Below are 250,025 nucleotides of genomic sequence, written 5' to 3'. Positions count from 1 at the left end.
GGTTTTCACATGTGTTAGTGTGACTGCTGAGTTGAGAGTGCTCAGCCACCCCAAAAGTTCCCATTAGGTTCTGTGGTCAGAAACTGGCTGTCGATTAAACATTTAAGGACAACTAACTGCAAGGCAACAGATGTGTTGTAGACTATGTATTCCTACAAGATGTGTAATCAATGTAACTATTCTGGTCATGTTGAGTACAGACATTTCAAGAGAAAGGGAAATATTCCCCCCTCCCCAAAAAGGGTTTGTTTTTTGGGCAAAAACTCCTGGAACAACACTACAAATCCTTTGCAAAAATCTAGTGAGCCTACAAGTGTGCGCATGGTCTCATTCCCTGTTCGCCCTGTTTATTACCTAAATATAATCCAAAGTAATATTCAGAACAAATAAACTATATGTGGGGGATCCTCTCCTAATCTGTAATTCTCTGGCTAATGCCGGATATTTGCTGAGTATAATACATTTAACATACAAACTTGCTTGTGATTCAAACAGGCCTACATTTTAGAGGCACATTGTGAACATATCTGTTCATGCTGTTCCAGTCTTTCTTAATAATCTGTCACCTTTCACATGGGTGAAGTTCCTGAACTTACATTTTAGAAGCAAGGCCATTCACTGAAAGGGAAGTCTGGGTTCCTCCAAATACATGCATATAATCTGACAATGGCAGACACCAACTAACAAAAATGTGCAGGAGCAGCAGCTTTTGGGGGTAGTGGGGTCAGCACAGCCTTCCATTCTGGTTCTCTTGCTCCTGTTGTTGGAAACAAAGATATTCTCCCTGTTCTCTGCTGAACGTTGTGCTTGCTGTTGCAAAAACATTTCTGACTTAATGCCCTTAATTTACTGCATGTGGCTTGGATGCAGGACAAGACAGGTTTTGTCAGAGAAAGCGAGCATTACTCTTGGACCTTTTCAATAAAAAGATGTGCATTTAGAGAACAGAGCCAAGCATCTTAAGAAAGCAAGCCAAGGGGAAGCATCACAGTTCTCCACTACCACAAAGCTCTCAAAAGGGAGAACAGTAAATCAGAGCGAACAGAATGAGACACAGCAAAGCAATGTGAAGGTGCCAAGACAGCTGCTGGGGAACAAAACAAAAAAACAAAAACATGGCAGCAAAAGGAGATGAAGTCTGATCAATAAACATATGGCTGCGCTTCTCATGGTCAGGATCCCTGGAATACTTGTTTAGGTATCTCAGAAAACTCCAGGTGAACTTACAAGAGGGGCTAAAGAGAAACTGAGTTCTTGAGATGGGAGAAGCAATACTGTTCCAGAATTTTATGTTTTGTATGAATTGTTTTGCTCATTCAGTATTATCCAAATTCAATTGTATACTGCCAGTTACTGGCTTTTTATTAGATAATGCCTCATAGCAGTGAGGATTGTCTTTTCTTGTCAATGGTCCATACAACCATTGCACAGTGGATTCCAGCATTATATCCATTTGTTGGACTTTATTAAAAGCAATACATATGTTCTGAAATTTGGAGGATTATTGAAAAATGTAAAAAAATAAAAAGTGTTCATGTGAATGATTTAGTAAATTTATTCTGACATTCATTAATTCATGTTTCTCAACCCAGTGTCACATCTTTATTTTTTCCTTGCTCTATCACACCCAGTTAAGGTCATCATACTTAGCCAAATCCTAACGTGTAGAATTACAAAAACACTGCAAAAACACTTTATTGCTTTTACCTGCACTGCGGAGCTGTGGCTGTGACATTTGATTCTTCACATGCGAACAATGCCCATCACTACATAGGAATGCAACTTTTTATATTGAAAAAGGCAGTTCACAAATGCCACGATTACAGTAAAGATGAACTAGGAGCATGATAGACCAAAGGCCAAGGAACAAAAGAAAAGGTCATTTGTGTTTTAGTACAGAAAGTGACATGTTTCAGACCACACATGAGTAAGGGAGGAAATGCAGTTGGTATGTTCCTGGCTTCATGAGGGTTACACTGTAATAATTCCATAGTTTAAGCTGTAGTGATAAATCATCATTGAAGAGAAAAGAGGAACCAGTAAGATAAGTGTCATAGACAGTAATTGTTCACTAATTTCAGAATCACATATTTTAACTTATTAATACTCCCATCACTAGCATATACAAGAATTTAAGTTTGATATATAGCATTGGGAAATTTATTATGAATGTTAAAATACTTTGAAAGCTATAAAGCAAAGTGGGTGCAGAGGGGATCACGCAGCAGGGCATAACCATGGGGAGTTTAGCAGAAGTGTGTCAGAAGAAGAATTCTAGTATCACATAACATTTTCCCATCAGTCAGATGACCTTGCATTACTATTGCATTGCTATTGTATTCTAAACATAAGGTTGAGCAGAATTTTTGCTTGCATATGAATATATTAGCTGAAAGTGAACAATAAAAAAATGTAATAATTCAAAAGTATTGTTTATGCATTGGACCTAAAAGAACTAGAAGTTCTAAACACAATGCATTGTACAATATATTTCCATTCTCCCACTAGCTGACACATGGGGTCTCAGTGTTTAGTTTTCAGAAGGGACCTCAGCCACAGAATTGATGAATAATGTCTTGGAGTATACAGAATTATTTTTCTAAATAACTTTTCACATGCATTTTTAATATTATTGAATATACTGTCAGCAATATTTTAAAAGTGTGATATATGCCCTATGACCAAAAAAATGTAGACACGTGATTATCACACCTATATGTGTTGGTTGAATATCCCATTCCAGAAAACATCCCATTCCTAAAATGTCTCAGTACCCTTGACTGGAACTAAGATGGCGTAGTCCAAACCCTGAAAAATGGCACCTGAGCATTATCTCTCCTGCACTAAACTTCACTGTTAGCACTTTGTATTCTGGTAGGTACAACATTCGACACATCTTCCAAACATTGTCTATCAAATTGCCAGATAGTGTCGTGTGAGTCATCATTGCAGAGAACATTTCCACTGCTCCAGAGTCTATAGGCAGTGTGCATTACACCACACCTGCTGATGCTTGCCAATGTGCATACTGATCTCAGCCTTTAGTGCAGCTGCCTGCCATGGAGAGCAGCTCTGTAGAGACAGATGCAATAGAGGACAGGAGGTTCTTATGCGCTGCACACTTCAGCAGGTTGTTCATTTGCATGGTCTGGCACTTCATAGTTAAGATTTTGGTACTCCTAGATGCACCCATTTCACAGGAATAGCATATACAGATGACTGGGGCAGACCTAGCCAGGCAGAAATTTCACAAACTGACAAGTGGCAAAAGTCCTATGACCGAGCTATGCTTAATGTCACTGAGCCCTTCAGTACAACCCATGTTACAACCAATGTTTGTCTGTACAGATTGCGTGACTATGTGCTTGATTTTAGATATCTTTTCACACTGAGTGTGGCTGCAACACCTGAATTAAATAATTAAAAGGGAAGTCAACATATTTTTGGTGACATATTGTGTGTGTATAAGTGTCAGATGACCAGACTACCCCTGTCCATATTAGGAAGTTTGGGAGGGGAGATGGAAAGAGGAATTAACAAGGCCTAGAAGAGGTGAAGCAGACGTAAACATTTCCACTGGAAACATGTCCATCCTGACTCAACTCCTGCTCCTGTGCAACGTAATGTTCTTGTGTTGGGCAAACAGTAAGTTACTCTCGCCTCATCTTTTGTTATTCTAGTTCTGCGATGTCCAGGGAGCCGCCATCAGGTATGCTCATGTTTGAGAATATATAACCCTACCATTTCACTACTCTGTTCTTCAGGCAGTCTGGCCAAGCGGGAATACATGGCGCCCCTCGAGGTGAAATTCCATTCACTGGACTTTAGAAATGTCCTACACTGGAAATGCCAACCCAGAGCACCAAACAACTTGCAGTATTTTGTAGAGTATAAAGTGTAAGCTGAGTTTTTCTTATCAGGTCTTATGGCATCCTGTTAAAATGTGTTCATCTGAAATCCAAACAGCTAAAATAGAAAACAGGGAAAAAGCTCTGCTGAGTATTTTAAGGATTAAACTAAATGAGGACATCTACTGAACTTTGAAAAGGTTAATGCTAATCTGTTTATTTGTCTGTGGTGCAGATATGGGAACAAACATTGGACAGCATGTAAACGATGCCAGGGTATCCTTAAGCACCAGTGTGACTTGAGCCAGGAAACGTCAGATCCCAGGCAATGGTATTACGCCAGGGTGCAGGCCGTGTCCTCCAAGAATCCGTCATCATGGGTCATAAGCTCCAGATTTCACCCCCAATGGGAGAGTAAGTATCAGATATCCTCTGTTTCAATATTTTATTTTATTTTTAGTATGGCCTGTGTAGATATTTAGCAATGTTGTAGTTACTATGAATAAATATTTTTATTAACTTTTTACTGTGTATATGTTGATAGCATATTTTTTGAAAAACAGAAAACAAAATATTATTAATAGTAGTAAAACAGACTGAATGTTTGTGCTTGCTGAACTGCAAAGCCTTGGTAACACAATTATTGTCCATGAGAAGTCATTACCATCTGAACCAGTAGGTATAGTAGGTATATTTAAATATCAAGTAAAATGTGAACTGAAATGACTCCTTCTGTATCTCAGCCACTTTCAGCCCACCACAAATCAGGCTGAATGTGACGGAAGAAGGAATCGTGGTCCAGATCAGACCTCCAAGGTCTCCTTTGCGGGGACAGAAGAATACCAGAATCTCAGTTACAGAACTTCAACAACTGAGATTCAAGATATACCTCATGCAAAATGGAGTGGAGGAGGTACAGTAGGAAACCCTCTTCAGCTTTTGGACTTTGAATTAGATGTTTAAAACATAAATTAATTCCTTGGACTTGTAAAGTTATGAGAGTGTAGATCAGTTCTTTTTCTTTGAGTTTCCTAAGTTCAAACAGACATGTCATGAATGAAATGTCTGTTAGTATTAAAATGCCTTGCCACTGGAAATGACAAATCCTTAATTCTGATGGGCCAAATTTGTCCAACAAAACTATCAGCAAGCCTTCTCTTAGTTTCTACAATGCAAAGCTTATTAAAATCTCTTGCAAATAATAGAGTAGATAACTCCTGCAGTAATGCGTGAGAAAGAATGAATGATAATTGCTCCTTTTGTGCCAGTTCTTTTAGTGACTGTAAATAAATATACACATAGCACATCTAGTGTGGTTGCAGACTACAGTACCACAGTTACTATCTGAATGGACATTTACCTCACTCTTTATTGTTTTTGTCTCATCTGTAGAAAATTAGTGGTAGATCCTTAAAAAGGGATGTGGTCATCTGCAATTTCCTGGAGGATTCTGAAATTTAAGTTATTAGCAACTGTTTTATTTGTAGGACAAGTCAGCACCAAAGGAATTCTTGTTATCTTAACAGTAGGTTGTTTATAGGTCAGTGCCCCCACTTTCTGAACACGTAAAGCTCAAACAAAGGCATCATCTACGATTTCCTTAGGAAACCCGCAGACATGAAGTTTTTGCAGGGCTTGGAATGTGAAGAGTTGTATTGCATGTATTGTATTACATCATCCCTTTTTCTGTGTGCCATTCATGGCAAACTGTGCATAGTACAAAAGAAATGTTTGAGTACACTGATCGTTTATAGGTACATCTACAGTATAGGTGTACCTAACGAAGTGTTCATGAAATGCAGTTGGCGTTTCCTGTGGACTATTTTTCATGCTTACTAATTTTGACAAGCAGATACATGAAATGGAATGTCAATCCCAGAAGGTAGTGATCCAGGTTTTTGAGCCCACAACCACCTACTGCTTTCAAGCCATTACCATAATGCCCCTCTCGGGCCGTCTGAGTCGAAAGAGCCCCAGCACCTGCATCACCACGCCATGACACCTGAACTTCCATCAACACAAGAACAAAGGTGATAAAACACAGAGCTCATTGTTATCTGATAACTAGGAATGGCTCTCTTGAGATAGGCTCATCTTAAAGGCAGATCACCCTAGGCTTAGAGCTGTGATGGCCTACTGTGGGACTAAAATTAGTCTCATATTTCACTGACCTTTGGATACTTGTTTGCTACTTTGTTTTACTTTTAGAGATGTGCTGATTTTCTTCTTTATCTACATACAGGGAGAAGCTCGTCAGTGAAGGACATGTAGCATCTTGTTTTCACATTTGAAATCATAACATTATCATGTATAATGTAAACTTTTCCAGGAGTTCTAAGGTTTATTATGTGTAAAATTATCAATATATGAAAATAAATTCTTGCATATCATTCAATCGAAATTATTCATTTTAAGCAACTGTTAATTTAAAAGCAGAACATTGCTGTTAAAAGAAAAATAACTAAACAGAAATATAAAGCAATGTATTAATAGTGACAATATTAAATAACCCTGTTGAAGTTAATAAAACAAAACAAAAAACCCCCCCAAAACCTTGATGTACCATAAGATCAAAATGAGGAATAAAGCATTTATTGGTCACTCATTTACAGTATAACAGTAATGTATTAATGATAATGATTCTGGGGTAGATAGCACCAGCAAACCACCACAGAATTTCCCACTGACTCTTCATATGGGTCAAAGGGACACCGAAAAATACTTTCCCAAAAATTAAAAATACAGTATGTGTGTACTACATAATTTTATATTTTCTTTTTTCAAATATGCTTCCTAAATTTGAAAGGGCATCTTAAACTTTGGTGAAAATTTAAGGCAAAAAAAAAAAAAAAAAAAAGTCTTACATTTGGTCACTAATACCAGTGAATTTAATTTATGTATTTCAGTGTCTTTTCAAATAGTGTGTACCCAGATGAAACAGGTGTAGATGTAGATCTAGAAAGTAAATCACTGTGCTCAGAGAATAGAATCTACCACTCTTTCCACACGGACTTCTGTATGGTTACTTCATTTTAGTAATATAAAATAAAAACAAAAATCACAACAAATCACTGTATGCCACGACACATAGCTTCCAATTTCCAGTCTTTTGTTCTCTTGTAATTAAATGTGCAACTGCAGTTCCAGGCTTAATGAGCTCAAGGCCGGTCCTGTCTAAACACCACCTTCAAATAATCAAAACATTGATTTCACATAAAACATACATTTGTAAAGTCATTAAATGATTAAAAACAAAATCACATCATTACATCAAAAACAGTGCTACATAAGAGATCACCACATTAAATGTGCAGTTATGCAGGGGTGTTAACATGATCAACCTTTCCCGAACAATAATCCTCTGTAAGCAGGAGGGAATGTCAGATTTAAATAATTTTCTGCGTCTTATTAAAGTGTCAGTATAGATTTTTCTTTAGCCTGACGTTCTATTGGAATTTGACTGAGGTGAACATTCTCTTGTTCCTAGTCAATGTGCATCAGGCTCTGGGAGTGAACAGCACTCCTAAGCAGATCGAGTCTCACCAAGTCTGTTCAACAAACTAGTGTTAATGGCTGAATGTCCAAAGCTCTGAACATTTTCTAAAGTAACAGTTTGTGTGTGGGACTTCATGGATTTATAACAACCTACCTCCTCTCAGTTCCTTTTTTGATCCAACTACTTGATGTCCACCCACAGGCATAAAGGAAGTAATAAATAATAAACTCCATTTGAATCGGAAGGCTGTGGAAGCACTTTAGCATTATAGGAAATGCAAGGGAGAAAACTGCAATATTACGGAAATGATTTCCAGGCCACAGACAATTCCTAGGCAGTAAACTTCCATTGAAGTACTGATCCCACAGAGATTTGAGCCGAATCCTTGTTAAAAGCATCAGCAATTCTATGCACCAGTCATGCAGTTTTATGACCTTTCGTCAGCTTCAGAGAAGCTAAGGAAGCAACTTAATGCAATTTTCAAGCTAACAACAGAACAGTCTGCAAGCAAACCGTAATTATGGAATGAGTGTCAAGAAGAAGGAAAAAAAGAAAAGGGGAAGAAAAAAAAAATCATTCTGATGTTGAGTTAGTTTAGCACCAGACTGAAAGACACCTGAATCCTTTTTCAAGATTAATGCTTAGCAACAACAGGCAAATCTTGTGTCAACTGGTTGAAGGCATTAGCTCGTTAAAGTCAGATCAGGCCATTCAATAAAATACTATGGTCCAGTATTCAAAATAAATTGGCACAAAACATTGGTTATTATTCTATGTTGGATTACATTATTCGCAGTTGACAATTAAAACCCAAGGACTATTGGCATAGGATGTCCTGTTACCACAGATACTCCCATAAATACATTACACCCCTTTTAGGCAAAATGCCCTAGAATCATATGTTGGAGATTTCAATTATATTTTAGTGGATCAGAACAAAAATGCCTTTCTTAACAGAACATGTAATATCTTTTTCTAGATTCAGTTATTTAGGCATATCGAATGACATCAGCTATGACACATCTGCAGTCTAATATCAGCAAATGTTTAAGTAAAGGGGAGTGATTTCATTAGCTGACTATCCGCACTGTGGGTAACATTTAACAAACAACTGTTCCTTTGCTATGATTTCTACTACGTAAGCCATTAAGACAGAATATTGAGAAAGCTAGATATCACAAAACGTGTTTGGAAATAACTATCAGTTTACGTGGAGATGTAAACTATCATTTTAAACAGGCACATCTGAAGTGCACCAAAATATATCTGTGCGTGAGTGTGTGTGTGAGAGAGAGAGAGCGCGTGTATGGGGCACAAACACTGCCCAAATACCTGACAATTCTACCATTTTCTGAGACACAATGAAGAAAAATTCACATGGAATCAATAGCAAAGCATTATTATAGGGCAAACTCGGAAATGGCAGTAACACCATGTCCAGCAAACATCTAAAAGAGTAGTGTTGATTAATGTAATACTGACCGTAGTGATTATGCTAATTTCATCAGATCAGGGTTGCACAGAGAACACTAAAAGAGCTTTCATTAATTGCAGATTACCTGTTGGTAGTACAACTGCCACAAGCAGCCAACTGCTGGCAGTTTCATTAAAGACAACCAGAAAAATGACCAGTCAGAACAGGGGAAGTCATTGACACTTTGGTCACATGACCTATACAACTTCCTCTGGGAACTAATGTATTTTCCATTGCCATTTATGATTTGCTATGCATTGGTCCTCTGGAGTGAACGTGGAGCCCTGCCTGCACCTACAGCACACATCAAATGTCCCTCTACGTCCAGTGCACAGACGAGCATCGGTGAAAGAGGAATAAAGTCAGTGGAGTTGATTCGAGTAGAAGAGGTAGGGGCAAACTGCGAACAGCAGGATAAAACACTTCTCTTTATGTCTAAAATGAACACCGATCTCCAGCACTCTCCAGATAAAGAACACGGGACTCGATTAGGCATCTAATACAACAACGACCAAAAATTAATAGTAATACCTATTAAATCTTTAAAAGCAGTAGTTTCCATCATCCGTAGAGATCTTGCTCCTTGATACGGACTGTGCACAAATCAAGTGGTAGGGTATAAACAAACAGGCTACACACTGGCAACTTTTCAGTAAAATGGAATGTTACTCATTCTGTTTGTGTCCTTTCATTTTAAATTACTTATCAAAATACACTGAATATAAATAAAATGGTACAACATGATAACTCCAGCAGCAATATCTTAACATTAGGCATAAGAGCCACAGTGTGAAGTAAATCCTGAAACAAGGATTTATTGTTTCTGATAGATCACTGGATTCAAGTGGAAAGATGGGTCTTGCTCCAGAAGGAGAGGCAGCTTATTTCAGGACAAAAACTCCTTTTCCAGTTCGAATACAGAGGGGCGACTTGGAGTGCTCTGAATTCGGCAGAGGGGCACGGTGCAGTCCCGCTTCTGTCCCTCTGTGTCCACATCCAGCAGGGAGCAGCCCACTTTGACCTCTGGAGGGAGCACAATCCCCAGGTCCTGGGCGCTCTTCTCGCCCGAGTGGTGCCCAAGGGAGTAGCTCTTGTTCCGGCCCCTCAGAAGGCCCCAGGAGTGAGGTTTGCCTCGGAGGGACAGGGGTCTGGGCCTGGACACTGATTCCAGCGGGGTCTGCTTGTCCTGGTTGGTCCCTCTCTCAGGCTTCTTCCTCTGCGAGGATGAGATGGTGGGGGTTTCAGCAACACAGCTGGTGCTAGCTGCTAAGACAAAAGAAGGTATCAGGTCATTTAAGTTAACACTAATTAAAGATATTTAATATCATTTAATTAAGTATGCAACAGACAGCTAGCTCTCACAGCTCTGACAGGCGGCAGGGCTGGATTTCTTCCTCTGGAGGCGAAAGCCAGATGCAGTGCCATGGTCTGATGCCAGGGACAGCCACGGAGCTTCTGCCCGGCCCGGGGTCCTGCCCCTCGTGCCCGGAACTGCTGCTTGGCCGACGTGATAGAACCCCGAGGTGTCAGATGGCGACTCCTGCACAGGACTGTGCTTGGGGCCCTCCGAGTCCGACTGGATGAGGCACTTGGTGGAGTTGCACTCCAAGATGGAGGACATGGCCAGCAGGTTGACAGGCCCGGGCGAGGCGTCGTCTTTCCGAGAGCGGCTGCCTGGGGGGCTGGTACTGCGGCGGAAGCGGGCCGCCCTCTGGAAGAGCCCCTCGCGCCTCTTCTTCTCCTCCCGTGGCTCAGGCTCATCGCAGGGCGCTGGCCGGTGGAACTCGCGCAGGTCCGCGCCCAGCGCCACCGCCGCCAGCATGGACGCACAGGCGCACAGCATGGAGTCCACGCGGCAGTGCCTGCCCGCCCGCTTCAGACTGTTGGTTGGCGTGTGCTGCGGTGTGGTGCTCGTAGAGCTGGTGGAGGTGGTGGGGTCCTCCTGGCTCTCGGCCCCTCCCACTCCGCCCCCCGCAACTCCCCCCAGCTCCTCTGTCTGCTCATCCTTCCAGAGAGGTAGATCAATATAAACCTGATTAGGGAACTTGAGCTGCTTTGGTTTATTGTCTGATCCGTCGGTAGAGCTCGTGTCATCTTTACCCATCCCTGGACAAGGACAGACAGGAAGCATTAAGCATGCTTTAGTCACAGTACGTAAACGGAGGGCTCGGCAGGAGGTGGGCCTAACTTACCCTGCTCTGTAAACAACGCAGCAAGTGGAACCGGCTTCTGGGGCTTCATCAGACTAGTAGACCATGGATTGCTTCCATCAGAGAGTGGTCGAACTCTGCAAGCCAAACGATTGTGTCGGGCATTAAAGGACCCGATGCTACAGTAAAGATGACTCAGTTTTCACTAATTAATAGCTCACTTGACAAATGATCGTCTTTCCTTTTTAAAGATCAATCAAAATATGTTTGCATTCTCCCAATAAAACGAACACATACACACTTTCCAGTTCAGCATAAATATATAAAAAAAAATAAGAGGTGCAAATTCAGGAGAGACACCTAATGGAACTGCCTGTTCCTTTTGATGCTTTATGGGTATATTTCCTGTGCTGTGCAATTGCCAAATCTGGGAAACCTAATTAAACAGGTCTGAAACAAGGCTTTCAAACAAGAGTCATACTAAATGAAATATTTAACAAATTACATGTTTATCATTCTTAGCCTGCTGAGCAAAGTCATGTGCTTCTGTTGAGGTGCCGTCACTTTTTAAAATTCAATGCTCGACTATGTACAAATTGGCTGGGTCACCAGGTCACCCAGCACTGATCAAAAAGCATGCGAGCAGAGGAGGACCTTTCAGTGCCGTTTCCTCTCTCCTTCGTCTGAATGGAGCTGGGCCCCCACGTGCGAACCTTCTTCTTTATGCCCTTCTTCGCATCCTCGAACTCCTCCGGTTTGTAATTGGTGCTCCTGCCCCACGTCCTGTTGCTCTCATCCAGAGTGACTGTGGTGGAGAAGAGGGTGTGTGGTCAGAGCATACACTCGCAGTGGCAAATGGCTGCTAAGCAGACTCATATTAAACAGGCCTTCACTCCAGGAGAAGTGTTTTAGCCAGTGGACAATTAAGCACGACCATCACCGTCCAAAGCAATGTGTACACAGAGATTCAGACTAAAAACAGGAAAGCACACCAAAAGAGGATGTTTTTGCTCTCATTGATTTGACCTCGACCAAAGTCCACCATAAGTATTTGGGCTAAGTTTTGCAGAGATGATAATTTTTTTTTTTTATTTAGCATTTAAACCGCTTGCTCTTTCCAGGTCATGCTGGTTTATGAAGACATAAGCGGAACATACAAGCAATGACTTCACCGTCCCAATACTTGTGGAAGATGCCCTATGGAAAGTTAGTAATGCTCTGTGAAAGTAATTACTTTAGAAACAGATGGTGAAACTGATTAGAAAAAGCAAGTCGTTTCAATGTCCACCCAAAACCGTTCATCACACCCCTGGTTGGTGAAGCATGAGCTGGGACAGTGCACGCTGTAAATGAGATAAAGCATTTAGTTTTGAACCTCTGTTAGCTAGAATTGTTCATCCGAATGAACAGCTTAAGAGGAATCCCCAGGTAGGCAATCAGAGGCCTGGTTACAGGGGCGTGGGAGCCCAGGAGCCACAGAGGCCCACTGCCTTGCCTTTCCTCCCCAGCCAAGGTCTACACTCGCTTGTGATATCCACGTCTTGGTGCAAACATGCTGCCCGTCTGTCACTGGGACAGCTCACTGAAGAGAAAGAACAATACTGCAAAACTGTGAAAGCACAATAGCCATGGACACACAAATTACAAAACAGCTGGTTTGAAAATCTTCTGCACAAGCTAAATTTGATGCATTAGGATTGCAGGAAAAGACTTGACACCAAGAAATTTGCTCTTAATGACCCATTCAAAATGATCCTGACCAAATATATTTCATATTCATACATCTTGACGGAATCTGAATATCTGGCAGTAAAAAAAAAGGTCTTAAGGTTTCCAAAGGTCTTAAAAATAAAGTAACTGAAAGTGAGGTGCAGGGTTCGTGAGGAGAGCTATGCGTACGCTGGATAGCGCGGAGCCGGGGGATGAGGGTGGGGCTACTCGGGGGGCTGGAACTGCTGCTGTTCAGACTCCTCCTCTTCTCCAGGGAAGGTGAGGCCTGCACTGTGATTTTATGCTGAAAATCTAATGCACATACAAACAAACAAACACACGATCACGTAGTTTATGAATACTAATGACTAGCCAGAAAATCGAAGGCGACAGCACAGTGTGGCGCGGCCGGTGGGGAGGGGTTCGCACCGGAGGGCAGACTGATGCGGTTGCCATCCTTCAGCTTGAGGCGGCTGCGCTTGAACTTGCCCTTGCGCTTCTTCACATTGGGCTTGTCCTTGTTGAGCTGGAGGATGAGGATGTTGAGCTCCCGCTCCAGCACGTTGATCTCCCTCTCGGCTAGCTGCTGCTCCCTGCGCTTCAGGAGCTCCTCGTGGGACTTCTGCTGGAGCGCAGCACGCGTCAGTTCCTCCTCACGTGAGCATAGCTCCTGCACGAGATGAGGCCAGGGTTGAGGACCTGATGCCGCTGCTCTGCAGCCAATTCCGGGGCGCTACAAGAGCAATTCCACTGCCACACAGCAAGCCTTAACAATGGGAACTACGCAGCTCCGCTTTTGTCTAACCATTTGCAGGGGCTTCCCTTTTTCTTTCCTCAGCTGTTCTTTGCTGACAAAAAACAAAACACCCCATAAATTTAAAAAAAAGTATTAATTAGAATACATTAGAATGTATTAACACTGCAGGTACTGGAGGAGGTCTTTTCTTCTGGCGAGTCTAAAATGTCAAACGTGTATAGTGGACAGCCGGGTGTAAGCAGAGCGATGGGAGTGGTACATGTTTGCCACAACTATTTGTTGAACTCCCCACAGTTATGCTTCTGCATAATCCACTCTCTAATTGCTACAGCCACAGAGTATTTGCATTTTTGCTTTGAACGTGTCATGTTTACCACATAATATATATATTTTTGCAAAAGAGTAAGAAATAAAAACCTAATCCTAATCAAAATGTAAACAAAATATCAAATCTCGGACATGCTTCTGATAAACATCTCTCAGACAGATTTTAGCTATTGTCTACAATGCTCTGAATTACTTTGATCTACTTACAAAAAACGCAGGTTAGAGAAAGCAATAGTATTATTTTCAAATAATGCAGAATATGACAAATTTCATAAAATAAAATAAAATAAAATATGTCCAGGGACTAAAGTACTCTTACTGGGGCAATACTTGGTGCTTAATGGAACAGGAAACAGTTTTGGCAATAACGAAATCTGGACAACAGCCTGGCACATGGGCCTTTTCCCACTCCATCCCCCTTTACAATACTAAATTAGCAGATCAGATACTAAACAGATGACCAAATCTGATTTTTTTTCTTGGTAACAATCAAGGAGCAGAGAGGCCTGACCTTCTCTTTAGTTCGCAGTTCATCAAACATCTCCTGTATCTCCAGCCTCCAGTCCTCCTGCATTGAGTGGAAGGAGTCCTGAGGCATGGTGGCCATCACTGCCTCCTCGATGGCCGTCAGCTGCTCCAGGATGGTGGCGAACGTTGGCCGGATGTGGGGATCCTGCTCCCAGCACTCTGTAGGTGAAGATATCACACATACTTTATGCAAGGTTTACATTAATTGCATGAGCAAATTTTAATTCCCAGACAAGTTTTCATCATTTTTATATTTTGAAGCATTTTGCCATATGTGATGGAAGGCAGAAACCACTGCATGCCTGCTAATTACTTAACTTTTTAGCAACAACACTGCTGAGAATCCAACCACTTGGCAAGTACTAGCTGAACAACATACATGAAGTTTACACATTACTGCAACTCTCTGGATTTGGTAGAAACACCGATGATACATCAGTGCCTAATTGATGCATCAGACCTACCCTCCATGAGCTTGGCAAAAGGCTCAGGGCAGGTGGAAGGGACAGGAAGGGTTAACTTGTTGACAGCCACTCCATAGGCCACAGCCAGCCCATCGATGCCTCTGTACGGAACCTCTCCTGTCAGCAGCTCCCAGAGAAGGACCCCATAACTAGAAAGAAGTTGAAACAGACAATTTATTTTGTGTTTAACATTCACATAATGTTAACATACTCTGTCAGAGATGACAGCATGAGTGTTAAATACATGTGCCTAAATCTGGACCCAAAGGGCCAAAGTGCAGAACAGAACATCCAATTACCCGACCGCTAGACTGAGCTCTACTGGAGTGGCCTGGGTTCTAGTCTCAGTTGTGCTATTAACTGTAATATTGTAATATGCCTGAGAGTGCAACTGAAGTACCAAAATTAAATGAGGAGAACACCATCAAAATGGAAATAATCTTTAGTTTCCGGTTTGTTTTTGGAACCAACAACGTATATGCACTGAAAGTGTCTGTAGCGTCTGTGGTGCACGTTTGCAAAGGAACTCATCTTAGTGTCTGGAGAAAAAAAAAAAGCAGCTTGCCTTAAGCATCATCATTACTACTACTATTACTCATTGTTATTTTCTTCTCTCTGAAAATGGAGTGTGGCTTTACCTCCAAACATCACTGCCTTTTGAGAACAGGGAGGACTTGATGACCTCAGGAGCCATCCAGGAGTACGTGCCAGCAGCACTCATTTTGGTGGTCTTGTGCCACTCCCTGGCCAGGCCAAAGTCAGTGATCTTCAGTGTCTTCCTACCGATGTCATTGTTTTCAATTTTTTCAAGTATCAAAACTGTAGAAAGTCAGATGCACTTCGGAGGTTAAGTTCATTCAAAATGTTTACCAAAGAAAAACTCAAGATCCATATCAATTACATTCTGTTTCAAAACTAAAATAAGTTTATTTAGTACATTTAAGCAGATCTATAGCTTACCACTACCTATGAGCTTATCCATCTAGCCTCTGAGTTGAATTTCGGATAGATTGTACAATGTAATAAAACGGAATAGCTAGTTATATAATAAACACAAGAAACGTACCGTATATGTTAAGCATTATTCGTGATACAGAAGCTCAATCTGCTTGATCAGGTAAAATGTTTTCAGGAAGTGAGTCATGAACGATCTCACATAAGCCTACATAAGCAAGCTGCAGGAACTGCCCCACTGATGACACACCAACGTTGCTGGTCAACCCCAGCGGAGCAAGGTCAAACTGGATAACGAGCAAGCAACGGAATATCCTGACAATATATAGATGTTTTCTGAACTTTCTGATCATTTTCGAAGACCTCATGTCATCTTTTTAAAAAAAGTTTTTTTGGCCTATTTTGTGTGTTTTACCATGATTTCTTTTAAAAAAACAATTTTATAATACGGATTTACTGAGTTAGAAATACGCAAAAACCATTAAAAAATGTTAAATCAAAAGTAAGCCTAATAGCCAAGCAGCACACCCTATAATTTCCAATTAAATGGAAGGAAGAATATCACAGACACTGAGCAGTAGATGCCCATCCTTATCTGCACACAAGCATTAAGACAGGAAGCCCACAGTTAAAAGCAGACAAAGATCCATTTCTACTCAACCTGACCTTGCTGCTCTGAGCATAGAGACATGTGACAGAAACTCAGCAATAGAGATTATGGACACAGATTTCAAAAGAGGGCGTTTTGACTTTCCCTTGCTTTTTTGGTTGACAATAAAACATCACACAATCCAGAAGATAAAAAAAATACGTAGAAAACTAGAGGAAATACCATGTCTCTACTGTAAGCTAACGTGTGATCTATGAGGCGAGCAAACGTATGGTACAGGGTTATTAGAGAGTATGGTAGATACTGCTCAGTACCATAGAGGTATGGAAGAAGACAAAATCCAAGTTGCTAAAAATAAACAAACAAATTACAGTTTACAAAAACAGATTAATGTGTTGATTTACTTAATTAATAGATCGATATGTCAACTCCTTAAGAACTGTTGAGAAATACACTTTGCATGTTTTTGTGTGATGTGATCTTTGGGGCAGCTGTCAGCACAACCAGAGGAACTTTCCTGTTCAAATGGGTTCCGATAAATACAAGATACCCGGACACTCCCCAAAATAAACAGTTACTATATTCAAAACTGTACCTTTTTATCTTGAGAGTCTCTGGAGACAAAACAAACTGAAATGGGTAAAAATTCACATATTTGACAAGCTCTGCCCTCTGCAGCCAAAATGTTCCAATAGAAAGAAACAACCTGAAACAGCAGAGCGTCTATTTCAGGATTTGACCTCTCTCAACATCTTTTCAGAATAAGTTGAAGATTAACCAGTTGCCTTCAAAATTACATGGCATGTTGATTTACTGCCAGCTCAACGATACTCAAAGGATATCAAAAACGTTCACCAATCACCTGTGTTGGAAAACAAGCTTATCTGAAAGCAAATAGTCCCAAAAGAACCAAGGTTCTGTGGCAAATTTGGAGTGGGCCCAATCAGGGCACTAGTTTCATGCAGGCAATCCTGGAAATACTTGCACAAAAGAATAAATAAAAATATTATAGTAGAGCTTTATATTATATATGGTGTCTTTATATACAGTTTCTCAATTTTAAACTAACAACAAATACCTGAGACTATTCTAAGATTAAGAGAAACAAGCAACATCATTTCAGATTCTGTGCAATAGGAATTCATTTTAAGAGCTTATCTACAAGCACATGTGTTCCAGTTTCAAACTGCCTGTGTGATATTGTACTACATGCAATATACTCTACAGTTACCACTCAATGTATTAAAACATATACACTCACTAGATACTGTCTCATCTGTTTCCATACACAATTCAAGGAAGCCCAGTATCTCAGTCCAGTGTACAGGGCACAACAAATGGTCCACATTTTTCAATAACCAACTCCCAGCACACCTGCACCAGGTATTCAGGACCTTAACGCCTTGGTTTAGGTCTATTGGGAGGTGGGACAGAGGAAACATGTGGACTGTTTTGTGACCACAGAGCATTGGGAAACAATGTTCTAGACTTCCATCAGTGGTCTGCCTGGGTGGGGGACCTGCGACAATGTTTCCCAGTAATGACACTGACAGTTCGTTTTTTTTAAAACACAGAGCAATACTGCTATGCCCAATATACTTGTACCATCTCAACACCCCCTACACATACTTTCAAACAGGTTTGGGCAGTTTGTTGGTGAATCTCAGACTGCTTCAGGTCACTATGAGCAATGCACCTACTTAAAAGATGGTATGCACAAACATTTAGTTTCTCTGAGGCAGAAACTAAAGATTCTAAAATTTTTATATTCCATAATGTATGCTAAAATGTAAGCTTATGCATTTAGAAAAGTGTTGAAATTAAAATCAAAGATTTTTTTAAAGTAATTTTTAAAACTTTAAAAACTTTGATAACCTTTGACTCAATGAACTGAATAAACAAAATGAATCAAATATTTGCAGATGACAAAAGGTCTCCATTAAGAAAACTGAAAACAAAGAATACTGTGAAAGACAGTATAATTACTGATAGAAGCTAAACAGCACTAAAATGACCACTTTAAAGATGCAATTACAGGCATTTTTCATTTGTTTAAAGAGATCATTGTATATTAAAAATTAAATGTCAACTGTACTTGTAGCACAATAAACCGGAAAAAGTTACAGCTGCTTCAGTCTTTTTGGTTCATGTAATAATACAGATAATTTTCCAAGGCTAGAAATCACATTTGAATTTAGGAACAATTATTGTTCTATTAGTGCATTTACTCTTTAAAAACAAGAAAGCTATGTGCCTTCTTGAAAGTACACATTCCTAAAATTCTTGAATACCTGAAACTAAATATTAGTGTGTGCCCTCAGATTCTGGCAATAGGCCAAGTTTCACTAGAGCTGCTGGCTACAATTCTGCATTACATATGCTTCCAATCAGAGGACGCTCCCTGCCTCAGAGAGAAAGCAGCTTCCATTGAGGAGATTAAATATAATGGAAAATAAGCCTTTCAGACTGAAGAGTTGGGGCATTCTTGTGATGCAGTCACCTAGCAACCAGTGCTTGACCACTCCATTGTACAAACTTGTGTTAAGCTTTTGCCCCCTCGTTAGTGACATTCCTCCGAGTGAGGAATTAAAAGATTAGGGTGCACAAATACTTTTATGCTGACTTTCTGCTATGCTTTGAGAGTAATCATTGAAGAAGTTTGGCCACCAAGACAACTGCAGGTTTTATATTGTTTCCATTTTTCCTTACTGGCAAATGTTGAGAGTAGCCATATTTCACCAATGCTATTTATTCCTGTCTAACAAAGTATCTTTCACCTTCAACCTGATCAACAGTTCCACAGCTGAATGACCTGTGGGCTGCCTCATTCGCTGGAGCTCTCTTTACGAGCCGGGTTGAAAGCGTGGTCTGACAGGAAGGCTCGGGTGCACAGTGGGTAATGTCCTGAGTGCAATGCTGAGCAAACACACATCTTTTCAATTAAGGTCAACAAGCTTCCAGTGTTGTTTGTCACAATGCCGCAGAGGGACAAACAAACTGACTTACTGTGTTCACATCAGAGGCTGCAGGGGCCCATGGGCCAGGCTGCCGCATGCTGTAGGGGTTTGTTTGGTTTTTCTGAGGACTGAATGAAGTAAAACAAAACAAACAAAAAAAAAATAGTTGCACGACTTACAATAGTATTTAATGCTTCAAACATTTTGTTAGAGGTGAGAATTTTCCACCTACAGCAAAAAAAACCCAAAACAAACCCTAGTATTATCAAACAGTTAATTTAGAAGGTTTTTTCCCCAGTATAAGGCTTAATAGGCTAGGAAAAAAAAAAAATCATTTTCTCATGCACATTTTACACAAGTCTCATCCAAAATTGTTTGTTATTAAATACTGATTTAGACAGTTGACATTTGCCACCCCTTTAGATGAAGGATTAGCAGCATTTTAAACTGTAACACTAAGGTAGCTTGAGTACTGACAGTCACAGAACATTGATTACTTAGATATTAGCTAAGAAAAAAGATGACGTTGATAACTATCGTTTATCCAACTACATACTATTCAAACTTCTCAGGACTATAGCATCAAACGTCAGCTGTAGTCAAGTTAATCAAGTCCTTTGGGTTTCAGATTTATCTTTTTAATATGACAGGGTCTATACGACAGTGAGAAATTATATTTCTTTTCCTGTGGTTTACTTTAACCATATTTATTTACAGAGACCACAATGATCTTTTTACAGAATATATATATGCACACCTATTGTGTGTGTGCATGTCCTGCAGAAAAATGTTAACCTACTGAAGATCTGTCCCACTTCACAAAATCACACAGACATTCAGATAACATCATGGTAGCTGCATTACTGGTACATCTCCATTACTAAACGCTGGAATATTCTTCAATGACTGAGATCACAGGGACCTTAATTAGCCACAGTCTAAGCTAGCAGTGTGTAAACACACTATTTTCTCACAGCATGAACCCAGCAATTTACTTTCCCTAATATCTGTTTCATAACTCAGTGTTCACGGTTTTCTGGCAGACGCATCACTTTAGCCACAACCAACTAACTGATTATTACTGTGACACTTTAGGGAAACAAATCCAAAAAATAATACAAAATAATTATTTCAAATTTACTGTTGTACATATATCCTATGTATCCTTTTTACTGTCAAATATTATGAATCATACTCTCCACCCTCTCAGGACCTGAGCCTTTGTTCTATGACAAATTCACTATCTCTGATTACAAAGTCAAGGATTGTATTTTGAATTCGAGGTCCACGGTTAAGGTTCTAAACAGTCTGTCACAAAGGTCACTACAACACTAGCAGCTGAGTAATGGTCAAACACTAAAAGAAGGCTTAGTGGACAGAGAAACATTTGCAAAGCTCTAATTCTCATACACCCACAGCCCACTTTGATGGCTCAAGTGGAAAAACTTGGCCAAGGATGATGCCCGTTTTTATAAACCGAGTTAATTACATGGCATGAACAATGAAATGCATCAACCAACAACAGCAATGTTAAGATAGCAATAAGCAGAGAAAGGATGAAACCAGGATGACACTAATGACATTAATGCTGACCATTCTTCGTATTAAAGTACTTTTAAAAACCAGAATGCGTATTGGAGTGAGAAGGTCACATATTTCTGTTAAAAGTACACCCCTCCCCAAGTTTTGATTATTTCATTTTTTAATTCTGTGTACCCAAAAAGGAGTCTGGCTTGAGGTGTGTTTAGTCCTACATTTTGTATGGCCAACCTATTTCACTGTAATCATCTACAAGAAAGCAGGCCACATTTGATTTAGTTAAAAGTGAAAAGGCAGATGGACTTTTATTTATGCCTGCGGCACCAAGCATCAGATTTTCCCTCTCAATTTAATGTGACATTTACCACATTAAACCAAGTTTGTTCCAGAAATAAAATAAAACCCACTTTGAAGCAGTTTTCTCAGTCACCTTAAAATGACCAGTTGAAAAAACAGACTGCAAGTTCTGCAGCACAGTGCTTTGGGTATGTAGTACTACAGGCGAATTCTGCTCAACTTAGAAGTTAGTAGTACAGTTTCAGTCAGGAGGGATCATCTCGGAAGTGGCCAGCTGTTTAAACTCTTACCTCATTTCACATACACTTTAGACCAAAACTAATCAACAAGAAATTCTAAGCAAACCTCCCCCATAGCCACCCCCTGCCTTCTGTACTTGGGGACCGGACCAAAGAGACCATCAAAATGACCAGAGAAGAGACAGGGTAAATGAATATCTACACAGGCTTAGATCTCACCAATAAAACATCCATTCATTTAGCATCAAGTCTTGTGAGGTACCATTTCACTACATCATTAAAGTACTTTAAAATAACACCACGAATTAATGATTAACGTGATAATTGCACAGGAAACACCGGTGTGTAAATTTTCCTGAAGCAGGAAAACAAGAGCCAATGTAATATTTTACTTACTGTTACTGGACTTCAGATCTCTGTGAATAATGGGCACAACCGCCTCTTCGTGGAGATACAGCATGCCTCTGGCAATTTGGACAGCCCAATTCACAAGAATATGAGGAGGTATCCTCCTGCCTGTCAAGGCACGATTAAGGGTCCCTCCTTGCGCATATTCCATAACCAAGCACAGGTTCGGCTCCTCTAAACATACACCCTCCAGTTTTATTATGTTAGGGTGCTGCAGCATGGAAAAAAGTTTGGCTTCTTGCTTAACACTTTCCGCAGTAGCAGTGATGTCTTCATCGGGGTCCTGGCGAGCAGCCTTCACTGCAACCTCCTGTTCTTTCCAAGTTCCCCGGTAAACTTTGCCAAAACCACCGACACCGATAATTTCTTCCAAAAAAAGTTCACTAAAGGCTATTTGCACAGGAGAAGAAGGAACTGTCTCCCGTACCCCCACTGTGCCACCACCAGGAAGTCTATAAATAGTTGGTTGGTAAGTGACATAGTTTGAGGGAAAGATGCCGACTCGATGGTTAATTTTGCCTGTCCACCAACCTTCATCTCCCGAAATCGCTGCATCTTTAGACAGCACCTCCACAACATCTCCACGACGGAGGCTGAGCTCGTCCTCCCCGGTTGCCTCATAGTCATATGCTGCAGTCCAGAGTGAACGTGAGCACACAGGGGCAGAATGAGCCCAAGCCTTTGCAGGGGAAGTTTCCGTCCACGAATAGTCTCCTAGGCGCCCCTCACCGTTTGGGAAAACGGCCTGGGGAACATCCATGTCTCAGTGCCTGCAGCAGCACCATAAGGTGCGCTGAGGTCAGAGCAGATATAAAACAAGAACAGGGATTGTATTACCTTGATGCATGCAATAGCTATTGCGAGAACTAGTAGGTTCTTCATAGGTTAGGTGCCTGGATAAGTTTACTTCTTAACCCTAAGAGAAAGAAAAGGCCCTAAGTTCGATTTGTTTGAGGTTACGCACTGTTTTCTTTTCACGTAAAACAGCTAACCACTCTTTCGATGTGTCTGCAATCTCAAGAAACATTGGCATTAGTAGGATAACGTTATCTCACAAATTGCCACTCTTTAAAGCCTGATTAAGTACCATTTGTTCAGTTACATAAAGATAACGTATCCAGCGACCACGAGCAGCTATAGTTAACTTTTTCAGCTGAAGACAGACTGGCCCGTTTGAACAGGCCACTGCTGGGCAGGGACGAACCAACTCGAGCCAAGTTAGCTACCCTAGCTTCCAGCAACGAGGTTACAGGTGTACTGTCGCCTACCTCCGCTCGAACTACTTCAACAAACCAAGTAAACAACAAAGTCTTTAGGTCATGTAAAACGTGTACTTCAAGGAAACGCCTTAGTTTCTAGTTTAGGACTTCATAGCTAGGGTTTGTTCAATAGAGTAAGCTAGCACGTAGCGCTAGAAGTAGCATTGGCTAGCTCACTCTACAAAGTTTACAACTACTAGTTAGTTCATGGGCTCCAAAACGTACCGACACATCCGATAACAGAGCAGAAAGTCTTCCTAGGTCCAACTCATGATAATAAGCACACCAACCCCGGCATCCCAAAGTTTCCAAAGACTTCATGGAAGTAAACGCACTTTAAACAAAGTCTCAAAAGTCCCATAAGTTGGCAGAAGAGACTCGCCTGCACAGCGCCATCGCATAGCCCCGTCTCCACGACGCACCCCGCCGGACGGAAACCGAGCGAGCAGATTGGCTACTTTTAGTCACATGATTCCCGTTCCTCTTAGTCAAAACAAGACTGGGAGCCTGGAAACTTATTGTAGCCCCACTTGATTGATTAATTTTCTCTGTTCTGTTTTGAACGTATTAATTTTCATCTATTTGTAGCTATGGATCAAATGCATTGTTTCTACGAGATGTGAAGGTGTAGACACCCGTGTGCAGCACGAAGGGTGTGGAAGAGCAGGACAGGACAGGCAGGGCTAGCGTAGTCTATTACAGAACAGATTTTAAAACGCTGGATTTATGTGGTCAGATTAAATGAATGAATTAAACGAAATTCTACAGACACAAATTATTTAGACCTACTTTTATTAGACCTAAATTATTTTGTGTCCTTAAAGTCTGATACGATAAAATAGGTTTTTGCCAAGAATATTAATTTAATGACTGAGAACCTAAAGCGACAACGAAAAAGTATTTTCCCGGTTTGCAATTTATTTTTAATGCTGACTGAGCGCCTCCTAAGAAAGAGCAATTAATTTCACTGTTTCAGTTATTTTTCTAAATTAAATTGAAAACAGCAATGACTGCAAGTACACAATTCCAGTTACTGTTGCATTCTTAGGATGAAATTGTGCCTCATGTAAGCGGAATACATCACTTTAACAAATATTACAAGCAAACAAATGTAATTACTCTTACACTCTTAGAGTGACATTTTGTCTCCTCTCTGCAGAATTTTAACCCCTTGCGGTTTGTAGGATATTGGCATTACACCGCTCATTGAAGTGTACAACTGTTTTCTGATGGTATCATTTGCTTTCTACATTTAAACAGGCCGGACCATTAACCAGACCAGGACAGCTTTAACCAGACCTTTTAAAAACTTTTGCAATTCTCAGACAACATCAGATTCTCATGGGATCTTTAAAGACTAATTAGAGCTAATTAATTCTTACGTTCTTACATTCAATTATACAGTTATTTGATCTTTAGAACAGAGCAATATTCATGCTTCCTCCAAGTTCCTGATAAAACAAATCAACATCGTTTCATAACTCGAATAATTCATGTGGTTTTTAACAGTGCTTCAGCTTTGAGAGGGACAGATTTATCACCGACACAAAGTGGAATAGTGACAATGATGTCTGTCTCCTATACGCTCTCGGAGCAATCACCAGCAGGTTTTCTGTCTCTTTTGTGCAAGCGTTCACTATTGGATGCACGTTTATGATATTCATCTTACCAAATGACCTTCGTGTTAATTTCAAGCGCTGTCATAATGCCGGCTATCACCCGGGCAGGCAGGGAGGAGGCGGGGCGCATGATTCACAGAGCACCGCTATGAACGGGTCCATGCACCTCCCCGAACACTGGCATGGCTGGGGTGCTGTGGAAGATGCTTTTAGTGAGCAGCGCACACCGCAAGCCGTCATTCGGTGTACAATGGACACTGGGACAGTGAGAAAATGAAGGAGACCCTCTAACGCATTTCGAGGCCCTCCGTCGTACTAGCAATCCGCAAGATGTAATCTACCTGGAATCAACCGAGTGGGCGGTGGGGTGACTTTATACAGCGTGATGCGGTTTTAGCCTATTTGCTGCTGCAAGAATGGGTTCACAGGTTGTGCAAACGCTACGCCAAGGGGTCTGGGCTTCATTGACCGGTGGATGGTATCATGACCCAGACCAGAATAAATTCAACAACTCATGCCATCTTTATTTATGGATGTTTTTGCTAATGTTACCGCTTTCTCTACATTTGGTAAGTAGCCCCGTGTGTCGCAGGCCGACTGTGCTGTATTTTTCACCAGTGAGATGCATCATGAAAATGAGTCAGCTGTTAAACAGTAATTCATATTAAGCGAAATAAGTCTGAATAAGAATACGTAGTGGAACACAGTGGGTTTGTGCTCCACACGTTATTCGCGGAGACTACCACCAAGCCGGCGTTGTCGCATTTTTCTCCGCATGCTGTACAGGTGAAGGAGGAATTTAATAACCTGGGTACCGCTGCGGTTAGCGGATCATGCTCTGACAATAAAAATCATACGCTTTTGAAGAGTTAACCCGAAAGCAATTACCAATACATTTGAAAACACACACGTATAGATTTTAGTTGACGAACATTCGCTTTCACAGCCCTTCAGTGCACGCTGACGGCACCATCCAGTGCTTTTTTTTTGCTCAGTGGCTGACAGTTTTAAAGGGCCCAATTAAACTAGCTCAGTAAATCATGTGAAGCGTCATCCTTTGTAGTCTACTGCACTTTTAACAGGACTAACATTTTAATATTCTTCTCACCATTCATAGAACAAATCCTTAATGAACTTAAAATTATAATTCAAAAATTTAATCATTTATTACTTTTACACATATTCTTAAAACAACTGTATACCCAGACTGCAACAGTTTATTGAGTATAACCCAGTATTTTGATTTTTCTTCTTCTACATATTGTTTATAAACTAAAATTACATTTTCTTTATAGAGTGTTTACTTATTTAACATAACGTATTTTAATCTCTGGCTTACTTTGGAGAAAGGCTTGGACCATTGTTTGTGATGGCATCATTGAGACTTCCTGTGTGTGTGTGTGTGTGTGTGTGTGTGTGTGTGTGTGTGTGTGTGTGTGTGGCTTCTCCACTACTGTTGCTCAGGCACTTCCACCCACTACCCTGGTCCTCAGTATATACTGCACATCAGTGACAGTTCTCTTCATCCTCATAAAGATGGTCAACTATCGGCTTCATTTGATGTTTGATGAAGGTGACATTGTAGCTCAGAATAGTATGTCTGACATCAGCAAAGATGTAGACAAAAAAAGTGATGCGTCTGACTCCTGTCTTCCAGCCACCTTGAGGTAACACATGAGTGTCATAATAGTCTTTCTTTCTTTCTTTCTTTCTTTCTTTCTTTCTTTCTTTCTTTCTTTCTTTCTTTCTTTCTTTCTTTCTCTGAATTATGGAATATCGTTAGTACCCACTGTATAGTAACTGCACAAGTCAAGTACCACTGAGATGTTTTAAACAAAAACTACGAGAAGCTCTCTTTGGCCTTTGCACGACTACATTTCGTTTGTCTTTCGTCTTGGTCTGTCAGACTATTATAAAAGTTTTAAAGCTCTTCAATAACATTTCTTTTATCCTCAGGAAGAGCAGCACAGCCCCTGATAGTGTTGCCATGGCAGTGCTGACTAGAAACAGGCCAAGTCCAATTATCCAAGTCACTGTAAAACAGACTGAAACAGACCCTGGACTGATTGGGGTTAGTAATCTACTGATTCTTTAAGAGAGTCATTATTCTTTAAAAGAGTGACTATTGAATATATTGTTTACCAAGTAGGATGCAGTTGGAAATCCAACTGGAGCTCAGTGTTATTTTTTTTTATCTTGATAACTGTTCAGGAGTGCCCAAAGGAGGATTCAAAGAACACAGAGGGTACGTAATATTCATAAAACTACATTATACCATGATACTTGAGCTCCTCACAATTTTCAATGGTTCATTTACATTTTCTGCTTAATGTAATGTCACACTGCTTTTATCTTTGAGACCTTCTAGTGTGTGACAACTCTCTGGCATTTTTTTCTAGATCTGTTGGACTGGGTTAGAGTTGATATGCATGACTAAAGTGTTCTTTTGAAATGGTAATTTATGGGTAACTATCCAATCCTAGATGAGTTCATGTTTATAACACCCCTCATTTTTTATCGCAGTGCAAATGGCTTTCTGTAAGAAACGTTTAATGCAATAGAGAAGAAGAAAAATCCTGGTAACCAGTGCCAGGATTGATTGTTAACTTAATTCAAGCTTATAAACGTGTGGCATGCATGTTATGTGAGCTATAGCTAGTGCAACATCCAGTAAGGTCTACTCAGATAGAGAGGATCAGGACTGGAGTGTTCTGCAAATGTGAGAACTAAGGGCTGGTGATTGGTTGTGGGCAAAAATAACCTCTGACCCTCCCAATCAGCTTATGCTCCAGTGAGACAAAGTATTCTGTAAAGTCAATTCTTTCTCCTTTTTTATAGTTATGTCATTAAATTAGGTGACAAAATTCGCACTGGATGTCTGTGTAACTTTTGTAGGACAAGATGACACATCCTCTCAAAAGAAGCCTAAGGAAAAAGCAGAGCCTGAGGAGAGACTGACCCCTGAAGACGGATTCAGCCCCAGTAGTGACCAGTCAGCCCCACTCTTACAGGGGGAGCAAAGAGAGCCAACCCATGGGGACATGGCTCATGATGGCCTGCCCCTATCGGCTGGCAGTGAGGAGGAAAGTGAAGAAGAACCAGAGGAAGAGAAACCACTGCATCCAGATCCCAACAACAACAATAATAACAGCCCAACTCCAGAACTCACACAAGAAGGGCAGGGGGAAAGGAACTCAGAGCAGGTGTACTGCTCGGATGAGATTTCTGTGGTGCAGGTTGACAACTCAGGTTCGTCCGCACACCTGGACGAGAGTGACACAGTGAAGATCATCATTACAGTGAGCTGTGACCCACAGACAGCAGCTGAGCTGGAGGAGTCGGCCCACCTGGCTCAGCAGGAGACGGCAGCGGCAGGAGATGGCCCCGTCAAAGTCCCTGTCGTCGCATTTGATTTGCCCCACGAGGACAGAGAAATGTGTGACCAAGACCAAAAACAAGAAACGCCCATCTGTAGGGAGAAGTCTGCTCAGCAACAGTCTACGGATCACGAGATACATGTCGAGGACGAGACAGTTAACTCTGCCTCCACCCAGGGCTGCCAGGCAGCGCAGTCAAATGAAGATGAGGAGGAGAAGCCTACTCCACATCTGACTAATAACAGTTCTTCTGGCATCGATGTTAACTCCCATCCTGAAGAAAATGAGCCTTCCGAGCTGAAGTCAAACACTGATGGATTCTTGCAGATCCCTTCAGGTTTCAGGAGGGTTGGTGCAGGTGGAAGGACACACATAAGAGGGCTCAGCATCGACAGTGGGAGAGATGCTGTCCTGATCGACCATTGGACCAAAGACAAGTTCCAGACCATGACCTCCTCCAAGTCAGATTTAGAAGCCAAAGAGGGCCAACTGCCCGATGAGTCCAACTTTGTTGAATTTGTATCACTCTTGGAGTCTCTCAGCAGTACCAGAGGCGGAGGAGCTACGCAGACTGAGGATGCATTGAAGGAGGAGAAAACAGACAGAGAGGGTGAGTCTGGAATCTTCTCTTGAGCATTGGCACTAGTGGAATGTCATATGCCTGAGAGGTTTTAGGATGAAACAGTAGCATATTGTTTTGTGTAAAACGTAATTCTAGAATTAGAGAGAAAACAGCTTGTTTCCTAAACATGAAACCAAATCCTTACTTGGGCCACACAATTAATTAATAACAGAATCAACAGGTCTATATCCAAGTGCAAAGAATTTGTATAGAATAGCTCATGTTGTAAATTGTTTCAAAGACTTATATGTGTGTGATAACAGCTGAAAATTAGAATGATGTAAATAGAAAAAATGCTGTTTGTCAGCACAGTATGTTGGGCTGGTTTGGCATGATGCAAAGAGAAAGAAGGCATAGCGTGTAGAGAGCTGAAGTCTGTGTGTAAAGAGAGGAATGTGTGTGATCAGAGCACTCTGTGTGTGATCAGAGGGCTGGAATCACACATCAGTGCTCTCAAGGCAGTGTTTACTGTCCCTTACTGGCAGTAGCAGTCACTAGGGCAGGTCACAGTGCTCCAGTGGTGAACAGTGTACAAGAGGGTTTCTGCAACCCTCTCTTCAAATCATCTTTTTGATCCTGTGTAGAACTAAACCATAGGGTCTGAAAATATCAGCATATAACTACATTCTTTGACATTGGCTGTGGAATTATGTTAATAGATAATACTATCAAAAGCCTGCACACAATAGTTTCAAATAATAATAATTTCAAATATTCTGCAGCAGTGGGTTGTAGTTAATAGTTTGTAATAGATAGGAGTGTAACAATCAGTCTGCCATCTAGACTTAATTTGACTATCAAATACAAATATGCACACTGCCTAATAATTTTACAGATATATTCTCTCTTCCAAAGGTTTTGGTAATGTGTTTTTTTGATGTTTATATGACTTTTTCAGGCAGATGATTTGTAGCTCTGCCCTTAGTGGATTTAGGGTTCGTATAGAAAGGCTTTTACAAAGCTCCTGTTTTCTTTAGGTGTTACAAAAGCTTACTGTAAACCCAAAGTTGTTTCTTTGTTTACATTGCAAAACGTGTCTTTTATGTGAGCGTATTACTATTTTTGATGCTCCTGTTGTTTCCAAAAGAGACCACGGTGGCCATGAAGAATTTAGAAAACACAGAAATGACTGGACAGCAAGGACGCCCAAACCCTCCAAACACTCTGACTACAGACACTCTGCACACCTTTCCAGAGAAACGGATTCCTATCGTGTCTCCTGATAGGTAGCAACTACTTTGCTTAGTAAAGTCAGTCTGATGGATTTTTAACTACTAATGAGTTTTGAAATTATCATCTGAATGGCAAATTAGCAAGATACCTTTTTTTATGTTCTACGTGTCAATGGGGTTTTTATTCTTGCTTACTCATGCACTACAAAAGCTATCCTGAGTCGACATAAAGGCTTTTAAAGTTTTTCTCATTTCTTCTAATTTAGTTATAGTCAGTTCCAGGAATTTCCAGGGCTGTAATGCTGATTATCATAATACTGCTATTTGCAGTATAATAATGCAGTGGCCACAATATGATGCATTTAGGAGTCAGGCATTTTTATTTACTTTCCATATATAAGCTCATATTTTTATTTAAATGCTTTTTTTATATTGAGCAGCTCAGGCTGTGATTCCACACAGGAATGTGGTGAAAACATGCCTCCTCCAATAAGTAGTCAGTGTTCCCTCACCCACGCTGGGCACGCTGCTCCTGCAGTAATGCCGTGTAATACGCTGTCAGGACACTGCAGAGGTCTCCCCTCTGCCTCCCCACAGCGCAGACATGCGACCCAGTTAGGAGGCGAGGAGCACAATGGCTTCCTTCCCTCAGTACCAGCATGGAGCCAGCTGGGATCCCAGTGCTCCTCGATGCTCTTCCCACCTGAATCCAAGCTGCTAGGCTGCGCTTGTACCACTCTCTGGATCGCAGTGTTTATAATGGAGGATTACACTGTAATTCCCATTAAGCTGCAGTGGAACTCTGAGAATGTGCTGTGTACCTTTGCAGCCCCCAGACAGATAAGGAAAGGGATCCAGACTACGACTCTCTGCCCTCTCAAACCTCCCAGTCAGAGAGCTCCATGCTACAGGTCATCTGTAGACCAGAGGCAACATCCAAAGAGCAAGCATACACCTTTCACACAGTGCACAGTAAGTGAAAAATGAGGACAAAAATGCCAATGACAAAATTAAAACATGACACAGATAGTCAATGCTCTTTTTATTTCACTTCTAAATGAGGAACTGGCCTAAAAGAAAATGGGACGATGTTTTTCAGGAGACAGGCCTCGAAGGCTGTATAATGAAAGAGCATTAAATTTACCTCTTGGAGCTGAACTCATCACGGGCAACATATGGTATGATGAAAAGCCTGGGAAGAGTTGCCAACTTCCGTCAAATCCGTACTAAAATGTTATGTTAGTTGTCATCGTTTAACAAAAACACCAGTGTTTCAACGTCAATAGTGAAATGTGAACCAAAAAAAACAAACCTACTTGTTTAAATTCCATTTTTGCCTTTGGTGTCAGTGATCTCCTTTCCACGTCCTCAAACTCTGAGTGCCAGGATGGTTTAGTGGGCGGTCACTCGGAGTGCCCGTTTCAGCACTGCATTACTCCAGCCCACCGGCTCAGACCCCGGAGGACCCACCCGGAGGTCTTTCAGGCAAGAAAGACCCTTCAGCGGATCATGCATTATAGCAAATAGATCTTTGAAGAGTTCACATTGTTTTGTACAATGAAATGCAGTCCAGCTCTAATGCTAAATTTTTACAACACAAGTTTTGCAAAGTAACGTATGAACTACAGACTTCAATGTGGCTTCATGGTTTCACTGTAGGAGGAGGATTCTCTTAATGAATCCTCTGACACATCTACTCAGGAAAAGCCCTCCCAGAAGCTGTACTACAAGCTCAAAATTTTTCCCGGGAAATGGGTCAATGTCTTGTACGATCGGCTGACCTTGACGGCGCTGCTAGACAGGTCAGAAAATCGCTGTTGCATATTCATTTGAACATACAGCCTTTGAAAGGGAAATAAGCTTGTATGATTTTTGCAGGAATCAGGACATGACTGAAAACATGGTGGCAGTCTTCCTAGCTTTCCTGGTCGCTTTTCTGGGCTTTGTTCTCCTTAACCAGGGCTGTTTCAAAGACTTTTGGGTTTTCCAGTTTTGCTGTGTCATCGCAAGCTGTCAATACTCCTTACTAAAGGTAGTGTAGCAATCAGAATATATATGACCCCTTTATGTAAATGGAAACCCAGTACACTGCTGTGAACTAAACCTGTTCATGTTTTGCAGAGTGTTCAGCCAGACGCAGCGTCGCCTACGCACGTGAGTTCCATAGCAATGACCAGAAAAGTGCCGAGTGTGGTGTTTAGTGGGGTTCACTGCGTACTCATGACGATTGGATGGCTGTTCTTTGCAGGGACATAATCAAATCATTGCCTACAGTCGAGCTGCCTACTTCTGCGTGTTCTGTGGCCTTATTTGGATTCTGGAATTATTGCTGAAAAGATCAGACCTTCCTGTGTCTACTATGTATGGCATTACAATTGTAATGTCAGACAGCCTTCAGTTTGTGCAGGATGTTTTAATTGGTAAGTATTGTGCTTAATGGAGCAAAGGTTGATGCACTTTATGGTAGTAAATCTGGGAGCTAATGAGAGTAAAAGACAAAGTGCAGTAAATAATACCACCCTGCTAAGCAAAGTGATACTTGTTCCATTAGGAGAGGATGAAGAGGATATTGTAAATTAAGAGGCATGTGTGTGTGTAGCGGTTTTTGTTGCTCCTGATGTCTATATCTGATTTATCCTTTTTTTCTTTTAAGGGTTTACATACTGCTTCCCGATAAGCTTTCTCCTTGGCCTTCTCCCACAAATCAACACCTTTATTATTTATGTTTTAGAGCAAATCGACATGCACTTGTTTGGTGGGACAGGTCTGTATCAGTTTCCCACAAGATGGTGAATTTTTTGTGCTGTATAAGGAAAGTAACAGTAGCTTGTAATTGATTGTCCTTCTTCTGCTTAGCTGCAACCGGACTCTGTTCAGCCTTCTTCTGTATAGCGAGGAGTCTGATGGCATTGATTTTACTTTATGGATTCTGTTTCGGTGCCCTGAAGGTATGGCTAAATCAGAAGCATACACCATTATTATCATAAAAGATATGTAACTGTACAAAGTATGTACCTTCACTCCAGTAATTCACTCCTCACTGGTTGGTGACTTCACAGGAATAAAGAAGTTTTAAAAAATGACCATTGATCAAAGAGGCCCCACAGAGATTTATTGATCTCGGAGTGAAATTTTAAGATGAATTTGGATGCATGTGTATTTCAGTGAAGAGCATTCATTCAGTATGAGTAGTACTGCCAATGTTGGTATTCGTGACACCTGGCTCAGCAGCTTGAGCTAATGGAAATATTCACACCTGAGTGAAGAGCCAGCACACTCTTCAAACATACATACGGCTCTGTAGGCAGCACTCCTGACCCAGCAAGTTTAGTTCCAGCCCTAATCAAACACACAAGGAGCAGTTTTGGTCATTTCAGGATTTGTCATGGTTCATTCATCCAAGGTCTCGTGTTGTTTGAACTGCAGGAACCGTGGGACGAGCAGCACATACCAGCCCTGTTCTCGGGGTTCTGTGCCCTGCTGGTGGTCCTGTCCTACCATCTCAGTCGACAAAGCAGTGATCCCTCCGTGCTCTTGTACGAATTCACTATCGCTTTGGCTAAAATGTTACATCATCATATGCAGCAAGTGCAAGAATTTAGCATCGTGCAACTTTGATGAATATATATGGCTTTGTTCTCGTTACTCAGCTCTTTGATTAAGTCCAAACTAGTGCCAGCACTAGGGGATGGTGAGGCAGAGGAGGAGTGTAGCGAGAGCGCAGATCCACTTCCAGACAAGCTCAGCCGCTCAGTGGTGAGGGCTGCTATTGTTCATACACATACAGGAGGGCTGGAAAAATGATGACATAAACCTTCATTGCAATTAAAATTAAATGAAAAATAGTGTGTTTCCTCATGGAAAACAACCACTTCTCTCATGTCTTTTCTTACAGAGAGAAAGATTGATCTCAGATCTGGTTGTCTGTTCCATTGCTTCAGTTTTAACTTTCGCAGTTACTGCCAGTACAGTCTTCTTGTCCTTAAGGGTGAGTTTCACTGAGTAAAAAAAAACAAAAAAACCCAACAAAAGTTAAAAAACATAATGCATTCAAAAACATGTCAAGGGCCATGCAATAGCTGGTACCAAAGAGGATACTGTATCTTCATAGTCATAGTACTATGTGATGGATGCTACCAAACTTTCACACATTTCCCTGTGTTTCAAACACAGCCCTTTGTCAACATAGTGCTGTATACCCTGGCAGCGACCGTGGGGTTTGTCACCCACTACCTCCTCCCTCAGCTGCGGAAGCACCACCCCTGGCTCTGGATCTCCCACCCTGTGCTAAAGAGTAAGGAGTACTCCCAGTTTGAACCCAGCGGTGAGTGCTGCCCTCTCCTGGATCCCCCTTTTGGAAACTTTGTCTTCTGTGCCCATGACACAATTTAGCTGCACTGTATGAGTAATGCTTTAGCAGTAGATTAAGATGAAATATGCTAATCGTGCTTAACCATTTCTCTGAATAGACCAGAGGCAGCGTCTGAAGAGGATGCACTATTAATTTTAGTTTTACAGGCTTTGCTCTGTTGAGTTTTTCATATATAGTCATGTACAAATATAGGTATGCATGTTGTAATTAGCACTATTGCTTTGGCAAAGCAGTGTTTAACTGTGCACATCCGCTCTTCAGAGGATGCTCAGTTGATGTGGTTCGAGCGGCTCTACGTAGGGCTAGTGAGCTTTGAGAAGTACATCGTCTACCCTGCCATTGTCCTCAGTGCTCTGACCACTGATGGCTTTGCGCTCAGTCACAGGACAAAGCTGGGTACACAGTAAGTATCTGAACAGTGATGGGACTAGAAACACACTGTAGATTACACTGATGTTTTATGAAGTTTTAACACAGTAAAGACTTGCAAAATGGAGCTAATTATGCCATTGAAAAGGATGAGTCCCGTTAAGCTAAGGAAAAGCAGATTTTTTGTTCATTAGATATTTCAAAGGCTCAAAATGATTGTCTTGCGCCTGTATTTTGATGTTAGCACTGCTAGCAGTCGCTGGTGCATCCACTCTCGTGTCTAAGGCTCCCTCGCCTTACTGATGCCTCTTTGCTTTGCTTGGCTGTGTCTCGCGCCCCTATACCTGAGTGGCTCAGGCGTCTGTGTCTCGCTCCAGCTGTGATGTCTTGTTGATGACAGTTGCTGGGATGAAGCTCCTGCGCTCCTCTTTCTGCAATCCCAGTTATCTCTTCCTCACCCTCATCTTTACCATCATCTTCTTCGAGTTTGACTACAGCAGGGCATCCGAGACCTTTCTACTCAACTTCTTCTTAATGTCCATAGTCTTCCACAAGGTACATCGTGCCACACCACATGGGATACATAAAATGTATAATGACATTGTGGACTGTGTGTGGGAGAGCCAGAGAGAGCCAGAGAGTGAGAGCGAGAGGGAGTGTGTGTGTGTGTGTGTGTATACACACACACACACACACATACACACACACACACACACACACACACACACACACACACACACACACAAATGCAGAATGCCATACAGTTTATCCCATTAGTCACAAGGTGCAATAATATTCAATGCTTTTCTTTTAGGAAAGTGGCCATTAGGCCTCTTAATCAACAGGTGAAACCTATTTTTAAAAACCGTTCCATGCATAGCGTCCTGCTACTGCAGAATTCAGACAAGCTACACCATTTCTTTGCCAAGTGCTGAAGTGCTGAAGTGCTTAATAACCTCAAGAATAACAGCCTCCGTTGTACTGGCATGAGTCCCAACATGCCTTTGTTTTGTTTCCAGCTCTGGGAACTTCTCAATAAACTACATTTCATTCTGGTGTACATTGCACCGTGGCAGATAGCATGGGGCAGTGCCTTTCACGCCTTTGCTCAGCCCTTCGCCGTCCCACGTATCCTTACATTCTGCCCTTTTAAATATGTACAGCAGGAAAATGCAATGTTTTTACCATTAAGTTGATGTCGGTGGATTTTTGGTTTAAGTGCCTGGCGACGGTAGCGCTGCTCCCGGTCGGCCTTTCTTCACTTTAGCGGTGTCCTTAACGGAGGAGCTCAGATTCAGCCATGCTGCTGCTGCAGACCCTGGTCACCACACTCTTCTACACGCCGCTGAGCCCGTTCCTGGGCAGCGCTATCTTCGTCACCTCCTACCCGCGGCCCGTCAAATTCTGGGAGAGGAACTACAAGTAAGAGCCTCCTGCTTTCTCTCAGGGTCATCGGGCATGCATGCATGGCTATGATTTCAAATGTGACACACAGCTTTTCAAGGCCTCCTCTAAGATTGGGTTTGATTTATATACTTTGTAAATGGTGGTTTAAGATAGACACAAGCTTAATAAATGGTTAAATTGGGGATTTTATTTTTAAGTATTATTTGCACCCCTGATGTCACACACTAGGCAGAGGGCTGTGGCCAGAGCTAGACATGGTTTAGTGATGCTGGTTTAGCATATCTCATGAGCCAAAATGTTGCTGTGGCCTAGCTTGAATCTGAACGTTGATTAGGATGAATGGTTCATATGCCATCGTGTCTTTGCACTTACTTTTCTGCTTCATTTTCAGCACGAAGCGCATTGATAACTCCAACAGCAGACTGGTGTCTCAGGTCAACAAGGAGACTGGTGATTAACGTCTTATTGTTTGATGAATGACATGCTTAATGCTTGATCAGATACATGCAATGTGTTGATAAATATAAGGTTCCTATCTGATAATCAGCACAAATTCTCCTTCTTAAGGAATGTTGTTTCAGGGTTAACTAATTCATACTCAATCCATTACAGTCGAATAACGCATTCAAAAAAAGAAACACAGTTGTGCCCCCTCCAGGCTGTGATGACAACAACCTGAACTCCATCTTCTACGAGTACCTGACACGTTCGCTGCAGCACAGCCTGTGTGGAGACCTGCTGCTGGGCCGCTGGGGAAACTACAGTGTGGGTGACTGCTTCATCCTGGCCTCGGACTACCTCAACGCCCTGGTGCACCTCGTCGAGGTTGGCAATGGCCTCGTCACCTTCCAGTTGAGAGGCCTTGAGTTCAGGGGTAAGACTCCCATGTACTAGACAACACCGCAAAGCCGTAAGACTCTGAATCCGGCATTTCAGACCCCCATTTTTTTTTACATGCCAAACTATAATGTACATCACATTTTCTACTATGGCATCTGGATTTCTATTGTTCACTTTAAGGATTTCACTCCTAATTTCTAATATTTAGCATTGTAAGGTCACTTTGAAGATTTTTTCCTTAATCAGGGCCATTTTGACCCAATTTGGCCGTTCAGCTGGAATGGTTCGGCAAAGTCATCGCACGTTTTCCGTCTCGCCCGCACGTGTCAGGCACGTACTGCCAGCAGCGAGAGGTGGAGGCCATCACGGAGGGCGTGGAGGAGGACGAGGGTTGCTGCTGCTGCGAGCCCGGCCACCTGCCCCACGTGCTGTCCTGCAACGCCGCCTTCGGCCTGCGCTGGCTGGCCTGGGAGCTCACCACAACCAAGTACCTGCTGGAGGGCTACAGCATCAGCGAGAACAATGCCGCCACCATGCTGCAGGTGTATGACCTGCGCAAGCTCCTCGTCACCTACTACCTGAAGGTACCATGCCTCGTCACCATGGGTTACCGCGATGCTGCTACATCAACTGCTGTTACTGGCTTTACGTAATTTGTTTGTGTTCTGTGCTTTTATCTTTTTTTTTACTTTGCGTGTGTTGTATTATAATGCGCCGACTAGACTCTCTGTCACGTTGTTCCTGCCTTCAGAGTATCATCTACTACCTGGTGATCAACCCGAAGCTGCAGGTGTGGCTTAGGGAACAGGCCGCGCACGAGACCCTGCAGCCTTACAGCAAATGGCATCACATCGAGAGGGACCCGGCCGTGTTCAGCGTTAAGATCGACGAGGACTATGTTCACTGCCTGCAAGGCGTCACCAGGGCCAGCTACTGCAACGTCTACCTGGAGTGGATCCAGCACTGTGCCAGCAAAATGGACGAAGTGAGGGGATGTGGCTTTTTTTCCCCACTCACTAATTTTAGTGACTGATACCATTTTACCAGATGAATTTACCAGATATATTTATTATTAGTATCTCCTCTTCTGGAATGTTGTAATTTCAAGCTATTATTAGAGTGTGGATGACTAACATTGGCCCTAGCAAGTTACTGCAATGGATGTCTGTTTTATGCTTCAAGATCAGAATGTGATTTCTCATAAATGTAACTTGTATGAGTATTTATCTGTGCAGAAAATGGCAGGGAAATACAAAACCTGATTTTTTTTGACAGCATAATTTACAGATGTAGCTCAAGAAAATAAGGCTTAGCGATGAAACTTTGGCTCGCAATCATTCTGATTACACGTTTTGAGGCCTAAATAAATTTTCGCATTCATCTGTGGCGTTAAGGTTGTTGTCTTTCCCCAGCCAGTGGAGTGTGATGAGGACTCCGCCCTGGTCACGCTGTGTTTTGCTCTGTCTGTGCTGGGCAGGAGGGCACTAGGAACAGCCTCACATAACATGTCCAACAGGTACTCTTCCAGCTCTAGTGCGCCTTCTTTGGTAGCCACTATATTGTACATTCCCTAGTTTCTCTGACGGCGTATTAAACGAGCAAACTCATATCTCATAATGACTGCATGAATATACAGGAGTGGTTTTACACTGAAAACATTATATATCTTTTGACCCATCTTAAAATGGTTTCCTTTTTAGTTTGGAGTCCTTCTTGTACGGATTTAACACCTTGTTTAAGGGAGATTTCCGCATTGCGATCAAGGATGAGTGGGTCTTCTCTGACATGGATCTGCTACAGAAGGTGGTGGCACCTGCTGTGAGGATGAGCCTGAAGCTTCACCAGGTAGGAAAGAGAATGCTGGAACGTGGTACATATTTCTGGGAAGGCAGGCGAGGGGAAAATGAAGGCAGAAATAACTTTTGATTGGGCACCGCTGACTGTTGGCACTGCAAGTGCATATTTACTTCATGTTAATATCTGTAAATCTGACTACTACGACTACCACACATCTGTACAAAATAGACCCGTTGAAGGGAAACAGAAAAGAACGGAGGGTTTTGGAAGCAGCATAGAACAGAGGCCGTGCTTCCCATAACTTACCGCGCAGATTTCTACGATCTCTATGTGCGCTTGCAGGACCACTTCACGAGCCTGGAGGAGACGGAGGAGCCGGCTGTGCTCTACGAGGCCATCACCACGTATAGGAGCAGTCTGGTGATATGTGACGAGAGCGACCCCGCCTGGCGCAGAGCGGTACTGTCCAGCCAGGACACCCTTCTCACCCTGCGCCACATGGTGGACGATGGCACTGACGAATACAAGATCATCATGCTATACAAACGCTACCTCAGCTTCAAAGTCATCAAGGCAAGACCACGAGCTCCATCTGTCTAACCTTCCTTTAGTTAGGATGCAAGCAGCCTTCATACATCAAAAGGAGTTTATATGTTTGCTGACAGGAGTCCCAAAGAGAAATACTTGCTGCGCTCATTAGGTTGAAAATGAAAGTTTCTTTTGATGTCCCTTGCTAGCAACCCTTCTTTGAGAGATCCTGGGGGATGGTCCCACTCTCCTCTGTTTACCTTGTTGATTTGGAGCTTAGCAAGTAGAGATCTCTAGGAGGAGGGTTGGTGAGCCTTGCTAAAATCCAGGAACCAATCAAACAGGTGTCTGCTGTGTTAAGAAGTTAAGAGAGATGTTTGGAGAAGCTGACTCATTGAAAGCTGAGCGCTGGTTTACCGCGTCCCTGGCATTAACCTGTCCCCCCCATTGCACACGCAGATCAATAAGGAGTGTGTGCGAGGGCTGTGGGCTGGCCAGCAGCAGGAGCTGATCTTCCTGCGGAACCGCAACCCCGAACGCGGCAGTATCCAGAACTCCAAGCAGGCCCTACGCAACATGATCAACTCGTCATGCGACCAGCCGCTGGGCTACCCCATGTTCGTGTCTCCCCTCACCACTTCCTACATGGGCACGCACAAACAGATGAGGAGCATCTGGGGAGGCGCACTCAGTTTAGAGAACATCCGCTCCTGGATCTTCTCCAGGTGGCTCCGGTATGTGTGGCCCAGGGCTAGGTTACGCAATTGGAACAAATGCACCGTCCTGCTTCTCTCGAACCTCCTTTTGCCGAACCTGTATTTGTGTCATCTCCTCCTCCTCTGCTCAGGGTGAGGAAGGACAACCTGACGAGCTGCAACAGTGGCATGAATATGGAAGACGTGGACTGTGCTGGATCTTCCGTGAGCCAGACACAGAACTCCATGACCTCCCAGAGCCTGAGCCTGCACCCGGCCAGACAGCGGACCTCTCACTCCAGACACTACAGCACAGGTCTGACCGCCCACCCCAGTCAAAACAGCAGCAGTCAGACATTACTAAATATACGCACACAACCTTTTAAAGACGTTTTAGAACAAGAAAATGTTTGGACAGCACACAAAAACGTTGCTTCAGGTGAAGTCTTTTGTGCTCCCCTGCAGGGCGACGGGAGTACCGCAGTCGATCAGTGCAGCCGCAGGGCCAGCGGCCTCCCGTCACTAGCCGCTCGGGGCCAATCCTGGACAGCCAGCAGGGCTCGCGTGGGCGGGGCCTAGCGCAGCGCCTATCCAACAGCCAGCTGTCCTTCAACACGTCCTCCATCGCCTCCGTCTTCTCACAGGCACCCCAGTTGTCGGGGGCAGGCCCCACGGCTGCCGGCCAGCAACGCTCAGGCCACGCCTCCTCATCCAGCTCCACGCTCAGCCTGCTGTTCGGAAAGCGCAGCTTCTCCAGTGGCCTCGTCATCTCCGGCCTGTCTGCAGCTGACGGGGGCAACACCAGCGACACGCAGTCGTCCAGCTCCGTCAACATCGCCCTGGGGCCATCAGTACGCTCTGCCACCCATGCCACGCAGGTACGCCACTAGAGCAGAGAAGGGCTGGGAATCAGTCAACCATGAGAACTGCATGATGACTTACTATTCGCCTTGGGCATGCAAAGAAATCCTTAATTTCTGCCCTATTCATTTTTAATGTTCTATATATTTTATATTATTAAAATTTGGAACAAGACAAATGACTTGTAAGGGCACAGTATTAGAGTAGCCAGCCTTTATAAACATAAAATCTTTGTTCTTACCAGTGGACGACGGAAGCCTATGAGAGTATAGATGCCACCTTCACAGTAGCCACGGGGCCCAAGGAGACCGTGGTGTCAGGTAGCGCTGTCTGCGGCCAGAGCACAGACAAGATCCAGGAGTACTCGTCCTCAGCCTTCCACGAGGTGCTGGAGCAGAAGGCCCCCTGAGCCGTGCCTCGCCTCCTGCCTCACAACCGCATGCCCTCACCCCTTGCAAGACATTTTTTCAACCAAAACACAGATTTCCCATTCAAGGGGAAAGAAGTCATGGGATGGTGAAGACTGAAGTTGTGGCCGAAAGCTCTTACTGCCATATACATACAACTGTTTTATTTTTGCCATACACATTTTCTGCTTATTGGTTAGAAACTTGAAATGTTTAATGCTCAATGTTTTCAAAAAAGCTATTAACATGAAGTAATAGTTTGAGGAAAATATCAATTGTACACAAATTGTAGTTTACTACCGGTCATAAGCTTCCACGGCTTGTTAGCCAGGTTAGCCTCAGTGCAACAACTAAAAATACAAATTTTGAGCACCATATTCTTAGCTAATGAACTACATTTGTATACATTTTGACTTTCCACAAGCCATTCTTTTTAGTCCCAGAATGGATTGCCCATATGACCCCTTTAATGTTTAAGAGCACGTGCCGTCCTAGGAGCATACACGAGTGTAGTGCGCTACACGTCCAACATTCAGATCAGAATCTCATGTTGGTTTTACATAACAGAACGTATTTGTTTCTCAGAAAGTGTTCAGTGTGGCTGGTGCTCAGTATCATACTGTAGGTAGGTGGCAAACAGCAAAAGCTTTTGTCTGTGTGCTCTGAATCAAAAGCTCCATAACACTGAAATGCAGACAGGCATTAGTACACTGCTAAAGCATGTCGACTCCCTCTGCAAAGTGAAAATAATAAACTGACTGAATGAGAGGGGCTAAGCACCCAGGTTTGGCAGAATGGCGTAGGTGTTTGAATACAGAATAAGGCTGTCAGGGTCTAGGCACAGTAAAAGTCCCAGGTTTGGCAGAACGGCGTAGGTGTTTGAATACAGAATAAGGCTGTCAGGGTCTAGGCACAGTAAAAGTCCCAGGTTTGGCAGAACGGCGTAGGTGTTTGAATACAGAAGGGGGATGTCAGGGTCTAGGCACAATAAAAGTCCTTTTCATTAAAGGCGTCCTATGGATGCACAGCACAGGACAACCATTGCAAAAAATAATAGTTTATTGCCAAGAACCATCTTTTTTTTTTTTTTTTTAAATGAAGTGATGGTTAAAGGTCATAATTGTTCTTTATCACTAGGATACACGAGGCCTGAACATTGTGTTACCGTTTTGTGTTTGTGTCAGCAGTGTTTGAATGGCTCCTGAGTTGACAGAATGTATTGTGCATACTCTTGGGCATGTTACTGGGCATATAAAATGTCTGTCAAAAAAAGTATCAGCTGTCACGATCTTAACCACAACATCTTATTTTAAGGTATTTCAGAAATGATGGATGGACTCAGTTTATTACAAAGCTATTGACTGGATTATATTTCTTGGATTATAACCGTTTATAATCCAATTATATGGATTATTATCATTTTTGATGTCAAAAGGCACATTATTAAATTATCCAAATTCTTACCAATCACTACACTACCCTGTTTCCCTGTTCTAAAAGTGTTCTATTTTTTACTTCCTCCTTTTTTGTTAACATAGAATTTTTAGTGACACTGTAGATTTAATAGTAACTCATAAACAAAGGACCTCATATTAATAAATGATCAGATGGAATGTCTGGTGTGTTCTGGAGAATGTGGAGTTTAGTCAAATTTGTAAGTAATTTGACTAACCAGTTAGTCAAACTGCCAAACCAGTTTCAGAGGATACTTGGTCATGGAAAATGACCAGCACAGAACAATTAGATTTCTGTTATATACAGTATTTCTTCCTGATGATGAATGATAGCCAAACAATGGCTTTCCAGATAAGGATAATTTATGACGGATATGTGATCTGTTTTTACAGTTATGGTTTAATGTTATAACAACAATCCTACATCCTAGCAAGCACATTAATTGCGGGCAGTGGAAGCTCAGTGGTTAAGGTACTTGCTTTATAAGCGGAAGATCGTGGGTTCAAGCACCAAGCTGCGCAAGGCCCTTAACCCTCAATTGCTCAAATTGTACTTGGTCATTATTGTAAGTCGCTTTGGATAAAAGCGGCAGGTAAATATGGGAATTAGTCTCTTAAACGTAAGTATCCATTTTAAATTAAAAAACAAACAAAAATCGTTGGTCTTTTCTTAAAGCCTCACTTTGGACACTTCAAACACAGTATAGGCTAGTAATCTAATAATATAGATCAGCAGCAATGCTCATACACTTTCAGTGGCATAGCACATACTGAAGGTAACAAACAAGCATGGGCCTCTTTTTCTAAACATATTTAACAGCCATGAACAACTATAGAATTTTCATTTGTGTGTGAGTCATAAACAGAAAGGACTATTGTGAAGGTTTTTCTAATAATCTAATCTATTTTTAGCAGACGAAGGTTGTCTCTGGAGGATGAGTGTCCAGGTCTTTTCTTTCTCAGACATGCTGCTTTTCGATTTTTGAAATGTCACCAGATGACAAGGGTTTACCAGGAAATGTGTCAAATGGGTTGATTTTAATTTCACCGCATTTATTGTTGCCCAGGGGACCTAACAAAGTGGCTGTTAAGTCACAAAAGGTTAACAGTAGTGGACCATCGAGAGACATGTCAAGTCTTTTAGGGAAGGCTCTTCTACAAACCTCTCTACAAACTTCTGTTGAGTGGCACTGCAATAAAGCTCTACTCTTCCTCCTCATGAGACTTGTGTGGATATGGTGTAGGGAGAGAACCAAGATCAATCGGAGAGAGTTAACAGTAATTAATGATACCAGGCAGCACTCCTTTAAAATGATTCACTCAGTATAAGTGAAAACGTTTATTATGTTAAGATATCAGATGCAGCGATAAGTCCTGGGTTCCTCCCCTAGCAGCATTAATGGTGACACAAAGATACTGGAGGGTAGTTATAGAGGAACAGATCCAGTCCACTGAAAGACATTAAAAGGTTGTTTTTTTTCTGCGTGGGTAATCCTAAATGGTGTTTAGTAGTGCTACAAATACAGTAACTAAGCATTAAACAATGAAAGAAAAGTTACAACAGACAAAAGTGACGAATTTGACTAGTAATATTGTCAAAACTGAGCCTTGAAGGTGAGTTCAAATAAGTGTTTTCTCTGAATGCTAAGGATTGTTTAATATTTAAGATGAATATGTAGGTTCTAATGTTGCAGACACAATATGAATAAATAATTGGCCTGTCTCAGTTAGAATCTTCCAACATTTATCTACAATTTGGCACAAACAGTTAAATTGCTGCAAATGAGACACCTGAACATGCATTCCAGAGTATCAAAAATCACTGTGACCTCGACACAGTGCAGTAGATAAAGGATGGATGAGCTCATGGGCCTGATGCAGATTTCTTCAAATAAAGAAACATCAGCACCCGCGAGAATCCTCCATGGAGAATTTGCAAATACTAGGCCACATTTGTCATGCCTTATGAGGTCAAAGAAACAAACAAAAAATACCATTATGAACCTGCACCTTCCAATAACACAACCATTATATACAGCACATGCTACAATTCAAGGAGACAATCCCCCGTCATCAATATATAAAACAGCTACTGAAAAAAAAAGGGTTTACAATTATTTCTTGAGTTAGTGGTTTATACAGTTAAACAAAAAGCGTAATTATCCATTTAACTTTAGTACAGTGTTTCTTGAGGACCACAAATCTAATACATAGCAAAAGCACCATTATTTCTTTCACTTGACTACAAGTTTTGTGTAACAGGATACAACTTTTCAAGAGTTTCAGTTCATGTCTACATCTTTCATGCTTAGCATATAAATTCTTCTATTCTTTTAACTGATTTTCAACTAAAGCTGTACTATCCATTAAGCACAGCAAGATAAAGATAAAACCTTTCTAACATTTTCCTCCACCTCCTAAAACATTTTCAGGTAAAATATGGTCAGGTGCATCAAAGAAAAATCCTGCAAACTGCAGTACTGTAATATATACTCATACAGTGTAATGAGTAACTCAACTATTTGTAATTAGCAAATGCATGCTAAGTATAATAAATTAATGACAATACACACAAATGTATAATTTATAAAATACACAAAATAATTAAACAAATCATGTAACTTGCAAGCATATTCAAAATAGGAGATCATATATTAAACATTTTGATTAAAGCACAAAAAATGTCTATAAATCTCTCTCTGATCTCCTGCAAAAAATTCACAAGTGGTTTCCTATACTACAAGATGTTGCATACTTAATGTTAAAGCCACAATCAGAGACTGGTATAATATCTTTTGATTTAATTATGCTTATAGCTCATTTAATTATTTAATTATGTTTATAGCTCATTATACCTTAGAAATACTATTCTGCCCCTACAAGGTTTTAATTGCATTTGACTGCTATTGCAAATATGTATATATATCTGGCTTTGTGAGGTTGTGATTGCATTTTTGACAGGCAATGCAACTAAAAATAACTTTAAAAAAAATGCACTTGCAGAAAGGATTTTGTAGGATTATAGTCAGGTGTATGATCAACCAATTATACCAAACAGGTGCTAATGATCATCAATTTCACATGTCGGTTGAAACACAGTGATTAACTGAAATATAAACAGCTGTGTAGGAGGCTTAAAACTGGGTGAGAAACAGCTAAACTCTGCTACCAAGGTGAAGTTGTGAAAGACAGTTTCATGTCACAGGTCCGACACCTGTAAGAGCAAGCCCGAGCACGGCAACAAGACACAAGGTAGTTATACTGCATCAGCAAGGGCTCTCCCAGACAAAGATTTCAAAGCAGACTGGAGTTTCAAGATGTGCTGTTCAAGCTCTTTTGAAGAAGCACAAAGAAACGGGCGAGGTTGAGGATGGTAGACGCAGCGGTTGGCCAAGGAAACTTAATGCAGCAGATGAAAAACACATCAAGCTTATTTCCCTTCGAAATTGGAAGAAGTCCAGCAATACCATCAGCTCAGAACTGGCAGAAACCAGTGGGATCCAGGTACACCCATCTACTGTCTGGAGAAGTCTGGCCAGAAGTGGTCTTCATGGAAGAGTTTTAGTCAAAAAGCCATACTTCCGACATGGAAACAAGGTCGAGCAACTAAACTATGCATGAAAACATAGGATCTGGGGTGCATAAAAACGGCAGCAGGTGCTCTGGACTGGGTCAAAATTTGAAATATTTGGCTGTAGCAGAAGGCAGTTTGTTTGCCGAAGGGTTGGACAGTGGTACAAGAACGAGTGTCTTTAGGCAACAGTGAAGCATCGTGGAGGTTCCTTGCAAATTTGGGGCTGCATTTCTGCAAATGGAGTTGGAGATTTGGTCAGGATTAATGGTGTCCTTAACGCTGAGAAATACAGACAGATACTAATCCATCATGCAATACCATCAGGGAGGGGCATCATTGGCCCCAAATTTATTCTGCAGCAGGACAATGACCCCAAACATACAGCCAATGTCATTAAAAACTATCTTCAGGGTAAAAAAGAACAAGAAGCCCTTGAAGTGATGTTATGGCCTCCACAGAGCCCTGATGTAAACATCATCGTGTCTGTCTGGGATTACATGAAGAGACAAAGATTTGAGGAAACCTACATCCACAGAAGATCTGTGGTTAGTTCTCCAAGATGTCTGGAACAACCTACCAGCTGAGTTCCTTCAAAAAACTGTGCGCAAGTGTACCTAGAAGAACCGATGCTGTTTTGAATGCAAAGGGTGGTCACACCAAATATTGATTTAATTTAGATTTCTCTCCTGTTTGTTCATTGCATTTTGTTAATTGATGAGAATAAACTATTAACACTTCCATTTATGAAAGGATTCTTGGTTTACAGCATTTTTTCATACCTGCCTAAAACTTTTACAACTCTCTCTCTCATATAATTTTCCCGTCAAAAATGCAATCAGAACCTTACAAAGCCAGAACTGTGTGTGTGTGTGTATGTATGTATGTATGTATGTATGTATGTATGTATGTATGTATATGTGTATATATAATATATATATTTCACAGCTAGTTACAACTTTTACATGTGGTTCTTTTCCATTTAGAGTTCCATCCGTTTTGAGAAATTTTCCTTGTTCTACAACTCCTGATTGTGGCTTTAAAAGTGATAATGTACTTTTTCAGCCCAAACCTGTACCTTAGTTTAAATGAACATATGTTCCTTTGTGTACCTGGGTGGTTATTTTTATATTTTAGACAAGAACAATTTTGCAAAATTTACAGAACAGATCTATAGAGCCAATCTCTTGTTAAGTTTTGTTTAAGCATACATTATCAAATATCATATCCTTGTCAACTTGTTTACAACTGGCCCACAAAGCCAGCTAAACTGAATAATAAGTGACAAATATTTCTCAGCTACGTAACAAACATACTAAAGATCTCACTGTTCATGGTGCTTTGTAGTAAATTTATTACAATAAATACAATGGGAAGAAATAGTATAAAAAAATACCAGAAATTACCAGACATGACAGTGCAAAGCAGTGTGTTCACACCAGGGTGTTTTGGGCTGAACTGCATAACAGTACTACTTTCACTGACATTATGGTGAATGACACGTCTTACATAGAGGCCTGATGGCTGGTCTGCTGAAAAAAAAACATTCCCTCCCTTTTGACCATAGTACCTCATCTTAGTCCATGAAAAACCCAACATTAATGTCTACATGTAAAGGCACTTCAGGATGGCTATAATGAAAAGCATTATTAAAAATGAATATGTCCTGGCGCTCTGATGTTTACAGATAGCACAGTCATTTCCTTATCTCTCTAGAGCGCACTTCTGATAAGCTCTTTGGATGACCACCTCAAGCCTGCGTATTTTAGGTTTGTGGGGGGGAAAAAACCCAGTAACAACAGACTCCCTACAGGAAATAGTTTCTGTTGAAATGGCATATCTAACATGTGTCTCCAAAATTGTCCCCTAAAACAAAAAAATATATATAAACAAACAAAAAACCCAACAATGAACAAAAGTGTTTCCTAAATTAGAGCTTTCAATGAAGCTTCAGTATAGTATTCCTGGCATCATCCAAGCAAAGGGGCTATCTTAGAATATGTACATGCAAACATTTTGCTTCTCATATAACCTTAAATAGGCAAATTCAAAATGGAAAGAGCCAATCCTAGTTCTTTTGTACAAATGACCATTTTACCCAACAAATTCAAAAAGCATTCTTGTTATAATCAGTACTGACTTCTAAAGGTGTTGGTCACAGACCACACCTGCCATGAGTTTATACTATTTGAAATTTGTCCCTTAAAGTTGGAAGAAATAACAAAACGATCACAGTCATTAATAAACAGCAGTCCAAGGTGAGCAGCTGAACTGTGTGCTTTTGTTTTTGGTTGTGCACTTCCGTACGTTCCTGCACATAACACAAATGAAAACGACGCACCTTCATGGCTTCTTTATGGACAGTATAAAACAGTTCTCATTTAATGGCCTGGCTTGTAGACAAAGACTTCACCAATGACTCAGGGAAAATGGTTAATCTGTGGCACTGGCCCAGTTATCATCATATGTGGACAGAGTCAGCAAAATACAGGTCAATATTTCTGTAAACCATTGAACATTTTTCACAATTCTTTAAATTCTCCAAAAATTTCAAAGGAACAAATTGTTTGGCATGCATGAGGCAGCTGAAAAATATCTAAGTAAAAAAACCTTTCCGGGAATGTCTTTTGGGAAAAATACATAAGGGTCTACATTAACAGCTTGAACATTTAAAAAATATATTCCTATATACCTTCTCATAAATTATTATTAGTAAATACCAAAAACTGAATGCTATCAAGTGACAATGCACAAAGCAAGCCCAGTCCAGAAAAGATCTTGGATCTTGGCATCAGTGCTTATGAATGCTGACCAAAAGATAGCACAAAAGCTATAAAGGAAGTGGTAAACAGTACCATGCATGTCTGTCTAATAAGTGCTCTAGAAAGTGCTTCTGAAGAACACTCCCTGACTAACCCTAACCCTCCCTACCATAACTACAGCAATTTGTGAGGCACAAAACATGTCAAGTTGTGCACATAAAACGTGCCAGGTTGGGTCAATATTTTCTCTGGAGGTGTGGTCTGATGGAGATATGGGTCCTTGCGACAGGAAGTACCCCATAAAGTAACTTTCTCTTGAACAAATAAAGATCACCTTCTGGTTCTACATATGAAGAGGGTACAGATTAAACAAAAGAATGACCACAACCAGCTCTCAGAACTTCTACAGCAAAGACAGGCCTTAAAAGAGGGGTACAGTAACAAACAAACAAATGCTTGGCAATTTAAAATCTAAAACCTTGTTTCAGTGAAAATTAACACATGGGATACTTTTAGGTACTTTAAGCTATTTTAAATATTTTAGACATGAGGTGTAAAGGGCAAGAAATCTTTTTATTTGGCACTGTTTCTCAAAGTAGGTATCACCTGCCAGTACAACAGAACCTTAAAAATGTTGTTTTAGGTCTCATCAGTGGCTCTAATCAAATGTTATTAGAACTCAAAAAGAACAGGATGTGTCCTACCATGAATCCTCCCTCTTTAAACAAGATGGAATTAATGAAAAAAAAACAGAGGTAGATATTTTTGTTCTTGAAAAGCATGTACAAAGTGCCCAAAATAGCCCTTCAACCTATGTCAAAAAGATTGAAGCACCTTTAAAAACAAAAACACTATACTCTCATCATTTATTCTACCGAACTATTTTATGATATTCATGACTCCCTTTAGTCCCAAGGCCCAGCATATTTGTCCAATAATGATTTATACATTCACTGTGTGCATTTTATACAAATAAAATATCAACCTAACAAGATGGCAAAAGCAACAGTTAACACAATTTTATTTCAGTGTTAATGATCTTTTTTAATCAAGAAGGCATATTATTTATATTATATTATTTATCATATTATATATATATATATATATAAAAATAAAAAAAAAAACAATTTCTGACCTAGACTGAAGAATATTAGGGTAATGTAAACCATGTTCCATCCAACATCAAAAAAACATCCCAAAACCATCAATTATCCCAATCTGACCATTAACATGTTTGCATAGGCAAATGAGATTAGCCCTTAAACAGTGTGTTTCCTGAATCTTTATCTAAATTATGCTGAGTAAAATTCAACAAATAAGAGCTACTATTTGTCAAAACCTCAGTATACCTGTGCACATCTCACTTACAGTGTTAGGCTTCAAGTAGATCAAAATAAACAAACATTGACAACTTAGATGTGAAAAACAACTAACATGAGAGGTAGAGGAAAATCAGTGAAGTTCTTCAGAGATGTCAGTGAGGACAACGTTCCTCTGACCGCAGATGAGCTGATGCTTCATTTCCCATTCTCTTTGTTTTTTCTTTTTCTTTTTTCTTTTTTTTTTTTTTTTTTAACCAAGGAGCCTTTCAGTAGGAAGCAAAACAAACAAACAAAAATGCCCCGAAACAAACAAAAAATAATTCCAAACAATACCACATTGTGCAACTTTCAGGTGATAGCTGGCAAATATTCTTCATCCCGTCATACAATTATGCCAACATATTTAAATCAAACTGGTGAATTAATCCATGACGTCACAAAACAACGACTGGGGTCCATAGGTGATGGGTCATTATGTTACTGTTACCAGGCCTTTAGATTTTGAAGTGACAGTCTCTGCATATTCTTAAAATCTGATTAAGAATAATCATGGAAGTTAGCAAAGGTAACAGGTAAAACAGGTTAAAACCTACATTACCAATTTCCTGATATCTTTGCCTAACCAAAGAGAAAAAAATCTGTCATGGATTAATTTGTCACTTATGTCATCAATGAAATGTCAAACATGTCAGCTCTAGCCTTGTACTCGTCCCATTCACCACATTCTCCAGAGATTAGTGAGCTATCTGAATGTAAACCTAGTTCACCCACTCCATGCTTTCCCTACAGTTCAGCATTCATAAAAACACTGAAAACATGACAGGAAAGACATGAAAACAAAATGAAGTAAGAAGAACCTTTACAGGGTGAACATGCACACTGCCAGGTGTTCATGTGAGACATATGTCTTTACTGATATGTCGTAAAAACCAGGCTGATGGCACAGACTGGTCTTGAGGGAAGGATGGTGCTGGTAAATACATGATGAATGTGAAACTCTACTTTTCACTGGTATCTAGGAAGCCAAATCCAGGGACACACCACTTGTGCTAACCTAAGGCAGGTCAGCATAGTTGTTGCATGCCCATTTCAACCAAAGCGGCGTTTTTAGGTTTTTTGGGTTTTTGGTTTTTTTTAAGAAATTAAATACTAGATATATTTATCTGCAAGATTTTTAAGTGAATACTTCCCTTATGAGTCCTGTCTGTTGAGATTTAGCCTACTTTCCATTGTTCATCTTTTAAGACAAAAGAAGGCCAAACAAAACCTACTGTATTCAAATACAGGAAATACGTGCAAGTTGCATTTCACTTAGTGTTTCCGTAAGACATGTAAAGGAATGCTAGGTAATATAGCTCTGTCTTTGTATTGGCTGATGATGATGTGTAAACCTACTAAATCAGTATTTTTTTTACAAAGGCATCTGTGCAATGCCACTGGAGTGAGAACGGGCATAATTGTAGGAAATACAACATCATACATTTAGTGAATGGCACTTGAAGCAGTTTTTCCAAGCACCAGAACGAGAACCTAGCAGAGAAAGAATCTGACCACCACTGGAAATAGGCTCACTCATTATCAAAACACTTCAAAACTCTTACTGAAGACTAGTGACCAGACAGTGAAAAATCAATGTCAATTACATAAGACTTATGGAACAAAGAGACGAGTATATGGGTATACCAAGCAGTCATTTACATAATGGGTTATCATGCACTGGCTATTGTAACAGCAAAACAATCCACAGCAAAAGATTCAAGTTTGCATCTAAGAAAAGCAAGCAGAAAAATTGTCCTTTTCAGACACAAGTCTAAACATATTTAAATCACTTTAAGACATTTTTCACCCATTGTGGTTCATGTCTTATTCAGAGTGTGTATTGTATTGTGTTCAGTACACGAACACATAAATGCATGCTAGCAGGATTTGAGCTGCATTGTACCTGGCGCCCTCTTTAAAACACCTCCAACACAAAGCAGACTGTGATCATCTTTTAACCTTTCATCAGGAAATTTTAAGCTCAAACAGCTTCATTTGAAAAATTGCTGTGAAACCTACATAGAGCATCAGCAAACCAACAACAAACCACCAACACATGAGTTCACGAAAATGTTTTACACCAAAATCAGAGTCACGTCTCATGACGTCACGTCTGGGAAAAATGTGTCATTGTGCAGTGCCTGAACAAAACATCATCGTAGGCCAGAATTTCAAAGAAATTGTTGCCTCCAAAAACTAGGCAGTGTCCACAACCTTTTCTTAAAAAAAAGGCATTTCAATGTAAATGTAAATGTAATTCTCTCAAGTACCTCTGAGATGTTGATTTATTTTGAAGGAAAACTCTGAATCCAGAAATACAAGCAATGCCATCCAGTACCTGGCATCTCTCACTGTGGGGTGGACCAGTGTGGCATGGGACAGACACTTGCACAGGTGACTCTGGTTGTTGGTAAACGTCAGCAGCTACTGTGGCCTTACTCAGAATCGAGGCATAGGGATTTATGCAGAGCAAAGGACTGTTCACAATTCATTTAGCTGCCCAAGCACAACACTAGCCCTTACCTTTGCCAGTGAGAGAGCTGTGAAGATTGACGAAGGACTGGATGAATGACAGCTTAATACTTAGAAAAAGAAACTGAAATGACAATTGGCAAAAGTAAAGTTCCCTTAACTTATAAAAGCTTTGAAGGCCCTCTGCCTACGACAGCATCAAATACATTTCTTATGTAGAAAACATTGTAATTCTGCTCAGGTTTTTAAATGGCAAGCTAGGATAAACCTTGAATGATGCAAAGTCTGATGTCATCTCATGTATTGGCAATCTCTTATCCAATCATCAAAAAATCCAAAACATTTTTCATCTCTGTTTAGTAGTCCTCAACCATGAGGCAAAAAGGAGAAGCAGCACGAGCAGCAAATGAGACAGAGAGAGAGAGGGTGTAAAAGAGAGGGAGAAAGTGAGACAAAGAGACAGTATGGAGACAAAGTGGAGCAGACAGCAGAAAAGAACAAGAAGCAGGGTTCTGATAGTCTTCCTCACACAATTTGTCACAGTTGCCTGAGCAGCTCATGTTGGCACTTAAACAGGAAGTGAACTTCAGGGTCACTACTGAATGATCAAAATTGCTTAACTACTCGCTCTATGGAAAAAGAAAAAAAGAAAACACCACACCTCTCAACAATGGCACCCTACTGGAGCTGTTTTGTCTCCGGCTTCTTGGCTGGAACCCCTAGGTATCCAAGCAGGCTCTTTTTTTCTCCAGGAGGTCCCTATAAACAGATGAGTTGAGGAAGCGGGGGAAGGAGTCTCTGTGCATGAGGGTGTAGATCTGAAGCTGAGCCTCCTCATACATCAGGTGGTGTGGCTCTGCCAGGCTCCGGTTGATGCCCTCCCTCACCCGTGAATCTAAACTGACCTGCAAGAAGCAACGTGGGATGAACAGCAGCCAGGCAAACTACTGTTTCGTGCGACTGATGTAAATGTTGAAACGCTAAACCTTAATTCAGCACTAGAACGCTGATGTACAGTGCAGTCAGTAATTTAATAGGGAGAATTATTGTTTTTATTTAGGGATCTGTGGTCTACCATACTGGATGTGAACTAAAACAATTAATATAAAATTAAAATGCAGACCATCATCTTTAAATTGATGGGTCCATATAGGATGAACTATGTAGGTATTAAAGGTCTCGTCATACATCATCCTCCTATTTCAGTGAGACAGCTGTATTTGGGCAGTGGACTACTCAGAGGATTCTTGTTTTTAACATCAGTTCATGCAAAACAGAACTAATAAAAGTCTAGCGCTTGTAGATGGTATTTTTGCATCTAGAGTATGCAACGGATCTATTTCAGCATGAGAATTAAAAAAAAAAAAAAAAGTGTCAATGCCAGTCAAACAACAAAAGTACATCAAAGAAAAACTTCAGACATATCAAAATAATTTTTAAAAAGTTACTGAAGACTAAATAAAGGGGGAAAAAAGTTCTTGAAACCACCAGGCCCAGAAGACGGATGCATTTCAAATTTAAGGTGCCGGAGTACAAAGCTAAAATAACGACATCTGGCCATGTGGTACCCTCATCTGTCACAGACATGTCCACCATCACAAGCTGAGGCATAGAAGGAATGACAAAATATGAAGACTGAATGTTCTGGCTTCTCACCTCTTTTGGTGACAGGATAGAGACATAATCCTCATAAATTATCCGGGCTTTCTCTTCTATAGCGAACTGGCTGGTTTCCTTCTTCAGCTCCTCGCAGGCAATCCAGAACATCAGGTTCTCCTCACTGTACTCCGACCGCAAGAACTCCCTGAAAATGTCCCTGCCTTCCGTGGAGCGCATCATCAGCTCGAAGCTTCGTGCCCAGGCTACAACTTCATCCAGTGATGGAAGCCTTCCTCCCGTGAGGGAAGCACACAAAAGAGTGGGAATGAAAACTTTCATTCAGTCTTCACTGACTTGCATAGCAAATGTGGCCTGAACAAAATTTTGGGAATGTCATTACAAACACATTTCTTGGATCTGACCTTGCTAGCCACTTTATTAGGTACGAGAACCTTATAATTACATTTTTTAAGTGTAAAAATTGCAGACCCTTTACCATTGGTTGGATATTGACCACAGACCCACTGCTGACAAGATATTAGTTGGGTGTGGTATAGGTTTATGATGCTTAGCATAAATGTGCTGTTGTTATAACACATCACTACACAGGTTGGGAGTAGAGCTAGACCAACATATAATTTTGCCATTAAAAGCAGCCGATATTAAGGGTCAGCAAAAAATTCACCAATAAAACCTTGAATGTTCTAAAAGGAAAACACGTTTTAAAAGGAAATTGCCTTTTGCACAACATACCCAACAGCTAATTATTTTGTTGGGCTTTAAGGTGCAATAACTAGTTTTTTTGAGTACAAGGTATTATCTGACTATCGTGAAAAGAGGGGATCCACATGTCATTCATAACAGCAGCTCAGTCACCTGTTTTAAGGTTAGGTTTAATGGTTAATTATATGTGGCCTATTCTGTATTATTGAAGATGTTGTTAAGAGTTTGCTCTTTATTCAAGTTTGAAAATTTGATAATGGACAATCATTTCCAACAAATGATTGGAGTCTCTTTCATTTTTGGACATATGAAAATTTATTGATAAAATATTATCTGTCTGGTATCAGTTGGGTATTGGTAATAAACTTTCATATCAGTAGCTTTATGTGCTATGCCACCCCAAAATATCCAGCCAACAGCAGTCTGGTGCTCAGAAACTGACCATTCATAAAAGGCTAGCAGGTGACTAACAAATTGTGCATGGCATATAAGGTAGGTGTCTCCAAGTTGATGATGAGTGTATTTGTATTCACGAACGGAGTCCTCTGTGGAAAGGATGCTATATAAAATGTGCTTACTTTTATAATTCTAAAACATGTATGTAACTGAACTAAAAATATGGTCAGATATGCTATGTAAGAGTTTCTAAAAGCCTGTTTTAAAAGCATGCTAGACGTGCTAGCATATGGGCTATAGTGCTAGAAGGCTAAAGGATGAATGAAAAGAACTGATGCATTTAAAAGCCCCAACGGGAAATGCAGGGAGAGAGCGAAGCTTAAATGGAGGAGCTGCAGCAAAGCCGCCGATTACTCACTGTTCCTCTGTCGCTTCTATGCTGTCCATTTTTGTACACGACTGCTGGTCTGGGCGCTCCCTCCTCTCGTCATTCCTAAAAGAGGCCGGGGGGATTCAGAGGTGGTGAGAGGTCGGGAAATAATGGAAGAGGAGGACACCACGCTAGCATGGCCCAGTGAGGACAAAAGAAAGGCTTTAAGGATAAAGAACTATTCCATAAATAAATACAAAAAATTAAATAGGGATGTTTTTATCCATGGTGAAACACGACAACAACCAGGACATCCCAGGGCTACTAACCACTAAGCAGACATCAGACCACCGATATTTATTTACTTTTTATTACAAAAGATGACTGGTATTAAAAACATAAAGCTGTCACACAAAACTGGTTGTGGTACAACATATCTGAGCAAATCTATATTCTATTCTTTCTGCCATGAATATAATATTATCAAGCAAAAAACCATACATGTTGCATGTAATCTTTAACCACTCACAGGTCATTATCCAGTTGCATGCATGCACCACCAAACTGGAACGAATGCTACTTTCATAACCATTCCTGCTCTTCGAATACTACCCCCAGAACTCCTAGAGTGATTCCAAAGAGCAGCCTTTTAAAAAATAATTCATTTCCACTTCTCTCAGAAAATATAGGCTACTTGTGTCCAGATGTTCATTCAGCTTAGTTACTTAGAATGAAGCATAGGCAAATTGGCCAACAGTCTTTGTTCTTATTATAAAGGTAAGCCATTGGCTACACAAAGATGCATACGATCATTAATCTTACAAGGTGGTAGTTGAAAGAGTAAATCATTGTGATGGAGGAATGAGGAAACTCACGGGTTTACTAATGGCCAAAGAGCAGCTCTGAGGAAACATCAGCAGAGACAAAACGCTCATAGTAGCTGCTCTTGAACCTTCTGAAGGTTGTTTTTGCCATCTTACTACTTTTCATTAGGAATAACAAAGCAAAACAAAACTAAGGAAAACAACCCCCCCCCCCAACTAAACCAAAATATGATAAGATTTATCTGCATCTATTAATCTTGCATTCTTTTATGGTGAAAACCCCCCATGCACTGTATTATGAGACCCAACACACTGGTTTGCTAATTCATAGAGCTCTTCATGACATTTCCAATGCTATGATTCTATTCTGGGTACATTTACAACTGTAGGTCCCTTCTGAATCTCAAAGTCTCTATTGTGCAAGTATAATTGTGCTTGCTAGCCACAGGGTTCACACATGCTGAGACAACTCTAAATATATAAAGGGGTCCATGCAGCTGTTTCGCATGTGACAGGGGGACATAAATACCAGGTTGCAGAGCAGAAAAGCACCAACTAATGACTATAGAAACGCGCCTTTACAAACACGGGTTTGTCCCCACTTATCAATGTTGCCTTTATTTCATGTCATTTGGGAGTTATTAATAGTTGTCCCTGGCAGCTCAACTTTGACCACTTCAATTTTGATATGATTTGCCTCTGCTTCGAAATGTAGGTTGGGTTTTTACAGCTTCAACATATATAGGACAAGAAATGTTCTCAATCATTTACGTGAAGGAGGAACAGTGAGAGCCCTTTAAAGCCATGAGGTATGACTGTGACCTTTTCATAAGGACATTTCAGTTAAGCTGATGTGAAGACCGACAGGCAGCTTCGTTTATAGATGTGACAAATCTATGAAGCTGTGTACAGTGGTTGAGCATGAGCTCGGCAGGCAATGAAGCATGGCTTGCTCATATAGAGCAACGGGCCAACACATTAGAGTGATTACATTTGTCTTTACACAAAATCTAGAAGTGTTGATGCATGGGGCATCGTCTCAGGTTTCAGAAGGTGTGAACAGGATTCTTCTCTTTTAACATTCAAGGTGCAGATGTGAAGCAAAAGGGTACAGGCCAAAACGGGAAATATGCTACTGTTCTGAACAATGCCAGACTTTTTTTTTTCTTTTGATGTATATAAGATATTAGTTTGAAAGTGTAAAGCATCCGGCAGTAAAAGTCTCTCTCTATGGGTTCAGTCATTCATTTGTATAAGGAAGTCCTTTGCCTCAGATGGGAGGAGGATGACATTTCCAAATTTAATAATAAACATCACATTTAGCATAAGAGGAGACATAAAATGGAAAAAAGGTCTTTTTCCATTCTTAACAATCCAGAAAAGGCCCCAAAGTCCTTTCACTGCTAGTTAATCATAAGGCCATAAATGTTAGCTATTCAGTTTAAAAGTAAGATTTTTTTTTTCTATTGTCAAAAGATTATTTAAGAAATAAATGTTTTAAAAATCACTTGCAATACACAGGAAAGCTTTTCAATTTGCTAACACAAGAAAGCTTTTCTTATCTAAACATTCAATTTTGTCTCAATAGTATAAGTGCAGCCTAAAGACTAACGTTTTAAGTTGGTGTATGGCCACCCTTACCCCCTGGCTCATAAAATATTGCTTTTCTCCCTTGTAAAGTACACTGTCCTTTGATGGCATAGGATAAATCAAACTAGGTCAGCAACTGTAGCCTTTCCAGAAATCACATTCATAGCAAAGGTGCAGATGTTTTTTTAATATTCCTAGCATATGCAAAATAATCTTAATTTGTTTAAAAACAATGTCAAAACACAGAATGAAATGTCAATATCAGTGAACATCATGATGTCCTGCACCAACCCCCCCCACCCCCACAGCTCTGTAGGAGGAGGTGACGTACCAGAGGCATTTGCAACAGCCGCACCAACACAGGCAGCAGGTGTTGAGCCTCGGTGGACCCAGGGCCTGCGGGGAGCCTTCTATGTGAGCCTGCTGCCGCTTCCTCATTTCGGCTCCACTCAAACTCTGAGGCTGCACAAAAACCAGGGGAATCAGGGAAAGTTAGAACAGCTGAGCTGAACTCCGGTTTGAAACGTTCCCATGCGTTGTGAAAGACCATGCTGTAAAATACAATGCAAAACAGAAGTCAGAATGAGGGACTTTGAGCAATGGAACTTATTTATGAAATATTGCATTAGTGATGCTGTAGACTAATAAAAATATGAAACTGCTGGAATGTCTAAGCAGGGTTCAACATTAACTTTTTTCCAACTTGCCCGAGCAAGTGACCGGACCGTTCACCATCCCGAAGCAAATTTCTTGTCCTTAACAATTCTTTTTAAAGCGTTTTTAAAATATAAATTACACAAGCTAATTTACTTATTTATTCTTAAAATAATTGATTTGTGTTTTAAGTAACTTTTTAATTCATTTGAAGGTCTCTCTCATGTGGATAGTCAGTGAAACTTCTTTTTAACTCCATGATATGCTGTTTTGACTAATTTGGTCACGTTGGAATCGGCTTCACTGTTCATCCATCTTATGCAAAGGTATGTACAATGTGACAGGGAGATGTGTCTTGATGTGTCTTGTATATATATATATATATATATGTAATGGATAAAGCTGTCTTTGCATGACGAGGGGTTAAATATTTCAGTGAGCTGCGTTTGATTGGCCTCAGTTGTTCTGTTAACACATTGCCCCCCCCCCCCTACCCTAAGACAAACCGGCCCAACCAGGCAAGCCATTTTTTTCGTGCTATTGTTCAGTCGATGTGTTTTATTTGCCCCGGGCATTCGGGCGATCTTTATCGCTGAACCTTGCTAAGGGCGTATTCACACTATAGTTTTTTTTTCCAGACCCAAGACCGCTTGATCTGCGAGTTCAGTACACTGATATCTGATCCTCCTGAAATCAGTGGTCTGGAGTTTGCTTCAAGCACATTTTCACGGTATATGGTGAAGTGCCACTTATCCAAAAAGTACTGTTCTTTGCCGCTTGAGTCTTTGTACCCAAGTTTAAATAAATTAATAAAAAAGCACTGCCCAGATGAAACTAGTGCCTAACATTTTGCAAATCTGTGGACAGGAAAGTTAGATGTGCAATTGTGCATTCAATCGACAGTACAGATGTAAAAAGTAAAACCAATGAGCCCCTCCCCCAAATGAAGCCAGAATCGGTCTTGGGTGCAAGACTCAGGGTGCAAGACTCAAGACTCAGGACAATTAAAAAGAAAGCAAGAGAGAGACAGAGAGAGTGTCAAACAGTTAAACACACAGTCATTTCTCTGGCACAATAGCAAATGAATGCATGTTACAGCTGTTTTGTGACTTTCCTGTATAAACAACTTGGTAGCAAACTTTAATGAGTTGGGCAAAGTGAATTCGTGTTCTGTGGTATAATTAAACTTTTAGAGCCAGTACCGTGGTATAAGTGAACTTAACTTCTAGAGCCAGTTCAGTGGTAAACTATATCCCACATTGTTACTTTTTTCTCTTCATATTGGTCATGTGTGTTGCTGTGTACCCTGTGTTTATTTGATAGCAACTGATTTAGTCATATGAACATGAAAATATTGGTTAATATCTGGTTGTAAAGATTTTTTTTTTATTTAGGACAAATTGGCTTCTATTTTGCTATGCCTCTAGGTTGCTGGTTGACTGTGTTACATGTAGAAATATTACTTATTATGCTCTTAACTGCTACAGTAACAGTTAGAGACCGTAGAAGATATGTTGAAGATCATATTTTACAATCCTGTAATCTGTATTTTCAAATGGTGTAATTATAAAAATATTGACCCATAATGTGCTCGCGCACACACACACACACACACACACACACACAAAAACACAGCCTCTTTATTAGATACACCAGTTGATTAGAAACACCTTGCAGGTGTACTGTTCAGGATCTCTAGCACTGCAGTATCTAACTGTACTCCCAACTGTTGCAGCTGTTTCCGATAGCCATCGTTTATCCCTTCATTGGTAGTTAGCCATGGGACGCCAATAAGCTGCATATTTTCCATACAGCGGATCGCTCTCAACCCAGCAGTGAAAATGGCAGGTAAACATGTCCCAGCAACACTGCTGTTCCTGATCACACTGGACTAGCGGAACCAACGAAACCATGCCACTACAATGTCAGTCTGAATGCTGTACTGAGAATAGTTGGTCACTCAAATATCCAGACAGTAGTGTTCATATGCTCACAAACTGGCTGGTGAGGAAGGGGTTAGACTGGCTGGCTGATTGACTGAAATAAATTCTCTCCATCTAGTATGCATGCCAACATACAATCTTACACTTATTAAATGAACCTATAACGTAGCACCTAATAAAGTGGCCAGTGAGTTGTCTTTGCATCAAAGCAGTTATTCAGAGTTAAATTGACACTGCATTTATGCTAATAACACAAGATGTGTATAATCTTGAAACAGTATGCCAGATAACCTCCCTTTGTATATAAAAGTGTAAAACTGGTTTCAAACAGAATGACTTAAGCAGAAAGTATATGCCCCAAGTTAAATTTCGTATCTGTTAAAGGACTAATTTAGCTGGATATGTAAATTAGGCAAGTAGCTTTGTTGTTAAAGGAACGTGGGGGAAAATAAATTGTGCATACAACTGTGGGAGGGTCTCCAAGTTCTTGTGGCAAGCTTTTTTTTTTGTCTGGACTAAAAACATATTTCATTAATGTATTATAAATAATAAAGGATGTTACTGAATTCTTAAGCTAAGACTGGCCTCAGAGCTTTCCAAAGGCCCACTTAGAAAAGGACCCTTAATGTCCAGGAGTTTCTCACTTAGATATTCACAAGTCCTTAATGTCAGCAAAGCTGAAATGTATACACTGGACCAAACAGTAGTATACATTATATGGAAATTATTTCTTAAATAAATAGCGATAAGTGAAGTGTTTTCTGCATAGGTAAGAATGGCTGGTCCATAAAGCACCAAGCACAAGAGAACAAAACCCCCTTCACTTAGTTAAATAAATGAGAGCATACTAAAATCTCATCTTACCTGCAAATTCATCATTCAGCCTTCTGGCTGTTAGTCATCACAAGATAAAAAACCTTCCCACAGTGATTCAAGAAGAGCCACCTGAGGTGGCAAGGTGTAACCACCTTTAGGAGTATACCAACATCACAAGCAAGACATGCAAAGCCCAGCCAGCTCCAGTTAGGTAGTGGAACACATGCATATTGATGCAAAACATGGTCAGGAACTCCTTTGTTCATGTTTGGTCCACTCACCGACTACTCTAGGTAACATGCAAAAGAGGAAGCCTTCAGTGTGTTTAGGAAAACATTAATAAACTAGGGGAGCTTTTTGGTAAAGATATTTAAGGTGATTTCTCTAGTACTAAGGCAGGCAAACATAAGTACCTTTACCTTGTAGTAGTGGCCATCCATCAAGTGTAGAAATTCATCACCTGTCTAGAATATCTTTGTAGTAAGGATGTGTAGTAAGGATGGCATGTGTCTCATGGACAGAATGCCCAGGTGTGTGTTTTTTAGCCACAGTTCAATACATTTGGGCATGGTTAATTGATCGGTCCATGGCACCATCTGTGTAGGGTTAGCCTAGAGCTTCACAATTTAGAAAAAGGGGTGGGGGGTGGGGGCTGGTTTCAAACATAAAGTGGTCACTTTTTTCTTAGCAAGTTACATAATGGTAGGATGTACTGCCATGTGCCAGTAACAACGCAGGTTTGACTCTACCCCGTAGTAAAACTGCCCCAAACCATAAACCCTAATGTGGAACATTTGTCCCTAGGAAACACCAAGAGTTTTCAGTGTTTGCACTTGTGCATTTATATTTTGCTGTACATTTGTGATGCGAGTAGCCAGAGGTGTTTGGCTGTTATCTAAAATGACACTCTAGGTGAGAACTACGACACAAAAACAGTTCTGCATAGCACATGGTTGTTGCTTGTTTTGTTGGTGCACCTTTTAAAAACCTTTCACAATTCTGTGCACCTATAGAGTACACAACTGTTTAGACAAGCCCACTTGATTAAGCCATAGATTTTACACTGTAACTGAAAAAGCAGCTAACACCAATAAACAAGACTATTATTTAGGTGAAGCCAGTTTAGTGGAAAAAAACTTAAAAAATAAAGCAATTATTTACAATCCATTAAAGAGTTCATGCTAATCATCAAGTTAATTACTTCCTTATTCAGTATATATTCTAAGAATAATGAAAAATGTGAGTATCCAAGAAAACAATAGCTCCTTGTGTGTTTTGCTGTGTATACGCCCCCTGGCAATACTTGTCCTCCATCTAACCGCTTCTGCCTAGCTCTCCCAGCGGAGCCCTTGTGTGCTCCTTCTGTGCACTTTACTGTACACATTCCAGGACAGCCAGTGATGAACAGCCCAGCCTCGGCTTACTACACAGCACATGCACACTTCACACACGTCGCGCTGCACATGAACCCTTCTACATGTCGCACTGCACACACACCTGTCTCACACATCACATGCACCTTTCCCACATGTCGCACTGCAGACGCACCCTTTTCGCAAATCTAACTATATGCTGAATATTAAGTAGAAAAAGCTCAAGCACTTTTTAACGATACATACCTACAGAAGTGGTTTTTCAAAGTGCCAAAATAACACTCAGCTTAACTGGCATGGTCAATTTCTGCTAGTACACCTAAACCTCTCTAAAGAGAGACAAAGCCTTATTTCAAACACCTCAAAAGAGGGATCAGTACTGCCTGGAGGAAGAGTCACATCACATTTAACATAAATATTTACTTTTTGTGAATGATATAAAAAAGCCTTGCTGTCTTTGTAGTAGGCATTTCCCTGACAAAAATCACAAATATTCAACATCAACTTATAGCAGGACAGTCCTATATTTCTTTGGGTTTCCTAAGCCAAATTCGAGCGGCAAGCATGTAATACTCATTACAAATTAGATGCTTGTGCAGTAGATTTCAGCAACATCCAACAGAGCTACATGACTCAGTAAACATTTACTGTACATGCATGCTATGTATTCAAAACAACTGGTCACCACTGCAACATGACCTTTCTTGCAAACATGCTGAAGCTCTATATTCCTGCTTCATATTCTTTGTATTCTGTTCGCAGTTTTACATTGTGTGACACAAAAAATAAATAGAAAATAGCCACTTTCGCTATTTTGTGTTATAGTGCTGCTATTTTCAACTTTGCTTTCCTCATTTTAAAACAATTGACACATTTTTTCCAATGTCTAAGCCAGTTTAGCTTACTTACTGCATGTTTCCAAACAGCACGTATATTTTATGTGTAAATGAGAGCTGAATATTCTAAATGGAAACATGATACACATTTACATGGGCCTACATTAACATAATATTCCCCTACAGAACAGTTAATCATAGGTATGTATTTAATCATTTCTGTTCAGATTAGATTTTTGCAGAATGTGCTTGACCACTTTACTCTGTTGTGACAAATATGCTCATAAAGTATTTCAATTCTGAATATTTTATTACTGAGATTAACAAGAGAGCAGAATTAATAAATAGGCTATGAAACATTACTTTTTCTGCAGTCTACTCTAAGGGACAACATGAACCCTTCATATACATGTCCTATATAAAACCAGTATATAAATGCACCTGTATAGTGAAAGTACACATTATAGATTATGCTGAAGTCCAATCAGGATAATGAGCATAATTTTAGGTTTAAGTAATTGAAGCTGCAGTACAAGTGACATTTTTCACATTTCTTATTGAGGACTCTGAGTGGTAACAGGACAGGAGGAAGTTCTAAATGAGGTTTTAAAAAAGTTTAGTCTATCAACAATTCCTGATACATTCAAATTAGAAGCCATTTTACACCTTGTGTTTTGAGTGAATAGATATTCAGTAGGACCCTTGTTCAAAAGAGCTGCCATTATTCAATTTATTGCAGTTTAGGATTTCAGCTAATTGAAGTTATCACTGGTCAGCTTTGAATTAAGTTTCAAAACTGCATTATTGTTCCACATCTGAAAGGGCCCCTTTGACTTAGTGTGTGAATGTTCAATTAGATCAACACATGAGGGCACCACCAAGCCTAAATACTACACAATGCAAATGCAAATTAGGGGTTGTGAGACAAATATTGTGGCAAGGTGAAAAACATTTTTTATTTTTTACAACACTTCCAAATCCATCCCACAGAATTTAAGCAGTTAACTAAATGTGTTCTACATATTCACATATACTGAAGACTACATGTAATAAAGCAATAAAGTTAGCTTCTTTTAGCATGTCAAAATATTACCTACCTTGGATAACAAAACAACTATGGGCTATCATTAACCAATTTCACAGTGGCAGTGAAATTTCCAGAGTTATTCCATTTAATATCACATCAACGACTGCTTCCCAGTGTTCCAATGGTAATAGCACAGCCTACCACACAGAGGTGCAATGCCAGTCTAGGTTATATCACTTCCACAGTGCACTTTGAATTAAGAATTATATTTTTCATTGTGCTGTAAAAAAGCACTGCAGATCACACCCTAGAAATTTAGTACAAATACATGCCTGCATGGTTGGAAGATGTTACACTGGGCACAGGTCACAGAAACTGGCCTAACTCTCCTGTATTTCTGTAAGCCACACTTACCATGCAAATCAATGGCTCTCCATCCACAAATCAGGCAGAAATCTCATGGCGATAATGTCAAATGCTGAGTGAGGAGGATGCAGGAATATTAAAGGAGGTCTCAGTTTTCTTTTCTTACCATCCCTGACTGAGGATGCTTGAGGAGAAGATCTGGTAGGTAGAGGTAGGTTTGCTACACCTGGTATTGACAGGAAAATCCTTTTCTTGAATCAAGGTGGGCAAGTTGAAGGTGAACCAGGATAAAACATCTAAAAAGAAGTTCAATAAAAAAGCAAACTGTTAACACAATCTAATAACATAGCCATAGTTTTAAGTTGGTTACATGTTTTATCAAGTGCAAATCAACCTGTGCCTTCTACACAATGTGCACCCAGATTAATGTCAGACATTATCAGTTTCAATTTAAATTTTCTTTCAAAACGACTGAGATGTCAGTGTATGCCGTTTCCCTTGCAAATCGCTTGGGCCTCACATGCGGGGTTAGAGAAAGTCTAATGAAATTCTTAATGTACTGGTAGTTAAACCTTTGACCAATAATCCGTCCTTTTGTAGGAGGTTTGATCTATTTGTTGCAAGCACAGTGTATGTCAATTCTTCAATAAACGGATTTTTGGACAGCAGATGGTAAAACAAAAGGAAAGTATGCGTATAGCCTATACGTTCGGACGCGTGGGAAAATGGTTGTCTACCAAGAGAAAGACGAAGAGTTTTACACATTCCACAAAATACTGCTCAATTATTATACTGGACAATAAAAGTAATTTAAGATGCAATGGTATTATGTTACGAAAAACACAATAATAACTCGAACGATGTTTTTTTTATCCTAGTATTTCGTTGGCGTTGTCTTCGCTGTCTGAAGTGCTTCGCGTTTCTCTTCTTGCCTTGCAGCTGTGAGATTTGTGCATCTGAACTAAGTCACTGCAGGTAAGTGCAAATCGATCCCGTCGACAGACATCACGACGTGATTCGAGACGACAATGAAACCGTCACTTTGTTTTATCGTTTCGAACAAACGACAACCCTGAACGCGATTTGGAAGGCTAACTTGTGTTAGCTAGCCAATTAATTTCCTATGCGGCGAGAAGGCAACAGCTAGCGAGCTAGCTGGTGAGCTAGCGGGACATTTGAAACCATTAAAGAACATTCTTCATCTTACCCTGTTATTCTAGATGTCAGTCTTCTAAAAGGGTGACTTTACACTTGTTTTATGCTCATACTTGTAGTACCACACAGTGCATGTGCTTGCTGCCGGTTTTTTCTCCATCAGCGCTGTATTTTCTGCCATCCGCCCAACTTCAGCACCGAGCCAGTGGAAACGCACTGCGCATGTGCAATGTAGCTACAGCTGTCAGCTCACGGAGCGCAAACTGCAGGCAGGCTGAGCAGAAGAGGGTTCAAGGAGTTAACGCCGTGCCCACGGTGAACAGGCAGAGGGTTAAGGAATTATGCCCACGGTGAATAGGCAGAGGATTAAGGAATTATGCCCACGGGAACAAGCAGAGGGTTAAGGAATTATGCCCACGGTGAACAGGTAGAGGGTTAAGGAATTATGCCCACGGGGAACAGGCAGAGGGTTAAGGAATTATGCCCACGGTGAACAGGCAGAGGGTTAAGAAATGTTATATATAATTTTATTTTATGACACACACACACACACACACACACACACACACTATATATATATATATATATATATATATATATATATATATATATATATATAGTGTGTGTGTGTGTGTGTGTGTGTGTGTGTGTCATAAAATAAAACTATGTTTTTCTTGGAACACATTATTACATGCCTGTGCCTGCTTTTTGTATGTGAATTTGGAATACCAGTTAAGTTTTTAGGTTTTGCTTTACAATACAGGCTTTATATCCACTAGGAGGCGCTGCGACTACAGTTGCTTAATTTTACATCCTTATACCCATTAAATGCAGAACGTGACTTAATGATGTTCTGCATTAATATGCTATTTATCATATTTAAAAGTTATTTCTCAATGTACGTGAAAATTTGATCGGTTTCTTTGCACTTTCATTTCTGAGCATAAAATGATGGAGATGAGGAGAGAAAATTCCTGCTTGTTTCTTTGGTTTTATAATTTTAGGAACCAAATGAAAATTCTGTCCATTCTTAGGCAGCTTTCCTGTTCCTTGGAATAAGACATGCCTTTCAGAACCCTTTTTAATTAAGTATACTGACTTCTAAAAAAAAAAAACACCAAGCATTTACTGTATTTACACTGCTTGGATTTGTATTGAGAAATATACAGCAAAACTTTGAAGATCCTGTTCCAACATCATTCCAATGTTTTCCATCTTGCATTTCTTTATGAGATGTGGTCAATGCCATGCCTACACCGTTTCATAGAGTGGACTACTGTGTTGTGAGTAAAACTGTAATCAATATCATGACATCTTGCAATCACTCCATTGTTGGGTTTTATGCTTGAAGGGGAGTTTACACGAAGGCTATTCCTTTAAATGTCTTTATTTTGTTTCTTCTGTTTCTTCTCATATCTTTTCATACTCATTCTTATTATAAGGCTTCTAATAAATTATTATTATGTCTTATACAATGTTTTATAAATAATATTTTATATATGCATTATCTGTATTTGCTAAACTCCAAGCTCTAAAGTTTTGTATCGGGCTTTGGCAGTTTCAGAGGTGTTCTGTGCGACCAAGGTTAAATCCATTGTGATCAAATAAATTGAAAAAGGACTTACAATAGCTCTCAGCAACTTTTTTTTTCACCCATACAACTAGTCAGAGTCTGGGGTGGAACAGCACACCTTGGACTTGACAAATTACTCAATATGTCCTGTAGACTGCAAACTCATAGCAAATGTTTTTTAGGGTTACCTGTATTTAATTCAAGATGTGCATTCATGTTGCTGAAGATTTTGTGGATTTTGCACTATTCAAATATCATTTTTTAGCTTTTTTTGCTCCATTAATTCAATGTAAACCTGTAAAAAGTAGTATTTATTGCTATAATTGAACCTCAAAATCAAGAAATTTCTTTTACACTTAATATAAAATATCCTACATTTTGATATGTTAGATGTACATTATCACTACCCTTTTAAGTAATATCATGACACACCATAATTTCCTTTCTGTTTCATTCACAAACAAATAATGGTGTTGAAATCAGGTCTAGGCAGCAAAGCAGTATCAACACACACACAGAAGTAACTGACAACAGTCTTTATATGTGCAACTATGTACAAATGTACAAGCATAAGCACAATGACAGTACAACACAGTTACACAAGTCATGAAGTCAGCACGGTGACACATGCCACAGGTGCTAACCCGAACAGAGAACTGGGATGGAAGGAAAACAAAAAGGCACTACCCTAGCCTGAATTATTTAATCTAACCTAACCTAGATGCAAAGAAAGAAAACTATCTATGCTAGTCTACACTATACCCAAAATACAGGGGGTGGCAATCGCCCTCTCACCTAATGTGCCTAACCAGTGTGCATAAACCTACATGGTGCTAGGTGTGAGTATGCATACATACTAACCTGGTAAAAGCAAAAATAGGTTGTCTGGTAAGAGACCCTATATTGAAATCTGCCTTACTATTTACACGGCTAACAAGGCAGAATTGCTAACCAAAAAACAATAACCTATATTGGAAACAAAGTCAAGCCAGAAATCACGCATAATAAACATTAATACATGGGAACAGTGAGTATGAACAAAGAAAGTAACGGGTCAGTACATGGAAAACCATGAATGGGGTTCAACAGCGTTACGAAGCCTGAGTTCAAATCTAAGCCCCCGCTTCCGGGTTGACGCAATCCCCCTTATTAACAGGAAGGTCCTGCCCTAAGGTAATCAGAAGATGTACACTGAGTGGTCAAATTCTAACGATGATTGGCAGGTCATCAGTGTATTCTGCCTGTGACAAGGGAAACAAAAACAAACCACACAGCAAGGAACAGGAACACGAAACAGGACCCAACTCAGGATGCAAGTAGTCTGCTATCCTTTCTCTCTTTCTCTCATTGAAAATGTATTAGACTGGGGAAGCTTGACTGGGCATTCCAAGGCATGGAATTCATAGTTATTCTCTTATCCTTAAGTCCAGTGGCCAGACACCTTATTGCTTGTTGTGTTGCCAGGTGCAGTTGCCTTGTGTAAGATCAATAGGTGCTTGATGTTGCAGGAACTGAACAGAGGGCACAGACAGCATCATCTCCCAGCCAAAGGTTTAAGTTTGTGGAAGATGGAAGGATGTTATATATGGCACAGATGTGGAACATCAACCTGTTTTCCTCCTCATCTGACAGACCTTGACTAGTTATTCTCCACTTCTCAAAACCCTCCCATCTCATCTAGCGGCCTTGCTTGTCTTGAGATATGACTGGCAAATCTGGAAGCGTCTTCTTGATGGCACACCTCAAATCATTGTCATTTTTAATACAAATCACAGTCCTCAGTGTTCAGGTCCTACAGATTTTTCATTCTCTCCTTATCAAGGAGTCAGCTGTGATGACAAAGTGACCAACTAGTCACATGAATCATTTAATCAACTCCAAAGGATTACAAAATCCAGGACCGGCTTTTGATTTGCATTTATGTAAGTCACATTTAATGGTAACAACATTACCTGCATATATATATCCCTATCCTTATACTTAATGTTACTGAGTGGCAGTGTTAGCTACTAATAAAGTAGGCCTAGGTAGACAATTTTCAATTTACAATTTTCCAGGTAAGTTGTAATAAAACCCAAATATTTTTACAAATCTATCCACATGCAATGGAATGTCCATTGGATTTATTGTCATTTTTAATTTTACCAACAAAACCCTGACCCAAGCATGACCCAAGCATCAGCATGCCTTCAGGCTTTGCTTAGTGTATTTCCACGGCATTGAAATCAGGCAGGCTACAAATAAATCCCTGGCCACAAGTCGATGTCCACGGACCATTGGTTCTTTCGTAATTTGGATGGATTGCTGTCAAGCCCAAATGCCTTTAATTTAAGCAGATAATCATTCATTTTATTCCTGGTTTGGCTATTTCCCCTACCAAACGCAGCTCTTTTGCAATGTTTTGTTTAAATGATGCGTGTTCAAAATTCTAGGGGTAATTACTAGGGGTGTAATGGTGCATCGTGGCATGATTCATCACAATGCAGGAATGTCACGATGTGCATTGTGACGATGAACATATTGTGTTCTGTTTATTATGCCATTTAATGCAGTTGCAGTGTTTGCGGCACCAGAGCTTGCACTTAACCTATGTGGCGAAGCTGCTGCAATAGTGCATTACACAGTAGCCAATACGGTGGAACTATGTTTTGTTTACAACTGTAAACATCTGCTCCTAATTTATTTTATTTGCTGGGGACTAGGGATTCTTTTTTGTTTAAAAATTTATAAAAGTGAAATGTACATTTTTTTGTTGCATTGTTTCTACAATTAAAACATTTCAAAAGTTTTGTTTCAAATATCATGAGAAAACTGAATCATGAATCCAGTATTGTGAAATGAACCGAATCCTTACACCCCTAGTAATTACTGTGCCCCTTCACTCACCTTACTACCACCTAGTTCCCCTTAGGCTTATAGTACTGTCCTCGTGCCTCATGTCTCGTGTCAGTATGGTTCATTTAGATGAACACCTGTCTGCAGGGCTCTCATCCATCAAAGGAGACTGGAGTAGTTACTGCTTTAATATTGCCCAGTTGTAATCCTTCCTGAGAAGTTCAGCTTTGATCTGCTACTGTGAAGGGCAATAATAACTAAACATCGTCTTGCATTGAGACTGGGTAGTGAACCTCTCGATACACTTCCAGTGATTTTCAATCAATCTACATCGGATGGTAATAGTCACGTTTGAATGTGTGTGTGTGTGTGTGTGTGTGTGTATATATATATATATATATATATATCTGAAAAAGTGAGACAGTGTTTATATATATATATATATATATATATATATATATATATATATATCTGAAAAAGTGAGACAGTGTTTATATATATATATATATATATATATATATATATATATATATATATATCTGAAAAAGTGAGACAGTGTTTATATATATATATATATATATATATATATATATATATATATATATATATATATATATATATATGGAAGTGTACAGTAGAGCGTAGTGTCCATGTAGAGAGAGTAGTGCTAGGAAAGTAAAAGGTCATTTTCAGGGTAATGGTTTGAAATTGACCAAGGCTTTTCGGCTGAGAGCAGTGGTTAGGCACATCTACTGTAGCCTTTTGCATGCCTCTGTTTTTGTGTGGCACAAGACAGCATCTCTTATTATTATGCTAGATTACCTTCCTGAAAGGATCTGCTGTGTTTTTGCTACGTTTGGGTCAGTTGTTATTTTTGGGGGGATGACATGGTTAATTGTGCTATGTCAAGGTGTCCACACACCTGCTCTCTGGAAATTTTAGCACTGGCTTTGATATTGTCTTTCACTCTCAGGATTTGCCTACACTTCAGCCAATATTTATATTATATTAATACAGGACATTGGCTGATAACCTTAGCCTCATTAGATTAATAAGTAAAAACCTGTATGTGCCCAGATCATAATTTTCCTGAGCTGTCAGCCAGTGCGTCAGTCTTCTACCATGTAATTTAATAAAAATCTTAGTGTTAGTAAAACAGACACATGTATTTTGTGGGTTTCACTTTGTGCACTGGGCTTTCTCATGCGCCAGTCTGTGCTGTTACTGTAGAGCTGATCGTGTGCCTCCATCTGAGATGTCAGCAGCTTGGCACGTGCCTTGCACATGCTTCCTGCTCATCTCTTTCTGCTAAATCCACCTGCTTCTTATCACTATGAAATATCTCTATAGTCATGTAAAGCTGTTATGACTTATGCATTATTTATAGTTTTTTATATTGTGCATTTCTAAAGCTTCAGTGAGAGTCATATGTTTCAAGTATATAAGACAGATTTTTCACTATCTTCTCTTTCACATCTGCTATATGAAAAGATTAAATAAAGATTCTTAAAATTTTATAGGTGGGAAGCATTCTGTTCACATATGTACTATACAAACACGATAAAACTGTGACAAAAATGTAATTGACAATTAATACTTGTCTAAAATCATCTACATAGCCACATATGTCTCTTATATGATACAGAAGTCATACGAAACAGAGGTACATAATAATTATTTTTCCTATCGAATGCACTCACATTTTGATTAGGTAATATATACAGAAGAGTTGAGTGATTATCTTTTACTCAGTGAATGTTCAAAATAAAAAAAGTCTCCATTTTTCCAGAGCTACACACACTTGTCCAAGACCACTGATGACTCACTCTTCTATTAGTTACTTTCCCCTGTGCAAGAGTATAACACAAATATGAGGCTCTAATTATTGCTCCTGATGTCTCTAAAGGAAAAGATAAATTGAAAATGTAAATAAAGTTTCATAAGAAATATAATCAGATCAGTAAGAAGGCCAAGGCGTGAAAACATTTGTTGAAAGTGCTGTCAAACTGAAGCTCAAATTTAGATTCAGAGGCCGTATATTATTTAGAGAAATTGTCACGGTACGGCCCCTCCCCCCGAACGTCTCCTCGTGTGCGTGTCTGTGTGTTCTTCAATGTGGCCACGCCCTCCCTGTGTCTCACACCTGCTCCTCATTGTGTCGTTATATGTATCAAAGTCTGTCGTTTAGGCGTTTGTGTTGTCGGTGTTTGAATGTTACGTGGTTCATGCTAAATAAACGTAAGCTTATGTTTCACGCGACTCGTCCCCGTATCCTGCTTAAAACCTCCATCGTTACAGAAATAAAGCTACCATGAATGACACAGTTATGTACCATGTAGATATTAGATATTGTTCAAGTGAAAGCGATTAATTTTGTGTCTAACAGTTGTGGTGTTCTCATTTCAATCAATCAATCAATCAGTCAGTCAACCAATTAATAACTCCGTTCTAAAGGCCAAAATGAAATGTCTTGAAACATAATGTGCATGTCTATTGAGTGATATGAGCTAAAAATATTATTTGGTTTTCTCAACAGATTTTATTGACTGAATTTGTGTGTGTAGTGTGTTGTTCAGCAATTACGTTGATTAACATATTGACATTCACACAGTGCCAGGACTGTAGAACAAAATGGATTTTGGTATGAGTTGTAATTGTAATTTGTATTGGTTTTAAACTGCATTTCTTACATTAATCTAAAAGCTGACATTTTTGTTCATTTTTTGTCTACTGCAAACTCAGAGGTAATGTTACAAATATATGAGGAGATGGAGTGTTTTACATGTTTCACGGCACGGACCCTCCTCATGTTCTTCGGACGTCGTGTGTGTGTGTGCCACGCCCCTTCCTTGTTAGTCGGTTACGTGTTACACCTGTCCCTCGTTAGAGTCATCGTTAACATATAGATTTAAGTCCATGTGTAATAGTTAATCCTTGGAGCTGTGTGACCTTTGTAGACTGTTTCAGCTACTCTGTTTTTTTCCGCCCGTTACGTTCTTGTGTTCTCCGTGTTTTGGTTTCGGTTTACGCAATAAAACTTATGTATTCGTCAAAACGACGGTTTGCCTCTGTATCCTGCCTCACCTCCCATCGTCACGTGTCTGTCCAATGACGTTTTTCCATGAAGGCTCCTGTTGTCCCTTAGACACTTCAGAAAGTTTAATTGCAGAAATAACAAAGTGAGAAAAAGTAAAATTTGACATCATAGTCTCAAAGTCCATGCTTGTCTTCTTGATCTTTACTCTCAAACTCAGGGGACAGACAAGAAGAAAGCAAAGACTCTTTAAAATGTAGGGGGAAATTGCTCTCTGAGGGGAAAAAGCGTTTATTCTACAACGTTCCTTGGGGCTGGGGAGCAGCTTTGTTTGTGTTTAAAGTCCCTTATCTCCATTCACCTGTTACCAAGAGTGGCATCCCATGAAGAACAGTGCACTGTAATTAGAAAATATCTCATTAAAACACAGAAAACACCAGTCCACTGGGAAAGAAGTGCAGCCATGCCCATACATACTCATAGATGAGCAGTCAAGAGAAGCTAGAAGCTGTCCAAATACTGACAGAGGACATTTACCACAGAGTTCTGTCTTGTGTTTGTTTTAAACAGCGGAATATAACTCAATGTCACCTAACTGCTGAGCAACACTGCCTATAAAGGAAGTACCACTAGTTACTAAATATATAAGTATATTTGCACATTTTCCAACAATTATTTGTTTATATAAGTAGATATATAACGATATGCAAAAATGTTATTGGGGGCATTTGTAAATAAGAGTTTTATGTGTCTTCTTTTATCATTATCCACAAAACAAGCTCTTTATGTAGGTTATTTCCTAGATATTAGAAGCATATTGTGACCTACTGGTAATGGCATTTTATTTTATAACTATCTGAATGCCCCCATTTTGAGCCTTTTGCAACAGTGGAGCTATTTTTTAAAAGGTTGTCATGTGCAGAAAGGACACAAAGGTTCTGATGGTGGAAGCAGTAAAATTTAAGGGTTTACATTGGGGTCATATTAGAAGGACCTGAGCCCTTGGGGACTTTGGCCAGGACAGTGCTAGAGCTGAACAGACTCTAAATTAAATGCCCTGCTACTGAAAAGCAGCAGATGAAGTGACAGGAACCAACACAACACACAATATACAGGTAGAGAACCCAGTTCACAGCCTAAACAATAAAGAGCATGTGTATTAGGTATAATATAATGTAAGTGTTTAGTGCTGGTAAGTAAACTACATTAATCCTCGGTTATAACTAGTTTTTTTTCAGTTGGGTCATACCCGCTTTTCCCTGTTGTGAGCCGAGTGAGCTAGCTGAAATGACACAAAGACCTAAAACAATACAAAGACTGTGACCACTGTAGGTTTCAGAATAGAATGATCTATAACTAATAAGGTGTAAATTGGAGGATGGGTGTGGTGCTAACAGAGAACGTACCATTAGTATATACTTCGTGTATAGAAGGTGAAACGCAAGCTTAACTGGCTCCCCCTGCAGGTGGTGCCCAATGCTGGAAGGTCAGCGATGAGCCATATTTCAGATCAGGATTCAGCCTTTACTTTATGACACTAAACAGAGGCATCAAGCCGGCACACCATGTTTCGCCAGTATCTGGAGTAGAGTAGATGAGCACACCCCACAGCCTCCTCACCCACTCAGATGTTTGATTTATTTATTTAAAATCAGCGTGCACTGTTTTTTCATCAGTAGCCTAAAAGTCCACCTTTCCTCTTTTTAATTGTACACTTTTAATTTGAACATTCACATAAAAAGGTTTGACATCCTACATGTCTGTGACTGACATCCTCTTTTTGTTGCGGGTCATGTCAAACCAGAAACAATGCCAGAGCTTTGAAAAGTAGCAGCAGAAGAAATACTGACCACAGTAACCACATTATCGTTGACTTTCTATGATACTGTTTCCTCTATGTAAGAACCTTCTCTAAGTTATAATGTACCTAACATAAATGACAGGCTGAGCTTGGTCTTAAACATATAATTTGAAGTCAAATTGGTGAACATATGGCCACTGCTCTGTTATCTCTTTATTGGACAAGTAGCTCGATATCATTTAGTTTTGTCTGTGTTGACTTCCGATTCTCTGAGGCGACAAGAGTCTCCAACTTGTGGCTCTGGTGAGTCATTAGATAAAATGGATGGTTTGTTTTATAATCAATAATGAACCAGATCAGATACTTTGGTCAAATACTTGGCCTGTAAATGCAAACTGCAATTGCTCCAGTTGGCACATCCCCTTTCTTTACACTGTCTGCACACACACAGTCTCTCTTTCTCTCGATCTGTATAGAGAGAGGGGGAGTAAAGTTTTCCAAAGAAAAAGAACATTTCTGATATTATATATGCAACACGCATGTGTGTGTGCGTACTGAGTCATTGTCTTTGGCTTTATTACAGCTAAGTAAAGCAATCTTCACATTCACTGACTCATACAAGATGGCAACTCATACCATTATAGACTTATGAACACATTTACCAGTTGGAAACAGTCATTCTCGGTGGAAGGTACCATATGGCCTGCTATAAATGTAAACAAGTATAAATTTGGAAAAATGATGACGGCGATTCATAATAACACATGACTTTGTGAAGTCTTTCAGATTTTGTACTCCTTATCTCAGGTTATGGGTCTTTGTGCTGTGGCCATGGATACAAGCAGTCTTCCAATGGTAGCCTCACTATCATGCAAACATAATCAGCTTTGCTTTGTCATTTTCTTTTCCCTCTTCTTTTAGCTGACAGTCCATCATGGTTGGTATCAGAAGAATAGGATATTTATGAGCGATAATTTAGCACTTCAGAAGCAAGGATATGACAGGCAGAAGAACAGAACTCTTTTCTAAACGTACTTCATTTAGTTATTGAAATTATGTTCTTTATAACTTAATATTTTCATTAATAACTCCCTGCTTTTAAAAACAATACACCAATAGCTTGTCTAACACCTGTAAAGAGATTCATCAATCTCTAACTGCAGGGATGTGTTTGGGGAGGGGGGGATATGTATGTATGCATGTATGTATGTGTATATATGTGTGTGTGTGTGTTGGTGGGTATGCGTGTGCATGCATGCTTTTGTGTGTGTGCGTGCGTGCATGCGTGTGTTTGTGTGTGTGTGTGGGGGGGGGGCGTGTTGGTGTATGAGTGCATTTGAGAATTTACTAATGTTCTCGTCCACAGGTTTTACTTTCTATCGTTTTGCTCATTTTGAAATTCCTAGTTGGTAAAAATACATGAAAGTAGCTTGCGCTCTGTTACATGTGCTGAGTCTTCTGTGTCATAATTCATTTACACTGTAAACATGCAGTATTATATTCCACAAATTCCCCTAGTTGTCTGAGTATTCCATTCTTCAGCACATACCAAATAGCTCTAATCTACTCAGAAAAACAAACAAAAGTCACACCGTGCCCTGAGTGCACTCCACTCAGTATTTTGTACTCACATGCTGCTGCTAGATGTCTTGTGTCTGTTTACAGATTTAGAGGTATCTTCACAGGATAAAATACTATAACATAAAATATTGAACAAGGCTCTTATTGTCCAGTGAATATTATAGCTACAGAGTCTTACCTTACCAACAGAGAATCTGGAACTGTATAATGAAGATGTACTCTCTCTCTCTCTCTCTCTCTCTCTCTCTCTCTATCTATCTATATATATATACATATATCCAATATGTTACTCACATCAGCTTTTTAAAAAATATATATTTCTTTCTTCAGGAAGTGTTTTACTTGATCTTTTAAATTTGTGCACTTATTTGGATCATGTATTATTGTAACCTCAAGAATATTACATCAATATTATCCAACTCGAACAGATTCTTAGTTTTGTTTTATTCCTGTACCTGCAAGTATTAGAGTGCATACTGTTTACGGTGCTTTTCAGAGCAATTAGGAAGCCCAGCTTCTAAGAATTCTAATTTAGTCTTTTAGGAAAACACGGTTTCTATTGGCTCTACGTGAATGCTTTGAAATCATACACATACAAGGTGTGACAAAATATGCATATCTGATACAGCCTGGTGCCAGACATGCTGAGATGGAAAATATGAGTAGCTCATTTGCATATCACATCTGAAGAAGAGAGCAGAGCTGAAACCACCGAAGGCTAATCACACATTTTTCCTTTTTTACTCCAATTACAGCATCTATCTAATGACATTTCATATGGGGTTAATAGCTAATGATTACTACTGCGGTTCCTCTAATGTATATATTAAACAAAGCTGCTGAGTAAAATCAAAGTGGTTTATTTATATTTTTCTGAAAAAAAAATAAAGAGTCCTTAGAGACAACCAAAGTTTTACAGCTCCTACTGCATTTTCGCTTCCTTCTCTGTCAGCCGACAGACATCAGGAGCTGGTGCTGTGATCCTGCCTGCTGATCAGAATTTAAATTGAAAGACCTAAACTTTACTGGCTCATCCATGGATGCCACACAAGTTGGTTTTACTGTTACACGTGACATGAGGTGTATGATGTTTCAAAACCGAGAAACTAAAACCAAGGAGCTGATAAATAGATGTGTTTAGAGTTCTTTACACATGTTTCAAATCTGCATTGCAAAGCTTTCTTCTCATCTGTAACAAATCAAGGTGCTCTCGGTGTTGTGGAAAAGCCCCACTTGCCCCCGGGATCTTGTGACGGGAAGTATATCACAGCCCAGACCAGATGGAGCCAATGGCAGTTTATCTTGTAACAAATCACACAGCCTTGTGCACTTTCTTTAATCTCTTCCCAATAGTTTAGGAAGACACTCGACAAATTCCTAGCAACTGTTAAACCAAACATGTCCAAAGTTAGTTATTTTTATGTATGACATAACAAATTATGAATTATGAAGTCATCTGCAGCCAAATGTTTCTTCACTTTCAGAATGCTTTGTTTTGTTTTATGCACTGCAGCAAGAAGAGAAGATGGGAGAAACCGCTTTGCTTCTTATAAAAACTTGCTTCACTGAGGTACTTTTAGCTATCAGTGATTGACTAGAAATTATGGCCGTGCCCCCCCCAAGTATTTGATTTTATATACAGATGACTGGGATTGTTGAGGTTATCCGCTGTACTGAATTGTGGAGGTTACCATAATGGTGTCATCTCCTCTTCTCTCAGGCTACAGTGTCTATCAAGCTGACACGTCATATGTGCTATGCTACTGCTGTTCCTTTAATGCATCCCTATATTTGGTAGTTGTAGTGATGTTGAGGCCCAGGGGAGGGGAGTGAAGGGTCATGTTCACGGTTAGGCACATATAGTGTCAGAATCCTGCACTGAATAGTCATGATTATGAGACTATATTTCTTGATATTTGACAAATAAATACAGCTGTATTCTGCTTTGTAGCAAATAAATGTGTATCAGATTGTCCCGGATAATTAGTATTCTACAATCAAATCCTTTTCAGAAGAGGAAAGGGGCAACTGCAGTACTGATCCAGTGTTGTAATAAAAAATGCTCAATAAAATTCCAATAAACTCTGGATTTAGTCCACCTGAATGGCATGTGCTTGGCATGTGTCAACTGCCACTGCAACCATATGAAAAGTCATGACTGGCAGTGCTAAAGATGAGTCTGTTTCATAATCTAGTCAGTCTGAGGAATGACACACTCATTTGTTCAAAATGCAATTAACATCTGGCAAATGGTCTTTGCATGCAACCATTGGGCTCAGGCTGTAAACAAATAATTTCAACAGTAATTTACAGTGATATTGCCACATTTAACGCTTTCACACCTAAAAACACTCAACACATTTATTCAGTTTATGTTCTCCTGAGATACAGTGTGCTGGTTAAGTAAAAGCAATTTAGAAATGCAAATATAGTTTGAATTTTATAATTAAAACATTCAAATACCAATTACTGAAAACCTTTATGTTGATTATTAGGATTTTAGTGACATTTTCCTATCCACTGTATTTTCCAAAATATGATAACAGAATTCAAAACATTTGGGTATGTATTTCATGAAACCTACATTCCCGACACGCATTCACGCCTAAGCAACAGATATTGGGTTGAGTACAAATAAATAAATAAAACAGAATAATAAGTTTTGTCTTTAATCCTGAACATCACACAAAGAATATTAAAAACTTTTGCAATGGCAAAGGGGACACTATCAATATTCCAAACACCTGTTTTTCACTTCCATGAAGAAATGTAAAAGTGTTTTGGTCTCTCCACAGATGTCTTACAATAGTGATGAAGCTACAGAAAATTATTCAAGTGAACTTTGATCTTGACCTGCATCTGTATTTTTACACAACACATGCCAAACGCAACATGTTCTTCTAAGAGCTTGTTCTCCATGAAGATTGTGATGACAGTGTTGGTATAATAGGCCAAAAAACATTCTAGTACTTCACCTAGTAATCTTCTGACAGTTTCTTTCATAAACCTAGTAATCTTTTGAGTCCCTTACAATATTCTGATCAGTGTTAAAATAGCATGATTTATAAATGATTAGTGTTATGTTTAAGCCATCTTCAGTAATTAAGACAAAGGGGAATTATATTTGACATTTCTTGATGTTTTTCTGTTGGGGAGGTAGATGAGAATGTTGAGAACTGAGATGAGAACTGACAGCAAATCCAAAAGTATTCAAAAATTACAAATAAGTACCTCTGTATGCTCAACAACAATAACCCTGTATTGATTAAGATGAGTTTTAAAATATTTGCTGCTATTATTGTTTTACATGATGAGCATTTTAGGTGAAAATGAACCCAGTCTTTGACTGAAATCCAAAGCAATGTTGATTCAAATAAGCATAAAAAAGTCCATTTTAGTCCACCCAATTTGTTTTGTGTCCAGTAAAAAAGTCCAAAAATGTTCACTTTAAATAATAAGTCATTTAGATAAACATTTGTCTTACAAAAAGAATGGCTGTGTCTCACCAAGAGTATGAGCACTGCTCAAAATCTAAGCAAACCATCTGCCCGTAAATTCTCCTGGCATGCAGGGCTTTTCTATCGGATAGTTACAGGGGGAAATATTTTCCTGTCTTTTATCATGAACACATAATGAGTTCTTGTTTTATGGATGAACAGGGTAGGAAAAGAGTCTCCAGAAATCTCACTATGGAGTAAAATGAACAAAACATCATGTTCTATGATTTTCAATATTTTAGTTCCCAACATTTTAGTGTCCACCAGGGACGTCTTCTCTATAACACTTTACTACTGTGCTATGTCTAGACATGGAACTGCATTTCTTCAGGTTATACTGTCTTGTACTTAGAGTTGAACCTTTTATTTCCTGTTTACTATCCTTCCTTTATAAAGTTAGAAAGGCAAACAAGAACATCAACACCTCGTGTTTTATACACAGCAGTAGCACATTTGCTATTAACAGAGTGTGTGCATGAACTTTAAATTACACAACATTTCTGCAAACTGTCCCCTTTCTGAAACCTGCTATATTGTTCTCAAAATCTTCCTTGGATCTACTTTTGCTCCAACTGCCACACTATCACGTCACACTTGTCCTGGTCATAAAATACACCAAGGACAAGTTTCTGACAAGTAACCAGAAAGGCCAAAGCCGCATCACTCGGAGAATCAGTTTCGGGTTCTGGTTTGCAGAATCAGTGAAACAAATTGTGTGTGTTAGACCACAGTTTGGCTTGCTGAAGATGATTAGCACCCAAACCCCAGTGGCTGGTATGCAGAGAGGGTGAATAAAATGTGGCCTCCATGGCAACAACCCTCCAGATATTGAACAAAGTACTGCAGAACAGCTCTCAAAGCACTGCAAAACAGCTCTCTGAAACTTGGACCTATTCCTCTGAGAGATACTGCAGAAGTGTTTGTTAATACAGAGAGGCTCAACAGAAATTGGAGCAGGGCTCTGAGATTAAGCTTGTATTTGTTTGTGGCCATTTCGCTGTCCATTAGCAGAGAACATTCTGTCCAATTGTATGGTCTTGTTGCCCATCACAAATTTGCTACAGGTAAAACATAATGGCTTCAGTTCGTTCTGACCAAAAGATGCAGGTCCAATTTTGATTAATTTTCCTGTATTTTATCTCACAAAGAAATTGGAAATCAGCATTGTGTTCCCTTCTTATATTCAACTGTTTACAACCTGCCTTTTGAAAATGATGTACTAATACAATTTTTAAAAATATTTTACATATTCAGTTAACAATAGCATTGCTGTAATTGGATTGTCTTCACCATGGTACTTTTTAGGGTCATGGGAAGGTGTGGATTTCAAATATACCATAACTCTTTTATTCTTTAATTAAACATTTGAACAACTGAAAAGGCACATTCCATTAGATATGTAGTCATATCTAAAGTACCTATGAAACTAATCTTCATTGACACATAATATACAATAATGAGATAATAATAATAATAGTACATAAAATGAGAATGAACATAACCCTGCAGTTCACAATGAAAGCATAAGAACTGTCTATTCATTAGCATGTGTTTTGAAATGCACTGCAAAAAAATTGTTTGTTTCATGGGCATTTTAACGAATCATGTCTAATTGACAGGATTATAATGTATGTGCTTTACCAGAGTAGATCTTGCAGGACAGTCTTGTCACCATGGAAACAGCCATACTCTTCTGCTACTAAAGACAGCAGAGCATTGCTGTGCCTGCCCTTGGCCCTATTGGCCATTGTTATGCAATATCACTCTGACTGTTCTAAAAGTGAAAATGGCTTTAGTTACTCCATCTCAATGTAATCTCTTAATAAAGAGTTTAAGGAATATTTTGCATTGTATTGACACCATTGCAATGTAACAGCAATAAAACATGCAGCTTCGAGACTAGATACTATTATTTACAATTACTGTAAATGTATGTGCAGTCAGCTATTTCAATGAAATAAACTCATCTGAAGGCCTGAGTGAAAAGGTTATACAGACATCATAACATTAGGATCACTGCACTGTAGTCTGCAGGGAATCAGAGGGCAGTTTTGTGGTATCACACACTGGGCTCATTGTATTGTTCCTGGTGAGCATCAGCATTTTATCAAAAGTCTACATGATGTAACTGTTTCATAACTTCAAACTATTACAGTGACTACTGTATTAATCCTTTAGTTTACTCTGAAAAATGAAAATCTTGTAATAATAATAGATTTTATGTATATTATAGCACTTTTTAAAACAAGGCTTACAAACCCATTTGTAGAAAAATAGAAATAAAATAAAATAAAATAAAATAAGATAAGATCAAAATAAAATATTTAGTTATGCAGCAGGTATGATTAGCATAGTTTAGCAGTTCTTTATACACATTTCTGCTTTCCAGCATAGCAGAGATCTTATTGCCAGTCCTAAGGCCTTGATGGTTGCTATTGTTTCAGGAGAAATACGCAGGTCATATTCCAATTTACTGTTCCTTGGAGAGTCTGTGAATTCTGTGAGTTGTAGGTGAAAGATTTGTCCTTATTTCAATTTTCTGCTGCTTTAACTGAAAAACCTTGGTGCCAAAATGCATGCTTCAAGATCCCCTCAAATACAATGAAACTGGAAAATCATTATACTTAAGGTATACTTACACTTGTGTTATTTGAGTTTGTTTCACACAAATAATGTGTTATTTTACACTGGAGCAAATATTTTATGACAAACCAGTGTTGATCTTAATGGGTGTAAAACGAGTATCATTCACAGTCAGGTAGAATAATTTAAAAATTCACTTAGAATGGAACAGTGGTTCATTTGCCAGGAAGGCCAATTTTTGTCCCTGTTCATAGCAAGAAGGATGAGAGAGAGAGAAGGAAAGATTCAGTTCCACGACTGATTGCATCTTGGGGTCACCTTGTTGCCTCCAAAATGTCTATTAGATGAGACCACCATGCCAGGACATTATGTAGTAGTCAGAATTCAGAAGAATAACCCTCCATTGACCGAGCTCAGAGTGAAGTGCTTTCAGTTTGCTAGCATTGTTATCATTTTAAGTGAGAGCAGGTGCTGTCATTTGTGAGCAAGTTGGGGTTTTTTTTGGCTCAGTGATTACAAATGTATTTGGTAAATGAAGGGAAAGGCATTTAATAATGCATACTTGATGTAAAATATGGTGAATGACGATTTGGGGCCATTTTGAAGATTGGTAGCATCATTGTTTCTGAGATGTTTTGGTCTGCATTGGCCAAAAATCTGGTTTTCTCTGCCAGGAAGACATCATCTTGGCTGAGGAAGATAGCAGTTATTCAAATGTACTTCAAAATTAATTAAATTGTTGGCTGCAAAGGAAATAATCATTTTACCATGGCCTTCCCAGTGTTCTGACTTCAACCCTATTAAGAGCATTTTCTCAAAGATGAATCAGTTGAAGATATTGAATGCCTCATTTTGTCATTTCATGTAAGGCTTAATGAATGCATTATTTATTTTATCATTTTGTTTCCAAGAAGCATCAATAATTTCAATATTTCTCATACTTGTAAAAAGATCTCAGGCCAGCTTAGGAAAAAAGTGTTAAAAAAAAGAAAAAAAAAAAGGAAACTGTACAGCCAAATGTGTTTTGGTCTGACCAGAAGAGAGGGACGCTTGCTTATCCATATGCTTTTGTGTGATGACTAATTTCATATCCGAAGATACGTTTTAATTTTTAAAAACTAATATATATTTATATTCAGAGTCACGGAGCACTGATGTATATACATCCATGTAGACAAATTAACATATAAATTAAATGTTAATGATCACGCTGATGTTTCGATTTTACGTTCTACATTCGCAGTGAGTTGAGGCGCTCGAGGAACCATAAATGCCTTGGCACGTGAAACGTGAAGCAGCCACAGTTACCATGAGCGCTCGGGGGGGGGGGGGGGGGTATCACCCTCGCGTAAAGCTTATTTCAATTATAAAAAAAGAACACGTAAAAGCGGGAATATTTTTTTTGAAATAAAATAAAGGCCTGCACGAGATGCTCTATCGAGTACTCACCTGCTTTTTAAAAGCGTGAGCCTCGGGTCTAGTGCTGTCATATGTGACGTCATGCTGCTGGGTATAACGAGAGTAAGCGTTTTGGGAGAAGCCCTGTGCATTTGCATGTTGCACGCTGGTGATGGCATTGGCAATATAAGTGACTGACACAATAGCTAAGTGTGCAGCCTGGTATACACGCGCGGCTCTGGGTTATATGAGTAAACAGCAAGGACGCGTGCATTGAAAGCTTTGGAGTCAGACAGGCACCGATAAGAGAAAGTGACCGATAAACTGTAGTGATTGCTTACGGGGCTTTTTGAGTACACGTTCTGCCAGTAACCATGGAAAGCGGTGGCAATATCTCGGATTATCTTTATCAGTTCTCAAGTCTGGCGATGTCAAATAGCAGTGTGTTTTGCCAAAACTTCAGCAGCAACACCACTCTTTTGGACACTAACAACACAAAATGTGACAGGACAGCTGATCTGAACAAAGGCTCAACTCCCGTAATTATTGCCATCATCATTACTGCGCTTTACTCAATTGTCTGTGTGGTAGGACTGGTCGGCAACGTCCTCGTCATGTATGTCATTATAAGGTAAGACATGTTCGACATACATTTAAATCCTTTGCTTTTGGTCCCCTCTCGCCCGTTTATTCCCATAGGATTCTTTTGGGATGGTCGGCTTCCTGAAAAGAAAGAAAGAAAAGAAGAATAAACACGGTTGCCTTAGATTAACACACTTTTCCCAGAGATAGACAGAATACCTGTTGAATAGATAGGACACCTGCTGAAAGAAGTATCGAGATTTAGGCATTGGCAATCGGAAATGTTCCGTGATGGTCTGCAGTTAATTAGCAGTGACCAGAGACATGCGTAAAAATGTCGCATGATGGTTTTTGGAAAGAATTGCATTTTGCACGTCTTAGAGGAAGGGAGCCTTTTAACAGAGTACACTGGAGGCAAAATGTTGCCATAAATGGATCTATTTCGTGACATATGTCGAATAAATATTGCTATGCAAGAGTTCGTGTGTGTTTGTGCGTCTACTGCCGTGCTGTGTGCGTGTGTGCGTGAGAGAGGGAGACAGAGAGAAAGAAAGAGAAAGAGGGAGACCGCGACTCAGCACCGAGAAAGCTTTACGTTAATTTTTTTTTTTCAGATCGCAACATTAAATATTAAGATAAATATCGGTTTTACCACAATATGATTTAGATTTGATGAGTCTGGGTTGAAATACAGTTGCACAGGCGACTAACCGAAGATTGTATTAAAGGAAGAAATTATGACATTTTGGTATTAGTACCAAAGTCATTTTATGAAATTTAATCTAGACTTAAACAAACTAATGGTTAGAGCTGACATAGAATTATGTAAATATTTTTTCAATGTCACATTCAGTATCAGCTTGCTCCAGAAGCCACAAGCCAGGTACACATTCACAAAAGAAAGAATGTGAAACTTATAGACTGGAGCTTAGTCATTTTAAGCATGCAGTTTCACCTCAAAGCTTCTGTGGTCCTGTTTAAGTCCCTAAGATGAAGTGCATAACCACATACTTGACCATAAATGAGCCCAGTGTAAATAAAGTGTCTGTATTGTTTTTTTTTTTTGGTTGGGTTATTTTTTGGTCTAAAAGAAAATGTTAACATATCTGACCGCATAGACTAATCCTAAAAGTGTTAACCAGAGAAAAGCCCAAGTTATTTGAGGCTGTATAAAGTGGAGCTCTACAATCTAGTCCATGCTGACAGAGCCACAGCTGGGTGTGCTGAATCAGCTGACCAGATGGCACTCAAATCTTATCGATGAAAGAGAAAATCCATTTAAATAATATCTTTTCTAGAAAATCAGAGACACTGATGCAAGGCTTTAATTACTCACTTTGGTGCATACATAAACCTTAAGTGAAGGAGAACAAGATGAAAAAGTTGAAAGTTATAACCCTCTTTGGAATTCTGCATTAATTGCAACTAAAATGTGATCTTGTCAACATTTAGGTCATGAAGATAAATAGTTAAAACTTTCTTCACCAAACAACACACACATTTTACAGTGTAATATCATTATTGCACAAATAATTTGAACATTCAAAGTCATTAATGGAAAATATGTGAACCTTTAAATTTAGTAAGTAGTCTTACATACTTTATTGACATTATCTTCAAACAAACTCTTTCTGTAGTTCCTAATTAAACCTCCACAGCAGTTAGGTGATAATTGGGTATATTCCCCTGTACAAATCTCTCCAGTTATGTATAATTGTAAGATGGGTCTTTGAGCAGCCAGCTCAAAGGTTTTGGTGTTTGGTGGCCTCCTGTGTTTTATACACATTATCTCTAAATACAGTGCTGTGTACATTTAGCAAACAGCTCAACGTTTGCTACTGTCCAGAGAACCTATCAAGGGACATCCAAGTTGGTGTTATTCATCCCAGGTTAGAGGGCCCACCCCACAGTGAATTCGGATTCCAATACATCCCGGATGCAACATCTGAACCAGGCCAATAAGAACATGGTATACCTAATAGCTAGATAAGAGCAAAAAAAATGGAATGTCTGCTAAGTCTTGAAGAAAAGCCTGTAAAACACTGATTTAGATGGTCTTTAGTCACCTTGATATGGGCAAATTTAAGTTGTGTTGAAGAGCAGTGATTTTGTCCATTGTAGCCTCTCCCTGAATATCACACTTGTTCACTGTTTCGGTTCTTGGTCATGAACAAAGATTTTAATCAGGAATGCCTATAGATCCTTAGCTGTCACCCTGGGGATCTTTGTCACTTGTTTGTGGTTTCAACAGCATGCTCCTGCATTGATCTTTGTAGGACACTCTCTCCTATGCAGAACAGCAATAGTGCTGAATTTGTTCTAGCTGCCTGACACCAATCTTTAGAAATCCTTTTCTAACACTTTCTAGTCTTAGTAGATTCAACAAGTTTGTCCTCTAAATGTTCTAAGGGTCAGTTAATTCCCCTTTGATCAGGCCTACACTGCACTACACTGAAGGTATTCTCTCAGAATCCTGTTAGAATTCTCAAAAAAAAAAAAAATTTATATACTAGGGCAGATCAAACCCCTTAGCTGAATTGACTTGATCACCATATCCAACATATCTATAATAAAAATACAACAACAGTGTAGAATTGTGTGTCAATTGTTTGTGAAAAAATGCCTTTCTTTATTATTATGGCTTAGAGAAAGATCAGAACTCATTTTAAGAGCCATTTATACAGAAATCCGTTTGATTAAAAGTGGGAACTGCAACCAAATTCTGTGCTTGTAGGAGGCTGAGAGCTGAGGAACTAATTAATCAAGAATGTGCCTCATTACGTACAGTGGCACAATGACCTGTAACTACAACTTGCCTACAGTTCATTATTTTATCGCAGGTTTGTACCGGTTTACTGGGCTGCCTTACTTACCACCTCAGGACCAAGTAAATATGGGCAGATAATGTGTGTCTTTTTAAAGACACCCTTCCATCTTTGTTTTTACTAACATGAGAGTCATGCTGTCTCAAATCCTAAGCACATTCCCCAATTGATGGAAAGAAAAAAATCTAAGAAAACAAACAAATCAAACAAAACACATACTCACCAGCATCTGCTCAGGTCTCCTGCCCACTTGGTTAAATTGGGTAAAAATAAGCAATTAATTAAAGTGGTCTATAAAAATATGTGCAAGGTAATTAGTCTTATCACTGCGAGACTCTTAGGATAAGAGTTTACAGTGCATAACTGCAATATCCAAACAAGGAGTTGGAAATGTTTGGCAAGTGACAGAATAAAGACATTAAAGATTTTGAGGTTAGCGCAAAGAGCCTGGAACAAAAGTCGAAAAAGAATCACATTAATTATGGGAAGTTGTGACCCTTGAAACTATTCCCTAATAAATATATACATGCTTGACTTATAGCCATAATGTTATCTGTTCTTTTCTTTGCCTTTTACCCATCATAATATTTGAGCAGTAATTAAATTCCTCCCAGTTCAGTACTTTGTAAATCAAACATTTCAGCCCATTTCAGCTCAGAAAACTCCAGTAATACTGTAGTGGTGCTCTTAGAAGTAGATAATTGCATTTAGATCCTCACGTTTTTTAACCCCTATGAAACAGCATCTAATGTTCAGGAGCCCTTACAAACCTCAGGGCATGAAAAACAGTGTCCCTGCGCAATCATGTGGAAAATCAATTTTTTAACGTGCAGAGACGGAAAGTGAAGAGAATTCTAATACTGTCTGAGGGTTTTGTTGTCATGGAGAAGCTCCAGAAGAGTTTGCGTCCAGCATCCCTACCAGTTACAGCAAGTGTAGCTAGACACACCCTCCTACAGCGTAAACGTGGAAAACATGGAGAAATTAAGGGTGTTGAACTATGGTACATATCCACATCATTTTAAGAAAAAAGTAGCAGTGAATTGGGTATGCAACTAGATTTTCAATTGCGAAAAAGTCAGAGTACAAAGTACAAAAGAGAAAATTACTGCATAATATGAATGCCTCATATGTCAAACAAAATAAAAAGTTGACCTTTCACATTTATATCCGTATAAAGGTATTACCTAGGATGGTTGTAGCGAAGCTGCCAAGTATCCTGATTGCCTTGCTCCCATAGTCAACTATGCAGAGAAGCCTCCAGAGAGCAGTGTTTGTAAAATGTTTAATAAACCAGTCACACAATTTCTGGTCATTTTATAGTTCTACTTTCGTCGTTAAAAGTCCAAACAGCTGCAAATTTTATGCTTCCATCCATCCGAATAGCCTGCGCCTGACACACTAAACACGTCCGACTGCTGCTTCTTATCACATTAAGCACATTTGTGATTGAATAACAAAATGAAATAAACACTTTAACGTTCAGATGGACTACTCTTTATTTATTATTATTTTATACAAAGCAGCGACATTTTTACTGCGTGATTGTTCAGATGTTTGCTGTATTTTTTTTTTTACTGGGGTTTTGCAGTTTTACAGCCCTATGTATTTGGTAAGGGTGGGCTTCATGCAATTTTTGTCGCCCGAATCAGGGCTTCCTCGCTTGCATCCTGCCTACTGAAAATGCTCCGCCCCTGCTTTCACGCTTCTGGATTTAAAAAGGAAGCTTACAATAAACTCAGTACATCTTTATTCCTTAGTTTGGTTAATATCCAAACGTCACCAAGCTAATCTCTAAATTAGAGTATGTCAAAGATGCTTCAATTTTCGTAACAAAAAATAGGCCTTGTTTACGATAAACGTCCACTCCAATTACAGTTCGAGTTTGGTGTACGAGTTCCAGGTTTATGAGTTAAACAGGCCCCACTGAACTCTTTGCGTCTGGTGCTTCTTTGTCCTTGCAGTAGTGCGCTAAAATTGGTAATAGTGCACGTCATTGAACACTTACATAAACCACTTCAAAGGTGGAGATCTTCACAAAAACACATGCTTCTGCAGAGCAATATATGCTAAATAAAATGTGTTTAGAGCTATATTTGCAAAGAATATACCCATGTCTTACCTTATTTGGGGAGTATCGTGTTTGGAAAGGCTTAGACGTCACCTACATCCTCCTTATATACAACGGGTATTAGTGAAACTAGTTATGAGTCCTTACGTTGAGCAGCACCACAAAGGACACATTTTATTAAGTCGTTTACTGCCACAGAATGTAATAACTGTTTATCAGAGACATTATTTCATCACCCGCTGTACTATATTACTATTTCCTGAGAAATATTTGTTTGACATTAACAGCAAACTGAATTTAATTTGTCGCGTTGAAGGTGGACGTACAGTTCTCAGATGTTTTAATCTGTTAAATATAAAAACAGTAACATCTTTCAATGCGCTACATGAATTATATGGACCATGCGCACTTCCTTAGTCATGATGTTACCAGGACGCACTTTGCACCAATGCGTGATTAGAAGGAAAAAGTACCAGTATGCCACGGAGCCGTGCTTAAGTTGCAGCAGAAGAATTTGAACATCCACGTGCAAGCTGTGCCTGTAATGCAAATGTAACATGTCAGGCTACTGCACTTATTAATATCATTCACTCATTAATATCATCTCATGGAGGTTTAGTAACTACTATGAGTCACAATAAAATATAGGTAATCAATGTTTTGGCCTTATAATAATTTGGAGACGTTTTTTGTACACTGAATAATGTTCAATCAGTGTTTGCATACACTGAGAAAAGGAAGTAAATCTATACAAAAACTAACTAGATGCGAAAAGGAATGGTACCCTATGTGCTAAAAAAATGATCTCTGGTTGACTACATTTCCAGGCATATCAGAGTCGGATGTGTGCCATAAAATGGAGATTGTCAGGTATCTTTCCATGTTCTAGTGGTGCTCTACAGCTGTCCGGAGTGCAGTGGGAGTGTTTCTGCTCCTGACTATCCTCACACTGCAGTCCACACCAGCAGTGATGTAGTGACCATGGAACAGAAGAGGTCAGGTGGTGTTTGGAATGCAAACAGTGGCACACCGGGTCCTGTCTGTTGATGAGCAATGATCAGTCCCATGATAGTACTCTTCCTCTCCCTGGCCAAGTTCAACGGATGATGCCTTTTTTACGACTTGTAGTAAATTGATTTTGGTGACTTTTGATCTTGATGCATAAATCAAGTGTGACATTGGCAATGGAAAACCTTCACACTTAAAGGAGGAACACTCAGCATCAGTGGACCACCCGGAAATGTGAATAAACATCTAACAGATCTAAAGGAATCTATAGGGAGCATTTAATCTAGATATTTAAAGAAGAGCAGAGCTATACTGGATGTACACAACACAGAAGAGGATTTGCAGGCTAATACTGCAGTACCACATAGGAATATGAAAACTATGATCCATCAGTCTTCACAATCTCTCATGGGCATCGACAAATAATAAGGCACTAGATGACAACCCTCTGAATTAGCGCCATGTTCTAGCATTGACAGACAGAGGCGATGGAGTGCTGGAATGAGCTTTAATTTGTGCTGGCTACATGTGCTGGGGCAGAACTCTGGTATGTGATTTAGCTGCATGTAGAGCAGATCCCCATGCTTAATGTTCTGCCCATTATCGTCTGTTACATAAGCGTTAATTTGGCCTTTTATGCTTGACTTTAGCCAGATTTGGTTTTGTCACAATCCATTGTAGCTACATTCCCATTTTCCCATCTGTTGGGGCGAGCGCTGTCATGTATGAGAATAAAAGGCTCTTGACTGCATCGTGATGACTCTTTTTGATTATTTTTCCTTCTTTGTGTAGGGTCCAACAATAGTTTATGATGATGACTTCAGAAAATGTGACACTATTATTCAGAGCTTGTGTTTGTGGAACATGCAGTTGCCTTTTAAAAAGTGCAGCCTTTCTGTCAGTTTAGGCCTTTTAGTTGTTTTTTTTTTATTAGTCATGAACATAGGCCTTTCACATGCTTCCCTCTAAATAAACTTTCGCAGCACTTAGCACTTATTTTGTAGAAATAACGTGTGTCACACACAGCCAGTCATCAATAGTCAACATCTCTGGCTAATGCTCAAACTTTGCAAAGTAACCTTGGGTAGTATATTCACTTAACCATATTTGGAATGTGGGGAACTCAGCTGGAAAAACGCAAAAACAAGGCTGCATCAAAAAGCAGCTTTCACCAAACTAGATGACACAAAGACATGGAACATGTTCTGGTGTTCCCTAGCAACAAGACAGTCCTGGGGTTTTGTAAAGCAATAAAAGCTGGTTCACTAGTGATAGCATTACAACCTGCTCTGTCTGATTACTAGATCTGTATCATAGTGTACTCTTGCAAAAGTGATTTTCAGTTTGATTTTCATTAATCTAATTTTCATTAATCTAATCTGCTCAAACTTAAAAATGAAAAGCAGCCCATTGCCTTTATGTCTGTGATGGTCATCTTGTTTTCATACTTAAGCCTAAAACCTTTGTTATTAATGCATTGCTTTCATTGAGGTTTATATATCCATATACACGTTCAACAGAGACAGAACATAACCCAGTGACAAAGGTTCTTTAAGCATATCATCAGTGCTGTCATAGTGCAGGAATAGAGCAGGTGAAAGGCTTGTGGTCACTGTGTCTAACATTGGCCAGTATGAATTAGTTCTGGCTCTCAGTACTGGTGGGCATCTCTAACGTATGCTGAAGTATCTTCACTTCCACTTCACGCCGGCTGAATCCAAAATGTCAGTGGCTGGTCATCACTCATCTAGTTCAGACCTGGTGTCATCTTTTTATGGCTGTCAGCTCAGATGAAGGATTTCCTTCATTTTCCTTAAAAGTATTGAAGACATGGAGGACTGATCATTACTAATATGTTTCACATCTGAGTCTTCCTCCACTGAAGACAGTACATAGCTCTCTGCAGGCTAATGAGCGATTTAACTTGCAAGATGTATTTCATTCTGAATGTAGCATCAAAGCAAAGCCATGGATAGGAAAAGATCATTTGTCTGTGGAAGCTCTACAGAATGACAGATGTTACTAAGTTCTAAATGAAATCTCCAGACTAATATGTAGAATTCATTTTTAATGTTTTCTCAGCAGGCTTCTAAACCTGAATATCTGCCTTTCCTATTTGTGATTAGAAGCGGAGTTCAGTGTCTCTGAAGACCGATGTGCTGTATGAAGTAATGACCCCCTAGGACATCCACACAATTAGAGACGGATGCTAGTGAGAAAGAATTTGCCTTGTGATCATTTGTCTGGTGTAAAGAGGCTTTCGATGACTCCATAATCGTAAGTGACAGCTTCCAGGAACACTTGTTTAGCTAGACTGCAGTATTGTGAATGGACGAATACTTCAGCACATGAGCTCCAAAGTCCCTGTTATTTGCTGGCTGTTTGAAACATCCTTTGATGCTACAATACCTTTTTGCATATTTATGTATTTTGATTTCATATTTGTGATTAAATTGCAATTAGAAAATGCAATTAGCAAAATGAGCAAATTAGCAATGAAGAACATCCATAAACTGTAAAACTCAAATTAGTTATTTGCTGCAACCTATGAGCTCCACCTATACAGAGGTGCATTATGGTATAAAGAAGCACTAACATTGAAATCTATCTAGCTAAGTTGCTTTTGTGCAGGCATATGTTTGTTCTGACCTTGAGAAAAACACTGAAAACCCTCTTTACGTGTGAAGGCAAAAGCTTGTCCATTGCATCACAGTGCATAGCTTTAAAATACTGTTTTCTTCCTATCAGGTTTCTATTGGTGGAAATGAAAGGTTGACATATTTCAGCAGATATATTGTGACTAAATTCAAAGGAGTTGTAGCTATCTTTCAGAAATCTTAATTTATCAAAGAGTAGCTCATTCCTCTCTGATTCTGAATTGGATGAATAAGCACTCTTGGTGTTATAGTGAATTGATAGGCTTCAAGTGCAGTCGAGGAAGCTTGTGCAGCAGACAACATCTCAGCCAGTCCTCTTCTTCGTCCTGCATCCCACCAGTTGTAGGTCATTGACCCTAAAGCATTTGGTAAATCCTACATGCGCAGCACGTAGCTCCATGTCTTTCTGCACTATTTCTTCAGTGACAGCCAGCTAAACAATACAGCATCATTTATCAGGCATGCAGCATGCTTTTGCAGACATTGTTATAGTGGAAACCCACACCAGGCAGATCTTTGTTTATATCCAGTTGGTGTGACTGGATGGACTAAAAGTTCTATTTCATCTCTGCTTATGTGAATGTCAAATGGTGCTGCTTTAATCATCAAGTGTCTGTTTTATTCAGGGTAGTGGTTAATTCTGTTCAAATGCCTTTTGATCTATGATAATTGTCCACTGCAATTACATTAAATTAGACATGTATGCTTGTGGTGCAAGATCATTCATGAAGATGAACTTTTGTTGACTGCTTCCTAAGGACAAAAAAGGGAGGTAAACACACAATTCCACCATAATCGAGTTTTACATCAGGTTTTAAAAAGCCCTTTTCATCAAGTAAATAATACATTAGGTATTCCTAAGAAATGGTCATGAAAGCACAAATGCTATCTTTCCATCCATTTACTAGCTGAGACTTCTTAGATGAGCCTAACTCAGCAAGCTTGCAGCTAGAATCAAATGCCTTTTATGCAGTTAACAATCTTTTGGGAATTTCTCATTAACATGCATAGATTTCAAGATAATACAGAAAGCCAGCAAATTATTATGTTGCATAGAAATGAGGCATTCTTATCAATTATCCATTATTCTCATTAAGTATCTATTTTGATCGACACTTGAGTTCACTTTAAATTTCATTTTACCCATCCAAACAAAATTGCTCTTTGAAATCAATGTCTGACCTTTTTTGATTAGTGGAAATATCTTTAAGATGGGGAATTTATGCTTGCACGTTTCTTTTAATTTAAAATCCCAACATTTTCTCATTTGAAAGACACCATCCATGACACTCGTCATAAACCATGAAGGCAATAATCTGTGATAACGAAAATGGCTGAGAGACCTTTGCTACATGCCTTAGTGTGAAAATTAGGATATCATTTACTGCAACGAGGAAGGCAGATTTTAGTGACATGCTGAAAGTGACTGAATAAAAGCCAAAGAGACAGTCATTATACGCTTGTCTATGCACAACGGAATACGTCCCATTAAAATCATTGTTCTTCATGCCTCAGGTTTTTTGCTGATCCCTATCAGACTATCAGATTAAAGACTTTACTTTACTGACTATTTAAATATTTGAAGGATAACAAGTGCTCCCACACTTATCTGCGTTTATCTGAGTGGCATGTGGAATGAGGTGATTTATCTCGGCCCAATTCTAAATTATATGATTGGAGGCATGAAAGTGTAAGTGTGCAAATTTAATTTTGGTCAGCCTTGAGAAAATTTCGGGTAATAATATTTGCTGTGCCTTCAGGATAACCACTTTTTCCAGTAATGGTAGCTGCCTGTCACGCCTTCTCATTCCACGTGTGCCTGTCACAACACTCACTCACTTCTCTGGTCACAATCACTGGTTTAGGAGTTATGCTCATCTAGCCCTTGTTGATTTATCCCTGTTTAGCTTCCACAGGTTCCCAAGTCCAGTGCTACACGTTCATGGTCCTGAAAGCCAAGAGCTAAGACAATGTTGCAAAGTTTCCTGAGACTTGGACACTACTAACATCTTTACTTTTGAACTGACTACTTCATAAAGCCTTGGTTTTTTCTCCACTCACATCTTGCTCCTGTCTCGAGAATGTCATGCTGAATTCTCTGAAATGTGACATTTTTGTAAACCTTCTCTTATTATATGTTCAGACTACAGAATGCCTTGATTTACCTGCATTGGGTAAACCATGAAGATTTATGTGAATTTCTACAGAAAAAAACATAGATGGTAGTTTGGTGCCCTGTGATGTGTGCTACCGCTGAGATTATATAGTTTTTCATTACTTTTATTATACTCATAGGGTTGTGTCAGCAACATAAATAAGGGTAGGTGAAGGTTTAACATTTGGGTGAATTGAATTAATTAATCTGATTTCATTATGTATTTATTAAGTTAGAAAGATTTGAACCTTGATGGAGATGTTACACTCTTCTGTGGAACACAACAAATTTTTAAAAATCAGTCAGAATTAGTTATGGTTCAGTGAATAAATGTCTACAGTATAAACATTAAACTTAAATATATTATTTCTTATGAATGAAATAAATAAAGAATAAAATACTAATACTAAATAGTAGCAATACTGAGCAAAAAGACAAGGGCAAACTTCAAAAAATACTAAATGGCTAATCAAAATGGTACAGAATGTTATCTTACGAACATCAGTCTGATTGCACTTTATATACATCATTTATTCCTTAAGAAGTTTGGATTTTTAGCATACCAGCTTAACCAGTGAGGCATCAGAAGTGGGGGGGGGGGGGGCAGCAAAACAAGGATGAACATAATCAAGATACTTGAAACGAATTACAAGAAAACAGAGGCAGAATTTACAGAAAACCCCCTGGAAGAATAACATTAATCTGCTCAGGGAGTGGTAGGTCACTCCTGTGTAACAACAAACTTTATTAAGCATAGCTGATGGCTCTCGTTAAATCAGATAATTATTCTGATAAAATTAGGCTGGAAAACAAGGCCTAACCTGCGGCTGCAGAGCATGCTCTCTCACCTGTGCAAGGCTGCCTCCTCGTCATCCGTCCAGCGCGACCGCCAGCACCCCACAACACACTGGAGCCCGGGCAGTGCAACACCACTGGAGAGGTCCTAAAAGTCACCAGGCAGAATGAATTAACACAAGGGTGCATTTACTAACATAAACCAGAATTAGTCAAAATCAAGAAAAAAATTTGATCTAGAAACATACATAAAACATGACTACATGATGCGAAGAAATATGAGCAGTTTACATGGTACACTTACTATACCAGGGAGTATATTTGCACAAAGACAGTGATGATGTAAGGGACATCTAAAGATATAAAGAAGGGCTGAGGGTGGAGCCAAAGAAGGAAGGGTTAAGATTTTAAACAGCAATGATAAAGATCAATTAAATTCATGTTTGTAATTGATAATGTAGCGTTAGACTGAAACATGCACAAAAGTCCATTGAAGACACAAACAAAACAATTGTATTTTCCTAAGATACTATATAACAAAAGGATTGTGATCTATCCAGATTAGGCCTAAATACAGACTACACAGGATTTCAGTGGTGAATCCTATCCTTCATAAAGCTAAGCATTGTGTATTGTATTCATGGCAACCCTAATGTGTTACAATCATGTAGAACCATTGTCTTATACTGGGCCAGGGGATCCTGTGATGTTCAATTCACTGATCAGTGCTTTAAAAATATTTAGAACTGCACTACTTGAAAGCATTCATGCCGCTCCTCTGTTCTGTCTGATCTCATTCACCACAGATACACCAAAATGAAAACGGCGACAAACATCTACATTTTTAACCTTGCCTTGGCCGATGCCTTGGCCACAAGCACCCTGCCCTTCCAAAGTGTGAACTACCTAATGGGCACCTGGCCTTTTGGGGACGTCCTCTGCAAGATAGTGATGTCCATTGACTATTACAACATGTTTACAAGTATCTTCACACTGACCACTATGAGTGTTGACCGCTATATCGCCGTGTGCCACCCTGTGAAGGCTCTGGACTTCAGGACCCCGCACAATGCTAAGATCGTCAATGTCTGCAACTGGATCCTCTCCTCTGCTATTGCTCTACCCGTTATGATCATGGCCTCCACCGGCCTTACCCCACTTGACTCCCACAGCAGCTGTATGTTAATCCCACATTATTGTCTAAATGTAATAAGATACAGATTTAGCGTAAAATATTTATTTGCATGTTTTCCTAAGGGATTGGTGGGAAAATACATTTATATATGAAAAAATGAAGCGAATGACTGTAAAAAGTAGATTCAGAATTCAGAAGAAAGTTATTACTCCTTGGAATCAATTCATATAGACATAAGAAATGAGTATAAAATAAGGAATGAGTGTGAATTGTTGATTCCTTTTAATGTCAATTTTAAATGAATAAGACAACCTAAACATGGATGACCTGTAAATGTGCTTCTGTTCTGTGTGTGTGTGTGTGTGTGTGTGTGTGTGTGTTTGTGTAATCAAAGAAAGTATACCATTTGATTTATTGTTTCCTGTTCTGCTTTTATAGGTGCATTCTTGGGTGTTTCTAGATTAATGTCTTGTTGAGGCCTCTATGCTGGCATGAATGATAGTTAAAAAGCTCTTTTGGCATAGTCTTTGGCAAATAAAAATACTGGCATTTGGGTGTTTATATAATCCTGACATGAAGCTTTACTATTAACTTAATCTGCTTTGTTTTCGTGTATTGCATTTTTGTTTCTACAGCAGCACGTGTCATTGACTGTATTATGGACTTCCCCCATCCCTCATGGTACTGGGAGAACCTCCTGAAGATCTGCGTCTTCATCTTCGCCTTCATCATACCTGTGCTCATCATCACAGTGTGCTATGGCCTGATGATCTTGCGGCTGAGGAGTGTGCGCATGCTTTCTGGCTCTAAAGAGAAGGACCGCAACCTGCGGCGCATCACACGCATGGTCCTGGTCGTTGTGGCTGTCTTCATCATCTGCTGGACCCCCATCCACATCTTTGTTATCATCAAGGCTCTGGTCACCATTCCCAACTCGCTGCTGCAGACCATCACGTGGCACTTCTGCATCACCCTGGGCTACACCAACAGCTGCCTCAACCCCGTGCTCTATGCCTTCCTGGACGAGAACTTCAAGCGCTGCTTCAGGGAGTTCTGTGTGTCCAGCCCCTCGGTGTTGGACCTGCAGAACTCCATGCGCTCCACACGGACCCGTAACCCCCAGCGCGAGGCCCAGTCCAGTCCTACGGCAGACCGAATGGACCGGCAGGTATGACTAGCACTGGAGATGTCATCACTGGATTCTCGCTGCCAGCCCAGTGTTGACATGAACTCAGAACTCACCCAAGTCACCACTGGTCTCTGACCCATGGCAGTGGAGATTTTGGCCAGCAATTGGCAACATTATGTGCTAGGGCAAGAAGTGCACCAAAAAAGGACATTTTGCATTTTAGTAACACAGAGTGACTATTGAGACTGAATATGTCCCACAAAGCATATCCATCCAACTTCACTCAAATTGAGCTGAGGTCAGCACTTTCGCACAACATGATGATACTTTGCATGACAATTCCTGAAATAAGATGAGCCTCTGTAATTGGTTTTTGACATTGAGTAGCTCTTCATCCAAGAACATTGATATTGCAAACCAAGTGGCCATTAATCTTCAAAAAGCTTTAAACGTCCTCATATGCTATACAGAAAATGTTGTATTTCTACTTTGCTTTGTCACTGGCTGTTTTATTTGACTCTGTACAATTGAAGAAGTACTAAAATAACCTCTTTCATCATATTCATTTGTGTCACGGTGGAGTCTGTGTGAGAGCCTCTGTTCCAGATTTTCCAGACATCACAGCACTGGCACTATCTACACACAACAAGCCATATAACAACCCATTCAACCAAGTCATACAACAACCCATACCTGTTCTGTATTATAGACTGTATTATAGACTTACCAAGCCTAATTAAACCCCCTGTTTGCCGGTTTGCGGTTCTAACACCTTGCCAGTTAGCCCTGTGCGTTGTCTCTGAGCCTTTCATTTCTCATTCTTATTCCTAACTGTATATGTTTCATCTGGTTTTCGGTCCTTTTTGCATATGACAAACTTCTTTCATTTCTGTCTTTTATAACAGTGCTGTATACTGAATTAGCCCTAATAAATAATTCACACATGCTCCCTACTATTTCCCACTATTATACTCAAGCTCCTTTTATTACTATAAATATATATTAAATATGCATTCTGAATAATCTTTATATAAACAACCCATGCTTTATATGTGCCAAAATGTGTTGTCATAAAATTACAGTTGAGTCATATGACAGAGGAAATCTGATGTCTGAAAGGGCATTACGTATGTAATTCTCTTCCAGTTAGCATTGTAGTGTTTTGTTCAGTTTATAAATAGATTTGACATGCTGTCAATTGTACAAATAATATTGCTGTTAGACTCAAATGCGTTTTGTGCTCGTGTTGCTTTGGAGCAGTTGCAAAATAAGAATTCAAATATATATGTATGTGAACAATTCATTGTTTGAAATGACACACATTGTTCCAGTTACAATAAAGGCAAAAATTAGATGTTGCTAATAATGCAGTTATGCTTCAGTGGAGACAAAAATGTATTGTGTGTGCAAATCTTTTATTCTTCTGGACGTTCTAATGTGATTATGTGTAATTAGTGGTCAGACTTTCAGCACTGGGTCATGAAGAGAACGTTTTGTACTCTGAATTGTCTTTGTCAGAATTGAAAATCTGCATGATGACATTGTGATCTGAGTAAACAAGATCAGGTCATTCCTCATTTCTGAGAAGGAAACATTTCAGTTCTTATTGGACTTTTTCTATATTCAGTATCAGAATAAATTTTTTGCTGTGAAACAAATCGTATTTATTTTGGTGGGGCAGGGGAGTGTTATTGGACCGTCACAGAGATTTGTTGAAACATTGCTACCAAGTACTACTGTTTAAACAGATCTCAGAATCATACATTGCTTGGTTTGGTGAATGTTTAGGTCTGTTCATGCACATACATACCAGTATATGCACTTTGACTTCCAAATAGTGACAAATAGCGTAAGCAGTGGAATTTGTTTGAAGCGCAAATCTGGATTTCTTTTCTCTCAGCAGAGATCAGATGAAGGCAGGCTCCATTGCCCTTCACTGTTCTCACATAGTACAGACCCTCTGCTTCACAAAATTAAGTTCACTGTTACATTTTGTTACATAAAAAGCACATAATACATCCCTAATAGTCATACCATCAACCTTTTGTTATATATCAGTAACAATGTTTGTTTCACAAAGCAAACATTCAAGTGCTACATCTGGATATGTCTCCTAAAAATGTATGAATATATTGATTCTGAAACACAGTTAATGACACCCTTCTAACAATTATTCAAACACGTACAATCCATTGCATTTTAGAAGGACTTCATCCAATAAAGCACTGTACCATAGCTGTGTAAGTTTTACTATCATATGACCACAATGAATATCATAGACAAAGATGAGGGGAAAAAAAACATTCTGTCTTCACTACACGAGTGAATGACTGTTTTGAATTTTGTTAAAACACAAATGCTTGAGCAATTGGAAACATTTCAATCTAACAGGTTATAGCAAAACATTTTAAAGTTATAATTTAGGATATTTGGTCTCATAATAAACAATGCCTCATACTGAATATTTCCAGAAGAGTCTGATAAACAGCTGTAGTACTGTTTGGAAGTGTTTTCTCCATGTGCTGTACTGTACTGTCAGGTCAGGTTTGCTCATGTTTTCATTAAGAGGAGTGATCATGCCTCTTAGTCTGAATGCTTCTGTATATTGTGGGATAATGTGATTATCTTTTCCCACTAAATATTCTTTTTCATCCCACATGTGCTTTGTTATACAGCATTTCTTAAATCCTTAGGTCACTATTATTACACACTGACGTGCATTATGTGGTATAACATTTCAATTTTCCCAGCATTTACTTTTGCTTTTTGTAACCCTAATTAGCACATAGTTTTGAATTTATACAAATACAATCTCAACAATCACATCTAAGCAAACAAACGAGAAAATTGTGAACTGATTTATCTATTTATCAAATCATTTTTATTCAAATGATTTTGGGAATTTGATCTTCAAGACCAACTTAATTGTATCTCCTTTATTTCTGCTGGAAGACTAGTAAAAGTCTCACTTTCAATCTGATGTGGCAGGAAGACCGTGGCATCTTTTAAAATGTCCAAGCAGTCAGAAAAAAAGAGAAGTCTGCATAATTGATTTAGAGTTGTAAACTGTATAAACTGAATAGATCCCATTTTAATCCATCTCTTTGAAATATGCAGACATGAAATAAAATAATGATTTACTGTTACTCATATAACCTTCTCTGATTGGGTGATGCCCTGAGTGAGTAGTGAAATTTACAAAAGAAGTGTCAAATATTCATAGCCACTTCTTTCATGCTTGTGTTCTACAGAGACCCAAGACAGCTGTTTGCAGTTATTACCACCCTGTTCACTTCTCGTGTGCCTAGCCTACTGCAGGGCAATGATCTAATTCTTAATACTTTGAAATCAAATAATCATGGCCTTTAGACAGCACAGTAGCTCTCTCTTTTATTGCAGTTTCCCACACACAGTCCTACTTTAATCTTGGGCCAAAGAAACCAACAACAAAATTTTGTACTCACAAAGAAAGCAGCTATAACCCCAGGCCATGGCACAAAGGCAGTGGGTGTTTATATATGCTGGCTAGCACATCTCTGCACTTTGGAGGTGGCAAAAGGTCATTGCAGCAAAGAGATTTTGCATAGTTGCTATATTAGCAAGGTGTAGAGCCATGCTGTAATACAATTATATAACCACAAAAAGCAGTAAAAAACTATATTAGTGAAAATATCACCAACGTCCAACCATACTTTAGTAAATATGATATAAGATGGATGTAAATGAGGAAACCTAAGTCATTTAAAGTGGTTTTCAATGTCAAACAAAATATTATTGATTTTTGTGACAATGGCCTCAGGTTGACAGGCTCAGCTAGATATACCATTAAAGTTGAAGTGTTGGGGTTTTAATGTTAGGTGTTTAATATTACCACAACGCTTTGTTCTTTAGCCTTTTCTCTTTCTGCATTTAGAGATGCACATCCAGAAATGAACAAGGGTGGCTTTTAGGGTGGTCCTAAGCACCGCTTTTCCAACACACAACAAACAACTTGGCAAGCTGAAAATGGACCCTACAGTATTGAAAATTATACCTCATGATGTTGGAAATTATCTCAGGGTGTTGAAAATGACATCTCATGGGGTTGAAAATTATACCTCAGTGCTGAAAATTGTCTCACCTTATTGAAAATTACACCTTATATTGTTGAAAATGATTCCTCATAGTGTCAAAAATTATTCCTCACGGGTTATCAAAAATTATACCTCACAGGGTCGAAAATTATACCTCACGGTCCCAATAATTGTACCTCACAGTGTTGATAATTATACCTCATGGTGTCGATAATTATACCTCAGCTGCAGGACTCAGCAGTGCTGAAGGAATGCGCTCAAGTAGCTGTGACCTAGTTGTTAAAGGAAAATTCCTGTCTTTCCTCTTTCTAAAACTATCCTTGAAAGGCCTTATTTGATAAAGGTTGGTGTGTGTGTGTTGGAATAAAGGATTCTGACTGCTCGAGGGCGACAGTGTCATGTTAATCAGACAACCTCTCCACACTGTGTCTGTTGCAGCAGTATTGCACTGGGTGTCATTCTGGCATAAATACTAACTGTGTGACCAGGGACTAGCTGCATCTATGAAAACAAACCTTTCCAGTGAACATACATCACTTGAAGCTTTCCTGTAAATGTGTCATGACCTTTGTGTGGTAAAAGAAGAAAGTAGAAATTTCCTTTGTGATTAATAAATGCCAGTGAGGAAGGTTACATATCAGTAAAATATTGCTTGGGATAAACACATTATTTTTGACCTTCAGAACTATGGCTTGGACTGTGTGTAGGCTGAGCTACATTGTACATTGAAGAAATATTTTAATTATTGTTAATTAAAAATGTATGTATAAAACAAGCTTATCTACAAAGCATAGGGCAATGTAATTTGGAGAATGGCAAGAAAATGGAATATTCACTGTTTTTCATTAGTTGATATTTTCCACTCAGAACTACTTTCAAAAATATTTTTTACAGGTTTCACTTAATCACTGCAACTGTTTGAAATTAACAAGCAGGCATTATAGAGCCCTGACCTGCCCGACAGAACAGAACACTTTAGCGCAACTGCAGACATTCTCAATTACTATGGATGAATTTCCATTTCATCCACAGAATGTTTTTAATCTCTCTGCTATGTCAAACAGGAGAACATCACTGCTACCCATGAGGTTTAATTAAATGCAGATCATTATTGAGTCCATAGACATTTTACTGGCCCAGTCTTGGGCTCCATATGTACCTTATTATGAATTTAGAATTGTTGCACTCTGTGTGTTTACAGGATTCAGGTTTTAGTGTTACAAATGAATGATAGTACATATATTTTATACGTGGTTTTGAAAGGAAGAGCACACATTGAGCCCGTTGTGTGGTCCTTCATGAATAAAATAACTGGGACATTGCCCTAAGTAAAAATATATTTAGTAAATTAACTGAAATATGTTTTCCCAAATTGAATTCCTATCTGTGCTCTCCCTCATTCCCACAGATGACCTCAACATCCCACAAAACGAAGCAATTAATCAGTGCTGGTTCAATCAATGCATTAAATGCTCACTGCATGTCAACTTTGTCCTTGGGCTCACACATTTGGCTAGTCGGTGACTGGATCGTTAATGGCAGTGGAACAAATGCAGCAAGGCCAAGGCTCCTTAATCTCACTGACAGGAGCATGATGCCACATGGGTCTGCCTGAGGCGGCCAGAGACACAGCCTGTGTGCAGCTCAGACACCCCACTGCTCACAGCTGCTGCAGAAGCTGATGAGATCTCGCCTTCCTCTGGCTGCTGGCCGATCCAGTGCACGATGCCTGTGCACGATGTATGTTTACACTCAGTAGAGCAGCCTCAGAATAAACGGCTCCTTTTTTTGATTCGTATCAACCTTTATATATTTTTGAAACAGCCTTATATCTTAAAAGTGAATGTTTGAAAAGAAATTATGAAATACACACACATTAGAACCGATATTCAGGACATAAACCCTGGTGTTGTACTCCATTACTGGTAAATCTGTATTGAGAATCCTCCATAGTCCTGGTTAATCTATAACCACCTGATGAGTGAATCAAGTATTACAACCCTTCTTGCTCATTAAGGACCTATATACATGTACGTGCTAATTTTAGAGATGGGAACCTGTGGACCACTAAACATAAAGGCATCTCTAATATATATACTTCTTTTGATTTTTTTTTTTTGTAATAAAGGTAAGATTTTCTAATCACAGTCATTATGTTCAGGTTCTCATTTTACCAGTGACTGTGTCTTCTATTGGGACTGTAATTTAGGAGGTTGTTGTACAGAGAAATATCTTTCTGTTGTGGCCGAGGGTTCTTTCATTCCCTCTAAATTACAATAATTAGACAGGAAAGCCACTGAGATTAATGACATGTCCTGAAAACTGCACCTTTTTTAATGTGATTTTCTTACATATTCTTTCCCTTAATGAAGGCTTGTGGGTTCAGATTTTTTTCTAATTACAATGTAAATAAATCACTTTTTTATGATAATCATTTAAATTATGGATTGTGCAAATAAATATTCCTTGTCACTACTGTGAAAAACGGTATAAGACAAGCGTCTCATTAGGATGGAAATTAAATTTGCTTTTAAACAGGATTCCTCAGGAGACTCGATGAGCTGTAACCACTGTACCTAATCAATGAACACACTAGATTCACCACACTCTCCGAGAAGCTTCTGGTGACAGTGGACACGTTAAATGTGTCATTTGATTTGCTTACAGGATTTTGAATTCAGACTTTGTAACTGAATAGGATTTTCAGCATCAATGTTCAATGCAACAAACAGAGATGGATAAAATCTAATAATCAATAAATGATAATAAACAACAAGCACAATGCTGAGCAGAGAGAACTCTGAGCTTTGACTGAGACAAGCTTCCATTTGCATTTATTCATTTCCCATACAATTTTATCTGATGTGACTTACATATCATGCAAAGCAAAATACATGCATACCAGTGACAGGGAGCTGACTTTACTACGAGTGTCATTGGACTATGTTTATAGATCTGATACAAGTGCAAGATGCTTGAAGCATGTAAAAGTGCTGTGAATAAACCACCAGTTATATGTGCTATTAGTGAATAAGGTGCTATGGCAACAGTTTAATCAACATGCAACTTAGCCTATGACAGTAGAGGTACTACACGATTCATACCAACAAGATTCAATGGGTATCAAACAAGTATGTAATGAGTGCAGGGGGATATATACAAGTTTGTTATTTAATGAAGTGGCCAGCGACTCTGAATAGGAATGGGCATCACAGTAATAAAGTGGCTAGTAAGTAGCATTTCACTCTAAACATGCAGGCCCAATGAATGCAGTGAAAACAAGAGAACAGAGAGTTCAAGGAAATGATGCATTGCACGTAATGTATTATGCTAAATTGTAACCTCCCTTTGATCCAAAGGAGTACACGTAATGAAATCTAAGGAGGCTTCCCTTTACCTTTTCATATACAAATATAGAAAAGAAATACAATGTATTCCATGTGTTACCATTATGCAAATGAATTACATAATTGAAATGAACGTAAATATCACTTACTTCTGATTAAGCGTATTTGTGAATTCTACTGAGAATATATTTGTACTCTTGTCACTGTAGAATAAAAATTTGGAATATTATTAAACAATTACAACAGCGGGGAGTTGAACATATGATTTTTCTTAAACAGAGCAGTTCAGTAGTTTCTTTCTTCCCCTAGGAACAATGGAAATCAACGTACCCTTGAGGTTGTTCCCTAACATGGGCTGACTGTGCTTCAGTTTTTGCAAAAAAAAAAAAAGAAAGAAAGAAAGAAAGAAAAGAAAAAGGAAAGAAAATTTGCTATTGCTGCACATGGAGCAACGTCTAAAAAAATATGACAGGTCAAGTTTGTGCATGCCAACTTCGGCCTTTGAGTGAGCTGTGAAAAAATCCAAGGCTAACAAATCGGAACTCTCATTTGTGTTATGTTATCACCCGGACATAACCCCGAAGGACTCTTTCTGTTTTATATTCGCCTCTTTTCCTAGCTAAACTGGCCATTACGTTTTCGGCTGTCTGAACCGCGATTCTGCACAAACCTTTTATACGCTCATCGAAAAGAACAGCGGATTATTTTGGCTCGACAACAAAACAGAAAAAAAACTTGCAAGAAGGTACTCTCGTTACCAAGCACGAATTACGATTTAAAATGCATTAATTTTCAAAATGCCACATAATTAAAAAGTGAGTTAGCTAAGATAGCAATCCAGCGCCTTCGGCCCTTACGGTAAGAAGCTAACGCTAGCTAGGCTAGCTAACCTGGATAACTAGTGGCTAATTAATCAAGGAAACTAAAGTAATCTAAGTTGGCTATGCAGCTTTTCATTGCAGAATGTCCTAGTATAATGTAGAGATTCGTGGTTAATTTTGTAGATAGCTAGCCGGTTTGACTTGTTTGTATTGTAGCCATGGCTGCTGTTTGTTAGCTATCTCGTAATACCGTAATCGTGGTTGATTGATTTAATCTCTTGAAAACATGGATGACTCATGTTTTTAAACGTGTTAGTTGGCTACACTTAAAACACTTTTTAGATTTCATCACCGAACTGATTAAATGTATCTTAGTTATCTTGCCGGTTAGGTTGCTAACGTAGCTAACGGTATGTCTCTTGGTGCTGCTTAGCTAATTATACACGTGAACTCAGTATGCCTCTTGGGTTTTTGGAGTCTTTATTAAACAGTAACATACTTTGTTACATAACGTACTTGGATTACTACCCAGTTTAAAAGCGACGAGATGATCAAGGTTCTTAACATATTACTATGGTGTTAACTATTCTTATTTTTACTGTGACGCACTGCTGGTTTTCAGTGCATTATGCTGAATTGGAAGTGTATGTTCTTACAACATTGTTAGCTCCGTGTAGCCGACTTACATAATCTCACCTTGAGGGAGGAATCAGTTTTACTTATCCCAAAACAAATGAATTGATGATCTTTAATGTAAAAGGTAAGAAAGATAGCTAGCTGAGTTATGTTCAGTAACGAGTGAGGCGTGTTGCATAAGACATTGTAGTTTAATATATGCTTCTTTTAGTTAGCTAGTGTGAAGTCAAGTTGGAGTTATGTTGCACAGAATTATTTTAATAGAATACTGAAATTGAAGCACGTTCTTTAAGAATTTATTTTCCTTTTATTATTGTCATTGTCACCTTGTTAATTCTTTGTGCTTGACTACTCAATGTTTTAATTTTTCCCCTAAAAAATGTTTTCATCTTAAAATGTTCATTTATAGAAAGTGTTTTAATGTCCTTGAAGAAATGTTAAAGCCCTTTAAAGAACACCTTTTAGTCAACATTTTTTACTAGGAGGGGGTAATCAATTCAAAAGCACTTTTTGCAGTTGTGCACTGATTTTGAACATGTTTATTGGATTGCAATGCAGGCCTCCTTTAAATCTTTTAAAGTACACACATCATGCTGCATGCATTCTAAAAACTGCAGAAGAAACGGAGTCTCTCCCATTAGCTTTTACTCATTTCATTATCAAAAGTGTAATAATTTCCCTTAATGATGTAACAGTTTCCTCTTCTCCCCCCCCAGCTGTGAACCTAATCAGTAGCTGAACATGACTGACCGCTATAACATCCACAGCCAGCTGGAACATCTCCAGTCCAAGTACATCGGTACAGGCCATGCAGACACCACCAAATGGGAATGGCTGGTGAACCAGCACAGAGACTCGTACTGCTCCTACATGGGCCATTTCGACCTGCTTAACTACTTCTCCATCGCAGAGAATGAGAGCAAGGCCCGTGTGCGTTTCAACCTCATGGAGAAGATGCTGCAGCCCTGTGGGCCGCCTGCTGACAAACCCGAGGATACCTAGGACTGCACTCGCTAGCAGCATGCTTGCTGAGGAAGGGTTTGGCGTTTCACAATGATTTCGTGGTTCATGTTCTGAGAAATGCAGGGGATTTTAGTTTTGTTTAAGCCTTTTTAAAACTGTTCCATTTTAGGTATGCTTAACCTTTGTACAAAATACATTAAGAAAACAGCCTTGTGATGTGTGGTTTGTCGCCCCCCCCCAAAGTCACTAATATTTCAGAAAGGGGAAAAAATTGTCATTCTTCTGTTGACTAAGCCAATTTAATTCAATGCCTTTTTGAAGAATTAATGCTGTAGAATTGTTTTTAATTAACCATAGCTGACTAACAAACTCAAACAAGAATCCAGCTCCATGGTCTAATGTCTGTGTGCATGCCTACAGATATGGATTTGTGTGCACACAATATAGCAGTGATCCTGACAGGGTAAATCCTCACCAGCTGTCCCCACAGTTTGAGCAGTTTGAGTCATGATGGCCGTAGTGCAATTTATGCTGTGTCAGACGCAGCATGCTGGTGCAAGCTGACCGGCTTGTCTCCACTTTCCACACTCACGCTGTGCAAGATGTTTTGTTTTGTGGGCTGTTCATTGCAGTATTCAGTTTCCAAGGCTCAGTCAGGTTTTTATTTTATTTTTTTTCCCCTTTTTCCAAGGGATAACTACTGCTCTGTTGTGTTCTTGCAAACTGAAATGAGCACACCACCATCATGGATAATGTTATCTAAACCATCGTAACTCAAATAATATTGGATAATATATTTAATACTGCACAGGTGCCTGAGAGACTCCTGGGTACAATGAATGGCATGTTCAGTTGTGTAAGTTAAGTGAGTCATCTCATTTACAAAGACTTTCATTCGATTACTCTGCTCTACATTATTCCTGAGTAAGTCCCTGGCTGACTGCACAAAAACCTTTTGGAGATATTACTGCCACTTTCATGTGCCTTAGCAGCAGTAACCTTGGTCCTGGGCCTTTTTAGGAGGCTGAGAATTCATTTAGTCATAAAAGCCATTACCCTTCACCTCCACAAAGCATCATTTGCCAGTTGCTATTGATAAAAACCTGTAACATTTTCATTTGACAGAGATTGCAGGTTTCCTTATGTGCTAACCTAGCATCTTTCTTCTTCATATTTCTGTATAGTCCATTGGTCATTATGATCCTGTGCAACTTATTGCGCAATCTTACATTTGGTGTAATGAAATTAGTTGAACTTGAAAGTAATTACTTGCAATGTTTCATGGAGTGTGGTGTGCCTATGTCTAAAACCATTTATAAACAAATGTAATTAGATGAACATTTCATAAACAGTTGTGGTTTAATAAGATGAATGCATTATATAAAGTGTTTTCTTTAAATAAGATTAGTTTTGTTCCTTCTCGGAGAAAGTGCACAGGTTGGCACCCATGCAAATGGTCACTTTAAAAGCACATTACATACAGTACTATTATTCATGGACTGCTTACAATTTGGTTGGTCTCTTGTGGACAGCATGCAAGATTAAATTGGTTGTGGGAATATGAAGTTAGAAGCATAATGGCAGAAAGGGTTGTCTAGTTAAAATAATGTGAAGGGCACACGGTCTCTAAAAAATTCTATAAACCAATTTGAGTGGAAGCACTGATTTAATGACCTTTAATGATTGCTACTGGGACACATTGAGTTCTCAAGCAGTTTCATTGAAAATCTCATCTTTAATTTATAAGTTGTCTCTATATAGAAACAACATAGTTAACATGAATACAAGTTGCTTGAATTAATCAGTTAGTTTCTGGTGCTTTATGTTCTAAATTTTGTTCCTGAAAAAGTTGGGTGAATATGATCTGTGTGAGGCATTTGGTGCCCCTTGAAGCATGAGACCCTTCAAACGTCATGCTACTAGGCAGTCAAATCACTACTGAGAACTCGGGCCACTTCCATTGAAGTGGGGACATTGCCGCTGGTAGCTGCGCATAGTAGCAATTTGGCAAGATTTGTCTGAAAAGATAATGGAGCTGCTTGCGTCCTGTGCCCCTTTTACATTTACATCAAGAAATGGAACATCACCGGCTCACTGCATTTCCAGATCTGTTCGTGAAAACGGCTCTGTAACCCAGTGCATGTGCATTTATGTTCAGCTTACTGTTGCACAGGTCCAATAACCCTTATCTGGTAATGGACCATTTAAAGCATGACTATATGCTGTACAAATATGTACTGGACAAACAAATGAGTCTTTTCCCTTTGCATTAGCTCAGCGCTCACTGGCCTGTCTACACCAGCAAATGCTTCATCGCAGGCATTCTAGCTAAATTACTGCAGTGTAAACACAAGCATATTCATACAAATAAAAATGATCCGGATAAATAATTGGACCTACCAGAATAAGAAACTGCTGTAATACATATTCCTCTTCAGGTGTGTGTATTAAGGTGTTCTCATTTTCTCTTTCACACTTGTATAATCACATATTACTGGCTAATGAGTTGGCCACCTGCAATATCAAAACTTCAGAACAAGGCCTTCACATCTTAAGTGGTACATTCTATATCTGCTGTATTGTAATAATCATTTTGTTAATAATACAGAAATCTATCGTAGTGGACATTTATGATCAGTGGGCTGATATGATAGTATCCTGGTCCTGTAACTGCATCAGCAAAATTACAGTGAAACACGAAACATTTCCCTGAAGTGCACCCTATTTTCAAGACAAACATTGAGTTCGACCCACGCCATCCGATACTGGAGGACGAGAGCCAAAATCGAAGCAGCCGCTGCCATTACGGTCCCCCCGCTCGGCTGCTTTTACTGGGCTGTGTGGTGGTTTCACAGGAGACGTCCCCGAGGAGACAAATAGTCACACCTCCTGCCACAGCGTGCTTTCCTGCAGTGCCCAAGCACTTTCCACACATACAGTACATTTACACTGTTTGGATTGCAGGCACTTTATCACCATTAAGCACAGCAGCAGTGGGGAGGGAGGGTGGAGGGGGAAAATGGTGGATAGACACAGAAGCCATCTGGCAATTAGAACACTATGATATCTATAAACAGAGCGTACAAATATAAGCACGAAGTGTTGTAAGAGAAAAGCCCATTTACAAAGTAAAGAATTTAGCTGCCTAATAATTGAAAACAATGAGTTAATCATTCCAAATATTTAAATACATTTTATTCATTAGGAACTCAGTTAAGGTGATTTAAAAAATGTTTTCCTGAGGGGTGAGTCACATCTGCAAAGATGCAGAGGCACAGGGCAATACCGTAATAGCTGTGGGAGATTCTCATTTCCGTATTTAATAAATGCAACAGATATATTGGCTGTCGACAGCACACACGAATGTACTGTAAAGCAGGACTGTCCTACATTGAACAAAATAAAAGCTTTAGTCACTGCTTGTATTTATGTCATGTTTGATCTATTAAACTGCTCTATAATACACATCTTGTACTTTTTTTGTACACAACTAAGCATCTGATCAGAGAGTATATAGTGTATTTAATCCATTAAAAGTATTTGTGTGGTCATCTTTTCATTCGGGACACCAATGAAATCTCGGACAAATCACTGTTGCACTGTCATACCACAACAAAATCACTGTTAATTTCAAATGATCATCCTGATCACTACCACTCAAAACAGTACACTGTGATTGCTTTGGAATACAGTGTAGCTTTGGAATACATGCAAGTGAAGGAAGATAAACTGGATGTTTGTTCATGTAAAACAGCTTCTACTAAGGTTGAAATCTCTTCATTTGTTTTAGGTTATGAACATTGACATAGATTATCTTAAGAAACATTTTTAGATCAAGCTCATGTCAAATCAAAATTGTATGATCTTGTTCTGTACTTTGCTTCTTTGTACATATTCTGAACATAGATAAACTATTCTAAAAATAAATATTCTAAAATGTTCTTATATCTAGTGACCTATATTCAAATCACGAATCCAAATCTACTTCAAGTGATTCCCCTACTCAAATATGATTCAGCTCATTCAATAATTATCAGCTTCAACAGTTCATCAGAGCAGGGAAGTCACTTCACTGTGCTGGACTCGGACCCTCCATGTCTGGAATTGTGTATCCTTGATTTAATACGTCAAACTACAGTCTGGTTGGCAGCATACTAGATATATTCACATGTATAATATGCATATTTTGTACAACAACTGATTAAAAATAATTTATACATTTTCTAGAATACCTGTTTGCAATGACAAAATACTTTCAGCATTTGACACAAGTACATGTGTGGAAACATCATATTAAATCAGCTATAAGTTTGATCCCACAGCACTTTACAATGCAACATAAAACAATTTTTACATTGGCAGTTTATGTTAAAAATATATATTTTTACCGGACTGGTAAAAAGGTGGCCCAGAGCACAGCTAAAAAGATGAAGTTTCATTTCTTCAGACAACATGCAACAAATAAAAACATGAAAAAGAAAATATGACTGCATATGTTTAAACCCAGCATGTAGTATATCTGACAATTTCTGTTCATAAAAAAAAAAAAAAAAACAATACACTGATTGTGTTTATCAATCTCCAGTTTTGTCTTTAAAGCTACTGTCTGGGAGTTCCATCCCGGCACTCTCATTACAGTTATTATTGTCAGTCCAGTCCACCTAACGGTCAAAGCAATGAAGTCTGTAACTATACGACTATAAATAGGTGATAAACATGATCAGAGAAAACAAAAGGGTTAAAACATTGACAGCAACCGGTCCTTTCCAGAAGAATGGCTGGATATTTCACAACGTAACCAGATACTCTATGACTGCTTGTGGGATGTAACAGAAAAAAACTGTCAAAGCACAAAACAAATTCAGTTTAAGGATTCTCTCGAATAAGTCTGGGAACAGAATAATAATGCTGAGAAACTGTGTTCAGGGGTTAAACGTCCAGCACCTCAGTTTTCTGGAGGTCCTCTTCAGCTTCTTTTTAACGTAAAGGTAAGAATCAGGTGAGAATGATTTTTAAAATATCTTTTCACATGCATGGATATTGTGAGATACTATGGGAGTCGACACTGTAATACTGCTTTAAAAACTCAGTCATAGAAAACACACAGCCTCAGCAAATTTAGATACACTACTGTGGAGTGTCAGAAGTCGCTGTACATCCCTTATTGTGTATGCCAAGGACTGCTGTGAAACGTCCTGGACAGCCACGGTAGATTACAACCAGAACAAAACCTTCAGGTTTTATCCTTAGTGTGTGCAAACATGACAAAAACAGGGCAAAAAAACACCAAAGGACAGACCAAGGCACCTGTCTGTATTCACATTTGTTCAAGTCCAGAGGCCTCTCTCTGTGTGTCTCTGCAGTGCGTACTGGCCCTGCAGCAGTGCTCCAGTGTGGACACGGCCGGTGCACCGCACGCGGACCCACCACCGGTCCAACAGCCGCCGACGTAACGGAGTGACAGGAAGAGAGAGGCTAGCGCGAGTGGCGTTCCAGGGATGGAGACGGCCTCAGGGGCGGTGGAACCTGCCAGGGCACAAATGAAACCTGTGTGTGTTTTAGCACTATTCTCAGCGGGCAGTGGCGATAACAGACATAAGCAAAATTTATGGGAAAAACAAGGGAACCCTCTCCAAGGAGGAGGCTAACAAGCTTCTGCCTTTGCATCTTACATACAGCCAAGAGAACTTTAAGATTTCACATTGAAATTGGGCAAAATATTACATTATATATATTTGTGTGTGTGGGTGCGCACATACACAGGAAGAGAGAGAGAATGACTGCTTTATTAGACACACCCATCTAGCAGCACGTTGGACTTCCTTTGGGCATCAGAACTGCAGTAATAGATTCCACTAGGTGTTGATACCGTTCTGCAGGAATCTTGGCCCATGTTTACAGGATAGCTCGCAAATTGGATGGAGATACTGACACACTCTGAACATCCCACTCTACCTTGTCCTAGAGGTGATATAAAAGATTAAGATCTGGGCACTGTGAAAGCCAGGGAAGCAAGGGAAATTTGCTGTTCTGTTCCTGGAACCAATTCAGGACCCTTGTGCCATGGTGCAGTGTCCTTCTGCCACAGGGTAAGCAGCTGTCATGAAGAGATGAACTTGGTCGGCCACAATGCATGCATTCACAGGTATCAGAAGACCCAGTGTGTGCCATGAAAACATTCCCTACACCATTACTCCACCTCCACCAACCTGATCTGCTGACACCTGACAGGAAGACCTCATTGATTTGTGCTTCTTGCACCAAATTCTGACCCTCCCATCAGATTGGTGCAAGAATCTGGATTCCTCTGACCAGGGCAATGTTTTTCCACTGCTCAGTGATCTAATTTTTGTGCTCTCTTGCCAACTGGAGTCTTATTTTTCTGTTTCCCTTTGACAGTAATGGCGCTCAAGATAGTCGTCTGCTATTACGGCTCATCTGTGCTAAGGAACGATGAGTTGTCTGTCCAGACATGTTAGTTGGAGCACCAGTGTTGTATTCAGCTGCAGTTTGCTTGACTGTGTACCACCTGTTCATCAGAACAATTCTTGCCATCCTCCTCTGACTGCTTTTGTCAACGAGTTGTTTACGTTCGTGGGATCCCCTTTCACTGCATGTTTTTCCTCAATCACACTGTTATCGGAATGCCCTCAATACCACTGCACGAGAAAAACCCATGAGGTTGGCCATGTTGAAATACTGGCCCTGGTGGGTCTAGCACCAATGACCATGCCTCGTGCAAAATGACTCAGATTACTCGATTTCCACATTCTAGTGTGGATTCAAAATGGAATTGATCCACAGGAAACTTGCTCACATTATTTTATGCTGCAATCCAGGGTCACGTGTCTAATTTCCCTCCAGGAAAGCTCCAATCGTGAAAGGGCAGGCGATCTAATATAGTGAACGTTGTGTGTGTGTGTGTGTGTGTGTGTGTGTGTAAAAAAATGTGGAAGGTGACTCACCTGGTAAATTGTTTACTTTCTTCATGAACTTCCATCTCTTTGCTTTTGAACTCATTAAGCTCCTTTCGTATAGCAGCCTGTCAGACAGAAGGTTGGCTATGAGCAGCTGCTTTAGAGAGCAGCTCTTTAGAGAGGTGGTCAGATCTGATCGTTTTAAATTGAAAACAGCAATCATATGGTTTTTCATTTCAGTTTGTTCAGATTTAAAACATGGCTTCTTTTCATCAAAAAAAATCTGATCTAAGATTTGTCTTTATGCAACAAATCTGACCACATGATTTGAGCTTATTCACACTAAATATCTCAGGGCAAGCTGCTTGTTTCCTTGTACATTGTCTAACAGGTCTTGGATCCAATACTCTGGTATTTTTAATATTCCGGCTATTATTGAGCAACAACTGTATTCATTTCACACAATTATACCATATTGATTAAAATATAACCAAATCTTTTTTGTATTCAAAAACATTTCATCTTAACACTCAACTTCAATGGCCAACAGGTGGCACTAGAACCTCAAATAATCCCAGTAAATTGTCTATTGAGGAGACAGAGACAACATATCCCTATAGAATATCTCCCTCTGAGAGCTGTTACTTGGTGGGGACCTCAGTATAACCTGGTAGTCGAAAGACTCCAAACTGTCTGTAAACTACCAATTCTAAATTCACATGGATGTAACTTTGATGAAATGTCATGTGTAAGTACAATATCATGTGAAATGCCAAGTTATGAACTCGTCCCCATCTTCTCATAAAACAGGCTGTATCGTTGACCGTAGCTGTTTTTTCTCTCTCTGGCAGGCTGCAGGTTACACTGAGAAGAGCACTCCTTCTCAGAGGAATAGCCTCTGCTTCCTCTGTAACAGGGCGTCACTGCAGCCTGTCTGCATTCCATTTACACTGTGGCTTCCACAACTGTTTGTCAAAGTATCACGGGTGAAACAAGCAAGGGGCCTACTTTGTCAGCAGGGGTGAGTCTGGTCCAGGGTTTGTCGGCCCGACGGTCGTAGTCTTTTGCCTCCGTCACCTCCACGTACTCGTTGAATCGGAGGATCCGTCGTGCCACCAGCTCGGCGACCGTTGGCCGCACGCTCAGCTGCAGACCAAGGGAAAACAAAATAGTAGCTATATCTTTAGGGGACTTGGTTAGGCAAGTTAACATAAATGCCAAATCCTGCCCCCAACCAGCAACCATTGGTAGTGTGACAAGGACATACTTCGAATCCCAGTTCTAATTACAACTCACGCATGACCCCTTGTTTACAGCTTCAGTACAGCCTCTAACTCAGACATGCATTAGCTGGAAAGCTGGGTTGAAACGAGAGCACCTTCTTAACCCTGAGGGCAATTAGCCAGGAATTTGAGATATTCATGCCAAACATTAATAAATTATCTATAAAAACAGGCAGAATTGTAAATTAAAATTAGACCTTTGTGTGTCATTTAAAACTCATCCACAATCTTGTTATTAAAAAAGTACCATATCTAGCTTTAAACACACACCTTGCATCCAGTAGATGGTGCAGTGTACTAAAAATTCTTTATTGGCTCTAGGTGATGTGAGCCAAATTTTCCAAAAGCATAGTAACACATTGACAAGCTTTAAACAGTATACCGTATATTGCACTGAACTCTCCCTCCCTCCCTCCCTCCCTCCCTCCCCCCCCCCCCTCCTTTCAGATGCTCTTAACACTACGATGCTTTAGGGAAATGGTCCCTCATCAGTAAGGGTTCATTACAATGCATTGTGCCAGCCTGCATAGGATGATAATACTGAAAAATACTTAAATCACTCAGCTTAACAAAGATTCTTTTAGTGTGTGTTTTAAGTTTTTAAAGCACAGTCTAAGAATACATGTTAAATTAGATAAAAAAGATGGTGGAAAGTGATACTATACAATTTACCTTTCTAGAAAGCCGCCTTTTAATTTCTTGCTTGGCCTCGTGCTCCTCCTCCTCATTCTTCTCTGCAGTGACATAACAGAAGATGAAGGAATATCTCAGTTATGTTACAGCAGATTTAAAAATGACCCTACATAGCTCAGACTAAACCCACTAAACAAGGAAAGCTTTCCTTTCGAGCTTACCAGCGTACAACCACCTCCTTGCAGTGAGGCTGTAGCAAGTAACCTCTTAATTCTTGAATGTGGGTTATAGCGCTAGAGCAGGTTTGCATAACATAATTCCCAGAAATGCTGAATTGAAGTTCCTAATGTCTGGCCTAAATACACGGACTAAGCGAAGTAGCCAACAGAGTGGTCACCAGCACACCGGACACTGGTTGGTTCCTACTGGTCATGCTGCATTTGCCAATCACCATTTTTGCCCAGTATTTCTTTTCATATTAACTGAGATAAAATTGGGATATTTTGAGCTTAGAAAAAAGTTACTTAAAAATCAGTTAGGACTTCTTTAGATGCTTCTGAATGGTTACTATGCAGCCTGTATGAGGGCCCCAAGTATGAGGTTTAAATCCCAGCTACACTACCCGCTACCCTCACTAATAGCTGGACACTTTCTTGCTCCTCTTGCACCATGCTACGAAACATACCAGATAATTGGGCTTGCAAGTCACAGCCCCAAGCACTCTGAGGCTCGTGACAATGGTGCATGCCTGTAATTGTAAAAGACATGCTGGCAGGCATCATGTGTGTCACTGTGTCAAAGCTTTTGTCTTGTCATGTCAGTGGTGAACAGACCCATAGTTACACTGCAGGCTCCAACCATACTGGAGGAGGAGGAGTCAGAACAGATTAAGAAAAGAAAATATACACCGTGGCACTATGTAGGTTTGACAACAACTGTCCACAATTCATAGGACATTAATAAATACTAATAGTGTAAAGATTTAAATACAGTATCTAAAAACTGAAAAATACTTGAATGATCAGAACTCCCCTTGGACTCATATGGAGTTCTCAAATCTAGGCTTTTGTTTGCTGTAAACTGTATGCAATTAAGATTTTTTTGCACAATGATATGCTACTTTGTAATCTTTTATTTTGAGATCAAATTTGTATTTTCTGGAGACAAACCAATCTGTGTAGTAGGTAACTTGAACTCTATAGAATAAGTATGACTGAACACAAAAATACTGAAAATCAAACTGAATCTGAAAATGTGGATATTGTGGTGGTGGGCCACTGGCCAGAGAGAGCAGAGAGGGCGCAATGAGCCTCCCATGGTTCTGACTTAAATTAGTCTAGATTTAATGTATGAAATGTTTCATGAGTTGTTTCAAACTGCTGATTTGTGTGTATGTATATGGTTTATTTAGTAGTTGTGTCCTGGTTCCTTTTTCTGTCTACATTTTAACCCCCCCCCCCCCCCCCCTTAGTTAGTCCTGTTCTGCTTGTTTACTGTGCGTGTACGCCTTTGCAAATAGAAGAACTGTCCGTGAGCATAATGTCTTCTGTCTCGTCTTCTGTGTCGACGCTGCTACACCTCTATTGAATCTGATCATACTACAGTGGAAACTCGCCAAAATATTCAGAAGTTTGCAGGTGCCTTTAATTAGTTGGCTGCTGAAGCTGGAGGGGAGGTGAAGCAGAAACAAGCCTTAAAGCTTCACTAGTCATAAACAATGCCACAAGTCATGGGGGTCGGGTAAATGTGACCACGCCCTCGTCAGCCCGAGACGAAGGAGGTGCGTTACTCACGTTTCAGAATGTTTCTCTGCTCCAGCTCTTCGGTGGTGGGCCTCTGACTCAGCCGTCTGGGTGGGGGTATACAGCATTAGCGGTGAAACAATCAGGCTATAGGTTTTTCAAGAAACTGTCCCCGTAAACACAGAGGATCAAAGAAAAGTAACTGAGAAAATGTTCTATGACTCTATTACAAAGTCCCAACCAGTCAAAAAGGATCCGCTCAGATCAGAGCATACCGACAGTACAGTAGCTTTACATTATGGTATTAAGGCCAGGCTGTTCCTTCAATGCCACTGCAGTCCAGCATGTTTTATTAAAATACAAAAATAATTAAAACACAAAAATACAGAGATTCCCATCAGAAGTCGGTACGTTTGTAAATATTAATTGTTTGACAAATTGCTATTTAACTGCATTAAAAACAATTCAAGCTTGAAACAGGAAGGAAGGGGAATAAGCGCATGCTAGCGCGACCTCACCTCACCAGCTTGCATCCGATCTGCTGCCGCAGTTCCTGTCGCTCCGTCTCCGACGTCCGAGGAAGAATGTTCTTCTCCTCCAGCTCCTTCTTGCTGGGCCTGTTGCCAAGTTTGATAGCAAGTGTGTCTCTGCGGCGGATTTTATTGGCAAGGGAACCTGTGGAAACAAATATTCACTCAAATCTCTTTAAAGCACTTGCCTTGTGCCACCATTAAAATGACAGAAAATGAAGGTGAGAGAAAATTAAGAGAGGGACAGAGAGAGAGAAAGAAAGAGAGAGAGATAGAGAGAGAGAGAGAGAGAGTGGGATGAGGCAAAGTCAAAGCAACTTGAATATCAGCATGCCAAAACACTGATGTTCCTGACAAACATATAAAATAGATAAATGCTTAAAGTTTAGATCTTGGCACTGTAAGTCTCTGTTTGAATACGTAATTGGAGATGGCAGACAGTTTATGCCAAGAAAATAAAGCTTGCAATAACAGCACCTTATTAGATTTTTTATATAGGTAACAATGCCTTGGCTTCCAAGGTCTTCTACTTATACATTTTATATATACATTTTATATATATATATATATATATATATATATATATATATATATATATATATATATATATAAATATAAAATATATATATATATATATATATATATATATATATATATATATATATATATATATATATATATATATATATATATAAATATAAAATGTTCCATGAGAGCTGAGAGCTCCGAGTATTGCAACCATATTACTGCTCTGTACATTACACAGTCCATTGTTTATTGGTAGTATTATGTTGGGTTCCTCTACCACACAATAGCCTTTATAAGGCACTGGTTGAAAGCTGATCTGTTATTCAAGAGGATTACATCATGTTGATGACTATTTGTTATTTGTTACTTAATGAGCTTATTTCTTGATGCTATGCCACTCAAGAAAACACATACTGGAGGTATACTCATCCTCTTCATCCTCCTCTTCCTCGTCTCTGTAGAGTATAGGCCCATCTGAGTCGGAATCATTGGCCTGTGCATCTTTGATGGCATCGGGAATGATTGTCAGGTCTGTGCTTCCTTCAGCCCTGTAACAGATCAGCCACAGGAGAGCCTTATTATTCAACATGGCCTTATTATTCAACTCCTTACGGCAATGAAATCTGCAACCAGAAACGCTTACACATGTGCTCATAACCCTTTGTTTTCACAGTTTACAATATTCAATTGTAATGCTTTAACACTGCATTATTCTCTTAAACATCATGTGTAGTGTTTTTCATTAAGAAACATCAGGGACTGTTGGCAAAGTAAAAACTGGCCCTGTGCCAGTGTACCAGTCATTGTGGCCTGGGCATGTAAGGATTTTCATTATGAACACTGTTTTGTCCAGCGTTACCCGACAGGAAGTTACATCACACACATGCGATTTTAAGATGAGATATGTAGATGCTGTGGAATTTTTTTTTTAGCAATTTTCATATAATTAGAGCTAAACATGGAGATTTAAATTGTCACCATCAACAGCACAATGAATAATAACAGTGTTCCCAGAATGTTTTCTTGTCATCAGCAGCATTCAGCACATTAACAGCAAGTGTCTGTTAGCAGCTAACCACAGAACAGCTGAAACTGTGCTTGTACTCACCGTCTGTCACGGTTTGCTACACTCTTCTTCTCCTCAGTCTCCTCCTCTGTACTCCGAAGTTCTCCCGGGCTGTCTGAGGAACTTTTGCTGGAGGCTGTCGTGAAGGACGTCTCCTCCATTTCCCCGTTTACAGGGGGCTGACTCCTGTCCAGCTCCTCACAAGACTTGGACTCCTTTCCGGGATCTTTGTGAACCTGAGACGTCTCCTTAGCTGGCTTCTCATCTGCCCTACAGGCTGGAGCCCCATTCCTTTGGTCCTTTGTGGAAGTGCATGCCACCACCGGGCTCTGTGTCTCAGGTGGAACTTTTGCCAAAGGCTGAGGGGACCTCGAGCGGCTGGTCTTCTTTGCAGGCCTGTTGCCATCCGGAGTCAACTCTGACATGTTGTCTTTGGGGTCCTTCATACAGTTTGCTGAGGCCTGTCCAGGGGCATGGGATGAACTCTTTGATGTGCCAGCAGTTTTCTTCGGATTGGAGGATTTGGCTGTGAGGAAATGGCACTGAATGAGAAGAGATCTTTTTTGTTCCTAAAAACCTCACTGAGCAAAGGGGTTACAAGTCATGGTCTTGAAAGTGATTGGTTTGGTAAAAGTCAGCAAAATGAGAGGAAAAAGTTACAGCCATAAATAAATACAGATATGTCACAAAACACATACCATATTCTATTACTGTCTATAAAACAATAATAAAATGTTTATTTGACATTTGAAATGTTTATTTTGACATTTGAGTTTAGAGTTGGCTAAAGAGCCTTCCCAGTTATACGTTAGAGTAGTCTCCAAGAAGGATTAATTTCTGTTGTTATTCAGACTTGGTGTCATGGCTACAGTTAACACAAACATTACCTGTTCATATCCAGGATGATTTCCCCACAAACTAAATATTGCTTGCAACAAATAATACAGAAATATAACTCAGGGGTCACAACAAAGAGATTCTCTCTCAAACCTCAGAGATCAATTTCAGAAAAATTTCAGAAAATCTCTTTTTAGAGTGACTACAAGGAGAATTTCAGAGAACATACCATATGAACAAAAATGTAAATCATACAAACATGGTACTCAAAATTTAAAGTCTGAAGAAAAAAAAATCTCGAAATCAGGTTTGTACAGTTAAGAAATTTTCCTAATATAGTAGAGAAGTCTACAAATGTAGATGTGAAGTTTGTGTCAGACCCCGAGCTTTACACAGCACCAGATATGACAGAGAAGGAAAGGCTAGAACGCACTTGATAGTGCAGACACAGAAGTGCTCCATCCCGCACGACACATGCATGTCTACACAGGTAAGGCAAAAGAACATGCAAAACACAGGCAGCACATGGCCAGCATTCTTTGGCTTCATACTTCAAGTGAGACAGAACAACACAAAACAGTCTGCGGTTTCATCTCTCCACCAGAGAAACACCGGCCTTGTCATGCACTCACGCCGGAATCACCCACATGAGACACCAGATGACAAGGCCTCTGGGAAAGCTGGGCTGTACAGTGCTGTGCTCAAAACGGTCCGAGCATGTAACAAGTGTTAATAGGGAAGTTGTGATAGATGTCATCGGCCAAGAATGCTTCAATATATATTTCATCATTTCCGTTTTTAGCAAAAAAATCCTCAGCCCAGTGAGCGTAACCCACCCAAACGCATCATACAGATCAAATTTTAGCTTTTCGAAAGGTAGTGGCTTTGAAGAACTTACACTGATTAATATGCAGACATGCTCCAGCCATCTAAGATGATACCTGCACATTTAAAAATATTTGTTGGGGTTACCGAATGACACCTGTAGGATGCGACAGGATGACGGAGTGTTGGGGATCACGTCCAGAGATAAGCAGGAGTCCTCCATGCATGGCACATCCACACCAGGCATGCAAACGTCATGCCCCTTTAGGACGTCCACCCCTCATACTTACCAGTCCCACGGGCTGCGTTTCGAGTGTTTTGTTTGGACGGAGGTGCGGAGGCCTGCTTACTGGTGCCCTTTGGCAACTTTTTACCACCTGCCTTGCCTTCCTTCCTGCCCCCGGGGCCCGTGCCTGCAACCCCGCCCGTACCTCCGCTCGGGGACTTGGTGGATGCAGTCAGCTGTTTTTGTGCAGGGGTCCTCTGAGCTCCAGACTCGCCACCCTGTGGGCTGGGAACGTTTTTTCTCTTCTCTACAGGGGCACAGATGGGAGCACAACAATCTAACTCATAAGCCACTGAAAATCGTCAGATCCTCAGACAGACAGAAAGGCAGAGACACGACTCGGGGAGGATGGCTAACGATGTCGATTGCAATTAAGCCTCACAAATTTGAGTGAGTCAGCATAGTTGAAATGTGCTTTATGATTTAAGTCCCTGCTGACTGTAAGTGGATAGAGACAGAAAACTTTCTCGTTTCAAGAGTGAGAGCTTTTACCAGCATGAACGGAACAGAAGGGTCTCCTTCCTCTACCTAAAGTGCAAGATATAAACAATGAAGAAAGCCACAGCTGACTGATAGCAATAACACTCTCTGTACCCGACCCCAAGGAAAGCCTCAGGCCCTGCTGACAAAAGAGAGGTTATTCTGGGCCCAAGAGGATCAGAGGGATGAGAGGGGAAAGCGTATGAGCGGAAGGTTCCACTTCTGCCAAATTGTTTTACCAAATGGTCTTGATGCATCACTCAGTTGTTTCTGTAGCAATAGCAAGTTGTTGTTTTTTTGTGGGCACATATGTTCTCTCTGAACAGATGTTTCTCTTTAGCTGCACACAGAAACTCTGCCTGCAGTCTGAACACACTAAATTAAAAAGCATGAGCAGAAGAATACCAGGAAGATGGATCCTCTCAATCCTTGTAGTATCATTTGTTTCTGATTAATTTTTATCATTAACCGGTGTCTCCAGCTTGGCCATCAAGCAGACAGCTTAAATGCAAGGCAACTTTAAACTGCTCAAACTGCAAATGCACTAAAACACTTACAATTTCTGAAGATGACCGACTGGGAGGACAAACATGCAAAGCCAGAAAAAGACATATGTACACACAAGCAGTCTAAAAATATGTTACCTTCTGCATCACCAGCATCTGTCCGCAGGTTGGCCTTCTCCTCCGTGGGGGTGTCTGCCGTCTCGATGTCAACTCTGACCTCTTCAGTAACTCCGCTGGATACGGCATGTCCATTCAAAGTCTCTGTGCTCACTTGGTCCTCTAAAGAATGGCAGACAACATGATCATTTCACTGTGGAGGACAACAAGGAGATCAGATGCAGCCTTTACTGAGAGGGACGAGAGCAGCATTTTCAAAACATGGTGAGAGATCCTCTGGTTGCAGTATCTAGCATACTTTTGTTTTCATGATAATGACAAGGCTGCAATTTATAGTAAATCTAAACTAAATTGTTCACTCTCATTTGCAGTTTCAGGTTCCCTTTTCTCTGGTCCATATGAAAACAGAGAAACGTGCAGAGGTCACTCTCATCAAAGCATAAGCTGAGTGCACATTAAATGGCAGAACATCAGCAAAAGTCATATACATGGAGAGTGTCACCTTGATCTGGAATAAGAACCCCCTTCTTGATGAGCTCTTCGCGGGTTTGCCTCGTGGAAATTTTCCGCTCTAAGACTAGAAAAGCAGATGGGAGAGAATGGCTGATCATTACCCAAAAGCTGCAGCTGGGAGGCTGTCGCTGTTAGAGGGTCACGTTCATTGTAATTATAGGCAGCAGATGACCACAGCACGGTGTAATACATTTTATGATCAATGTGTGTTGCAAATCACACATGAGATCGTAAAACCCACCTAACTGTCAGACTGGATGATAAAACATGGGCAGTAGAGGTGTGAGATCGCTTAATAAAAAGCTACTGGTTTTGCAGGGCTGAGATTTACAGCACGGCAGGTAAAATTGCTAATAATGTTATATAAATATGGTAATGATAAAGTACTTCTTTCATGAATGGCAGTTATGTAACTCTTACTTTAACTTCCATACCACTGACAACATATTAATTTAAGTAAATGGGGAGCCATATGTTTGCATAAAAGGTCAATAATACCACATCTTTATGCCATATCAGTGAAGAGCAGCAGGCCAGGGTATACCTTTGGAGAGGTCCTGGAACTTATCACTGGTTCTTTTTTTACGCCACTTCCAGGGTTTGAAGATTTTGCCAAGGGAGGATAGCTTCCCCTTCCCTTTCAGCTGGGACGCCTGCGAGCCTCCAACCACTACATCACAGTTGGCTAGAGAAGCTTTCTCCAGTCCCTCCACTGCAAACACACCATATCCACCGGACAGATCAGCAAACATAAACGCATGAAACAGAATGTCTGAGAGTCAGAGAACTGTGCTTTTGTTTGGGGGATGACTCATGGTTTCCACCAACTAACACTGCAATATAAATGACAAAAATAAAATAAAAACTAACAGCAGTATCTGAGCTCTAGCATAATAGTAAAATGTTTGGAAGTTTCATTCTTTCAAATCGTTCTTACCCAACTGATGTTAAAGGACTAATAGCCATGAAGCAATGGAACAACAATCAATCTGATCTCTGGGTAGCATTGAGGTTTGTGCCAAATTTGATTTTTTTACCAGTGGACAATATTTATTATCCTGAATCAATTTGGCCAAATTTGAAAGATAAAAGGATAACTAAGGAAGCAGAAATAGTAAGGCTTTTCCTCATGTCTCATTCAAGGAGATAGAACCTCCATTTAATGCTGCACTCCAGCCAAACACAAGCAGAGTAATGTGTATAACAATTACATTATCAGAGATCTAGCCCAATAAACTGCACAAAATAGTCTTCCCCAAAGTCATTAAAACAACAACAAGATCAAAACATAAGCATAAAAACACAAACATAATGAAAAGTGGGTGATATTTACTCAAGAACTGATCTGTTTCATTCCCCCATCATCTTTGCTTACCATCATTTTCTAGAAACACAGTCTGCTAAGCATTAAGTGACATGTCAAATAAAGCAGGAAGGCAATGATTCACTGGCCATTCTGTAAGCTGGGAAGAGCTGCTACCTTATGTGCGCAACATCCTGACTGTTACAGTGTAGTATTTACTGTTTTTTATTGGGCCTTTTGTTTCCAGCTCTCCTGTTGTAAAAGCGCCCATGAAGCCTTTAAAAGACATAAAGCCCAATGCTTTTTAAATTCTTAGATAGAGATGAGTCAGTAATTACTGTTACCCTTATGGGTAGAAGAAAGTGAGCACATCTTAATCAGATGTACTGTGATTGGCTAACAGGCCCAACAGATTTGACATTTATGGCATTTAGCTGACACTTTTATCCAAAAACACTTACAATTAATGACTGAACACAACTTGAGCAATTGAGGGTGAACGGCCTTGATCAGGGACCCAACAGTGGAAAGCAGTGGTAGCAGGGCTTGAACTGGCAACATACTGAGCACTAGTCAAGTACCTTAACCACTGAGCTTAAGACCCACTTAACCTTTGACCCTCACTTCACCCTTATTTTAGCAGAGCAACAATGCTGAACTGTTCCCATCAGCTCCAGTGAATCCTGTTATTCCTCAGGATCTCAACAGCACTACATGGAGCATATGACTATGGAAATGAATTACACATCTACGGGAAAGGTCCAAATGCGATGCCCATGCCTCACATTGAGGTGAGAGTTCATTAGCGATCACATGCCACAGGAGGTTGACTGGCACCACCATTGTGGTCTTTTCAGCATAGTTACAGTGTTCCTTCCATGACCATCTCTCTCCATAAAGTCACTGACCCTGCGACTCCATTGACCTTTCAACATGAAACTCTCTTAGATGGGATTATTAATAGAATCTGTTAAACTCTCAGAGTGAGTGTCTCTGGAGGCAGCTCTCCCAAGGGCCAACTGAGATATAGGGTGCACACTGGGTCACCAGTGAGCAAATGTCATACATTTCCATGGGCACAGCTGGCCCACTATGGCGGTCACTGAATGAAAAATCACTTAAACATCTGTATCCATGTAATAAGCGCAATGTGATGTCATGACTAAATGTTGATAGTAAGAGTATTACCATTTGTGCGCAAGTTATTTCACACCCATGGCACTCCATAGTTACAGCCCACAAGATATAAACGTAAGGGAATTATCTGGTCAAGCTACAAAACCATTAATTGAATTCTGCAGAAAATGGTAATTTCAGGTAAAATAGGAAATGTTCCTTATAAAAGGCAACAAGTTGTCATAAAAACCCTAATAGTTAAATAATTCAATCAGTAAGAAATTAAGCAGTGAGAGACAGGACTGTTAGTTCTCTGCCGCAAATATTTTTTCAGCCATCTTTTGCATCAGTTTCTTATTAGATTAGTCATTCTACTGGCTTGCATCATCAGCTAAAAATAGAGAAAGAGAATAAAAGAGGGGGGGAAGTAGGACGATGCGAGGGGTGTGGTGTCAAGAGACCCTGAGCTATGCGTCATATCAGTATAACGCCATACTTAAGTTGCATATGTGTTTGCACAGGACATTTACAGCTCATCTGCAAGACAAGGATCTATACATTTGTATAACGTGCTCTTTTTTTTAGATTCTACTACAGTTTAGTGATCGTAATCTTGGCTTCCATGTTTAATGCAAAATACATGGCCAAACATGAAGGAAGTCTTACGTGTGTCCGAGAGTGTGCGTTTGTGTGTGTTTGTGCTGGTTAACTGCACTTCCATCTTTTAATCTCACGGTTTCAATTTCCAAGAAAGACCTTGTGGAAACAATACAGCCATTTCAGTGAACACTTTACTGAATTAATGGCCGGAAAGAAGCAGTAATGTTTTTAATTGTCAGTGATGAGGCCTCGTATAAAACTCTAAGGGTACCCTGACAATAATAAGAACTGACAATAATAGTTCAGATACAAAGACAAATAATTTCTGGACTGCTATTCAATATATTAATAAACTATGTATAGACTTTGCAAACCACTTAGTAGTACTTAGTAGTAAAGTTTACACCCTATAGCCTGATTAAATTATTTTATTTAGTTAGTTTATATGAACTGAACTTAAATGTGACAATCCTACTGCAATGTTCTGTGGAGGGTAAGAGTCAGATCAAGGTGTACCCTCCAGATCGCTAAAGGCCTGGCGAACACCACAGAACAGGAACCAAGAGACGCCCTCGCAGTCGGTAGGAAAGATCCCTCCGCAAACGTATAGCCTCACGTCAGGATGACAGATGAAGGAATAACACGACGGGGAACGTGACATTTACTGACATTTACTCTAATAAAACCCTTGCGTAAGAGCGTACACAAATGTTACGGTTAGCATGAAACAGTCTACTAGTTAATCGATTTGTAAAACTGTTTGCCAGCAGCTGGCGTTTTCAAGAATCTTACGATGGAACAAATAAGTAGACAGCCCTCGGTGTTTACGTGCCACGCCAAAAAAAAAGGGATGCGTCCTCGCTGTTTTCCAGCTATAACAAAGTTGCAGCATAGTCCTCAGTGTATAGACCACCACACTACGAGAGCGAAAGTGGGTCGCCACACTCACCGCTCGCCCTGTGAGACAAGCTGGAGACGGATGTCTGGCCCATCTCTGCCTTCAACGCTAGGCAAAGGCTCTTGCAGTCCCTGAAGAACTTTTGCGACACAGTCCACACGATCGATTTAACACAAGTTTCATTTCACCTGTCTGCGGGCGAATCTGCGATTCAGAAAGGCTTTCCAACACTTCCTAACCCGGTAGGCTTCGTAGCGTTATCCTGACTTGTATATACTGAAATGCTTGTCATTCCTTTATGCAGACTGCATGCAACCCGTCATAGGAGGTCACGGGGAGGAAGTTTCATTGCTCCTCCTTTCCACACTCGCTGAAACCATCCCAGCGTACGTTAGCGTGACTCTCAGGCTGTAGGTTATTGTTCAATGCTAGAACAGCCTTCACAATAGCAAGAGTGTGAAGCAATCTTTGATATAAAAACCTTTATTGAATGATGAGAGGTCAACAAAATCAATACAATCTAACAATAGAAACAAGTTAAAGGTTGTCTGGTTTAAAATCCCAAAAACATAAAGCATCAGGCTTTCAGAATCAAATGTTACCGTTGATTATTTCAAAGTCTTTTATTACAGCACATTGCAGAGTTCCTAAAAATGAAAACATTTAATTTTAGCATATAAGGGCTCAAACCGAATCAAACACTAGTCAAATCTGCTTCCCATGTCCCATTTAAGATCAGTGAAAATTTGTGCCATTTTGTTTAGTCCAGTGTAAACACACAGGTATCACTGCAGTCAAGACCCTTAATGCTGGAGTGGCCACATTCTTTCCTACTGGTAACCAAGCTAATGCTTTTGGTTTCCTGCAGAAGAGTCAAGAATCCCTGCTGCCTTCAGTTCCCCGTTCCCCTGGCGGAGATGGAGTGGGTGGGATTCAGGCAGGAAGGCTTACGGAAACGAGTCGGCTCTGGCTTTGGAAGGCATTGTTCTACTCAACGCTCTGCTCAAAGTTCTCACCAGGCCTCAACTCTCCACCCCGTTCCCTCTTCCTGAGCAGGCTACTCGCTATCACAGTACCCCTCTGACCAAAATGACCATCTCAGTGCACCACCAAGAACTGCTAGCAGGACCGCTGAAACCACAGTCCCCTCGGAGACACTGCTGACAAGCCAAAAGGTTACATTCGCACCACTAGTCTCTTGGCAAAGACTTTAGTGACAACAGACACAAATGAAAAAGGTTTAGGGTGAAAAACTTCCTTTTGGCCCTGGGGACCATACATGGAGAAAGCAGGCTGCATTCCCCTCCATTCCACTCTTCAAAAAATGTTGAACTCAAAGTTTGCTTTTGGCGCTGTAAAATGCATGTGATATTAGTAAACTCAAACCCAGTCACGAGGTGGAGGTAGTGCTGGACTGTAACCCCCCCCATGTCCCCGTCCACCCCCCATGGTCAGCAGCTGGTGCCTGTAATGATCTGAGGATGACCATAACGGTACATCAAGCTGATAGCACAATCTGCCTGCTTCTGATCAGTGAGCACTCTGTTCAGGGCCTGACAGTGGACCCGTGTGTTTCCTGACAAAACCTCCCGCAGATCCAACACCACCACACACGCAACCATTACACAAGAGCACACAAGGGGAAATGACAAACCGTCTCAGCGCTTAGATAATGTCCACAATAAACTACACTAATATTTACATTGGACAAAATGTAATTTTCTCGTCAGAGGCATTCACCCTCTGCCTTTGCAAACATTAATATAGCAACTGTAGAAGCACTCAGGAAAAGGACTCGTAAAATAGAGACATGGTACATAGCATTATATCTGTGTTTATACTTCATTAGGCAAAATGGTTTAAATATACAGTTTTAGCCATTTTAGAGCATAGAATAAATAGACATTAATGCTTGGTCTAATTATTTTTCTAAGCAATGGATTTTTAAAATAATGACGTCTAAATCAGGAAACAGCGAGGAGGCAAGCATGACTTGGAAAAGAGCACACACCACATTTCCATACTCACCAGAGTAGTGATGTAGCGCATCCTTTAATTATTACAGATACAGGTCACTTGCAGGAGGTGGTTTGGTGAGTCACTCTGGGTCAATTTGTGTTTCTGGAGAACACTGCCACCTGTTGGTCATCCATGTACTTGTTCAAATACACAAAAAAATCTTGGCCTAGTGTTGGACGGTTCAGCAGATATCCTAAACAATGCCTTAATCAATATCATATTTCTATATGCTCTCTCAGAGACAAAGTCTGAACGGTATATATATCAATTTCCAGTTTAACATTAAATTGACTTAGTAGCATGCTGTGTTTTTCCGCTATCTGAGTCAGGAAAATGACTGAAGACCTTAGTCTGAATTCCAGAGTGGTCAAATATCCCAAGAGACAGAAGCCTTGACTGAATGATGAGGAAAACAATCTATCCATTTGCTCTAGAGTACGGCATAAGTGCATATGAGAAGCCCCATGATGGCAGACAGCGCAAAGCGGATCTTTCCCCTCCTCTGGAGCCTCCCACCAACACTAATGCAACCCTTAAATGCTAATATGATGCTAATGCTTCTGTGGAGATAAGCTACTTCGCCTAATGAGAGCCAAAGCTACCTCCAGCACTCTCCCAGGCAGTAGAAAGTGCTTGATAGTAGCATTAGTATGCTGCAAGCCCTGCTCAGAGCAGTCCCTGACTCAGCCAGGAGACAGTGCCAATCAAAATGATGACCCTGATGTCTGCGAAGTGCACCGGCAATCTGCTAAATGCACATGGTTTGAGGTGGTCCAGTGAATATAAATACTCGGACAAGGACAGGGGAGGGGTTCATCAAATATTAACCAGCAATCTCAGCATAGAATATTGGGTAATTATTGTTTAAGTGGTGCTCTTTAGTTCTTTCCTCTCCTCAGATGATTTATTCATTAGCCACAAGTCCTGAGATAGAGTTCTGAAGTGTCGGAAAATATAGATCCCCCCCCCCCCCCTCCAATGGCATATGCAAATGCATAACCATGGAACATGGGCACGCTGGCCTGGGACATGGCAAAAAGGATCCCAGCACACAGATCACTGAAGGTCCAATGAGCACATGAAGTCCTGCAGCCTCATGCAGTGCAGTGTGTCAGCAAATATACAGTAACACAGTTTATTGTTGTTTTGTGTTTCTACACTGACACACAGGATTTTATTGCCTCTGTGATTGAAACAGCAGGGCGCCGGAAGGGACTGGAAGTCTTCGGCTTGGCTGGACACCAGACAGTGTGCAAAACGTTTTGTCAGGGCTCTAGCAACTGTTGGGCCTTTAACCCGTCGCTGGGGCACAACAAAGCATCGCAAAACCTCGTCACTCAACATGGGCGTCCTCCCTGTAGGTGCTTCTTACTATGCCACCCTCATATGGTGAGCAAGGCCGCACGCTGCCAGAGAGCACACAACAGGGCCATTATAAAGGTATCTGGGTACGAGCATGAGCATCTAACTGGAGCTGACTCACATTGCTACCTGTGGATATCACGTTGTGCGGAAAAGTCCTATGCTGGAATGGAAGGATGCGATGATTCATGACGATGAGGTGGCATGAGGCTTTATCTCGGCTGTCAGTGTTGGAGTGTGCGCTTATAGAGGGGGTGTGGCGATTCACCCTAGCAGAAAGCACCAGGAATCTCGGCAAAGTCCCCTACACCTGCCTTAAAAGATGTTAAAGTGCTGTTCTCTGTAGGTTATGCGCATGTTCTGGAGTATGACCTCCACTGCGCTGCTTAGACCTTAAGCACACTAAAATAAAGAACAATAAATGCTAATAATAGCACTGTAATAACTGTAATAAAAGCAATAGAATTATTCTCATTTTTGCTAGCATTTACAGACTGTGTATTCTGCTGTTTTCAGGTACTTTCCCATCCAGAACTCTTGTCTACTTAATAAAATCAAGCTTGCCCTGAACAAGAACTCCACTGCTAGTCGTCAGACGTCACAGGGCATGGTCAGCTCCACATGGTCCAGCTGTGTTTGTGTTTCCTAACGGCAAGGGCACAAAAAGAGCTGTCTATGGCAAAAGTACATTACATACAAACCGTTCACTACACAAATCCAAATCCAAATAAACTGTCACCATGCACAACTGATACCAACTAAAGTGGCTCATCCACTTATCATGAAGTAGACCTTATTCAAATAAACGTTACAATTGTTCCAAAACTTAAAAATAAAGAGTATATAATTGTGCTATTTTGTGTTTACAAGGGTCATATTTGTAGTGGACAACATACTGGACAATTTGTAGGACAACTGTAGGACAATTTTGCTTTTCCTATTCTTTGACAGAGATTTAATGCTTCATATAATGGAATCATTAAAATTGGAAAGGTCAGCACCTGACATCGTGTAAAGCAGAGGCTACCTTTGTAGCTCTCTGGGATAAAGGGATGAAGGGCAGCCTGAGTGCTTGTTCGAATTCCCAACACAACAGAGCCAGATAACAGCTGCCTACCAAGACCAGCTCCAGGGGGGCTAGAGGGAGCCAAAAATCCTAACCCTAACACAACCCCTAATCCTAACCCTAACACAACCCCTAATCCTAACCCTACCATCAACCACAATCTTAACCCTAACATTAACCATAATTCTAATCCTAACATTAACTCTAATCCTAACCCTAACACCAACCCTAATCCGAACCCTAACATTAACCCTAATCCTAACACTAACACTAGCCTTAATCCTAACCCTAACATTAAGCATAATCCTGACACTAGCTGGTAGGCTGCAAAAGACTGTGCTGGTACCCTCTACCATAAAGCATGAAACAGGATAATCAGAATAAACATTAGGTCTAAATGTTAATTTAGTGCATATTCACCCTGTAGTCTTCATCAAAACTGTGCCATTTTCTCAGTAAAATCCATATCAATAGTAACAGGTTGATTAGAGGTTTGTTAGGTAATACCTCAGTCCCAGATTTCTTGGTGATACATTTAGCAAGTGGATTACAAAGTATTAACATTTTCTTTTGGATATGGTGATAAATCATTTACCCTTAAGAGGGACCAGGACATATGTACATGGACACTACATGGTGTGGTAAATCTGCAGGCTTGGAGGATATTCAAATGCAGAATTTTACAAATCACTAGGTTTGCATTGCAAATATCCAGAGGAGCTATTCCCAAAATGTATTTACTTATTTCACTATCAAGAACAAATGCTGATATTACAATGCTCACTCACTCGCTCGCTCACTCGCACGCACACATACACACACGCGCACACACACACACACACACACACACACACCAGTCAGAACCACAGAGACTTCCAATATATTTTGGCAAACATAACACCAGATATTTCAATGCTTATGCATTAATCGGTCTTTGGGTAGTAGTGTACCCTGTGCAAACTACATATTTTTAAGATTAACAAAGAAATGTAGTGACCCTAACTGACCACATCATACTACAAATCTAGACCAAATCTAGCCTGAATGTAATACATTAACAATGCTTTGCCTCATTCTGTTCATTCAGACACCATGCTACAAGATAAGTAAAATAAAATAAGTCATAAGGGACTCCAAGACATCCCTGATCTGTATAACTTATCTGTAATATCACACAGGATATAGATACTGTTACAAATCTTACTTTGCCTCACAAGTCTCTCAGTTTATGTACAGAGTATTAAAAACTTCTGTAACTATGGTACACAGGTTGTACACACACACACACACACACACACACACACACACACACACGCACGCACTTACAGACAAACACACACACACACACACACACACACAAACTTCAAAAAACGTAATAAGCACTCACAGGCATTCTCCATGTCTAGAAGAAGAGAAAAGGATTGCTTGAATGAGTTGCTTCTGTTTCTTCCCTCAGCCTTGTCTGTGTCTCTCCCTCTCTCTCTCTGTCTCTCCTCCCTCCTTCTCTCTCTCCCTCTCCCTCCCTCTCGATCTGTCCCTCATTGGCTGGCCCCTCCCGTGCGGCTCTCACTGTCTTCAGTTCTGTGGTTGAGAGAAGCAGGAAGAGCACTGGGGTCTGCAGGATGGCAAACAACCATTACCTCCATTAGAGTGAGCTGACTGAACCAGTCCGAGCACATCGAGTGAAACCTCCCAATACACTGGGGCATTCAGAGAGAGAGAGAGAGAACGAGAGAGAGACCAGGGGGGTCAATGCAATGTTGGACAACTCTGTAACCTTTATTTAATCACCGCTGAGTAACAAATGTACAGCTCCATTAGTTGTCCATGAATTCTGCCTTGGATTAAGTGACATGACAGGGTAGAAACTAGTGCTGCTCCACAGAGCTGCAGCAGTTCCAGGTGTAATGTTAGCTGATTAGAACAGCACAGGTTTTAGGAGCAGCGTGGCTTTCTGGGCATGATGGGTAGGAATTCTCAGCAGGAGAATAGCATGTGGTGGTTGCAAGAGCCTCAAAAAAGCTGCCGTGTTGAGTGTACTCGTCGTGGGTGAAGGTCGCTCACAATTTTTAATCTATTTTCAGAGGTGAGACTTGATGCCAAAAATTGGCCTCTGCTCAAAAAGGATGAATCATTGCTTGTGATGTGTCTCTGTGGCAGTATAGAGCTGAACAGAGCTTGCAAAGCTCACTCCTAGAGACTCCACAGTCATATGAGCCAAGAACGAACTTTAGTATTGTAATACATGATCTATCTGAAACCAGAAGGCAACATTTGTGTGGTTCGATGGGGCATCTTTGTGTGAGTCCTTTCTCATATGTCTCACATTGCTTATTAAAAAATATGCAGCACGTAAACACTTTTTACTGAGGCTGGGAGCTAAAGAACATGGAAGATAACATATGTGTCATTCTTATTTATGCTGTGTTATTCTTGATCAGGTCCTGTGGTTACGTTAGCACAGCATGCTTTATCAGGCAAATACATAGCAACACATAAAACAACAACTTCACAGAGACCTGCATGCTGGCTCAAGCTGTAATTAGAGCTCGCTTTCTTCCTTCTGCACAAGGAAGGGATTATCTTAAATGGTGGATCCAATGCTCAAGTCTCAAAATCTGCTGGACAGACTACATCTGAACTGACAGTTTCTTAGAACATTGGCGACAAAGTCCAACGTCCATTTCCGAAAGCAATTCATTAGTATTGTCATGTTGTAAAACAACATTAAGGCCATGTTACCGGATCACGGAAACATCCCCACATAACCTTCTGTGTTACTCTGCCAGACTTAGTGGGACCACACTGAGACATTTTAACCAAGAAAGGTTATTTTTTAATGATTAGGTTAACCAGTGTTGAGAAAGAAGAACATAACATATAGCAAGAGAGTGCTGGAATGTTTGGCTTTAAGTTAAGAGTGTCACTGAACTGCAGAGCTGCCTGGGATTATGGGTGCTTGGTGAAGATGAGCAAAAAGCTCCATGTCATTGCCAAAAATGTTTTATCTTAAAGTATGGAATGAATCATAGTAGTTGTTCAAAAAAGAAAAAAAGTCAAGCGGTAAAGTTACAATTATGTGTGTCAAAGGGCGCCTCTAGACGTTCTTATTAACAAAATACCAACATGAATAAAATGTGCCTATGAACATAAGTACCTCTGACATCAATAAACACAATGCACTGCACATATAGCCTAAAATAAGACATAACATTCTTGCTTCTAATATTCTGATTTCATCTATTTTGTGACCTCATTTACATGAGCAAGCATGCCTTTCTTGCCTCAGTAACGTCCCCCTTTATATCAAAGTCCACATAACAGTAGACATGAGGGTGTCGTTTCAAAAGAGAAGGTGAGGCAAAGTAATCACAGCTGAAAGACATGCTGGGCCAGACTGACACATGTGGCCTTTAAGTGTATACTGAGAACACCCACGGTTGATGTCTCACACAATCACAAGCCAGAGCAGCTCTTAAAAGCACTCAAGATGAGGTGAGAGAGAGAGAAAGAGCGAGAGAGACTCAGAGACTGAGATTGAAAGATAGTGATTAGAACGTTTCTGAGCTGGTTTTTTTTTTTGGATGTGCTCCCCCCGCAAGGCGAGAAGGGCAGGAGAACTGTGGCTTCAACTGGCAGCTTATAGCAGAGCCTGAAGAGGCCTCACCACAATGATGATCCCTGTATGCATCTCAGCAGAAAGCAAGGAACTCTCCAGTCTCCTTTCATAGACCTTTTGCCCAACATTTCTGTTGCTTTGAAGCATCCTGATCTACCTCTGTCTTTAGAAACTACACGTGTGTGTCCTACTTAAGGAATTTGAGCATTTAACAATCTTTATCATTTAAACAACCATCTGCGTGTATGATGTCATCACTGAGTTTCAGGTCACTGCTTATGTGTGTGTGAGTGAGTGTGTCATCATGCAGACCTACATAATATTAGCTCGTAGTATTTACCATATCACAAGCCAAAGCATCAAAACAAACATCAATTTAAATGCCTAAATGAAAACCCCGAAATCACAAACATTTCACAAAGCTGTACACCAGCGCTAGTGTTCAAAATATAAATGTTGTAGCGGGTGAGTGTTAGAAAAGTGAGGTGCGCGGTAAGGAGCGTTAACGCGGCTGTCTCCTCCACACTGCAGCCTCCCCAGTGGGCATGCTCCACACTCTGCCCCTCTGTCATTAGGGGCCTGACAGTGTGCATCTTCACAGCAGAAAGGAAACGAAACCTACGAATTATTCCAAACAAACCAACCACCAGGACGCCTTTTGTTTCTCTCTTGTGCCTTCCGACCATCAGCGCTGAAATGATGAGAGAGGAGAACATAGCTTTTGTTCTCAAATGCCAAACACCACAAATAGAAACACAGTAAGGTATATTTAGATGTTCAACACCCACATTGCATTTTCTTTGTTTTAGTTCTCATTTTTAAACAACACTGGTATATCACGCTGAGCACATCATACTCCCTGTCCTGTAGCCCTCATAGTAATACACAGCCTAACAGCGAGCAAATAAAGGGAACAGCAGTAGGCAGTTATGGGCACACACACCTGCAAAGTCCAACTGCAGGACAGTATAAATGCTTAAAAGGCTCTGTGAAGGTCACAGTTGACTGACTTTTTAAAAGTCATAATAGCAGAAAAGAATATTTCATACCTTGCCCTACTACAACCATACTTTTGATAGATAGATAGATAGATAGATAGATAGATAGATAGATAGATAGATAGATAGATAGATAGATAGATAGATAGATAGATAATTTGTAATTCTTTTTTATTATTTCTGTATGTTACTTTAATTACAGCGTCGCAATGTATTCCAAATGTCTTCTAAAAATATCTTTAACAACAACAACAACAAAACAGACCGAAAATAAATAAATGGGTTAGATAAAATCTTGACCTCTGCCATCGATAATGTTAGAAAACCAGACAGCTTGACAGTACGTGTTCCCCTCCCCGTGGCTGTTTGAGGAAGTACAGTTTCCAAACATAATTTGTACACTGCAGCTAGAGGGCAGACACACAAACCCTGCTACAGTGATCTCAACAGCAGAGAACGTAATACTAGCATGTGAACGAAATGAAATACAAAACTAAATTGCTCTACTATGCCAGTAATAAAATTAGATAATTTACATAGTATGGCACATTTAATCATCAGAAGAGTGCACAGGTTCTCAAACTAGATTAGCCACTGAACAGTACTCAACACTTTATCCCTTTGGTAATAGACTGCCAAGAATTAATTATAAAACGGGTTCCTGCAGTATGCATACTAACTAAATGAAATTACCAGAAGAATCATTCAGCTGTGAATATGGAGCAAATTACTAAAGCAAGAGTTTGGGTATGTTGTTTGTTGAAGTTTAGTTGACAGGAAGTGGTTTTAAACTGTCAAGTCTGCAGAAAAGATGCACAAACCAAGATGTCATCATACACTTAAGGTCCAAGAACAAATCCTCCGCTGTTACACAGATGAACCTGAACTAGCTCCTGAGTGAAGCTTAGGAACCGCACAAATCTAACCCTCACCTGAGGGAGTAAATAGAGTTTCGCTGTCTGTGCTTGCAACTTTGACATCTGTTGCCAACGAAACTGCTGTATGCTACATATTTAGGCCTGCAGCAATACTGAGGGCTATTATGTCTTTGCGTTCTGAGGTCAAGAACTCTGGTGTGTTGATCACACTGTCTACTGTGAGAAGAATCCAGTTTTCTGTGGCTTCAGCCGTTACAACGTGCTGTATCACACATCTAACTTACATTTAACTGTACAGCTTTGGAATCACTACACAAGACTTTTCTCATAAAAAGTCTATGAATGGTGTTATCAGTAATCTATGGTGTGCATGAAAAACAAAATAATCAAAATCTGTTACAGAATAAGCACATAATGTTACCAATAAAAGGTTTATGTAACCACGACTGGAAAGAAAACTTGTTCTAAACCTCACCAGCTACTGCTAAAATAAATATCTTGAATATTACCTTTGAAGTTTACACACTCCGTTAGTTGCGTTCTGAAACTACTATAAAAAGCACTGCACCAATAATAGAACTGAAAAAAGCATATGACCTAAAGGTACTGTTTTTGTTATTTTTAACATTTTTTTCAGTATAATGATTTATCTATTTAGTTATCTATTTAATCGCCTCTGTCTTTAAGACATTGCTGTCTTTATGCGTGGTAGAACAGTATTAAAGCTACTTGTTAAAATGCATAATACCTGAGCAGGCAGAGCGTAATCTGGTCAGAATCCTTAATCTGAAACCGGAGACATCGCTCTGAGACCGAAACCTGTGCCCGGGACACGCCGCAGATAACGTCTTGAGATCGGGAAAAGTGTCTTCAGTAGTCATGATGTAAAAATATAAAGAATAAAAAAATCAGTCTTCGCAGAAAAGTTCAAAGCACCATATGAACAGCACTTATAGGCTACACGTAAGAAGTACTTATCGCCTGGGGACAGGCAGCCTGAGTGCTCTTCCTCCGCCGGGGTGTAGGACGGCCTACGTGTAAACTCATCCACATACACTCGCTAAACAGACAGCTACAGTTTTACCACATTACCTAGTAATGTAAATGCAAAATAAAACCAAAGATACTAAACACAACTTTCATTAGAAAGGGTTGGTCATTGTTCAGCAACCTGATAGCTAAATAAGGGCGAATCTTTTTGAGAAATTCGCGGTAAGATGTCATGTAGAAAAAAACCCCGACAACAACGTGGTTAACTTCATAGCTACATCAGTTAACAAAGGCACTAAGGTTCCCACCCAACTACTGACAGAAGTCAGCAGCTTCAAGGTTGATTTCTGACCTTACAAACCCAAGTGAGGTTTGACTGTGATTGCAGTCTACATTATTCACTCAAAGACCGTACCTAGCGCTTTCTACCATAAATGTTCTGTGTTCATATAAGATGTTTTCATGTCGGGGAAACTAAAGGTTAAAACCGTGCATTTGTTGCACTAAACTTCACCAGTTTCCATACATGTTACCATTTCAGGCTTACCAGCTCTTTTTCACTCAGAAATGTGTAAGGGTCCCTATAAAAGTTAAATATCACTGTTCTCCGTCGATGTTCGCCTAGTTAGTGATATTAACAGATAAACTCTCCTTATCATGGCACCCAAGGCTCGGGAAGTGTTGAAATTGACAGGTCCTGATGATGAAAAACTATAAAAACAGTAACACCGAAGTACATAAAGAAGACTTGCGGCTTATACTGAAGTATACTAAGAATGATTTTCTAAACTATCATTTATATATAGTGTAACTAACTGATAATGCCATATTAGAGGGCATAAATGCATGATCAGATGGACAAGACAGATAGCTATAAATAATATTTAGTAACTTGCATCGAATTAGAAATAGACAATCAATTGTAGGATTAAATATATAAATGGTAAAATAATTATTCCAGGTTGCTATAGTGACCTGAAGAATCCTATTACTTCATAATACAGACGAATTACAAGTTCAGAAGAGTTCCATGAAAATGGACACCAGCGTGGTGGAAATGGACAAATGAAGGGACAAACTGTTCAAAACGAATATGAGTCACCCGTAAAATCAATGTGCTCTCATCGCACCAACCCCTCGGACATAAAGATTTGGGTAAATGCTGCATTAGATGCAGATGCACTGTTTGTGTTTTAGCACACGAGTGCAAATGCCATTTTGAAACTTAACATCAAGAAGATGTGTCTCAATCCTGAGGTTAATCTATAACTGAGGGTACTAGTCAAGTTGCTATCATTTAAACAGACTGCAGGTCTCAGTGTACCACGTTCCAGCTGGAGAGCCTAGGCACATCCTGAGGTAAGCCAAGATTATTTTTCTCCATCTCATGTATATGTGAAGAGGGTAATGGGCTACAATCTGATTATGATAAAATGTTTTTATCTAATGAACTCTATAATACAATTTAAAGTAGGATATCTACAATTGTGGTGTCTCTCTTGAAAATATTACCTAATGCTTAATACTAAGCACAGTTTTCTCTGTGGTTTTATTCAACTAAATACATATTTTTGGCATTAGGTTTTATTTACCTGTGGCGTAATTGTATTTGTATCAATCAAGACAAAAATTACTTGTAAATGTCCCTTTAAAATGCCTAAACATTTTAATTTTTTCAGATATGGTTTCAGATGAAAATAACTGATCAAGAATTAACTTTATCCAATTTGTCTTTTAAACATACGACTCTGGTGTTATATTTACCTCTTTCATTGTTTACTTTTTCATTGGGACTAATTGTGTGATCTGTGTTGCAAGGCAGTCCTTCCACTCAGGGTCATTGACCTCTGAGCTCAGTAGCACATAGACCTCAGCAGGTAGACAGAACTGGGCCCCATTTCCCAAAAACATCATAGTGTTAAGATCTGATATAGTGTTCAGTGTGATGCTCATGCCATCATTTAACAGTGATCTTTGTGTTATGATGCATTTGGGAAACTGTGTTCTGGTCTGTTAATGGCATCTAAATGGAAGAGAGACAAAAGATGCATAAGCTGCCAGCTAACAAACCACACAGAGGTCTTAATGTCATTATAAGTCAATAGCATTTTGTGAATGCATTATCTTAACCATAGGTATCTAATAAATAACTTTACCTCTCCTGCAAGTAGGTGTCAAATGGGTTGTTTAATGTCCTTTAGGTCTTCCTTGAAGTTTTTGTCAGACCTACAAAAGAAGATGAATGTGGTGCTCTTGGCTCTTCTAATCGTCTCCTACCTGGCAACAGGAGGAACCAACCGCGTGTACGTGCATCCTTTCTATCTCTTCAGCTTTGAAAACATCAGCTGTGAAGTCATCCAAAGTAAGGACCCTAAGCCTCTGGAAACTATCCATCCTGTGACTCGGCTCCAAGACAGCACCGAGCCAGACCCTCGCCCCAGCACTAGGCCCAAGACCCTGAAGAACCTGTCCCAGCGCACTGCCGTGCTGGCTGAACTGCAGAATTCTCTGGGCCTGCGTATGTTTGAAAAGCTCAGCTGCAGGAAGGACACTGGCAACATCCTGCTCTCTCCTTTCAATGCGTTTGGTTCCCTAGTAACTCTATACCTTGGGGCCTCAAAGAAAACCGCCATCCCCTACCAGCAGCTGCTGGGTGTCAACTGGGAGTCGGATCGGGCCGACTGCGTATACCTGATAGATGGGCACACGGTGTTACGTACGCTGCAGGCCATCAACTCGTTAATCGACGGACCTTGGGATGAGCTCAGGACTCTCGTTTGGACCTTCGTGAGCAGTGATGCTAACCTCTCCAAAGACTATGTGCGCGGGATGCAGGACTTCTCGGACGCCTCGTTCGTTCGAGCAGTGAACTTTTCCCAGCCTGAGGAGGCTGAGGCACAAGTCAACTCCTTCATCCACAATACGTCAGACAGCAAGATGGAGAACCTCTTTACAGCTCTCAGTCCATCCACGAACCTGTTGTTTGCTAGTTCTGTACATTTCAAAGGTGAGTGGATAATGTGTTTAATAACCACAAGCCAGCTTTTATCTGTTTTCGTAGATCAGGAATGCCACCATCATTGAAACATCTTGAGATAAATTTTAGTTGTGGTCCTAATTTTTGGGGTGCAAAAATCTTTTCCATGTCCTCATAAAGCTGTGCCTTCTTTCAATGAGTAAATATTTCAAGGTGAAAAAATTTGTCTGCTAAAAAACTATTTTATATCATACATAGGCAGTTGGAGAACAGCTTTCCAACCAGAGAAAACTAATATTCAAGACTTCAGGATTGATAAGAAGTCCAGTGTTAAAGTACCGTTTATGATACACACTGGTGACTACATGCATCTCGATGACCCTGGCAGGAAGTGCTCTATAGTCAAACTCAGTCTTAGCAAACGGACCTACATGCTACTGGTGCTGCCTCACGTAGAAGCCTGCATGCAAGACATTGAAGATCAACTCCTGAAAAAAATCATAGCTACATGGGATAAACGTCTAAAAGAACGGTGAGTAGTTTATGGCACTTTCTTTTAAATAAGTCTGTCTATTACTCTTAAAATCTGGGTGTCACTTTGAAGAGGTACATACACAAGTAAACAAATTGAAGTGAGCAGAGCTTTAGCTTAAAGGACACAGTTACCCTGCAGAGCTAAGCCCATTAGAGAAGTGCTGAGGCAGCTACAATTAGAGTAGGGAAAAGTTTATATATATATATATATATATATATATATAAATATAAAATGAGACATTTTGGACAGAGGTCCTTCTTTAGTGCTTCTCACTCAGCACACTTGTGCATGCACTTTGCACAGCTTTCTGTCCAAAACTTCCTGTTTATGCATGCACACCTACACCTAAATGTTCTTTTTTTGGCAGGTACTTGGAACTGTCTCTGCCTAAATTCTCAGTGACTGCTGTGACTGACCTAAGGTCAGTGTTATCTGATCTGGCTGTTGAGAAATATCTGCTGGGCTCTGACGCCCACTTTGAGAGACTCAGCAGCAAGGAGAACTTCACAGTTGATAAGGTAATACTCCAGTCCAGTTCAACTGGTTTTTAGGTTTTTTAAGATCTAAAATTATTAAAATATAAATGCACTGACCAATATTACTGAACAGATTTTTAACATAGTCACATTGTAAGCCAATTTATGAATTCTAAATAGCAGTTTTTATAGTGTCTTTAAAGTATTTTAAACTTGAATTCTAACACTGCAATTGAATTGCAACACTGAACAATTCTGATTTTTAAAGTTTCTACACCTTTGTCGTTTGGACAGGTGCTCAACAATGTGTTTTTTGACATGTCTGAAGAAGGGACTGAAGTTCAGAGCAAGTCTCAAGATGTGAAAGTTCCCCTCAAAGTCACTGTCAACAGACCCTTCTTCTTTGCCATTATAGAGGGTACCTCTAATGCCATACTTTTGTTGGGAAAGATCCTGAATCCAACTATATAAAAAACAGCATGCAATACACTTTAACGTGGTTTGATTTTCATATCCGTTAAACTCACTATAGGATAAACATACACGTAGCTAGCGCTCTATATTAATTAAAAAAATAGTCCTCATGGTCGTGCAGCAAGTTTGGTATGTAATGCTGAAATAAAGACGCAGCAGCCATAAGGAGTATATTCTGAACATAGCTTCCATGTTCCCTCCCACATTGTAAAATGAAGGCCAGTTTGTTCCACTACAGTAGTGTCTCCCAAACCATTCCCCTGGAGCTTGAAGCTTAATACTTACCTGTTCCATCACACCCTACTCACCTCCTCAGCCAATTACCAAAAAGAGGAGGAAATGTCAACATGGTTTCGAAAACAGTATGGATATCATGTTCGCAATATCCTTAAATCTCCCACACGTGCACTTAGTATGTGGACACGGTTTAAGGTTTACAATGCTTAAATGATTTGTTAGCACACTAGTGGGATATACAGCATGATGTATGTGGCTAATACTTCAGATGGGAAAATCCATGGCTTGGGTATGTTTTTATATAGAAATGTTTTGTAGAATGGTTTATTCTGTTTATAAGTAACTTAAATTAAATCTGAGAACCTCTGTTCATGTTATTTTTGTCTTTTTCTAAATTGCACAAGACCTTTTACACACAAAACATTTTACAACAGACAGCAAATTTAGCAAAAAGCAGAAATTCAGAAAGGTGCAAAACTGCAGGCGTATGCACATGGGAAAAGTTCTGAAGTGTTTTCACAGTCACCTACCTGCCCAATTCTGAAGGAAAACGTTTTGGCGACATTAACTTATTAAGCAGCAGCATCTGCCATTATATCCAAACCTTTTATTGTTAAAGTTACATTTAAAAGTTACAGTAGTACCATTCTTGTCATGGTGTTTAAAATGCCAAAAGGACTGAGCTTCATGCCGACAGGCAGGCCTCAGGGAAAACCTGGTTAAAGAAATGTTATTCATTCTGACAGAATGCTTAGCTCATGACACCAGTTTCATAACATCAGGTTCCAAGTCATAAGTTGGCACATCAGTCAACATTATTTGATGTAACCGTGCATGACAGGTTGTGACGTATCATGACTCATCAAACCCACTGCCCACTCACTTCTTTACTATCTTGAAACCTAACATATTTAGGATTCATGCTGCATATTATTACATAATCACACCAGGTTACCATAAAGATTCCTATTGAGTATTTGTGCCTATCCTTATTATCAGATAGGATTAGACAATAAATAACATTTGTGCACGTAGGCCTGTCTTTGTAGTGTGCTTCTTCACCACACAGGGAGAGGTGACAGGCTGTAGATCAGGTACTTATCATTGACTTCATCATTGCATGAAGAGCAACTGGGCTCCAAAATTGGCAAAAAAAAACAACAAAAAAAACCCCCACAAAAGAACAAAACAAACAACTAAACAAAACATTGGGTCTGCCCCTCCATTTTTTCCCTGTAACGTCTTGGATTCTGGGCAGGGCATATGCGGGGACCCCGAGTAGGGGGAGTGAACCTTAAGAGCCAGCCTGCTCTGCTGTGGCAAGATCCCGGGCCTCCCGCACCAGGTCCAGCAGGGAAGAGAACATGTTGATGTTGCTTGGCTGGAGGCCCATCTTCTGTATCTGTTAAACGCAACAGTGGTAGCATGAGCACAGACTTTAACCCTTATGCACTTAAACACACGCACTGTGCATATTTACAGACAACAGAGTACACTCTGCCACGAATTAACACCAGATGTGAATCAGCTGCAGCTCTGAGAGTCATGTCTCTGAGTCACTATTTCCCTACATTTTCCTTTTCTGTACACAAAGGGGAAAAAGTAATTTCAGAGATTTTCAGAAGCCTATTCTTCCTGCCAGACACCCTCATAACTCCCATCCTGTGTCTCTGCTGACTCGGTGCTGGGCTGGACTGGCAGCACGTTGGTCCTGGCAGGGTATTTAGCAGTGATGGGAAAGCTAACATAGATAGATGGGAAATCATGAATTATGATGCTCCTGTCCCGACAGGCCATGCAGCATCCGTGCCAAGTCCACTCGACTCACTTTCTTTCTACTGGCAGTTTGACTGCACCTACTTTACACATGTAATTAAAGTGGGCAAAATTTTACTCTGTACACATTGTCTGCTCCTCTGACAATGTTTAAGCGGTTAAGGTGTATTATACAGTGGCTGGTAATATAGATGTATATGTAGAATTCATGTAAAATAACTATCCACCCAGCCCAATCTACCATCTAATGTGCTGTGCCTAGTGAATTTTTAATTCACTGTATAGAGTTTGTATAGTTTCTTAATTGTTCCACTGCCAGTCTGTATTTACTCTGTAGTCACACTGTAGTTGCACTGTGGACTGCATTGACTATATAGTTGCACTGTGGTCTGTGTTTCATATTCACACTGTCACAATTGCACTATTGTCTGCTGCTGTTTAATGTAAAATGTGGCACCATTTCCTGCACAGGAAATATTTAATTCCCCACTCAAGACATCAGTTGACTTTAAAGTCCTGCTTTTCACAAAAATGACGACATGACAAAAAAAAAAAAAAAAAGACATTCTTTTAAACATTCTTATTGTGAAGATAGGGCTGAGGTGGGTGCATAGCATCCTCCATGGAAATATGGAAGCCTTTTGCATGAACACCTGCATTTTGTCAGAACACCCACGAACCTTATTTAGAGCAAACTGAACAGTGCTCTATGTAACTGGATGTTCTGAATTGTGACAGAGCTGGCAGATCACTGACAGAGCCAACTTCTATGCCCCTTTTAGTAAAATTAGGTAACTGATGCCTCTATATGCAGATGCCCTGTTTCCAAATGTCGATATCCTCAGTTTGCGAACTACCAGACTGCACTTTAAAACCAGTGTTTGGCTGAGAGACTGCATGCTGAGTCCAGCCATTTTACACACATTTCGCTGCACTGTTATCTTTGTGCTCAAGTGTGTGGAGCCGAAAGCACCTGCTCGCCGAGGTACTCCACATCCAGGGCCAGTTGCAGGCGGATCTTGGTGTCATCAGAGGGCCCAGCGGAGGCTCCTGCTGTGCTGGCCATGGTCGTTTTCCTGGCCTGCTTTAGTCTCTTCAGACTCTCCTCCATTTTCCTCACAGAGCTCAGCACATCAGATATGGTCTCAAAGTATCTGCAATTTAGCAGAACTAGTTGAACACACACTTGGACATGCATGCATATACAGCAGAGTAGATGCTGCCCAACCTAGCCAAATGAAAGATACCACTCACAACCCAAGAGACAGGAATTGTATATCTATGTGTGTGGGCTTGCATGTGTGAGCATGCACACACTACCTGTGGGTGCAATCTGAAAGAGTGATGCGAAGCCACTCCAGCATGATGGAGGCCTTCACCACGCTGGTGGAGTCTGTGAGCAGCTGATGCAGTGGCCGCAAAGCGTTATCCATGTAGGCCGAGGCCCTGCTGGGCATCTCCTGTCAAATCAACAAAATCAGTCATCATTTTCTGCAAAAGCAACCATGTTTTTGGGGAATGCTCCACAAATAACACGGTGCTTTACAAGACTGATATTTGTTAAACAGGACCTAGACATGTTCAATATTATTTTACAATTAAAATATATAGTAAATATGGTGCTATGTATTCAAATTCACAGGGCCTTTACAGGTGCTTCAGGCAGGGTAAGACATTGGGTCTGAGATCACATTTACGGCATTTAGCTGACGGTTTTTATCCAAAGCGACTTACAATTATGACTGAGTATGACTTGAGCAATTAAGGATTAAGTGCCTTGCTCAGTGGTTTAGCAGTAGCAACTTGGCAGTGGTAGGGCTTGAACCAGCAACCTTGCGATTACAAGTCGGGCATGTTAAACACTAAGCTACCACTGCATGGTGTGTTCAGAGCTCTGGCTCACCTTATTGGTCCTCCGGTACAGCCGCGGGACTTCGGATGCATTTCTTAGGAAGCGGAAACTCCTCTCTGTCAAATGCTGAGTCATTCTGCTATTTAATGTTGGGATGCACCTGGCCAAAGCAGCATTAGAGTCATCCAAGGCCTCTGGCATTCAAAATCAGAGAGACAGGGAACAGCAACAGATCACCTCTTTTCTTTTTCAAACTGATATGACCTACCAGTAAATGCTACCTACTTGAAATAAGATATGTACCTGAAACAATGGTAAAGTTTTTGAAACCAATTCCCTCTAATCTCTGCCTGATCATGTCAGAGATTTCTGGAATCTGGAAGAGTAAGCAGAAACAGAATGAACAGGATCTCCCACATGACTTCAAAGTATCTGGATTTCAGAGAAACGGTCCTGAACACCACCACTTGCCCTATAATACCTGCTCCTGTAGCTGGTCCACATCAGCAGCGATGAAGACCAGCTGCTTGGTGGACAGGGCCACGGGGCCACCACTCTCACTGTCGGCATCCTGAGAGGTGCGGCTCGACGTGGAGGATGCAGAGCTCGGCAGTGGCCGCACCGGGTCTTTGGTGGCTTCTGAAGGCGGGGTCTTTGTTAAGACCTACAGGACAGGAGATCATCCCTTTATCAGTCTAGAGATACCGTCTAGTTCCAGGGCACAGGAGCTATTCTAAGTTTAAAAAAAGAAACAGCACTAGTAGAAGCTGCTGTTCTCCCTTTTGTGAAGACAATATTTCTTGAGACCAACTGAGACCAAAACAAGCATTCCACACTTCCCAGCATTCTACAGTTCTTGGTGCAAAGCACTGAGCAGCTGCCTGTGTGATGCTCCAGTTATGCAAGGTCTGCTATGAGAGCCCGTGAGCTTTAAAGCTTTGTTAAGCTGGCCTGCTGCCAGTGCGGTACCTCCGTGAGGAAGGTGGCATATCGGGAGAGGAGCTGCAGCGTTAGCTTCCAGAAGCGATGAGCCAGTGGTGGCAGGTAGATTTGCTCCGCCCAACACCTGCACACACAGCTCCACAACACCTCTGTCACCTGCAGCCGGTAGCGGCTCCCAGCTGCACACCGGCACGTACGCCCAAATACATGCACAAACACAGAGGCGCGCGCGCGCACACGCACACACACACACACACACACACACACACACACACACACACACACACACACACACACACACACACACTTAAAAAAGAACATGAGCATCTGATTTGTTGCAAATACAATTTTGTGGACATATTCTGTCATACCTGTGAACAGCACAGCAAAAGTAAAAAGGGATTTCTACCTGTTTGGAGACTGACACTGACCTGGAGCTGCTTCTAATCCATCTGACATGGCGTTCTCTAGAGATCCAGCAATCTCCTTGTAACTGAAAAGCACAACAATCCAAGAGTTTAAAGGACACACACAGAAATGCTGGACTGAATAATTAATATTTAGCCAATTCTTAATAATATTGGTGATTACATGAACATGAGTTTAAATCTTGCTTTTTTAAAATGATAAACATTAAGTAAACAAGCTTAGTAGCTTGAGGTGACAGCTGTCAGTTGACAGTGAATGATGGCCATTGTCCACTGAAGCTCCATTATCAACATTATTCAAGCAACAGGATGAGTGATAAGATGATCATCACTGTGGTACAAGACAGTTGGGCCCGAGCCATACACCATTCTCTGTGGACTATACTATGCCTGACATGGAGAGGGAAGAAGGCAAAATTCCACAACCCTGTGATAGTTTTATTGTATGGAAACACATCCAGCAACCATGTAAAATTGAGAAATTCCCAGAAAAATAACAAATGAATGTGTAATGAGCCTACACAACATTTTAATCACTTCTAACAATCAAAGAAAGCAGAGAGTTCAGTGGGACAGACTATATAACGAAAGGAAGCTCCAAATAAACAGCTCAGAGCCAAGCCACACCATCAGTCCCTCTCAACTAATCACACATACCACATTAGTCACGACAATGAATAATTTGTGGGCAATCAGTGATTTGGATTGTGACTCGAAGGCAAATAAGCCCTCCCCCCCAATTCTTTTCAATACCTCCCTCATTGTGAACTTGCTGCCTACAGTGTTGACCAGTTAACAATAAAACCACTTAAAGACAACTGACTTACTGACTTCAGCTTTAAAACAAGTTTTCAGTGCTTTATTAAATATTTTTTTCAAGCTTTCATTTTCATCTTATTATTATTAGTAGTAGTAGTAGAAACAGCAGTAAACGTGTTGCTTTATTTATTCCCTTTATCTTTACCTAATCTAAAAGTAGGATATACGCTAAAAAAAAGGATAAAAATGTTTGTAAAAAATCCAAGGTGACTGGAACTTAATAGCAAACTGTTAAAAGCTTCTAACTATGAAAGCATACATTATATACGGTGAGCCAGCCTATGAGAGCACAGTGAGCTCTCCCATTCCCAGTATGTAAGAAGAGTCGGGCAGTGGGCATACCACGCACTCTGCCACTCACCGCAGCTGAAAATACACAGGGAGGTTCCATCTGTTGTGGAAGCTCTGGTAAGATGTGTGGGCTCTGAGTCTCTTTACACTCGCCTGAGAGCCACATTGCCTTTCAAACTTCCGCACAAAGTCCATGCTAATGCAGTAACGCTGCAGAAGACAAAAGTACAGTTTAAAAAAATAATTGGTTTCTGATATTGACAAAAAGAACAGAATGCAATCTGTACCATTCTAATCTCAACAAATGTACAGTATAATTTGCAACTTTAGGATGGCTCTTTTACGGGCATATGCACAGCTGTGCTGTCAAACAAACATCAATCCATGTTTGTACACATGGATCAATATTTATTGATTTTAAACAGATCTAAATTTTATTTTATTGATCACATTGTCTCAGATATATCTGACATATATACCATGGTGAAATCGAAAGTGCATTTTATAGACTCCTGATATGTCTAAAAATCTCATTACAGGCATTAAATAAGGTTACACTAAAAAAACTTGAAGGTAGCCAGTGCTAGGCCAAGCTATTTTGCAGTGAAGTCTTTGCCATTTTTCACCATGCATGGAGCTAGTCGTGTCCACACCTATAGTTTCAATTTTGGTGAAAAATAAAAAAATTTACCTTTTCCGTGAACTAGGCTTAATTGGTGTTTGAACTTCAGAATTATTTACATTTGTATAGTCATTGGTATTACATACAGTTTTATTACTCAGACTCTCCCTCATTATGCCATTATGTTCAGCTCTGACTGCGCATCTTAGCAAGCTGTGAGTCGGACAGTGGGATGTCAATCAACCACGCTCACTGGAATATTAGGACAAGAGCATAGACCATTCTCAGCTAGGATTAATGAACTAATCTCATATCGTGTTTATAGCAGTTTTCTGCTCTGTATTTAATTGAAAATGTGATGAATATTTAATAACACTAATTTACTATCATACAAATTTTTAAAAACTTTAAATATTTTCCCTTGTTTTTAAACTACTTCACCGTTATTACATTTTAGCCTACTCCCACAACACCCAGCATAAAGCAAGATGTCCAAAAGTTTCTTTACCTTTACAACAGACTGCAAAACATGACTGAAAATAAGTAAGAGTAGGGTTCATTGTGCACGTGTGACTCTAAGGCTGGGTTTATCCTACTGGGGTCATGTGCATGTTCCCGTTTTACCTGATAAAAGGCGTCAGGGTTGCCCGGATTGAAAAGGGACGGAATCCTCTCCTCCACACCTTTTACGATCTCTGGCCAGACAGAGTTGACCAGGAAGTCATATCCTGGCACAATGTCAGCTTTGTCACTGGGCAAAAAAAGGTGACAAATATAAATCTTGGCTAATGTCACATCTACAGTTCCAACATAATTTTCATAATTTACAATGTTAGCATAAACATTTTGGATTGTGCTACTCAATTATTTGAGTACTCCTAACCCTAAGATCTTAGATAGGCCCCACCTTGTAATTGGTATGTCTTGTTTAACCGCCACGTCATAGACACATCCAATTCATCTATCGTCCCAATCTATCAGTATAACTATCACTAAATCATCCCAATCTATCACCATTACTAAATCATCCCATTAGTGGCAAGACAGCCCTGTTTAAAACACAAAACTACAACAAGTGGTTCTATGCTAATAGCCTGCATGATGCATTATTAAGGTTAGAGTCCTAAGGTTGGAGCACTATTAAGGTTAGATTATATTTTTGAAGAGCCAATATGCTCTTCTTCTAATGTAATTTAGGTTAACAGGATCCCAAAAATCTAAAGTTCGTACAATACAGCGCAATGAAAAACTTACCTGGAAATGGCCCCTCCTGTGACCTCTCGTAACAGTCGGCAATGGTGAGGCACAAACTCCAGAAGCTTTGCGTACATCACCTGAAGACCATGAGGGCTGGAACTGACAAACTGCTCATTTATGACCTATTAGAAAATGAAACAAAACAAAATTGGGGTCCAAAGAAGCTGCCACATTCTTCCACTTCAGGCGGAGCTTATAATCATCTTTGAAAAAAGAGAAGCCTTTAATATGACATGATGCACTATTATGTGATTTATATAATGCAGAATAACACACCTCATCCATATATGGCTTGACTAAGACTTGTCCCACGAGCGCTTCCGAGTCTCTGGTCTTGTCAATGGTAGCATATGTTCGGAGGCAATGTCGGACCATGTCCAAGTTGGATGTCTGAAGACCCTGGATGAGTAGGCCCTCTAAAGACTGCTGGAGCATAGCAGTAATGCCAGCGATCCTCTGGAACATCAACACAATAAATCTGCCTCACTGCATCATCATTTCCATATTTGTTTTGGTCTTTTGTTTTAATCTTCTCTGTACATTACTTTTTATACATCCAATTATAATCCTTGATTAATCTGTTGAATTTGACTTTTTTTGTTATTGCCGTCATGCATTGTTTTGCATTTGTTTTTATTTGCACAAGCCCTGAATCATTTTGAGCTACAAGCTAAATACAGAAAGTAATATTTTTTTAATCACATTTTTTTAATCATGTTTTTATGTATCCAAGTGATATTTCTATAACTATAGCCTTAGATAATACTAACATCTGAATGAAAAGAGTTTCTCTGAAAGGTCTGAGAACCAGAAGGAGCGGAGCTTACTGGCCGCACTTTGTCCAGCAGTGGCATGCCTTTGCTCTGGACAGCATGGAACTGCAACTGGTTGAATTCGGTGGCAATCCGCTCGAGAATCTGACCCGCTAACAGAGGACTTCAAATGAAACCAGACAAAAAGTAAAGTTATTAATCGTGAAAGAACACATTTTCCCCTAATACAAAACACTCACAAAGAGATATAAGCTAATTATCAACTTAATAACTATTGTCATATAGTTTACTGCTCATGCCATCCTTAAAGGAGGTTATTACTCTAAATAACTTGGTACTACTCTCCTTTTCAGAGGGAAAGGTACATTTGTAGTGTAATGCTCCAAGTTTAAATGTTTATTATTTTTGCAGGGCATCATTTACTGTAGATAGACATCTAACATTAATGGAGTTAAAGTTACCTGCTTGTCTCAAGAGAAGTTGTATCTTTGGTGTTTTGGGAGTGAAGGATTTTTTCAATCTTCTCCACTGACTGAACTACTTGGATGAGTCTTAACACACAGATCTAATTTGAAGGAAGTCAAATACAAAATAAAATAGCACAAAGCTAGATCTAGTAAGAATAAAAAAACTTAAATATTCAGGCAAAAAAATAAATTAAAAAAAATCAATAGATAAAACGCACCTTCTTCTTTTGAATGTCATCTTGTTTGGACAACTGTGTGTCTATGGCTTGGATAACTTCATTTACGGATGACCTCAGGCTCTGTTCAAGTGAAGAAAATTATATGTGAAACAAAGCAAAAATGGCTGAGGTAAAGCATAACCAGACAATAATATAACCAAAAAATAATTTACCAACACTTCTTCGCGTAATTGGCCTAGAGGAACAGAAAGCTGATTGAGAGCTTTATCCATTCCTACCTTAAACACAAATGAAACGACAAAACGACAAACGGATGTAACCAAACACATCATACGGACTGAACTGAGGTTAATTTTAAGTAAGTTATTGCTATTTTAGTTCCTCCAGGCCTAAACAAACCCAAACCTACAAGATTAGTGGATAGGTTGACAAAGTCGGCATAGTCCTTATTGATGAGTTCGACCATTGCCGTTTTAAGCAGCCGGTAATACTTCTCCAGGTCCTCACGCATCTCCTCCAGCTGGACATGCTTTCGACATGCAGCAACGAATTTGTCCACGTCGAAATCATCCTGAAAGCAAAGAAATGCCATCATAGATGCTGTCAGGCTTCAGGATTCTCCATGACAAGTCAGGAACGCACAAAGCGAGGAGCGATGTAGCCAGCTAGCTAAGCTATACAACTCGTTTACAGCCAACTCAACATGTTTTAGATTCTCACACGCATTGTAAAAACAGTAAATAAATAAACAACAACAACAATAAGTTAAATAACCAGCGGTTAGTTAAAGTGCATTAACTTTATCCGGCCACAGCCACTCCCCTAAACTGTCGGTTCAAAAAGTTCCTAGCCAGCTAGACTGATAGCTAAAACACATTTTGAGAAGATGGTTAGCTAATTATATTAAGATTTTAAAAATCTATTTTTCTCAAATGCAAGTAGCCAAGTATGTTGGCTATGCTGGCTAAAGAAAGCAGTTCGTCGATGTTCGTCGCTGTTTTCCAGACATTGTGGAATAGTTTGGCTAAGATGCATCATTCAGTTAGCTAGCTAAGCTAAGCTAGGTATCGTCTAACGCAGGTCGTTAGAAGCTGACAAAACATACCTTCATAAATTCGTCTTTGTTAAAACACAAAGAATCGGGTCCCTTTGGTAGGTTCATCATCCTTAAATGCATGTACGCGTCTTATTGAGCAGAAACTCTGAATTTTGGATACATTTTTCAACGAATGACAGAAGTGTGCACCTTCCTTTACTTCCGCAAACATGGCACGCACCGAAGACGGAGGAAATCGTCACGTGACAGAGGTGAACCCGCGATGTCCGTTTCCCCGTACGCGCCCCCTCGAGACGCAGGAAGGCAGCAACAACTGCAGCCTGAAATTGCAAACGTAAATGGGTGGAAATCTAACATTCATATGAAATCTCATGCACTTTATAAATAATCGATTTTTTCACCAATTAAATAACTAATCCAGGCTTTAAAAATAGTTGAATGTCTGGTTCCTTAAAGAAATAGACGCTCCACATGAAAGCCAAATTGTATTAATTTTCTTAAAAGATATTTCACCTTGGAGGATGATGGCGCATGGGTGCCTAACCATGCAGAGTTGCAGGGATAAATAAGATTTGACGTTCTACTCAGACATTAATGCCATTGGACAACGGAAAGCGACCGAGTCAGGTGATTTCGGATGAAGCCGGCGATTCATTCCAGGCTATTGCTCAGAGAGAGACAAACGCACGCCCAACCCGGATGCTCTGATATCGAGATAGTTTGTGGGGTCTCTTTTCGGAGAGGTTAAGGCAATTTCAGTACTGTTCATGGGAACAGCTCCCATTTTGTTTGCGTCGGCTCAGTTCCATCGAGAGCCGCATCGTTTCTCGTCGTTTTGAAGCGTACCCGGACACTGCGCGTTAGTAGTGTTAAGGAGTGAAGAAGGCAGGCTGCATGCTGGAAGTCTCGCTCATAAGGAGGTCAGTTGCGTGCCGAGCCTTGCACGGTGTACTACCACTGGGTCTGAGTGATGGCGGAGTGTGGGAGAAAGGGGCTGTCTCTTCTTGAGGCGGCCCGTTCTCGCTATGAGAGCTTGCAGATATCCGACGATGTATTTGGGGAGTCTGGGGACGACAGTAGCGAAAACCCCTTCTACAGTACAACGGGCGACTCGAATTCGGACAACTACACGGACGACGCGAAGGCAAGCGATGCAGGGAGTAGTCCAACCTGTGGGCTGCTTGGCTCATCCTCCAACAGCCAGGCGGAGGAGGAGGGATGGAGCCACGCGTTTCAAGACATCAGCGTCCCCCAGTATACGGACACGCATGGTGAGTTGGTGTGAAGATCTCCACAGAACCTCCTCCCACACTGCGACCCAGCCAGTCATTTTGGAATATATAAGTCGCTAGAAATAATGCGGAGGTCGAGACTAGCGAGTAGAACGAGTAGTACATATTTACTAAATTAATATGGCACACAGAAAGTCTTTTATTTTTCATTACTTCTTCTTATGTTATTGAAAAAAAAATTGTTACTTTTTAATAAAAGTCATAGACATTTTTAACATGTAGGCTATATTATATATCGGCAAAACTATTAAGGACCTGTAAATGTTCGTTATTGTCTGTCAGATGAGGTATAGGTTAATTAAGTGCAGTAAACTGGGCTGTATGCTTTTTGCATAGTGGGTAGTCGTGTCATTAATTCAAATCAATATGCTTTCAGCACCTGTGTAGAATGCAAATATATCTAGTATTGACTGATGTAGCTAATACAAACTGATTTACATGTCACTCGATAAAAAAAAAAACAAAAAAAACTTTGTCACCCTATTTAAAACCCCATTACTTCTAACATCATGATTGGATAAGAATGAAATTATTGCATTTTTTTTCAATTATGAAGGCAGTTATATTTATATTCAGAAAACACGTCCTGTTTAATTTTTTGTTTGTTTGTTTTTTGGATGCCCCAGTTTGTGGAAACTGTGGTATCCCCTTGCTAAGCTTAGGCACCTATGAATCAGTGTTCAGTAACGCTAACATTATGGCTCGGTGTTCAGTAAGGCTAACATTATGGCTCGGTGTTCAATAAGGCTAACATTATGGCTCGGTGTTCAGTAAGGCTAACATTATGGCTCAATGTTCAGGAAGGCATAGCTGGCTGTAATGTAACAGACTGCTGCATTGTTCTTGGCACACAGCAAAATGAGTAAAGTAGGAATGAAAAATTGTGGGAGTGCCTTTTTGCCAAATCAGAGTATTCACGTGATTAAACAAATGTTATTTTGATCAAAATGATGCAGGCCGATCTATAAACGTTCATACATCCTGAATATGTGTTGGGTTAAGGGTCCACCAACATTGGTGAAAATTGGCACCATCAGGCACCATCTCTATATTAGGGACATACGATATGGACACAGTACTGTGCATATTACTCAGGCCTGCCTGAAAAAAAACAACCCAATTAATATGGACATGCTTGCACGTAAATCGAAGTCTTCACAAAGTTATGACCTACATTATTAAGTCTCTTCTTATCAGTTTTATGTACGAATATTTATTATGAAATTATTATTATTATTATTATAATTATTTGCTTCATGATTCTGTGTCTTTAGATGCTATGTGTTTTAGACTTACGCTTTTGAGGAGATTGATTAATTCCATATACAAGTCATTTGTAGCACACATATTAAATCTATGGCTCATACACAACTAAATTGGCTGTTTTCGGGGACATTATACTACAGGTCACTCTAATGACATCTAGATCTGAATTGCAATGATGTATTTGAAGATAAGGTCTATAATATTTCGCTTGAAAAAATTGTACTTGGCACATTTTTATAAAAGCAACATTTTAAAAATGTGAATACATATTTTCATTGTTAGCTGAAATGAATAGACAATGACATAAAATAATGAATTTTTATCTGGTTATAAACCACAAACATGTTGATCCATTTTCCTCCAAATTAGTTTCTGCAGATTTTGCATATTCAGAGCTCAGGAATCAGAAGGCTGGATCTGAAGTAACACTATGGATCCTGTCGTCTGTCAGTCCCCAGTTTCAGGCCCTGCTTTGAACCGAGCAGCTGTGGTTGTTTATAAATGCCATATCTCTCCTCGGTGGTGGGCTGGAGTCTTCTGCCAGTCAGCGGCAGAGGAAAATGGGCCATCTGGTTGCAGGCTTTGCTCAGGCTCAGGACCCCGCACGGCACCTGACAACCAGTGACACCCTAAGCCACAGGACCTCAGGCTGAGTTCCATTCTTGGTTATCATAGCTGGCTGCAGGCTGCTCTGCTTGTAACCACCTGAAACTGTGTTGCCCGCCACTGAGTGTATCTCACTACTGGGGCCCTTGGCGCATGTATGCAACTGTAAGCCACAGTCTGTCTCCTCGTCCAGGTCTGGATGATAAAAACATCTAGAAGAGACCTATTATTTTAGTGCATTTTGTGACTTTTCCTTAAAATGATTTGTATATGTAACTAAAGATACATACAGAATGACTTCAGAATGAGTATGGAAAATCGATATGCATTTGTGTTTTGTGGAAATAAGAGTCCTGTAGACCCCAACAGACGCCTCCTCTTCCAATCTTGTATAAGATGTCCAGGTGTTGTTTGTTGTCATGCGTGACACAGCCTCCACTGGCCGAGTGGCTGGGTAGGCTGGGGGATTGTTGATCGCAGAGTGCCTTGCCACGCTGGGTAAACTGGGCCTTTCTCCGTCTGACAAAAGTGCCATAGTGGAGCGCTATTCTGGGCAGAGCTAGGAACTTGGCCAAGTGCAGCCTGGCATGTGCTGCTCAATGCAAACTACATTAGCATATCAGAATCTATCACACAATCCACATGCAGCGAAATCATATTTGAATTCTATGATCAGAGACCTTGCCGGCAATAAGGCACACTGTCTATTTGCCAATAAGGCAATAAGGCACACTGTCTATTTGCACATGAACTTTTTGTATTTATATTAACATGTACACACAGTACATGATAAACAAAAGCTATAATTACAGCCCTGTTTGCTGAGTCATAAACTGGAGAAATAAAACCTTAGTGTATGTCACCTTAGTGTATACACTTTGTAATGGAAATTAGGAATCTTTACTTGACAGAACTGGTAGTTTACTCAATTCCATAATTACTCCTTTGGTACCAGGGGACAGAATGCTGAATTTATGGAACCAGCTTTCCTGTTGTGAAGTCGGCCATTGCATGTCAAACACTTCTCTCATTTTAAGGTGAATCAAAGAGCCACAGAGATGTAATGAGGTGATTACTGCTTAATTGTACAGAATACTTCAGCTCTTTTCCATTCCAATGTGAAATTATACTGAAATCACATGGCTATAAAACTAACAAAGGCTAAAACTTGTTGGAATATTTATGTTTGATTATGTTTGACTTTGAGGTGGGCCACTGGCAGAATTAAAATGGTAAGATACTATGACTAATATAATTACATAAAGTAGACTAAAGTACATCTATTTACATAATATTTTGATCTAACACTTCAAAGGTTTGAACATTTTCTGAACGTGTTTTTATCACTTTTTGTATAACTGGGATTACAGTTAGGGCCATAATTAGTCAGCAAATAGTGGACAATCCCAAATTATCTTAGTAATGTCTGGAGGGCTCATTTGTACTCTGTGTGAAATATAAGCTTTCTGCAGCATTAAGAGTAATTACACACTAAACATTATACTTCAACCCAAGGTTGGTTGTTTTTTTTTCATAGTTCTGTCTTGGCACCAAGGCCATATCACATTTACACTGCATGTCTTAAACATTATGGTGTTCAAGTCCAGTGCTGCACTCAAGCAATATGACTCACCTGCTCCCCCTGGGGACATGGGGCCATAGTGACACAGACACCATATAAAGAAGCTCCAATAGTACATACTGAATATTCCAAAAAGTACAGTACACAGGACTTCCTGTTTTAGTGCTGGATCTGCAAATCTGTGTTCTGCTATGATTTTAAACCATGACTGAATATCCTATTAATGGGCTATTCTCCCTACTGAGCTATTCTCCCTACTGGCTGGCCGGTTTTGTTCCGTGTTTGCCTTAGCTGTTTTTATCACCTCTGACTGACAGAATTGCCATTAGTTGTATCAGATAAAAGAGAATGAACAGATGGATGAGCATGTTTGGATGTACTTTCCGAGTAACATCTGCGCCTAGCTTTTACCCATTAACCCATAAGACTGGTATGGCTCAGTTAGGGGTTTGTACTTATTATTTGCTGTTTCAATGACCTCTGTTAGAAGAGCTCAGCAAAGTTTGCAGGGCTGAGTAAATGCTAATGCTGAAATATTGTCAAACAATCTCTTGACCTTATACCACAAGCCAAAGCTATGATGCAGCAAATACAGATGACTCCATCTGCACTTCCTTCTGATGGAATCACAGACATTCTGTGCTCACTTGGATTTACGCTGGTTTGTTTTGTATTCAAATATATTGGGAGAATTGTGCATGTAAGTAGGCCAAATTTTACTGATGCAAACAATCAGCAATTGCCCCAGTTTTCTATTCATGTTGATCAAATCCCCCATTCGGGTTTATCATTGACTGAAGCTGTTATTTTCATCTGCACAGTGACTGCTCCTACCTGGTAAAAAAGAGCAAACAACTTATGACAAACTTGAAAGGAACAAGATTTGTGACTGACATTCATTGCCTTATTGCAAACCATTCGAATCACTCAGTAACAGGTGTTAAAGGGCTGTGACAGAAATCTGGGCATTAGATTCTCTTTTGACATGTATTAGGCTAAGGATGGCTCACCAAGTACAATAGCGTTGTGCTTTTAGAACCAGAGTTCAAACTGTCTTTTGCCTCCCAATTCCTTATGCTAATGGAGCTCAGAAAAAGAGCAGATACACCACCTGGTACCTCAGCTGCATTAACAATGACTGCGGACTGCTGACTGACTCTAAATTGCTTGTTTCCCCAATCCTGCATAGAGCACAGCTGCATGAAAAATAAGACCACATAAAATTCCCATTTTTTATTTAGCTTGCCTGGGTAACAGTGTTATAAAGTTTGCTTACCATGGTTCCACACAGTCCCACGCTCATTCATTATCTCACTTCGTTGCTATGGCAGAATCTACAAGTGTTATTAAGACATTTTTCTGTCATTGCTTTGTTTGGTGGGTCTCACTTATCATGACTCTGGTAAGCATTGATTCCTGATCCTGCAATGTAAAAGTCCAAAAAGTAGTGGACTTTATATACCACTAAAAAGATTTATAACAGTAAAAACTGTATATACCATTAAAAAAAGATTTAGAACTCACTGTTCTGTCCCCCAAATGTCAGTGAGGACTCATTCAGCTCATTTGTTGTAGTTAGTGTAATTACATAACTGCTTATTGTCTGCTGATGTTTATCAGTGTTGAGGTTTTGCTGCAGCAATGAACAAGGTAGTTGCCTCCTTCACTGTCTACACTGCATGACTGCATTACAGTCTTGTTGTCACAACCCCTTGTTATGCATACATGCATTAACACTTTGCAGACTACAATCATAACATGCGTGCTTTTGAGTGGTTACCACTAACAACCAGTTGTAACATTCAGTTATATGCTGTTTTAAAAACAAATACTTTAATGCTTTTCAATTGGGTTAAATAAGTGAAGTTAAATATGTGAAATGAGGAAAGGTTGAGGGTTAAGCCTGAATACTTGTAAGAAAAATATTGGTTCACAACTCTTTGGTTCTCCAAAGTCAGCTGAAGATGTTTTTGTGTGGCATTTCCTACTGACTTGGATTTGTTAAATTCCAATGGCAGGTCCCACCCAGAAAATGGCGGCCACATCTACAGCCATGGACTTCTTCCAGCTCTTCGTCCCTGACAACGCGATCCAGAACATGGTGACTCAGACCAACATGTATGCCAAGAAGTACCAGGAGCGCTTCGGCAGCGATGAGGGCTGGACCAGTGTGACCGTGACAGAGATGAAGGCTTTCCTCGGCTTCGTGATCTCCACCAGCGTGCACCGCTGCGAGTCGGTCCTGAGCATCTGGAGCAGTGGATTCTTCGGCAACCGCAGCATTGCACTGAAGATGAACCAAGCACGCTTTGAGAAGATCCTCAAATACTTCCATATCGTGGCCTTCCGCTCAAGTCAAGGGGGCAATCAGGGCCTGTACAAGATCCAACCCTTCCTGGACTCGTTACAGCAGAGCTTCGGGTGTACGTTCCGGCCCTCACAAACCCAAGTAAGAAAGCAGACACCTGGGCTCTTAGGTTACTGTTACTGAGTGAGTTGCTGTTCCTCACTACTGTCATGAACCCTCACTTCTTTACGATGAGTATCTTTGGGCAGGGAAGCCAAACATTAGTAAATGGGTTGGGGTTTTTTTCCACGGGCATGCCAAGCCACTGTGGTGCTTTTTCCATCATGTCTTCAGCAGCTTATGTTAATTCATCTGTTGTTTTGTTATGCCTTTAGAGAGTCTGGTCAGCAACAAACATTAGACTAATGGCTGTTTTTAACATTAAAGCAATACGCTAGAGTAGAGCAATTGGCAATAAACGCCTAAAACGATTAAAAATGAAAAGTGGAAAATTTTATGACGCATTAAATGAAAATGCTTTTAAAAAAAGAAGACAAAAAAAGTGACTACGATGACACGGTGCAATAAAGTCCAGAAGCAAGGACAAGCGAGGTAGCTGGATGTTTGCATATGTTGAGGTATTAGATGTTTGAAGGTTGAGGGCCATTGAAATAGGCAGGTTGACTCCAGGACTGCTTTGAATATGTGTTCCCTGAATAGATTTAGTGTGAGCCTGCTCCTCCATAACAGGCAGAAATGTCCACACAGCATGTGCATTTTCTGTCAAAGATGGCAAGTCCAGTTTGTTATTGTGAGTGAAAGACTGAGAGAGAGAAAGAGAAGGGAGGATTACAAAAATGGTACATTCCCCAGGTCCTCTCCAGCCTTTCTTGTTACATTGTTCAGTCTGCTACCGTCTTCTGTCTTAACGACACTCTATGGCATAAATGGCTCGAGACACAACTGACTGATAGAATATCTGTGGCATCTTTCTGTATACATAGAATGACCTGAATTTCTTTGTAGATTCAGCTCTGCCATTTCTGACTACCTCAGAGATACATGTCCGGTCCAGTCTCGAGGGCATTGCTGCTTTATGTCTGAGCCCTTGACAGCTTTCTAGTGACAGTGTACAATTTCCTTTTTACGCCTCGCAAATGCCTAGGGTTGAGCTCTAAATGAACTAGCAATATCAATACTCAATATCGGAGCATCAATATTTTATATCGCTGTTACTTTTCCAAGAAAGTTTCTGAGTACAATCAAAGACACATTCGTTATTATTGCTGTGGATAAGAGGAAACTGAAGGAAATTAATGAATACATCTTGAATACATTCGCAAACTGAAGGCAGACACTGGACTCAGCCATGAGGGATTCTTTAGTTTGTCTTGTAACTCACATGTCCTCCTTAAAGGAAGCTTACTTTGTGCATGATCTGATGTTCAGGAGACGCAGAACCGAAAAGGATTTTGTTTATGAATAACAAATGGTGTGCCTGACCTGCCAATGTGAATATAGTAGTGCCAACTTGATTTTCACTTCCCATGATTCCTCCACCCCCACCCCCAATTCAGCCACACATTCTGTCCCAACTCAACTCAGATGCAGAAACCATTTTGCATGAGGTCTCAAATTCAGCCTCGTCTTCTTTGCCGTAAAGTACCTTTAGACTATGGGCTAACACAAACCCAGTAGAGAGGCAGAAGCTCACTCATTTATTCTTTCTCACACAAATGGAGAAATTGAGTTGATTTGAAAGCAGCTTATAAAAGCTCTACTCTAGGGTCTAGCTGTGTGAACTGAAAGTCCCCCATAAGGCTGTGTTCATACATCTGCTCTTTTTAGATCAAATGACAATTCTCCACTACTCTAAACTGTGAGTTGTTTAATTTTTTCCATAGTTGGTGCTGGAGGGCTTGTGTTTTTGACTTGCCATTTTACACGCAATATCGAGTTAAGCAGTTGTAAAAGGTAAGAGTCAAACAGGCTTCAAATCATTAGGCTCCATTATCTATTATTGGTGTGTTTACACGATCCCCAGTGTGAAGCAGTTGAGGGACACCACTGGTCTATCATGAGTAAATGAAACACCATCTGCTCTCTTGGTTCCCCCTTCCATGGCAATGTTGCCTTAGCAACACACAGTACACTAGGCCAGCTCTTTGCCAGATCTATGACTTTCCAAAGATTTTGAATCCTTCACTGGCAAGGTGTCAGCTGCTCAGTTCAATTACTCTCCGTGAGCAGCTGCTTAGACACAGCTGGGAATCAGTGAGTCAGCACTGCTGCAATGTTGACTCTGGTACCGATCTACTCATTAGATGATCCCATGTTAGACCGAGGAAGTCGTTTGCTTCTCTGGAACAGTGCTAGCCATCTGCCATCTTTCAGAAGGCATGATGGCCCGGAATTAACCCTGCGTGTCCCAGAAGAAATGCTGTGCCTGCTGATTTGCTTGAGGTCTCGGCGTGACAGGTGTGCTATCCTTCAGGTCCTTCATGAGCCCCTGATTGACGAGGATCCCGTCTTCATCACCACATGCACGGAGAGGGAGCTGCGCAAAAGGAAGAAGAGGAAGTTTAGCCTATGGGTACGCCAGTGCAGCTCTACTGGCTTCATCTGCCAGGTACCCACAGTGCCTCGCTCACAGCCCTGACATGTAATACCCACCCCTGATATGGCACAGAGGGCAATATGCTACGCTTTCAAGGCAGTGTTTAGAATAATACAGTAATTAAAAATAAATGACCTTGTCTACAAAAGGTAAAAAAAATGTGTTTTGAGTAATGGGCTTCTTAGTAGGGTAGCTCTCTGATTTGTTTATATCCGCACAAAAATCGTAGCATTTAGATGCTGATTTTTGTGTGCTTACAAGAAATCTGATAGCTATCTGATTAATGTCTTTGGACACAATATACATTTTGCTTTGTGCGCTAAATGTAAATAATCCACTCACATACTGGAACTATACAGGTTTATGTCGCCAGCTGTTGTCCACCTCTTTAAGAGTGCTACTTACTTGTCAGATTGGGAGGGAACAGAGGAACAGAATCCCATCTCCTCCCTTGAAGTTTGAATTTGATTTTGCTCAATTACACCTGAACCAGTTCTTTTGGAGACTGGCCAGTGTGAGTTAAACACAAATGTGAAAAATTGGCATAAGCTAACGGGGCAGGTGGTGGCCCAACACTAGCAAGGTCTTGACTACCACTGACATAGTGAACAATGCTCTCTGCCCTAAAGCTTCCACAACCTTTTCATTGAGAATTCAATGAGACACATGGCACCAGTTCAGCACCTTCCCCTTCACATATATAAGTAGTCACAGCAACCCCCCCCCCAAAAAAAAAACCAACAAAAAAAACAAACAAAAACAAAACAACCCTCTGGATCTAATGGTCTCCCATCGATACTCCCATCGATGGTCTCCCATCGATACTAAACATTGTGACATTGTGGGTTTTTTTTGTTGTTGTTGTCTTTGTGCCTTATGTAGAACAGTCAAACTCCTAATCCCATGTTTGAGTTTTATGACAGTAAAAGCAGTTCTGATAGTTGGTCGGTGATGTAAAACAACTATATGATTCCTCCTTGCTCTAAAATTTGATGATGCCTTTGACATTTTAGTCACATAATTGTGTGTGTATATAAGTACTTTCCCACTGTCTGTTCTAGTCATGTGTCTTGAACACAATTCCAGGACACCAGACACTTCATCTAAATTGTGTGTGACATGCTTAAGTGTCTTTTTAATGACTGGCCAGGTGGCATGATGAGATGCAATCAAATGGGATATTTTGGGATGTTTTATCTGCTCTCAAAATGTACAGGGTAAAAGAGAGTCTACAGCCTTTAAAGTAATGGTGTTCTGCTCTTGGTTTGTGTTTAATAAAGCAAAGTACTTGGGAAAGAGCCCAAGGCTGAGTGCCAGAACAGTGGGTTCTGTTTTGTTCCAGTTAGCGTGAGGAAAATGGCATCAATTGTTTTGTATCTTGATTAATTTACTGAAATATTCAAACCTCAACATTTTTTAAGCATTTATACACTCAGTTTAGAGGGTCCCACTGACAAGACACAGAGAGTGAGTCCACGTCCCTGTTCTGGGAATGTGGCCAGACTCTGCACTGTATACTCTGGCCGCATGTCCAGGAGTGGCACCCTGGGCCACTCAGATCAGTGTAAGATGAGGGGCATGTCTGTGCTTGCAGGCAGTGTTCTCCTATCTCACTGTTCTGTGTGCTCTCCACTGACTATTTCAGCCCTTGTATTTTTGTAGAACTTTGATTTTATGCTTTGATATTTACTCATGTGTAAAACAAGTTGTAGCTAATCAAATCTCACCTAATTAACAAAGTATGGTTTGATTGAGAGTGTCTAATGTCTCCTCTTTCAGATCTATGTGCATCTGAAGGAGGGCCCTGGCCCAGATGGGCTCGACACCCTGAAGAACAAACCCCAGCTCCACAGCCTGGTGGCCAAGCAACTCTGTCAGAACCTGGCAGGCCGCGGGGCCATCATTTTCACTGGCCCGAGCATCACAAGCCTCTGCCTCTTCCAGGAGTTTGAGAAGCAGAGTGAGCACCATAACTCTCAAACACTAATGTGTAGCATTCATGGTTTTCTGTGTGGTGATAACCAGTCAGCTCCAGTGCAGTAAATTTTAGAATGTTTTCTGAGCTTTTATGTGTCAACGGTGTTCAGATTTATTAGGCTTTTGTAATGTTCTGTCTTTGTTCATTTTCATTTTGTCAGCTCTGTCTTTTCCTTCAATGACTCTGATCTCCCCCTATGGTTAGGCAAGCCTTGTGCTTTTTAATTAGCCACAGCAAGACACTCCGGCAGGATGCAAATGAGCAGAATCAGTTGGGGTGACCTTGAATCTTCAGAATGTTTGTTTAATTTTACATTAATTTTATCATAGTATCTCATATGTCATGTATGCCTGATAATAATATCAAAACCCAGTAATGTTTGAATCCTTAGTTTTCTCAACAAAGTTAACGATAGTTCAACTGTTAGACTTAAACATTGAAATCATACATTGCATATCTAAAATAATCCTAAAGTATAGGGTTTCAGATCTAATGGTAAGGCACATTGATGGTGGTCAGGCCTTGGTGGGGACACTCAAAAAGGGGAATGATCAGATCTCGATTTGTGGCAGCTGCTCTGTGACATCTGGCACCACTATTTGGTGCTCAAACGTGCCCAGCGCACATTAAGTCCAGCCCCAAAATCAGCCCAAGATCTACTCATGACATAGAGGACATTGGTTTTTGGATAGTGTTTGCGACTGTGTAACCAGGTGACTGTTACACAGCAGCTCCCCATTACACAGCAGCTACTGGACGGGGGAAGAAGCGGGGGGTGATGGGAGCTAACTTCAAACACAGCTTCCAGGGATAAAACCCAACTTTGCCCTGCTTACCTGAGCATGGTGTCCTTGCAGTGGAAAATACAAAAAGTGCTGGAAGAGCTTGCTGTAGGCCTTACCCTCATTGCACTGTGCAGACATCTACTGCTGTGGGCTTCTGAGCACCAGGAAGAGCGACTGCACGGGTCTGCCTCAGTCCATGCTCCGCAACCCCGACGGTCCGCAGCAGCGGGGCCACTCCCGAATCCAGATGAAGGGCAGCACGTCACTCATCAGCTGGTACAACAAGGGCAACTTCAGGTTCCTCACCAACGCCTACTCGCCTACCAAGCAAGGTAAGGAGACACACACCGAAGCCAGCAGACACTTAATTTATGCAATTTAACGCATTTTCTGCTCCTGTATATCTCCTGGTAGAGCAAGTGGAGTGTAATGCTGGCAACAGAAAGGTCAAAGGTTTGATTCCAAGAGTGCCTGCCTACTGTTATGCTGATAAATATGCATAAGAGTGTCTGCCAAATGCTGAAATTCCAGACAGCAGACAAAGAGGGCAGTTTTGCTGTCAGTACGTATGCAGATGTTGAGGCTCGTATATAATCCCTGGAAACCATTTCCAGTAGAGCTCAGTGGAGTTTTGCACTAATGTGCGAGGATCAACTGAACAACACTGGACACTGATGAATTACAGGGAGCTAAACTGTTACCTCATGTTCTCTGCAATGCTTCTCACTTTTCTTTTAATGCAATGTCCTGATCCATCCTGACAGCAGCTTGATATCAGTTTGTTGGCACAGGGTGTGTTTATTAAAGCCACAACCACTTTCTCGTTTCTCTTTAATAGATGCCAGAATTTTGCAGAAAATGTATTTTTAACCATGTTCCCCTGAATTCAAGGTTGCAAAGAACCAGCTGTAAGGCAGGACCACTTTTATTGGTTATTTTTAGACATATTGACTGATGGGGCGGGTGGGGGGTGGGGGCGAGATTAATAATATAACAATTTAGGAAGTCTTGCTATTACCCCAGGCAAAGACTTTGGGTTGGTTGGAGCTTGTCCTATTTTTTTTTTTTCTTTTTTATCTAGGCAGTGTTGAATCTGATATTCATGTAGTTTTCTTTAGCTGAAGTTGGACAGGTATGATCTAAGTAGTTAAATGGTAAAAGAATGAAACATGACTCATGCACCTAGAAAGGGTAAAGGACCTTTCTTGTGTCTAACAACAGCTATTGATCACCGGCTTCAAAACACAAATACAAAAACAAGTACTTTATTGTACTTTTTTGCAACAGGTGATGGCTCCTATAGATTTCAATTTTCATTTGGCTGGTAGGCGGTCCAGCAACTAACCATCGACTGGAAATCTTCAGACGGTTGCCATGGAAAATAGTTTTTGCACATCGGTGCCATGGGTTCAGATGCGTTTCAGCAAAGCCCTGCAGCCCAAGGCGTTGCTGCAGTGAAACCGCAGTGACTTTTCTCTCTCGCCTCCTGGTCTCAGTGCACCTCAACTTCCTGCCCCTGTATGCTCTGCAAATATGCTGTGCCAGCCCGTGTGCATGCGGGTCTTGGTGGCTAGAGTGTGTTTCAGTGGAATACACAGAAAGCCCCTTAATGCAACAGATGGGAGCTTGTTTTAGGTTTGGAGCAGTGAGTAGGCAGTGAGTGGTTTTAGATCCAAAAGCAGAAAGCTGCTACAGTCATCTTCATGGCTTAGTGGTTGGTTGTGTTATTTTTTGTTTTGTTTTGTTTTGTTTTTTTAAATTACCATTGTTTTAATCTGTTGAATTGTTGCAATGAGAGCGTACTCATAATGACCCACAAACCCAAGAACATGCCCTACTCTTTCTTGTACTGAGCTTAGTGCTTGTCTAAAGCCTTTTGTTTTTGTTGAAAATGTTATTTAAAATGAGACACTGCATCCTGAGGCTGAACAACGAGAGTTCTCTGTTGTTGCTGTTAATGTTAACATGCAGTGGGTCAGGGAGCTTCTGGCCTGGGGCTTGCAGGTCAGCTGTATGTCCTGCTGCTTGATGTCCATGCTGACATTCATATTCTGGGCTCTAGGCATGATCATTAAGAGGAAGAGTGGGGAAATCCCCTGTCCGCTGGCGGTGGAGGCTTTTGCTGCCCATCTCAGCTACATCTGCAAATACGACGACAAGTACAGCAAGTAAGCCCAGTTGATTAGAGCCTCTCCACCTGCTCCACCCTATATCATCAGAATCTCATACGCCACCACCCATGGCAGGCACAGAATAATGGAATCACTATTACAAATGACCACAGTCCGCCTGGCTGATGTCTTTGGCTGATGTCCCGTGTGTCTTGAACTTCAGGTACTTCATTTTCCACAAGCCCAATAAGACGTGGCAGCAGGTCTTCTGGCTGACCATCAGCATTGCCATCAACAACGCCTACATTCTCTACAAGATGTCCGACGCCTATCACGTCAAGCGCTACAGCCGAGCCCAGTTTGGCGAGAGGTTGGTCAAGGAGCTTTTGGACTTGGACGACTGCTCGCCTACCCAGTGAAGTGACCACAAGCTGTCTAGCACCCCCCCCCCCCCATCCCCACCCCCCACGCACATGCACACGCACACGCACATGCACATGACCACACACGGGCGCGCCGAGAACATCTGAGTTGGATGTTTCAACACCTTCTACACTTTCTATCTGTGATAAATTGAAGCCGTGCCAAGGTATGATTTAAATCCGGGTTCGTGTTTAACGCCACACCTTGCGATGTCTCTATGATAAAGCTCCCTCATACTGTACACCACAGGACGCCTGTATATAAGCCATTCAGCTCTCTCTCTGTGTCCCTCTGGTGCATGCCAACACGAAGACGTGTCCCTGTGAATGTGCACTTATTTCCAGAGTGATGTCGTGTTTGTGTAATTTGAACCCTGAGGTAAACCATTTTGTGGAACTCTGTATGTTGGCAGCATATCAAACAGAACATGCCGCACTGACAAGAAACTCATATAGTGATTAAAGTCTTAATCAGAAAATGGAGAATGTAGTGCCATTCATATCAAGTTTCATTATAACGTTTGTTGAGAAGAAAATATCAAAGTCTTCCCAAATATCTGGTCTTTTACATTATAGGTTATTACCCCCCCCCCCCCCCCCCCCCCCCAGTTTTGGTGATGTGCAGTTCCTGTGGCAACACCAACGCACTTTCCCCTTGTGGTTTTTCCCTTTTGGATCTAAGGGAAATCAACAGTACATACCAAAATGACATTATAACCCCAAATGAATATTCAAAGATGGCACATCCACCAAGATGCTTTTCATAGCTTTTCTGGTGGTGTGGCCTAAGAGATCTTTGGTTCCATTGACACTCCTTCTGTCTATCAGACTCTGCAAAATCTGAGGTGAGAGATTAAGAACCTTCTCTGCTCTCTGCTGGTATAGAGAGTTGATGTAAATATGACGTTACTACTGAGTTCATTAGAGGACTGATTTCAGCCCATGGGTCTGACTGGAAAACGTTAGAAAAAATAATTAAATGGTTTCTCATGTTTTCAAATGAATTGCGTAATACACATTGACAAAGTTACTGGTAAGGTCTCCCTGTGAGTTGTGACAGATAAGTGAGTGGAAATCAGCTTTCTTCTCCATCAGGATATGTTTACAATAGTAATGCCATGCAAACCAATCAGAGGTATTTTCACTAATGACAGCTATAAGGAAATACTGCAAAACCAAATGTTCTGGGCTTTGGTTCCCTTCAGGTAGTTTTTAAATTGAATTCAAACCCCTGACTCTAAACACTGTGCTATGGCCATGACAGACTAACCTTTCTCTCTGACAGATTCATGCTCTCAGAATTCTTATAATTTTTGCTTCAAAATCTTAAAATAAATAAGTAATTAAATCAATAACAATACAAAATGATGAAATATTGAAACACTCCACATTGCTCCTGAACTTACTGGGAACCGTTGGACTGGAAACGGACTTAAGCCATGCAAAGTGCTGACCTGTCTCCCCCAGAGCAGTTGGTCTGCTGATGTGTGATTCCAGCAGACTTCCATCAGCTCCTGCTTTTCTCAACAACCTTCCCACTGGTGCCAGAAACAACGGCATGCTTAGACAGTAAATCACATCCATTCATATTTGCTCTGTTCTGGTACAGTTGAACCTTGCATGTTCTCTTGAAGATTCATGTTCAGTCTGTATGAAACTGCAATATTTTCATTAAGAGGATATATAGTGTATTTGGCATATTTTGTATTTGCATCTTTTGTTGGGAGCCATTTTATCCTTTTGTAGCTGTCCTTTCTGAGAGATACTTTTAATGTAATGCTTCAGTATCTGTGATTACATTTTTATATGCGAGTGTTGTAAATGCTGGGTTCAGTGCAGCTTCCACTTCATTGCGATGTTTTTCTACTGATGCAAGCGGTGATTTGTTTTCTAGAGCAGCTTTGGTTTCTTCCACACTTCCTCTGTCTGCAATTCGTGTAGAATTGCTTTTGTCTGAGAAAGTCGGAAAAAGAGTGAGTCCCAAAGTGGTAGGCGATTGTGGCAGGTCTGACTTTGATAGTGCAACTCTCCCATCTCTTGGCCATCTTGGGCAACCTCAGGGTTTTGTAACTACAGTGAAGTACTGTAGTGCAATAGACATTATATTGTAGATGAAGGGGTGAAAAAAGGCTTAGGTGCTTTAAAAAATATGTCTGCAAAGAACATAGTGTGGGTAAAAATGTCAGCTGGTGTGAACTGTTAGCACGTGCACAGCCAACTGGATAAACTCCAATTTGTACCGTCACTGAAGGGGGGGGGGGGGGGGTAGCGTATACAATTAATTTTGACCTGACCTGATTTACATTGGACCAACATTCTTCAACAAAATATTGATTAAACTCAGTAATAATTCTCCATTGTACATAATCTGTATCTATGAATTTACACAGAAACATATGAATGTGGTGACTGTGGTGTTCCTGGCTGTAAAAGCCCTTAGATGTTCCTTCCTTCGTCTTTCCATTGTGAATGTTGATGACTAGCCTGTGAGTTTGAGAGCCAGCCAGCTTACATGCTCATGTTCTCTGATTTTCCACTTTAGCAGGGAATGCTGATCTTTTGTCACACCACCACTCTTGACGTTTGCTTCATCCTTTTCTCTTTGCCATTGTCAGTGTAAGTTTACACAAATTTGCACACCAATAAAATGGTTTTTTTGTTGTTGTTTTTTTTTTAAATATCATTGGGGTTAAAAGTGGATTTACTGTTTGAATTCATCCTCTGGTATACGAGTTCATGATGGACTTCTATATAAATGTTTACACTGCATTTGTATACAGTTTTTTAAAAATTACATGACAATCATCTTCCAATATCTCTGTGCTACATCCTACATCTTGGTTATTGTAAAGTGCTTGAGAGCCACTGAACAGTTTTCTTGATGGTGCCAGACGAGGTGGGAACATTGAGTTAATTGCCGTCAGTTCTGTACACAAACTTAAAATTCACAGTAACCCAACTCCCGTACACACATTATACGACTGCATGTCCAAATGTCACAAGTTATACCAGTGTGTCCAAATGTCAAAGGCTAGATCACAGCATGTCCAGATGTCACAGGTTATACCAGTGTGTCCAAATACTGTAGTAATTGCTTTGTCCGTGTTGCTATTGCGGTAATAATACTGCATTCTGGATTCATTTTGTCATTTTAAGTTCACTTTTCTAGTAGGAACAAGTCTACTGGCTGGGCACTATGGTTTCTCTAGCAGGTAAGAACTGTTGGTGGTGAGCAGCTTAAGTTCAGACAAACACCATTGATTTTATATATATAAACTTTTATTTAAGTTAATTTTTCCTCATTCAAAGTAAACCTCTTGCCATATCTATAAAACAGTGAACAAATACAAGCGCTGTACAATTGACCAAGTCACTATTAACTGCAATTGTATGTGTATATGTACATGCATGAACATACATATTGTATATACACACATATACTCTTACAACTGCTAACCCCATGTCTCCTTTGCCATTAAATGCAACGTCAAGACCTTCTTTAACCTAAAGTTGCCAAATATATGAAAACACTCAATCATTATACTGAAGTAAAGGAGAGAAAAAATTGGGGTCAAGTTGTGTTGATGTAATTTGTCCGATCTTTAAAATACGCTTAAAGAACTAAACCAAACAGTAAATAACTCTGTAAATATTCAGTCCAAATCAGAAATTAGTCCTTGTCATTCATTTCTTTCTCAGTATTTGGCTTTGTTTTTGATACCATTAAATGAGTGTTTCTTTCTGTAAATGTTTTTTCCGAACGTTGCCCATATGTTTGTGTTATAATTACTGAATGGCTATAGGCAATAGTATTTTGCTGGGTTCTCCTTAGAACGGGAGAAAGGTAAGATCGCTTCAAGGTTAATGGAAAAGTTCTTTACATGTGCATCATCTTGTACCATGTATGAAATTACTTTCTGTCCGATGTCTGGAAAGAGGGCATATCTGACTCCAAGAGCTCTAATTCATGCTCTCAACAAAGGTTGCTAGAACGTAAACGGGTGGGGAGGGGTCCTTTTTCGCAACCTACTCAGTCTCAATTCAGAGATTCTTAAGATGGTCACCAACTACACACACCTCCAGCAAGGCTTGTGTTTGCCTCGAATCCATTTCCAAGGATCCATGATACCCTGCATCTGGAAAAAGACATGGTGATGTAGCAAAGTCGGAAACACACTGGGTAACATGAACACGACGTTTACAGTATGACAGTGGCTCATTTTGTCTAGGAGTCCTATACTAGAATAAATTACAGAATGCTACATGGCTATCCTGATTCAGACATACAAAGTCAGAGATATGGAACCAAGTCAAAAACTTATGAACCCATTTCATTTACAAACAGAAACTGCTCCCCGAGGGCTAAATCAGCATCACCTGACAGAACTTAAGAAAAGTATTGAAAGTAACAAGAAAAGACAAAAGCATGGTGACATGTATAAGAGAAAGTACAGACAGACACCTTTCTCCCCTCGTGTTCAGTTACGTTCAAGCCGCTTGTGACCCTAACCAACACACACACACACACACACACACACACACACACACACACACACACACACACACACACACACACACAGCTGGACAGAATCGTCTTTTCTGTTTAAAGCAGCTCAGACAGTCATCTTTAGACAATTGCTCTAACCAGCCAAACAGAGTAACATGAAACAATCACGTAATACAAGTTACAGCACACAAATTAGACCATTCGTTGCTACTTGTACTGGGAAACTCATAATCAAAATTAAAATACAAGAATAATTAGGACTGTAAAGTATACACATGTATGCATATGTACACACAGTCAAAGTATAAAGGAACCACAAGCAACATTCCTGTCCTGTCACCATTTGAACATGTGGAAACAACAGTGAGGTGTGCAGAAGGTGGAACCCTTGGGACAGCAACACAAATCAAAAACGGTAATAAAACAAATACATGTTCAAATCAAAACAGCTTGAGCACAGTTACAACCATCATGTCACCAACTTGATTATTCCACATCATGAAATTATCAATAACTATAAGGTTGCTACATCCAAGGAAATCCTTCTGACAGGAAGCTGTTCTGATTAGATATGGAAAATGCACATGACAACTTGAGACATTAATGACAGTTTTGGGACAAAGAGGGCAGCCAGTGTTATGTGCTGTGTGGAGTCAAGAACAGCACCTCATTAAAAACACTCCTGAGGCCCAAAAAGGAAGCGGTTCAAATCCAAACACATTGTACCTTCGAGACGCAAGACACACAGAGTGACGAGTTAATAGAAACTGTAGAAAAAAAAGGCTGGCCTTAGATGTTTTTTTCGTTACTGCATACGACACTCAGTTCAAGAAAATAAGGCCTTCAGACTTTCTCCACAGTCAGTGTGCATGTGTGTGCGCGCACATGCGCGTGTGTCCATCCTGGCAGAGGAGACAAGCCAAGGAAGGTGAACTATACTGAGCCAGTCCTCTTTCAAAATTCCAGCCCACACGCTGCGTGGACATGGAGCATCTATAGAGCGTCGCTGACATTCCACAATGTTGGTTATGGGCAACGAAAAGAACAACACAGTAAAAGTCCCCTTTGTTTAAAGAAAAAAAGTCAAAGAAATGGGAGCGCCAAAATTTGAAAAATGTCAACAAAGAGATCCTTTTTGTAATAGTGTTCTTTGTTTAAACAAACAAATTAACTGGTGGGAAAAACGTCAGAATAAACGGCAACAACTAAGAAATCAGACCCTTTCTCGCTGGCATCAGAAACAGGAAGGTAAACCTCAAACCAAACCTTTTTTTTTTTTTAACATTTCGTTTAGATTCACTTTCCAGAAGCTGGACCAAAAAAAAAAAAAAAAAATGAAAAAGAGTGAGGTATATTGTTGGATGGAAAAAAGTCATCATGTTTGTTTGTTTTCGTTGTCCGTTTGGGTGGCCCCATGACCCTGGGGGCCGGGTAGGGCAGGGGCATGACTGGGCTAGCTGCGGCTGGACAGCAGCGTCCCCTCGCTGAGAGCAGCACACCGGCCCAACAGAGCAGCTGGGGGCTGTCGCTCCAGGGCGGGACTAAGGGGGTGGAGCTCCAGGGCAGGACGGGGCTAGGGCTGCAGGTTGAGGGTGAACTTCCACTGCTGGGTCAAAGAGAGGCTGCACACCTCCACCGTCAGGCCGCCACTGCGCGCGCTCCGGCTGTCCAGGCACAGGTTGGTGCCGACATGCCGCAGCTTGGAGTTGTTCTCAATCTGCTCCCATTTCTGTGGAGGGTATACAAACACTGTTATCAGCTTCATCTCCATTCCTCCAAACAGCATCAGGAATCTTTGCTAAGGTGACGTTTGGACCAAGCTCCATCATTCTAACAGTAATAGGTATTATTTATGTAGGGTACAGAATTTGTTTAAAAATTATATTTGAAACTGATTATAATACAAAGATAAATGAAACTAAAATAAACAGGGCACTAAAATAAATGTTAAAATAAAATATAAATACTAATGAAAGTCAAATTTTGTCAAAACAGTATTATTGACAGGTAAACACGATAAAATAATAGAATAAAATCAACAAATGAAGAGAGTAGATTTTTGTACTAAGAGAAACATTCAGCTTCTTGTTCTCAGCTCCAGGAGCAATCGTGTGAGCCAGACCCGTGCGCTGACGCCCTGGCGGCAGGGGTGTTCGCTCACCTGTCTGCTGTCATTTTCCCTGCAGCCCTGCAGTTTGATTTGGGAGCTGGCTGTGCGCTCCACCACTGTCAGACACAGGTCCATGTGCTTCACTGACTTATCCTTGGTCAAGGCCCATTCCTGAACACATGCAAAAAACAGAGAGGAAGAGAGGTGACGTACAGCAATCCAGTGACACGACCTCAACTTCACACACACAATATAAACTGCTGTAGCCATTCCTTGTTATATAAACACTAAAAGCTTTAAATTTCTTGTAATTTTTCAATGTGGTGTCTAAAGAAGCTACTGTGGTCCGTGTGATCCCAAGCCCATAATGCAGTGGAGGTTGGCGTCAGGCCCCCTCTCTCCTTAATTGGTGCTGATGGTGGCCGTGTGCTTCACCCAGTGCTCTCCTGTTCCCTATAAAACTGCTCAGGGCTGTACCTGTGACACGAATGGTACCTGGTTGCCCCCGGCATTGTGGCACTCGTAGACGCCCACCACACCATCAGCAAAGTGCCCCAGTGTGTCGAGACAGTTGCCACCCTGCTGCAGAGCACCGAACGCTATGTCCTGGTGGTCAGGAACCCTGTACAAGTCACACACAAGTGGCCCCATAAAGCGAAGGCGGCTTCGTGTACACAGACACAGGTCAGCTGTTCATTCATGCTGATATCCATTAATGCAGTTTACAGAATTAAAAAAAAGAAAGAAATGCTGAAGTAGCCTTTGTAAATGTGCAGATTAATAATTTATTCTGCAGCCAAATACTGTGTATTAAATTGCAGAGGTGATGATATATATATAAATAAATAGAATTAAACAGTTTAGCCTCATCATATATATATATATATATATATATATATGATGAGGCTAAACTGTTTAATTCTATTTATTTATATATATATCATCACCTCTGCAATTTAATACACAGTATTTGGCTGCAGAATAAATTATTAATCTGCACATTTACAAAGGCTATATATATATATATATATGCGCGCTGCAGGCTCACCGCAGTTCTGGGTAGACGTTCTCCAGGTACCACTTGAATGGCTTGCAGCCTAACCTCTTCTTCATCTCCAGCCTGCTCTGGATACTGGTGGAGAGGAAGATGCTCTTGAGCAGGCTCAAAGAGACTCACTCAAAGAGTATTTGGTGTGCAGTAACAGGGACACACTTACTTGCCATAGGGGACATTCCGTGCAGAAGGCACAGCAGCGTAGTAAAAGTTCTTGAAATCATCCATCCAGACCTCAGCCGCTCTCCTCGTGTTCCTGCAGAGAGCAGGAGAAGGCCCGTCACAAGGTCATCGTGTTGCTAGGTCTCATTTCCCTGTCAAGACTTTGTTTAGCACCAGCGCTGTTCCATATTTGAGCTTAATTTTAAGTAAGACTGTGAAATATATTTTTTGGAAGGTGAATGGCTAAAAAACGGGCGACTAATATGGTGACAATGTGATTCCTATCCCATGCTGTGTCAATTTACCCCCCCCCCCCCCCAATGTAACAGAAGCAGGGCTCTTTCCAGGTCGGAAGGCTGAGCTGTACATTGGAAGCATCAGCAGCTATTCAAATCTGGAAAAGGATTCAACGGCCAAAGCACATTGCTCATCTGTATGAGCTTAGTGTTTTAAGCTCCTCTGTTTGTGCAGTCAGTACCCACTTTCAGCCACTGGGTGGAGCCCTTTGACTGTTACATCTGTGCCTTATGACCATTACAACTGAGCAATAATGTACTCTAGGCACCATTTTGTTTGATAAAATCTTCACTGGATAAGGGACAATATATATCACATAAGCACTGATTCCTGACCCCTCTGCATATTATGCTGCAAATAATAGATGAATCGTATTTGTTTGTTAAGTGCCCGTCCCGAGCACTCTCTCAGCTACCTGGCAAACACCGTGCCGCTGCCTCCAGGAAAGGTGTACGGGTGCTGCTTCCTGAAGACGTGTCCAACACGACTACAGGGAATGATCTCTAGACTGCCCCCACACTGCCACACGCGGAACGAGATCTCTGAAGAGCATACACACAGTCAGCTACGTGCACGCACGACACACACACACGCACACGCGCACACACACACACACACACACACACACACACACACACTGCACAGAAAAGGTACAGTACAGACATCGAAGAACTGCAACTGGAAAAAGCAAAGCAGAAAAAAAGGAAAATGAAGAAATACTTGCATCCAAATAAAAGCGCATGCATCTAAACCACACAAAACCATCCCACATGTATTTACAAAGAGAAGGTGACATTAGAACAGCTACAGCTCTGTCCCTATTGCCCTCTGTGTCTTATGACTGTTACATCTGTTAAAAAGCCCCAAAACTTTTTTGTGCAGTGAAGACATCATTGGCTGGATTCTTCTGACCTTTTCCACTGCAGATGAAATAAGTGGTGTGTTTGTGAAGCGAATCATGGCTTTCCTCGTCATTTTACATACATCAATGCCATAGACATGTACAGTTTCAGATTCATGAGTTTACCTCAGTTTTCAACTGCATTATTCAACAGAAAGCCAGCTGAAAACAACAAAACAAAACAAACAAAAACAAAGGCATCAGCTCCGCTAGCATGACCTGCATGGCCACTTAGATCAGGGTGGGAGTGAGCCGGGGCCAGTTTCATGGCTTGACATTTGCTTTCGGAAGGACCGTGGTCATTCAGGATGGCTACACAGATCATTTTGGCAATGCTGTCTCACTTTTTCCTGCCCAGCTGTGCCCGCTCTGCATTACTTACGTTTGCTGTCATAACAGAGAACTATAGCACTCCTAGTGGACAAGGTTTACAGCTCCGCTTTCTATGAGCGATCAGTGACGCCTCACCTGCGTTGCGGTAATCTGGATGAAGTGCATTTAAAACATGGATTTTTCTCTTACCAAGATTTTCACCCCCCCACACGTCCATCATCATGTCGTATTTTCCAAGCTCCTCAAAATAACTTTTGTCCATGACGAAGAGACCACCCGCAATCATAGGAGTTCTAAGAAGGGACAAATGCAGATAAACAGGAGAAAAACAGGGCAAAAGTTTTTTTTTTTTTGCCAAACTAAATAAATATTTCAGTACGGCACCCACATATCCAGTTGTCTGAGTCGGTCATACTGCAGCGCATATGGGGTCTTGGCTGATTCAGCCCTGCTGCTTAGTCAGAATAACACCTGTCACATACTTGCATTTTAATTCTTTTATGTATTCCGACCTTCACTTTTTTTTGTTGCTAAAGATGAAAAGACACCCGACACTGTGAAGACAGTTCAAGGAGAGTCTGTAAAAGGCACAGGAGGAGTCTCACGAAAGCCAGTGGTGTTCTCCTTGTTAGCTCTTTCAGCCAGGGCTCATTTTATGCTTACTTTACTTTAAACGTTTTGGTAATCATTGTGATCTTCATTGAGAAGTCACTTTATTCATTTTAAGTCACTTTGATCATTGTGAAAAAAGCTCCATCAAGTCACTACAGCGGATCCAGTGAGCCTAGGCTAAACCAGCATCAGCGTGCCACACTTCAATGTAACTATTATATAAAGGATTTTTAAAAGTTTATTTTATGGAGTAAATGTTTTGATTTACAGCAGACACATCTTGGCCCCTCTCCTCTTGCACAAAGCACAAAGAGCTTTTTGTTTGTCTATTATAAGGATTTTATGAAAGTATTTCCCTTTGCAAAATGAATTAATCTTATCTGCAAAAAATTAAACAATTATGTGCAAGTGGGTTTTGCCAATAGTGTCTGGCAGACATATTAATGTGATTCCATACTATTTCAGTAAGGTTTTTTTTTTTTTTTTTTATGTTGCTCAGTTTGCACTGTAGCATTATCTTAAAAAATATGTCTTCCACAAAGACCATCTACCACATCTTACATGTTCCATGTTACTAAACTAACTGCTAATCCAAATGCAATTCCCAAGGTTTATGCAGACAATTGTCTCATGGAAGGAAAAGCATGCGTTTCATACTTGATCGGCGCGATAGGGTTTCCCTGCCTCGCCCGCCTCTGCTCCAGAGTCATGTAGTCCCACTTAAAGACCAGATTCCAGTCAAATCCTGCAGGTACAAAAAAAGAGAGAGAGAAAAAAAAAGAGAGAGAGATGAGTAAGGATGAAGACTGCCCTTTCTCCATACGTTCACACTTGTCTTGAATACCTGAATCCACACCCAGGACCCATTATGGGCTCGTTTGAGGGTAGGGCTTATTATTGCTGGTTTGCTTTCACACAGAATTCCATCCGAACCATGGATCGATTGCGCAACTCCACACGTCACTGTTGTTTGCCGCAGGTTAGAAAATATTAGCCACTAGGTTCGTCCGTTTACTGCTTGTTGTTATGTTCTTTGGATAAAACACTTAAGCATCGAACAGCACCCGTTTGGGGATACATGGCATTTCACCGTGCAGGAACACATGCAAATAAAGAGAAAGTTTTTAGTCATGCTCATGCTCATCAGCAGACATACGTTTTTGCGATTCTCTTAGTAAGCTTGCTTCAGTCCTATGGAAGTGTGCTTTTATTAGACATATACGGATGCAAAATAGTGATAACATGGGACGATCCTATGGATCGCACAAGCCCACGTGCGGCGCCGAGTACGGATAGCTTCTACACCTACAGCAAACCGCACCAGAGCTCACTAGAAGCGAACTCCAGACCAGCGACTTCAGAAGGACCATACATCAGTGCTCTAGACTGCTTAAAAACAGCTTTCACACTTGACCAAATGCATTAAAGTTGCGGAGCAAGTGGACCTTGGTCCAGATAAAAGCTCAACTGTGAAAATGGACATAAACAGCCTTCACCAGAGCAGGGCCTCCTATACTGTGGACTGGGTCACCTCTGGTCACCTCTGCCACCACACAGATCATTACCCAGATTTCTTAGTGTCTAAACATGGCTCAGAGCTTTTAAAGTAGAAGTGTCCTAGAATAAAGCATCTGAACTGGTATTAGATTGAAGTAAGCAGATCTAACCAGTTCAGACCAATGGCATCTCCAGATACAGAATTTATTAAACCAAAAGGCCATATTTTTATTTTAAAGTAACTAATTTGTAGCAATTTATTCATTTGTTGTGAATAAATTGCTACTTATTGTAATATTGATTGTAATATATTATAACACTCTGGTGAACCCATAATGGTTATGGCTAAAGGCCTGCACTATTTTGACCAAAATAATCAAAAGTTTGTAAAATGCCCACAAAGCTAATCTGGAGTGTGCGATGTTGGCCAGAGTGGTCACAGCACAGTAAAAAGAATTTAGAAGCTCATCTGCATATTGTAGCCTTCCACAGCATTAATATTGCACGGGCCATTACTGTGACATCAATAAAACAGTGAAAAGAACAAGGAAAGCCCAGTGCTTGAGCTCTGGGCCTTAGGCAGGGGAGAGTGCACTCTCCTTCCCCTGTAAAGCTTTGCCTCATTTCTCTGGCACACCTTGGGGGTGTTTAACAAACTCAGTCACAATACTGAAACAAACAAACATGAGGAGAATGATCAAAAATGGCTGTGAAAAGTGTAATCAAATTGTAATCTTGCTGTGCAAGATAATGGGATGATGGGACTTTTAATTTTAGCTGCTTCCTACTTCCCATTCCCCTGCGTCCTCCTGCTGGCTCGGACCCTTTGGGAATTAGTGCAGGACAGGAAACTGTAGCCCCACCAATGCAACATGTGAAAGAAGAGGAGAGCAGGAGCACATAACATGTACTTAAGTGAGACTTTCACCACCTAACAGTGTGCTTGGTCACACAGAAGCAAAGATACCAAGGCACGCCCCCCGCCATGTATTCTCCACCTACTCACACTATCAGACACACAAAAATAAATGCATCATACAGACATTTGATGCATCTGTGCAATTCACGTACACATGCATATGCACCTAGACTCTTGCATTCTCTCCTTCTACAACACACAATGCATCATTTAATGAGTGACTGGAGAACATGACAGTTGATGTTGAGAGGTGGGGTCGGGGGCAAAGCATCTGCAGGGGGATTCACCTCCTTTGAGATCAGCTGAGGCTCCAACATACTGGAAGTTGTCCATGTTAATGACGTCTATGATGGGAGAGACAACACGTGTCCTGTCCTGTCAACGAGAAACAACAGGACAAACAAAAGCAAGGTTCCAGTCACTAAAGTAAGGAAAATGATAGTGCCCTGTAGAAAATCAGATTAATAAATGAATGAAACCAGTTAGGAGAACACATTTAGATACAAACCTTGTTACCAAGTCCCCTTCCTGGCCTATTTCACTGACATGCAGTTTTTGCATGCCTCAGAGTTGAAAATGTGTGTTTTATATAACTAGGAACGTGTTTCATCATCTCTAGTATCGCTTGTAGGTAGAGTGGTAAAGCAAATGATGTCAAACCAAGCAGTTTAAAGCAGATTTATTGGGAGTAACTTTCTTGTCTACATTTGCTTTTACATTTATGGAGAATAGGCCAGCCAGGATGCACAAAAAATGTTCAGGTCTGACATTTGCTACCATTCTGGGATGATTACAGCAGTGGAGGTTGAAGCCCAGAAATAAACAGTAAACACCACAATGCTTTTTATACTCATCTATTTGGATAAAAAGCACAGAGGCTGCATTCAAAACACCCTCTAATCACCAGCATATTCATATATCACTGCTTCAGAAAGAGACAGAAAGAGACAGCCACAGACAGACAGATCAGTAGACAGCCACAGACAGTCAAACAGAGAAGTTTATAAAAATAGTAAAGAAGCTCCTAATTAGGGAAGTAAAAAGCTTCTAATTTTTCTGAAGTGGAATCGGGCCAAATTCTTATTTCTATATAATCCAGAAAGAGGTCTGCTTAAAAAACAGTTTATCCGGCTGAACAAGAAATATCACGTAGGTGTGTTGGCAGGAAGGCAATAAGGCAGGAAGGGAGATGGTTCGGGAAATGTGCACCCAGAACTGGAGGTGAGAAGCCCTGATGTAGATAAAAGTGTGTGTGTGTGTGTGTGTGTGTGTACACACAAGGACACGTGTGTTGGCATATGTGTTTTACACAAGGATACCTATGTGTCTCTATGTGTGTTTCTGCTGCTGGTCGTATGCCAGACAGGATATTCCTATCCATCAGGAGATTTTGTTTGCTGGAGAATGACACACCTGCTTGGCAGACATATTCCCACACCCACTCACATACACAACACCTGAGCACACTGAGATCCTCTAAATGAAAATGTCATGGGAAGACAGATAGCCAAACTGATGGATTAATCACATGATGAAAGAGGTGCAATTAAACTCCAAAGCCAAAGAGAACTGTATAAAGTTCATTTAAGGATGGCAGTCTGCCCTCATGAGTAAACAAACCCAAACCTCTGACCTGACCCGCTCAAGGCTGACGTCATGATGAGCACAACCCCTTCGCCATCCTTTTTAAATTAGGGACGCTGTAAAATGTGTGAGTAAAGAGCTATGTAGCCAGAGGGATTTGCCTGTCTGCAAGTGTGTGGGAACATCGTGAGTCAGAGGCTTGGGAGAGTGGTAACACGAACCTCAGCCACCCTCTCCAGCAGGGGTTCCAGCCAGTGTTCATTACACTCGCAGTGGCTGTCCAGGAAGGTGAGGACACCCGCCGTGGCTGCGTCTGCCCCTCGGACACGCGATCGCATCAGACCTTAGATCAGACACACACACACACACACACACAAAAACAAACGATGAGAAGCTGGCCCGTGGCTGTTCTAGAAACACATAGCATCTATCTCTGTTCCTTATCTTGGGGAAAGTTCTTTCTGCACCATCTCATACATCTTGACATTACATCTTGGCTATAATCACATTACCAGTGATCCAGCAGTATAGATGTACCCAGGACTACAGGCACACAGACAGGTACTTTCAGAAACCCTTCAGAGTGCAATGACAAAATGTGCAGCCACAGTAGCTAGGAGGAGGTAATACTGCTGGATAGCACACTAATGGAATCATTTGTCTCTTGAGCGATGAGACTTTTCACAAATTCTGTAAGATTCCCCAAAAATCCCTAATTCACAACCCCTGTAAACAACAAAAGCTATTACATACTTCTTTGTATGTGGATCCTGTGTTTAATGCTTTTCAAAGCTGTTATGCCATTACCCCATAGCATTTACATTTTGAAGTCTCGTATTATTCAGTATTATTAATTATGTTGATCTAAAATGACATTCAAATAAACAAGCACCTGCGCTTAGTCTAAAGTAATTTAGAGGGACAAAACTGCATGTCTAGAAGTCCTTTTTGAGAGACTTGACAACAGTAAGCATGTTTTGTTTTTGGCTCATAACACTTTCCAAAAATACATTGTCATAACAGTGCATTTATTGCCCCGAGGTTCTGCGTTCTCCAAACACCCAAGTGAAGTAGAGCTGGGCCTTTTACAAGACTCAGGCTGGTACAAAGGGATGTGGTCAGGATGTCAAAGGGACGAAACACCAGCTGCCTCCATCTCATTGTTCACTACAGCTGAGCAGCTTCATCACTTTAAGTGACATCATGTCAGTTCATTTGATCAGTGTGGTAAACTGAGGAAGACTATTAACTAGCTAGCAATTAGAGCAGGCTGAATAAAGAAAACTTTGGGAAAAGATAATGAAACCGTTGGAAAGAAAGAGCCACTAAAATGCCCATTCCAATGGCGCAGAGCTGAGGGGATGAAGGCACTCACAGTTTCTACAAGTACATTTTAAATACAGCCTGGTTCCATTTCTGTGCCCCTTACAAACTTCTCTACTCCTTTGCCCCCTCAGATATCACAAAACGCTTTTCCAAAATCACTACAATCATCTGGAAACAGTTTGACTTTTGGTGGGGCAAAATACTAATGCAGTATTGATTTACAGCCTAAACTGTAAATCCAGCTCCTAATATCAGTGGACAGCCTGAATGTCATGACAGAAGCCAGCAAGACGGCGTCTGAGCTGGAGCAGCGTGTACTCTGAACTCTAAAGCCTATGGGGGAGGATTTCAGCCCAGCACACTCGCAGCTTAACGGAGAGTTGCACTTAAGTCTAGGGATGATAGCAGACTGTTGTCCATTTGTGTCTTTCTGTAACAAGAGCCAGTAGACTTTCATTATGTGGTTTTGTTATATCAAAGATGGTTTCACACTATGTATGTAAAGGTAGCTTTAATAGTGCCAAAGTTGTACTATTTAGAGTCAGTAGAAACAAGCAGGCTCCAACTATTCTTAATGCCTCCTAACTATTATTATATGGATTACTGTAGTTATGGATGATATCTAAGCATTTTAATGAGGAGGTAGCTAATCATCTCTGGACTGAAATCCTTCATCAATGTTTAGAACTGCAGTCTAGTAATACCTTTATTATTTCACTTGGTGCAACATGTAGTCATGTAGTTACAGACAAAACCTTCATTATGCGTTTGCTTTATTCTGCTTTGTTTTGTTATAACACATAGGCGATGACACCCATCACTACAGCAAAATGCTGGGTAGGTGTCCTGTGCGGTTACAGCACTCACCCTCTCGCCGATCATTCCGAAGAACTCGGACTTTCTCGATTTTCCCAAGCAATGCCCCATCTTCAGCTGTGAGTAACAAAGTAAAATACCATGAATTTAAAAGCTATGAAACAAAGGCGGCAAGGTCCACACGAAACCACGTAGAGATACGTTGCATGTAGGTTGCATGACACAGGCTGATGGAGTTCCCTTTGCACCTTAATACAAACCTGGCATGTCATTTTATGGCTGAATGCATCAAACGATGTCACACTGAATGACAGAAGTTAAAGGGGACATCTGAAAGGCCAAGGAAATGAGGGAAGCTCTGACCTGCTGTGGAGATGGAGGGTTAGGCACGGGGCACTTACGGTTGTCACTGTAGTCGTCCACAAGGATGATCTCTTTGACCAGATGGAGAGGACTTTTCTTCAGCACACTAAGGGGTGCAGTGGACGTTTTGTTAGCTTTAACATGGATATATATGCCTACAGCAGTGAGCACTGGGAGCAATCCCAGAAGGGCTAAGCATTGCTGAAAATGCAGATGTATGATAAGCAGGTAGGCCCACCTGACCACGGTGCGGAGCAGAGCAGAACGAGCCTCATTATGGAAGGTGATCACCACACTAGATGAAGGCAGATCTGTCCTCCACTGCTTGTGGCGACAGCTGATAGAGAGCGAGAGAGAGAGAGAGAGAGAGAGAGAGAGAGAGAGAGAGAGAGAGAGAGAGAGAAAAAGGGGGTGGTATTATTTTTGCACAAAAGAATCGAGGAGCAGGAATAGTAATTAGTTTGTGCCTCTTCTGGCAGGCACATAGACATCCATCAGCCAGGTGGCACAAATATATTAAAAAGATTTGTATATTCATGTAGTTCCATATTTAGCCTTTCTTAAATTGATTATATGGTGCATAAACCATTATTTAAATTGCATGCTTTTGTAATATAATGCAAGACATCAAGACAAATCATTAAAAACATTTTTTTAATGTCTGAATTCTTCTAATGTGAGCTTGTAACCAAAAAATTTAAATAAACAAGAGCATCAACTAGATCATCAATGGAAAAATTATATAAAATAAAAATTCTCACAAAATCCTTGTTGCGTAGGTATACCTTTCCCATGACACCAATTATCACTGTTCAAAACACCTTTTGCATTTAGAACAGCAGTGAGTCTTTGTGAATCAGCAGTCTCTATAGACTTTGCCCATTTGCAATTTGCAATTTTATCCTTCTCTTCCTCCCAAATCTCTTTCAAACTGCTAGGGGATCTCCTGGGTACAGCCCTCTTAAGTTTTCTGAAGAAATACCTTGGTTTACATGGATTCGTACTTTGGGTCGTTATGTTTGTAGGTGAAATCTCTATTCATATGAATAATTTCCCACATTGTTTTGGGTGACTGGATGCATTTCCTTTTTGCAGAATGTAGACAGGCTTGTATGTACTTCTCTGTGAGAAACTGCTATCCTACTCCACAGCCCAGACACAATACGGGAAATTGTTGTCACATGCAGACATTAACCAGTACCTGCCAGAAATCCCTGCAGCTCCATTAACTGTTGCAGAATGTCTCTCATCTCCCATTAAAAAGTTTTTTCCTTGTCCTTTCATCTTTAGAGAGGGATCCTGATCTTGGCAATGACCCATGGTACCATATTTTCACCACATATTCATGGTTTTTCCAAACCTTCCATGGCATTTCCAAAGCCGTTCATATTCTTTTAGAACTCTCTCCTGATTGGCACCATTCAACAACTAGATCACATAAATGCTAGACTGTAAGCTCCTTATATGACTGAAACATGAAGCATGGCTATTCCAGCTTGATACAACTGCAAAAAACGTAAAGGAAACATTACAGGAAATGTAAGGATGTTTTACTGCTGTTAGTCAGGATCACAACAGCAGCTTTATGTACTTACCTTTGGACATGATTATGAATGTGACCAGTTAACTCCGAAAACAGCTTCTGCCTCTATTATAAAATGGTGAGCAAAGATTTGTAATCAGGTGTATTGCCGACTTTTTTCCATTGTTTGGTCTAATAATATATTTGTTTTTGTTGTTCTTTTTTATTGGTTATTTATGCCATTTTACATGCAAGACTCTTCTAAAGGAATAATGAAATGTGCCATCCTAATGGCACCTGGTCAGTGGATGTAAGGCACAGAGAAATAAAGGGTGACCAATCAAATGCATTAATGCTGGTTCATGTCGGATGCCAGCGAGACGTTAAATGGAAAATGTTAAACTGAACTACTGGAAATCATTTTGGTGTGAGATTTAGCATTACTGCATGGCTGTGGACCTGTGACTGACAGGGAAGACGCATGCTTTAACTTCAGGCTCTTAAAAGGACCCGCACAGGCCCACACCCACACTTACACCCACCCTTCTCATCCCGGGAGAGTTTACACAAAATCACACACATCCATGCCACTTGTTCCCCAGTGGTTTGAATTTGACAGCCATTTGGCTAATCCTTAGCTTCTTCAGCCTGATTTAAGGTGAGAAAGCCCAGGTGCTCCTCCGTACTGACAGTAATGCAATACCATCAGACAGCAGGTCAGATCTCTCACACACACACACACACACACACACACACACACACACACACACACACACACACACACACACACACACACACACACGGAACTGGATCCTTACTGGAATGAGCATCTTGAACACCTCCTACGCTGCCTTTAGGGGGCAGTACACATTTCCTTCACTGTGGAGTACCATGGCAGTAACAGAATAGATGCTTTGACTAGAAGACAAGCAGGTCCCAATGGCATGCTTCCTGAGGAGGACTTCCTTAAAAGTGTTCTTAAACTGCCAGAGTTACTGCAGTACCTACAGCTCACCCAGGAAACCCTGAACTGCAAGATTTAGATACGGTCATGCTTGTAGTTAGGACTTTTAATGCTATTCTATGTATTATTAAATATATTACATATAATAGCCCTCTGGTTTTTGTTTAGTCATGTTTTTTTTTTCCGTTTTATTAGATTTTGTTTTTCCTAGGTTGTAACCACTACTAACCAGCAGCTCAAAACATATGTGCAACTACATATGAGACAGAATATGGTAATTGTAGCCACTCTGTGCATTTCTGATTAATTAAAGCTACAGCGCTGTGTGAGCACAAGACACAGGCTATGGTCCCCTCTGGGATAACAGCAACTCTTGCCAAGATGATCCCCATTAAGCCTCCCACCGTGAAAGGTATCGAAACACAAACACACTCTCTCCGGAATAAACAAAGCCCACATGTTTCCCATCTCCAGTACTGCAGTATTTAAAAAAAAGTACATTTTAATGATGAAAATTAAAAAAGTTTTAATATCTTCATCTTTTGGTCTGCATTCTACAGAAATTACCAGAGGGAGAAAAATAAATAAATCAGCAGGGAACCTGGACTCACCCGCCGACATCTGCATGCTGCCGACAAGAAGAGTGTGAATTTAAAATACACTGTTAGACTCTCTCATGACATCATCCACCTTTGACTTGGCCCACACACTAGGAGAAAAGTGGAGAGTAGAACACATTCCTTGCTTTATTGCTAAATGGTGGTGACACATAAGCTAGCTCCATGTAATGGGTAACTCCAACAGTCCCACATAAAATGCTGACCACAGATATCCACTAAGAAGTCGCACTGGGGGCATTGGCTTATAGGGTCTATACAAAACAGAGATATCCAGCTATAAAACACATTTCACAGAAGGGGGGGGGGTGCTTATTAAACCATGCACAAAGAAGGAAAGACAAAAGCCAACGCACATCTTAACTGTTCACTGAGAGAAATCTATATGCTCAAAAAGCACCGTGAATGAGTCAAGCAACTGCCTAGGCAATGAAAAGACTTTTTATAGCCTGTAGTATGTACTAGTAAAAGACATTTCATACATAAATGTAGCCTGTTCTAGTAAATAGGTTCCATTTCTACTTCCATTCTGAGAATCGTCCCAAATTCCTTTTGGCCTCTTTGTCTGTTCATACACACAACGGGGTGTTTCTGCCTCTGCTTTCCCCCCAAGAACGGGAATCAGCCTGTCACTTTAGTCCATTAACCACAGAGTAACATTTTTCTTCCTGGAGAACTTGGGTCGATTACATATAAACCTTGTATGCATTTTTGGCGTCTTCAGAAGGAAAAAACATTGATAACGTACGAGAAAAATCTATGTAGCTACCACACTGAACAGTTGGTACTGAACCGATCAAGCATTTTGATGCGTAATACATTATTGATATTAGCATTTTAAACTGGGAACTTGTTAAGGTTCAGGAATCAAGAGTTAGTTAAATTCCAGAAAGGCTTTAGAATAGCACCAATTAAAACGCATTGCATGACCAAAAATTAGAAACTGTATTTCAAATATAAATCAGTTGACAATCTAGCAAGTAAGACTTCAGGTGACCTACAAGCGAGATCATTTTTTCTGTACATGACAGCACTGTAGGGAACACATCTGCCTTGAATTTGTTCTCGCTCAGTAGCTTGACACCACGCATCTGCACACGCGGGCCACATCTGCCGCAGGCAGAAACCGTGCTCACCAAATCACAGAGCTTTAATGTGCAGGGGCGACCCCATGAGAAGCACATGACCCGAAGCAGATAGACTGCCAGGCATGTGCACCAAAACACAACATGTATTCAGATGACGGAGAGATTACAACATCCCACACTACCAATAAATAAAAATTCAGTTAAGTGCACACCCAGCTCAGCTTCCTCTTACTGAGAATTTAGGAAGGAGCACCCAGGGAGGAGCTGGGATGAGAGGCGGCTGTGACACCACGACGGAGAGTGAGAAGGGACAAATGAAGGGCCTGGATCACACGGTCCAAGCAGCCGTCTCTCAAAGCTGAGCTAAATGTTTGCTCATGTGCTCCATGTGTACTTTGGCCCACAGCTTTGAGACTACTGCTCTTGCGGAGGGAAAGGCTGGTGGCCAGCGTGACTCCCCTGAAGACCCAGTGCCAGGCGAGTCAAAGCCAAGGCACACAGCTGCTCTCCAGTGCAGAATGAGTGGACTTGTGAAACGAGTTCTGGGGAACGTGGAAAATTGCAGGCTGAGAAATGTCACACACAGCATGCAAAAGAGAAATAGATGAACAGATGGTCACACTGACTGATGTGCTTCCAGAAAACCATGAGCTCAGCTTTCTGCAGGACTAAATCAAATGCAGACTATTAGCACTATGTTACGCTAGCTAAGTTGACCCTCATTCTCAAAGTGGAATACGCACTTCACTGGAAGATGTGAACCCTGCTCCTTGAAATTCAAAGTTTCTAAATTGTAGCAAGCAGCAACAGATCTGTATGTACACACAGACTGAGCAAACAAAGACCAAACCATTCATGAACAAGATTTCCTCTCAAAAATGAATTAAACTAATCTTTAAAAAAAATAATTTTAATAACAATAATTTGATGTCAAAAATTAGTGTGTTGCACTGAGCAACAGAAAGCAGAAGAATAAGAAACAAACTTGCACAAGTTTCACTGGAGGAAGCACCTGAATGGTTCAAATATGCAGCTTCCCGTGGTTCAGAGTCTTCATATTGAGCAATACAACCATGTCTGTGCAGGGACAGTCATTTCAGGCGGCAGTTGGTTCTGTGGTGCTCAGTGGGGCAGCTTTTCTGAGAGGACTGGGTATGCTCTGTGGACCATGGGTGACGGGGCATGTCGCACCTTCCTGCGTGTCAGAGGCAGACCAGGGAGCCTTGGGAGTAAGTCACAGCTTCACAGATTTGAGTGGTTAGCACACGGAGCAGGGAGGGGGTCCAAAGCGCAGCGGCTGCATAAGCAAGCCAGGCCTCTACCCCAGCGAGAGGCGTCCTTTGGGACCCTTCCCGCAAGTTGAGGGAATGAGCTGAGGAAAACTCGAGGCTCTCTGCGGTGGAGTTAAACAGATAAACAGCAGTGCTGTGTACTGCCACAACTTTAACTCTTCGAGTCAGCAGCCTTGCCCAGCACTGTACTGCAGACCACACGGTCAAGTCACAGCTTGGCAGACTTGATTATTTAATGGAGAGATGTGGCAGAACACGAAGAAAGGTTCCTAAAATAATAGTCAAAAACACATAATAAAACTCTCAATTGGCTCATTTTGGCCAAAACATATATTGGGTCTAAAACTATGAACTTGAATATACATACTTCTGAGTCTAAAAATGTATACCAGTTACCAGTTTTAAAAATACAGCTCCGTAGCTATCCACAGGACCCAGTTATACTACATACTGAGTTCTACCAGTGTTTTTTGGCAACTGTCACAGGCCTTTGTTCTTTAGGTTTGGGGGGTTTTTTTGGTTGGTTTTTGTGTGTGTGTGCGTGTGTGTGTGTGTGTGTGTGTGTGTGTGTGTGTGTGTGTGTGTGTGTGTGTGTGTTTTAAACTAAAGACCTCTTTTACTTTCTCATGTGATCAGGCATGTGGGCATATCAGATTCCTTAAAAACACAAACATAACAAACGAGTGAGGTTCTACATAAAATTATGCACCTTAAGCTTATTGGACAGGAGGAAAAAACAATACAAAATGATATATGCAAAAGAAATATATATGTACAATATAAAGGGCAGAAAGAAAAATGTCTTTCACTGTGAAAAGGGAATTAGGTCCTGAAAATATGCAGAAAGAAGAAACTTCACACGTCCTGAATTTTAGTGCTCCTTCTGAAAGTTAAGATGACAGAACGCACCCAATGCAGGGAATGAGGACATTAAGACCTATTTTGGGAAACTTATTTTCCATTTTAACCGGTTTCAAAATCCCCACATGGTTCAGTTGTCATATGTCATATGCATATATTTTTTACCTCCGTTTCCCCCAGCATTAGTCGGGGCCCATTCCCACTCCTTTCCCGTCACTTCCTTATTGCATGAAAGCTAGCAGCCACGAGGACGAGGCCTAACACATGGTTTTCCCGTGACATGTGCAGGTAGACACGGCATCTTTTTGAGCCCTTACTAATGCATCAGCATGAGACAGCAGAACATGTTCGGAGGAGAGTGCCAACTGTTCAGCAGCTGACAGGAAGCCTTCCTTACCTCCTCATTAGAGTATGGCTACACTCCACCCCTGTTTCTATGCATTTTTTATCCTGACCTTTTATAGCAATGTGGAACCAGGCTGAATAAATCCTGGAGATTGGAAACTTCCACCAAACTGTTTGATATGGCCATGAACAAGCATGTAGGCCCCGGTCTCTGCTATGCCTGCCTTCGTCACGATTAGAAGTGCAAACAGGACCAACTTTTCCCCAAAGTGTGTTAAAATCATCATTAGCTGTTATGCCATGGATTTTTGTACCATTATGGTTTTCAGAAACTCACCTTTCATGTGCACAATAAATGCAATCTGAGAGTACAGAATATACACAGCAATCCCATTTGCTACTCTAATTTAAAGGAAAAAACATAGTACAGATCTCTTTAATTATTACCATTGTATTACCTCTAGCGAGACTTACTATAAATAGACACTGTATTCTCATAAAACTAATCGGCAAAATCTGTACAGCCAAAATGTGAAGCAGTCACACTTATATTAGCACTCTTCAAAGATTCTGAGAACAGACGATGGTGAATGCATGCTGTCATGTGAAATCCCTGTCACACGGCCCTTTTAGCAACTCAGGGCACATTGAGTGCACATGCGCTAAAGCACATTCTGGCAAAGCTGAAAGGCGCAGAGAGATTGGGCGATAAGACGAGGACAGCGCTTCTTTTGCACTCCTCACAGCAGGATGCCACAGGAACGCCTCCTGGTCCAGTGAAATCCACTGCCTCTGTGCTGAGCCGAGCTGCAGAACTACACCCGCTTCCGTTAACGAGAAGATCCAGAAACTAGCACTAAAGGCTAGAAGTACTGCAAGGATACTAAAGCCTGATCAGTCTTATAATCCTGAATAATGATACTGTTCTATGGATGTTATTTGCAGCACACTCAAAAAAGGCAGTGGAACATGTAGCGCTACCATACATTTCTTCTGTGCCATGTGCAGCCAGTCAGTCTTGTACAGCATCCTGTCTGATGAAAATGGTGAAATGGCTGGAGAGGCTGGAAGAACTTACTGTTCGTGTCTCGTATCCGGGACATTGCGGTCCATCCTAAGCTTGTCACTCTCCACCTGGTTGAACTTGTTTCGGGCGTAGGGATCCTGCCCTGGCCTTACCACTGTTGCCCCAACGTACAGGTCCTGGTCAAAGTCCTGCCACCTCACCTTCCCTGGAAATGCCCCACAAAACACACCACACTCAGCCTCAAGAGACAGTTCAGATAGCTATGCAGCTGATTTAACTGCAGAATAATTCTACAGTTTAAAGGTCAGGTTAAATGTTTAAATAGTCTGTAATTTAAAGAATGGTTCTTGCAACAGAGAACAACATCAGCTGATGAGGTGTGTGAGCATGCTGGCAGAAAGCATCATTAGACACCACCAAATAGTGAACTAGCTTCCTTCTCTTTTATGTTACTGCTATGCATTTACTCAACACATTGTTCAGCAAATTCTTCACTTGAGTTAAACACAGGAATTTTATGTATTTTACATACTAATTTAACTACTAATACTGTCATACATAAGACCTAAGTCATTTCATCATATTTAACAGGCCAAAAAACAAAAGAACAAAATTACATGAGATTTTCTCAAGCTAAAATCCCTGATGCCATCTGAAGTCCTGTGGAAACTCGGTCATTACGGTTGCAAACCTACTGTTACAGCTTGTCTTGTATTCTCTGCAAATAATACAGCAATGCTGTTAGTGACAGTAACAAGCTGTCTCAAACATTGGTGAATAGAAAGAGATAGCTGTGAGATAGTGGTAATTGGTTCTCTGAAACATATGGTGGAATTCTATTCAGTTATCTCTCTTAACAAAAGCTTATATGCAATTATTCCAGCAGGGATATGGTAGACATTGTCAGCATTGTAATTAGACTGTCTGTCTGACAGTGATCTGCCACTGATACTATCCATCCAGCATAGCGCTAATATGAGTCACAGACAAAGGCCACTGCCCTGAGAGACTGTGAAAGGAAATGCTAAATAAAAAGAATGGCCTGGCACATTTTAAACATTATTTGAAACTGAACTACATTTCTGTGGCACCAATTGGAGTAGTGACAGTTACTGACACGGAGCTGACCTCAAACAAGGGATGAAGTCGAACTATTATTAAGCACTGCTGTTTGTGTGACAGGTCTGTAATGAAGCTTTAGCGCAATCAGCTTGAAAGAGTCGACTCCATGACATCTGAAACATTAGACTAGGCATCATCTCCGGAGATTTGAATACGTGCACTTTTACATACAAAGGATTAGAAGAGCATTAGAGGCACATAGAAGGTTGGAGACACAAAGACGAGCTTTCATAATTAACAATTTTAAAAATGTATCCTTTTAAGTGTTCTGTAGACTGGATTAAAACGCACATCTAATCACTTCCATGTTAGAGGACTATAGACATTTTGTTGATTACTATGCATGAAGCTTTCGCAATATCATACGTTCAGCATAAGATAATTGCCAAGGTTTTCCATCAGAAACATACAAAATCTACAAGTTGGCCTCTCCTTGATTATCACAATAATGACCGAACTAACAGTTCCTTTTATTACTACACTGTAGTTAGTGAATACTGCTATATTTCTTGATACCGGATATTGGCTAGATATTGCAGCCCACTGTACTCAAATGACATCTGTTTTGTAGATGAGACTGTAGTTACAGAGCAAATCTTTAGGTGTTAACAGGAGTTCAGCACATCACCTTAATCAAATGACTAAAAGTCACATTACTAAAATCACCTGATGAGACATCAGAATTCAATTCTAATTGTCAAATCAAACTTGGGCAGAATGGGCAGAAAATCACTCTGGGAACACAGGGTCAAAAAAGGGACAAACCCCAGGGGCAGGGGAGTAACCAAGCATGCCACCATTAGCATGCACTCCACCAGAAGAGAAGGCAGTGGAAAGCCCCTGGAAGCACACTTCTGAAGGACCTGCCTTGTACAGGGACAGCATCACATCCTGCAGTAGGGTGGGGGACACAGCTGTCATCGGACTAATGAACTGCTCGAGAGAAGCAGCTGCTAGGCTGTGGCCTTCACAGATCAGCTCAACATAAACATACCTCAGGAATCAGAAAGTAGACCCTCAGATGCACGCGCAGACACACACACACACACACACACACACACACACACACACGAACTGGTACACGGGTCAGGAGCAAGGGCTCATACAGAAAGTTAGGAGTCACGCGTCAATGCACATATTCATTTAGATTAACATGTGACTAACACACTATTGTGAGGTCAGAAGGAGCCATGTAAACACCATACTTATCATTTCTGAAATGAGTCTAAGACCATAAATCGCAATAAGAATGATCTCTTTAAGATGTGTGGATTGCAGTTAACTCCAGTGGGTTACTTAACCAGTATAGAAACCAGTTATTCCCCTAATGATATTTTGATACATTTTTCCACTTGCCTGGTACATGAAAGTAAGAATCTAGAACAGAGTAATGTGGGTTTTTTTTAAAAAAAAACATGGGCTCTGATGGAAAATAATCTATGCCAAAGAAAGTCCCAACACTTAAAAAACTGATATACTGTTTGTTGATATAATAGTGATGCACTGATTTTTAAATGACATCTTCAGGACTCCATAATTAGTGTGCATCATCAATGAACTACAAGACTGCTTTCAACATAAGGAAAGCCAGAAAGCATAATGGCTTAAATGCTCCACGGATGCAATCACTTCTCTGCCTAAATAGTGGTTTAGTCCCAGGATGGTCATTTCAGTGTTCTTCCTGTCTCAAGGCATCTAAACTCACTGAAGAAAAAAGGAGCCGAGTTGATTCAGGTGTGTTAAAAGAAAAAAACGCTATTGCTTCACAAATCCAAACTCAGTTGTTTCCACAGAGATTAGACCCTCTTGTTTGAATTCTTTCCCTGCACAAATTAAATTTCCTGTTCCATGACCTAAATAACAAATGACTTGAGAAAGACAAAACCGACTGTTGAGAATCCCCTGAAAATGATCTCAAAGGCACAGCAACAGATGGGGACCGTATCATGTGATAGTTTGAGATTTGTGATAAATGAACAGAAACAGCTTGGTAAGGCCCTGACTGCCAGGTCATTTCAGAAAACTGAATTGCACACATTTACATGCCTACCCTACAGACCTCTTAAAATTCTGGAAAGACTATAAAAAGTCAACACATGTTTACACCTGGGGCTTAAGACGCAGTGAGCTGCGTGCGCTTCTGGCCTGAGAACGCCGACTCGCATGCAGGTGAGGTTTTGAGCATGCGTGCGCAGCCTGCAGATGGCCGGAACGCTCTACGTGTCATCCGCTTTGGCGCGTTCACGTGCACGCAGCACAGACAAGAGAAACCGCTGCAGGTTAACGGAGGGAGCGACAGCAGGGACCCCAGGCAGAACGAGCTCGCCATGCAAAACACAGATCTTCCATATAGTCCTTATGGACCTCGGACAGGTTCGGAATCTTTGCCCTCTTCTAGCTAAATGGCTAAAGATGGAATACAGTAGACCTAAGGTCAAACAGTCCCCTTCAGTTCTGTAGTGTTTGTGAGGGAAAGGATGAGAGAAAGAGGAAGGATTTAATCTGGATAATCTGCCAACATTACACACAGGCTCGAAATGGACTTTTACCTGGGGGAAGGGTTTCCAAGCTATGGGGTCGGTCATCTGTGTTGATGTGTGCTGAAATTCTGTTTGAACTTAAGCCATTCCAGTCATCCTGTTAAAAAAATAATATATGAAGCAAAGGTTACTAACAGCAATGACAATAACAACAGAAACAATGTCATCAAATTTAGCACTCCAGATACTGGAATTGTTTTAAAAATGGAATTTAAAGGTAAACTTAAAGTAGAAAGTAGAATCATTTTGTATAAACATTAGAAGTGAAATCATAAAAAGAAGAGAGACAGTTTTAATATGGTAAATAAAGTGATGTCAAAGTCAGCAATATTACCAGATATTCCCACACTGGAAAACTGCTAAAGGAGAGAGGCTGGCAGATATTTAAATGGAAGTGACTTCCAAATTTCGGGTACGTGAAAGTTAAATGGATCCATTTTCTCATACAGTTTGGTATCTAATCTTACAGGCACTTCAAATGTGTTAGAGGGCCAGTCTGATGAGAGGTTTAAAAAGCAAATGGAACCGTTATAAAAACTAATCCTAAACAGTAGTCAAATCCACCACTGAACTCATTCCAGAACGAGGCAATGTGTGGCAGTGGTGGCAGTGATGCTTCTGTCCACGCTTCTGAACGCGTCATCCTGATTCCTCGACCAAGCCACTGACTGGATGACATTATTTGTGAATAAAATTCAGCTAAGTCAACACACGCTTACACCTGCGACCCAAGACACAAACTTAATTAAAAAAAAAGTAACATTTTTCATTCCATCATTCACTCATGAAAGCTTAACTGTCTTTGCAGACTTTGCTCAGAGATCTCCTCTTGTAGTTCATGGTAATGACTCTCAGTTAAGACAGAATTTATAATCATTGCAAATTCTTGAAAAGTGATGAGTTGTAACAATCAACTTTAATGTTAAAAGTTAGTAATGTTCAACTTTAAAGTTAATACTTTTTTTCTCCCCATTGCAGTCTTCAGACTCCCTACAAATGTCCTCCTTACAGATCACTTTAGGTGTAACTAAGGTGGTAGAATATGGTGTTGTCCATGAAAAAATTAAATGAAATAAAAATCTTTTTTTTTTTTAAAAAAAGAGCCCCTACACATACAGATGGTGACATGTAATAATTAATACAGCATCACATCAACAACAAATATATCATATCAGATAATACCAGTTGGTACAGTATTATAGAGTTGTTAAATTGTTAAGCTGAGCGACAAACAATCTTTTCAACAATAAATAACACTATCTCTGACATTATAAACAAAAGTTCCAGTGAAATCATACTCGCCACATTATAATCAAACAATGCCAAATGGCTTGGATTAATGGTGCAGGGACTCCATGAGCACTGAAATAAAATCTAGAGACAGCCATAAGCTACAAACAATAAGATAATCACGGTGCGAGCAGGCCGGATTTTCACAAAGCCAGAGCCTTCCAAGTTCCTTAGCCAGCAGAAAGCTGATGAAAACTGCCCAAACAACAGGAAACTTTGTCTGCAGAAAAGCAAATGCTTGTCCATGTTGTCCCCCGATAACAAAATGGCACAAAATATGGTGTGCTGACAAAAGGATAAAGACTAAGTAAAAGGACGACAGACAGCAAAACAGTAAGTGTGCCGAAAACCGTGGAGTAGGTCCTAAGTCCAGAAAAGGGGGGCAGAGATGGCCGAAAGTAAACACCGGCCCTAGGCCGGGTTGGTTTATGCAGCTATGTTCTCACCGCAGAATGTGGGAGCAGCCAGGGAAAATCAGGAGGATCAAACTCCCCAACGGCAGGACTTGTAACACGGTTCAGCTGTACAGAGGTCAGGTCAAAGAGGTTCGGCTGTGATTCACAATCAGGTACCTAGTTTCCCTTCAAACGATATTCTTCCAGCTCCTCAATGCACTATTCCATGTAAAATACATAAGTCAATTAAAAGATAAAAAAAGATGTTTATTCAATTGACGTGTATATTTCCAAAACATGCCATTTATGTTGCACAGACTGAATTAGCAATTCACATCCCTGTTTAGGTGGCTTTAACAGTTTATTAAATTTAAACAATTTAACAGTGAAGATGTGTAATGCAGCAATAGGTATGACATGCTTTTTCAATGACTGCCTATATTGTGAGAAGTGTAACTGACAAGAAAGAAAGGGTGTGTGTCTGGCACGTCCTGAGAGCCATCTCCTCAGCCATCAGGACCACTAACAAGTTCCTAGTCAGCTCAGCTGAAACTGTTATACCTTGCAAAAAAAATCAAAAAAGGATCCTAGAAACTGCCTGCTTGCATGGTTGGGACGTGGAGGCATTTTTAGAGGGGGAGATTATCTGAGAGGAGAGGGCAGGTATTCAGGTACTGGGCACTGATTTCCGTCCCGCTCTGCTCACGTGACGTTCCTTCACTGCATCTGGCTCACATCACACACTTGTGTCAACAGGAGCCATTGATGATTTCATTCTCACCAGAGGCCCTGACAGCCAACCGGCTCCGTATCCATCCGATTTTAGATTTCTATCATTGGCTATATTCCAAGATGTCTTTTGAGGCTTTGAATTCTGAATGCCATATGTGACTTGCAGACTCTGACAACCTTGAGCTGCAGAAACCTCTTTCCTAAGGTCAGATTTAATATGCCAAAAAACTCAAACCATAAACACGCTGTTTTGAAGTGCGACATACATTTCGTAGGTTTGAAAAGGGAAGCACCCTCATAAAGACTAAATTGTTTACAAGCACAACTAATAAACAGCCCAGCATATCACATTACTTGAGCAGCAGCATAGTGTTCATCAGCAGAGACAAATGTGTTTAAATGTTTACACACACACACACACACACACACACACACACATCTCCACCCCCCCCCCCCCCCACACACACACACACACACTAATCCTTCATTACAGAGTCCTACAGAGTGGAACAAATTAGTTTCCTCAGAAGAGTGCTATGACAGGAGCAAAGAACCCATTCTGAGAATCAGAGCTAGTTAGGTGGCTAAAGAAAATGAGAGCCATTTTTCATCGGTGCACAGTACTTTGTATGTACTTTTAGACAGACATAAATAATAAGGTCCAAGAATTACACATGGGAAAGAAAAGAAAAGATGTTTTCTACCTGATGTTTAATAACTGAAATTTGTGCTACTACACCTTTACAAATCTTATATTGAAAAGAGTACATGGCAAAGGTGTGTGTGGCTGCCATTCCAGGAACTTTCCTACTTTCTACAGTTCTCTAGTTTTGATCACCTTTGTGGTGTTTTTATCTGTGTTGTTTGTTTGTTTGTTTTTTTACAGTACAGAGCTACTTCTGAACATGCAGTTGTGCGTGCTTTATCGAACTACTAATAAATGGAGCCTGGTAATGTTAAAGTGAAGTTAGTTTTGACCATTTCATAGCTTTATTTATAAAAATTCAGAACTGAATAATCTTATAAACTGGGATGTGTTCCACAAACCGAGTCATCTAAAAGTCATTTCAGCAAAGCATGGCTAACCTAAACATTTCCCAAACTTCATCATGCTTTGCTTCTCATTTCTTTACTGCACTGGCAGATTAGAGCAGAAGATCTTGGTATAGCAATGATAACATTCAGATAGAGTAAGCAAGTGCCTGAGCCCAAACTATTTACTAAGCTGCTTTTCCTGAACATGCTGTATAGAATCAGTGAAAGCCTAACACTCATTACCCTAAACTGTTCAGCAACATGGAGCACTAACTGTGCTGAAATTGGCAGGCTTTTCTAACAGCACTAGTGCAGGGGACTACACTCATATCTATATAACAGCTCTATCAAGACCCGGTGAGGCAGGCCATCACGGCCCACATGTGACTCACAAATCATTTCATATCCCTAACAGACTGTGTTTATAGCATATTACCTACCTCCTTCAATACTTCAGGCAATCATGTATCTGAATCATTACAACGACAAAAACAAAATCCAATAGTACATAAGGTCAAGTGATTTAAAACAATTATGAAGTGTTCCTGCATTATTAGAATCTGATCAGACATCAGATTATACATAGCCTAATCCAGAATGCTTTCTTTCCAACACTCAGGCTTAATGGCTTGGCTCGGTGCATGACTCAAGGATATTTCAAGCATCCTCCCTGGCACAGAGACCTATTCTGGCACATTCAGTGGTGGGGGGCTCCACAGCAGATGTGAGGACCATCGTAGGTGGCTTGCCAGGAATGTCAGTGCCAGCAGGATACTTTCTGATGACCTGATGTAAGTAACAATTTATTTCCACAGTTATTCCTACTTTGTATGCATATGTAGCTCTAACTAGATCTGCACTTACCATTATGAAGTATAGTATATGGCTAATCTTCACCTTTGCATGCTTCACTCAACTTAGAAGTAGCATAAGACAACCATTTCAATAGAACAACTTATGAAAGCTTGTTAAAGCATGCTGGCTGAACACATTTGCATTCAGCCTAAGTTCACATAGCCTAATTTCTGGGACTTAATCATAGCCCGGTCAACAGAAAAAAAGTACATCTTCATGCATTATTCATTTTGCCTAAAATATATTCACATGCCTATTAAATTTTTTTTTCTGTTTTTTAGACCTGCATCGAGTCCGTCATCTATTTTCAGCCAATTATCACTCTGGTTTAATTAATGACCCTAAAGTTGCCTTTTCTTGTGATTATTCTTAAAATAAGGGGAACAAGTTATTCTTGTATTTTATTTGTGGAATGCAATGAGCAATTTGATTAATCTATTTGAGGAGTTATTCAAGGCATTTCAATTAAGCCCAGATTTTATTAGCTCACTTTGTGGAATAGCCCCCTTTTTCGGGTTTGTACACAATTAAAAGCTCCAAAAACAAGTAAAGTTTTTTTTTTAAATCAAGTCAAAAAGCAATCAGCAGTCACTCTGTGAAGTGATTCCAAAAACAGGAGCATCTCAGGATGCTGGACCTTGAAGACGTGGTCATCTGTCCACTGCATCTGTCCACTGTGTTAGGTCATTTGCAAAGTGCCATACAATAGCTCAGGTTAGAAAAACACAAATGTGAGAATGTGTAACTGCTACATGATGCAGAAAGGCCAGGAAGTCTTGCAGCTTGAACATTCACAGCAGTACAAAGCATGTACAAAGTCATGAAGTGTGTGTGGACGGCTCATTCGGCCTGTCTGCACAGGACCACTGACCAACCATCTGTAGCTCTGCCTAAATTAAACATGCTTCAGTCTACACACAGAATCAACACCTGCGCTTTAATGTATGTTGTGCGGGTGCTTTACAAATGAGGTATTTTAAATCAACCTATTAACTATAAAGGAAACTTGTAGACAATTGGAAACAGATGGAAAACATTTGTCACTGTCCCCATAAAGTCCACAGGGACAGGAACAACACAATATCTCGGACACCTTCAACTCTGAGTAATACCCAACAGTGTGTGCTCCAGACAGTGTGTCGCTGTTCTCATGAAGAAATAATATGCTTGTCAAAAGCAGCTGTGTGCCTTCTACATGGCTTACAAGTTCATGACTCCCCGCATGGTTCTCAGACACACAATTACCATCCTTCATCATACACGTTTACGGAATTTAGCGGACACTTTTATCCAAAGAGACTTACAATTATGATTGAGTACAACTTGAGCAATTGAGAGTTAAGGGTCTTACTCAGGGGCCCATCTGTGGCAACCTGGCAGTAGGGGGACTTGAACCAGCAACCTTCAAATGACAAGTGAAGTACCTTAACCACTGAGCTACCACTGCAACTTTACAGCACATAGAAAATGCCAGTAATAGCGGTTCACCTGTGTTTAGAGACCATTATACATGCATGAGCATTTAAGTGCTGCTGTTCTTAAAATGGTCTTTTTTTTTGTTCAGGGGTACGGGTGCCTCCAAAAAGCCCTGAAATTGAGGTCTTGCCCTCAGTTGTCAAATCTCTCCTACACCCTTGGTTGTAGGTCTCAAATGTGTTCTCAAAGCTCTCCTACACCCTTGTCTGGAGGTTACAAGTGTGTTTTCTATATCTGTGTTTGGAGGTCATATTCTTTGTATCTATATTTTGCCAAGTATGTCATACAGCAACCTCTATCAGACTAGAACAGATGGTTTAGAGAGCAAGAAGACCTTCAGAAAAATGACTGCCACTAAAGAATATTTAAAGAATTTTTTTTTGCCAGTTAAGTGCCTAAATGATAATGTAGTATTGAATCAGACTCACACCAGTAGCTACAGATTTAAGGTTTTAGTTCTGAATCAGACTCACACCAATATCTACAGATTTAATATCAGGTTCAAAGTAATTTTTAAAAAATAATTCAGTGTAATTAAAATCACAATATTTATCAAATAAGATCATCATGCTTAACAATGTGGATTTAAATTCTGTTTACTACAGACAATTTGCAGTGTCTGATCTGGAATCTTAGCTGTTTATATTTCAAGCACAAAATCAATTGCCAGATCAGGCAGAATAGTAACGTTTTTACATGCACTCAGCAAACAGCACGCTCATGCATTTTGATGTGATTATCCAGCCAACTGTAGTTCTAACACATGGCCACACTGAGGTGAAGCGATCTGAATACTCTTTTCGGGGAGTAGTCAGGCTGGTTTTGTCCATGATGGAAATGAGCTTTTGCAGGGCTCCCAGGACTGAGGCAGTTAATGAACTGCACCTGGCCCACAAAAGGGCCCAGAGGATGTGAAACACAGCAGGGCGGGCGTGGCTGACTGTGGAATCCTGCCAAGACCAGCAGACCACGCCCCACAATTCCCATTACTCAACATGACCATGCAGGGAGTCTGAAATGGCAGCTGGGACAGTGAGGTGAAAGAGCACAGCTTCAGGCACAAGACTGTAGTGGAGGTAAGCTTCCAAGTAGGTCCCTACAAACGTTACAGAGCTACAGAAACAAAGTTCTCACATGTCAGTTCTCCAAAACAGCCCTTTGTTGAACAGTGGTGTAATGACTTTAGCAAAGCCCCATGGGCAAGAACAAGTAAACTTGCAGCTAGAGCATCACATTTAATGGCAAAAAAGATTTATAGCTTAAATGAAGCTTCAAGACTGCAGTAGTGAATTTATGATGTCGCACAATGTTCACTGATAATAGCAGAGTTTGCTTATAGAATGGAAACCTCCAGATGTTGTTAATGCACTCAAAGCTAAACAGTCCTTAGGATAAACCAACATTCATCTTTTACTACTATTAAATGGAATACATAATTGGATTCTTTACAAGGTTAATTAACTTTAATTGAATATACCGCATAAATTTAATTGATATACATTTAATTTTGCAGATCCAGACAAAAGAAGTGAATAAGTGGGAGTGCTATGTAAGAAGATTGTTCTGCATGGCTTCGTGCGGGTTAGACACGTGTGCCTTCTGGGTATAAGCAGTGTCATTCAGGCAAGGCCGCTTCTTTATACCTCAGCACATGCTCCTCAGAACTTTTACAAAAACAGTTCCAGGTCATACTATCAAAATGATAACTGGAGGCCTTCTGATAGGTCCAGAGAAAGACCCACATTTGCAGTTGTCTTGCCAGAGGACACAAAATGGCAATAGCACTGCATGCAGCTTTATAACCTCCCAAGTGGAGCTCCAACCAGCTACATTTGCATGATCATATAAACATTAGCAGACATCGCCAATTGGTGAAACTAAGGCAATAAAAACCACCTTGTTCACTTTTAACACTTCTGGATGCAGAGATATTTTTAAATGTAATTTCTAAATGTTGAGCGTTGATCTCCCCATCACGTATGATGATCCTGAACATACGCAGCATTTTCAGTGCATCAACAACAGGTTTACACAGGAGCAATAATCAGTCTGCAAGCTGAGTGGCCAGCGCCAACACCTGACCAACCTGGACCAGATCCCAACTGCAGGGACACCATCCCTTCTGAAGCACTGCAGTGGGCCTGACTTGTAAACAAACAAATAATAACAGAAGAATGCAAGTCCCAAGACTCCATCTTTAGTTCTAACTTGGACCACAAAATAAAAAAGCCATGCTAATTTTTCTAGCCAGTGTTGGTGCTGGCATTCAGCCTGTCCACATGAATTGGCAGAAACATGGTTCTCAAGCTCGCTCAGCCCTCTAGAGAACAACTGGACTACTTCCACTGCATTTTACTTTGTACTGTTCGTTAAAAGATGAGGCCATTCAATACAACACAAACTACTAAGGTGTATGTCTACTTTTAAGCAGACACCAAACTGAGGACATAATCCCGAGAAAGGCATCAGCACTACTGCATTTGTACACTTTGTGCTGTTTAAGCCGTCACTACTTTTAAGAAACAGAGGCACGGCATCTTTCGCCGCCTTTACGTTGGTGGAGAATTATTTCGTGTATAACTGAACTGATACTATGGTGATTATTTCTGCTTTTAAAATGAATCAAAAATGCAGTTCTACACTAGCTATTACAGATTTACCCAATCATAGCACATTGGTTAGGCTGCTGAGAAGGAAATTTAACTGAAATGTAAATCACTTGATTACAACCAAAATAGCTGACAAATTTCTGATACCAGCAAAGTTCCAGTACATCTACTGTCTGCAGGAATGCATGACTCTGATCCTTTACATGCTGTATGTAGGTTAAATGTTAAAATTAGCTGGAGGCCATGTCCTCTCACCAAAGTTTTTTCCAGCCCTATAAATTAAATGCTGTGTTCCACAGATACAGATAAAAATTCATAAGCATTGCCGTAAGGCAAAAAGTTGCATCATTTGTGCAGAACTTCAAAATGTTTCACTTTTTATAACAAGAATGACAATTTTAAATGTAATTTTAAATGCAATAGTTTGTATCGGTTGTTTAGGCTATTAAATTAAACCAATTTGAACAAACATTTGACATCCCTGCCTTTTTACTATAGATAAATACATTTCTCAGACCTACATTGACTTTAAAGTGCAGTTTGAAATGCAGAGCCATATTCCACTGTCTCTAAATAACTAAAAGAAATGAAATTAAATAAATGAGCAATTTGTTAAGCAACTGTTTTACTGATTCTCCCAACACTAGGGCAGAGACCACCCAAGGGGGAAGAATCTGGTGAATGTTCCTTGTCCGACAATCAGCAGAAACGGGAAACTGACTCTTAACTGGCACAAACAACGTGGCTCAGATATTTTCTTCAGTTACCTGTGTGAACATTAATAAGTGACTATTTGGATTGTCAGCTTCTTATATGATTAACTGTACACACCTTTGCCAAATGTACTTTGCTGCACAGTTCTTTGAACAGCAAAACGACTTTGGGTGTGTAACCACAGCAAATCACCTCTACAGCGATGCATCAATTTCAGATAACAAGGTTATGAAATCCTATCTGCTACTCATTACCAAATCATTTAACACTTAAAGATTTCAGGCTGGTCTTCCTTGGTAGATCAAACAGGCATGATGTCCTCAGGGTCCAGAGCAGCCTGGTAACCATAGCAACCAAGACCTGAGGCAAAGGCGTTCACTGTTAAAGCATCAACATGCCGGTGTTCCATCAGACCACTCACTGCTTCCAATTTCCCAATAAAGCCTTCCAGCACGACTCGGGAGCTGGCCGACCCCTGTGAGGCTGCTGACGGATGAGCCATTGCCCTGTCTGGTGAGCCTGAGATACAAGGCCAACATTGCTGCAGAGGTGCCTGCCATTACCAGCAGCAGATCAGGCCAAGCACTCAATCGTACCCAGGGCATAAAAAGAGAGAAGTGACCTCATCTCTCTCTGACTGAGGTGTCTCATGCAGGATCCATCATTAGCCTTGTGTGCCAGCCTTGCTTCATCACATCTTCAAATTCCCAACAGTTTCATATACATATTCGTGATATGAACGAGCTTGGATTAATTTGCACTTTACCCAGTTTTAAATAATGTCAAATAATGTGGAGATATATATATATATATATAGCTGACAAAATTCAGTACTGTAAACGTCTATATTAACAGTTTGAAACCTACTTCTAAAGCTTTAAGCTATTAGATGGAAAGGGCTTAAAGAACAATAACTAAGGACTTTTACAATAAGAAAGAATAATTGCTCATCACCTCAAAAAGCAACAGCAACATTTTCAAAGCTCACCTAATTTAAAGTCATTTAATTTGTTTGATATATCCACCCCTGACAGAAGGAGTCCTTTTTAATGAACATATGGCCCACAGCCGGAATATTCCTGGCTATGTCTGAATGGTCCACAGTGTTTAGGCCTCCAAGCTGCTGGGCTCTCTTCCACTCAGGTGAAAGCCCACCTGTTGGAGGGTGAGAAAGGGCAACTTTTCAAATAAAAGGGGACAAAAGCCAAGTAAAGTTTACAACAGTAATCCTAAAACCTGCTCCATGTTGATCCTAAGTCATCCATTAGTGAAAAAGCAAATTCATGTCTGCTAGTGAGCAGAAATACAAACAGGGTAATGTTACTCTGTGTACTTTGCTTTTCAAAAAGCATACATGGGGTTTTTCTTGCGCTCTGGTTCCCCTTTCTTCTCTAATCAGAGCCATCATTGTGGAGGCCTTTTTAAGAGGCACACATAACAATGGTGGGAACAGGCCGGCCAGTGTCATGGGTTTGTTTACGGGGCTATGAGTGGGAAGAACTCCAGCATCTCAGAGCTAAAAGGAAGAGAGTGCCGACTGAGCATGCTTCTCAGGCCTGTAGAGAGCTCGGGGAAAAGGTAGAGATATTTAACAGCTGTTCTAGATCTCTTAATTTATAAAGTCCCTCTAGTACCTAGAATTTATTTTGAATTTACCAAAATGTAATAAATCTATCCCTGCTTTCAAAAGTCCATCCCATCCTGCTTAACCCAACTCTGTTGAAAACCGCAACTAAAATTCACCGTCAAGCATCTTCTTACTTCCTCCTGCTTCTCTTCTACTTCAAAAGGCACACGATATTTTACTGGGTCTGACACCACTACTCATATTCAGACTCGTGTCTGCCCACAGCATTGGTTTACTGATCCCAATATGTGTCTGCCCTGTGGAAATACTGCTGTATTCTGCATTCAGATAAAAAAGGAAAGGATGGAGAGACCTGACACTTTACTCTCTGTCCAGTCTGCCTCTGTTGCTCTGAATCACATTTGAGTCTTAACACCTATTCAATGTTCATGCATTGACAGCATTTGTTGAAGACAAACTTTGGTAAGAACTTGTATCATTTGGGAGAAAAAAAACGAAAAAAAAAAAACACGCACACCATTGACCCCCAAAAGGATACAATGGCCAAGCTGTTGAAGCTATTTCCAGATGAAAATGCATGCCATTCACAGGACACAGGCAGAGTCTGAATTATTTGATGAACGGAAAAACAAGGTAAAACAAATACCATCTCTCTCTCAGAACTCTCATCAACCAGAAAGAAGACAGCACTGAGACACTTTCCCCACCATCACCAAAACACAAAGTGATGTCTGGCAAAAAAAATAAGGGCAGCTTCCTACAAAGCAGTCTAATAAAGCTGTAGATACTTAGAGTAGCTCTACTTTGAAGCTGTAGAGTAAAAATGCTTCACAGTCTGCTTGAAGCCAAAAGAGTCTGAGGTCGGTCATAAAACAAGCGTAGCTGCTGATCATGACCCTTCCCTCTGAGGGAGGAGAGCAGAATGAACACCAAGGTGAAATTCACTGCAGAGCAAACTGTGAGAAGTTACACTGGTGTGCAAGTACAGTCAAGCTTCCCCAACTGTGTTAGCCTGACCCAGTCTCACGCAGGCACTTGTCAGCAATGACTGAAAGGCTGTAGAATGACAGTCAGAACGTCAGTTGCAGGAGGAAATGCTACAGAGGGAGGGAAACACATTTATGAACCCACTCAGGATTTTCAGAGGAATGAAGGCTAGAATCTTCAAGTATGTGCTTCTTGAAATTGCCCAACCATTTGGACAGTAGCTCAAAGTGTCATGCTGGGGTAAACTGGAGGTAAAAGAGGCAGTTAACCTATAGTTTAGCCTTCAATTTACAGATTAACTTACAGCTTTAGCTCCAGAATTCTGTAATTGTTTTTTTTCCTCCCTGTGCCAAGGAGCTGACTATTCTTCATTCAGACAAGAGTCTAGGAGCAAGGGGGGAAGAAAACGATGCTCACTCAGCAACTGCACCTCCCCAAGTCCCGAGTAAAAGGGGAAAAAAAAAAAAAACAAGAGCGAGAGGGAGTTGCTGGGGAACACTGATCTGCCGTGGCCTGCAACTCGAGAAGCTCAAGGACAGACCCTGATAACTGAGCCTGCTATAACTAAGACACGCTTTATGAAAGGAAATCTGAGGCTGTGTAATGACAGACCATCCAGAGCACGCACTGGCCTCTCCGAGGTTCAAGGCAATGACACAGGGGATCATGGCAAATCGCATTTCAAAATTTTGTTTTATTTTATTAGCAATTTTATTGGGTATTAATTGGAATGCTAATGAAGCTGTGGTAAACTTTCAAGTTTGGATCTTTGGAGAAGCTATGTTATTTATATTACCCAGGAGACATGTTCCTGTGATGTCCAGTCACAAGGCAGTGACAAATGGCAGGAACGAGGCTGTGAACCACCGAGCTGGATTGTGAGCAGGAGTGCTGCATGCTGTGGTGACTTCTCCAGCATGTCGTCTGCTAAAAACCGTCACGTGAGCCTAAGCCACTGTCAGCAAGTATAAGAATGATGGGTTTACACAAGGACAGCTTAAAGAAGCTGGCAAGATCCAGTCTGTGACTGTGGGCCTGGAAATACAACCGACAACATGCCGGCAGAGCAGAGAGTGAGCCTGGTATCACCATGAAGTTATGGTGGATGAAGAGCTGTTGAACATCATTAACTGCAATGGTTAAACAGACTTCTTACACCATCATAATAAGGGACTAAATAATAAACTAATAATATAATGTAACAAGATCATTATTGCCACCCTTGATAGGTTAAATTACAAAAAAGATACATGCTTTTATTGTAATGCAGCAAAGTTTAATGTTACTTTGGCTTACCTTTCCATCTTCCATAATGTGGGTCGGGAAAAGAGGCATTTGCATCCTTTTCTTGACCAGGTAGAAAAGTGCTAGTAAAATATCAAATCACAGGGGGCTATAAAACCTGAACCATCAGACTTAATGTTTTTAAGGATTTAATAACAATCCATTTTAACAATAGAGCCAAGTCTTTTCCTGAACCTTTTACAACACGCTATTGTTATCTGAGCAGTTTATTTTATATATGGGGTTTTTATTTTTATATAAGTAATGACCAATATAACTGCATTCTACATTCAAATGATTCTTTACTGTTAAATATTAGTGCGGGACACACTTCAAACGAAATACAACGGTGAGACTAGAACAAAGCATCACAAATCATTTTACAAGGTAAAACAAAGGAATTTACCAGCACACCAGCAGGCCAATTAAGAAAAAAAAAAAAAAAACATGAGTAGGAACAAAAGAAAAACAAGAAGCACATGAAGAAGGGTGAGTATGAGAGCAGAGAAACTGGGGACCGGAGCATTGGAGGAAGGCTCCACATTCAAATTTCAGGTATGAGCGGAAAAGATTGATAATCTATTGGAATTATCTGCAGTTCTATATGAAGACCTTATAAAATGTGAATTGGCATTCAGGTAAATAAGGTCAAGTAACAGTAAAAGTGAAGCAAATAGAAGAAAATCAACAGTGTGAAGTCATTGATTTACCAATGAGTCCTCTGTCAGTTCAGGAAACTCTACTGTGCAATATCAGGGTGTCTGCCTGTGATCCAAAAATAAACAGAGGTGGGTCGTGCTGTATGATCATCCAAAATTCAGGAACAAACCAACAACAGAGAGGCTCAAAACAGAAGTACATTGTTTTTAATGGCCAGCTTCTGACCACATTCCCACTAAATTGCTGTGACATCTGACTGAGCCCGTCTTTTTGAGCAAGTCAACCCAAATAGATAATTGAACCCGAAACAGTAATGTGTAAAGCAATGATCTAAAATACCTCCCAACTACTGAACAAGACTAAGCAATAGCTATAGAAAGGTTTTGGTGAGATTATTTCCAATAAAGCAGGTTCCATCAGTTAATAAATGCAAGAGGCTTGTTTTAATTGTTTGCTTTAATTTAACTGTTTTAATTCAAATATTAATTTAATGTCTAAACCAATAATTAGCACAAACATTTTATGGCCATTTCACCCTTAAGCCAGAAAAGTGAACCATACTAAAGTAGTTCCATAAACTGAAAATATGCCAGACATCAGGATCTTGGGTGCAGACAGTGGCTTGTTGAAAATTACCAATTTAAACTATACTGAACAGACAAAAAAGGAAAAAGAAATCTGGTTGTTTGAACAGTGTGTCTTTGCAATGAGAAACAACCAGGTCATGACTGGGTCAGTGAGGCAAAAGCAATATGGAAATTCAGCAATGCATCACCCTGACTGGGATTTTGTTAAGATTGGATCGTTAAAGCAGCATTGCATGCCAACTCACGCTCATCATTAATTACTCTCCAGTTAGCGCTGCCAGCAGATCCCCCCTGGTGGGGGGGAGCTATGGGGAATAAGATAAATAAAGAATTTTTATTATATCGAACTTCTGTTTCTGCCGCTGAAGATAACTGTGATCAGTGATGAGAGTGAATTGCAGCCTTCTCTGTGGCTCCAGTCAACCATGCAGTAATTTAATGTTACACTTCCCATCGAGCTGTCACCTGGGGGGGCCCCTCTACGAGTAGTAAAGAGTCAGACATTTCAAGCCCCAGGGAACTGCGCAGGGCCTGGGGGGAGGAGTCGATTGCAGTCCCAGGAGACGCACAGGAGACACCCTATCCTAAACAATGACAAACACCAAACCCCAGCTATCCACGAGATGCCTTCTGGACCGAGCCAGGGTGAGGACTCTCTCAAGGTCAAACGTAGCCTTGCTGTCACCGTAGCGAGGCAAATTTTTGTGTGCCATGCAGAAGCAGGTTTGCAGCCAACAGCGACATTAAAGAAACACCAGAAGGGCAAACGAAAAACTAAAACCATGAAGAGCATCACCATCTCACCCCCTCACCCCCCAAAAAGGCAGATGGTTAGATGCTGTATTTGCACCACAATTTAATATACTTTTGCTTTTAAAAATAACTGATTTTCCATGCAATTTGAAATACAGAACATGTTTCAAAATATAAAGCTTCTTTATCTTACTGTAAAGCTGTATGACACCTGATGTGAGCAAGTGCACTAATGTCAACTACACAAATTTAATTTATTTTGTTTTACATCACATCAGTTAAAAGTATCAGATAAATTAAATGAAACCTTGTCGATAGCCATTTTATTCACTAATCTAAATGTGATCAACTTTGATGATAATTCAATTTGTGTGTGCTCAGCATATTTAATCATTTGCCAGACTATGGAATATTCCGCCCGTCATCTGCTTTAGGAGTAGCCTCTTTTAGGAACAGATGCGGTGGGACAGATTTATAGACCCCTCACTTGCAAAGGTTGCATCGCAATACAAAGGATTAGATAACCTTAACAGGAGACACATGATGTTCTGAACAAGTTGTGTACTTCATAAAATCTGCAAATACTAACCTCATTATTACAACCATCTGAATTAAGCAACACAAAGTAGACTCGGTCTGGTATTAGTTAAATTATCTTAGACCAAAGAGCCAGTGTGTGCAAGGAAAACATTTAGCTTATTTTGGTGCTTTTCTTTCTTGTTAACTCAGTTTTGTGATTTAAAGACTATTACCTCACTCGGAAGAAGAGAGGCATCCATTCTCACAACCTTGGGGTTTTGGGGATAGAGGAGAAGTCATATTTAAAAATACAACATTTCCATACATGGAAAAACTCTCTTTATTTACAGAACAAAACCAACTTTCCATAAGATTATGAAAACTTCCCTTAGGATCCTGGAACACACAAGCTTGATTTACCACAGCACTTCTTTCATCCAGGACAATACCTTAACCCACTCTGATTTAAAACCAAAACATTTTCCCCACTGCCTGTATCACATATATTAGGACTCCATTGGTGCTGACACTGTGCAACATGTTGAGATGTGAGAAAGACCTCACTAAGTGCAAGTATGGGCAAAGAAATCATCCATTTTCAGAAACACCAAATAGGAAGCTCATAAACCTTTAACAACTATTAAATTAAAACACAATCAACTGCTGCATAAATTCCTTTTAAATTTTCTTGCATCTTGACATGAACGTTTATTTTTGCAGTCCCGTGATGAAAACTGGGACACAATGCACCAGAGCATTTACAGCAATGATGAATATCTGAAAGGCTTAGCGATCTACAATGTCACCTTCAGTAAAACAACGACAGAGAGGTCTTAAGGTATTACAAATAACAGATTTAAATTTTCTTATTCACTCTAAAATGTTCTTCTGTATGGGAGGAGACAACCATCGGAGTTAAATGCTGATGAAGCACCTTTCATGAGGGGAGAAGGTGGGTGCTAAATTCAGGGATAACTGCTCAGTTTGGCCCCATTATGAGCCTCAGCCTCTGACTTGCAGACAAAACCAGATGTTTGAGCCCCTCATCGTACAGAATGTTGTGATCCAAGTTCAAACTAGCAAGTTCTTAAGCACATCACCCTCCTTTCCAATGTAGTGATTCATAAATGTTGAATTTAAAGTAAAAATGACTGTGGTTCTGTGCACATAGCTGTAGCAGGCCAGCCTGAGCAAAAGTGCAGACCTTGCTATCTTGCAACTTGCAGCAACAGCTGGTATATTCATTTTAACCTGTACTTTTGCGGACAATGTTAAGTTTTTAGTTTTTTTCTATTGCATAAATACGTCAAGCTACAGAAAGTAAGTTATTGTAATCATCAATAGCTGAAGAAAATCAGAAGCTTCAATATGTAGCACTGTGCATCTTCCAAACAGCCAGATGAGTTTGCATTAATAGCCAAGACAGAACTGAAACCATTGCATGTTTAGTCAAGCCATCAGACCAATTAAGTTTGTGGGTTGGAGATGGTTTAGTTCAGCTTTACCTAGTTACAACAGTTAACCTTGCAAGTAAAGAGTCTTTTCTTACAAGAGACTCATTTTACCCATTCACCTCCTGCATTGTACCAACATGACACAGCTAATCCTCAACTACATGGAATGCACAGGGGCCTGAGTCAGTCAGAGTCTGTATATAGTCAAAATGAAAAATAGTCATTGAGTAGAGCTACTAAGTTTAACATGCATGAGTTTACTTAAACTCATTTATTCAAAATTGAATTGAGAACTTTAACATGTAAGAACATCCCCTGACTCCCACCTGCACACACTTAATAGCATTTATAGAATGAGCATTTTGTACAAAAAAAAAATGCTAGAATCTGTAGTGAAAGACATTCACCCTGAGGTAGCTAGGGCAAACTGTAATACGTCTGTGGATGTGACGGGGTCATCTGCACTAAGGTGAAATCAAAATGCTACATGTGAAGTTTGCTTAGCCTGAACCACAAAAATCAGCCTGAAAGTCAGCAAATTTGGCTTGCTTTCCTCAACGTGCCAGCAAGGAGATTAAAAGCAGTGGAAAGCTTCCATTCATTTGGAACGGGTGTGCACAGGGCAATCACTCTGGAATAGGAGACAGGAGGAGACCGCTGGGGCGAAGGGCTCCATGCAGCCGTCTGGCAGCTCGGACCTCCACCATCCGCTGTGCGTCTCCTTCACCTGACCCACCCTATCCAGCATCACTCGCCGTGTTTAGCTTCCATGGCGAGCCCAGCACGAGCTCTCAGAATATCAATTGTGGGTGTTGACCGGGGGGAGATTTACGATGACCTTTTCCTCAAATATGCAGCAGCAATTCAAGCTGTAACCTTTTATCCTCCACAGTTGTTCAAACACCCAAAAAACTTTAATTTTTAGATACTCTGCAATTAATAAATGATAAAAATAATAATGGTATTATCATTTGTGTATTATTACTTCTATTATTACTACTATTATTATTATTATTACTACTACTATTATTATTATTACTATAATTATTATTATTATTATTATAACTATTATTATTATTATTATTATTAAGACAGAAGATATCAGTCCATGACACCAAAACTAAGAAAGAACTAAAAGTAATTTGATATCTGTATGTCTTTGTGAAGCTGAAGCAGGTAAAATAAGTTGTTGCCCAGGTGTTCCCTCTCCAGGCCTAGCTGTTCATTGCTTTGCACCCACTGCATGCAAAGCAAAGATGTGCAAGGGTTGCCATGGGATCTGATCTCAGTGAGATTCCTGTGCGTGAATTGGGGGTGGCCAGGGGGGGTCACATGACACGCCTCCCTGCATGATGAAGTTAAAGCATTCAGCAATGGGTGTGTCAGGTAAAGAAGATGCATGCAGCACACTTGCGAGAGTTACAGACCTGGCGCGGACTGCTAGGAATTAGACAAGCGCTGAATCTCAGCTGGGAGCAGCCTTTCCAAACATGCTTGGACTTGAATCTGATGTCCAAATAAGTGACATCAAATTCAAATTCAGGAGTCTGTTGTAAAATGTGCCAAAAGGCACAACCAACATTATTTAAAAGTGGATGGAGCAGAGACATTGAGTGTAAAATTTTACAAGTGAACTTGAATAAGCTGCTTCAACAAAATGGAATGCTTAATAAATATTCACAAATAAATAACAAAATGCTTTTCACATTTTTTAAGATACTAATCATCAGCTACATTTACAGACAACTAGATTGCTGTTTATATTCGAAATTAATCATTTCTTTTAGATTAAAAAAATAAACTTCATAAATTAATAATTATCAAAACATCAACAGAACTTTTTCATAACCTTGCACTATGTGCTTTTTAAATTAAGGTGAAGCATTTTACCTTAAAGTGAAATCATTTTGAAAATCAAAGACTTGCTTTAAAAGTATTATAATAGTGTTTTCCACAAAATGTCTGGTCTGACATCTGAGTGTAAAATTTGCAAAGATGACTGCACATTTTAGCTCCAAATATTCTATAGACAATGCAATGTCTTCAGCAGCAGTCATGCTGATAGCCATGAGAACAAACCCAGCATGTCTCCAGTCTGATTTCAACCAATCGCTCCCTCTAATATGCTCTGGCAAGTCACTGGATGGCCTGTCCAGGCCAGTCAGTTATGAGAATACACAGTGGATTGATTTATTCACAGCACACTTTAAAGTTTCCTATTGCAGAAACCTCTTCATAAAATGACTGGGAGGAAACCAGAATGCATGTCTCACATGCAAAACAATAAATTCATATACAAAAGGGAAGAACCTTATTTGCAGGAAGGAGCTGCAGGAAGATACTGCCAACTGCCCTTCTTTTGCAATCATATTCAACCTTCTTGTCCCAATATTTTGCTGCACATGGAGACTATATACCTAAAGTGGCATTTGACACTGTGAATAGATGAGAATGTGACTTGGGAAACCTGCCTAATGGGGGAACTTCCACCAGGCCAACCAGGGACAACCCTGCAATCAGGACACAGCTTGGGAACATTTCAGACATCAGTCCAGCAGCCTGATGATCCACTAAGCATGCGCAGTATGAACAAGACACTCAAATACACTGAATAATACACTAGTGGCAGCTTGGTGGTTAAGGTACTTGACTAGAAGTCATATCGTTGCCAATTCAAGCCCCACTATGGCCAAGGTGCCACTGTTGGGCCTCTGAGCAAGACCCTTAACCCTCAGTTGCTCAAAGTGTGTTTAGTCATAATTGTAAGTCGCGCTGGATAAAAGTGTCAGCTAAATGCCATAAATGAAATAATGATTCCTTTCATTTGAAAGGAAAGAATGTTTTTATTTTAAAGCTTCACTAATATGGGACCAATAAAAAAATTCATTACTTCATTTATTTATCAAACAAACATTTGGTAATTATTACTTGTGGCATCCTGACAATGCACATAGTGGTAGCTTAGTGGTTAAGGTACTCAACTAGTAATCAGAAGGCTGTCAGTTCAAGCCCCACCACTGCCAGGTTTTCACTGTTGGACCCTTGAGCAGAGCCCTAAGATCAACTGCTCAAATACTTAAAGTAATGGATTTGCATGAAAGATAATCAGCTTTGAGGTCAGATTTCACTGCTCTTAGTCATTTAAAGCTAAAACAGCATTACCAAAATGGAGTGGTTTGGTTTACATGCCTAAATAAAGGCATTTCCTAGCTGGAGTACTGGAGTGTGGCTAATGCAATCTTGACTGTGGTCACAGAAATTCACTTGAATTAACTCCCCAAAAGACTGTTAAAGTTGTTAATTATCAGCATTTAAGCTTCACACAAAGGGTATAGGCCATATAACTTTATTTCTATTTTAATAATTTATTATTCTTTTAATATATTCTCTTCTATTAATTCATTTAAAATATTTCATTAACTAATTTGTTTTGTTTGGAACCCAAATGTAATATGTAATAAGCTTTATTATTTTAATTCTTTTATGTCTATCTAAAGAACTTTAAATCGCTCTGTGTATGAAAAGTACTATACAAATAAACTTCACTTCACATGCCTAAGAGGAAACTTTTAGCAAAGAAATTTAAGCTAAAACTAAGTAGTCAAACTGCTTTTAATTTTAATTACTTTACGTAAACTAAGCTGATTTTTGCACAAGACCAAATGACCAACTAATTTAATTCAGCAGACCTGTTAGATTAATTCAGGTATATGATTATTTTACAGTTCTGTTTGCAGTGGACATATTTAGTTCATGAAACTGGTTCTTTACTGTTTTACAGAGCGATTTCAAAACTTCAAATGAGATCGGAGCAACTGGTTAATTTTGCTGAACAGTTCAAACATTTAATTGCATTTTATTGCACTGTTCAAACTCTGTTCTTCAAAGAGACGGTCCTTGTTGCAGACATCTCTCCAACCAATTCTTCCTCCACAGTTTCCTTTTAATTTTTATTCATATTTCTGTACGTACAATTGAAGAAAACATCATCATAGCCAGATACTCAAGGTTCCACATTCAGTTTTTGAGTATATTTTCATGTATTGGCAAATAAAGCACTCTTCATCAGTGATCTTCTTTGTTGAAAGATCATGCCATGTCTGTGCCTCATCTACGTCAACGCAAAAACAGGTCAGAGGCTATAAATGTCGACCAGTAGATCAGTTGTGGAGTTTCACCTTGGCATTATTAGCTGTTTATTTCTGCTCATTATACCTTTTCACTGAGCTGAGGTTTTTGGTTTTTTTTTGCCAAGCCCAAAATTCATCTTAGCAAAATCTGAGTTAAAACCACGTAATGTGCACCAGGCAGGTTCCACCTATATGCAAAGTTTACATGATGACCTGTCACATGATGTCAGTATAACTACACCTGTTCTGAAAGGCCCAGAGTCTACAACAACACTAAAGAAGCAAAATGAAGACCATGGAGCTCTTTAAACAGGTCAGAGATAAAAAGTTCAGATTAGGCTTGGGTTATTAAACATATACCAAACTTTGAACATCCCAAAAAGCACCATTAAATCCATTACAACATGAAAGATTACCCCTCCAAACCTGACAAGAGAAAGCTGCCTGCCAAAACTCAGACTGGGTAAAGAGCATTAATCAGAGATGCTCCTCTTCCATTAATCTTGAAGGATGGTGGATCAAGCTGAGCCATACTTGAAGCTTGAAAGACTTGAGGTACAGATCAGAACCAGAGAGGTTTGGAGTACACCAAGCAGTATGTGGCAAACTCCCCAAATAGATGGAAGAAGGTTCGCTGGTCAGAAAAGACTAAAATGTTACTTTTTGGCCATCATGGGAAATGCTGTGTGTAGCACAAAACCAAGACAGCCCATCATTCCCAACATTCCCACTGAGGGGATATTTCCAATGGTCAGGACAAAGGGAAAAACAGATAGCACTAATTATAGGGCAGTTCTCGAAGAAAACTTGTTTCAGTCTGTCAGAGATTTCAGACTAGGACAGAGGTTCACCATCCAGCAGGACAGGACAATGAGCCTAAATATAGTGCTAAAGCTACACTGCAGTATTTCAAAGGGAAACATTTAATTAAAATGTCTTGGATTGACCTAGTTAAAGCCTAAAATCCAACTGAGAATCTGTAACATGACATGAAGATTGCTGTACACCAAAGCAACTCATTTAATTTGAAGGAGCTGGAGCAGTTTTGCCTTTAAGAATGGGCAAAAATCCCAGTGGCTAAATGTGCTAAATACCCAGAAGAGATCTGCAACTGTAATTGCAACAAAAGGCTCTACAAAATATTGAGGGGGGGGGGAGACATTTATGTGAACTAAAGATTTCTGTTTTTTGTCTTAATTATTGCTTGTTTCACACCTTCAAAGTGGTAGGCAAGTTATGTAAATCAAAATGATAAAACCTTCCAAATATCAATTTTACTTCAAGGTTGTAATGCACCAAAACAGGAATAAAATATGAAAGGGATGGATACTTTCACAAGCAATGTACAATGTTTGTCAGAGTGCACTGTAGAAGTACACATAAGAAAACAGTACGATAAGTCACTTTGATAAAGCATGGCATTATACAGCTCCCTACCCTATTAGAATGCTTTGATATTGCCTACAAAATGTAAGAATATCACCATTCTTAGCATCTTCACAAAACTAAAATAATGATCTACAACCACTGTTTGCTCACTGAACAATAATAATACAAGCCTTTTGCAACCTTTCTTTAAACTGTGTTAATATCTAACATTTTAGTGGGTTTATCACTTGCAATTAACATACTATATATTTTGATATCATTTATCTGTTTTACAGTAAATTTTCAGTGAGAATAAGACTCAAATGAATTACATATTCCTTTTATTTTTGAATGAATAATAAAGCTTTATGAAAACATAAGTAATGTATGTAGAAAAAAATCTAAAGTAATACCTCAATCCCTTGAGCAGCTTAGATTTATTGAAGGCAAGATTTACAAATATGCAGTCCACTTTGAACATGTTTAACAGTGGAAGGTGGAGCACAGGCTTTTGACATTTTGTCAAATGTCCCTCCTCAAATGTAAAATTCAGGGAGTAGTGTTGAGAGAAACGGGAATGAGTGCTACAAATCCACCAGAGACCTTTATCTAAGCAGATAATACAGAGCAACTATCTCTGCTGCCAAGGAACTAAATGAAAACAATGAACCTACTCAGGCAAAAATAGTTCATGTCAAACTAATCATTGTAGCAATCAGTTTTATCCATGAACATAAAAGAGTCATTTTATGAGGAAATCAAGAACCGTCCATATTTCTTTTACTAGTTGAGTGAAGACAGGACTCAAATCACCTCCATTGTAGTCCTTCATTGATAGTTCTCACTGATAAGTGTCCTTTATAGCTTGACAAAGCATTATGGAAAATAAGTATTAATTAATGGCATCATATTTAAAATCTATCATATTAATTTAGAGTGAAGGCTCATGGAAGTCCATTACGTGGAACAACAGCTTTCTTGATTTTCAGGTGACTGTGACCATACATGAATTACTCCTTGTAATTGTCCAGATATTGGCCATGAAGTCAAATTAAATGATCCTCAGTCAGATAGTAATGTGTGTAGCACAGTGTAGTTTATTACACAGAAAACCAGGTCTTCACTTGTGGTCATTAAAACAGGCATGGTTGGGGAGTATTTAAGCAATCTATTTAAATATATCATTAGTAATCAATAATTTGCAATTCATGTGAAAATAGATTCAAACGTTATCTACCAAAAATATAGGGCAAACTACAGCTACAGTTTATAGCTAAAAACACAAACTCTCAAAGCTATAACCATGAATCTCCACACCCAAGAAACAAGTTATTGACTTTCAGACAACTACAACAAATAGTAAACACTAGTACTGGGGCAGCAATTGCTGTGCTTCAGCAACTCCTGACACTACATACCACATAACCGAGGCCTTTTTCAAAGCATCAATTTACTTTATATGGCAAGAGCTGCTCACAGAAGTCCCTTGCCAAAGCAGTTTGGGATGCTTCTCTCACTCACTCACACTCTCTCTCTCACAAACACACACACACGCACATGCACAACCAACTAAACTTACTCAGGAGCCATTATGCATTAAATAAAATGCCAATTCAGCAATCAACAAGTCAGCATTAGAGGACACACATCTCACCTTTCTTTGTGCACACATAAAAAAGGAAGAGAAAATGCTTGTTTGTTTGGTTTGTTTATAGAATGCTGCTTTTTCAAGAGGTAAAAGCTTTATTACAATGTGATGTCCTTTACATCACAGTGACAATGACGTGGTGAGATATAAAGAAGGGTGTGGTAAAGATCTCCTAAACCCTGAACCCAACAAGGCCACCCGCCTCTCCTCCATGGCAAAGTTCACGAGGATGACACAGTCAGCCATTCACGAGGGAAAATCCTCTGTAAAGATTTTTATGGATGTACATACAATCAGGCTCTTGCCAAAGGTGTGATGATGAAAGCAACATGCTCCACTTAAAACTGTTTCCGCTGAAGAGGGGAAGGCCTGATCAGCATGTCAAGCTTCTTTCATTATGGCCATCACTGAGAATCAACAATAAAACGTTAATTTAATTTAATCTTTTCATTTAATGTTTTTAGTGTGACTGCATTCGCCAGCAATGGAGAGTTGAAAGTGAGGTATCTTCAAGGGGGGAATATTACAAAGTGAATGCCACTGCTTTCTGTGCTGTTCTCCCAAACATCAGGGACTATGCTACTGAAAATTGACACCAAAGCCATTTGATGCCAACATGCCTTGAAAGGCAGTAGAGTCTTAAACTTAATCCAGTACCTTCAGGATGACAGGAGTCTTTTATTTGATGTTTCATAGAGGTACCCTATATTTGATATCCTACCTTGTCACTTAGATTGAAAGTAAGCTTTTTCCACTTGGTGTGCTATAAGTAGTACACAGATACTACAGACAAAAATGTGTATATATATATATATATATATATATATATATATATATATATATATATATATATATATATATATATATATATATATATATATATATATATATATACACACACACACACATACATATACACACACACACACACATACATATACACACACACACACATACATATATATATATATATATATATATATAATTAATATAAATATGTCATTTCTATTAAAAGAGAGAGATACAGAGACAGTGTTGCTAAAAACTGCAGTGTAATACACAAGGTTTCCAGAGAAACAGGGCCTTTCGGACAGAGGTCCATCATCAGCTGTGCTGAGATCAAAAGAGTTTGCAAGTGCTGAGATCAAAAGAGTTTGTCTGGTTGAGAACCATACATCCTCATCACTGTACTGACACACAGTAATCCATCCAACAGTGCAAAACAACCATCATATCAATAAGTGTGTTATGGAGCATATATCGGATCAAACACACTTTTCCGTGGGATCCTGTATCTCCGCGGCAGACTCTAAACTAACCTTCCAGTGTCTCATGGCAGATGGGGAAAATATTCCCCATTTATTCCCCAATCAAAGAGGCTGAGCTCAGTGTCTGCTGACTCCTGACACTGCGTTACAAGTCCTGTCCTGGGGCCTTCCTCCCTTCATCATGTAAGAGGATGCAGGAACTCATTTCCAAGTGTTGAGACTCAAGCTGTAACATCTGCTTAAAATCTACAGTATAACTGTTTGCACAGAAGTACGCAACAGCGCTGGCAAAGAGGAGGTGTAGTTTGAGCCTGTCACTAAACCCAACATGTTTCCATGTGTGTAATTTTAGGATATAAACAGATCATCCCCTGCGTTGTTAAGGATTACAAGTTGCACTGAACAGCAGAGTCAATAGCCTGTGTTCAGTGAGGGATGCTGGATGCATTAGGCAGCACCAGAGCAGCTGTCGAGCTGTTCAGTCAATCATCCACACCCCACTATACAATAAGATTTGTAGAAACTGGTTACATGACTTCCGTTTCATTTACTTTGTTCTGTTGTGTGTACATCATAAATACTAAAGACAACGCATGCATGCTGTTAAAAAAAAAACACACTGTTTATAGCAACAAACAAAGGTTAATATTAATATTAAACAAGTGTTTGTTTGGGAAGCATTACTTAAAATCACTCTTAAATAAGGCTACCAAAATGCCCAAAACCAGTTGGGGCTGATAACTATTTATATGTATTAATCTACTAATACCGATGCCAGTATGAGTGTTCTAGTTGTACTACTGTACATTGGAACAGGTTAAAATATACAGGTTTAGCTATAATGCAATAAAAATGTATCTTCTCTGCAGTTCATGTAGAGTTAAACTAAGGGTAAAAGGGCTCTCTGTACGCTGCCACAGACAAGTTTGTTTATAAGGAACATGAGCTGGAATTTTTAATATCAGTATTAAATATCAGCCAAGGGAGTACTCTAAAATGATGCTATTTTTGCTCCAGTCTCTTAGAACCGAAACACTCGATTCCACTTTTTTGAAGTGCCACAATTTTGCGTATACTTCTACAGCACTGTCCCCTTCTAGAGCTGCTAACTTTCCATCTAATGAACAGCCCATTCAACACTGGTCCAGCTGGTGGAAAAGAGATGGTGTTATATGCTGTGTGTACTGAAAATGACCAAGACTCTGCCACAGGTTCTGTTTAGATTTATTTGATGTATGGTACTGTTTAGAATAAATACAGATCATTCCAACTACAGAATAATCTCTTCTTAATGTGCACAGACAAGCAGTAAGGTAACTGAGTGGGTATATTGGTTATGCGGTGGTTCTGGTCATCAAGAATTCCAACCGTACACATTCATAGTACAGTTTCTCACAACCACAACTCGTATGTAGCGTTGGATATAAGGCATACGTGGAAGTGACCGATCACTGCAATCTGTCACTGTAGTCACAGATGGCCACATGTCACCACTAAGATACTCTCCATGTCACACGACAGCTCTATGCGTTGTAAGGCACGTTTAAAAGCTACTCACGCTACCCTTATGCTAGCTAGCCTACAAAGTAATGCAATACAAAGCAAATGAACAAGATCTGAATTTGGTAGTGTGACAAAGATGCTGGAATATTTTTCCCCTCACTAGACCGGGTCCTTTCACCTCTCACTGAATTCATCAGCCTTGTGCACTTTAAGAAGTAAAACAAACCCTTTTTTCTATCGTTCTATCTATGTACACGGCACACAACCAACAACTATGTACATACAAAACTAAGTTACGATTAAAAGTAGGTAACTACCACTGAGTAAACGTTTTAATTAATAGCTAAAATGAACTTAGAATAAGGACTCAAATCTGTGCGAGTGCGTTCGATGCCATACTTCCTAACACAAGATTCTCAATTGTGTCGAATGGCTGCCAAAGTTTGATGAAAACACGCGACGTATCGTCATACTCCTTCTCTCCCGCACACTGGAGATACTAAAAGGTAATCTTGCATTCTGTAAAATGTTCTGCTGAATGCAGAGATTTGACTAACCTGGCAGGCTATCGTGGCAGTAATTCATTACATTGTTTCGAATGCTCTTTGTTTTACGACAAACGAGTTTGTTACATTATCCGAACGCAAAGCCGTTCGACCGCAAAGAAAGAACGTCAACTCGTTAACTCCATTCTGTATTCTTCAACAGAAAACTGAAGGGGGACAATTATTTTCACAAGAGGCGCTTGCTACTTTGTAGCTTTGTTAGCAAATTGTGCCGGTAAATATTTTATTGGTCAGGTACCTGCGAGTCCAAAGAAACATTTTTGTCGCAGCGTTTAAAGACGTCGTTTGATGTCAGTTGTCTTTACAAGAGGAATGTAAAGCAATAGCTGGTTTTCAACGTCTGTATTTGCACTCAGCTAGCCGATAAGCTAGTAGCTAGCCTTTTTCATATCTTTTGCTCTCGCTTGGAACCACAATTCAATCACTGTGGAGCGAAACACGTCGATAACACTATCTATGTTTAGTGCAAACAAACCGACAACGTGTGAGTTGCACGTTCGTCTGTTAAGATTCTGCTATTCTTGTCTAACGAATTCTCAATTATAATAGTTTCCTTCTGAAAATATTCGCTTTAGGAGGGTTACATGAAACAACGTGCATTTTCACGTTACTGTATTCATCATTGGCGATTCAACGAGCTGGCAATCCTACCTTTCGATTTGGCGCTGTTCCCGAATAGAAATAATATGCTATTCCGAGGATCCAAAGGACGGCAAAACATAATAATATCCTTGATTTCCTTCGCATTGCTGTGATTTGGACGTTTGTGTGTTTCAGTGGCTGGCTTCTGATTCCTTCGTGTGAAGCCACTGATGTCTAAGCTATGTGTTTCACTGTAGCAACAGCACTGAAGAAACGCTCTACCACTAGTTGGTCAGAAGAAGCAGGAAACGGCCAACATCACCGGGTTAGAGGGGAAAGGGTAACCGACTTTAATCCAATCACACTCCGCAAAGACACCAGCGAAGGAGGGTGGATGTTGAGTATATCTACATCTACCCTGCACCTCAATCTCCATTTAAAATCCTTTGTTGGCAGATGAAATCATATAAATAAGGCTTGTCTTGACTTGGCATATCTCTTAAAGGCACGAAAAGCTTTAAACAGTCCGTCCCGAAGCGTAAAGTAAAGCTTAAGGGTGGTGAGAACGGAATAAAGAAAAGTACACAGATAAAATGAGAACCAAACAGGTCACAGATGCTTTTCCAGGATATTTTGCTTTGATATTTAATGTAACTTTTGTTTCTTCATTTTCAGAAGTTTTAAGCTTGACTGTGTTCTGCAGTGTACAAAGCATCATTTGTTTTAATCTGTGCTGTAAGGACCCCAAAACTATGTTCAGGCAGCCTACAATTTCCAGTTCTGATGGCTCTTTAAAAATAAAAATTAAAAAAGCAAAACGTTACTTATTTAAAATTGCTGTTGACCCACCACGATTCCACAGCATAGAATTCAAATCCGTCTCAGAATACAAATTAGTCCAGAGGTTTTACCACAAACCAAAGGAACAAAGATTGATTGTCAGGGCTATTAGGCTATATTGTTTTAAAAACAATATTTTTAATTGAACTAAATATCTTTAAGGTATTTTTTGCTTGTTAGGATTTGATGTACTGTGCAGTTTTTAAGTAATTGTACAGTGATGGAATTGGTTCGGTTCTGTTTTCCAGCACACTAAATAAAAAATCTGATAAGTTTAAAGGGCACAATGTTGGCTAATTTTAGAGTATTTACATTTATATTGGGAAAACCATTAAGGAATCACAGGAATCACAATTAATTTTCATTCTGTGTCCTGTAAAGTGATTCTGGTACAGACTGTGGAGAGCTTTTCTTAAGTGACATAAGTGCTGCATGTGTCCCTTTATTTCTACACCCAGCCATGGATTCAGGTCTCTTTTATGTGTTTCTGGCAAATGCCACTTTTAGTCTTCTTTCCAAAACTGACATGCTTTTGTATAGATGTTTGGCTATTCAAAATGTATCTAAAGCACATGTCTTTGCAAATCACATCAAAGAGGAGAGTCTACATATGAGTCTAATATGCATGCTGAAAAATACTATGAGTCATATTATTTGATTATCTTTCATGGATTTCCCTCTTCAGGAAAGGTGCTACATCAAGAGGTGGCAGGTTTATAGGCAAACTTCATATATAGCAACTTTATAGGCAAAATAATGTAATGAGTCAAGGCCATTACTGCATAAAGTCAGCCACTTAACCTTTAAAATATGCCATTTTTGCTTTATTTGGTAACCTCACATTATTTGCTTTGTTCTGGTGAAAACCATGGCTATGTAAACCCATGCCCTTGCTCCCAGAAATCAAAGAAAGGTCATTCACTAACTAACCTGAACAACAAAACAAAAGTGACTACCATCACTGCCTTCTCTAACCAAATTCAGACAAAGGATAAGTAAGCAAAATGGCATCAACCCCCTACATGTCCCACTGGCTGTTGACATATAAAATGGACTCAATAAACTTTAGATATTTTTTACTTTAACCAGTATGTATTTCACTGACAAATTAAGCCATGACTAGCAGGAAGCCGTGTGGAGCTTGCACTGATCTGCTTGTGTGCAGGAATTGAAGAGTAGGGAACTGTGCGAGAAACATCTTTACAGCTGGTGTGGTACACAACAAAGCAAATCCACCACAGCACTTAGCTAGAGGCTTATACATAGGTGTTATAACCAGCAGCTATAAACAAAAGAACAACAACATACTCACCAAATAATATGCACACGGCCAGGGGTTGAGATACTTGCTGGAGCCATAGACTAAGGAAAATGCATAAATATTAACTAAACCAGGTATGGCTGCCTGAGGCTCTGAAAGAGAGCCTGAGGTTCTCTTAGACATCTTTAGACCTGCTGACTTATTGTGGAGGGACTCCCAGCTTATCTCTCCAAGTAGTATGATTACAGAAATGTCTTAATGCCTTTTAAAATGCATTAAAATCAATGGTTTCAGCATTAAAATGAAGGGTTTTTGCATTTCCAATGTAAACATATATATTTGAGAAACCGGAATGTCACTACTCTTGATAGGTTCACAGACTTTTGTCATAATTTATAAAGAAAGGATGTCTGTCTTTGGACAAAACAGTCATCTTGAGACCCTGATATAACAGTGCAACTTATATCATGGAACAACACTCATCCAAAAAGTGTTGGTGTACAAAGCAGGCACGATGCTCAGACAGACATTGTCTGCAGAAGTGGTAGCTGTGATGATTAGGTGTGAACTGGAATAGTACTGATGAGACTTGGGACTGCATAGCCTTGTCTAACAGATTTAGTTGGAAATACAATGCATTACATTATTTATTCATCCCATCAATCCATTATATCACAACATTTAAGTTGACAGGGAAAGGGAACAATTAGATGGATTCTGACAGTCATTTTGAGATTTTACAGAACATCCAAATGTGGTTGTTATTCTGCTTATTCTGGGCACCAACATGCCATCCATCTACTGTAGGTTTACATCTGACTGTCAAGTGAGGAAACTGAAAATATCAGTTAAGGGCCTACTTTCTCAACTCTTGTTCAGCTCTTTTAGAGACAATTTCCATTTGCTGTGTGTTGCTTTCAGGGTTAGAAGAGGCTCTCTGCTAAAAAAAAATAACAAAACAAGTGTATTATAATAAAAACACATTACAACTTGCTGTGTTTGTGACATGTTTCTATCACTAATTTTGATTTCTAAAGTTCCATTAAAAGTTCTCAATAGTTCATGTGAGGGACAGTGTTGGGTTTCATGTTCGTATCATATCTTGCAAAGTCATCCAGCAACATCTGCTTCACTCCTAGTAGTTTGTACAAATATTTTATAAGAACATACTGACCAGTGCACTGTAATTAGATGGATGATGATTGATTCACTGATTTCATTTGTGTCAGTATTCCGCTTGAATCACTTGCATGAAATAAGTAGGTGTGAAAAGGTCTGAATCAAATGAATCATGTTTTCCATAACAGTCCAAATATTTAATGCTTGGGGGAATTGCGTGTTATCATCCTAATCCACTATTTCGTGTGCATGCCACGCATATCTGACACATGTCTGCTTTTCCTGCTATTTTTAGAAGTGGATTCTCATGTGTTGTTGAATACATGTTTTTCCTCTTTGCTGTCAGCTGTGGTGTATTTGAAGCAGTAGCCCACAGTCTTCAAAGCACTTGCACCTCCCTTACACACTGAAAACTGGATGTGTCCTCGTGATAGACTTGATAGATAGAACATTCCCAATTTCTAGACTACCCACATGTTCAAAAAAATGAGAAATCTTTTATGATTTTTTATAATAACAGACTAATAAACAGTAACTTAAGTTAATTGTATAATAATTATATCACATTTTATAGGTAGTAATAAATGTTGCAGTTTGAATTATTAAAGATATTGTGTTACCAGCTTTTTAAAAGAAGATATTTTCAATGGAAGGTCGATCATAATTGTCCCATTCCATTATTTGCACTGTCATACAAATCTAATAAAAACCATTATTTTAATATCAAACTATCATATTCTTTCATAGATGTCTCTTCTTGGAAGAAAGTTGAGTGAGCTCACTCCTAGGATCTGTGCCATACTGCCCTGTCAGAGGGAGACATCTCGAGGACACACCACACGGTCCTGGTGCTACAAGCTGTGTAGTTTGTCCTTGGTATATCAATCTATGGACCACCTAGCCAGCCTTACATGTCATCCATATGTGCTATAGACCTGCACAGATGTCGGATGGGAGAACCTGGAGCAGTCCTTTAACTGTTAACTATGTTAATATTTGGTGCTAGCTGTTTTCCAAGGCACAGAGTAAGCATCATAGTCTAGAAAGAAAATAATTTGCTGGAGAATCAACAAGCTGACATCTGTGATGTCGGACTGCTGCTCCTTGATAGTGGTGCTTTGTTAATGTGGCACTATATTATTGTGGCACTACTGTCTTATTGCTTTAGCACACAGCAAGGAAATGAAAAAACATATGGGCAGAAAAGAAAAACATTGTTGAATGTAGCACCTTCCAATGGTGCCAGAGATCCAGAGATGTTAATGACATGCAAGCTGCGTATGCACTTAATATTTAGGAAAAGAAGAACTCATATTCATGTCAGTTGTAAACACATGTGTAGGCATAACTTAACAGTGCTTCCATTCACAGGCAATTCTGAGGCCCTATACAAGTCCTGTTGATATGTATTACTATAATAATATTTATTAATTTATTTATTATAATAATATTTTTTAAGTGCATGTATTATTGACATGCACTTAATGTGATCTTAGAAGGTTAATATTAAGAGCTGCTCCATATAATACACTTAATAAACTTGGCCTTTCTTTCTTTATTTGACTGAAAAAATACTGTATGGAAGCTTTCCACACACTGCACTGCCTTATAAAAATCAGGCTAATTACATTTGACGTTTCTGCTGAACAGATCACAGGGCTGGTTTAAGAGCTTTCTCCACTGTGAGCAGTTACTCCTCAAAGCCTTTTCTTGGCAAATAAATTTCTGTATATGTTCTCTCTTTCTTCTAGCTTTTCAGCATTATCCCCAAAGGAAAGTATCTGGAGAAGAAAAGATCAAAAAGTCTCTTTTTTGACTAATTTGATCATTTTCACCTTAACAAAAACATTCACCAGCAATGCACTCAAGAGTGAATTAGATTTTTTATACAAAAAAGTTCTGGGAAGACATTAAAGGGCAACTTCCCAAAGCCACTTGTCACCTTTCAGATTTAGCAAATAAAAGACTCTCCTGCCTGCCAAAGGGATGTGTAAGTGAAGGCAGATGCGAGATTGGAGAATGGTACTTCTTGGCACTAGCACTTTATGCTGTATGGGAACGATTAACTCATTGCCTGCTCAGTAACAAGTCTGGGAATGGGCCTTTTTTCCAAGCCCAAATGCCACTTTGCACCATTTTGCTCGTACCAAAATAAATACGTGGCCTTCTTGCACAGTGAGCTTATCAACCAAATGCAGGCTGATGTCATGAGAGTGCACTAGTGCCAAGACACAAATTTTGTCTTGAACTGCAAAAAGAAAATGCTGACAAAGTACTAGATTTAAAATTAATGTTGATTTAAAATATTAGCTTTTAACATTTTTGCAAAACTTTTTGTATATCCTGCACTACAACTTTGATAATCACATAAGGAAAACTCCCACCAAGCAATTATAATTGAATTAAAGCCTACTGCTTTATCAGTAGTTAAAACCACTGTTATTCTAAAATGACCTCACTGCTGATATTAACTCCCTGCGGAGATTAAATGTAGTAATGGAATTAGGTTGTAAGTGATATTTTCAAAGACATATGGCAAAGTGTGACAAGGTTTGTAACTATGCGATTCATTTTTCTAATGTCTTAGAATGGACAAAAGGCTGACAGAGAGGCAGGACTATTCAGATTTGTGTCATCCAGCGGTGTCGTGTTAGTTATTACTCCCTTTCCTGAGAAATGATTCTGGAGTTGTGTTTAAATTGTTTTGATTATCATTCTCCTGGAAATGTAAGAAAATATATCGCTTGACTGGATCCTTATTTCTGAATTAGCTATATATGAACAGTTTGCATGATTGTGTGTAAGACCTATTCTGACTATAACGCAGTGAAACTAAGTTCATCCAGAAAATAATTAAATCACTCATTTATTTTTTATTCATCCTTTTAAAAATGTTCTTTAAAGATACTGAAATCTAGGCACCATGGTTCTCCCTGTTGCTAATATGTTAATCATTGTTCAGACTCCACCCCCTAAAACACTCAAATTAAATATTTGGGCATTAGATGTAAATGAATTCCAAGGCCTTTTTGCCATATTAGCAGCATATCTAAGCCTTTGATTAGCTCTGTGGTTGAGGGGCACAGTAGAGCCCTCTAGTTCTTAACTAAGTTCTTATCTCCTCACCTCCCCTGCTTGGAAGTTCTCTGTTAGAATTCAGTGGGGAAGCTTCTTTTTTTTTTTTTTTTTAAAGGTTGTTAAAAATAAATATGTAGTTTTGCATTAATATTTACACAACCTCTCAAAAGTCTCACATGCTGACAAAGGTAAAATAACAAACAAACAAACAAGCATGTTTAGTTGAACCAGAGTTCATCAAGGAACAATGCAAATCTTGATAATGGCTCTCAGGACATAAACATTTCTTAATGCCTGGGATGCAGATTTTATTTTGAGAAGAAAACCAGCTGGGTGAATGTCAACATAGGCTGTGAGGTGGTCTGCATTTGGTACTGAGGCTCAGAGATTGACATAATGAAATGTAATTTGATGTCATGCTTTTACAAACACAGATTAAACTTCAGTTAGGAATAAACATAGATTGAAATTGTCATGATTTACCAGTGACAAGCTTTTTCTTCTTTTACTATGAATAACCTAACACTGAATAAACATGTTAAAGCAACACTGTAATGTTTACACCCAAAGATGAACACTGAAGATAAAGTAAGATTATGTGTACTTTGAAATTATTCAAGGCTTTGCTATTTTACAGTCTTGTTTTTTTCCATTCTGATTATTATAGCATGTCCAACATCTAGATCAAATTCTAGATTAACCATATTCTAAGGATAGCTAAGTATAGCTCAATATGCCATTAAAATTACTTAATCCCATGTGTTTTTATATATGTTTTTTGGATAATATGGTAATTATTAGAAAAAAAAGCAAAATATTTAGTTATCATTCATTTAGAGTTAAATTTCTTCCTTTATGTGGGCCAATGGATAACAATAGTGCACAAATACAAATGAACCAAGAATCAGTACAGTAGTTTCTTTATGGATTAAAAAAGAAAAAAATTACTAAACTAAGAACTGAATATATCATAACTGTCAGTCTTCATGAAGCTAGTATTATATATATTAGGTGAAATCAAACTGCATGGAATCTGAATTGTGAGTGTGACTCACAGAGCAATTAAGCCATGAAGCAGTAAGAGAATACCTGTTGGGTCCAGAGATGCTCTACCTGAAGTGAAATAGATTTGAAGGTTTATCAAAATAACACACTGCCTCAGAGCAGCGATGAGTGTCTAGACTTCAGAAAGGATGTTTTTTGAAAATAGGGAGGAGTTAGTTTGTGCAAGTAAACAGAATAATTCAGATAGTGATGAATGTGTATGTGTTTAGTTACACAATGTATTAGCAGAGAGGAATGTCACATAACCTCTTTCAACTATTATGAAAACTCATGTATAAATGAAGCTTTAGGTTTAAACAATGCTAGTTTATGTATGTTTGATTTAATATTTGTTTCAAATAACTCAATATTCATAGTACTGACAAATTCATGCATTTTAATGATGAATTTCAGCTGTAAACAAATTTGATCAAACTGTCATGTTCAGAAGAATATTCCCCCTCTCGTGTAATGCTATACAAAATGAATCTAAGCAAGTCTTCTGAAATATGCCATACTTATGGAAAGGTTGTACACATACACAGGCACCATAGCACCATAACAAATGGCTGCATAGGTCTGTCCCCTTATGTGGTGAACTACAGAGAGTATTATCTAATTTAACTAGTACTGTAAATATGCGATGTAATGAAAAGGTCCCTTTGTTTCTTTTACCTCTGTGAAAATTCTAGTTTAACCATATCCTAAGGATAGTCTTGTGTGCCATTAAAGTTACATAAGATCATATATTTTTTGGATATGTTTCTGCCTTTTTTCTAATAATTAATCACATTTTCATCAGCAGACATTGAGGCATAATGAAATATAGTATCTTCCTGGTGTTAGAGTTCACTACAACCTGTCACTCCAGTCATGGTTGGAACTTGGACTATTAAAGACTAATTCCACTTGAAAGTTTGTTTTAGTGATATATAAACAAAAACAATAGTTTAGATCAAGCAGAAGACTGTAGCAGCAGTTGTTGGCTAATGATATGCCAAAGGAAATGTGTTGTTAGGAAATGAATTAGTTGCTCGACACTGGTATTGGACTGAGGATAACGCTGGTGAATGAAAGTGCCAATGAACTTAACACAGTGAGTCTTTATTTAATTTGAACATGGTGCTCAATGTATAAGTCATAAATTCCTGGTGCCCAATCGCTGCTGAACCATCCAGCTCTTGTGTAACTGCCCAAGACGCTGATTCAGTGTGCTGAGTCTTGGCAGCCCACTGACAACTTTCCTTATTGCCATGTATATTTTTTTCCACTTAAAGTACATCTTGTACGACTTAAACACTTTAGGACTTCTGTATTACGGGCGAGGAAATCGGTGAGTGAAACCAGACCCTACTCCCAAGCCCCATACATTTTTTTCGAATTTTCTAATTTTAAAATAGACATAGTCTGTGATTTTTTCTTAATTCACTATCAAATGGAAATGTTCTGTCCTTTTGTCTCTCACTGTGAATCTGTGTTAACATCTTCAGAAACATTTCTTGTCTAGGAAAATAAGTCTTAAGAAATAATAAACAAGTAGAAACAAACAGCTCTAGTCTACTTAAACAATGCTCACAAGAGAAGTTATCACTCCTTCAGGACAGCATTGTATATGCTGGTGCCATAAGCAAATAGTGTTTACACAATCCAGTCTATAAAGGGGGTTCAAAGAAGCACAGTTAGGTTCATATGGTTCCGCACCTTGTACTTGTGTACTGGAGTTCTGTTTTGTCACGGTTCGTCCTCCTAGCTTCAATGTTCCATGGTTTAACTGTCATATGTATTATTTTTGGTGCCAGTCCTTAGATTCCTTTTCTCCACCCCTTGTTTGGTTTTCCACACCTGTCATTACTTTCACCTGTTCCTTGTTTCCAGCCTTGTTAAGTTTATGTATTTAAACCCTGTCTGATGGCCTGTGTGTTGGATGTTCGTTGAATGTTTGGATGTATGTTTTGAATTTATTTATTTGTTTGTTTGTTTGTTTGTTTGTTTGTGGCAAATCCGTATCTGTATGCCCGTAAGTTTGTACTCCATGCCTCCTCGTCTGTATGGTTATCCTAGCTTTTGCGTTTCTTAGCCTCTGTTATAGCCTGCTTCCCCCGTTTGCCATCATGTGTTTTTGGTTTGTCATCTCTATGTTGAATCTCTATGTTGGCTCTATGACCCTGGACTACCATAACAACTCTGAATCTGGATTTGCCCGTAATAAATCTCGCTCTTCTCCGCACTTGCGTCCGCCTCCTTACCGCTCATCGTTTCACGTTTTAGAAATAAGCCCCTATGAGTAGTAGAATAGAGGAAGACTTTTTTCTATGACATCAAATGTACTGTGGTCTCTTAAGCTATAAATAAATGGATCAAAATATACAAATTCAACTCATCAATATCAACATAATGATATATAATGTTCTATTTGTAAAATAATCATATATAACCCTTTGATGAACACAAATGAGTCATTCAGGAATAATCTTCCACTTCATTACGATTCAATATTCTTTTATTTTACCATCATCTTTCAGAACCTTCTACCAGAAGGCATTATCTTTATTTTTCATCATGTTGAGCAGATCGAGCAGATAGGAAGAGAGCAGACTTAGCCATGAAGGTGATTTAAAATTACTGTAATGAGCATGCTGGTTTTTAGTACTGTAGAAGGACTACAGGGCAGTAGAAAGCTGTTATTGGTTAATAATAATACATTTAGACATATTCTCTTTAATAATTTATCTCCTTGCTCAATTAATTCCATCTCATCTTCCATTACAAAGCAGTGTTTATTCGGTGAGACTACTGTACAATTTTCCAGTGGTCTTTTATTTTGGTTGTGAAAACTTCATCCAGAAGACTAGACAAGCACATCTCTTACTCTCCTTTGTACAACTGTTTAATCGGTTCCAGTTTTAAAAGCCATGAGGCCAGCAAATTCTAATGGTAGCACAGAATGATACACATTTGTCCTGCATTGCTTTTCTAAATGTTGACACACAGAATGTTATACAAGTAATCTTTAAAAGCCATTAAAAGAACATTTAAAAAATATATATATATTTCGAAATTTAGAAATTGCTCCAGGTGGCTCCATTAACAGTAACTATTTGCTTCTGAAAGTTCATAACAGACTTTATCATTCATTAATGTTGTGTTTTTTTAACCAAGGCTATTGGCCATTCTTATATTGAATACATGCTAATACAGCATTTATATGTAAAGAATTTATATGTAAGAAAGGAGCCTAGAGCTCTCATGACACACACTATCCCCTGTTTCACATTCTTGACTCTTGTCCCTTCTCAAACCAGACATAGCAGTTTCACAACACGTGAAATTCACACAATTATTGCTTACTTCCATGGGTTACTAGGGTGCGGAGGATGTGTGATGTCATGGTCACAGTCCTCTTTATGAGATGGAGAACTCAGCACTGTTTGCCTTCAACCACGGAATGAAAAATAGTGGTTCATTATATAATTTGCTTCTTGTCAGATTATGCTCAACTATAAAAAAAGGATCTGAGCTGCATGTACCCTTCATCCATGTTTTCTGCATTTGGAGAAACTTGTGGGGCTCTATCCACAATGTGCACTTTACAGTGAAACATTTATTTAATGTACAGTCAGAATATTGCAGTCAGAATATTGATGACTTTATTGTAATGTGCAGTCAGAATATTGGAGTCAGAATATTGACGTCTTTATTGCAATATTCAGTCAGAATATTGTAGTGAGTGCAGGAACAATGAAGAGCATAGGGTGTCTTAAAAAATGGCTTTTGTTTCTGTTTACCAGGAGCAGTGTAAAATTATAAATGTGTAAGTCTTCATCATAAAAAGCTGATTTATTTCATGAGCAGGAAACAGTGCTATTCGGATGCAGTCTGATGTAGCATTTTATAGAAAATAGCAGACTGATTAATTGCTTCTTTTCTATTTCTTTACAAGTTATAATATGTCACTTCCAAGACAAACTGTTTCTCCTGGGAAAAAGTGAAGGTGCCTGATTGAAAGCAGTAAAAAGAAAAATATTCCTGTTCTTAACAGCAGGGCATGGCTGAGCATGGCTGAGAGAGATGGCCTGAGTGAACCAGTGAGAGAGAGAGAGCCAGCGCACACTGAGCCCAGCACACACCAAACCCAGCGCACACTGAGCCCAGCACACACTGAGCCCAGCGCACACTGAGCCCAGCACACACCAAACCCAGCACACACTGAGCCCAGCACACACTGAGCCCAGCACACACTGAGCCCAGCACACACCAAACCCAGCACACACTGAGCCCAGCACACACTGAGCCCAGCACACACTGAGCCCAGCGCACACTGAGCCCAGCACACACCAAACCCAGCACACACTGAGCCCAGCACACACCAAACCCAGCACACACTGAGCCCAGCGTACACTGAGCCCAGCACACACCAAACCCAGCGCACACTTGAGCCCAGCGTACACCGAGCCCAGCGCACACTGAGCCCAGCACACACCAAACCCAGCACACACTGAGCCCAGCATACACTGAGCCCAAAACACACACCAAGCCCAGCACACACTGAGCCCAGCGTACACTGAGCACAGCGCACACCAAACCCAGCACACACCAAACCCAGCACACACCAAACCCAGCACACACTGAGCCCAGCGTACACTGAGCCCAACACACACCAAGCCCAGCACACACTGAGCCCAGCGTACACCGAGCCCAGTGCACACTGAGCCCAGCACACGGAGCCCAGCGTACAGTGAGCCCAGCGTACACTGAGCCCAGCACACACTGAGCCCAGCACACTGAGCCCAGCACACACTGAGCCCAGCACACACCAAACCCAGCACACACTGAGCCCAGCGTACACCGAGCCCAGCGTACACTGAGCCCAGCACACAAAGCTCAGCGTACACTGAGCCCAGCGTACACTGAGCCCAGCACACTGAGCCCAGCACACTGAGCCCAGCACACAGAGCCCAGCGCACACTGAGCCCAGCACACACCAAACCCAGCACACACTGAGCCCAGCGTACACCGAGCCCAGCGTACACTGAGCCCAGCGTACACTGAGCCCAGCACACGAAGCCCAGCGTACACTGAGCCCAGCGTACACGGAGCCCAGCGCACACTGAGCCCAGCACACACCAAACCCAGCACACACCGAGCCCAGCGTACACCGAGCCCAGCATACACTGAGCCCAGCACACACCGAGCCCAGCGCACACACTGCAAACCCAGTGCACACCGAGCCCAGCGCACACCGAGTCCATTGGCCAGAAAGCTACTGGGAACAAAACAGATGCTGAAAAGTAGAACTCAGTTTAAAAGCCAGCTTGGGAACTCTTCATAGTTTATGTATTTATTTATTTGATGTTGTGTTCAGCATGTCCAATAAAGAGTTGAAATCGGCACATTATTCCTACCTCCTCTCTCCTTGACCAGTCTATCTCAGACTCATCTCCCCTTCTGGTGTGTGTGGAAAATTGATGCACAAGGTAAATTTAAAAAGAACTAATATAGATATGCCCTTCTCATTTACTTGGAATTTCTGTTTAATCTTATGGATTGTCATTTACGTATGACCTTAGTGAATTTCTATCTTTCATGTTTGAGTATCACTACAAAAGAAGCTGTCCAATTATGCTTTGGCCATGTGACAACGGGAGGTGAAGCAGGATGCAGAGATGAGCTGTTTTAAAACACACAAAAGTTTATTAACACACAAAACAAATTACACTAAAACAATAACAATGACACTATGCTAACAAACCACAAATACAGTGAGTGGCACAAGCATGGTCAACACAGGAGAAGCATGTGAAACAAAGTCATACAACAACAAGGAATAAGGTCCCTAACAGGACCTTAAATACAAACATTAATGACAGACATAACTAGGGTGTGATAAATAAATGTAATAAAAATATTACAATAAAGGTGCGACATATGGGAGGGGCGAAGCAATGAAGTCACACACACATGCACGCACGCGCGCACACACACGTGCGTACACAAGACGTCAAACTAACATGAGGAGGGGGCCATGCTGTGACAGGCCAAAGTTATTAAATAATACGTTAATAAAAGTTGTAATATATCGTGTGATGCTATATCACACGATGTATTACTTTCTCATTTCTACAATATCGACATCAGTAGATCTGTCCTTTCTTGGTTCCCCCTTTTCCATCTCTGCAGTACTGCACATCTCCAGTCATCCCTCAGCCTAGCAGATGAATCACTCACACACACATTTATATCATCCAAGTTAGACAACTATAATGTTTTTCTAGTCAGCCTCTTAACACTATTAATTTGACAGGGAAGCTGGATAGATTGCACAGAATGCAGTTGCTAGGATCCCCAGTCACACTAGAAAACTGGACCATATCTCCCTCATGTATACAAAGCACCTGCTAGGAAAATGGATCATATCACTTCCATCCTTCGGAGTCTTCACTGGCTACCTGTTACTTACCGTGTTAAGTTTAAGCTGCTTCTTATCTTCTTCAAAGCTTTACATAATGCTCCTCATGATCTGTCTGAGCTCCTGCATTTACACGGCCCATCCCCTACCCTATGCTCAACAAATCTGGGCCTTTTATATGTATGTAGGTATAAACTGACACTGCTGCAGTAAGTCATATCAAAATGCACTTTTTTTCTTTTCAGAAAGGATGACATTTTAATGAATAAGCCAGTGGAATTTCTATTACTGCCATAGCAGTAGTTAATTTGGATGATTAACAGGAATTCAGCAGCTGACATTTTCAGTTACTGTTGTGTCATCATTCTTAAAATACAGACAGGCTGCAGTCCAGGTTGTGAAAAGGAACCCCCACACAAAAAGGTCACAAACAAGCTAACCAACATGATGCGTCCAGCACAGTCCTTATTATGCATTTTTGTCCATTTTTATCCAAGCTTAGTAACAGACAAGTTCCAATTTAGAGAAAGAAGTCTCTGATGCCACTTTCAGTGTATTAGCACATACATCTGCTAATGCAGACTTAAAAAAGACTATATAACATGAATTACTGAGGGTGGTTAGTTGGTGGCAGCAGGAGTGTCAGAAGTAATGGGCAAAGAATACATTTGATTAAAAGAAATATTTTTAATATAGTATGAATCTATAAAATTCCAGTATGTCAAGGGCTACCAAAGTTATATTTGCATGCAAGAATGCACGCACGCTTTAAAAAATTATTTATATCACAATAACTTAGTCATGAGGGATGCTGTGTTCTTGTTTGCCTTTCCTATAACTGGGTTTTGGCTATGCAGGCAAATTGCCACTGCGATTTAGCACTGCCTAAAATTAAAATTTAAACTAAAGTTGGATCAAAATGCAGTGTCATTGACAATGTGTTGGGTGACATCTGTTACAGCACATCACTGCTCCTACTAAGAACTTTGTAAATATTTTTATAAGTAAAATTTATTTTCATGCTCAAATACATATATTTTTAAGCAACCTAACTTTCCTTATCATGGACAGTGACACTATACCTCCATTTAGCTATGCTGTCAAAAGTATTTTTTGTGATAATTACACTCTTGAAGGCAATAATTAATTATTAAATAGGCATTTATTTGACCATAATAAATAACAACATTTTAACAGACAATAAAAATTTACTCAGTGGTCGACTATGAATTCACAAAAACGAATCCAAAAGCAAAAAAAGACATCACACAAATTTTATTTACAGGTTTACATGTTGAATGTCACCTCTTTGAAGTTGAACAAGATATCTCTGCTCCACAGGTAAAGCATTTCTCTCCAAGGAGGCATCCTATAGATGGAAGGACAGAAATCATCTCAGTACAATTTCAACATAGAGTAATAGAAAATATCAATAACTTTTTTTGTCTAACTTTTTGCCACATATTTACTGTATTACTGTATTTACAGTCCACATATTTACTGCATTACTACATATACATTTGTATAGTTACAGCTCCATAAACACCAGATCCAGGAGCTCTGCAGCTTGCAAGATAGGTGCTTGGTTCCGGTGAATAAGGAACTGGAGCAGAACCAAAGCCTGGCCTGGATGGGGATCCTCAAGAACAGGGCTGAGAACATCCATCTTCACTAAGCTGCATCATGTCACAAGACATTTCCACCAAGCTACAGAGCACAGTACGCACCTCATGTGCCTGAAGCTTGTCACTGCTTATTTGCATACTGACTACACAACGTTGATGAGCATTCTATGGTCAATAACTAGATTTGTTTTATGCTTGAAATGCATGCAAATAGATGAGAGCTAAAAAAAAACAAACATATTCACTAAGAAAGTTACCTTGGCCCTCCTTCGAAGGTAATCTCTGCGATTATGCAGCATTTTTGTACAACGTACAATCACTTCCGTCTCCCTTCCTGATAAATACGGTAAAGCAGATATGATCTGAAAGCATACAAACACACATTAATTGCTGTTACCTTTGCATGTGTATTATCAGTAACTAATTTGTTATTTAACATGGATTACATGACACAAAAATAAAACCTTTGCAGTAATTGGACCCCATTCAATGTTTCGGCTGTAGCATGCCCTCTGCCACACCTGAAACTGTGTTAGAATCTCTCTTGCCACCACCTGTTTATAGAAGCAAAACACAGTTGTGCTATAACATCATTTGATCATTATTAAGTTGCAGCTAGAACAATATAAAAGCATCTTAAGGTGAGTACTTACACTGAACGTTCTCTGTCTGTTTGTGGGGTACATTCTGACCAGTTCTGTTGCAGGGTTTTCAGGAGCCATTTGGACCAACTACAACACAGAAAAAAGTGAATCAGTACTCAGGCTTCTTTTTGATACATCCAGAAGATACATCCTGAGAAGAGTTTTGAGTTTTTAAATGTTTAATCTTTGTGTCATCAAACTGCATAAAAACTCTTAAAGTTATCTCAGAAGAAAAGACTGACACGTTGTCCCTATATATAAAAGTCCAGAAAATGTTGCGTACTAATCACACATGAAATGTTCTTGAACTGTGTTCCTGTGCCTCTAACAGAATGGACAAGACAGAAGGCAGATCAAAGATTAAGAAAAAAATTGTTTTATTTATAAATGCATGAAGGTCAGTCATTCAGTGAGCTGGTGAACATGAGGCAAAAATAAAAGTTTCAAATAGAAACCTGACCAGTTTAACTGACGGAATGAAAGCACCAGTGCTTGGTGGTGCAGAAGCGCCTCCTACTGTTCAGGCTCAGCACTTAACACTGATGAATTTGCTTTAATGACAAGGAGGCTTTATTACTGTCGCTTGTCATCTCCACCGCACACTGAGTGGTGTCTAGACGGTCACGTAGATGTCATTCCATCATTACTGTAATGATGAACATTGAATGAGACCATTTCATATTAGTAATACGTGCCTCATCAAAACAATACGGGAATATTAGAACCCCCGTTGCTTTTAGTTCATCTCCATTAAACTTTAATCATCATGTATATATCATGCCAGCCAGTCTCTATTGACATCAAGTGAAGTAATTATGCACTGCTAAAACTGTTTATTGGCAAACTCTGTACTGCCTCTGTATGAAGCATGAAAGAAAGATCCCATGTTTGATCAGTATAAAAAGTGTATTTTTGGTACCACTGAACAAAAGGCTGGATTTGGCAGTAATCAAATATTCAAAGCTAGCTAGGGATTCCCAGCTATGTCCCTGGATATCAGCCTCACTAGATCTTAGTAAAAACACTAATCTAACATGCTATGCTAAATTATTATGAGATTAAATGGAAGAAAACTCTGCAATAGTAGATCTCCAGGTACAGCCTTAGATGATTCTCAATTAACCTTTTTCTTGGATTAAATTTAACTGCAGTGATTCTCAGTTTCTGTTGTGATATTTTCATTCTATTGCTGGCTGCTGAACAGCAGTGAGTGATGTCATCTTCAGTAGATCAGAGCAATATCATTATTTATCCTAGAATTGAGTGTGATTTCCACATCTCCCACAGTAGGCTTGTTTTGCACTCACTTTAATCAATATACATGTAATTTAGAGTGTTTTAAAAACAAACAAATTTTTTAAAAAAATAAATAAATAAAAAAAAACTGACTTTGGAACTTGGAACTTACAAGCACTTCTGTTCAAAAGTTTGGAATGAATGTTCGCAAATATATAACCTCCATTTTGTAGCAAATACGCATATACAACAATCCCAGTGTGATTTTGTGTATGTAATTGCATGACCTAGAAATCTGTATAACATCAAGAATGATGCTATAATAAAACTGATATCCAGAATGCTTTTGTGCAATTCTGTGGGTAATTCTGAAGATGCCCACTTTCAGTTTCAATAACTATACATGGGTGATTTCAGTATATTATTTATATTTCTCCCAAAATATTTTAAATAATGAAGAAAATTACCTTTTGGCGGCTGATTTATTATTTAGAGCTACACTATATATATTTTTAGTAAATAAAATATTGTGTTGCGTAAAATAGAAAGTCAGGTTATTCCAAACTTGTGAACAGCATTAAGAAATTAACCTACAAGACAACCGAGTATCAGCAGATAGAGAATACACCAAATTAACAATTATATTAACAGCTCAAGTTAAAAATACTTTTTTCAAAATTTAAATTTACGCTTTATCCTCTAGTGCTGTGAAATCATATAAGGAATCACAAAAAAGAGCACATTTGGGGAACATTTCACTGGTCACAGACATATGATGTGTCATCTGAAAAAAAAAAAAAAAAATCAAGTTGGCAAACTTCAAGTGCTTCATGTTAAAAGGGCATTCCTCCTCACAGAAATCTACGCCACAGCAAGCAAGTCAGACCACGAATTCTCCAAGTTAAGATCTTCAGAATATAGATTTCAACCTCATAAAATCTTCATTAAAGGAGCAGGGTGGTCAACATTAGCATTTTTAAAGTCTGATATTCAAATTATTTTCCTGTCATTTTTAAGCATCCTTACATCTGAAATTACATCTGGATATTGCACCTACTCTGTTTTATCTTGTATGTCCTCTTTTTGGGCATCTAAATTCAGGCAGAAAATCTATTTTAAATGAGTTGAGATTAATAATATTCAGATTATGTAAACTGAGAAGCGTTGACTGGAATCTGCCATTCAATTCATGACTGTTCCATGTACTTTGAGCAGATGGCCCTTCAGTTGCTTCAGGCACACAAAGGTCTTCCCACACTGGCGGCAGTGGCAACTCTTTCCCACTCGGCTGTGCCTCCTGAGATGGATTCTCAGGTGCGTGGATCTATTGAACCTCATGCCGCAGTGGGTGCAGTTGAAGAGTTTCTCCCGCGTGTGGATGTTCTGGTGTTGCTTGAAGTTGCTCAGCCTGGTGAAGCCTTTGCCACACACATGGCAGACGTGTGGTCTCTCGCCCGAATGCTGCCGCTGGTAGTGGTCCTTCAGCTCAAAGTTGTGAACGAAGGTTTTGTTGCACTGGGAGCAGCTCAGGGGCTTCTTACCCTGGTGGCTAAGCATGTGAACCTTCAAGTGGCCCACTTGAGCAAACGATTTTCCACAGTAGACGCAACAGTGTGGCTTGTTGGCATGAAGACTTTCGTGCGCCTGAAGGCGCTCGCTCTGGGAAAAATGGTTTAGAGGCAGGACAGGGAGGAATACTTTCTCACCTGAACAGAGCTCTTGAGGAGCCAAAAGACCTTCTGGAAAACTCTGTCTATTTGAACTAAACAAGTGTCCATTTTCATTCTGGTCAAGTGAACTGGATCTCTCTGCCATGTGAGCCACAGCGATGTGAACGAGGTCTGTGGTGACTGACTGACTATTCTCAGTCTTGATGCTTTGAGACATCTCTGTGTTACAATTCACTGAACAGGACATTAAATATGAAGCTGGATCTGGCATGTTGAGAGCAGTTAGATTTGGAAAGTTATCTACCTGTGTCTCCTCACGATTCCAGGGTCCTCCGATCCCTCTGTGACTCTGATCCGTTTCTGCAGGACCGCTGCCATCACTGTAGTCCCACACTGGGAGCATCTCCTCCTCTTCTTTAATGGGAACCGGATCCGGCTCTAACTCGGACTTCACAGTGGGGCCAGACAGAGAAGATGCCAACTCACCACACCCACTGTCCCCTATACCATTTTGTATTAGTCTAGACTGGGCAGAGTCTGTATCTTTGATGGGACTTAAGTCTATCACAGGTGTCTTGCAGTGACTTTCTCTGGGTTTTAAGTCAGTACATGGATCATGGATTCTCGTAACTGCTGCACTGGGCACTAATTTCTGTAAAACACTCGGAGGCAGTTGTGCTGTGTTATTAGATGCTGAGTCCTGTTTCCCACTTTGTTCGAGCGTGTCTGTCTTCTCCGTGCGAGCGCGTGCCTCTGTGGATATATGCAAATCCAGACTCTCATCAGACCTCCACACCTCACTGAATGTGGGTCTTTTCTCAGACTGCTCTCTCAGGCTCAGGCTCACACACAGGGTATCTGTACCTGCATTAGAAGAAATGAGTAAGTATTAGTAAGTATTAAAAGTAAGTACTTTTAATTAGTTTTAAATTAACTTTCTCCCACCCCCCTTTCATGGACTAATGAACTCCATCAAATACACTTCTGAACATAGTCTGAAAACAAATTAATTTTTGGAATATTCATCATAAATTGATCAATAGTTTTCTAAACTGTATTGGAATGAACATTACATATATGACATGATTCTCCCAACCTGTTAGTGTCTCTTCCGTGTGATCTGCAGTCCTCTCACTGCTTGCCGTGGCTCTTCCACAGTCTGCACATCGAACTCTCCTCTCTTTCAGTTTATTCTCTGCAAACTGCAACCTTCGCATAAGCAATGCCACCTCCTGTTTGCCACGACTCACTTCCTCCACAAAACTGTCCTCCACCAGCCGAGTGATCTCCATCATGGCTGACTTGAGAATCGTTTCCATGACGATGGAGAGTTGAGCCTGGAAGGTGACGACGAGGGTGTCTGACATTTTCTCTCTTTTCCTGCTGTGCTATTTCTCTAGGAAAAAGTGGATATAGATTTGGTAGTTAACTCTCAAGGCCTGTGAACATGGAAAAATATATAATTACAATTTGACCCTCAGGGAAATTAGATTTAATACTGCAGAGATAACCAAGTCATGGCAAGCTAGCTGGTTTAAAGCCAACGTACAAACACAACATCTGTCAGACCGATTGAGTACGTTAGCCAGGTTAACTAGATATCACTTTTAAACGGGTGGAGTTTACAGCCAAGTGGGCCTAGTGGTTTCCCTGTTCTAGCACAGCTGACTGATGAGAAACGTGACAATTAAAGAGATCAATCACTGTTGACTGGCTTATAAAGTCCAAACATGGACACAGTGCCGTTTAAGGTATACCTAGCTATAGATACAGAATCGTATTGTGGCTGGCTAGGAACGGTATCGTTAGACAATTATTTAGCTGGCTAACCAGTTAGCTTACTCTCTAGAATAGCCTGCAGATTAGCTTTATACATTCGCTATCCCTGTCGGTGCTAAGTTGTTTACATCTACGCTATTGACGACTCCGTGTGTATTAAACCCATATGCCGGGACCAGAAAATTATATTCAACTAAATTTGTTGGAAGATTCCAAAATTATTACTCATTCATTAATTCAACTCACTATGTACATCGAGAGACGTCCCAGCACACATAGATGGAAATCTACAAACGGTCTACAAAGCTAGATACCTAGCTAGCTACCTTTGTGTTGTTGTTGTTAATAATATCTATTTACTGACCCCTACTGGCAGGGAGGACCCGCAACACTTGCTGAAATTAATAATTAATGTAAAATGTACACAATATAAAGAAATGTATGCATTACTATGAAATACTAGATTCACTGCTTAAAAAAGACATTTGTTCAAAGATAGTGTTTAGTCTATCCCATCTGTACATATTAGGTTCCCATACATATTTACAGTTGATTAAAAATTGAATTCCACTGTTGCACTTTTGTCACTAGAGTCCTGTATCCTGTGTACCTTGTGTTGACCTGGACTGACCTCTTTCAGGAGTTATCCGATTTTGTGCTAGCTGGATGTATTTACAGAATTCATACTGTAAATTTCCTTTTAAACAGAGCTTATGCAAACACAAACAGCATGAACTGATGTTTCAGATAGAGGTCCTTTATCGGCTATGCAAGCAAGGTGCTGAAGCACTTTGAAGCACTTTGCTTGCACAGCTGATGAAGGACCTCTGACTGAAACATGCTGATTCTTGTACTTCACCCTCATTTTGACCATCTCTATATCTTTTACAGTAGTATACTGCAGTTACTCGCCAGAAATCTTTTTGGCAGGTAGGTAGTTATAGAGTAGGTGTAAATGACAGCATCATAAAACCTGTTAATGAATTATAATCACAAGAAAATCACAAAGGAACATAAATACAATGTAATGACTTGTTTATTACAAGATTGTTTTGTCTGTGGTGATTAGTTATGCCTGCCTTAATCTGTTGTTCTTACAATTTCCAAAACTCAATACTAACAACTGTGTGGAATGTAAAAAAAAGTCCTTTATTCATAAATCATACTGATGTCAATTTCTGACATGCAACTATGAAAAAAAGACTACAGCTATGCAAGGTCTTTAAATGCAATATTGCTTAAATAGCAGAAAAGTTATTCACATACACATATACAAATGAGTGCACCATACAATAGCTTACAAACACTGTAAACACAACACCTTTTTACTCTCTATTTGACAGAGCCAGACAGACCCTAAATCTAACCACACCTAAATCTACACCTCTTTGTCATGGGTGGGCAGAGTGAATTCTCTGGTGTCTCTTCAGGTTGCATTTCTGAGTGAACCTTTTGCCGCAGTCCATGCAGATGTAGGGCCGCTCACCCGTGTGAACCCTGCGGTGTGCCTTCAGGTTGCTGAGTTTGGTGAAGCTGCGGCCACACAGGCTGCAGCAGAACTGCCGCTCTCCTGTGTGGATCTGCTGGTGAGCTCTTAGGTGACACAGATGGGAGAAGCCCTTGCCGCACTGCGTGCAGCTATGTGGCGCCCTGACCACATGGTGCCCAGCGTGGCCGTGAGTTCTTATACTGAATGTCTGGGTCAGATTTCTTCCAGATTGCAAGGCACTGATTGTTCTCTCATCTGTGTAGGCTCTCTGGAAGTGCTGAAGCGCCTGAGGGGGTTTTGGTACAGGGGGACTCTTGTGGATTGATTGTCCTCTTGCCACATTTGTGGTGCCAGGATTAGAAGGTAGCACACTGACTTCACGTTCAACAAGTTTGGTAGGTGTTTGACCTGGTGTCCCAAGTTTCTGCGCAACATCAGAGGCGAGGTCCTCGACATTACCACAAGGCCCAATGTACATCACCCCTCCTTCCACAGCAGATCTGATGGGGAGAGGATCCCCATGCTGGAGTTCCTCCTGAGCCCGGTTTACCCTGCTAGGGTTGTGGATGGTCTCTGACCTCACTTTCTCCACATCCTCCCATTCAGGGGGAAGCACTACTACAACCTCTTGTTTAATGGCGAGAGAGTCAGAACTGCTTGCCAGCTGTTTCACAGTGTGAGGCTCTGAGCATGACACAACTTCAATAGGTCCTGGCTGCGATGGAGATGACCGCACTGGTTGCTCTGTTTTAGAATCTGGCCCTTTTGAATGCGTTCTTTGTTTCGCTGAATCCTGATTACTGGGACTGCAGGACTTTGTACCAGATAGTTTGTCTCTCTGTGGGACCCTATGATCATGCTGTGATATATGGAGACCAGATGTCTCTCCAGCACTGCCACTCTGTGGCTCTCTGTGATCTGCCTTGTGGCAATGAGGTGTAGAATAGATCTCCATCTCTGTAGCCTCCGTGACCTCCTCTTTTACTGCCCCTTCCACTTTAGATCCTTCCACTTCAACAATCTGTAAAATGAGGCATTTGAAAATAGAATCATTCATTCATTTGGAAAGCTTTGTTCCTGTTGACACTTATGCATTGATATGCGAAGTCTGTAGGTAGCTACACTATAGTAAAAGCAATCTTACCTTAAGTTCAATATCTGTTATTATTGAAGATGCCTCTTGGTTTGATGTTAAGGTTCCCTTCCCATAACTTCTCCTGCCACCTTCAGAAGTACCTTCCTGCTTCATAGCACAAACCATCTCCACACCTTCAAGAAAAGAAACTTTAACACATTATGCTATTGCATAAATCTCAGCAAATAACTCCAGTACACAATAGTTCTACTCACCATTTTTTGTCCTACAGTCTCTACCATCTGTTTCCTTCTTAGAGATTCCAGTTCTGCCACAATCTGCACATCGCACCCTTTTTACTCGTTCCTGATCACCAAGTTTAGTTTCCAAGAGTTGTACTCTTCGTCTCAAAACCTCTGCCTCTTGTTTCCCACGACCAACCTCCTCTAAGAAGCTGCCCTCCACTAGCCTGGTGATCTCACATATAGCTGACCTCAAGATCGTTTCCATGACCCCGGACAGCTGGGTCTGGAAGGTAAGCAGGGCATCCGACATAGCGTCTTTCCCAGTCGTTACACAGAACTGTGCTACAAAGTAATTTAGTTTTATTGACTACTGCAGCATATAAACAAAAATCCCTATACTATCAGTAACGTCTATATCTTTTATCTGACCTGGTAAAAGTGAAAGAAAAATGTAGGCTAGCTAGCCTGCTGTTTATTACATTCTCTGTTGACATTTGTCATTGTCAGACAACAGCGCCGCAAGTCCCCATGTAAGCAGGCACAATTAGCGTGCATTGT

At 40.2% G+C, this 250,025-nt stretch overlaps 13 protein-coding genes across 35 annotated transcripts in view; 6 read left to right on the top strand and 7 right to left on the bottom strand.

Moving 5' to 3' along the window:
- Positions 1-3,576: 3,576 nt before the first annotated feature.
- On the top strand, positions 3,577-6,281 carry il22ra2 (interleukin 22 receptor, alpha 2). Its single transcript, XM_027000531.3, has 6 exons — positions 3,577-3,645; positions 3,765-3,897; positions 4,084-4,262; positions 4,592-4,761; positions 5,701-5,878; positions 6,091-6,281. Exons 1-5 carry the CDS (start codon positions 3,585-3,587, stop codon positions 5,845-5,847), a joined length of 690 nt encoding a protein of 229 aa, XP_026856332.2. The 5' UTR covers positions 3,577-3,584; the 3' UTR covers positions 5,848-5,878; positions 6,091-6,281.
- A 143-nt stretch (positions 6,282-6,424) lies between these two features.
- map3k21 (mitogen-activated protein kinase kinase kinase 21) lies at positions 6,425-23,425 on the bottom strand. 5 transcript variants are annotated; one of them, XM_035531749.2, is made up of 11 exons: positions 23,243-23,425; positions 21,747-22,674; positions 15,393-15,573; positions 14,755-14,903; positions 14,274-14,449; positions 13,108-13,348; positions 12,868-12,990; positions 11,623-11,773; positions 11,011-11,105; positions 10,181-10,924; positions 6,425-10,084 (listed from the first exon to the last, which is right to left on the bottom strand). In XM_035531749.2, the coding sequence occupies exons 2-11, from the start codon at positions 22,516-22,518 to the stop codon at positions 9,705-9,707; spliced, it is 3,012 nt and encodes a 1,003-aa protein (XP_035387642.1). In that variant the 5' UTR covers positions 22,519-22,674; positions 23,243-23,425; the 3' UTR covers positions 6,425-9,704. The 5 variants fall into 5 exon arrangements, with proteins under 5 accessions (XP_035387642.1, XP_081580881.1, XP_081580882.1 ...); XM_081724755.1 differs by having other exon boundaries at positions 21,747-22,551; XM_081724756.1 differs by lacking the exon at positions 23,243-23,425 and adding an exon at positions 19,325-19,403 and having other exon boundaries at positions 9,627-10,084; positions 21,747-21,885.
- Positions 23,426-24,806: 1,381 nt separating this feature from the next.
- Positions 24,807-42,080, top strand: pcnx2 (pecanex 2). The gene is made up of 34 exons (XM_081725085.1): positions 24,807-25,205; positions 26,101-26,303; positions 26,593-26,707; positions 26,848-26,881; positions 27,532-28,623; positions 29,723-29,861; positions 30,637-30,779; positions 30,907-30,985; positions 31,157-31,292; positions 31,467-31,609; positions 31,686-31,839; positions 31,929-31,961; positions 32,056-32,227; positions 32,461-32,571; positions 32,664-32,755; positions 33,234-33,343; positions 33,458-33,563; positions 33,703-33,795; positions 33,981-34,131; positions 34,441-34,582; positions 34,926-35,103; positions 35,568-35,676; positions 35,841-35,970; positions 36,347-36,405; positions 36,614-36,829; positions 37,126-37,379; positions 37,547-37,780; positions 38,208-38,311; positions 38,496-38,640; positions 38,935-39,165; positions 39,580-39,854; positions 39,968-40,131; positions 40,281-40,693; positions 40,921-42,080. The coding sequence occupies exons 1-34, from the start codon at positions 25,053-25,055 to the stop codon at positions 41,083-41,085; spliced, it is 6,078 nt and encodes a 2,025-aa protein (XP_081581211.1). The 5' UTR covers positions 24,807-25,052; the 3' UTR covers positions 41,086-42,080.
- A 1,775-nt stretch (positions 42,081-43,855) lies between these two features.
- Positions 43,856-66,573, bottom strand: rgs17 (regulator of G protein signaling 17). 2 transcript variants are annotated; one of them, XM_027000517.3, is made up of 6 exons: positions 66,428-66,573; positions 65,269-65,516; positions 58,537-58,667; positions 55,840-55,914; positions 54,360-54,591; positions 43,856-53,608 (listed from the first exon to the last, which is right to left on the bottom strand). In XM_027000517.3, exons 2-6 carry the CDS (start codon positions 65,269-65,271, stop codon positions 53,423-53,425), a joined length of 627 nt encoding a protein of 208 aa, XP_026856318.2. In that variant the 5' UTR covers positions 65,272-65,516; positions 66,428-66,573; the 3' UTR covers positions 43,856-53,422. The 2 variants fall into 2 exon arrangements, with proteins under 2 accessions (XP_026856318.2, XP_026856317.2); XM_027000516.3 differs by having other exon boundaries at positions 65,387-65,516.
- Positions 66,574-84,811: 18,238 nt separating this feature from the next.
- oprm1 (opioid receptor, mu 1) lies at positions 84,812-100,679 on the top strand. Its single transcript, XM_027000489.3, has 3 exons — positions 84,812-85,308; positions 97,577-97,947; positions 98,541-100,679. Exons 1-3 carry the CDS (start codon positions 85,052-85,054, stop codon positions 99,077-99,079), a joined length of 1,167 nt encoding a protein of 388 aa, XP_026856290.2. The 5' UTR covers positions 84,812-85,051; the 3' UTR covers positions 99,080-100,679.
- Positions 100,680-107,039: 6,360 nt separating this feature from the next.
- On the top strand, positions 107,040-110,242 carry sf3b5 (splicing factor 3b, subunit 5). Of its 2 annotated transcripts, none has more exons than XM_027000509.3 (2): positions 107,040-107,199; positions 108,628-110,242. In XM_027000509.3, exon 2 carries the CDS (start codon positions 108,653-108,655, stop codon positions 108,911-108,913), a length of 261 nt encoding a protein of 86 aa, XP_026856310.1. In that variant the 5' UTR covers positions 107,040-107,199; positions 108,628-108,652; the 3' UTR covers positions 108,914-110,242. The 2 variants fall into 2 exon arrangements, with proteins under 2 accessions (XP_026856310.1, XP_081580488.1); XM_081724362.1 differs by having other exon boundaries at positions 107,053-107,312.
- Positions 110,243-112,054: 1,812 nt separating this feature from the next.
- Positions 112,055-140,272, bottom strand: phactr2 (phosphatase and actin regulator 2). 7 transcript variants are annotated; one of them, XM_027000471.3, is made up of 13 exons: positions 139,745-140,272; positions 125,682-125,849; positions 125,127-125,201; positions 124,646-124,786; positions 123,526-123,768; positions 121,616-122,099; positions 120,922-121,055; positions 119,968-120,124; positions 119,501-119,556; positions 117,747-117,808; positions 116,800-116,937; positions 115,840-115,916; positions 112,055-114,421 (listed from the first exon to the last, which is right to left on the bottom strand). In XM_027000471.3, exons 1-13 carry the CDS (start codon positions 139,875-139,877, stop codon positions 114,385-114,387), a joined length of 1,905 nt encoding a protein of 634 aa, XP_026856272.2. In that variant the 5' UTR covers positions 139,878-140,272; the 3' UTR covers positions 112,055-114,384. The 7 variants fall into 7 exon arrangements, with proteins under 7 accessions (XP_026856272.2, XP_081580487.1, XP_026856273.2 ...); XM_081724361.1 differs by having other exon boundaries at positions 123,667-123,768; positions 139,745-140,271; XM_027000472.3 differs by having other exon boundaries at positions 112,055-114,400; positions 139,745-140,270.
- An 889-nt stretch (positions 140,273-141,161) lies between these two features.
- On the top strand, positions 141,162-145,051 carry agt (angiotensinogen). Its single transcript, XM_027000486.3, has 5 exons — positions 141,162-141,345; positions 142,188-142,993; positions 143,222-143,495; positions 143,866-144,016; positions 144,269-145,051. The coding sequence occupies exons 2-5, from the start codon at positions 142,225-142,227 to the stop codon at positions 144,443-144,445; spliced, it is 1,371 nt and encodes a 456-aa protein (XP_026856287.2). The 5' UTR covers positions 141,162-141,345; positions 142,188-142,224; the 3' UTR covers positions 144,446-145,051.
- Positions 145,052-145,277: 226 nt separating this feature from the next.
- Positions 145,278-155,399, bottom strand: cog2 (component of oligomeric golgi complex 2). Of its 3 annotated transcripts, XM_027000467.3 has the most exons (18): positions 155,197-155,398; positions 154,501-154,662; positions 154,304-154,369; positions 154,131-154,211; positions 153,907-154,010; positions 153,500-153,608; positions 152,949-153,128; positions 152,670-152,794; positions 152,040-152,166; positions 150,864-151,003; positions 149,687-149,748; positions 149,283-149,434; positions 148,795-148,977; positions 148,617-148,689; positions 148,365-148,507; positions 147,782-147,921; positions 147,435-147,615; positions 145,278-146,087 (listed from the first exon to the last, which is right to left on the bottom strand). In XM_027000467.3, exons 1-18 carry the CDS (start codon positions 155,266-155,268, stop codon positions 145,980-145,982), a joined length of 2,208 nt encoding a protein of 735 aa, XP_026856268.2. In that variant the 5' UTR covers positions 155,269-155,398; the 3' UTR covers positions 145,278-145,979. The 3 variants fall into 3 exon arrangements, with proteins under 3 accessions (XP_026856268.2, XP_081580199.1, XP_026856269.2); XM_081724073.1 differs by lacking the exon at positions 154,304-154,369 and having other exon boundaries at positions 155,197-155,399; XM_027000468.3 differs by lacking the exon at positions 155,197-155,398 and having other exon boundaries at positions 154,304-154,365; positions 154,501-154,638.
- A 310-nt stretch (positions 155,400-155,709) lies between these two features.
- pgbd5 (piggyBac transposable element derived 5) lies at positions 155,710-173,199 on the top strand. 2 transcript variants are annotated; one of them, XM_081724076.1, is made up of 7 exons: positions 155,710-156,419; positions 161,913-162,343; positions 164,676-164,774; positions 166,578-166,758; positions 167,696-167,893; positions 169,624-169,729; positions 169,896-173,199. In XM_081724076.1, the coding sequence occupies exons 1-7, from the start codon at positions 156,119-156,121 to the stop codon at positions 170,089-170,091; spliced, it is 1,512 nt and encodes a 503-aa protein (XP_081580202.1). In that variant the 5' UTR covers positions 155,710-156,118; the 3' UTR covers positions 170,092-173,199. The 2 variants fall into 2 exon arrangements, with proteins under 2 accessions (XP_081580202.1, XP_026856284.2); XM_027000483.3 differs by having other exon boundaries at positions 155,713-156,419; positions 164,676-164,810.
- A 156-nt stretch (positions 173,200-173,355) lies between these two features.
- galnt2 (UDP-N-acetyl-alpha-D-galactosamine:polypeptide N-acetylgalactosaminyltransferase 2) lies at positions 173,356-226,251 on the bottom strand. 4 transcript variants are annotated; one of them, XM_035531852.2, is made up of 16 exons: positions 226,026-226,251; positions 197,963-198,050; positions 194,343-194,496; positions 186,814-186,912; positions 186,614-186,681; positions 186,264-186,329; positions 184,292-184,413; positions 182,774-182,861; positions 180,728-180,815; positions 179,648-179,751; positions 178,640-178,766; positions 177,929-178,021; positions 177,760-177,843; positions 177,189-177,333; positions 176,763-176,882; positions 173,356-176,330 (listed from the first exon to the last, which is right to left on the bottom strand). In XM_035531852.2, the coding sequence occupies exons 1-16, from the start codon at positions 226,119-226,121 to the stop codon at positions 176,175-176,177; spliced, it is 1,698 nt and encodes a 565-aa protein (XP_035387745.1). In that variant the 5' UTR covers positions 226,122-226,251; the 3' UTR covers positions 173,356-176,174. The 4 variants fall into 4 exon arrangements, with proteins under 4 accessions (XP_035387745.1, XP_035387746.1, XP_081580200.1 ...); XM_035531853.2 differs by having other exon boundaries at positions 177,207-177,333; positions 226,026-226,250; XM_081724074.1 differs by lacking the exon at positions 226,026-226,251 and adding an exon at positions 198,288-198,561.
- A 14,596-nt stretch (positions 226,252-240,847) lies between these two features.
- LOC118242206 (uncharacterized) lies at positions 240,848-246,991 on the bottom strand. Of its 5 annotated transcripts, none has more exons than XM_035531568.2 (7): positions 246,905-246,991; positions 245,976-246,275; positions 245,184-245,743; positions 241,983-242,060; positions 241,794-241,883; positions 241,587-241,691; positions 240,848-241,411 (listed from the first exon to the last, which is right to left on the bottom strand). In XM_035531568.2, exons 2-7 carry the CDS (start codon positions 246,244-246,246, stop codon positions 241,391-241,393), a joined length of 1,125 nt encoding a protein of 374 aa, XP_035387461.1. In that variant the 5' UTR covers positions 246,247-246,275; positions 246,905-246,991; the 3' UTR covers positions 240,848-241,390. The 5 variants fall into 5 exon arrangements, with proteins under 5 accessions (XP_035387461.1, XP_081580311.1, XP_081580309.1 ...); XM_081724185.1 differs by having other exon boundaries at positions 240,848-241,073; positions 241,851-241,883; XM_081724183.1 differs by having other exon boundaries at positions 240,848-241,073; positions 245,976-246,273; positions 246,905-246,976.
- Positions 246,992-247,676: 685 nt separating this feature from the next.
- The window catches only part of LOC118242205 (uncharacterized), a 2,697-nt gene continuing 348 nt past the window's right edge, over positions 247,677-250,025 (bottom strand). The window contains exons 1-3 of the mRNA XM_035531561.2: positions 249,498-250,025; positions 249,292-249,416; positions 247,677-249,168 (exon numbers count right to left, since the gene is read on the bottom strand). The exon at positions 249,498-250,025 is cut by the window's right edge and continues 348 nt beyond it. Coding sequence (XP_035387454.1) covers positions 248,050-249,168; positions 249,292-249,416; positions 249,498-249,777 — 1,524 coding nt within the window. The 5' untranslated portion in view covers positions 249,778-250,025 and the 3' untranslated portion in view covers positions 247,677-248,049. The remainder of the gene's footprint in view (positions 249,169-249,291; positions 249,417-249,497) is intronic.

The sequence above is a fragment of the Electrophorus electricus genome, chromosome 12 (genome assembly GCF_041902795.1).
Source record: "Electrophorus electricus isolate QZ-2024a chromosome 12, ASM4190279v1, whole genome shotgun sequence".
NCBI classification, from domain to species: domain Eukaryota; kingdom Metazoa; phylum Chordata; class Actinopteri; order Gymnotiformes; family Gymnotidae; genus Electrophorus; species Electrophorus electricus.
Note: the sequence above shows the minus strand (reverse complement) of the source record. Positions and strands in the feature narration are given on the sequence as shown.

Bases quoted from the DNA above. Each gene is read 5' to 3' on its own strand.
- il22ra2 (XM_027000531.3), top strand. From the start codon at position 3,585: ATGTCCATCCTGACTCAACTCCTGCTCCTGTGCAACGTAATGTTCTTG. The intron at 3,646-3,764 runs GTAAGTTACTCT...TCTGTTCTTCAG, and splicing joins GTTCTTGTGTTGGGCAAACA to GCAGTCTGGCCAAGCGGGAA. The intron at 4,263-4,591 runs GTAAGTATCAGA...TCTGTATCTCAG, and splicing joins ATTTCACCCCCAATGGGAGA to CCACTTTCAGCCCACCACAA.
- map3k21 (XM_035531749.2), bottom strand. From the start codon at position 22,518: ATGGATGTTCCCCAGGCCGTTTTCCCAAACGGTGAGGGGCGCCTAGGA. The intron at 14,904-15,392 runs GTAAAGCCACAC...ACTTCTTTCTAG, and splicing joins AAAGGCAGTGATGTTTGGAG to TTATGGGGTCCTTCTCTGGG. The intron at 11,774-12,867 runs GTACGCATAGCT...TCTCCACCACAG, and splicing joins CCGGCTCCGCGCTATCCAGC to TCACTCTGGATGAGAGCAAC.
- pcnx2 (XM_081725085.1), top strand. From the start codon at position 25,053: ATGGGTTCACAGGTTGTGCAAACGCTACGCCAAGGGGTCTGGGCTTCA. The intron at 32,756-33,233 runs GTATGGCTAAAT...TTTGAACTGCAG, and splicing joins TCTGTTTCGGTGCCCTGAAG to GAACCGTGGGACGAGCAGCA. The intron at 33,796-33,980 runs GTGAGTTTCACT...TTTCAAACACAG, and splicing joins CAGTCTTCTTGTCCTTAAGG to CCCTTTGTCAACATAGTGCT.
- rgs17 (XM_027000517.3), bottom strand. The intron at 55,915-58,536 runs GTACGTCACCTC...GGCCTCTTTTAG, and splicing joins GGCTGTTGCAAATGCCTCTG to GAATGACGAGAGGAGGGAGC. The intron at 53,609-54,359 runs GTGAGAAGCCAG...TGCTTCTTGCAG, and splicing joins CTATCCTGTCACCAAAAGAG to GTCAGTTTAGATTCACGGGT.
- oprm1 (XM_027000489.3), top strand. From the start codon at position 85,052: ATGGAAAGCGGTGGCAATATCTCGGATTATCTTTATCAGTTCTCAAGT. The intron at 85,309-97,576 runs GTAAGACATGTT...CATTCACCACAG, and splicing joins GTCATGTATGTCATTATAAG to ATACACCAAAATGAAAACGG. The intron at 97,948-98,540 runs GTATGTTAATCC...TTGTTTCTACAG, and splicing joins ACTTGACTCCCACAGCAGCT to CAGCACGTGTCATTGACTGT.
- sf3b5 (XM_027000509.3), top strand. From the start codon at position 108,653: ATGACTGACCGCTATAACATCCACAGCCAGCTGGAACATCTCCAGTCC.
- phactr2 (XM_027000471.3), bottom strand. From the start codon at position 139,877: ATGACTACTGAAGACACTTTTCCCGATCTCAAGACGTTATCTGCGGCG. The intron at 123,769-124,645 runs GTAACATATTTT...GTGCCCCTGTAG, and splicing joins AGATGCTGGTGATGCAGAAG to AGAAGAGAAAAAACGTTCCC. The intron at 119,557-119,967 runs GTGAGGTCGCGC...ACCCCCACCCAG, and splicing joins ATCGGATGCAAGCTGGTGAG to ACGGCTGAGTCAGAGGCCCA.
- agt (XM_027000486.3), top strand. From the start codon at position 142,225: ATGAATGTGGTGCTCTTGGCTCTTCTAATCGTCTCCTACCTGGCAACA. The intron at 142,994-143,221 runs GTGAGTGGATAA...TATCATACATAG, and splicing joins TAGTTCTGTACATTTCAAAG to GCAGTTGGAGAACAGCTTTC. The intron at 144,017-144,268 runs GTAATACTCCAG...TCGTTTGGACAG, and splicing joins AGAACTTCACAGTTGATAAG to GTGCTCAACAATGTGTTTTT.
- cog2 (XM_027000467.3), bottom strand. From the start codon at position 155,268: ATGCATTTAAGGATGATGAACCTACCAAAGGGACCCGATTCTTTGTGT. The intron at 153,129-153,499 runs GTAAGCTCCGCT...TTGATGTTCCAG, and splicing joins TGCTGGACAAAGTGCGGCCA to AGGATCGCTGGCATTACTGC. The intron at 152,795-152,948 runs GTGTGTTATTCT...ATTTTCTAATAG, and splicing joins TCAAGCCATATATGGATGAG to GTCATAAATGAGCAGTTTGT.
- pgbd5 (XM_027000483.3), top strand. From the start codon at position 156,119: ATGGCGGAGTGTGGGAGAAAGGGGCTGTCTCTTCTTGAGGCGGCCCGT. The intron at 162,344-164,675 runs GTAAGAAAGCAG...GCTATCCTTCAG, and splicing joins TCCGGCCCTCACAAACCCAA to GTCCTTCATGAGCCCCTGAT. The intron at 164,811-166,577 runs GTACCCACAGTG...CTCCTCTTTCAG, and splicing joins CTACTGGCTTCATCTGCCAG to ATCTATGTGCATCTGAAGGA.
- galnt2 (XM_081724074.1), bottom strand. From the start codon at position 198,398: ATGAGAAAATGGATCCATTTAACTTTCACGTACCCGAAATTTGGAAGT. The intron at 186,913-194,342 runs GTAAGTTCTTCC...GCTCTCTATCAG, and splicing joins CCGGATACGAGACACGAACA to CTGTCGCCACAAGCAGTGGA. The intron at 178,022-178,639 runs GTAGCTGAGAGA...TGCTCTCTGCAG, and splicing joins AGCGGCACGGTGTTTGCCAG to GAACACGAGGAGAGCGGCTG.
- LOC118242206 (XM_081724183.1), bottom strand. From the start codon at position 246,246: ATGTCAGACACCCTCGTCGTCACCTTCCAGGCTCAACTCTCCATCGTC. The intron at 242,061-245,183 runs GTAGATAACTTT...TCTGTGTTGTAG, and splicing joins GGAATCGTGAGGAGACACAG to TTGGTCCAAATGGCTCCTGA. The intron at 241,074-241,586 runs GTAACTTTCTTA...TTCCATCTATAG, and splicing joins ACCTTCGAAGGAGGGCCAAG to GATGCCTCCTTGGAGAGAAA.